Below are 274699 nucleotides of genomic sequence, written 5' to 3' on the forward strand. Positions count from 1 at the left end.
TCAAAAGAGCAGGAGCTGCAGGACCAGGATAAGCAGATATAAATGCATCAGTGTTCATATAAATATTGCCATTCACCACTGTTTTCACTCAGCATAATGTGGAGTAAAGATGTTGAATCTGACAAGTCCAAACAATACAAATATACATGTATGAATATATATATATATGTGTGTGTGTGTGTGTGTGCGCGCGCGCGCGCGCGCGTGTGTGTGTACAAGACTGCGGTGATAAATCCTCAAGCACAATGAAAGAATATAACAAATTAAAACTGATCTATTCTTAAAGAAGATTTTTCTGAAGAAAAAGAGATCTGAATATTCAAGACGATGTACCATTGAGAATTAAAAAAACCAGGAGAAGCTATAAGTATAAATGAGAGAAAGTTAAACGGAAAAGCCATTACCACAATGGGATGTAAATGCCCATACAGTCTCCCAGGTAAAAGCTCCTCTCTTAGCGAAGGTGCTTGCTGTCCATAAGCGACCATAGGGTCAAGAAGGATACAACTCAAAGGATTGAGTCAAGAATCTTCCCTAAAAGATAATTTTGATGCAAAGAATCAAAACTCTCTTATATTTGCCAACTGGGAAGGCCCAAAGAATCACCCACTAGGCCACCACCAGACCAGGTTCATGATCCATAGAGGATGCTGAACACCTTCCCACCAGGCTCAAACTCAGCTTTAATTCCACAATAGTTAATCTTGGAAAAGAAAAACCCCTGTTACCCGTCAAAGCAACAAGATGTCTGAAGTGCCACTTCAGAGCAGTCCCATTTACCAAGGGAATCCTAGTGACCCATACATTATACCAGATGACAAACGATACATAGATAAGTCATCAAGAGATTCAAGACAAACTTTCACAGGTGTGGCACTTTGCCAAGTAGTTGAAGTAGCGTACGTATCAAAAAACCAAAGCAAAGAAGATCTGTTGAAACTAACTGTTTTTTAATCTGGGTTTTACTGGCTACACTACCACACTTAACCAAAGCTACATTAATCAATTTAAAATACTTAAAGCTCTAACTTATTAGAGCATTAGTCTCCAACTTTTTCTGACTATTTATTCTGCAATTCTGCTACTTAAATGCCATGGTTAATGCTCCCAACACTGAAAAGAACTTACTTAGCTACTGGTCGATGGGGAAGGTAAAAAGATATTGATGAATGAATACTTAAGTTTTATTAAGCCAATAAAATCCCTCCTAACTTACCAAGTTCAATAGTGTAGAAAAAATCTTGGACCGAGGCTATTGCATAAAGACGAGCAAAAAAAGTGAATCTCCCAGCAACTCTCAAGTAACATAATAGCATTAGCACCATTTACCATATGTAAGCACATGTAACAGCATACATAGTTATTGAGGTGTATGTACATGATGCTGCAGAGGAGGAATTTTGAAGGAATTGCAGTACTTTGAGGAGAGCTGGCCCGTGATGATGGGTAAGGAATTTTCATGACCAGTGCTGGATATTTGACGGGCCGGGGGTGACTGCCACCCCAAAATTTCCAGAAACTTCGTAGTTTAACAATAATTGCCAAAATAATAGCGAAACTATTAAGGGCTAGCACACCCAAACTACAATTGTTTGCAGACCAAGATCAAAATCCTGAATCAGTCCTTAACGACGAAAATCTACATGATTAAACAATCGGAAAAGATCCACGAACCACATGCACCAAAGTGGCTATTCAGGACAGAAGAACTTTATGCAAAAAAACAAAGTAAACGATTAAGGATACAAACGCAATGCAGAAGAGTGATACAGAAAGCAAGATATCAACTAGAGTCCTAGACTACCTGCGTATAACGTACGTAGATGTCCTAGACTACCTGCGTAAAACATACGTAGATTAATGTATTTCCACAAAGTGAGGACTGCTAATTGTCTTTTTGAGATGGAACACAGATTAAATCCAAGGTACTCTGCGAGTGGAATTGGAAAGGTTGGGGGGGGGGGGGGGGGGGGGGGGGGGGGGGCGTTGCATTGCACTAGGTAATATAGAACCCGACCTACCCATACCCAACCATCAAATATACAGAGCCATCCTAGATCGTCCTTAACTTCACCTGCTATTCCGTGAATGTTAGTGCTTAGGTCACTTGACTTAAAGCTCAATGATGGTAACACTTGATTATAGAGCTAAAAATCATAGGATTCAGGGATTTACAATCTGTTAGAAAACCAACAGACCTGAGGCTTAGCATCAATAAATAGTCATTTTCCGCCAATTCACCTGAGGATATACACATCTTATTCGCTAATCAACATTCATCTTCTGAAGCATTCATTCAATTCTGATTCTGACAGATTAGTTTAAGAACGAAAGAGAGATGAACACAAGTTATAGTGGTTCAGCACAAAACATGCACCTACCATCTGTCTAGATTACCCATCCGGAATTTTTACTAATGAAACAGGATTTTCAACCCAAAACATCGACATCCACAAAGGGGTTTTCAGTAGGCTAACTCACAACCTTTACGAGTCACAAATAAGTGATCCAGTGGGGCTTTACTCAGCACAAAACCAACTACCACAATCTCAACCTAAGAGGTCATTTATAGAACCAGTTACCAGCTTAACCAAGATCTATGTTGTTTCTATGTCAGACAGGGATGATGCTAAAATCTATAAAATCAAGCAAAACAATTAAACGACAAGTGAACCTTTAAAAGAGAACTCTGAGGCTCCTCAATAGAATAAGCTCTCAACACCAATGGTACTAGAAGATATTACACGTCCATTCCCTCTCACGAGTATGGTTCACCACTTTGGAAGGTGATTTGGGATGTGTTCTCTTAGCTTGTTTATCAATGCTTATGAAAACACAATTTACCACAATACTATTAAATGCAGTCACGTGATCAACCACGACGTTGCAGTCACCACCACACTTAAAAGTTGGTCGACCAAGCTTACAACCTAGTTTTGCCGGCACTAACTTGACTTTAGTCTTCTGCCATCATGGACCAATCTCTGAGAGAGTCGCCAATATTTGAACTCCACACATAGTCCGCCACAACACAAGGTTGGTCGACCAACACTAGAGCTGAAAGCATAACAGTCGTCTCTACAACTGCTACTGTTTACCAGGCAAATGTGTTGGTCAATCAAGTTGACACAAACAGAACAACTCGAGTACTTTTCATGATTTATTGATCCTCCCCTTGTCCTAAAATCTTCATAGGTTGATGAAGGTTCTCCCATGGCATTCTTCATGCCAGCGAAGAACTCCCATGGCATCTTCCAGCTTGTCCAACCTACCTCATGCTGATGAGCTCTCTTGTAGCACTCTTCATGAAGATGAACAACTCACATAGCACTTCGACACCACCTCTACATAAGTGCAATGGTGCTCTCCATATGGTAGCAGCTTAGGTTCTGCCCAAAGTCTTCGTTATAAAATTCAAATCTTTCTGAACTTAACCAGGACTATATCATTCAACTTTCTCAGGCATAGATTGCTCCATTATCGGCATGGTCACACCAACTAAACTCATATTATCTGCAATTATGCCCCCTTTAAACATCACCTATACCCACTGACACCCAATCCAAATTATCCAATAAATTCCTTTCTGGCAATCTCAACAAGTTGCCCTATACCCTTAAGTGCTTTTACTTTATATAACTTTCACCAAAAGTGGTCAAGTAGATCACTTTAATTGGTCTGTGTCATGCTAAGTAAACACAACTCCACTTCTTAATTATCATCTTCTTCTTTTTCCCCTTTTAACTACACATATGCATCTCTTTTCTTCATAATCACAACTTATCCATATAACGGATATAATGCCTCTTAACTGCCCACCTATAAATGACGGGTCACATTCTTTCTTCTTACCTAGTTTTTCTAAAGGCTATAAACTATATTAAACCCCTCAAGAGCAATTTGGGCCCACTTGAGTTACTAATCCTTCTCTCCCTTAATGTGAAGTCCCTTTCGGGAATTTTAACTTTTAAGGGCACGTTTTCTAAAAAGGTTGGATTTGCTTTCCAACACTGCTACACACTCCAATCAAGCTTGAGCTCAATTTGCAAGGTTGACTTATCAAGCGGCAAACAATTCGGCTCACATAAAATTATTACTTGGAACAAGTGGTGGAGCATTACTAATTCTCTTATGTAGCTTGATTAATCATATCATAATTTCAATTGCTTAGGAGTCTATTTCCTGGAAAACCGAAGACCATAAAATGTCAGGTTTCTTCAAAATTGAGCAACCCAACATTTCTTGTAGTATCTTGATTTTTAAGATTTGAGAACGATCACGATAGCGGTAATTCAGGTGAAATCCACCTTATACAAATTACGGTCTTACAAAGTGATACAAACCAAGGTACTCTTTTTTTTTTTTTTACACAACTTTTGGTACACTTCACTTCACCTTTACATTGCAGCAATTATTTTTGTTCTATTACAAGCTTTGATCACTACGATTCTAGCAGGAAAAGTAATTAGTATCAAGTGACGAGCTATCATTTTTCTATTCTATTGCCAAGCCAAAGGTCTCAATAAGTAAGATATGACCAGTGAAATTTTTTCCAGCTGGAGATAAACTAGTTTAAGCATGTAATATGCCAGTGAAAGCCTACAACAAAGGTCGACTGGTAATCTTATTTAGGTTCAACGGTCAACAAGCAAGGTCAAGTGAAAGGGCAAGACATGCCTAATGGCATTATCTTTTACATAAGGATGCTACATAAGTGATCTGTGTAATAGAGACTTTCCTCACTGCACCCGGTTACCATGCTATAATTCCAAAAGTGAAATGTTACAACGCAGTCATTCACCCCACATGTGCTGACATAACCAATGTCTGCCTCAAGCCATGTACAATGAAGGACAAACGCTTCCAAGCTTCCCCTAGATCAATCAAAGATTCATTTTCCATCAACCAACTATAGGGAGTGTTGTGCCCAAGTTTTCCAACTCTAAGAAGAGTTGCATATCATTCTCATCTTACAACAGCGACCAACAATCATCTTCGTACTTACAACCTTTAACAAATTGCTAACTGCAACAAAATCCTAACAATATAGCACATCATTAATTCAACACAAGAGGGTACTTTAGGCTTAGCAATCTTTTGTTTTGATGGTCTGCTTTACCATCATCTTGTTTAGCCCCTTCTAGCATGTACTAAACCTTGTCATATATCGTTAACCTAATCACCAGGGAAAAAACCCTAATCACCAGGGAAAAAACTACATGTGTTCTTAACTACAGATATACGAATGTGCATGCAAATCTGTACAGATATAAGGAAACCGAAACTGCGGAACTCCAATTAAGAAGAAACGATCACCACTGACATTGATATTAAGCCATGGGTTTGTACAAATCTACTGCACAAGGCAAATTCCACACACAGCAAGAAGAGAGAAAATTTCAGAAAACCTCTAACCCATACAGAACACCAGCGTACTTCTCTGGCCCCTCCTTGCAGAACCCACCCTCTCTAATCTTCTGAAACGCGTGCCATGTCAGCAAGCTATCAGACCCAGCCTGATGGCACTTCCCCACTTCCCTCTCCACCTCGAGTGTCTCCGCCACGCGTTCCAACCCTCCGTACAGACTCCTCTCACAAAACCTCATCAGATGCTTCACATCATAAACCCTAGCCCCGAAAAACACCCCCAGCAGGCTCAAGAACTCTCCCAGCTCGTCCGGCAAGGGCTTCCTAGTCAGCACCTTGATTAAGTACCCGAAATCGTACGCGCTGTGGAACGTCACCCAGCTCACCGACTCATCGCATACCAGCCCCGATGACATCACCAGCTCGGCGAACCGCACCGACTCGATCCCAAACTCCCGGTTGCGCTCGAAGTCCACCCCCTGGCGCCTCAGGAGCTCTATCGAGTCCGACGCGTGAGAGTCGCGTGACACGTCGAAGTCCTTGAAGTTGAACTCCCAGATGTACCGGTTGTCCGTGCCGAGATCCGGGAGGTTACCTTTAAACCAAAAAAGTATTTATCAGCCTTCGGAAAACGCGATCACGAAGATCAATCAATAGAACCCCGTGCACGAGGCATCACGAAAGAGTTAAGTTGAGAGTAGGAGATACAGTAATGATTAATTAAAAGGACCCCGAGGCATCGCGGAAAAAGTAGACTACCTTGGGAATCGGAGAGGGTGAGGCCGATCTGGATGAGGTTGAGGAGGTCGACGTTGGCCTTGAGGATGGAGTAGTGGGCGGAGGGGTTGCGGAGGCGGAAGGAGTCGGCGGCGGGGCGGACGATGACGCCGGGGAACTCGGTGTCCATGGAGACGAAGGGGTACCGGTCGATGAGGAGGCGGATCAGGTCGAATTCGGGCTCGATGTTGTCCGACCAGACCGAGCGGACTACGATCGGCTTCGCTGCCGGCGACGGCGGCGGCATTGGCGGTGGCGGGGAGCCGTCTGTGAACATTCTTCCGACTATAGGGAAGGGGCGGGGGGTGATTTTTTTAGGGTTTGTGGAGGTTGGGCGTAGGGTGGGGTTTTTATACTCTCCGTTTCTGAATTGAGTTTATGGGGTAATTGGATTGTGTAAATTATGGTTTGTATACAACTTATGACAGTTGTTTCTCCGTATATAAAGCGGAAAATACGCTAATCTTTAATTAATTACTCTCTCTGACCAGATTTGATAGTCTTTCGTTCAATTCTAACCGAATAAAAAATAAATTATATCTTTAAATTGGTAATGAATTTTTTATCAAATATAGATCTTGTTTGATAGATCTCAATTATTTCTATAAGACAATGTTTTCAAAATTACATATTCCAACATTATAAATTACAAGATATAATCGATTGAAAAATAACACGAATTCTAAAAAAGAACTATTAAATCCGGACGGAGGGAGTAGTTTATAAAATTACATGGGTCTAAAGGATAGTCCATCATGAAAAAAATTGTAAATTTTGAATTAAAAAAATAACATACTTTAGTATTTAATGTTCCAAAATTTCTTGACACTAAGGCACCGTTCTTTTGAACTTAATTTAAATCTGTAAATTTTGTCATTATTTGAATATTTTTAGCATTTGTTAATTTTGCGTTAAATTTTTGTAGGTTATTAATTCGTCTCAACGAGATGAATTGGAAAAGTAATTTTTTTTTTTTACTTTACCTAAGTATTTTTTTATAAATAACCCCTTTTCAGAAAAAAAAATAAAAAATTATTCACGGAATATTTCCTGGCCGAAAACTGCACGTATTCTGGCGGTGGACTACCACTCCGATGTTCGGAGTGAGCGACATGGGGTCCTGATTAATCAAGAAGATTAGATTCCCTCCTCGTGAGTTAAAAAATAATTCTTCATCCCACCCTTATATCAAACATAATACATCCAATTTCATGATATATATAATTTCATCTATTATTATCATGTCGACCCCATTTGTTCCTTTGTTCCAAACCTTATTCCCATCTTTTTCCAATACTTCCTACAATTAATTTGAAATCAGACGTGCCCTAATAGTATTTTTTTTTAAACCCGAAAAGAGAAGATATTCATTCCAAGGAACCACACGGCATCTACAGATTTTCATCCCAATACAAAGATAAAGAAACACAACCAAACCCCAAAACTAACGATATAGGAAATACAAAAAGATGAAGCTAATGTCTAGCACCTAATTATCAAAATATATATATATATATATATATATATATATATATATATATATATATATATATATATATATATATATATAGCGCCTATGCATGAATCAACACTCTTCTTCACACCGTCAACATGTGCAACATGGATCAGTATACCTGGAGCTAGTACCCAGACACCAGTTGCCTCGAGAAGGCGGAGCTTCATATCAAAGTCAACATCAAAATTTGATATCTGGGAAAACCAGACCGGTACAAACCCCCGAACTGGAGAAACTAGCCGGGATAGAAACCGAAAACATCCGGACAAAACAAAATCAAAAATCCTAACCCAACCTCAACTTTATTATCTCACCGCTGGCCTCAAACTACCAGATATGGGAAGCCAAGGACGAGGCGAACCAAACCAGGCACATCCACCACCGGCCGGAGACCCGATTGCCGCTTAGCAGCACTTGAACAGCATCAAGAACAGAGCCGAAAAAACCCCGCGGAGAGGAGAAGGCCAGAGGACGGGAAGAGGAGGACGTGGCCTAATAGTATAGTTTACTAATTTTATGCTTCCTATATACTATGCCTATACCTATATAAATATATATGGCCTAAGTTTTAGGGATTCGTTGCCATTGGTTATTTCTAAATGTCAATGATTGAAGGGAAAAATGTTCCCTCACATTGAAAGATTAAGATTCAATTAACCGTGTTGTTTCGTTTTGCTTATTAAGTTGTGGATTACACTACGTGATTTCACTTAAAGGTGCAGAGCTTAATCTACGAAACCAACAGTGAGTATTGCACACGTTAAAATTCAACTTGGCATAAACGAATATATTTTTTTGCCATTCGTTAATTCTAATCTACTCTATCCTAGACACTTGGGGAGGGGATAGTGCTTACAGGAAATGAATCCTGTCCATGTGCGCGTAAGTATAAAGAAGGCACTAATTACACTCCGCTCCACTTGCGGCATAAACGTATATACAAATGTCAAAAGTTAATTAATGTGTTTTGCATATCAGTAGTAGGACTCCCGTCCTACTGTTGGTTCCGTAAATATCAATTGATCATAATTTTCATAAGGAATGGTTGACTATGAGAAAAAATAGCGAAGATGTGCATGTATATACCTGTGATTCAAAAATTCTCTAATAAGTTCAATTTAGTTTTCCTTTATATCTTTACTTATTGTATTTGTGTCATACATTGACAATTTTGAACTGTGAATTAACGTGAACTAAACCGTAAGTCCGCGGAATGGTTTGGTTCGATCCGTAGTACTTTTGGTCCGGACACAAATTTTAATTTCATAGAACCATGAGTAACGGTTCGGTCCTTAAATCTGTACGAAACCAAACTGATCCGGACTGTGTGCACCCCTACTTTTATTAGGTAGGAAAGAACCAAAAGATAAGCATGTAAGACCAAATCCTAAGAAACCTTAGAGAGCAGGACTATTATTTTAAAAGGATCCGGATCTTCTGTTAGGATTTGCTATGAAAATACCTAGTTCAAATCAATAACAGAGACAACTGGGAACCAACGGGTGGGTTTACTCCCAGAGCCAAAAAAAAGAACGAGCAGGGATACAAAGCGTATAGGCCTCCGAAAGACTTAAACATACTTGCTACAACATCTTAATTACTTTCACAATCTAAGTAATGATTTTTGCACTCCACTTTTCTATTGCTCTTCCTCTAATAAAAATGCCTCCATAGTCACAATTTGCCAAGGAAAGAGAACAAATAAGCCCAAAAAAGCGGAGTTCCAAACACACTGATGAACTGCAATCACGAATTAAGGGGCTTTTCCAATATTTGGCACACAAGAAATCCCAACAATAAAACAGAATCCCTGCAACATCGGTTCAAAGACAGTAGGACACAGTTTGCGAAGCCATACGGAAAGTTGAATAGGAGAAGCTTTTTCAAGGCATTCCCTCACCTTAGTGAATTCGACAGTATTGACACAGCATTACATATCCTATATTGCATAAGGTCTACGCAATATGGTCCGTGAATCTGAATTAATCCTCGCAACTAGAAATAGGTACCTTCCGGAGGCTGGACTAGCTTCCGGTTATGTGGGGCCGCCATCTCCTTTTTCAGCTGTGTCAGTATATCTTCCATTGTGTACTCTCGCTGCCAATTTGCCAGTATCCCGAACTTTTTCGGTTCCACCTGTACCAATCACGTGATATCAAACTTTGCCAGTAATCTCAATTAAAGCAGCAGAACAACTAAACTGCAATCATTGATATACCATTGTCAACTTGAAAATAAAATAGCCTCAGCATTCTCAAATCAAAATCTACAATATGATTCTGTCAGATCTTAAGATGGATCTCCAACTATTTAGCTTGAAAGACAATCAGACTTCCAATGATACACTTCTAGGCCAGGGGCCAGGAGAGTTTCTATAGCACATTGCGATAAGAAAAATCCAAGAACCAGGAAGATAGATTAAAAACCAAATGGCATCAAGAATAAGAAAGAGGAACTCAACAGTAATAGGCCATAAGTAATTATTGCCATTGTTATTATAGCACACAACTTTTGAAACACACTGCTGTGGAACTGGAGATACAAGATCTTCAGATTACTTCCGCAAGGGAAGAGAGAATAGCATAATGCATAACAGAACAAAGTGAACCTGTGTCCCGTGGGCTCTATCTTGCCTTACCCATTGAAGTGGAATTTAATCAACCTAAAGATCAACTTAAATATAAAATTATACTCATACCACTCCAGTTTCATGGTTGACGCAAGTCATGTTGACCCGAGAATGGAAACGAACACTTGGTGGCTTCTCTGGGTAATCTTTGTCACAGAAAAGCTTCAGCTGATAAATCCGACCTTCATGTACAGACTGAAACAGAAGACAAAGTTACTCCATTTTTAGCATGGATACATCAACAAATAAACCAGTTAATTAGTCAATGATTTTTCGTGTTCTCCACTTTAATGACCTTCCACTACATGTCTGTAAAACAATGTTATCCTCCATATTTTATAACGGATTACCCGGAATTGAAAAACAGAATGATGTTTCTTAGTTCCCCAGAGAGAATTAGGCAGAAAAATCTGTCACGGGATGTGATAGAAAAATCCGTCACAGGATGTGATAGAAAAACATCATAGCGTCCAAAAAGAAGTTCTTGAAAGATTACCATTTCATGGTATTTCAAAAAGAAGACAGTTCAAAGAATAGAAAACAAAATAAATGAAGACAGTTTCAATGAATGTACAGAAGTTAATTACATTATGAGGCCCAATAATGGTTCCCGTCCAAGAACGCATGTAGATGTCATCTCCATCGTCCATTCCATAGCTCACGGTACCATCTCCAATACCCTTTTCTCCACGCTCTAGTTCCTCCAGCAATCTAAAATTTCTGGGAACTGAAGGAAACGAGAAAGACATGAGAAGCCCAAATTTCCATAACTCAAATGGAAGATGCAAAGCAATTCAGACCAAGAACACAAATAGTATTTTACAGGACGGCTATATTTGCAATTTTCTTGACTCCATATTCATCAAAGACTAGAAGCTATCATGCTAAAATAAACAGTATTTGTCTACCCTAAAATCATTGACAGCAATGCCAACGACCATGTGTCAAAACCTCCAAAGATTTCAGTACCATCATTCTCCTATCTGGAAGAAACATTTAAGAATGACAAGTGAGAGATCATATAGGAAACACAAGTAACTTTACAACACACGTGGAAGCTAATAGAACTACTTTGCTGATTGCTTTCCTCAAATATATTACTGTATGTTTCTTTCTCAGAATTACCCAAAATGTCCTGGTCTACAAAGAGGTTTATCTCAATAGTTTCCATGATTGTTATATTCAGGCAAGTGTGGCAGAAGTCATGGCTTGGAGACAGTCGAGGAACAGAATTTTATGAGATCGTTTTACTGAAACCTTTTTCCTTATTTTGTTTGGACCATAAGAAGAGAGGCCACTTCAAAATGTTTCTTTTATAGAGTTTTGGGGGAAATGACATATAACGTAGTGATGTAGTTGCGTGTCTTGTAGAGGTATATGTAATGTACATGTGGCTTATGCCCCAGCTTTTGGCACCTAATAAGTTTAACTCATGAAAAGAGAAAAGCCAAGTGTTATTAATAATGGTGACAGCATAGGGCGAACTACATGATCACAACTGTACGATCTTTCACAAGCAAACTCGGAATTTCTTCCTTGTGAAGGAATAAGATGTGCCTATAATGGCTCCACATAATATACAATCGCACCAGATACAAAAATGTTTCTCTAGTATCTGCTCTCTGTCCTCACATGAATGCATGAGCCTGCGCGCACGCACACTATGAATACAACCACTTAGGACGACACCTTTAAACATACAAAAGTCTTTGTTTTCTCAAAAAAGAAAAAAAAGAAAAGAGGGTGGTCTCATAATAACTTCCACTATAATAGAGTGGAATGTTCAACATGTATATTATGTCAACTCATTAACAACCGCAAGGACTATGCAGCATGGGTGCCTAAACTAGAAAATCTATTGACTATTGAGGCAAATTCACCACACCAGATTCTGTCCCAAACGTCACCCACTGGTCCCATTCAGAACATTGTGCCCATAATTATACATATCTGAATGCTCACATGTGCACTAAAATTTAGGTACATATCTTGGTGCATATCAAAAATTTGAAAAAGTTCATCCAATAATGCCTGAGTCTTGAAATACGCACGAATTGTCCACATTTTATTATTTGCAGGAAAGACACAATGTTTTGAGCTCGTCAAGAAATCCAGTTAATATAGAAGAACACGATATAAGTATGGAATCTATAATTTTCTAGTAGTTACGTACAGGTACCAACATAGATATCTGCTGCATATTCCAGATGTTACAAACTCCACTTTCACCTCCTCTCTCTTTTATTTATCTATTAAGTTTGTTATATACTTTAGATGACAGTGGTATTCCTAGAAATTGGAAAACGAATATAACCGTCCTATCCAATGTTGTTTGTCTCGAAGTAGCCATCCTCTGCTTTAGTTATGTATGGCATGGTTGTTTTTGCAACAGAAAAAAAAATGTGCGAGAGATAGATAGATACAGAGAAACATGTGCGCGCACACACACACAGGGAGACCATAAACAAAAACCAAGAGGGGGCACAGACGAGGACCAAAAAATCAAGATTTGGAATGGCTTTCTACAGAATGAAGCCGAGCACCAATTTAAAGGGCTACCCTCGAAATAAAAAGGGAACTCTTGCAATAATGTGTGATCAAAGTAGTTTAGATTTAGTCATTTAGAAATCCTTCACGAGCTCAGTAGCAGCCAAACAAGGACTGACTGGAAAAACATTAGCATTAGTACCATTATTCCTATCATAAAGCTAAACAGCATCCCAAAAAAGTGTACAAAGTCCAAGTGCCACCTCACAATCAAGAGATGAACAACTTCATGAAAATGTATTATGTTTGAAGGAACATAGAGAAAATGCCACGAGACTTCTAGGTTTATCTAGAAGTCATCAGAATAAACCACAAATTCACAAGACAATTTCTAGGATCACACACACACACACACACACAGAGGGAGTCGATATCGGCGTATTAGCAAGTCAATTATTAACCAAACCAAACCAAATCAAACTAGGTATTGTATCCGAACCAATTGGACAGATTGCACAGACTTCTAACCCTTGCGGTGACGAATTAACATTTCAAACTAAATTTCGAGTGGCGTATAGTACATCTTTCAAATTATTCAGGGAGGCAAGCCTCTATAACTGAATACTAGTATACTACTACCACTATAACCATGGGGTTATGAAAGGATTTGGGCGGCGGTCGACCACGCCAAGGTCAATTCCTGCAAACAACTCTCTTGAGGAAATAAAATGAAACAAAATTTAACAACCAGAAACTATTAATTTTCCAAAGGAACGAAGAATTGATTCACAAATTCGAAGGGCTACAACCCACAACCATATTAGCTCCAGAAAATTGGTATTAAAAAAGACATCAACATAACAACAGGCCAATTTCCAACATAAACCCCATCTAAGTTCTCACAACAAATATCACAATTTCCAGCATCTGAACAAATTCAGACGTACCCAAAACAAAATCTACACAAAATATGAATCACAACGATGAAATCCGACAAACCCACAACGAGAAATGGCCAATAAATGGAGAAATGAGAAACATCGAAGAAAAAGATCGAAGGGTTCGAGTACTGACCCACGACGCTCGATCCTCCTGAGCCAAGGGTCATGGTGACTATGCAGCTTTGATCTTCGGATGGGTTGCGTAGAAATCGATCTGATCAAGGCAGAGCCGCAGAGAGAGAGAGAGAGAGAGAGAGAGAGAGAGAGAATTATTAGTGGAGAGAGAATCTTGAGGGAAGGGAACGAGAGGGCAGGGTGAAGAATGAGTCGCATAGAGGTGAGGTTGCAATAGCACTCTATTATACAGCCGACTGATTTTTGAGAAAAGTTATTCTCTTTTGGTTAATAATTTTGGCACTTCACTTATTTTAATTATTATATTTTTCTATTTCTGTTAGTGTCAAAAAATAAATTAAAAAATAGATATTAAAATATAATTATCAAAAAATGGGGTGCCAAAATAAATTATCTTCTGTTTACTTCAAGTAATGTTTTTTTCCTATGCATCCCAATTGCACTATGCACCCTTAGGAATGAACATCAAGTTTCACTTGGGCCTAGTTTCTCTTGAAAAGCTAAATTGACCCATTGTTTTGTCCTTCATTCAATTTTTTTTGGATTATATTGACTCCTCTCAACTAGAGAAATTAAAAAAATAAAAAAATTATAATCCTTACCGAAATATTTTTGAAAATATACAAGAAAAATCCCAAAAGGTCTAACTTTTGGGGTCTTTTCTTGGAAATTTTTAAAAATATTTGGATAAAATCCATTATTTTTTACTTTTTTTATTCTTCTCGTCGAGACGAATTGGAAAATAAAAAATTATGACTTTTACTCATTTTTTTGGGGAAATATCCAAGAAAAATCTAAAAGTTATTTTTTGGATTTTTCCTGGATATTTAAAAAAATTTAGTATAGGTCATAATGATATACTTTTCTGATTCCTCATGAACCAATGATCCACAAAATGTTACAAAAATTAACAAATGCGAGAAAAATTGAATACGGACAAAACAAAAAAGGCAAGTTGTGTACCAATAAAGGAGAAGGTTAAGAAGGGGATATAATGGTAATTTGGAGATGAAAAATATAGAAAATACTAATAGAAAACGAGATTTTTGTTACACAAAATATGATGGTTTGGATATTGAGAAAGTTGGGCAGTGTGAATAGAATTTTTAGCAAAACTCCCAAAATGCCCCTCATCTTAACGGTATAAGTTGACTGACATCCAACCTAAGGACTTATTTGACAAGCATTTTAAACACTGGTGACTAAATTCGTGCAATTTTATATTTGAGGAATGAAAATTACTCTTTTCAAACATATTGGGACCAAAAAGTCTTGGTCAAGTTAACGGAGCTTAACCAAGACTTTAAGCTCATTTCATAAATGATCCAAGCTCGAGTTACTCAAAGCTTGGATTGAGTAAACTCTTGAAAACAAATGCATATATTTCTATTTAAGAGTATATATGCTAATTTACACTCATTCTTTAAATTTTTCTCAAAGAGCTTGAGTATGAGCTAGGACAAAACACTAACGGGCTATTTGGATGGAATAGATGACTGAGGATATGTGAGCCCCTGATTTGTACTTCGGCTCTTCTTCAAATTCGGTGTTTGGTTTAGTTTTTTGGAAGAGGGAGATAAACACTGCAGAGGATCCATGTCTGGCTGAAGGTGGATTTGTGAAGGGGAGGTCAGACCCCGTCGTTGGCAAATTCGGGATGTTTTCAAACGATTTTACCCTTCCAAATCCCCCTTTATCTTTTCTCAGACTTGTTTTTCGTTTTCTGAAAACCAGACCAACAAGAGAGAGAGAGATCTTCCAGCCAAAAAACTCAACTGAGGGATGACCGGCGGCAAACGGGAGAAGCTTTGGGGGAGGTCGGATCTGTGGACCGTGGTTGGGGTTTCTGCAAATTTGAAGGGGAAGAGGTAGTGGCGGTGGTGGGGAGTGAAGTGGAAATGGAAGAGGAAATGGTTTATGCAAAATGGAAAAATGGTTTCTGCAAACCCGTGGGTGGGGTTTCCCTAAAATGGGGTTTTTGGAAATTGGAAAGGGGACAGGGAATAGGTAGTGGCAGTGGTGTGGAGTTGGTGGAAAATATCGAGTAATTGTAATTTATTTTAGAATAAATGAAAAATATCATGTAAATGTAATTAATTTGAAATAAAACCAATTTTGGCATCAAAAATCAAGGGGGGCAATTCAGTCATTCGACATCTAATCCTATTATATATACCTTTCATATCCTCATTTTCAAAAAACCTTCCAAACACCTCATTACAAATCCACCATTCTTAATATATCACCCCTCGTTACATATTCATCTTCTAATCCTCCATCATTTTATATCCACCCAAAACAAATCCTCCATCCAAACGGACTGTAATGAGCTTGAGGTCACCTAATTTTGAATGAATCAAGCTCAAAAGCTTCAAGGTTTGACTCGGCTCGCTTGTTGCCCTATATAGAACATATCAATAATTTTTTGTTTTTACCTAACCATTGAAATTTTAATTTTTATAATGAAGTTCTAATCAGCTGCTGAAATCACACTACCAGTTTTAGTTAGTGATTGAGTATAGTTTTGTTAGGGTGGGAGGGAGAAAGGGGGCTGCCATGCTCGATCTAGGGCTTTCCCCCTCAGTTTTTTGGCTTCCATCGATCATTTAAGTGATTTTAATTACACTATAATTCAAATATGGGGCATGTTCCTCTCACACAAAAGTAGACCCAAGTTTTTTGTGGAGCCAATTTTGGAGTCCCATGCAAATGATCGGAGCCGTTCAATTTGTTTAAAACGTATTTTTAAGGGTTTCCATTAAAAAATCAACTCATTCGAATATCAAGAAGTGCTTGATCAGTTCATTCAGTTGATTCCTGGCAAATTTTATACGATAAAATTGAAGGAACTAATCAAGCCCTTACCGATATCGGAATAACTTGATTTTTTATGGGAACTCTTAAAAACTTATTTTAAACTAATTGAACGGCTTCGATCATTTGCAGGAAACTCTGATTAGTATTGTGTTAAAATTTGTGTCAACTTTTGTGTTAGGGGAACTAGCCTCTTCAAATATTTAGAGTAAGAACATATTTACCACCCTCGCCCCGCGCCGTGTCCCCCACATGTCCATGTCGTTTCCTCGACGTGTCCCCATTCGAAAAATCGAATAAATTTAAAATTTAATGAACACATCATGTGTCTTGTCTCATACGTTTTCTAGCGAATCCCCCGTTGTGTTTGTATTCTTGGCATTGCGGACTCGGATATGACGAGTTCGAGGAGTGTCGGTGTTTCAGAGGACAAGAGAGATCAGCCAAGGGTAAAGACAACACCTTCCCCCAAAACTTAGGGCCCAAAGGATGCTAGTTGTTCAACCAAATATTTATATATTGCCCATATTTCATTGTATGCTTCACCCTAGCTTTACCATACATATATCTAAGATTTATTAGCTTCCTAATAGTCTCAGAGGAGTCTAAGGGAATCCTCACGTTCCAGAAATTATGGTTTTTTGATAACATAGCTATACACCCACTTCACCCACAAGGTATAAGCCTTCTTACAAATTGCCCACAAATTCCTAAGCACAGTAGCTTTGTTCCGTTCCTTTAAAGGCTTCATGCCTAAACCCCCTTCCTTCTTGGGAGTGCAAACATAACTCCATTTCACTTTTGCAACAGTACTTTTGAGCTCCACCCCAGAACAGGGGATAACCTTTAGCATTGCATCTATCTCCTGCAGAATTCATTGAGGCAAAATCTATGTAACACCGACACTTCGCGGGAAGCAAAGTGTTAGTTTCAGACACGGACACGCTTTAGACACGTGTCTGACGCTTAATCTCAAAGTGTCCTCATTTTTTCCCTATATTTGGGGTTAGACACTCTCCCGACACTCTAAGGACACGCAAAGGACACTTTAAGGACAATTATTAAAGTGTCCCTAAAGTGTCTTGTGGGTGTCCTTAGAGTGTCGGAAAGTGTCCAACCCCCAAAATATTGAAAAAAAATCAAGATATTATGAGATTAAAAGAGTCGGATACGTGTTGGACACTGGTACGTTGCTTCTGGCAAAGTATCAATCTACATAGAATTTGTATATATATACATATATGCACATATGAATATATATGTATATAAACAAACATGTACATATGTATACGCCGACGTGTCCACCCAACGTGTTGTGTCTCCTATTTTTTGAAAATTTGTGTGTGTCGGTGTCGTGTCCTGTGTCCGTGTGTCGGTGCTACATAGGGCAAGATAAACAAAGAGAACCAATAGTTCTGCATTCTAAACAGGACAGATTAATTATATGAACAAAGCTATCCCCTCAAATGCTAACAGCCTATTTGACCAGCTCATAATTCTCTATTTAGTTCTTTCCTTAAGCTGAATACAACCCTAACATCTAATTGAAATTAGAGAAAGTTGTTAGTCAATTTATGCATGCTCCTCGCACAACTCATATGGACGCAGTCTTTTCATATCTTGAGATATCTTAAAACTTGTCCTAGTCTTGGCTTGTTCTTTGCCGCTGATTGTCAGCCTGGCCTTCTTTTTTTATTGACTTTTTTTTTTACGTTCCATTAAAATCGCAATCAACTACGAAATTAGTCGATTCCTTTTTCTTCAAAGTCTTCTTCTTCTTCCAAGTCGGAATCTTTTGTTTCCCATTCGATTCCTTCTTCGAAGTCGATTTCTTCTTGTTCCAAATCCATTTCTTTTTGTTCCAAATCCATTTTTTGTTCTTGGAGGTCGGCTTTTTCCTTTTTCAAGTCCATGCTTCAAGATTGTGAGTCAAGTAAGACAAGTAACGCTTTCAAATGAGTGTATATCAAGTATAGCATATGCATATATGATAATCTGGTGTGCGGGATGCACTTCTCCCACGACTTGTGAATGGAGGGAAGCACACCCAAATGTTTAGCAGGCAAGGTTCCTTCTGGAATGGGTATGGTAAATTAAGGATAACAGCTTTAGTGTTTACAGTAGCAACAGAGAAAATGAAGAGTTTTATCTGCAAATTACTGTAGCTTTTAGGCCGGAGTAATGGTAAATATCATCATCTAGAGCAGCCTTAATCACTTCAATTGAGTTGCATGCAGCCCTAGCCGAAAGAAACAGGTCATTTGCAAAAGCCAGATGAGAAATGGAGAAATTAGGTCGCCTTGTCTCAAAAACGTTTTTCCCCTTTCAAGAACCCATCAAACTCTCCATTTATAGAAACTAAGAACATGGCGGAAGTGAAAAAATTTCTTGATCCATTAAATGTATTTTGGGGGGGAATCCATGGCTATATCATTACATATCAGTCAATAGTTAAGCCTATTTTGATAACACATATTATCTCTATGATAAATTCTTACCATTTGTCATTGATGATTATTTGTTGGACGCAGCGGCGGCCGCCGATGTATCTTGTACTCTCATCATTTGACTTACACAGTGGAACTAGGTGTGAGCCATGACACTCAACTAAACATTTGGGAAACCACGTAAAAATATGTCTTGAGTTCTTTGTCGGTTTGGCCGTGTTCCCAATAAATAGGTGAATATGATTGTGTATCTGCCACTAAGCCTTTTGACACGGTTAAAGTCACAAGAATCAACTGTTTCCTCAAAACTAAACTGAGGGCGAAAAAAGTGGAGACAAGTTCGCCTACTAATTACTATATTTTTCATACCTCGGGTGGGTTCTGTGAAGTCTATGCAACCATAAAACTCGGCGGAACCCACCCATAAATTTACAGGGGGAATGTGTTTGTAATATTGTCCCCTGCCTTAAATCTTCTGCTTGGTGAAACATAGATGGCTTCACTTTCAGTTAAGTACTATTAGTTAGGTTTGGTGGCCGGTGCACCAACATCGCCTAAGTATTAGTAAGTCAGGTTATTTCTAGTGACATATTGATGCAAAGAGGCCCTTGTATTTTTTTTTGGGGTTCTTCCACCAGTTTTTAGGGTACAAAATTACATTTATGACCAATATTCATGAGGTGGATGGGGCATCCATTGTCAAAGACTCTAACATATCCGGGTAGTAGCAGTGTAATGAAGTAGAGTACTATAGCCTATGGTAATCGTCAATCCTCCTCACCAACTTGGTGGTCTAGTTATTTTCATGTAATTTGGTTACTAGTACGATATAGATGTATTCGAGTTTTATGAGGGTGATGTGGAGAGCCGAGAGCCGAGAGCCGTTCCTGTCGATTAATCTTGAGCAACCGGCATTAATAGGGGCAGAGCTGTTGATCCTATCTAGTATCTACTAACTTGGCCTCCTCCATTTAAACTAATTTCTTTAGTATAAAGTTTCTCAGCCCCCTTCAATTGAACGCCTAACCTGGCACCAATTGCTAATATTGTGGATCTCATGTTTGAAAAATACCAATCAAAATTAGACCACTTATTATAAGAGATTTTCTTTCAAACCTACTGGCATCACTTCACCCCATGCCGCAAGCCATTCCTCTGCCTTTGCTCCTTTTTCATCCCAAAAAAAGAGTTTCAATGTGTTACACGCAATAATATATAAAGCAGAAGGATAATCTCGGTATAAGTCTTTCAACTATAATTTTGTATACTAACAAAGATAGTTTTAGCGTAATCAATAACATAATAACTAGATTGTTTTCAAATCCAAGTTTTAAATAAAGGCCGTTACATATGGGCCGCTACTTTATGGGATTTCAAGCCGTCGATACCGTTATTTACTTGCGTATCGCCAAGTAAGGTCCGAATCAATCCTTATATATACTGCAGCTGCATCTAGGGCCGGCCCTATGCATTTGGAGGCTTTGGAGGCCCTAGGCCATTTTGGAACACGGGGCCCCAACTTTTTGGAGTATTAAGTTTAAAACCCAATTGTTTGAATATATGAACATATAAATGACATTAGTTTTCTTGTTAGTTTTATCTAATTTGAGCTTGTAAAAAAACTTAAAAGAAACATAAAGTAAAACTTTAAAAAATGAACTGTACAACAAGAGTTCTTTCAGTTCTACGTAGAAAGTATAGCTATAATAAATTTTATTTTATTTTTATCCTATAGCTATAATAATTTGTTGTTGTGGAAGATAGCAAGTTGTATGATGTAGGGTTTGTGCCTTTGTGGTACCAATGAAAGAGAGAATTTTTTTTTTGGCTTGGCTGCCGTTCGAATCTTTATAAGCAAAGTTCTATAGAAAATAAACTTTTCGAACCATGTATAACCGGATCAAAAATAAAAATAAAAATAAAAAAACCATGTATAACCATTAAACAGGAAAGCTTCAGCTCTAAGATTCGAACTTGCGACCAACCGCAATCTTTATAAGCAAGGTTTTTTAGAAAATACACTTTTCGAACCATGTAACCATTAAAAAGGAAGGCTTCAGCTTCTAAGATTCGAACTCGCACCCATGCAAGAGGGACGCGACCTCTAAGGCCTTACCCAAGAACCGGCCCTGATTGTATCACCGATGCAGTATGTACGTTTTTCGAAGTCGCAATTTAAAACCCTGTTCCAAACTATAAACTCAAAAACTACTCCAATACTCGTACTTATCATGTTCTCAACATTAATGTGATAATCATTATTAGCTGTGACTCTTGATGAAAACTTGCAGTGGAGATAATGGTGAGAGAGAGAGAAGTGCGGAGTTTGCATGTGTCTGAGTTAAGGAAGGGGGGTTGGAAAATTGAATAGGGTAAAAACCTGAATTGAATTGAATAAGAGGGGCGAAAGGGAAGAGATGGTTTTTAAAAAAAAAAAAACTGTTTTGATAATCGGATGTCCGTTTGTACCAGTTTGTGTGTCTTTTGACTAATTTTGGAGTTTAGCGATCGGACAAATCCTCCAGTTGCCTCGATGTTTAGAATGTTCGGCCTCTGTAATATTCGAACATGCGATCTCACACGCCCGCTCGGCCAAACCCGTTGGGTTGGGTAGAAGAGATGGTTGCCCAATTTAATAGAGAATGACAACAGAGGATGATGGCATTTAGTGGGCAACAAGATTGAAAACTTAAGTGGCAAAATATCAAATGATAATAATAAATGGATAGAGAGGAGATTGAATTGAATTTGTATTTATCAATCTGACGTAATAGCCCCTTTCATTATTCTCAACCGTCTCAATTACTCTTGCATTTATTTGTTTTTATTGTTTTCCCAATCTTTAATGTTAGTTTTCCTCTGTTTTTATTTCAATGCTCGAACTACCCCAAAACCCCTCCAACCCCACTCTTTCTTTCATCATCTTTATCCTTCCTCCCTATAATTACACAATTACCCTTCTTTTCTGTACCCCTTAAACAAGCCTCTTTTGACCTGAAATAGTTAGGCCGAGGAGAAATAATTTTGTTCACTAAATTATTTCTCACTAAATTTTTGGTCTTCATACACAATGGCAAAATTTCATTCATTTAAAAACACCATTTAGTTAGGAGAAAACATTAGATTTCAAGCTGTAAGTGCAAATACCGAAAATAGTGGAAACTCAGCTACTAGTGTTTATAGCAACAGATATGTGAGGTGTCAAATAGGTTGGGCTGGCACGAGCACGGCACGACACTGCATGGGCACGATCTTAGATGGGTCGGGCACAAGCACAACACAGAAATGGGCAGGGAACAGCACAACACGTCATGGTCTTAGATAGGCATGACACGTCACGATCTTAAACGGGCATGCCACGACACAGTTCTAAGACAAGCACGAAAGGGCATAGCATGACACAACAAATACTAAGTTGTTGTTGTTGCACAATTTTGTTTTCCCAACCAAACTCAATTGGAGATGGGCTGGTTTGGCATGGCACGACACGATTAAGTAAATGGACCAGAACAACATGACACGATTAAAAAACGGCACGGCACGACACGAAACACAGTTGACATGAAGCTAAATGGGCTAAGCTGGCAAAGCACGACTCATTTGACACCTCTAGCAAATATCTAATTTATGAAAATACACCCATTGCAGGTTCTTTATTAATCGTAGTATAGTACAATTAATCCACTCCTTGTTTGGTGAACCACAATAAAGTGCTTTTGTGCTGCAGTTTTACAACTTGGAAAAAAGGAGTCAATTAATACGCCATCCCCAAGTGTTATTTTTTATGTTTTTTTTTTTATTTTGATGTCCAATTTGAACAAAATAAAACCAACCCCAACCCCCCAACCAAAAAAAAAAAAAAAAGTTGAAAATATTCAACGAATTTAATACTCCCTCTGTCAATTATAATTTTTAATGGGTAATATTATTTCTATGCAATATGGATATTGTTTGATAGATTTCAATGAACTCTTTTAAACGTTATTTTTAAAATTATCTAAAAGATTATAGATTGCAAGATATAATCAATTAAAAAGTGACACAGACTCCCAAAAGTGACCAAAAAAAATGAGACGGAGGAAGTACTACTCGTGCCACTAGCCGTCTTGAGGCTAAAAGAGAGAATAAACCAGAACCCCGCAAATATTGCTTCACATGTTAGTATTATTGATTATTGAAACTTCTACTATATTATATTTTACGGCCGGGGATTGGCTCCGCATTCTATCCGGTAACTACCCCGAGTGGTTGTACTTGGTGTCGCATCCTCTCAAGTAATTATCCCGGGTGGCTGCACTCGCAACGCATGCGCAGAGCCGGCTCAAACTTATCGAAGCGAACTCCCAATATTGAGTCCCTTACATCTTCAAAAATTTATTTTTAAAAGCACAATAAAACTACTAAATGTTACACCCTCCGTCCCTTTTTAAATGTCCTATTTTGTAATTTCAACTTATTAAAAAGAAATCATCATTACACATTTTGCATCAACTTTTACCTCCACTTTCTCTCTTTACCCTCTATGAAAACATCATAATTATATTTTTACTCACTAACTTTTCAAAATGGAATATACTTCTAGGGGCAAAATAGAAAATTCATCAACTTTTACCCGTTAATTTTACAAAATGGACACTTATTAACGGACAACTCAAAATAAAATACTGGACTCTAAAAAAGAGACGGAGGGAGTACAAAAACTTAACCAAAAAGAAACATTACCTATGAAAATTTTCAAATACTTATAGATAACTTATATAGAAGTGGCCTCCCAATTTGTTCCAAAATCGAAAGCGGTTAGTTCCTTCGCTTCCTCTTTGAACCGGCTCTGCGCATGCGCTTCTCGCCAGTCAAATTTCCTATATATATAGTTGCTTGTGAGAATATTGCACTAACAAGTAGGTAACAATTGATCCAGACAGTTGCTTGGAGGGTCCATTTCCTTAGGGATTACATTACATTGTCGGGTTAGCGATAGCCCGCCCACCCACCCACTCTCACTGTATTTTTCCTTTAAGATAAGAGAAGATGGTGACATTTTTACCTTTTTTCTTTTTCAGGCTGCGTTCTTATGAACTTAACTTAAATCTGAAAGTTTTGTCCTCGTTTGAATTGTTATCGCATTTGTTAGTTTTGCGCCAAATTTTTATGAATTCTTGATTTGTCTCGACGAGAGGAATCGGAAAAGTGTATATATATATTTTTACTTTTATACAAATATTTTGAGAAATAACTATTTTTTTTAGCAAAAACAGTCACTTTTTGGCCTAAATTAAGATATTTCGCTTCTTTTTTTCTTTTTTGATTAGGAACAGTGACACTTAGTTTGTTCCACTAACTAAAATAAGTACTTATTTTTTAAATTAAAAGTAATGTATTATGAGAGATGGTGTTCCAAATGAATAGTAAAAAGAACTTTTAGAAAAATAAGGTTTTTCAAGCTCAAATATAATGAAAATGAAAAATAATTTTTAAATTTTTTTTACACCATTCAAAAGATCTCAATTGAGATTTATCAACAAAATCCATATTAGTAGGAAAATTATTTGCGTAAACACATTATTTTGAACTTGAAAAACTTTTTTTTTCTAAAAGTTCTTTTTACTATTCATTTGGAACACCACCTGACCCGTCTCGTAAAACGAAAAATAAATACTTAAAAAATAAGTTCTTTAATGGAACAGGGCTTAAATATTCATTAATCATATGCCCAAGAAGACAGCTGAAGGTTTAGATCTTTGAAACGCCACTTCCTCATAGAGGGCCACGCCCTAGTTTGGTGGGCCCAAACCAAGAACATTACTGAGTAGCAGTTAAGTACAAGAAAATAGCAACAATTCTGGTCACTGATCTTCTGTTTCTCTGATTTTTACAATCAACCAACCCCTATTCTCATTTTTTTTTTAATCACGTGATTCGTTAGTTCATTTTCCAAGGGATAATGTAGTAAATTTACGTGAATAAAAACAAAAACAAAAAAGAGAAGTGTGAATGGTGAAAGAGAAAGGGAAGTGTCAACTAGATTTTGTTTTATCCACATCATATGGTTGACCCACCCTTGCCTAGCCCTGACGTGGCAAGATGTGATTGGACATAAGCAATGAAATAAAGCAGAAAGAAATAAACCGACATCTTAGATGAGAAAATTTGCAGATGGACATCATAACACCATGAAACGGTGTCGTTCTGCTAAAGGGGGAAAGAGACCAAACTCACCCATATCCTATAGGTTAAAAAAAAGAACGAGATAGCGTTATTTAAGCTCCGCTTTTTAACTCTTGGTAGTAAAAACGGAGCATAAATAACGTTAGCTCGAAACATTACAAGGAACAGGAAAACAAAAAAGTTAAAAAGTTCCTAACATAGCTGAGATTCTTCAAACAGAGGCCGCGTACTTCAGCTCTTCTTAGTCTTGTTAACGGCGACGGTAGTAGTGGCGGCGGGGTTTTCGTTGAAAACGTCGAGCAAGACGGTGCTCTTGCACTTCGGGCACCGTGGGTCGGCCTCGGCTAGCATGACGTACATGAGGCACCTGGGGCAGCCCACCAGCATCATGGAGGTGGCCTCGGGGCTGTTGGAGTACCGGAGGGTCGACTCGTCCTGGTTGAGCTCCGACGACACGCAGGAACTCGGCGGCGACGTCGGCGACGTGGTCGCCGGTGATTCCGAGTGGCGGTTGGCCCTCGGCGGCGATAAATTCAGCTTCAGGTCAAGCTTCGGTCCGCTCCGGCGACTCATTTTCTTCCCCTGTTTCCTTACCCGCAAAAATATTTTCACCACTCTAGGGAACAAAAAAAAGAAACAAAAAATTAGTCAAACGGAAAACCGATCAAAGAAAGATATGATCAAAAAAAATTCATGCACAGAGAGATGTACCCGGAGATGGAGGAAATTTATTTTTTGCAGAGGGAGAAGAAAAGTCTAATTGAATAGGAGCATGAACCGGGTGTGGTTCAAGTGGTTGTGGTGGTTGGTTTTGAACATCAAAGGCCATTTATATAGGAGGATTCAAGGGGAGAAAGATGGGTTCTCTTTAAAGCTTAATTTAATTAGAGAGGGAGAGAGGTGGAGGGTAGAGAGAGAGAGAGAGAGAGAGGGTACGTAGTAATTGAATTGAATTGAAGGGGTGGTAGAAGACGAGAGAGAGAGTTTAAATTGAGAGGCAGGAAAATGAATTAAATGGTTGGAAATTTTAAAAATCCCCAGATGGGGGGTATGGAAGTAAATATTTTTTCATTCAATTCATTGCTTTGGAGATCAGTCGGTGATGTATGTCTGTATGCGCGAAAAATCTCTTTTTAAGGGAGCCACCGTAAAAGGAGGTGAATCGCGTGCGTCCGTTTCAAATCGTCCAAAGCCAGAAACGGACGGCCTGAAAAATCTTGGTGCTGTATTTTTGTACTGTATTGTGTATTTATATTTATTGGTTGTGTTGTGCGTTAAGGTGATAGAACAATACAGAGAGAGAGAGAGAGGGAGAGAGAGGGAGAGAGAGCTAAGAAGGGAGGAAGCATGGCATTAAAACACATGAAAAGACCCAAATGCTTTTAAAGCCAAACCGAATTCCTAACAAATCCAACTACACCCCTATGGATTCTTAATTGATCTCTTAATTTCTAGTCCTACGTCTCTCTCCCCTCCTCCTACATAGGCTTCTTTGTTTTCCATGTGAAATTTAAGTGTTATATTTATAAGCCTCATTTATTGGCATAGATATATTATATATTACCTTCTTCTTTTTTTTGTTAATTTGAAAGAAATGCCAAGTATTTATACAAGGAAAAGACTTTTAATAAAATGCAAAAGGAGTAATATATATAGTACTACATACATGCTAATGTAACACTGTTTCAGTAATTATTTTTAAATGATATCTCATCCATTGTCAATAATAACATTGTGTGCAAAATAGTACTCATTCGTTCCTAAATAAATGTCCGGATTGAAAATCTAGACCTTTAAAAACATGCATTTTTTTTTGAACGAAAAGAATGCATCTATTTAAAGGCTTAGGTTTGCAGGCCGGATATTTAATTAGGGACGGTGGGAGTATTATGTTAAAAGGATTATTCTATGTACAAAATATGAGTACCTAAATTTAAGCAAAATAATGTGAATCATGTAATAGGATGTGAGAAAACCTTTTTCATACGAACCTCAGTAACAAGTTTATTGAATCTCTCATAGATAAGTCTAAGTACGCTGTTTTATTTTGTTATGAATTTTCTGTCCATAAATTATATTTGTTGGGTGTAACAATTTTTCAATGTCAACCACCCCATTTAACGTGATGATGTTGGCATCATTTAATCAATGCAACCTTGAGTGATTTATTGTACGTACCTACTATTTCATCGTTACGTGTTATACACCTTAACAAAAAAATAAGGTGACGACGATAACGCCACTACGTAATTGTTAGTTCCACATACAAAAAGGAAAGCACATTGATTAAAAGGCAAAACTATCCATACGAGAACAACTAGCATATATATATCTTCAACAAAAAACCAAATATATATATACATACATATATATATATATATATATATAATTGGTTTTTTCTATGGCTTAAACAAGGTTATTTTAGTCTTTCTTTGTGTTTTTGTGAAGTCAAATTATTGGAACATCAAGGTCCATAATGCTGTTAATGCCTTAGAAAACAACTAGAGAGGAAGAGAACTGGTACAAGCAACATTAGTTGAACAATACTTATCAAAAAAAACATTAGTTGAACAAATTGGAAACTCTTATCTTATACTGTAGAAATGTCAACACTTGAGTGTGTGTCTGTTTAAAGCCAGTGTTTGGACTTTTCAGTATTTTGAAGGGATATTTCTGGTAAAGGTATCATTTGGGGTAGAGGGTGTGCATAATGCAGTCGGAATTTGGCACACAAATCATTTCCCAAGACATGTTTTTTATGCAAATTTTTTCCAATAATTACCGGATGTTTTGGGCCAGATTGCGAGTATTTCAACTAATTTCGAGACCTTAAAGCTAACGATCGCCCAAACCCTCCAGTGGCTCGAAGCTTGAAATGTTCGGCCTTTATGGAGTACGAATATATATGCGACCTCAAAAAAGATAGGTTGCTAATTTTACCACTCCCTTTTTTGTTAACATTACTCTCCTGCAAATGTATTTTTGCACCAAAAAATATACTTATAAGAGAGTGACGTTAACAAAAAAGGGAATGGCAAAATCATTTCCCAAAAGATAAACACTTATTGGTTTTTTCATTCTCACTTTGGCCAAACTTCTCGGGTTATGGTTTTATGGTCTTTCTCTTTCATTTGGGGTTAGAACGTACCCTAGTTTGTAATCCATACACATAAATTTTGGTTTGTATTTTGAGGGTGCTTTTGATTTTATCATTGAAAGAAAATGAAAAGAAAAGAAGATAACAAAGCAAAAAGCCTTAATTTTGTTTCTTTGGGTCCACAAATTGATAATGGAGAAAAATGTAACTAATGTGGTTGGTTAATCACCAAAGTTCAAAGTTTCATCATCCACTCAAGAAGAACAAATGAATGCAGGACACTACGATCATCCCGACACACACACACACACACATATTATTTTAATAAAATACAGACCTTTCTTTTTCGATCGAATTTCGATAATCTGAACCGCTCAATGTGTTCAAAACGTGATTTTAAAGGTACCCGTAAAAAATCAGGAAAAAGGGCATATTTGAAATTGGAATGGTATGATAAAATTTCAGAGATGACTTTGGAGATGTGAAACACATGACTAGTACCAATACCGTTCACAACACATATTTTTTCTTTTTCCGGTCAATTGAAAATTCACAAAACTAAGAAAGAAAGTTCCGTTGCAGTGCTGTAAACAAGCCAAGTTGAGCTTTGTCAAGCTCGAGTTCGGCTCGAGCCTTAATGAGCCGAGCTGAATCATTTATTAAACGAGCCTCTTTAATCGAGCCGAGTCACCCTTAATGAGCCGAGTTTTTGTTGAACGAGCCAAGCTCGGCTTGGCTCACTAAACGAGCCGAAAACTCGAGCTCAAGCTTGACTCGTTTACTAAACGAGCCGAGCTGAGCTCCTAGTTCCGCATCACACGGGTACGCATAGAAACATACATAACAAACGAAACAACAGCAAAGACTAACCTAGCCTACCCACCAAATTAGACTAACACTTGTCTAATGTTAAGGCTATCCCTAACAACAAACTCCCTAATGGAAATAGGCATTTTGGCCACTACCACAAGGTCTTCATCTTGTTCAGCCCCCGCAAAAACAACAAGAAGAACAATCACACCAAGGGGAAAAAAAATACTATGAAAACGTAGGAAGACGATTTTTTTTTTTTTTTTGAAACAGGAAAGAAAATCTATTAATCTTTGAAAACGGATCACAAAGATTAAAAAGATCCAAAGCACGAGGCATCAAGCAGAGCAAAAAAGAACACTGACAATCATACGCCGCCGCGCGAGAACCAGAAGGGAAAACTAATCACCCAGGAAAAAAAAATAAACATAGGAAGATGAGATGATCTACCACCCCTAGCTAGGAAACAATATGCCATCATAATTTATAAACAGAAGAGAGATGATCTCAAAACATAATCGATCTTTGGCCAGAATTTCCTTTCATTAATTCAAAGAACGGTCTTGGTAACCTTCGCTCACTAGGCAGAGAATAATATGCTAATAATTCCAAACAAGTTCGGATATCAAAGCATATTTTACAGATATTAACACACTTTCACAGATATCAATACATCTTTCTCAGATATCAATCCATCTATTACCTATTATCCTACGCTATTTGGACGGAGGGTAGAATAATCCTTCAACGAAAACACAAAAAAAAAAACATTTTCTGGGTACGTACAAGAGTAGTAATTCAGTACTTGTACCCAAGCCTCAATTAAACTTGTACAGATCGACCTGCAACCATGTCCAAAAAAGCTTTATTGTCATTTAAGGAGTTTTAGTACACGATACTTAAAGTTAGTATGGAGGCAGATCTAATCTCCATAAATGGGTTTACTGTGCCGAAGATTCATTCACTATGCCATTGCCTGCATAATATGGCATGCTATAAATGGACATAAGTATACTAATACTGTATCACCACAAGCTCACAGCAAAGAGATGAGGACATTTTGGTACATTTCGGTTTAACTTGCTTCATCTTTCATTTGTACAAACTGAGTTGTCCCGTTCACACCTGTACTACAAGGTACTTCTGATATCTTCTTATATATGGCCTCTGATCTTTATTTTTAGTTTTTTTTTTAAATAAAAATAGCACGCCTCCAAGTTTCATTTCTTGTTGTTGTTCTATTAATGTTGAATAATGTAGCTGATTCGGGCGCGCGCCCTTGGTACTATTCATGTTTGTCGTTCCTGTGATTGACAACTAGGATTCGTTTGTTCACGTACATACTTGCGTTGTACCTGTTCGTGTCACGGACAATAGAGAAAAGAAGGTTCACATTGGTTGTTTTTTTTTCGTGCATCGAACGGGCACAATGCTAATTATTGGGACGTTAAAAAAAATAATTTTTTTCTCTTACATTAGACAGACACAATGCAATTTAGAAAGTTTCAACCATGAATTAGCATCATATTTAAAGATTAAAATCATTTGGAAAAGCATGTTGTATACATTCAATTTTCTTATCAATACCCACCTTTTTTTTTTTCTTACAATATTTATTTGTTGTCGGGCAAGTAATAGATTGAATAAAACACTCGAAAACAGTGGTACAAAACGACTGTATAGCGACTCAAAAATATAAATGAACAAATGAAACAATATATAAAATCACAAGAACCGAATTTGGCAAAAGTGAAAAAATGAAAAAAAAAAAAAATTCAACAGTGGAAGAGAGCACAATGCTAAAAGTGAAGGAGATAAAAAAAAAAATATGAATTTTATTAAAAACATAAACAATTGAAGGAATTGGGGAGGGAAAATAGGACGTCCCTCTCACCCCTCCCACGTACCTCCCCTCATTTCTCTCTCCATTTTTATAATTTAAAAAAAAACAAAATTTCGAAAAATTAGAATTGGGAGTTGGGAGGCTTTTGAGGGCAAAACACATTTAAAGAAGGAAAAATAGTGTTTATGCCCGTTCAATGCACGGGATAAAATAAAATCACATAAGTGGTTTTTGGTCCCCGTGCATCAAACAAATACAACGCTAGTTGATAAAAAAAATAATTTCATATTTTTTTGGGTCCAATATTCAATGCACTAGCACTGGCCTTATTCTATGCACTGAAAGACACATGCGCAAAAAATAATTTTAGAGTACCACATGATGGTATTCCAAGGACATAGAATAATTTTGGGACATAGAATAATTCTTTCTCCATATTTAACCCCAAGAGTCTCCCTCCCTCCCTCTCCCCCGTTCTCACCCCCCCACGCCTCGCCACCCGCGACATCTCTCACTCTTTTTATTTTTTTTTATAAAAAATCAAAAATCTAGAAAATTAGGATTTAAAGTTTGAAGACTTTGAAGGCTCACACATATTTCTATAATATATTGATAGGTGGATAGATAGATAGCGGCTTTGTTCACTTGGAATATATTCTCAAAACTACCCTCTCTCTCCCTCAAAGTTTCAAGAAATTTTCCCTTCAATTATCACTCTCATCTCCCTATCGTTCTCTTTCCACTAATTACACTAAAAAAACCTCCCCAAAACTTTAACCAAACAGCCCCGCTAGCTTCTTTGAATAGTTTTCACGTAATTTCACCAAAGTAATACGACGTTAGCATTCTTGGATTTTTTTGTCACCTTTATTCATCAGTGGGATCTGAGAGAATTAGTTAGTTAGTATGTTAGTTCGCAAAGGATCCAGAGTCTATCCATACCCTAGACACCAATCGCGTCCTCCGTGGGACTCGAACTCATGCCTCCACTGAAGAGGCAGATGAGAATTGCCAACTTGACAAGCTTGGCTTCTCTAGCATTCTTGGAATTTAAAAACATCTTGATTGGTTGCACACATCAAAATATATAGTAGGCCACACACAACTCAATCACTTTCATTAAGGGGGTGTTTCCGATAGTTAAAAAATTATAGATTTTTATTTATAGTTGAAAAGTTATTAGGTGTTTCTGGTAGTGAATAAGTTGTTGATATATATATATATATATATATATATATATATATATATATATATATATTTTTGTCAGGTGATATGCATCAGCGGAGATTAGTGGAGGTGTTAGTGTTAACACGGGGGGTCCAGAGACTATCTATAGCCCTGGCCCCCAAAAGGCCTGCCTCTGTGGGGCTCGAACCCAAGACCTTTCACAAAGGGGAAACAGAGACTTACCAACTGCACCAAGCAGTGGTTGTCCAGTTGTTGATAGATTTGTAAGTAGAGTTACTGTAACAAAAACAGTTTTTGTTGACAACTTTTTTATTAGTTAAAACAAGATGGTAAAATGCTGAAACTTTTTTGTTAGTAAAAACGAAATAGTAAAATGCGTTAAGCTTTTAGTGTTTTTTAGTGTGTGGAAACGAGGCCTAAGTACAAATTTTATTTTGCAAAATGAAGAATAATAAGTACAAAATTTTGAAATGTTATCCGAAGTACTGGCCCCATTCATGGGTATTAATTACTAGTAATTTTGGTTCAGTCTTCTAGAACGTACAGGGAAAAAGGAGTACCTGCTTGAGAGTAATAAATTAGAGAAGTATTTGGTCTAATCTCTGGGCTAGAGGATCCCCTTCAGATTTTAAATTTAATGGAGAACTGGTTATTTGGCGGAGTAAAATACAATAAATTTTTAGCTGCTTATAGCGAACGGGGTATTTAATTTTGGGGCTGTTAATGAGGGCCAGCAAAGGCCAAAAAAACAGAGCTGGAGGTTGACAATTATTTTCTCTCTTAAATATTTCTTTTAGTCATCTACGGATACGGATGTATTTAATTGTCATTTTACTGGGTTTTTCTTGACCTATCAGTCGGAAACCCGGTTCGCGTCCTGCTAGGCATGTTCAAGAAAACCGAAGTAATTAACCACTCAACCGATCGTATCCAGACTGACTTGTCTTATTAGGTTTGGTTGTAAGATTTAGTGTTATGGTTGAAATGGGGGACCCAAGGGACAACATGGGTGTTCGCTCATTTAGGCCGTCCAATTTCGGCAAAGGACAATTCAGATTTAATTTCGGCCGAATAGATCTCAATCGTTCTGCCGAGGTGAAATCTGAGCTGTCCATTGCCGAAATGGACGGTTTGATGGAGCCACCACTCATATTTTCCGCTCGTTATGGTTGTGGTTCTAAAAATACAAGAACTAATAGTTTTGGTTCCGTTATTGATTCTCAACTTTACAATCATGGTTAGAAGCGAGCCAGACCGTATAATATTAGTACATTTCTCAAGTTAACTTTTTGTGGACTACGTTAGAGTAATCATCAGTTTTATTAGTAGGAAACAGATCTATAGTTTTATTACCATACTAACCATTGAAGATACTTCTTATTATCGCGATAATTATTGTATGAGTTATTTTGGGCTCTAAATTGTTGTGAGCTCATGTTTTATTTTTTTGGAAAAAGATATTAGATGCTAATCGAGTAGATCAACAGGAACCGAACCAAATCTTGCAATTTTTGTGCTTCTAGAATTTTTGTAAACTAGTGAAATTGATTATGTATTTTATAAACAAAAATAGAAACACAAACATGTCTATAGTGTCTGTTTCAAAAAATATCAGAAACAAAAACAAAAAACAAAAAATAAATACTTTTCCAAACAGGGCCATATTGTTTATGTTTCATTCTCAATTTTTCAGAACCGTTCTTAATGGTTCAATTACTAAATTTTCAGAAAACCGCTTTAATCCAGACCGTATGCATTCCTAATACTGACAAACAATTTCATAATTGCGCCTTCCAGTGTGACCGGGGCATTGTCAGTAAGAGTCGAACATAAGACTTCTATAGTTGGTCCGTGACGACCTTAACCCTTGATAATATTCTCTAGAGTTAAAAGAACTAGAGTGCTTTTGTGAAAATTGAATGGGAATAGAAGACTTTTTTGAAATTTCTAAAGTTGACATAACAATCTGCTTGTTGGAGATTTTGTTTTTGGGCGCTGCTATTCGCAGCCCTCTATTTACTCCCATAGCCCGTTAAAAATTTTCAATTACACTCGACAGTTAGTTACCGAAATTGAGATATATTTTCAGCGTCCAATTACCGAAATATAATATTTTTTTCAATAGATGTTTACTGAAAATGCATGGTCGGCAGTTGTTTACCGAAAGTTGAACATATTTTTGACATGTAGTTACCGAAATATAATCTTATTTTCAACAGCAATTTACCGAAATGTTATTTATGATTTTCAACAATCATTTACCGAAATTTAGTGGACTACGGGAGTAAATAAAGGGCTGCGAATAGCGGCGCCCTTGTTTTTTGCTATATAGTACATGACATGCATGAATCTCTGCGATTGCAAAGGCGTAATCGCAGTTCTAGAGCTTTGAATTTGGCCCTTGTTAATCATTACCCCCTCCTTTCAGAAAACTGATTATCACAGCTTGCAACTCCCTACGGACTTCGGGTTAGTGCTGTGCAGTGACTTTCGAGACATCGGATCGTGCATCCGACGGCTCGGATCTCATTTCTGTAATCAACGATCGAAAGTCGTTCATTATTGAAATGAGATCCAAGTCGTCGGATACACGATCCGACGGCTCGGAGGTGTGCAGCATGGTGCTGTGCACACCACTGCACATCACCATTACATAGGTAAAGTCTAAAGTCAAATAATTCAGGCGTGCATATGTGAGCAGAAGTACTAGAGCTAATGTGATAGCTAGCTAGCTAGCGTGTCTTTGAAACATAGTCCAACTTAGTATAATCTGTGAAAACGAGGATTGATATAGTAAGAGCGCAGTGCGAGGAATGGAGAGCGGAAGCATGCGTAGGACACTTTGAAGGGTCACGTGACTAATTAATTAAGGCCGAAGGGTAAAGCTATATTTTGTCCATCCGAATGGGCCTGAATCCGTCCGGACCCATGCTTGATACAACGCGGTGACCCGTCACGCTTTGTGCCGAGCCAAGCTCATCACTCAGCTTCTTGATGAATAAACCATCGATCAGGACATTCTGGGCTCGTCAACCACATACGTACATTCTGTAAACATTAGCACTTCGACCTAATTAAATTCATTTTGCTCCTTCTAGGCTTCTACCTACCGATCCTAAATCTATTTGACTCCAACATATATTATTACACTTCTCCATGCTTCTAATTTGTTATTAACACCCGTTGCAGTTTCATCTACTAAGATAATATCACGAGCAAATAATATATAACGTGAGATATATAGGAATCTCGAATATATATGTTTATTCAATTCGTCTATAAGTACGACAAGGAGCTAAGGCTCCGTTCCGGAAACCTTCTTAAAAAATAAGTACTTATTTTGCCACTTCTTATTCAAAAAATAATAAGGGTCATTCCACAAAATCCAAATAAAAAGTTTCTTTCACATTTTCAAACTCAAAAATAATGTAAATGAAAAAAAAATTTAATTTTTTTTGCACCGTATTAAAGATCTCAATGAGATCTATCAAACAAGATCCATAGTGATAGGAAAATTATTTGCATAAACACGTAATTTTTTAGCTTGAAGTTGTCTTATACAAAAAATAAGACTGTTGCTATGATAATGGGCGCCGGGGGAGGGAAATCGTACCGGCGGCCGTGCCGGGCCGTCTCCGGCCACCGGACGACAGATTCGAACCGTCCAAAAATTCTAAAAAAAAAAAACCGAGGGGGCTTGCGCTGGAATCAACGGCATCCGAGGTGTGTAGGGTGCTTGATCCGAGCACCCATTTTCCGTGTATATATGAAGGGTGCTCGAATCAAGCACCCTACACACCTCGGATGCTGTTGATTCCCGCACAAGCCCCCTCGGTTTTTTTTTTTAGAATTTTTGGACGGCTCGAATCAGCCGTCCGGTGACCGGAGACGGCCCGGCACGGCCGCCGGTACAATTTCCCTCTCGGCACCCATTGGTACCTATATAAATTCTTCCAAAATAATTACCACCCTTCTTATTTTCTGGAACAACCCTTCTTATTCAACAAAAAATAAGTTCTTAACTTGTTTCTAGAACACAGCCTAAGAATTCAAAGCGGACTCTTGAAATACCTTCTTTCATATTCTTAGGCCCCGTTTCAGAAATTTTCTTAAAAAATAAGCAGCTTATTTTACATTTTAAAACTCAAAAATATTGTAAATAAAAATAATTTTTCAAATTTTTTTGCGTCGTATAAAAGATCTCATTGAGATCTTTCAAACAAGATCCATATCGCATATTTTTAGATTTCAATAAGCCTATAATTTTTGAGCTTAAAATTATTTTCTTAAAAAATAAAGACTTAAAACCTGTTCTACGGCGGGGCCTTAACCACATCACTATACCCTTTTTCACATCCTTTCTCTCCCAGACCCAACATATAGCTTCTCAGAGCACCTTATTGAAAAGGATCTAACGGAATTTTACCCTCATCTAACCATGAAAATTAGCCAAAGTTTAAAATATAAGGAAGATATATGTATACTCAAATATATATCCACTGGAGATTGAGATCTTCCGCTCCCGTTCTCAATCCTCGTATTACACCTTCGCTCTCTGTCCTCATCCTTATGAATTTAAATACTCTGAGGTAATTAATCAAAAACGCTTTCAAATTTTTGCTCGCGCACTCGCATTATGCGACTTAGTTTACAATCCATTACGAGACTCTAAAACTTCATTATTTATATATACACGATATATTATGCATGGCTCAAGGAATGAATACATCATTAAAGGCTTGAGTTCAATGCAGAACTTCTTTGACCCTATTTCTACGGATCTCTTCTAATTCTTCATTCCACCATTCAAAGTTTCAAACCTCTTAAAGAACACTTGATCCACATTAATTGAGAGATCAACATATTCTATGCATGCAGTGAGTAGCACGTGAAAATGCCATGTAGTAATAAAAGATCGTCACCACACTTTGTGAGCGGGAGTACCGCAAGGGCACTGGGCAACGCCACATGCTGTTCCGGGAATAACTAATCTTGTATCTATATTATAAAACTGAGCGATTTTTGCCTATCTATACAAACATAAGCATCTCTACAGTCGTTGATCGCCTTTAAGCTAAGATCTTAGCCGTCTGATTAAAAGAATGTTTTCTTAAGTTATCCTTTGACCAGCTGTTGTGGTAATATGAACACTTTCCTTTTCAATTTATTACATTTTGGTTTTTTCTATTTTAAGTTGATAGTATTTCAACAAGGTTGATAATTAACCTGTAAATTATTGCCTTTTTTTTTTCTCTCTCTATTTTGGGGCATGTGCTTTTTAAAGTAAGGCAGAGAATGAGTATGTTATATTAGACGGGTAGAGCAAACGGGTATATAAAGCAGACAACTTATTTAAGTTGGGACTGTATTTCGTTTGAACGTGCTTTTAGGCATCGACATCCACTAGTATATATACTGTAATTATATATAGTCGTATCCGCGTCATTAGAATTCAAATCCCCCTCTTAAATGAAAAATGGCTCCCACACGTGAAAGGGAGTTAATATGATGATAAAATAAGGGGAAATAGACAGATCATCATGTAATTAAGTCCAAGTAACAAGTAGTCATCGAACCACATCATCAATCCGAAATAAGTAAACGTTTTACATTTCAAAACTAGAGATGGATCTGGATGCATGGCAAAATTTGGACAAATTTTAGGAAGGGGGCTGTTAGGTGAACTACAATATTATTCGAGCTCGACTCGTATTCGGCTTGTATAGACCTCTTTTGATATCTTCTCATTACATATAACCAACCACCAAATTCGAACCATAAGAAGTTGTTCAAGAGGGGCATGTCAGTAAGGAAGGGGCTTACCTCCAAACTAGCAAGTTTGACTTTCACCAGCAAAAAAACACTTGGGGATGCTGGAACTTTGCTCCTTGTTGATTTCATAGTCTCGAACTCAGTTAAGTTGTGCGTAAACTAGGCCAGACACTCGTACTATTAAATAAAGTACAATTAGTTTATAACACTATAAAAAGTCATACTAATTACTTGGAAATCGGGCTATAAATGTCAACTTGCTAAAAACTTCTTCAATATCAATCAATCATTAATGTTTTTTGGTTAGGTTAAGTTGGAAAACCTAATACTCTGCTCATTACTGCTCTTTTGTTCGGTGATAGAAAATAGTATTTTCAATGACAAAAATGCAAATCAATACAATGAAGGACTTAAATAAGAGCCACAACCATATATACGTTGCACTTAAAAATCAAATTAAAGCTACATAATAGACTTTTAGTAACTTACACACTCGTCATCCTTAAGGAAAAGATAAAAAAAACCAGACGGGCTAGAAAACACATAAATCCACGCTTAGGGTGATCTTGATCTCTCGGCAAAGATGGTCTCCAAGTACTATTTCATGAATTTCGACCGACAACTCACTTGATGTCTGAGTCCATCCCGAATTTAAAAACTCAAAGTAAAATACTGTTGCGCCGATCTCTACCAAGGCCAAATGAATTGCAATGGGAGTTGCATACATGTGACTAATTTCAATTCACGAACTAGACATTCAAATGAGAATATATGGTAATTTTTCGTTTCTCATTCTATTCCAATCTTAATTTCATTTTTCTCCTAGATTGTTCAACCTAACCAAACCACCAAACCTTGCCTTTGTCCTTGTCTCCTTGACATGGAAGCTACGTTTAGGTTGGATTTCATCATCACAAACAGCCTTATCACATGCCCAATTCAGAGATTTTTTCCCCCATTCCATCTAAAAACACCCATGCTAAAATTTCACTTTCTAAAGTTGGTCGGAGTCAAAATTTGCTGACAATAAAATGTGAAGGGGGCTTGATGTAATTATGAAGTTTGAATTTGTCGGCTTTGAGGAGGGGCCGGGAAGCTTCAGGCCAAGATGGTGTTGGCCCGGTTGGGCATGACATGACGAAGGGGGGCTAATTTTCTCCTTTATCCCTTAACCTCGGTGAAATACCATATACTCCCCCGATGTGATTCTGTACAATATGCACCTCTTGAATTCATTTTAAATTTATTGTACCTACATAAGAAGTCATAATATTTGCAATTTTCTCTTTTATCACCTAACCTCGGCGAAATGTCATATACATTCCTGATGTGATTCTGTATAATAATGCACCTCTTGAACTCATTTTAAATTTATTGTACCTATATAAGAAGTCAAAATATTAATTTGCACGAAAACCCATAACAAAAATTAAATCCCGCGTCAATTTGAGTAATTAATTTATAGGAACACGTTTTGTTTTGAGTTTATGTGCACGTATTTACAAATGTTATGAACTTACCATGAATTCACATTCACACCCAAATAGAAACGTCTATTACTGTATCTACTTATTTAACTCTGTTTACTTTGTCACTGAAAAATAGAAAATTCTCACACACACACACACACACACACACACACACATATATATATATATATATATGGAATAATTTGCACCACTCTTCCGTTCTAAAAATTTCTTTAGGAGCTGGAGCTTCGAGCATGTTACAAGGGACGAATTATATCCATTGTCTGGACACGTGCCATCGTAAGGCTCAAGGGATTTAAATTGCGTAATTGACGGATGAAATAGCTAGGCACAAATACACAATAATTGACGGACATATAAGTGTCGAAGTAAACAAAATTCCGAGAGTTTAGGGCATAAAGAGTGGAAATTTACCAGAAGAAGAATGGTCCAGCAGATAAAGAGAGAAGCAATTTGTTGGTGTTTCAAATTTGGTTATGTTGGGGAGAAATTGTTGTAAAATCATGGAAAGTCAATGAGAGTGTGTTGTTCACCAAGACTTTTTGATAAACTTCCTAATCACGCACCACGAATGCTAGCTTGCATCATATGTGGGTATTTTAGTCGTCTATTTGACTCTAGACACATTCAAAACATGAGTGGGTGGAGTTAATGCATGTACGCACAAGCATAGCCGGGGCTGTGTTTGGAACTTTTTGAAATGCATTAAGAGAAGGGAAGAAAAAGACAGAGGAGAAGAAGAAGAAGAAGAAGAAGAAGAAAGTGTACGTGATTACTTCTCTTTATTTGATTTTACTCGCAAACGGAAAAGAAATGTTGGGAGCCCAAGGGTAAGTCCGGTTGGTTGGTGGGTTTATTCCTCACCCAATTGACTAGGTTCGATTCTTGGAGTCAGACCGTAAGAAAGTAATTTCTTGTGAATTCTATTGTCCCGGCTTAGATATATAGTTGAAAAAAAGAAAGAAAAGGGAACAATGTTGGGGGATCAATTTCCCTTGTTTGGTTTTAGGAAAAAAAGAGAGAAGAAAGTAGCCTTGCCTAGGTTCCAGACATATATAGCCTAATAGAGATACATGCAACGTGTTTGTGAGTCAAGTCAGACTCAAAGATGAATGATGATCAAAGATCAAAGGCTGACCAGAGAGACCCTTAGGCTTAGGCCCTCATGTTTAAAATCTCTGTGCTCTCGGGTACTATCAACTTTTTTGAGTCAGTTCATACAGAGCTTTGCTTCAAAATTGAGTTTTCTGCATAGTGGGCTGTTAGGTTTGTTACCAGGAATTAGTTGAGGTATGCGTAAATTGACTCGAACAACTAAGTTATTTATTTTCTGAACAATTAATTTGGCTGAACAATTAACACCAACCGTACGTATAGAAACCTGGGACCTTGTTTTACAGGTATATTTATTTTCCATTACTCTTGGACATAGGACCAACAATTAATTAATTTGGCTGAACAATTAACAGCAACCGTACGTATAGAAACCAGGGACCTTGGTTTACAGGTATTTATTTTCCAGTACTCTTGCCCATAGATCTCTATCAACTTGGATATTCTTTCATTAGATCCTCAAAAAATTACACTAGTAGGCAGAAGATATTAAGGATACATTTGGTAACCTTTTCAGTTTTTTGTTTTTAAGAAACTAGAAGTAGAAATAGGTTTATGTTTTCATAAAAACAAAAACAAGAAACATGTAATATATGTGTTTTTCAAAAAAAAAAAAAAAAGAAGGGAAAACACTTTTTTGTAGTTTCCATAGTTTACAAAAATTCTAAAAAGGTTTATGAGTATTTGGCCCCCAAAAGGGATTTGGGTTTTAGATGCTTGGAAAATCTCTTTTCTTAATACCCTTATTCTCCTTTTTCATCAGGAGCTTTCGTAACTTGGGCTCATCAAGCTATACTCGCGGGAAAAGAAAAACGAGCAGTTTACGCTTTAGTAGCTACCGTTTTACTGGCTCTAATATTCACTGGCTATCAAGGAATGAAATATTATCAAGCACCCTTCACTATTTCGGGAAAACACAAGACCAGGCACAAAGCCACAAAATTACAACTTGAGAATATCAAAACAAATCCCCCAGCTTCACAGAAACTCCTGGACATTGTCTTTGATTCCCCTAAAACTCAAAGCGATCCTCCGTATGCCTAGGATGTTGTCCGGGCCAAGAGCCATAGTTATGTGAAGTTCCAGATCAACAGTAAAAAGTAATTTTAGAAAAGGAAGGTTTTTCAAATTCAAAAATCATGTGTTTACGCAAATAATTTTCTTACCAATATGGATCTTGTTTGATAGATCTCATTGAGATCTTTTAAACAGTGTAAAAAAAATTTAAAAATTATTTTTTATTTTCATTATATTTGAGCTTGAAAAACCTTCTTTTTCTAAAATTTCTTTTTACTGCGCATCCGGAACACCCGTTGTTGTTTCCATTTGGTTGTTTTTTTTTCTCGTTGTTGATACCGGCAAGACCTCGCCAGATGATGTCTGCTGGTTGGTAGTGAGAGGACTCTTAGGGGTTGTTTGGGAGGCATGGTTTTACATTTTTCAATTCCCATTTTTGGATTTTGGGTGTTTGGGAGGAAGAGGGAAAATGGATTTTGGGTAAAATGGATTTTGCAATTTCTTGTTTCTACAACAAAATATAAAATCTGGAAATAGGAGCTTTTTGGATTTCCATTTTCACATTTTTGAATTCAGCCATGCCAAAAAGACAAGGCTACCCTCTCTCTTTTTGGATAATTCCCATTTTTGCCATGGTTTTGGAAAAGTAACAACAAACAATAATTGAAATAATAAAAATATAATTAAAAATAAAAACGGGGGACACCAGTTCATGAATTATGACCGGGGGCAGAATTTCGGAATTAAATTTTAAATAAATTGAGCCCAAACATTATTTATATACATTATACAACATTATTAATAACCAGGAGGCAACATAGTAAAAAATCAATCCATAATTCATTTTCATTCCATATCTTTCAAACACTACTCCTACTGCAAAATGCATTTTGCACATATCATCCAAACACTATACTAAATACAAAATACATTCTGATCATAATCCCAAAAGCCAAAAAGACAAAAAGTGAAAAATGAAAATCTAAAAAGTTGGCTCCCAAACACCCCGTTAGTACCTGCATACCCAAACGGGGCGCTAGTTAAAAAACAATCATTTTCTTTTGTTTATCAAACTTGCAAAGACTCAAAAAGTGACTCACCGTGGGCGGTTTGGTCCACAACTTCTCATAGGGTGAGACAAAACCGAGCTTTGCCAGTCAATCTTGAACAGGAACCAGAACCAAAGTAAAGAAGTTGGTCACAAGCTAGCCGACTAAAGACAGCATGCTACCAAGGAAAAGGCTCAAAAAACGAAAAGTAAAGAAGTTGATCACAGGCAGGCAGCCACGATTAATGCCATGGCTAGAATAAGACAGTTTCGAAGACGAATATTGCTATGGCAAAACCTACTTACCGTCTGCTTATTGGGATACCACTATCAAAGATTCTTCCCTAGCTAGTAATGTCCTTGGTAAGTAAGTGCTTATGAACAAGAATTTGATTAGCCTTAAGCACCCTCCAAAGGCTTAAGTTTCACGTAACCTTTCTTCCAAAACAAAAAAGTAGAAATTTGTCACCAAACAAGTTTTCTTCATTTGTTTTTAAAAAAGTAAAAACAAAAACTAGTGCGTTCCGGTAACCTTTTTATTTTCAGTTTTTGGTTTATGTTTTTACTTTTTTCAAAACTTCAACAGAAAACATGTTTGGTAAACCTGTTATTGTTTTTTTCGTTTGGTGAAAGTACATAAACACCCCATCAACTATCACTCTTTCTCGTAAACACTCTCTCACATTTAAAAGTGTCCATGGAGACCCTCTCACCTATTCCCGTTACCCAAGTAATACCCTTCCGTCTCAGAACTGTTTGCTGGGAGGTCACATGTCAGCAAATTGGGCAATTTTTGGACAAAAATGCCCTTTGACAATCCCCTAGAATAGAACACTCCTCCAATCGACACCCCCACATGGCTGACGAAGCCAAGGCCAAAGGCAACGCCGCCTTCTCGGCCGGCAACTACGTACGCCGACGCTGTCTGCCACTTCACGGACGCCATCGCCCTCTCCCCAGACAACCATGTCTTCTACTCCAACCAATTCGCCACCACACCTCCCTTAACCAATACGCCGAAGCCTTATCCGACGCCCAAAAGACCGTCAAGCTCAAGCCCGACTGGCCCAAGGGCTACTCCCGCCTCAGCGCGGCCCACGTAGCTACGATGATGCCGTTTCCGCCTACAATAAAGGCCTCGACCTCGACCCCACCAACGAGGCCTTACAGTTCGGCCTCAAAGATGCTCAATCCGCCGCCCCTAGTCATTGCCGTCGCCTTCGTCGTCGCCGTTTGGGGACATATTCTCTGGGCCCGAGATGTGGCCAAGCTAACAGTCGATCCGAGCAAGTTTTGCCGGTGGTGGTGGTCGCCGATCACCCTCCTTCCCCCCCCCCTTCTCTCTCTCTCTCTCTCTCTCTCTCTCTCTCTCTCTTGGAGGGTGGAGTAATTAATTTCAAGATTTTTTTTTAAAATTTTCTAAGGATATAATAGAAAATGGTATCTTGGTCATTTTCTCCATTCCGTTATTGGAGTTAGCATTTTTTCCGTTTCCAATAGTTGAAGGGGTCTCTATAGGCGCTTTTAAATGTGAAGGGGTGTTTACAAGAAAGAGTGATAGTTAAGGGGGTGTTTATGTACTTTTACCTTTTCGTTATTCAGAAACGTTTCCAAAGTTTTTGAAATTGTGGAAACATCATCAAAAAGGTGTTTTCCCCGGTTTGAGTATTGTTATGAGTACCGACGGTTTCCGTTGGGAAATCGTACCGAGGGCCGCACCGGGCTGTCTCCGGCCACCGGACAGCCGATCCGAGCCGTCTAAAAATTCTATAAAAAAAAAAATTGAGGGGGCTCCCGCGGAAATTAACGGCATCCGATGTGTGTAGGGTACTTGATCTAAACATCCGATGTATCTATATGTATATACACGAAAAATAGGGTGTTTACTGTTTAGATCAAGTACCTTACACACATTGGATGTCATTGATTCCCGCGACGGCCTCCTCGATTTTTTTTTTAGAATTTTGAACGGCTCGGATCGATCGTCCGATGGCCGGAGACGACCCAGCATGACTGTCAGTATGATTTTCCTACGGAAACCATCAGTACCTATATCATTTCTGGTTTTTATTAATCTAAAACCGGCAGCTCAATTTTCTCGGACGCGCGTCAAATATCGGTGGCTCTTCAGTCTCTTGCACAACTTTTGATCCACCTCCTCACAAAATACTCCTGGGACCTACCAACCTTAACACCTTTTGCAGCCCTTCTTCATTATTTTATTCATTTTTTTATTTATGATCACTATTCATTACTCTTTTCTACGGTGGTATTTGCTTGGTGCATACGGGTTGTTTTAAAGTGTTTTAGACAATCCGAATTTTAAAAAAAATCCAGGAAAGAGTTTAACTTTTTCACCACTCTGAAGTACTAATAACTAAGTTGAAAATCAAAACCGTCCAAAATACTTTTAGACGACTTAGATGTGTCGAACAGACACCACGTAAAATATATCCGGTCGGCATTGAAAATTTCTCATTTTCCATTGACGCCATGTGTTCGTCTCTGTCCTTACACGACCATCTCTCTCTCCTCTCTCGTGCAGGGGTATATATGATCGAAGTGAATTATAGGGCAAAAAAATTCTACAATCACATACAATCACGAAAACACTTCACTCGGACACTGGTATTTACGTTGTTTTTAATTTCTAATGTTTACAGAAATTATATTACCAAACATGTTTCTTGTTTTTGTTTTTATAAAAACATAAACCTGATTCTACTTCTAATTTTTTAAAAACAAAAAATTGAAAACTGGAAGGTTACCTAACTCCCCCTAAAAATAAAAAATTACCAAACGCCCCATAAACTATCAACTTTCAAAAGCTTCACTTGCAATAAAGTAACCTCTAACTTAATTTGTTTCATCATTCTCTCTCTCAAAATTTGCTACAAATTTTGAAAAAGCCACATTTTTTTGTGGAGTTCATACACTTTCTAAAAAAGACAGCAAAAAGGCATGATCCTAAGTCGTGCCTACCCGTTGTGGTGGTGTCCAACCTCTGTTGCAGGCCTCTTGGGCCCGTCTGTCGTAGTGCTGCGATCCGCGGCGATGCTCTTGGGCCTGCGTCAGTTGGACTGGCTCCCACATCGGGAGTTTAGGTTTGGGTGTGTGTGTTTAAAGGGTTCACTGAGCCTCTCCCTAGTCAGCAATTGCCTAGGTAAGTTGGCAAGTGAAATTACTCTCTTGACCTTCATAAAAAAAAAATTTAATGGAGGATGCTACGGATACCAACTGCATACACAAACCGTACATACCAACCATATGCGGGGCCCACTGCGGGCCCTGCAAGGATGATCCGAGCCATTCAATAATTTTAAAATAAAAAACCGAGTGGACCCACGAAAAATCAGCTCCATCTGATATGTATAAGCGCTCGATCCAATCTTTCCATTTTTCATCCAATCTTTCTATTTTTTCAGATTTTTCAAAAATGAAAAGATTAGATCGAGCACTTAAGCACATCGGATGGAACTAATTTTTTTTACTGATGTGCTTGGGTTAGTATCCATCGAGTTACCGATCCATTAGTAGGTAGAAAACTTAAAGGCCACCAGATTGGCTTGAACAATTCACAGCAATTCTATAAACTTGGGATAGGACCACCAATCTGGCTTCACAATTTAACAGCAACCGTATAGAAACCTGGGACCTAGTTTTACAGGTACTTATTTTTCACTCTTGCACTTTTCGATCTCTATCAACTTGTCGATTGAGATCCCCTGTCTGACATATTTGTCCCATCCCTCTTGGCCGTTGATTTCGCAAATCAACGGCTGAGATGGGCCGAGTATGTTTTGCTCCAAAACGACGTCGTTTTAAGAAAAAAGTGCTTGGCCCAACTCAGCCGTTGATTTGCGAGATCAACGGCTGAGAGGGGTGGGACAGGTCGGATAGGGGGAGTCGTACAGGGGATCCGGGTTCTCAACTTGTATAGTTTCGTCGGGATTTAGCCCATTCCTTATCTTTAATTCCTCTTTGCTTTGAGGGATCCCTCTTTGTTCTCGTTTAATCCCCGTCTGGCATAGCAAATCAGATTAATTATTTATTGATTCCCCCCCCCCCCCCCCCATTTCGGTCCTACAAAAGATAATTCAAACCGCTTATAATTCTTAAAATTTTCCTTCGTTGATCCTTGCAAGAAATTAATTAGCTCCATCCGACGTTGGTAAGAGTTGTTTTCAAAATTCGCAGTACTAAATTCTGAGAGAGAGAACGATGAAGCCAAATTAAGCTAGAGGTTACTTTTATTGCAAGCGAGATTGGTGGTCCTACCCCAAGTTTTTAGAGATCTATATGTGCAAGAGTGAAAAATAAAAATACCTGTAAAACAAGGTCCCAGGTTTTTAAACGTACGTACGTACGGTTGCTGTAAATTGTTCACCCAGCCAAATTGGTGGGCCTATCCCAAGTTCATAGGATTGCTGTGAATTGTTTTTTCAGCCAATCTGGTGGCCTTAAAGTTTTCTGAAAAACCAATGACACTAGAACTTACCTTATTGTTGTCTTTTTCAGTAAATTTTGCTCACTTGGAGCTGCTTTTCCCACCCCCTACACTGCCGCCCTCTCTCTCTTGTCAAGAAGATCAAAATGTCCCCAACTCGCTCCTTTTAACTAAATTTTTTTTTGTTTAATTCCTTATTTTTATTATCTTATTTATTTAATTCTTTTTTTAATTTAATAACTTATTTAATTTTAATTTGGTTAACTCAAATAATATTTTCAACTAAAATATGTTTCTTACATTTAAATTTGGCTTTATATTTAAGCCTTCGTTCTCTTGAACTTAACTTAAATTTGGGAACTTTGTTCTTATTTGAATTTTTTCCGCATTTGTTAGTTTTGCGTTATTGATTCGTCTCGACGAGAAGAATTAAAGAAATATTTTTTTTTTTACTTTTACCCAAGTATTTGAGAAATAATCACTTTTTAGCAAAATACCTGGGTAAAAGTAAAAAAAAAAATTTACTTTTTTGATTCTTCTCGTCGAGATGAATTAATAACCCATAAAAGTTTGACACAAAACTAATAAATGCAAAAAAAAAAATTCAAATAAGGACAATTTTCAGATTTAAGTTAAGTTCAAGAGAATGAGCCTAAGAACTTTATATTATTTTAATTTGTCTTAACAATGAATAATAAATAAAAAAAATATACACCGTTTATCTATGAAAATTGAAACATTTCCGGTTCAAACAGAATAAATACTTCGTTTATATATTGCTCCAATTTTAAATTCAGTTGAACCGGTACAAAGATCTTTTTTTTTATCATTTAATCCTAAATGGTCATAATGAATATTTTACTCTAAGGCCTTTCAACAAGCACCTTAAAACTCCTTATTTAGTTTCAGGGCTCTCTAAAGGTACCCATTGAAAGGCCTTAGAGCCAAAAATTCATTATGACTATTTGAGATAAAATAATCAGAAACGGTTCAAACAGATTGAAAATTGAAACACTTAATTTCTTAACTATATTTTTTAATATATAAACTATGTAAAAAAATAAGTGTTCCAATTTTTAATCTGTTTGAACCAGTGCGAAAATGTTATTTTTCTGATCATTTAATCCTAAATGGTCGTAATAAATTTTAGACTCTAAGGTCTTTCAACGAGCACCCTAAGACTCTTTATTTAATTTCAGGGTTCTCTTAGGATACCCATTGAAAGTCCTTAGAGTCAAAATTCATTATGACTATTTAATATAAAATGATCAGAAAAATAAGATCTTTATACCGATTCAAACATATTGAAAATTGAAATACTTAATTTTTTAATAATATTTTTTAATATATAAACGGTGTAAAAAAAATAAGTGTTCCAATTTTCAATTCGTTTTAATCGATGTGAAGATCTTATTTTTCTTATCATTTCATCCTAAATGGTTGTAATGAATTTTTGGTTCTAAAGCCTTTCAATAAGCACCATAAGAGAGACTTGAAACTAAATAAAAAGCCTTAGGGTGTTCGTTGAAAGGCCTTAGAGTCAAAAATTCATCATGACTATTGAGGATAAAATGATAAAAAAAATAAGATCTTTGCACCGATTCAACCGGATTAAAAATCGGAAAACTTAAATAAATAAAAGAGAAAAAAGATATAAAGATTATTAATTAAATAAATTAGAAAATGGGGTTGGGGTATTTCTGGGCGCCGGCTGTGGGGTATTTTCGAGGGGAGTACTGCTATTGGTACTGACGGTACCATAGAGAAAATGCACCGACGGCCACCGGACGGCCGATCCTAGCCGTCCAAAAATTTTAAAAAATAAAACTGAGTGGGCCTACGCGCGAATCAATGGCATCCGAGGTGTGTAGGGTACTTGATCCGAGCATCCCTTTTTTGTGTATAGTACCCTACACACCTCGGATGCCATTGATTCGCGCGTAGGCCCACTCGGTTTTATTTTTTAAAATTTTTGGACGGCTAGGATCGGCCGTCCGGTGGCCGTCGGTGCATTTTCCCTATGGTACCGTCGGCACCAATAGGATTTCTATTTCGTCGGGGGGGGGGGGAAGCAATTTACTTCCCTTAGCATCCGCACCAGACTCTCTATATTTTGGACCAATTTACACCTCAAAAAGTCACTTTATTACTTTAGCTATCTACTTTTAAAATAACTATTGCATCAGACTCTTTACTCTCACTCTCCTCTCAGTAAATAATCAAACCCACCTCAATTAAATACTCCATTTAACTCTTCCTTCTCTGATAAAAAAAAAATTTCTCCCAATCTCCCTTCCTCAGACCCTCTGACCGCCCCTGGTACACAACAATTAAGAGAGGGAGAGAGAGAGAGAGAGAGAAAGAGAGAGAGAGAGAAACAATATAAAATTCAGAAGCAAGTGAACAGTACCTCACCTATACAAACGAGGTACTATAGCAAAACTAAATTCTCTTCCGAAAAATCTATGAGTACCGACCATTGGGGGAGAGAAAACGTACCGACGGCCGCCGGCGGGCCGTCTCCGGCCACCGGACGGCCGATCCGAGCCGTTCAAAAATTCTAAAAAATAAAACCGAGGGGGTCAACGCGGGAATCAAGGGCATCCGAGGTGTTTAGGGTGCTTGATCAAAGCACCCTTTTTTCGTGTATATATGTATGTGTACATATATACACGAAAAAAGGGTGCTTTGATCAAGCACCCTAAACACCTCGGATGCCCTTGATTCCCGCGTTGACCCCCTCGGTTTTATTTTTTAGAATTTTTGAACGGCTCGGATCGGCCGTCCGGTGGCCGGAGACGGCCCGCCGGCGGCCGTCGGTACGTTTTCCCTCCCCGTGGTCGGTACATATAGCAACACTCTCTTCAAAGTAAAGAGGAAGGAAGAGAGGCTGATAAAGAGGGTTTTGGATGTTTTTTCTTGTTTTGGCTCTTTAATTTAGTTTAAAGAGGAGAGTAAAGAGAGAGATGTGGATGCCCTTAAAATCTCACTTTGCCCTCCTCTCTTCACAATGATGTCGCCTTCCTTTCATTTGAACGGGAAGTGTTGGAAATTGTCTCCTATCAGTTAATTATCTCTTCTGAAAACTAGTACTGTATATGAGTACGGGCGGTCTCTCCACTCATTGCCAATTAATTTTGAGTTGGATGCTTTAACAGGAAGTGAAGTGAAATGTTGAACTTCATTTGAAATGTAAGTGACCCTTATATCCGAACCGTTTATCTTGTAGAATATGTGAAGAAAAATAGGTTTGCAAAGAATCAGCTTTGCCGGAGACTGATAAACAAGTGCATGAGCAAGTTACATTTTATTAGGTGAAATGAATGGAAAAAATATTTTGAATTGAAACCTTCAAATTTACAGAATAAATTAATGCACCTTATTCAGTTATCTATCAATATCTGATCAAACTAAATTTTATGAGATTCTTTTTCCGGTGTGCTTCAGATGAACGGTACGGATTATGATTGTAGGTCCACAATGAGGAGCAACAACAAACCTAAAATGTGAATTAGGTGTAGGTGACAGAAGTTTTGAAGGTGCCCACACATTTAGGAGCTCAGATGCACTATCAAATTAATGACCCATTCAACTGATCATGCTGATCATGTATATGGTACCCAGCTCCATTGACCTCATGTAGGACAAATAGTTAGAGTGCGTTTTCCCAATATTTTTTTGCTTCAAGCTAATGATAATTAATAGTCAAAAAATTTCCGCTAAATGATATTTTAGTTGATCTGTCTAGAAATCCATGAAGACATGAATTTTAGTCCATTTGGTTTACTTGAAACACTTTTTAGATTTCTCATACCCACTTGACCAAACCACCTGGAGTTATTAGGGGTAGCTCCATTGGAGTTTGAGAAAACTGAAGCGAACCCCGTTGAGTTCAAAAAATGAACATATATGTTATACTTTTTTTTTTGCATATAAGTTGATTTTTCTTTAATATTCTCTGTACTGGATCATTCGTACAAGTACGTAATTTTTCTTAGATGTGTAGATTATATATGGTTATTACAGAAGAGATAGAAAGGTAAATAAAGTAGAAAGAACACAATTGCAAGTACCCAAAGAAAAAGAAAAAAAAAACAATATAAACCAACCCGCATATACTATAACAGAAGCAGTAATTAAAAAATCAAATGAAATTACACTAGCTAAACAAACATGATAGAGCAACCGAAGAATTATGGAAAAGCAACCAAAGAATTACGGCTCGAGATTCTTTGAGTTGATGAGGATGGTGAAGGAATCAACAAGTCTACAACCGCAAGTAAACACACAAACACTTACACACACGATCACAGCACATGCATGAGGGACTTTGTTATAGTAAACCTATCACTAAATCTCCCGTACACATATGCTCCTAAATGTGTGGACACCTTAATTCAAAACCATCTCTCACCTACACCTAATTTCATATTTCAGGTTAATTTGTTGCTCCTCGTCCCGGACCTACAACCATAATCCGTACCGTTCATCTCAAGAACACCCGAAAAAGAATGTAAATTTGAAGGCTTCAATTCAAAACACTTTTTCCATTCATTTTACCTAATAAAATGTAGTAACTTGTACATGCACTTGTCTATCAGTCTTCGACGAAGTGGATTCTTTGCAAACCTGTTTTTTTTCTTTTTTCCTTTTTGGCGTATTCTATAAGATAAACGGTTCGGATATAAGGATCACTCAGAAACCTTACGCTTCGAGTCAAGTTCAACATTTCACTTTCCATTCGAATCAAGTGAAGGTTACGTCAATGTGAAGCGAAGAGGGCAAAGTGAGATTTAAGGAAAATGAGTAATTAAACAATAGTTCGGGAGTACCGTCACGTGGTACTCCAGACCACTTTACAACCACACGTTTTGGTGGGATCCATACACTTGTACTAAAAAAGACAACATAAAGGCTTGATCCATTAATAGGTAAGTTGTTGATTTTTCAGAAAACGTAAAGGCCACCAGATTGGCTGGAACAATTCACAGCAATTCTATAAACTTGGGATAGGTTTAACAATTAATTTGGCTGAACAATTAACAGCAACCACCGTACGTATAGAAACATGGTACCTTGTTTTACAGGTATTTATTTTTCACTCTTGCACTTTTAGATCTCTATCAACTTGGATATTCTTTCATTAGATCCTCAAAAAATTACACTTAGTACTCTTAGCAGGTAGACAATATTAAGGGTACGTTTGGTAAACTTTTTAGTTTTTTATTTTTAAAAAACTAGAAGTAGAAATAGGTTTATGTTTTCATAAAAACAAAAACAAGAAACATGTTTGGTAATATTTTTGTTTTTCAAAAAAAAAAAAAGAAGAAGAGGGAAAAATGTCTTTTTGTAGTTTTCATAGTTTACAAAAATTCTAAAAAGGTTTATGAAAAACAAAAAAACTAGAAACTTGTTACTAAACAAGGTTTCTTCATTAATTTTCAAAAAAATAAAAACCAAACCAAAAATTGAAAACAAAAAGTTACCAAACGCCACCTAAACTATCAACTTTCAAAAGCCTCGCTTGCAATAAAAGTAACCTCTAACTTAATTTGCTTCATCATTTTCTCTCTCAAAATTTACTACGAAGTTTGAAAAAGTCACACGTTTTTTTTGGTCCATATACACTCCCTAAAAAAGACAACAAAAAGGCTTGATCCATTAATGGAGGATACTGCGAATACTGACCAGATACACAGACCGTACATGCCGACCATTTGCGTGGCCCGCAAAGATGATCCGAGCCGTTCAATAATTTTAAAATAAAAAACGAAGTGAGACATCAAAAAATCAACTATATCCGATATGTATAAATGCTTGATCCAATCTTTCTATTTTTCATCCAATCTTTCCAATTTTCCAATTTTCCAAAAATAAAAAGATTGGATCGAGCACTTAAGCACATTGGATGCTAATTTTTTATGGGCCCACTCGGTTTTTTTATTTTAAAATTATTGAACGGCTCGGATCATTCGTGCGGAGCGCGGAGTGGGCCCCACATACCGTCGGTTGCCATGGTCGGTGTGCTTGGGTCGGTATGGAATCCATAGAGTTACCGATCCATTAATAGGTAGAAAACTTGAAGGAGAACTGATGTTGGTACCGACCAATAGTGTAGGGAAAATGTACCGATGGCCGCGCCAGGCCGTCTCCGGCCACCAAACGACCGATTCGAGCGGTCCAAAAAATTTATAAAAAAAACCAAGTGGGTTTGCGTGAGAATCAACGTCATCCGACGTGCGTAGGTGCTTGATCCAAACAGCTCATTTTTTTGTACATACATGTATAGACGAAAACATGGGGTGTTTGGATCAAGCACCTATACAAGTCGGATGCCATTGATTTTCGCATAAGCCCACTCCGGGTTTTTTTTTAATTTTTGAACGACTCGGATCGACCGTCCGGTGGCCGAAGAGGGCCCGGAGTAGCTGTCGGTGCACTTTCCCTATGGTACCCATCGGTACCAATATCATTTCCGAACTTGAAGGCCCACCAGATTGGCTGGAACAATTCGCAGCAATTCTATAAACTTGGGATAGGACCACCAATTAATTTGGCTGAACAATTAACAGCAACCGCACGGATAGAAACCTGGGTCCTTGTTTTACAGGTATTTATTTTTCCAGCACTGCTAACAGCAGAGACAATTCGCAGAGAACCACGCAGAGACAAACGTGTTTGGCCCCATTTCGGGTACCAAAAAAATCTAGAAAAATATTCATAAATTTTTGAATATTATTTTATGGGGCCCTATAAAAAATCAGCTCCAGTGGATATCGGTAAGTATTATTTTTTGATTCGTAGGGGCGAAACTGCTCAGTTCGCCCTTACGAATCAAAAAGTAATACTTACCGATATCCACTGGAGCTGATTTTTTACAGGGCCCCATAAAATAATATTCAAAAATTTATGGATATTTTTCTAGATTTTTTTGGGACCCAAAATGGGGCCAAACGCGTTTGTCTCTGCATGGTTCTCTACGAATTGTCTCTGCTCATAGTTTTTTTGTTTTTCACTCTTGCACATAGATTTCTAAAAACTCGAGATAGGACCACCAATCTGCAAATTCAGAGTTTAATGAAATTTTTTTTGCCTTTCAAAAAAAAACTTGTATAGTTTTTCATTTATATCCTAAAAAAATTACACTAGTACTCTTAGACACTAGTACTCTTAGTAGGTAGAAGTTATTAGGGCAAAGTCCACTTTCACCTAATGTGGTTATCGTCATGTGCGGATATCCTTTTTATGGTTCAAAACTGACCACATAACATACCTGTGGTTTTGAAAATGTGCGGATAGACCCCATGCCGTCATGTTTTACATCTATATTAACGGATGTGTTTCTCACACGCCTCTAGAATGTAATCTAAGTCGTTCAAAATGTATTAAATAAAGAATAGGGTATCTCTGTGAATAAATCATCTCGATCAGACATCAATAACCCAGTGATCTAATTTTTAGTAAATTCAAATTTGAGATTTTAATTTTATAACAAAATTGATTCGACCATGAGCTTTTCATTTTTTGATTGACTTGAATTTTGACATAAATGTAGTACTTGTCAAAATTTACAATATCAACGGTTTGAATTCAATTTTTGGTATAGGGGATAGTGTGGTTAGATTTAAAAAAGAAGAAGAATCAAGGAACACGATGAGGGTATATCGGTCTTTTAATGTTGTGTATGTTAATATGGATGGAAAACATGATTGCAGAGGGTCTATCTGCACATTTTCAAAATTGCATGTAGGTTATGTGGTCAGTTTTGAACCATGAGAGGGATATCCGCACATAACGATAATTACAGGGGGTCAAAGTCGACTTTGCCCAAGTTATTAAACCATAAACTTTCAAAAGCCTCTCTTGCAATAAAAGTAACCTCTAGCTTAATTTGGCTTCATCGTTTTTTCTCTCAAAATTTTGTACTACGAATTCTGAAGAAAGCCCTTATCGATGTCGGATGGAGCTAATTTTTTACAGGAACCAACGAAGGAAAATTTTAAGAATTATGAGCAGTGTGAATCATCTTTTGTAGGACTGAAATGGAAGGAAAAATTCAATAAATAATTAATCTGATTTGCTATGCCAGATGGGGATTAAACAAGACAAAGAGGGATCCCTCAAAGCAAAGAGGAATTAAAGATAAGGAATGGGCTAATCCCGACAATTGTGGTGGTTGCCTCCGTGACAAGCGAGCGAATTCCTTCACCGAAAAGTCTAGAACCACAAATAAAATTACACACACTCACAAAGAAGGGCCCCCGGAGGTGTGTAGTATGTGTGAGTCCCACATGTCTTGTGATTGTGTGTGTATGTGTGTTTGTTTGTTTGTGGTTGTAGACTGGTTGATTCCTTAACTGAATTTTTTTTTGTGTGTAGTTGAATTGACTATGTAAGACCAAGAATCTCGAGCTGTAATTCTTTGGTTGCTTTTCCGTAAGTCTTTGGTTGCTCTATCATGTTTGTTTAGCTAGTGTAATTTCATTTGATTTTGTAACTTCTGTTATGCAAGTTGCTTTATTTTGTTTTTTTCTTGGGCACTTGCAATTTTGTTCTTTCTACTTTATTTACCTTTCTATCTCTTATGCAAATTATGTAATCATAATTTCTTTTAATACATTTACACATCTAAGAAAGAGTAGGTACTTGTACGAATGATCCTGTACAGATCAATATTAAATAAAAATTAACGTATATGCAAAAAAAGGTATAACATATTCAGGGGGTGTTTCCAGTATTGAAAAATGTGTAGATTTTTATTTGTGGTTGAGAAGTTGTTAGGTGTTTCTGCTAGTGAATAAGTTGTTAAGAAATATCAAATTGTTTCCGGTTGTGAATAAGTTGTTGATGGGTTTGTGAGTAGAGTTACTATAGAAAAAAAAATTTGTTGACAATTTTTTTGTTAGTAAAAACGAAATGGTAAAATGCTGAAACTTTTTTGTTAGTGCAAACGAAATGGTAAAATGCATTGAGTTTTTTGTGGTTTTTGTTAGTGGAAACACCCCCTCAAGGGGTTTGCTTAAACATTCTCAAACCCCGATGGAGTTGTTGCTAATAACTCCAAGTGGTTTGGTTAAGTGGACATAAGAAAGTTAGAAAGTGTTTCCACTAAACTATACAGACTAAAATTCATGTTTTCATAGATTTCTAGGCAGATTATTTTCCCCACATACATCAACTAAAATACCATTTAGCGAAAAAAACTTGATTATTGTCATTAGCCTGAATCAAAAATATATAATGGACGCACCCTAACTATTTGTCCTCGATGAGATCGCATATTCGAATTCCACGGAGGCCAAACATTTCAAACCTTGGAACCACTAGAGGATTTGTACTGTCGTTAACTTCAGGGCTCCAAAATTAATCGACGTGGCGCAAGTTGGCCAAAATATTCAATTATAAAAAAAATTGGAGCTGCCACTTATCAACGGGAAGTGAAGGGTAAAACTTTACTTGGAGTCCAATGGCAATGGGGACGGGTCGGGGATGGGGGTACTACCTCCACCCCCTACCCCATCCCCATCCCCGACCCGATCCCTAATGGGGTTTTATTTTTTTCCTCCATCCCCGACCCAAACGGGGAACGGGGATTCGGGGATTCGGAATTCGGGCACCTGTATTTCACAATTTCAGCACCTAATAGCATATATTAGCATGTGAAAGCCGAAAGGACTTGGATTGTTTTGTATATTTTTTCCAGGGAAAATGGTTGAGGAAACAGTACTAGTAACGGTTGTCGGTTGGCTAAGAAGTTAGGAGCCAACAAAGCTCCACAAACAGAATTAGAAAAGCCAACAAAATAAAATAAAGTAAGGTATCAGGAACGGCCATATTTATCACTTTATATATATATATATATTTCGGAGATTCGGAGACGGGGCGGGGCGGGGCGAGTATCGAACGGGGACGGGTAGGGTTCGGGGCGGGGACAGACCTATCCCCGTCTCCTACCCAATCCCCGAATTTTTTTTAAAAAATTCCCCATACCCTATCCAATCCCCAAAAGAATCCCCGAAGTTCGAGAATTTTCGAGGCGGGGAACGGGGCGGGTTCAAACGGGTCGGCTAAGATTGTCATCCCTAAGTCCATGGGTATGGGGTGTGTTGTGCGTTAACATGGCAAACACGCCATCTGACTTTTATAGCAGGTGTCATCTTTTGGTTGGCTTGGGGTACCACGTATGCATGCCACGTGGTACCCCATTTGGGAAGGGGAAACGCTGTAGCGCACTCTTTGTGGTACGACATCGTAACCATTCAAAAGTGTCTTCAATCTAAACCGCTAGTTTATGAGATCGACGGCTGTGTGCCGCCATACACGGACACTACACAGGATGCACTGTAGCACCTCCGGATCCCCTTATTTGCAACCAAAATTCCTCAAGTGATGGACACCAAAATTTACTGTAAAAGAGAACAAAACTACAAAAGGGGTAGATCCGTTAATAGGTAAATTGGTGTGCCATTGGTCTATCACAATTTGTGTCATTGTGGTGGCAAGTAAACTTAAATATTAGGGCCACCAAATTAAATGGGCTGAAAATTACGTAGCAGCCGTGTAGATATAAATTCGTTTTTTACAGGTATTTATATGTAATTCAGAAATCATTTAAAGCCGCGTTTGGAAGACTATCAATAAGGGGTCCCAATGTCTGAGCCCCCAACACAACATATGCGCTGTATGTTGACAATTGTAAAGCTAGCTAGTACAATTTATATTGCAATTTATTGTTATCATTTTGTTACTTTCTATTGCTTAGGAGTAATTGTTCTTGAGTATTTTCACTGCTAAATTTTCGAAACTTTTTCCAATGTCCTAGTTAATCTCAACATGAGTCCTATAAATGTTCCAAAAAAATATTTTTATATTTTTCTACACGACAAATGACAACAACAAATTGCAATATCTAAAAGAAAGGGAGGTCAATTTGCTCAAGTATTACAAATGTACAATGAAAAAAATTAAAATTTGTAGAGTCTGTTAGAGTGCGCTCTACTAGCTCACCCTTCAAATTATGTAAAAATGCACTAGCAAAATACAGTTTTGAAGCTAATTTTTACAAATTCTGCTAAATACGCTCTTAAACATACAACATATTCTTTTTTTGAATTTTGTAATGTGTACATTTTCAATTTCGTCTCATTTTAAGGTAAACCAGTTTCCTTTCACTTCATCCTTAACATTTCCTCTACCTGTTATTACTTTAGAAATTCGAATCAAGATCCTGTGTATCAAGATTACTCATGGGATCGCTCGTGATGCAAAATGCAGCTCATTGCAGTCCTAGTTAACGATCTCGAACCGCTGATCATTTGTAAGGCTCAAAGTATATATCGATGACACCAAAATTCAAGTTGATCAGAAATTTGCTTGCATCATATATACTTGATGAAAATGAAATCCTAAACAGTCAAATCATAGACGAAATAAGCTTCATTCGGATGGACGTCGATGGCTCATGAATTTGTTTTTTAGCGTGGATAATAAACTCATCGAGACTTACAAAGAAGACCGTACGTGCTATGTCCTATTGTTTAGAGAAATCACATGAGGATCGTCACTGGATATGCTCTTTGCTCGAGAAAGTCAAGGATCAAACACAAAGATAGTGGGATGAACTTCAAGAAATTAATCAAATTCCTTTTCTTTTCTTTTTTTAGCTTAGCTTTCACGTTTAAAGATGTACTCCTACTATTGCTTTCAACATTCCAGCGGGTTGAGCTTCTTTGTACAAAATCAAAAAACTAATTAGTAACAAATACAACAACGGATGAGCTCATGGACTGGACCATCTAGTTTATTTGTTTGTGAGTCTTTTCTGGGCAAACTTTGATGGTCCAAACCGTTAACATTATAGAGTTCATCAAGAATATCAACCACGCCAAAATTAAGTTTATCGGATCAACTTGATTTTTGGCATGACAAATGATCTCAATGAGATCGAAAATGTGAACGGATGAGATCTAAAATGTGAACGATTTGAATCATCAAAATATGTAGACCCAGAAAAGACCCACAAACGGACAAATTGGACAGTGTAGTCTATTTAATTTCATGGACCCTCCCCAAATGCAAAAATATAACTTTGCTCATTTGGAGTACACTAACCCAATCATAAAGGATATGCACATGCATGTGAAATCTGTACCTGCGAGTACAAATTTGGCATTAACCCGTTAAGTGTTACAAAAAAAATAAAAAAAAATGATCGGAGACAAAATAAGCGGTTTAGATTGTTTTTTGGGAATTTGAAATGGGTCCAAACTAGATTTGTATTTACATCCAATGGCAGATTTAGAAATCTTATATAGATGGGTCACCTCTCGAGCATTAAGTTGATAAAAATTCTCATAATCTAATATAACGACAACATGCATTCAAGAAAAAATTATAATGAGTACAAAAAATGTTAACCATGCTCTATAGAGCACAAAACTTTGAACTTAAACATACTAGTAAAACATTAAAAAAAAAAATCGGTCTTGCTATTGTCAGCCCACTGGGCTGACAATAAGCACACTAGAAGACAAAAAAAACACGTATTTCTTTGTACTTTTTATACTCTTTAATACATATTCATACACTCACTATTATCAGCCTATTGAACTGATTTTAGAATTTTCCTAGTGGTATTGCTTCTACCTAGCAATCGCTGCGTGGAGTTCAACTCCCACTAGCCACAAGAATTTTTTCAATTGGTACAAGACACCTCACACGTTATGTTTTCGGCAATTTTATATATATTACTTAAGTTTTTGGGTCAAAAAAAATATTCCGATAATTCAGCCTTTCAAGTGGGTCACGTGATCCATCTGTGTCTTAGCTGAATCCGCCCCTGCTTACATCTGTACATGTGAATAGCAATTAGCGACGCTGGACATTTTATCCTTCTTTTGATCAAATCCAAATTTTAAGTAAACTATTTGCGCGAATTATTTATTTATTTTCTGAACGAATTTGGACCATCCATTACAACAATAGACGGGTAGTGATCCGTTGAATTCGTAGAACATTTACTAAGGAAAATGACCACCTTTGTCCACAGACCAGTTATTTTATCAGCTCCATATATGTAAACAAACCAGAAATTTAACTGCTTTCAAGGCAATTTTTTTGGTCAAAAGTTGAAAAACTGAATTAATGGATTTATGAAATTGTTGGCCATTTGGCTAAATAAGCCAAGTGGCATATTTTTTTGTCCATATTCTTTTTTTTTTTTCATTTTTTAGTTTTTCGTCAATTTTTTGAGAATTATTGCTTTGTCATGACGAAAGGAATCTAAAAAGTAAAAAATTACGATCGAAACCTAATTTTTTTGAATAAATACAAAAATAAGCCAATTTTTTCATTTTTATTCAAAAAAAAATTGGATTTCAATCGTAATTTTTTACTTTTTAAATTCCTCTTGTCATGAAGAAGCAATAATCCTCAAAAAATTAACAAATGCGAAAAAAATTTAAATAAAGACAAAAAAAATAAGCCAAGTGGCTTATTTAGCCGAACGACCAACTTCGGCTAATAATAATTGTGAGTTTCCACCCTTAGTTCCACATCGGCTACATGTCAAAATGTGGGTTTGCATAGAAGACAACGTCCACAAGCTACTATCAATATGAGGTTAATTTTTTGAGCCACATTGTTTAAGTTAGGTTAAATAGGTCAGCTAGAGTAAGTCGTTATAGTGCTATATACCGGCCCAATTTCATACTCCAAATTTAATCTTTGACGAAGTTGTCTTGGCAAAAACAAGCTAGCCAAGTGTTTTTTTTTTTTTTTTTATCTATGTTTAAATTTTTTCGCATTTGTTTGGCATCAAATTTTAATGGATAACTGATTCATTTCAACGTCAGGAATCGAAAAAGTAAAAAACTATTATCCAAACTCAAACTTTTTTGAACAAAATAAAAAATAAGCCAAAAATTATGAATTTCGATAATAGTCCCTCCGTCCTAGTTTAAATGTCTCTTGTGAAAATCCTTGCATTCTCAAACCCCCAAAAAATATTTTTTTATATGTTATTTTTTTTATTTCTTACACCAATTTAAAGCACTCAATGAGTACTTGAATTTGATATAAAATAAATAAATGATATATAAACCATACTCCTATATTTTTGGAGTTTGAAAATGCACGGATTCCGGGGACATTTAAACCGGGATGGAGAGAGTAATTTTTTACATTTTTGATTACTCTGCCAGAGACGAATCAATAATCTGTAAAAATTTGACACAAAACTACCAGATGCAAAATAAATAAATAAATTTGAATAAAAACAAAAATAGCCCGAAGTCATCATCTAGTTTATTAATTCCATTGTAGGAGTAGTAGCAGTTTCTTGAACAAATTATTTTAACGGTATAGAATCGCAAAAAGAATATTTTTTTTATAAATGGTCTCAGGTTACGAATACTATAACTAATTTCGGGGTCCTAAAATTAACGATCAGACATACCCCTCCAGCGGCTCCAAGATTTGAAATGTTTGGCGTTTGAAAAATGAGAAATGCTAAGTACAAAAAAAATAAGCAAAGAATTGACTCTTAAAGTGTACATGAACGGCTCAGATGCACTGCACACTGAATCTGAGCCATTCATGTACACTTTAAGGTTCAATTTTTTGCCTATTTTCTTTGTCTCTAGTACTCCTTTTGTAAAATTCGAACATGCTAACTCATGAAGGACAAAAATTTCAAAAAGATTTGGAGATCGCAGTTATTGTATTTTACTCGTACACATTCATTTTCGTTGTCGGGAGAAGTACATGAAGTTTAATTTCTCATTTATTAGTAGTAGTAATTTTCATTTCATTTATGTCCTTCTGCAGGGCCCAATAAGGGCCGCCCAATCCTTAACTAGATATGAACCGAGCTGCCTATACCTATGAGTCTATGACCTAGTATTTAACTGAGCACTCGCACATGCAAGAGTCCTGATCAACTGAGCTAACTCCAATTGGTTAGCGTATAAGTATTTAAAATATAAGAATTTTAGCGAAACACTTGTTGTGTTTGTAGATTTTAAACAATTAACCAATGTAGTACTGTTAAATTTTTGGGAAGAAAAATGGAAAATAAAAAAGAGAAGAAGATAAGAACAAATAAATGAAGTGGAGGGAACTAAATAAATGGAGTAGTTTTTTTTTTTGATTGAGTTAAGAAAATGTGGAGAAACTGAAAAGTAGTTGGGAAAACATTTTTACTAATAGATAAAAGAAAATTCTAAAATCAACCCAAAGGGCTGACAATAATAAATGTGTGAATGTGTATTAAAAGATGTAAAAAATATACAAAAATAAGTGTTTTCATTTTTTATTTTTTATTGGCAACTCCCGTGGTCTCTTGTAAGAATTAATCTATATTTGTATGGTTATGTGAAATGTTTGGGAAAATTTCTATTATATCCCTTCGACTTTGATTAAAAATTCATTTTGATCCTTCACCTTTCAATTTCGACATAAAAATACTTCGACTTCCAATTTTTTTCAATGTCATCCTTTAGAAGGAATCCGTTTTCTTTTGGACGGAAAAAACGACATGCCCAGCACGTGACTCCTTTTGGGGGGCATTATTGCCATTTTCCCTCCCTCTCCCCTCCCTTACCCTTGGTCCATTGGAGGGAACATTTAATTTGCCGCCAAGAATGGTCCCCCTATATATAAATGGTCCCCCCTTCAAATGAATAAAAGCAAAAAAAATATGACAAAATGACTTTTAATTTGAAGGGGGGACTATTTTTATAAACAGAGGGACCATTTTTACACATAGGGGGACCATTTTTGGCGGCAAATATTCCCTCCAATGGACCTAGGGTAAGGGAGGGGAGAGGGAGGAGGAGAAAGGGCAATAATGCCCCTCAAAAGGAGTCACGTGCTGGGCACGTCGTTTTTTCCGTCCAAACAGAAAACGGATTCCTTCTAAAGGATGACATTGAAAAAATTTGAAAAGTCGAAGTATTTTTATGTCGAAATTGAACAGTGAAAGACCAAAATGAATTTTTGATCAAAGTCGAAGGGATATAAAAGAAATTTTCCCGAAATGTTTTCACTTATTTTTTCGTTTTTCTCCATTGTTGTTAGGTAATACTGGTTAGAATCGGAAGGGGAAAAAAATATTATTTAGCATCGTTTGAAACCTGAATTTGTAAAGGGATTTGCCTAGAGACAAAAAAAAAAAAGATATCATCAAACAAATAATTTAGTTTATTTATTTCATCATTATTTTCTTTTCTTCATTAATTCCTCTCTACCACTTGTCCTATTTTTATGAAAATTATTCAATCCAAAAGGGGGCATTTATAAACTTACATGCCTCTATTGACGAAACTTGCATTCAACTCTCAACTTCCTCCCATTGAAGTGCATCTAATTTCTTTCTTTTTTTCCCCAAATATTAATGTGTACATCAGCAGGAGTTAGTGGAGAGTTAATAGTTTAGTCCACATGAGATTTCGGAGGCTATCCATAGTCCTGAACCCCAAACGCCCATGACGAAACTCGAACCCTGGCGTCCCACATGAGAAGAACCAGAAGATGCCAACTAAGCTAGAGCTCATTGGCCATCTAATATGTTAACTAATATACCTTCAGATTAGGCTTTTAAATGAGAGAGAGAGAGAGAGAGAGAGTTGATACTCCATACAAGCATTGAAAAGCCATTAGATGATTCATTTCATGTGCCAACCAAACTCCACCAAGAACACCTCAGGCTACAATTTGGGGGTGTTTGGTTAGCTCATTTTCACATTTTCATTATTACATTTTCACATTTTGATTGTTTGGTTCCTCACTTTGCAATGTGTTTTGGAGAACACATTTTCCAAGCTCTTTCTCATTTTTGGATTTTCCATTTTAAGTGTTTGGCTCCTCTCTTTTTTCCAAGTTTTGGCAAAATGGCTTTGCCCATTTTGCTTATCTAGGGCAGAAGTTAAAAAGTGCTCAGGACGTGTTTTTCCCATTTACACGTTTTCTCATTTTACGTTCTTTTACAAAAATGACCTTGAAGGAGTTAGGTGCTCTGGTGGTGTTTTGCCCATTTACGTTATTTTATGTTCAAAATAATGCATAATGCTTCTGGTCAAAAAGAATAGGTACGGTCCATATTATTGTATTAATGGGTATTTAAGGTAAAATAACCAAATTACCCTCATTGATTTTAACAAAATACAAGTTTACCCACACTAAACGGTAAGTTGTTAACTTACCTTACTTTATTTTTTAATTTTTAATTTGGTTATAGGGCTCTTTTAGGGTGCTCATTGAAAGATTTTGGAGTCAAAAATTATTATGATCATTTAGGATAAAATGATCAAAAAAATAAAATCTTTGCATCGGTTCAAACGGATTAAAAATTAGAATAATTAATTTTTTAACCATATTTTTTAATATATATAAAGGGTGTAAAAAGTTTTGTATGTGTTGATATATTTAAAAAACGAAAAAAATTAATCATACATCTTTTAATATAGTAATAAGAACCAAGGGTAACATGGTAAAAAATCAACCCATAATTCATTTTGATCACTTATTCACTTATCCCCCAAACACTACTTTTCTTTTAAAATGGATTCAAAATACATTTTAACCATAATCCAAAAGGCCAAAAATGAGAAGTCAAAAAGTAGTCTTCTAAACACTCTACCAAATTAAAATACATTCTGACTAAAAAGTCAAAAAGTAAAAAATCCAAAAAGCCAAAAATAAAAAGCTAAAAAGTAGGCTTCCAAACACCCCCTAAGAACATTCAAGGGTTCTCAGTACTAGTATTATCCAAATTTTCTAAAGCACTTTTATTTTCTTTCGCTTCATTTTTAGGTGATCGACTGTAAGTTCCTGCAGTAAGTGAACTTAAATGTTTGTTGCATTTCCCTATGAGTTCCTTCAATGCCCATCAAAACTGAGACCCCGTTCCAGAAACCTTTTTAAGTAGCTTATTTCACATTTTCAAATTCAAAAATAATGTAAATAAAAAAATAAATTTTTAATTTTTTTTGTACCGTATTAAAGATCTTGATGAGATCTATTAAAAGAGATCTATATTGGTAGAAAAATTATTTGTGTAAACGCATTATTTTTGAACTTGAAATCGCCTTCTTAAAAAATAAGTACTTATTTTACGTTCCGAAACGGGACCTGATACTCCGTAATTAACACTTAGTAATGGGTGCTGATTTTGTCACTCTCTTTTTTGTTAACGTCACTCCCCTTATAAGTATTTTTGGTGCAAAAATACACTTACAGGGGAGTTACGTTAACAAAAAAAAGAGTGGCAAAATCATTTCCCTTAATAAGTCGTATGGTATTTATGTTTCAAAGAATTGCCAGATTCCCTAGATCCGCATTGTCACGTGACACGAGATTCTGTCACATGACTAGTAAATAACTAGTTCCAAAAGGGTAAAATGGTCATTTGAGATTTGGCTCCTGCAGCAGGCCTTAGATTGGGCATTGAGTTTACGGCCCACTAATTCGTAAATAGAATACTGGACTCTAAAAAAGGACAGCAAAAAATGAAATACTGTACTCTAGAAAAAAGGTACGTAGGTAGTACCAATACTATCGAGTTTGGCAATATGAAACAGTAAAAAAGGACCAAATGACTTAAGTTCGAGTTCAATGCTAAGCAAGTAAAACTCGAATACATAATTAAAGCTCTTTAAATTTTTCAAGCCAAACTTGCCAATCCCTTTGGGGGTAGGGGTGTAAACGAGCTGAATCGAACTGAATATCGGCATGTTCAAGCTAGACTCGATCAGAATTCGTCTGGCTCGAGCTCGGCTCGAGTTCGAATCGAGTCGGAAAAGTTTGACTCGAGCTCGACTCGACAAACATGTACAAAGTTCGAGCTCGAATCGTTTATCCTTCGAACCAAGCCGAACGAGCTTTTACCAAGCCGAATCGAACCAAACTCGCGAGCTGTTCAGCTCATTTACAGTCCTACCTGGGGCTTGGGGCCGACTTGTTTTGGAACCCTAATCGTAACAAAAAAAGTACCGTTGTTGGTTAGGCTACTAATGCCAAAATGGACTACAGAACAAATCAAAATGGCGTAATAAATAATAAATCTACTTCAGTAGAACTAGTAGTAGGGTTGACTAAAATCTGAAGCTCCATATCTCTATTTTTCTTCCAAAACCAAATGTACTTTTTGAATTATTTATTTCACTTTTATGAGGATAAATAGTGACATAAAGTTTCCCGTCAACCCCCTTGGACACTTTGTTTCATTATTCGTCCTCATAAAGGTAAGGGATGAAACATTTTGTGTTTGTCAGTATTCATTCTTATGAAGGTGCCCCGTTTCGCTTTCTTTCTGAATCTTTTTTTTTAAGAAAAAGATAATTTTAAACTTAAATATAACGAAAATAAAAAGTAATTTTTTGTACCGTTTAAAAATTTTCAATGAGATCTGTCAAATAAGATCTATATTGGTTGGAAAAATATTTGCGCAAATACATAATTATTAAGCTTAAAATTATATTCTTTCTTAAAAAATAGTTTTTCGAAGAATGTGGAACACCTAGACCCTCCATTTTAGAGGGTTGATGGGACACGTTGTGTTACTATCTATCATCATAAAGGTAAAATTAGAGGGAAAAAAATGTAAAACAGATGATGGGTTAGAATTGTTCTTTCTCTATATTTAAAGAAACAGAGAGTGGATTGGAGATGCCCTAAGAAAAGTTCTCCTTCAATCACTTTTTAAGGCCTAATTTTCCAAAAATTCTAAAAAAAGCTTTTTTTCCCTTTGTATTTTTTCAAGGTAAAAAGTGCTAAAAGTACTATTTAGCATTTTTAGCACTTTTGGAAAACTAGCCCTAAATGTTTTATACAAAAAAAAAGCATGAAAATTTTGAATAAAAAATAAAGTACTTTCCTACATAATTTTTTCAATTTCTTCGTACCAAATTAAAGATCTAATTGAGTTTTTTAATTTGATGCAAAAAATTTGATAAAATTATGTATGTAATTAATTTATTTATTTTATCTAAAATATACTTTAAGGAACAATTAAAACAGGATGAAGGGAGTAATAGGTAATGCCCCTTGCCCAACATTTCTGTTGATTTCATCTAATGGGACATGCTACTCGGTCCAGTCAAAGACATACTATTCATGCCGAGACTAAGTGATTCACAAGAAATTACTTTCTTACGGTCAAATCTCAAGAGTCGAACCTTGATCAATTGTGAAGAGAGCTAACTAACCAACCAACTGGACAAAACCTTGTGCTGACACATTGATACATCACAAAATGGACCTGTAAAGCGCACTTATGTGACGCTAAGCAGGTTACAGTATTTTAAAAAAAATGTGATTAAAGTTAAAGGAATATTTTCAATCGACGTTTTTAGGACACGAGGATAGCATGATATAATTTTAAGAGTTCAGCATTTTTCTTTAAGAAGCGAACGACACATTAATGATCTACACATTTTAATTAGTCTATGTTGGATTTTTGAGATTTTTAGGAGATTGAAATTCAAACGCGTTCGGACAGAAATTGCAACAAACGGGTGCGCAATGCTACGTGTCACGTTGGGGTGACATAGGTGTAGACACCCCATTCTGGACTGTCCAGATAACGTTATTTGTCGATCTTTTACTTCCCCAATGATGATTATAGTCGAAAACAGATCAAGAACAAAGGTGCGTTTGAACCTTTGAGCGTCCCAAACCCCTTTCAAACCCATTTCCAGCCTTTCAAACCAGAGCCAAACGGCCCCAGCAAAACCCAACTGGCTTGCGCCAGTATATGGGTGACGTACGCCAGTAAGCTGCCACGTGTCAGTCATCGACCATGGGCCCAGCTTTCACTGGCGCACGCCAGTTATAAGTAGCGCACGCCAGTCAAACCCGGTCAAATCAACTTTATTCAGCCACTTGGGCGGGACTTTTGTGCCACCCTGACGTCGACTACAGTGTGCCTGATGGTTGCTTTCCGCAGGAGGCGTCCCCTCTCTCTCCTACACTCCCCATCACCTAGTCCCATGCATTTAATGCATGGAAGGCCCATTTTGCACCTAAGACCAGCCAAACAAAGCCTGGCCTTAACTGGTCTCAGTCCATTCCCCCCCTATAAATACCCCCCTTGCATTCATTTGCAAGGGGTTAGCAACATTAAGAAGTGCCATCTCTCCCTTTCTTCATTCTCCAAGACTTCTTATTCTTTCATCCATTGAAAGATAAGAGAAGGCCATACACTCCCATATCTCCTGCTGCAACCCAGTCACCATATAAGCCACCACCTTCAACCCTCAAGTTCAAAAACCACCACAAAACCACCATACTAAGAGGTATACCACCTTTGTGTTCTCTTCTGTTTTCATCTCCTGAGGGGGATCAGAAAGGTCCAGGCTAGTAGACAATACTAGTCCTGGCCTTAAACTGATAAAATACAGCAGTCGTTTAAAACAAAACATGGCGCACGCCAGTAATTATATGCCGTGCGCCAGTTATGGTGTTACGTGCAATACTGGCGTGGGGATCATGGATCGTCTCTTTTACTAAGTTTCATTCCTGTCAGTCACCTTAGCATGCTAAATAACCAGTTTACTGCTTTCCATATTTAGAACTGTTTAGCGGTTATATCCTATCTTTTTTTTTTCATTTCTGTCATAAAAGGCCTCTGGGATCCTTCTGGTCATATTCCAGAGCCCAGATGATGCAAAGCCAAACACTGGAATCGAGGGCTGAATGGCGTGCGGTAGTACCATACTGGCGTACGGCATTAAGTTTTTGGGTCCAGTGGCTGGCCCTTGCATCTGAGCGCAATCTAGGCCCATCTTTTGTCCCCACACTGTTTCGGGGTGTTCCGCTTTCTTTTATGGCCTAAAGCCACTCATTCTGTCTGTATTTGTGCATGTCCTGCTATATTAAACTGCGTGGTTTGCCCTGGGTGTGCGCTGGTCCTTTTCCAGAGCCCAGAGGGTTGCAAACAAAGACTGAGATATCCAACAAGTGGAGTACGCCAGTTTATATGTGGCGTGCGCAGGTTTTATCACCATGCAATGGCTCGACCAGTGCATGCTGGCAGAATCTGCTCACGTCACCTTGTGACAGCGTGCTGCAGTTTGCTCGGGATACTCAGTGCTTGTTCTCAATCTATATTTAAGCATCGCAATCAAACCATTCATATACATTTTGCTATAAATCACGACTTGTTACAGTATTTTAATCCCCATTAGCTGTTCCCCCGCCCTAACTGGCTAAAAAATGACTAAATGAGAGAAAAATGCAAACGCTTTATAAAAATGCCTGAGTAGAGACCGATCTCCGGATTGGGCGAGAGGGGTGCCATAAAACCCTTCCCCTTTCGTAACATGGCTCCCGAACCTCAGATATCGAAGGTGACGACGGACCAGTCTACAAGCCTTTTTCAAAATCAAACAAACGTGGCAAAACGTTTTCGAGTTCGGTTCCTTGGGTGCATTCACCGCTAAAACCCGAGTGGCGACTCTGAATCAAGGCATTTCGCCGCGTCTTTCCAAACAAAAAGGGCCGCACCCGATTTTACAAATGAAATTTCCGGGGGCGCGTGCCCACAGTGGCGACTCTGCTGGGGACCGTTGCGTTGGTTGATTTTTTTTTGGCGATTAATACATAATAGAACAATTCTCAAAAGCTTGTCAAAACAGTACGCTTCGCGCTGCTGAAGAACGGAATGGTAACGTAACAGGATCTCAACATCCGACCAATCCGAACTGGGGCTTTTACTGTTGTTCTCTTGTGTAGTTTTCTCCAAAATATCAATTAACAAAAGTGAGCCAAGCTTCAAAAGGCGTTTGTTTTCAAAAAGTGTTGCATGTCTTTTCTCTCATCTAATCATTCTTCGGCGTTCTCCATTCGTATCGATGGTTGGTCAGCCCCGTTGAGGTGTTTTGGGTAACCGGCACAGTTTACTGGAGCCCGGGGTCCTCGAATGCCCAACAACCTTGGACGATGATGAGTCGTACTACCGTTCGACCTTTGCTTTGCTCCACGCATTGCAATGGGAGGTATATCGCGGCTCTAGTCAGAGGAACCCCTTTAAGCCAAAACCGGCCTCTACAGCGTGTACAAAGCATTAGCACCTTTCAACCTAAGACAGGAACCCGCAGGATAGGATTACTTGCTTCTAACCCCATATCCTGTCTATGTGTTACCGCTTTCCATATCGCATGCCTGTACATACATTCATGATCGTTTTGCGTAGGAGCATGCTAGGGCGGCTTTTAGGATGTCTTTTGTCGAGTCTGTCTTGCGCCCACTCGGCGATTGCCTTGGACCGATGACGAGTCATGCATCTCGATGGTGCATGTTTTCAATTTTCAAAGTCCTTAATCAATGAGACTTCGGGAAATCGACACTTTCTAAGTCTTTGACCAATACCCCATCGAGGTTTCGAACCGAAAACTAGGAACAACGGAGAACATGGCATGATGCTTACACCACTCAGGTTAAAAGTGCTAATCACTTACACCAGGCTCCGGCACAGTGCTGCCTACGCCACTTCGGTTACGGTATCATGACATCTACACCGAGCTGTTCCAAAATCAAACTTTGAAACTTCGAGAAGGGAGAAAGTCAAAGGCTTAGGCTGTTTTGGCATCTCTTAGTAACATTCGATTCAATCAAGGTTACACCGTCGAAAAGAAATCCGAGGATTCCATGGCAACCGTCCGAATGGTGTAAAGCAGACTCCCCCTAGTTCTAGAGTCTAGGAGGACACCGACGACGTTGGCATGATCATTTTTCAATTCCCGTCTATTCTTTCAAATAAAATGACTGCAGGCTGTCACTGAGCTCTTGTACTTTGCCGTCTAGTCATGCCGATGTCAAAGCAGAATTCCGAGATCAAGAGCCAAACCTACTTGGGACCGTCCGTCGAGTCTGTTTGAGGATCTGATTTGGGGTTCGTTTTTCAGTCGACTGCAACGGAAGCTCTGGCCTGCACTGTGTCACGAGAGGATTCGCCACCAACTACTCCGCACGAGTCCCCTCCGTCTACTCCATCTCCGCCAGCGTCTCCCAAACCTGTTAAAATAGAAGTACTAGCCATGGCGGATGTCCCACCTCCGAATCTTGCAATCGTCCTAGCCGATCTACAGCGCAACCTGGCCATCATGCAACAGAGAGCCGACCAGGCCGACGCCTCTATGGCCAATCTCCAAACCCTAATCGAGGAGCGACTTCCCCTGGTAGCAGGAGGGGAAGGCGGTGAAAGGCGTGAACAGGGAGCCGCCGGCCAAGAGGAACCACTGGTTGAGAACCCCGCTCCAAGCCCAGAAATGGCAGCTTTGGTCGCCAAAATGGCCAAGTTGGAAGAGGTCGTCGCCAAATCTGAAAGAAAAGGGTCGGGAGTACTAGACATGGACCGCCTCTGCCCATTTCCGAATGCTCGGCTACCCGATCGGTTCAAAATGCCCGATTTTGCAAAGTTCGACGGTACTGGAGACCCGAAAACTCACTTGTTGGCCTATCATGGAGCCATGAAGCTGCATGGCGTTGGGGAGGATGCCATGGCTCAGCTATTCCCACAAACTCTGGCCGGTCCCGCCTTCCAATGGTTTCTGTCCCTCGACATCGCCAAGAGGCGGACCTGGGAGGACATCGGCACGGCCTTCAATGCTCAGTATAGCTACAACGCACAACTCAAAATGACCACTCGGGAGTTGGAATCCACCAAGATGACTGCAAAGGAGTCCTTTGCAGACTTTATCCAAAGATGGAGAGCCAAGGCCGCTCTCATGCCCGACCGCCCAAGCGAGAAGGATCAGATCCGCATCATCTCCCGTAATCTGCAGCCCGACTTCGCCAAAAACCTCGTGTTGGTTCAGGGCGCAAACTTTGAAACCTTCTATGACTCCGGGCTGGCCATCGAAGAAGCCCTTCAAACCGGCGTTCTGCCTAGGAGTGACAATTCCTCTTCCACTTCAGCCTCAAAATCAAAGCCTCGTGCGTACACCGGGAACAGCACTGCTCTGTTCGGCGGCAACAGCTACGCCAATGCGAACTCTGCTAACAACCCCTCTGCCCAAAGCTCTAACCACATTGCCGACATTAACCAAGTTCAAACACCTCAAAGACCCCGAAACCGCAACCAACCTCGTAACTTCGCCAACTTCGAGGCACCTCTCTCCTCGGTGTTGGAGAAGCTAATCAAAACCGGGCACCTCAGGCCTCTAGCCCCAACTCCACTTCCTCAAAATCCACCCCCTAGCCATAACCCCAACGCTTTCTGTGCGTACCATCAAATGCCCAGCCATTACACCGATTCCTGCTACCGCCTCCGTCATGCGATACAGGATTTGGTGGACAATGGCACCCTTCCAACTCCACCCGCAAAGCCCAATGTCATCTCCAATTCCTTACCCAAGCATGACCCTAACCCCCAAGTGAACCAGATAAACCTCAGCTCCACCATATTCAACCCTACCGACCATATTACCTCAACCTTTAACCCAAGACCAGTTGTACCCTTTCCCTCCGAACCAAGCATTAACATGATGGCGGCCGGTTGGGCCATGGAGGACAGAGCCAAGGAATGGGAAGAGCTTTGCAGTGATTGGACTGAACAGTATAATATGGGATTCCCCGCGCACCCTCAGGTCAATCAAATGTGGCTAGATCAGTGGCAGGAAGAATGGCACGCGGCGCAGGCTGACCCTCTGGATGGTCTTTCCTTGTTCACGCTCTTCTACCAGCCCGAACCAAACCCCGTCGAAGTGGAAGCCGAGGAGTACGTGTGGGACCCACAGCCTGATGGATGGCAATTGGGGCAGGGCCTCGAGGCGGATGTGGATCAAAACGATTTTGATGAGAAGTACTGGGACCAGTTCCAAGAGGGAGAAGTTGTGCCCGAAGTTCGTCGCCCGCTAGGCGCCATGTTACCCTTGGTAAATGCTATTGCTGACACGCTCGACCGTCGCATCCATGAATGTGATATTACCCTCGACGTTGTTTCTGTGGAATGGCCGTGTCCTGTCATTTCAGCCCCTGGGGATGACTGCTCAATCATGGTACTAGATGCGCTTCCGGCCGACCTCTGGGATGCGGAAGAAGCTGTTAAGACCTCACCGCCTGCTGATATTTGGGACGTCGATAACATTGTCGACCTAAACATGGGGAACGAAGTATGGACCGTCAATACTGCTCTTGTCGATGGAGGATTTTGGGACGTTCCGTTCATCACTAACCCGGGAGCACCCTTCGAAGAAGAGGCTGCACAGGATCCCGCCTTTTGGGAAGGTCTAGTGATGGAGGATTTGGAATGGGATACCGCTCCGGGGACAGATTCGACTGCAACGGTGGCATCAACGGACAAAGGGAAGCGCAAGCTGGAAGAAGTACCGGCCGATCTGTGGGATTCTATTGACTCATCATCTTGGTGGGACGTGGCCAATGTCACTAGGAGCGGCCGAGTGTTTCAGCCCTCCAACCTCCAGGCTGGAAGCTCGTCCAATCCGCCCGGTCAGAAAGCCACTGTTCCCGCTGCTCAGCGAACTGACCCGCTCTTTCCAAATGGGGCTCCAGAAGAAGACGCCATTTTGAAACAGCTCGAACGGATTCCTGCCGCCGTCTCTATCTGGGGTCTGATATCGTCATCAAAGGAGCATCGTGAGAAGCTGTCTTCCGCATTGGCCCGGCTCACTGTACCGATCGACATTACCCCCGAGGCCATGATTGCTCTCGTGCTGCCACTTCTCTCTAAACACTCCGTCACTTTCACTGAGAGGGATCTGCCTGTTGAAGGAACTGCTCACAACCGCCCGCTGCACATCACCATCAAGTGCCGGGGACATTGGGTGCCAACCGTGCTAATTGACAACGGCTCAGCTATCAACGTTTGCCCGATGAGGGTTGCCTACCATTTGGGATTCTCAAAGAGCGACCTAACGCCCTCCAATCTGGCTGTCAAGGCATATGACAGCACTCGCCGCATGGTGGAAGGAACTCTGATGCTGAAACTGGATGCTGAGGGTTTCGAAATGGATGTAGAGTTCCACGTGGTCGACGTCCCCGCCACTTTTAATCTGCTGCTGGGCAGGCCTTGGCTTCATAGGGCCGACATTATGGCTGTACCTTCAACCCTACACCAGAAAGTCATGCTGGGGCTGCCTACCGGAACCTTAACAATCTGCGCGGACTCTGGGATCCGCCCGCTCACGGATGACGGCACGCCTGTCTTGGGCATTATGCACGGGGAAGAAGACTCGGACTTCGGGGGTTTCTCTTTCGACACATCTGGCTCAGTCCTCGCCATTGCCATGGATGATGACTTCACCATAAGCTCAACTGTCCTCGAAATGATGAGGAAGATGTCATTCATGCCGGGCCTAGGACTCGGGGCCAACCAACAAGGGATCGCCGAGTTCCCTGTCTTTCCTTCCAACAACGGCCGCTTTGGTCTTGGTTACACTCCACCGGCCAAAGGCGCCGAAAAGAGGAAAGACACGGGAAAACCTCGAACCCTTTTTGGTAACCCCGACAGCTACTTTGTGCGAGAGGGAGGAGGTTCTGCTTATTCGGGACAGATAGAGCCGTTTTGGGATCCAGAGGCTTCCACTTGGCTGCCGGGATTTGAAATATTTGCTGCGGACACCTGGTCCGATGAAGAGACGGCCGAAGAAAAACTGGCCAAAAAGGAGTTCGAGAAGCAGCTGGGTCAGACCAAGGGAGAGTTTGACTGGCTGAAGGCTTTTGATCAAGGGGATCTGGAGATGCTGTTCTCCCAAGTAGGTTTGGTTGGCAAGGGCGAAGAAGCTGAAGTGCTGATGCTCGGGCCCGACTCCCCAGATACTCTCGAGGATCCTACCTCTCTCATTGTGAAGGCACAGGGAAGTCTCAATAATTGCATTTTCACTCCGCGTCTAACATGCATTGACGATGAGTCTGAGTCTGACACAGAGTCTGTCAAGTCTAAGTCTAGCTCAGAGTCGGAGCTTGTGCCTCTCGGCCCTCCACGTCGTAGCTTTTACTTCGAGTTCGAGTCTGTTGTACTTGGCAACCCCGTGGGGTTTTATGAAATGCATGATCCTACTTCTGACTACTTTGCTAGCTTCTATATAAACTGTGTCGACCCTGACGATGAAGAAACAGACTTCGACGGGGATATCCCGGCTGAGTTGCGTTCCCCCATCGAAAAGGAAGACGAAAGGCGTGCTCAGCCTCTAAAAGAAGAAGTAATTTTTGTAAATTTGAAAGACGAGGATGACCCCCGCATGATGCAAATCGGTGCAAATCTATCCCCGGAAAATCATGCCGGAACTATCGGGCTTCTTAAGGAATTTCCCGAGGTTTTCGCGTGGTCTCATAAGGATATGCCCGGCATCGATCCCGAGATAGTGCAGCATCGCATCCCGTTAGAGCCTGGGGCTGTCCCCGTCAAACAGAAGCTCCGCAGAATGAGGCCGGATTGGGTTCAGAAGATCAAGGAAGAGGTTACTAAACAGATTGATGCAGGGTTCATAAGGGTTGCAGAATACCCCAAATGGGTGGCCAACATTGTGCCCGTTCCTAAGAAGGATGGAAAGATCCGAGTCTGCGTCGACTTTCGGGACTTAAACAAGGCAAGCCCCAAAGACAGTTTTCCCTTGCCACACATTGACGTGCTTGTGGACAACACGGCGGGGCATGCCTTGCTCTCTTTTGTCGACGGATTCTCCGGATACAACCAGATCTCTGTGGCACCCGAGGACCAAGAGAAAACGACATTTGTCACGGAATGGGGGACTTACTGCTATGTAAAGATGCCGTTTGGGCTGAAGAACGCCGGGTGCACTTTCCAACGGGCTCAAACGACCTTGTTTCACGATTTTATCCACAAGACCGTCGAGATCTACGTCGATGACATGATTGTGAAGGCAAAAGAGGAAAAAGACTATCTCCCGACGCTCAGGCAATTTCTCGAAAGGCTCCGCAAGTACAATGTGCGCCTGAACCCACAAAAGTGCACGTTTGGGGTCACGTCTGGAAAAATGTTGGGGTTTCTGATCACCGCAAGGGGAATCGAAGTGGATCCTTCCAAAATCAAAGCAATCCTTGAGATGGAACCACCCAAGTCTGAAAAGGGTGTGCGAAGTTTTCTAGGGAAAGTCCAGTTCATCAGCCGTTTTATCTCCAAGCTAACTCTAACCTGCGGGCCGTTGTTCCATTTGCTCAAAAAGGGGGTCCCATTCGAATGGACGGAGAAATGCCAGACCGCTTTCGAGTCTATTCAGAGGTATTTGCAGAACCCACCGGTGCTGATGCCGCCAACGCCGGGTCGACCTTTGATTCTCTATCTGTCCGTTTCTTCAACAGCCATGGGGTGTCTGCTAGCACAGGAAGGAAGCAATGGGGTCGAGAAGGCTGTGTACTACCTGAGCAAGAAGATGGTCGGATCTGAGGAGCGTTATACCCCTCTGGAAAAGACGTGTTGGGCGCTAGTTTGGGCTACAAGAAAGCTTAGACACTACATGCTAGCCTATTCGGTGAGACTGATTTCTCGGATGGATCCTATCAAGTATCTGTTCGAGAAGCCGGCGCTCACCCATAAGCTAGCACGTTGGTTGCTTCTGCTGGCTGAGTTCGAACTCCAACATGTCACGAGGAAGTCTGTAAAGGGGCGCGCTGTGGCCGAATTTTTAGCTGATCACCCTATCGACGGCCCGGAAGACGTGGATTTCACATTCCCCGACGAAGAGGTTCTAACAGTGGTCGAAGAAGTATGGACGCTCTATTTTGATGGGGCTGCTAACCAAAGGGGATTCGGGATCGGAGTATTGTTGATCACGCCCGCCGGTGCACACATTCCTCTCGCCTTCAAACTGAATTTCGATGTCACCAACAATCAAGCCGAGTATGAGGCCTGCATCGTCGGAATGGAAGCTGCTATCGCTTTAGGGGTCGAGAAGTTGGAAGTAATTGGCGATTCGAACTTGGTGGTTTCCCAAGCCAATGGAGATTGGAAGGTTCGTGAGGAAAAGCTGAAGCCTTATCACCAAGATTTGGAAGAACTGATTCCTCGCTTCAATAAGGTGACTTTCACCCATGTCCCACGCTTGAAGAATCAGTTCGCCGATGCCTTGGCGACTTTGGCTTCAATGATCGAACTTCCAATAGGAGTTAAGCTGCGGCCAATCGTGATTGAACAGAGGGACTTGCCCGCTTACGAGTATATCAACGCCATTGACGATGTCGATGATGGCCTACCATGGTACTATGACATTTGGAACTTTGTGGAGCGTGGGGAGTTTCCTACTGAGGCCACGAAGAAGGACCGGATTGCCTTACAGAGGCTGGCTTCTCAGTACATCATCTGTGGGGGGAAGCTGTATCGAAGGTCGCACTGCGGGATGCACAAGCTCTGTGTCAACGGCGTCGAGGCAACAAGGATAATGGAAGAGGTTCACGAAGGAGTCTGCGGGCCTCACATGAGCGGCGTCATGCTCGCTAGGAAAATCCTCAGGCAGGGTTACTACTGGTCTACAATGGAGACGCAGTGCATCGACTACGTCCGACGCTGTTACAAGTGTCAAATCCACTCAAACTTGCAGCATGTCCCTCCGTCTAAGCTGTATGGCATGACTTCGCCGTGGCCGTTCTCTGTTTGGGGCATCGATGTTATCGGGATGATCAGACCGTCTGCTTCAAACGGCCATAAGTTTATACTAGTAGCGATAGACTATTTCACCAAATGGGTCGAGGCCGAATCCTACAAGACGCTGACAACGGTTCAAGTTGCTCAGTTCATTCGAAAGAACATCATTTACCGGTACGGAGTTCCTCAGGCATTTGTATCCGATAACGGGAGCCATTTCAAGGGGAGGGTTCTGGAGCTCTTCGAGGAATTTGGTATCGAGATCCATCATTCAACGACCTATCGCCCGCAAACAAATGGGGCGGTCGAAGCTGCAAACAAAAATGTCGAGATGATCATCAAGAAGACTGCCGAGTCTGCAAGGGATTGGCACGAGCAGCTGCCTCTCGCCCTCTGGGGATACCGGACATCTATTCGCACTTCAACGGGTGCAACTCCTTTCTCTTTAGTCTATGGGATGGAGGCGGTACTTCCCATCGAGCTCGAGGTACCATCGCTGAGAATCATGGTCGAAAGCGGTCTTGAGGAAACTGACTGGTTAAGCGGAAGGTTTATCGAGTTGATGTTGTTTGATGAGAGAAGACTCCGGGCCTTGTATCATGTTCAGGGGTATCAGCGTCGAATTGCCCGTGCATTCAACAAAAAGGTGAAGTCCAGGGGCTTGGTCGAAGGAGACATGGTCACAGAGGAGATCCGGGCTCCAGTGTTTGATCCTCGTGGGAAATTCAGGCCGAAGCGATCCGGGCCATTCATCATCAAGGCCATCCTATCCGGGGGTGCTGCTAAGCTCATCGACCTCGACGGCAATGAATTCAACGCCCTGGTCAACCTGGATCAGCTCAAGCGTTATTTTCCCTGAGAGATGCTCGTTGGGTCGAAAACCACAAGGGTGGGCGATTCCAAGCAAAAGTTAGAGCGGCCTGCTAGACCGAAAACCTGCAAAGGCGGCTCTAGGCAAAAATAAATGGGCAAAAAGTCGAAAGCTCGCTAGACCGAAAACCTGAAAAGGCGGTGCTAGGCAAAAGTTAGAGCGTAAAAGGAGAGGTAAAATACACGAGTGAACCTTATCCTGAACTACGTTCTGACCTGATTCCCTGAAAAGGGATACGTAGGCAATCTCACCTTGAGATTCGGTCACATTCCATCAAAATTTCGATCCAGGTTCGACATTTTTGGGTCAATAGCGCAATTCGAGGGGGTCAAGCGCAAGTCAAAGGCAGCACCGAAGCGAGTCAGAAAGGGGGAAACCTGTTGTCTTTCAACTTTATTGCAAATTACTATTTCTAATATATAAGCTGAGCACAAAAGCCTTAAAAAAAAAAAAAAAAAAAAACAGTTGAAGCATGAAAAAAAGACAGAACAAAATGCTTATGAAGCCTAACGGCTCGCAGTTTATTTTAAGCATAGCAGAGTGGCCCGGAGTCAGTCAATATTTTCTCTTTCATTCACATCTGCTCTCAGCCACTGTCTGTAGCGCCTCCTCAGCCCTGTTGAAAAATCTGGCATCTCAGCCTGAAGGGCTCTAAGGCCCCAGCGCCGTTGGTAACCGCCGAGTGTTTGAGCGTTGAAATTCGGGACACGGAAGTCCCCAATGCTGGTGCGGTGGTTCTCTTGAGAGGCGCCCAACTGTCGAAGAACACGGCCGGGAATGTAGAAAGTGAAACTCGATAGCCCAGCCATCACCATCCGGTCGAATCCGTCGGAAGAAATAGCCATATCCGGAAGGTCCAGCCAGGGGCACCTCCAAGCAATCTCATCAGGCTGCATTTGCTGCATGAACTCATACCAGCCTTCTATGTCCATGTCCGGATACCGCATCTCCCTTTGATGGATCCTCTTCGGAAAGAGATTCCAGCCCGCTACCGGAGGATGCAAGAGATTCAACTTGTCTGACAGCCACAACTGTATGAGAGGAAAAGACAAGTAAGAAGCCAGATAGAGCCTGAGCGAAAAGACAAGTAAGGAGCTAGGGAGCAGCCTAAGCCGAGTGTCGAGGTAAAAAGAGAACGTGTGAAAAGCCGGAAAAAGGTGAGCTGAGTGAGATTACCTGAAGCAAAAGCGGGCTGCCGCTGAAAACGGCGGACTGGCCCGTATACACCAAATCCAAACCCAAGAGAGTTTCGGCCAGGACCAGAGGGACCACGTTCCTTCGCGCCTCCATCTGTGCAGCAACGCTCACCAGTGAAGGGCTGACCCGCCCGTCGGCCGGCACAAGCAAGTAGGCGGCCAGCAAGCAGATCACCAAGGCAAAGCGGCGACGCGCCTGAGCATCATCACTAGCCAAATCGCCGTCCGGGCTGTACATTTCGATCAGCCGCATGATATTCAATTGGCCGCCCTCCAGGATGGTACTCGCCAAACCCCGAGAAATGTCGAGCGAGCTGGCCAGCAATTTGGGCATGCTCGCCTGGTAGGGCGGAACTACAAGCGTAGGGGACGAGAAGGTCCGAAGGTACGCCTGGAATTCTTCGACAGTCGGGCACATCTCGTCGTCGCCAAAGCGAAAGACATGGACATCTGGATCCCAGAATCTGAGAGCAGCCTGCAGGAGCGCTGGGCGGAGTGGCACATGTCGAAGAAAGCGGAACGAGGCGAGACCGTGGTATTGAAAGTTGAGCCAGTCAACGCTTAGAAATTGCGCCAACCAGGGCCTAAGTAAAGTCGGGAGGGGGTTGTCCATGGCAAATATTGAAGTATACTGGAGAAAAGGGGAAGCAAGGCACTCTGGGAAACTTTCGCAGGGCCTCTGCTTTATAGGCCTTTACCCTTTGAATTTCTTTCCACTTATGGGGGCATCCAAAGCCTCATGCTAGACTCCAAATCATGCTCCTGCAAAGGACACTGCCCCCTGAGACACCCAGAAACCGTGTGCAAACCGTGTGGGGGTGGAGACAAAGTGGCCCCCGAAAAAGGACAGTGGGTCAGTCAAGTGGATCTGGCACTCAAGAACCTGGCGTACGCCAGTTATTAACTGGCGTGTCCGTGTCCCCATATACTGGCGTACTGCGCTCAACTGATGGCGTACGCCAGTAGGTTTCCCCAGAAACCAGTTTGCAGCAGCTACTGCCTCCGTGTGGTCGTTTTCAATCCCGGGGCTGGCTTTGGCCATTTGTTGGTTCCTACAAGTCACAAATGACATTTAAGACTATGGCCAAGCATCGGATTCCAAAAGCCACGCCTGATAAAGATTTTGGACCCTCGGTGGCCCGTGTCAAGCCAAAATCAAGGATACGGATGGGCAAAACTCGTTTCCGGGGCTCTTTCCAAGTTTTGTCATACCACACAGGTTGCGTAGGACTTATATGACTGTGTGGGGGTGTCGGTTTCGGTCCGGGACCATATCGAGTCATTTTTGGCGTCTTATGCCCGTTTTTATGGCATTTTTAGCATTTTTTTTTTTGGTATTTCCCCATCACCAGGACATTTCTATCGGTATTCGATGGTTCGTACAAGTCATTTTGCATCTATGTCACCTTTCAAAAGGGTCAGTTTCCTTCCCCGGGATAAATGATGGAGTTTGGCCTACCGGCGCCCAAAACTCCCGTATCCCCCGCGTGTCTGGGATACGTGTCGTATCCTAGGACGTTTCCGTCCATCTTTTCTTCGAGCTAAGTCAATTATGTGCGTATGAAAGTGTCTGTTGTCGACTCAAAGTATTCATCAATGCATGTTAGATATTAGCGGATGTTTTGTCCTTTTCCTTTACCAAATCTCACCAGAGTGATGGGAAAGCGATAAAACAGAAAATGCATCTATTATATACTACTGTGTCGAAGCTAACGGTGGAAATGTATCAAGTATCAAACGGCACAACGGCTCGGGCAGAGCTAAATGTATCAGGGCACACTCGCCCGCAAAATCAAGAGGCACGCAGGCCCCATCCAAAATGTCGAGTATCAAAGTGTCTATCCAAAAATGGCAAGTACTGGCAAAATAGACTAAGGCTCGGTGATAGCCCTCAGTCATCAAAAAGGTCTTCCTCGTCGTCCTCGTCCTCGCTGTCCTCCACCTCCCTAGGGTCTATCCGGAACCTCGGATCGCTCGCTGAGTCGGAGCCGCTGCTGAGGGACGTCCCCTCTTCCTCTTCTTCCTCTGCCTCTTCTTCTCCTCTCCTTTTCTTCTGCGAGGGTCCCTCGGCAGGCTTCTTCTCTGCAGGCCTCTTCCTCAACTCCCGGCGGAACTGGAGCTCCTCGCTGGTCGGAGTGATTTGCACTCCCTGTTCCACCCTTGCCGCTGGCTGGGAGGAGCTCGAGGCTGCCTTCTTTGCTGGGGGAGGCCGCACGCTCTTTCTCCTAGGAGCCGCCCTAGCGTGTCCCTGCATAGTCATTCAATTCAGTTAACATACATTGTGCATATTGTATATATTGAAATGCTGAGTGCAGGAAATGTCAAAAGCAATCCCGATCAAAAGTAAAAGGAACAGTTATACCTGAGGCTGCTCAGCGGGAGCCGGAGCTGGAAGTGGGTACTGCAACTGCAAGGAGGCGCCGCCCGCTATCTTATGGAACTCCTTCTCCATGGCTTTTATCAGCCGAGCTGCCTCCCGCACCCATTCCATCGGGGCCTGCAATTCAATTATCGGGCAAAGTCCGAATCAAATGCCAAGTATACATGCTGAAAGTGAAGTACAGAAACTGCAAAAGGGATAAGGAATGCCTTACCGGTCCTACTATCTCTGCCGGGCTTGTCCTGGCAGGCTCGAACTGAACAATGGCCTCCTCTCCTTGGGCGTCCCGCACTGCTAGGGTCCAAGAAAGCCGAGGCAGCCCGGTCGCCGTGGCGTAGTCGCTCCTCTCTCTCGGGCGGGCTGCCCTGCTCTCCCGGCTCAGCCTCTCCTTGCCAGCCTCAAGCGCCTCGCTCTGCACGGCGACATGCTCCAGCACACCGAGCGGCCTCGCCAAGTGCTGCCTCCGGTAGACAGCATAGTCACGCTCAGGCCTCAGAAAAGCAGCCAGCCCGGTCGGAACGGTGAAGCGCCTCAGCTCAGCCAGGGTGTACTTGTCCGTATGGGAGGCGTGGCGAGGCAGTGGCCCGGGCACCTGAAAGTCAAGGGCACCTAGTGACTGCCGTGTCACCCGGTCACCCAGGTACCACCGCCACCCGAAGGCCGACTCCAACAGCACCCGGCTCGCAGTCACCACCCTGCTCTCTGCCAGGTACTCAGGCTCAGGCTCAGCGCCGCTCCAAGGATTCCAATCCACCTGCAAGGCATTGGTACAGTTAATAAAGCATCAGCGACAGCATTAAAGCAATTCTAAGGGCAGAATACCCAATTCAACATGTTGCAAACCTGAGTGCCCGACAGCTCGTCGAGGTAGGTCCGGAAAGCTAGGAGGCTCCCTCTCGACTTCTTCTTGCCACTGTACATCGGACCCCAGATCATGGCACGGGGAAGCATCCTCAGGTTCGGGCACTTGTTCTCCGGAGGGTACATTTTCAGCACCTCGTAGGCCCATAGCTGCAAATGATCAAACAATCAAAGCGTCAGAATACAGTTCATATGCAAATCAAAGTACAAAAGCAAAAAGCAGAAAAGCGGTAAGTAAACGATGGGCTTGGGTTCTTACCTCCCACACCCTCCAGTAGCCGGCAGCCGCTTTCTTTCCACGCGAAAAGGCCCCCATGAAACCATAGCAGGTACCCAGTGCTGCTCCTCCCCAGTCGAACCTCGAGGCCGTGCTCAAGTCATGGAGGGCCGGTAAGTAGGACAAGTGCACCTTGGACCGCTTGTTCGGGTACAAAGTAGCCCCAAACAAGTACAGCAAATAGGCCCTGGCCATCTGCTCCGCCTCCAACTCTGACTCCGGCTCCCTCCCGTGCAAGTACCGCTTGAATTGGTCGTAGTGGACAGTCTCCGCCTCACCTGCCGGCGCCTGCCCTAGAAACCACGCCAGAGCCTCAGAGTCCCTGTACATCTCCGAGTCGAACGGAATAGGCTCCCCTCCTACCCTCAGGCCGGTAAGCGCTGCGAAGTCTGACGGAGTCACCGTCATCTCTCCAATCGGCAAGTGGAAGGTGTTCGAAGAATCCCACCACCTTTCGGCCAGCGCCGTCAACAGAGCGTGGTCGCTTCTCACGGGCGTCAGTGTAAGGATGAAAGGCCGGAATCCTGCCGCATCAACCAAAGCCCTGACTCGCTCGGGCAAACTCCTGTACAGCTCGAGCGAACTCGCCGGACCGCCGTGGCCACGGGTGCTGGCTGCTCCCCTCTGCACAACAAAGACAGACAACAGAAAGAATTTCATCAGTAATGGCAATCCAAGCCGTTAGTCGAATTCAGAATCTCAAAAGGTAACTACTACAGTCGAAATGAGCATCATAAAGGTCGAGCAAAGCTACCGGGCACTCATACTATACCATTCAGTTATGTCATCAGTCGAGTCAATTCAAGGTGTTTTTCGGGCAATTTCCGAGCTACAGGGCCTCTTTTCTCTCAGGGCACATCTCTCAGTCGATTTCGCAGGTTTTCAGCTTATCCGTATGGTCGAATCAAATTACAGGGCACGCCATCCCGGCGTTCAACGTGTCACGGCAATTTACCTAGTCGAGTTCAAAGGACAGCCCTATCAAATCAAAGCCACTTAATGTCGATTCAAGTCTGGCACTAACCATTTTTGTCGAAGTCACGAGCATCCTACCAGTCGATTCAATTATTTCAAGTGTTCTATCATTCAAGTCAAGTTTCAAAGTCGAGGCATACTATTCAAGATTCCATTTTCGCAGTCAGGTTACAGTCAAGGTTCTAATCTACATGCATTATGGGCTAAGCTACTACAGTTCAAATGGCATATCATAAAAACGGTAAGGCATGAAATATTAAAGCAAGTTCAAAGGAATACCTGCGCCCAGTCCACTGACAAGTGCCTCTGGGGGTCCCTCAGTATCAGCTCGGCGTCGTAACTCTCCCTCAAAGGCGCGAGGCTCTCGACCCCGGACGGTATAAACAGGTGTGGCTCGGGCGGAGCATATGTAGCCGCGTCAAACTGACGGCGGGGCGCCAGCCGGGCGGACTCTGCAAGCGTCACCGCTCGCTCGAAGGACCACACCTCCCCCTGAGCCTCCTCTGCTGCCCCAGCCTCGCTCTCAAAGGCCTCCTCCTGGGCCCTGGCCCTCTCAGCCTCCTCTCTCAGGCGCTCCTCCTCCTGCGCCCGCTCAACCTGCCGGGCCCGGTCCTCCCGCGCAGCCAACACAGCGGCCACCACCCCCGGGTTCTCCCGGAGCAGCCGGCCGAGTTCCTCCTCGGACACGAACTCTGCAAAGTCCCCCCGAGTGATGGGGACGTGAACCGAGGAGCCCACCGCAGGCCGGAACGCCACCTCCTCTACGGGTACCTCTCCGGGTGCACCCTCCTCAACCACAGGAGCCTTGCCCCTTGCCGGATCCCTCGTTGGAGTCCCCGGTCGACCACCATCTCCACCATCATCACCAACATCACCACTGCCGCCGCCACCGGCACTGCCGGCCCCCGCCGAGCCAAGGCCCGTGATCACCACCCCTTCTACACCACCCCTGGCGTCCAAACGACGAACTCGTGGGCCCACTGACCCTGTAGCACTTGGCGTACGCCCCTCTGATCCTGGCGCACGCCGCCCTTCGCCACTGCCAGCCTCCACTGCATGGCCACCGCTGCCGTCGCCGCCGCCTGTACTGCCAGCTCCGGCGCTCGGCGACACCCTCACTGTCGTTTGATCGTCGATTTGTGGCCTCGGGGCCTCGATTTCACCCCTTGGTCGGTTTTCCTCTCCACCAACACCACCATTGCCGCCACCTTCGCCGGGTTCTGCCATGGATGAGTGTGGGTAAGTGGGTTTGCAAGAAGGATGAAAGATTGAGTAAGAGATTGGGAAGTTTTGAGAGACTTGGGGAGATTTCAGAACTTCAAAACCAAAGAAGTGCGGTTTCTGCACTGGTTCAGGAGCTTATACGTCGTATGGGACGTTTGGGCCGGGTCTGGGCTCGGATCTCCTTCAACCATGGCGTACGCCAGTACGAGTTTACCGTACGCCACTAGTTTGTGGGCCTCAGGCCCAATTCAGGGCCCATGCCAGATTTTTGCTCTCCGAGTGAAAGCCCGACTTATTCTGAGAAGTTGTGGACCCAGCCCCAAGCAGAGACTCATCCAATTTCAGTTCAACGACGATCTATCCGTCCAATTTCAATTCAACGACGATCTGCTCGTCCAATTTCAATTCAACGACGATCTATCCGTCCAAATTCAATTCAACGACGATCCGCTCGTCCAATTTCAGTTCAACGACGATCCGCTCGTCCAATTTCAATTCAACGACGATCTATCCGTCCAAATTCAATTCAACGACGATCCGCTCGTCCATTTTCAGTTCAACGACGATCTATCCGTCCAAATTCAATTCAACGACGATCCGCTCGTCCAATTTCAGTTCAACGACGATCTATCCGTCCAAATTCAATTCAACGACGATCTATCCGTCCAAATTCAATTCAACGACGATCTATCCGTCCAAATTCAATTCAACGACGATCCGCTCGTCCAATTTCAATTCAAACGACGATCCGCTCGTCCAGATTCAATTCAGCGACGATCCAATCGTCCAATTTCAAATCAACGACGATCTATCCGTCCAATCTCAAAATCTACAGGTTCTTCAAATTCCATGCATTCTGGATAGCCTCGAAGAGGGTGTCTAGAAAACCTTTGACGTTACTTGTCTCCAGTCAATGGCGCTTCAAGTGCCGTCAAAGGGGGGCTTCTGTAGACACCCCATTCTGGACTGTCCAGATAACGTTATTTGTCGATCTTTTACTTCCCCAATGATGATTATAGTCGAAAACAGATCAAGAACAAAGGTGCGTTTGAACCTTTGAGCGTCCCAAACCCCTTTCAAACCCATTTCCAGCCTTTCAAACCAGAGCCAAACGGCCCCAGCAAAACCCAACTGGCTTGCGCCAGTATATGGGTGACGTACGCCAGTAAGCTGCCACGTGTCAGTCATCGACCATGGGCCCAGCTTTCACTGGCGCACGCCAGTTATAAGTAGCGCACGCCAGTCAAACCCGGTCAAATCAACTTTATTCAGCCACTTGGGCGGGACTTTTGTGCCACCCTGACGTCGACTACAGTGTGCCTGATGGTTGCTTTCCGCAGGAGGCGTCCCCTCTCTCTCCTACACTCCCCATCACCTAGTCCCATGCATTTAATGCATGGAAGGCCCATTTTGCACCTAAGACCAGCCAAACAAAGCCTGGCCTTAACTGGTCTCAGTCCATTCCCCCCCTATAAATACCCCCCTTGCATTCATTTGCAAGGGGTTAGCAACATTAAGAAGTGCCATCTCTCCCTTTCTTCATTCTCCAAGACTTCTTATTCTTTCATCCATTGAAAGATAAGAGAAGGCCATACACTCCCATATCTCCTGCTGCAACCCAGTCACCATATAAGCCACCACCTTCAACCCTCAAGTTCAAAAACCACCACAAAACCACCATACTAAGAGGTATACCACCTTTGTGTTCTCTTCTGTTTTCATCTCCTGAGGGGGATCAGAAAGGTCCAGGCTAGTAGACAATACTAGTCCTGGCCTTAAACTGATAAAATACAGCAGTCGTTTAAAACAAAACATGGCGCACGCCAGTAATTATATGCCGTGCGCCAGTTATGGTGTTACGTGCAATACTGGCGTGGGGATCATGGATCGTCTCTTTTACTAAGTTTCATTCCTGTCAGTCACCTTAGCATGCTAAATAACCAGTTTACTGCTTTCCATATTTAGAACTGTTTAGCGGTTATATCCTATCTTTTTTTTTTCATTTCTGTCATAAAAGGCCTCTGGGATCCTTCTGGTCATATTCCAGAGCCCAGATGATGCAAAGCCAAACACTGGAATCGAGGGCTGAATGGCGTGCGGTAGTACCATACTGGCGTACGGCATTAAGTTTTTGGGTCCAGTGGCTGGCCCTTGCATCTGAGCGCAATCTAGGCCCATCTTTTGTCCCCACACTGTTTCGGGGTGTTCCGCTTTCTTTTATGGCCTAAAGCCACTCATTCTGTCTGTATTTGTGCATGTCCTGCTATATTAAACTGCGTGGTTTGCCCTGGGTGTGCGCTGGTCCTTTTCCAGAGCCCAGAGGGTTGCAAACAAAGACTGAGATATCCAACAAGTGGAGTACGCCAGTTTATATGTGGCGTGCGCAGGTTTTATCACCATGCAATGGCTCGACCAGTGCATGCTGGCAGAATCTGCTCACGTCACCTTGTGACAGCGTGCTGCAGTTTGCTCGGGATACTCAGTGCTTGTTCTCAATCTATATTTAAGCATCGCAATCAAACCATTCATATACATTTTGCTATAAATCACGACTTGTTACAGTATTTTAATCCCCATTAGCTGTTCCCCCGCCCTAACTGGCTAAAAAATGACTAAATGAGAGAAAAATGCAAACGCTTTATAAAAATGCCTGAGTAGAGACCGATCTCCGGATTGGGCGAGAGGGGTGCCATAAAACCCTTCCCCTTTCGTAACATGGCTCCCGAACCTCAGATATCGAAGGTGACGACGGACCAGTCTACAAGCCTTTTTCAAAATCAAACAAACGTGGCAAAACGTTTTCGAGTTCGGTTCCTTGGGTGCATTCACCGCTAAAACCCGAGTGGCGACTCTGAATCAAGGCATTTCGCCGCGTCTTTCCAAACAAAAAGGGCCGCACCCGATTTTACAAATGAAATTTCCGGGGGCGCGTGCCCACAATAGGAATCACAGGTGTCCTTTGGAAAGGAAAGTAGGGTCCTGTTTCAACTTCAGCCACCGAAATACATGTATATAAGTCATCTAGGAGTATAATTAAACTTTACATAAAGCAAAATAAGTTAGAAAAGAAAGAGATGCAAAAACAGTGGAAGGACTGTTAATAGTAAATAAAAAGAAAAAGAAAAAGAGAAGAAACAGCTAGAAGAGAGAAGGGGGAACGGTGAAGGAAAAGATAGAGAGTAGTTCGTGCACCCCTCCTCTGATTTAACTGACTTTCGATTCCTTCTGTGCGCCGCCGGAAATTAGTTGGTAATTAACCTCTCTCCCCGTCTCTCTCTCTCTTGTCCCTACGCGGACCACCGCACGCGGCGGCGACCATGGCTGGACCTTTCCATATTTTTCTTCTCCTTCCTTTCCTCGGCTAGAAAAATAACACAAAATACATGAGGTTTAGCGGCGGCAACGCCGCGGTTGTTTAGGTTGTGTGCCGTGTGTGCATGATGCACTCCGTTTTGTGTGAGTGTGATATATGTATTTAGATATTGGATGTTTAGGTACACATGTAGTCCTTAATCAAGCCTTGATTTGCTTAGGCTAAAATAATACAGATAGTCAGTTTGAGTTCTATTAAATTACTGGTAATGATAATATATGTGTACACGTTGGTAAATCGCCTAATCACTGAAATGAAGTTGAGTTAAATCATTTTTAGGTAGTTACCCAACTGTGTTGAATTTCAAAGTATCTGTACTTATGAAACGAGAGTTGGTACGTGTATTCATCAAAGCGTGTAACGACAACGAGAAAGGCCAGCTCACAAACGAGAAAGCCTAAAGTAACTAGTTAAATTTCGGATATAGGAATCTTAGCTAACATCAGAACATTACGTGTTTAGGTGCAAGTACTGTGAAGGGAGGTGACGCGTGTAAAGTGGCCACTACTTCTTTTTGGTGAGTTGTGCATACCTTAGTTACATTTCTTTTCTAAATTTTTGGAATAAAATGTCATTGCTTGAATATGCAAAAAAAAATGTGAGATTTGAGCTTCTTTCTTGGTTTAATTACTGTTGTTAAATAGAAATACTTGCGATGGCTTGTTTATAAATCTTATGTGTTACGGTTAAAGACTAGACCATGGCAATATGTTTTGGAAACTAGAATTGTTACTAGTACATGCTTGTGATAATATGATTCGTTCGAACGATGTCCCAGCGTTAGGGGACGGGTAAAGATACTAGTGGCATGAAGTAATAAGGTAGGAGATGCAGCCAGGCATCGCCGGGTAATGATATCTTACCACTCTTCAATGGGGTCGCTCCCCAACCAACTGGCAAAAATACTGTTGAATGATATTATCACTCAAAAGTGCAAAAGTTGAAAGAGAAATGAAATGAAAAGGGGCCATCTTTTGGACCAAAGAAATGAGCTGTCGGACAAAATTGCATGTATTGGATGGTCAACGAAATATTTGAATTGTTGCTTTGAACTGTTTTATAATGTGGGGTATTTCCATGGTCAAACTTATAATTTTGGTATACGTATCTCACCCGAGCTTCGGCTTATGAAAACATTTTCCAATTTTTCAGGTTAAGGTAGATAGCAAGTTGTGGGCCGAATGAGGTGCTAGAATAACCGTGGGGAATCATGTGTAATCTAAAGGTTTGTAATTCTTATACTTGTACACTTAGAAACTCTGGGATTATGTTATTTATTCTATGCTTCCGCATACTTTGCTTATATGGTTTAAATTGACAATGATAAGTGAGAAATCCCTAAACTAGAATATGTGCAGGCCTTTGGCGGCTTAACACCCGCTTGGCCAGTCACGACTTCCAAGATAGGTTTTGGGTCGTGACAGGACCACTCTCCCTCTCCCTAGTTAGAGTTGTCAAGATATGGTGCCCCTAAAAGCATGAAAACTGTGATAGTATCAAATTGAGGGTTAGTTGCTTTCGTTTAAAGTAAGATGTATACCTGAAAATGGAAAATACTATTTCGAAGTCCACAAGAATGAAAAAAATGGCTATTCAATTAATGATCACAAATCACCATCGAAAAAAATTAATGACCACAATTACTCTCAATTAGTGTTTGATAATGATAGATGGCAACGGATCATCAACCGTAATTAATTTATCTCCAAAACCGAAGGCAATATGGCAAAGAGATATATATTTTTTTTTCCTGGCAAATTAATATGATTTTGATTGAAGCAGTTAAAGGGATTGGATGTGCACATGTCCTGTTAGAGTCTGCCAACTACTTACATAATTGAATTAGTGCTAAGAGGCAAAACTATTGAAGGTTTAACCCAATGGGTTTGGCCAAACGAACATGAGAAAATAATAACTACTTGTCCTCCATGAGGTCGCATGTTCGAATCCCAAGGCCGAACATTCCATACTTTGAGGACACTGGAGGGTTTTTGCCTGTTCGTTAATTTCAGAGCTCCGGAATTAGTCAAGGTGCACACAAATTGGCTCGTACATTCTTAAAAAAAACTATTGAAGGTCCAACTGATAATGAGGTGGTTAACAATCTATAGCTGATGTAATGAAGAGAGAGCAGGATTACTTGGCTGTTTGGAAGCAAGTTCAAAATGCAGAATAGACGAAGCGATCTCCATCTTCTGAAAGCAGAGGAATTTGAGGGAATTTGATTCTCTTGAATGCAGTAGTCGTATGACAAGGTATTGGGACTTCGCATTAGCGGACGAAAATGAAAAACGCAATGAATTGTATTTCAGGACGAGATGAAATTCATTGCCTTTTCATTTTTCACTACATGAATCACTCCACAAATCCTAGATCGAGTAAAACCAGAATACAGATTCAATGAAAATCCAGAAACTAATATCTACAGGAAAACACTTCCATTTTCGGACGATTTTTCTGAGGACAGGGCCTATACTACTGATTAGTCTATTTGATTAGTCTATTTGCCCCGAATCAACCATAGAAAAGTGTCCAGAAAATAAACCCAATAGTGTGGATTCATTTTGTTGTACCGCGGGTCACAACCATAGTACATCTAGTCCAAACTCATTCCGTTCCCGACAATTTTTTGAGGTGCAAAATCATCCCAATGTGACACTGTACAACTATTAATCAATAACTTTCAAACTAAAAATCACGGTGATTATTATCTAACTGAATCTACTTAATGCACATATACACGCACACAACTCTTCGTCAATAATCACCATGCATCGATCAGCCATCATGTTCGAAATACCGACTTAATAATCTCCATATGCTTATACCAACATAATGCAAAAAAAAAAAATTGTCATTGTAAAAGACTGCAACAAGAAGTACAAATATGGAATATGAACTCTAAAAAAGAATACAACTTGTTTGGAGATGATTAAGGATTACAGTTGTGCAAACATCGTAAATTTCCCAGAAATAAAGGAAACTTATTTGGGGAACAACTATTGAAACCTGCTTTCAGTAGATTATTTTGTAAACATCTCATTTTTTTCAGATAAACGGAGGTAATACCTTTTTCAGGATTTGGAAACTGATTTTGTAAATAGCAAACAAACATTCACAATTTTAGACTACTGGAGGGCCAGACTTTACTCCTGCAATGCTCAACAATACTGCAATCTATTACCTCGTATCGATCAGTGAGTGATGAATGCGGAACATTTATCAAGACAAATATAAACCTGAAGCCACCAGAAAGGGAGAGAAAGAAAAGAAAAAGCCATCAGGCATCAAATGCTTCTTTAGAAAAAAGGACTAGGAATCCCCACTTCATGTTAATAGCCGAACAGAGGTCAAGATCTTAACTTTCAATGGATTAAGGCAGAGAAATTAACTTCAAATATCACGATCAAATTTTCGTCACCGTCTTGGTTGACACATTATGATCAGTATTTTCTTCTACTGCAGTTGGTTTCAAAAGACTTCGAGAAACAAATGTATAGAGTATGACGATAATTTCAGTAAAAAGACAGTGGATTGACCATGATTACTGTGGGTTGCATCAGAGTCCCTCTACCACCGACCAAGAAAATTCCGTCCTCTCTTATCTACCAAGTGCAAAACGACAATTTCAATTTCGCATGCTCAATGCAAAAGACTTTACACTGAACCAACAGAACTTTTCCCAAGCATTCAAAAAATTGTCCAATGCTCCATCATGACCTCTTCATCTTCCAGCCAATACGGAAACCTAGAACAAACTGAGAAAGGCCTTCGTTCTGGTTCATGTATCAAAGAAAGCATCCACAGAAACAATAATATATCTGACGGCAAGAAATACTTGGGACACTAATTTGAACGAAGCTAAATATGATGTCTTCAAGTTCCAAACGAAAAGAGAGTGGTAGTTTAGCCAAGGAACAAAATATCATGGATAGGACAAGTAAATTGAGATGCATTGGCTGCTATACATACAGCAATATCACTGTCAAGGCAAACATCGGTTATGGATACGGGATGTTTAAATATCTTCGGTAACGGATGCAGATGATATAGAGGTCCTGACTCGTGAGTCGTGACATACATAAGAACCGGCCTACCACCCTCAAGTGAACACATTCTAGCACCGACAGAAAAAGAACACATTTTGCCATTGATAGACTGGCGACAGTACAAGAAAGGAGAGTGGTAAAATAACTGGGATTTTTACCTTCCACAAAATATTGACAACAGATTGTGTGGATCCAAGATAGCAATAGTTATCAGCCCGGCACAAATGCCAAGGTTATATTAACATAAACAAGCAAAATTGCTCTGATAGAATGGTTTTGTAGCACATACCATAATACTGGCACTAACCAAATAAAATCCATGGTTAGATGTCCAGGATTTGGTACTGCTCAAGTTCATTTAGAAGTTCTGTCGAAGGAACTGCAGTGGTGTTCACAGCTTTAAATTTGAACTTGCATTGTAACAATTGTTCTCTGAGACTACGTACAAGATCAGCAAGTTTCCGAATGCTTTTCTCTTGAGATAGAATAATCTGCAAAAGTCCCTAGCCAATGAGATCAAAAAGATCATAACTAAAGCAACCAAATCAAAGGGATAGATCAACTGACAGAAGAACTTCCAAAAAGGGATTAAACTAAAACTAAGCTCTCAGTGTTTCTATTCCTAACACGATAAAAATGCTAAATAAATGCCTATGAGTCTATGACTAAGATAAAGGCTATTGGACAACTTGGTAACATCATCTGGCAGGTACAACCAAAGCAAAGCAAATCATAAAAGACTAGAAATAAAGTATAAAAAAATGACTTACATCAATAACTACTGTCAAAGATATTTAATAGTTAATACCATCTTCACATTATCCAGACTTGGATGCAACACAGAATTTAAAGGAATGTTGCTCAAATGCAAGCACAAGGTACAGTGATTGACATCTCAATAGGATTCAGCACAGCCTAGGTGAATAATAACAATTTATCTTATCAGAAAAAATATAAAAAGGGAGGGACAACTGCCAATAAAACATAAAAAGATTTTCGAACAGGACATGCATTACAGAGAGAGAGAAGGGGGAGGGGTGGAGCACTGAAGGAGGATGAAATTTTGGTTCTTTTTTCACTAAACACCATAAACACCATGCAAATTATATGACTCCACCACTTTCTACCTATACCTGATAGCCCAAGCCCATTCAATATAGTTGTCACTCGAACAGGACTACAAGCAACAATGCTACGTACACAACAGTGGGACCTATGTTACCTGGAACGACGGAACGTTTCAGTACGAGGAAGGGGAACGTGGTATGGCACATGCTTAAATTGTGTATGCTAGGGGTAGACTTATATAGATAACAAAACTAGAACTTACTTTTCCAAGCGATGAACATCTAGTGAAACTAAGTATTGTTTGTCAAATTATTCATGCAAAACACATTTCTAGGAGCGTAAAGACCAAACTTTTTATACTCAGTTTACTCCTACTTATCAAAATCCTTCGGACTCCAATGCTTCTCTCCAAATATCTAATTTAGCATCAACCCCCCTTGCAGTTTCATCTACTAAGACAATATCATCCGCAAACAAATACACCACCCTTTTGCCTCCCTTTTAATCTTTATACTTATTTCTGAGATTAATAAATTTCTCTTTTGCTATTAGAAACAACAACATACACCATAGAATATCATCTTGAATATGTCTAGTCAACTCATCCATAACTAAGGCAAAAATGTAAGGGCTCAAAGCTGACCCTTGGTGTAACCCTATCGTAATCGAGAATTCAATTGTTTCCACTAGTAGTGATCTAATAGTAGCGACGACACCTTCATACATGTCTCTAACCACATTGACATATCATTTTGTCACTCCATTTTGCTCCAAAACCCACCATATGATATCCCTGGGAACCCTATCATAGGCTAAGTCTATACAAATCATATGGAGATCCCTCTTCTTCTCCCTATACTTTTCTACCAACCTCCTTATCAAATAAATGCTTCCATAGTCGATCTCCCCGGCATAAATTCAAATTGCTTCTCCAACATCGTTGTCACCATTCTCAAGCGATGCTCAATAACTCTTTCCCACAACTTCATTGTATGGCTCATCAACTTAATGCCTCTATAGTTGTTGCAACTTTGAATATCCCCTTTATTCTTAAATATAGGTAATAGGGTGCTTCTCCTCCACTCGTCAGGCATCTTCCTAGTCATAATAGTCTTGTTGAATAACTTTGTCTACCAAGACACCCCAATTGCACCTAGACTTTTCCACACTTAGAAATCTCTCACTTGCAAAAAGAAAAAAGAGGATTTGGGAATTTCATGCAAGGTAACTAGAAGCAAGTCAACAAGGAAACACATGACTTCTACCTAATGTTGGATTGAAAATCCACAATAAAGAAGTTTTGGCATCTCTGATCATGTAAAGAAGTCAAAGACAAACTGGTGAAACAAATAAAACCTCAACTTGCTTTGGAGCCGCCAAAAAGGTTGGTACGCGACAAAATATGAAATGGAAAATCTGAAAAAACTTTTAACTAGTTATGATTACATCAACCAAGATATTTGAACGCTGTTGATCTTAGAAGGGACATTTTTTGATTGAAAATTCACTGACATTCCATGAAATTATGCATGCATGGTAAAAACCATCCACTATATTAGGTTTTAAATAGCCTTGATCAGGCTTTCTTACGGACGTAAAGACATTGACTCGGGCCTAGGGTAAATTGCTCCAAGTGTAGCTTGAAGAAGCACAATACTTCAATTACCCTCTCGAGTCTTTTACACACCTCTATCATTGAAATGATCAAACCACCATGAATGTTCAGAAAATGCTCATTCACAACCTAAAAACTGACTCGCAGAGTCACAGACGTGTTCAGCAACAACCAGACTAAAGAATTGAGCAACTCCATTGTACTCAACGATCAAACAAAACAACTGAGCAACTCCTTAGGACTCTAAAACCCTAAACTCCTTAGGACTCAAAAATTGGATTATGAAACGTCTCACCTTTTCCTTGACGGATTCTTCCCTCTTACTTTGCCGATGCATTTGGGGAATCCTCGGGCTCGCTTCAACTCCGTTCACAATTCGTTGCTTCCACTCAAATTGAGAAGTGAATGCAACTAACAAGAAGAAGAAAACCAGCACTAACGGCCTGGGCATATCCTTGTAGATATCGAGCTTTTGATTCAGAATTAGAGTCCGTCAATTCTGAATGAAAGGTTAAAAGATTGGGTCAAGCTATCCGATTAAGTTGATTTATTACAAAGTCCGATAATCCGAGTGACCTAATTGATTACGGAGCTCCTCAAAAAATTATCTTAAATTTAAGGAACGTTTTTGTCGATACTTGTGTCAACTTTTTTTTGGAGTGTCCTTCCAGAACACCTTCTTAAAAAATAAGTATTTATTTCACATTTTCAAACTTAAAAATAATGTAAACGAAAAATAAATTTTCAATTTTTTTTGCACCGTATTAAAGATCTCATTGAGATCTCTTAAACAAGATTAATATTGCATATTTTTATATTTCAATAAGCCCATTATTTTGGAGCTTGAAATTGCCTTCTTAAAAAATAAGTACTTATTCGACTTTCTGGAACGGGACCTTAGTCTTTAGTTTGGTGTGTTTTGTGCAATAACTTGTGTCTAAGTTATAAGTAGTTTGGTACATTCTTATATATAATATATTGCGACGTAACCATTACTTTCATGTATGAATGAATGAATTTCCTATTTTCAAAAATAAAAAAATAAAAGAATCATATATTTTAATACATTATTTAAATCTTAACAAATATATATCACTTTCTATGTTTCAAGATAAATGTCCATATTTGAATCTGTAGACACTTTAATAGAAATATTTATATGCATTAATTCAAAATATTATTAAAAACTATATGAATGTTATTTGATAGGTTTCGCTTAATTTTAGTTCCAAACAATCTAAATTTACATGTATTAATTTTATTATTTAAATTTGAAAACATAAATAACCTTTTGGGGAGCCTTTATAGTAAGAAATTTTTATACTAATTAGTAGTATTTTGTTACAGAAGAAGCATGTCTTTCCTAGATTTTTATTCAAGCTTTGCTTAAATTTTGGAACACTCATTTTTCTTTCTTGACATATGTGAAACTAATGAGAGATTTATGATGTGCTCAAAATTTGTTTTGCTTAATTTCCTCTCACTTCCTTTGTGAACCAACGTCCCCTTTCTTTTCAATATCTTACAAACAAATCCTAGATTATTTTTTATTCAAAAAAAGAAAAGAAAAGGTAGACAATATGAAAACAAAGGTAGATGATAATTTGAAAACAAAAGTATTTGTTTCAAAAGAGCAGGAAATGATTTTCAGACTTTTTTTTTTTATGAATGCATTTCATTCCTTTTCTTTTAGAACTCCTGTAAATTTTTATTTTTTATTTATGATTTTTTCATTAAAAGACGAAAAAGGTGCATTTATAAAAACATAGGGTGTGAAAATCATTTTAAAAAAAAAACGCCTAACAAAGATATAAATATCACTGGGGAGTGGGGACACTAGAGATGAGAGAACAATGGGCAACGCTCAGTCCCCTTCCAGCGATCCTCACTTCGTTTCCGCCACCAGGTTCTCTCTCTCTCTCTCTCTCTCTCTCTCTCTCTCTCTCTCTCTCTCTCTCTCTCTCTCCCAAGTACGCTTCAAGAACCAACTCGACGACTTACTTATTGCTGTTATTGCAGAGCATTCACGCAGAAGGAGCTCGAAGATCTCAAGGCCCTGTTCGTGTCCCTCGCCGCCCAGTCCCAAAGCAACGCTCAATACGTCTCTCCCTCCGTTTTCAAGGTTATTTATTTATTTGTTATACCCTTCCATTTCTCTCTCTAGCTGCAAAATCATTCCCCCTAAATTCAAACGAAGCTTACGCGTAGGTGGGTTGGTTTTGATTATTTTCAGGCGTATTTTGGAATACATGGCCCTCTGGGCGACCGAATGTTCGACGTAATCACGCGGAATCGTAACGACGAAAGACTCACTTTCGAGGACCTTGTCACTGCCAAAGTGAGTTGTAGATTGTTTGAAATGGTTAAACTATGCATTTTCTGTGATTCTTTTTGTTGTCCGGGCCAGCTTACGTGCACCTTTACTAATCCTGGAGGCCCAATCCCACCGCCCACTTGCGAGGAGCCTCATATAGACTGGCCCCATAGTAGTTGATAGCACCTGAGAACTTTCAAATCTGAGACCTTAGGAGGGAGCAAACTCCTAAGTCCCATGTCTTGACCACCAGGGGTTGATTTTCTGTAATTCTAACAACTCTATTTAACTGACTAAAATCTTCTAACAGCTACCTACACGTACCATTAAGACAACAACCACTTCCGTTAAGTACTAACACCCACTAATGTGCTTGTTTCGTGCTTTGGGTGATTGGATGACACATTTGGATCCTAAGTGTTTTATGTCGTAATCATGTACTTGTCAAAAAATCCTTGATATGGCAGACAAGTAGTGAGGGCCCGTAAGAGTGAGCAATTTTGAAAGACTGGTATAGAGGATACATTATTAGTGCTCAATTGCCTTCATATTCGGTTCTAGGTTTTGTGTAGTTAATTGTCTGATAGATATGTAATTGCTCAAGAATTGTAGCATTCAAATCAATCAAATGTCAGAGATGCGATCCCCACATGACTTGTTATCTGAAATTCAATGCTCTAATCTGCGAATAAAAGAGTTCCTAAAAGCCTTAGCTGTTGATTGTCATTTCCCTACATCTCCAAGTAACCATACTTGTATGAGTTATCCGTTGTTGTACTGAAGCAGAACTGAGGATAATGTTTTGCTGATAAGATATGAAATCTAGCTGGTCTAGAAGAGTTGTGTGGCATATGTTGAGCTGCACAAGATCGTTAGTAAGCCTTTTGACATGTTAGAAGATGCATGAGGGGGTGGACTTTATGTTGTACGGAAGAATAGGAAAACTCAATACTTATGATCTAGATTCAAGAAGTGTGCATTACCCCAGGAAGAAAATAAGTTCGAACGAACAAAATAGCGTATAGATGATTATTGCAAATCTATAGGGAGCTTGCATTAGAGTGTTGAAGTCAAAACTAACCCAATAATATGCGAATATTCAGCCATGTGTCTCCAATGGTTGAAGTTTTGCTTTTGAAGCAAGGCTCCTTTGAAGTGCATTCAGACAATTTTATGGGGGCTATATGGCCATGCACAAAGGACTGCCCTATGTGTCTTTTTGATAAAAATTTATTGGGGAAACAATGCACTTTGCTTGTGGGGTCTTTAATGGGTAAGTGCCTTACTTATTTTCCATGAAGAAACTTACTTGATCTAGAATTCTAGACATCCACGTATTACCAACAAAATCTGTTTTGGCCAAATTCTTTGAATTGTCTTCATTTGTATCAATGGAGAAAGGACTGATGAAGTGAATCAATTATTTATCTGCCCCAATATAAAGTTCTACTGACAGTCTTCCTTAGTTATTTGAAAATGTAAATGGTAAACCGTATCAATTACTCCTACTTAGTCTATAAAAGAAAATGGAACCTGAAAATCTACATGTTAGAAGATTTAGTAACTAATTAGCAGGAAGGTCTGAAAGTAGCAGACTCTTGACCTGTCTCCGGGAAGCTATAGTTTTAAATTTTTGATCAGTTACAAACAGTTTGGTCTGAGAAGGGGAGGTGGTCATGGGGATCAGTAGAGCAACCCAAATCCATATGTATTAGGGAGAAAATTAGGAAGAGTCACTTGTGCTAGTATTCTCAACTGCTGTTTTTTTTTATCAACATTCAGTGTTCGGGATCTTCAAATCGCTCCATGATAGCTGTCCGAAGGACATAAGACCTCATGTCTTTTGACCCAAACATAGGTAAGTTTGGGAATTTTCAAAATAATCCTTAGAATTCCTCCAAATATCTTCAGTTGAACTCTGCTGTTGCATGTCTTCATATGTGAACTTTGCAGTTATTGCATCATGTAAATATTGCATACATGATACGTGTACATTTCATCGTACTTTATCTGCTTCCATTTCTATGTTTCCAGGGAACTTACGAGAAAGGAACAAAAGATGAGATCGAAGAGTTCAGTTATCAGTTATTAGATGTCACCGGGGATGGCATTTTTGGGAGGTAGAACTTTAAACACTGGGTGTCTTTTGACCTTTTTGGCCATATTGAAAGTCCCTCTGTCACATATCGGGACCCACTTATGTGCTAGGAAGGGCTTTGCGATCTTGCCCTCTCCTATTCCCGCACATGGTCATACTATTGAGTCTGAACTTGCATAGCTGATCCTTGCACAATGTGATACTTAAAGCAGTTAAGCTATTTATGTGCATTATTAAAGTTGGCGTGTGGGATGCATATCTTGCCCATACCCCCAATGATTGCTGACTACATGGATTCTGTTGTGGTTGGATGCATATCTGCTTTTCAGTTTCAGCAAAAAGAACTGTCTGTGGCTTCTTAATTCAATAAGGTCGGATGCTTTTGTTAAAATATAGAATATGATACAGGAGAACGAAGATTACTTTGTTACACAACAAAACTAGCTGTGATGGTAGGACAAATACGAATATCAATACTAACTTCTGCTGGCCAGTGCTACTATTTGTGTCAAATATAAGCTGCAAACTGCATGGTGTCAACTTGGTAGTTAAGTGAGTTAATGACAAGTTTTTCCTCCTCAATCAGTGTTACTTCTGTTACTAGAAACTTATGTTGCTCCCCAAATCGTAATTATGTTTGGCCTAGCATCTGTGGTAGCTAGTTTTCTTGGGGTTTTAGAGTACTCCGGATTATTTGAGAAAGTAGGATATATAATTGTGACCATCTTTTCCACTCATTAACTCTTTGTTTTAATGGGAGTGATACTCTTTACTTTGGCTGATAAATATACCTTGGCAATACACATTAGTATGGTATTAGTTAGGAAATTCTCTTATAGGTTTAGATTTGGTGTGTAATTTCTGCTTTCCCATCTTGAGAAATGGTAAGGTGTATTTATTAAATAAAGACGATAAAGAAAGGAAAGAGAATGGTGAATGGTACTTAAACCATGGGTGGTTGGTGTCAACTCTGCATTGTTTCTGCTACAGTCTTGTTATGATGAGAGCATTTTAGTATTTAAGCTTTAAATTTCACAGCTAAGCTTCTAGACTCCAGTAAACCTTCCTGCTTTTATGCTTTTGTTGATTTGTTTTCTTTTGGTCATTTTCAGGTCCGACGTAGAAGCTGTGTTAATGGTAATGCTTAATGAAATACTAGGTTCTGAGCTGGGATCAAATCCACATCAGGAAATTGTTAGTATTTTCCTTAATGCTGCAAATTTCTCTGAGAGTCGTGAAGGATGTGCTCAAAGTAGTATGTCTTTTGAGGATTTCAGAAAATGGTGTGCCGTTCTCCCATCAGTCAGGAAGTACCTTGGAAGTTTGTTGTCACCATCTGGTCCAGGTTTTGTTTCTAATGTAGTTTTGTGGACTGAAGTAATGTTTACGAGATTCTTGAAGATATTCTGTATTAATCTCACCATCTCATACTAGTTGAGAATCATATGGATTTAAGCTAAAGGAAAATGTTTTCAATTCGTTTCCCTTTGTAGTAATGCGGGAGTTCTTTATGCAGGGAGACCATGTTCCCAAGTTCCTCAACTGCTTGAGCAGAGTATGGAGTCGAATTTGTTATTGTTGAAGAAGGAATATGCCTGGCATATAGGTGGGGCTCTTTCCCAAGAAGAGCTGGATGAATGGAAATTGTTGTATCACAGTGCTTTGAATGGCCAGAGTTTCAACACGTTCATGGGCAGCATATCGTAAGTGTCTCTTTCTTCTTATGTAGACTGTTCTAGTATCTACAAAGGACGATTAAATTGGCACGATTGAAAGCAAAGTGTTGATGGAGTGATAGACCATCCCAAATGAAACAACTGACACACAATGAAGGCAAATTGAAGATGGCTGCTAGCATTAAAAACCCAAGAACAAGTAATAAATCTAAGACTGTTCACTGTTGTCCATTCTTTGCTTATCCTGAACCCTGGCCTACTGTGACACTCCAAAATAAAGTCCTTTCAGATGGAGGAATGCAACTTAGTGGTGAGAATCCTAGGCACTAGCGCATGATTAGAAGGGGTGTAAATCAGGCCCCGTGCTCGAATTCCACCCGATTTAGCCCGACCCTAGGCCCACCCGATTCCTTTGGATAGGGCTTGGGCTAGAATAATTACGTTTGTAAGTAAGAATCCCTATGGTGTGATTCAGATCGGTTTCGAGCTCGGTGTGGGTGCTTTCTTATACCAAACCGAAATTGAAATGAGTCTGTTATTTTGATTTTTAGCCAAACTGCCCAAGGTAGGCAAAGTTCAAAACAACTGCCCCTTTGGAGGCGGACCGGTTCAGGCTTCCACCTGTTTCGGATAAAATTGCCATCACTATCCTTCCCTTCCCAAATGAGGGAGACAAGAAAGAAAAAAAAAACGGTGGCAAAATAAGTGCTAAGCTTTTCAATTTTGATTTCAGTTTCTCGGTTGCTGCTAGCCTGCTACTGTTTGTAAGTAGGAGTGGAATCTTTACTTGATCCATTGAACTGCAGAAATGATGATGGTCCAACTGTGTTGATTATCAAGGATAAAGAAGGTTATGTATATGGAGGCTATGCATCTCAGCCTTGGGAGAGGCATGCGGATTTCTATGGAGATATGAAATCTTTTCTCTTTCAGTTATACCCGAGGGCTTCTATTTTCAGGCCCACTGGAGCAAACAACAATTTACAATGGGTAAGTTTCTGGTCTCTTAGGTGACCTTGTAATATTTAAGTATACTTTGCTTTCAAGTTCCTATGCACAGAAGATATTTACTACCCACCTTGACAATCAATGAGAAGTATCTCAACATCCGGAAGAGGAACACATCTTGGTGTGCTTATTTTAACCCACTCACAATCCTTAAATTCATGTTTGGAAGGTTCACTACCTATGAAGCACGGGTAATCCGAGAACGATGCATATGAGTACTGGGTACTCGATGGTGCAGGAAAGGGGTATGGCAAAATACGTCCCAGTTAATCCAAAAACACATTTGGTACGTTATAGTTTTTGGTTATGAGTTACGGCGATGGTATAGCTTGGGTGCAGGATGGGTACTTATTTTGGTACGTATGGTTGTATTCATAATGCTTTTTAAAATTTAGGGGTTCTGGAGTAATAATGTATATTGGTAGGTCTTAACTTAGTTATACGTAATGAAGCATGCCGTGATTATTAAAATAATGACAAAAATATTGACATATCCTGCTGTACCCATAGCCTATGTCTTTAGGTTTTTTGTCGTTTCCCGTCCCTGTACTCGCACTCATTCCCCACACTGTGCTTTATAGTTCATAACTTCTTGTCACAGTACCTGTTAGTTGAAATTAGGCATTATGTAGCTGTGAGTGGAGCAGCTAACATAGCCAGACAGTAGCACAGTTCCTGTTCCGATTGCTTCGGAAATCATTGGAACACTTTTTGAGATAATTCTTGTTAACTCTCAATTTCGCTTGACAAGAACACGTCAATACTGGTTGGTGATATCCAATTGTAATGATTTTGTTCACTAGTCATTAGGAGACCAGCCTTCTACAAATCTTTACCCCGAACACATGCATGCAGGTAGAGGGAGAAATGTGAGGTTTATTGGAAGTATGAACGGCTATTCTTTTATTCTTTCACTGGCTGGAAATTCGTCTTTTATGAAGTGGCTTTGATTGACGGAAATTAGTTGAAACATGTAGATATCTGAAATAAGACCACCCCTTCATTCACGTTCCCATTTCTAACTGGATTGCATTTCAATTCCTCTAATGTTGTAACCATTGTAATTTAAGAATGTGGATGATGCATTACCATGTGAGCACTCCCTCGTTTATACTACTCTTATCAGACCCTTCTTTTTTTTTTTGATCGGCAAAAACATTTTATTAATGGGGGAAAGGGAAGAGGGGTTCCAACCAAAAGTTGGAAGATACAGCCTGATGGGACAAAGCCCAATACACCTGAGGGCCTAAATACCCAGATAAAGCAAAATAAGATCATAAAACAATGGCCTTCTTCTTTTACCTTTTTTGTGTTTTTCTTTTCTTTTGGTTTTTCACTTGTTAACGACAAGCCTGAACACTTAAATTTGATGACATGACTGGTCATAGTTTCTCTCTCTCTCTCTCTCTCTCTCTCTCTCTCTCTCTCTCTCTCTCTCTCTCTCTCTCTCATTTTTATGCTGAGCCACGATGCTAACATAATAAAATCTCTGTACTTGGCAGTGCGCTGTGAATTTTAGTTCAGCGAGCATTCCCAATGGCATAGGCTTTGGAGGGAAGGTGAATCACTTTGGTTTGTTCCTTTCAGCAAACTTCGACCAAGGGCACACCTTTGCATCCACTACTTTTGGCAGCCCCTGCCTCTCAAGGACCAGCCAAATATGCCCAGAAGTGATAGAATGCTGGGGTGTTGTTCCGAAAGGAGCCCAGCATGAAAGGCTAGACGCAGCCAAAGGTACAGTGCTGGAGCGATTTAAGGAGGATCGCCATATGCTTAACATGGTTGGCCTCGCAAATTCCAGCGAGTAACCCTGGCACGATTTGGTATAAACTCACACCTTTGCTTGGAGTTTGAAATTGGCGAACCTATCATTTACATGGTTAGGAGTCAGGAGTATGTACAAGTTTATTATGCTTCTGCTTGCAGTTTTGCTTGGTGAACATACCATTTACATGGTTAGGAGCATGTATAAGATTATACTTTTGAGGCTTCTACAGTATAACTGAGTGAAATCTGAACAAGATTGTTTATGCTGAAGGAAGTATTTTATTCACAGCCTGTTAATGGCTATAGTTAGTCCCTTGGTCAGCCATACGAAAATGGATGGTCAGTAGTATATACATGATCTTGATCATGTAATGTCTGATTAAATGATTTTTCAAATGCTTGCAGCGTTTAGCAAATCTTAACAAATTGAATGGCTCAAATCGTGATGACAAAATTTCGATCGAGCACATCGAGGTGCCCTATCCCCTGCACTACAGGACCTTGGTCCCATTACTCTAGATGGGATTAAGGAGAATTGTTCACCTGCCTCCTTCAATGGGTGCCACATACGCGAGCTGTAACTGGTAGCATTGCGCGCGCTCTCTCTTGCTCTCTCTAGTCTCTATTTGTTGTTTGTGGAGTTGAGATGAGAATACTATCCCAACCGAACCAGCTCTCTCCCTCTCTCTAGTCTCTACTGCTTCTCGAGTTGAAATGGGATAATATCCCAACCTAACAAACAAAAGAGTTCGACTTCAACAAGTTTTTAAACTTAAGCCAATATTACACTTGTTTTGAAACTCTCTGCCTCTCACCTTCTCTCTCTCTCTCTCTCTCTCTCTCTCTCTCTCTCTCTCTCTCGCTGTTGAGTTGAGACGGGAATATTCTCAAAGAATAAAAAGGAGTTGAAATGGGAATGCCAACAAGCAAACGAGATCGACTTGAACAAGTTTTTAAACTAGCCAGTAGCCATCATACACATGTTTCCAAAGTCTCTTTCCTCTCTCTTTCTCACCACCTTAAAAGGCACTCAACCAATTTGAATCTAAAATCACAGCAAACCCCACCACCATCATCACCACCACCAACTGCAACTGCAACAACAACAAAAATGGCTCCAGAAATCCAAACCCAATTCCCTATAAAAACAGTGGTGGTCCTAGTCCAAGAAAACCGCTCGTTCGACCACATGCTCGGGTGGATGAAATCCCTCAACCCGGAAATCAATGGTGTTACCGGATCTGAATATAACCTCCTCTCCACATCCGACCCGAACTCGACCCGAATCACATTCGCCAAGCACTCCCTCTACGTCGACCAGGACCCGGGCCACTCCGTCCAAGCCATGTACGAGCAGGTATATTTAGAATATGGTATAGGATAGTCTAGAGGTGGGCATCTTGTTGTCGTGTGTCATCTCGTGCTCGTGTTAGAATTCTCTCAACCCTAACTCGATCTGTTTAGTTTTTTGTGTTATCGAGTCATATTTGTATTTTGTGTCAGAAATAGTTGACCCTAACTCGCTAACTTCGTGTCGTGTCTGTGTCGGAAATTCCCACCCCTTGATTTTGTCCACTTATAGTTTGCCAGGCATCTTGCCTTTTTCCACTTCTCACTTTTGGGTTTAGAGTGGCATTTGTGAATCATGATTGTCGAGAAGTTAGGGTGCCAACCTAATTTGGGATGCATCCTCCTGGTTGCGGTGCCTTCGTTTGCTCTGGTTCCTTCTAAACTTTATAATTATACCATGAAAGGTTAAAATTTTCCCTTCGCTGTTAAAAAAAAAACGACCAGGTATTCGGCCAGCCATGGAGCTCCGAATCTGCCACCAAAAAACTCGAACCAACAATGTCCGGGTTCGCCCAGAACGCTGAGAGAACAGAGACGGGCATGTCTACTACGGTGATGAACGGGTTCGACCCGGACGCCGTGCCCATCTACAAGGAGCTGGTGGCTGAGTACGCCGTGTGCGACAGGTGGTAATTTTTTTCATCAAGAAAGAAGAATTTTATTAACTCGAGTAGATATTACAATACAATTATAGCTAATATATAGTACGTGCATGCATGCAAACAGGTGGTTCGCGGCGGTGCCGGCGTCGACGCAGCCGAACAGGTTGTTTGTGCACTCGGCGACGTCGCACGGGGCTACGAGCAATGATACTCTGAAGTTGATAGAAGGGTTTCCACAGAAGACGATATTCGAGTCGTTGGATGAGAGTGGGTTTAGCTTCGGGATATACTATCAGTACCCTCCTGCCACCCTGTTCTATAGGTAAATTCTTGACTCTGACAATTAATGATTCAGATTCTGTGAAGATTAGTGTTTAAAACAAATCGATCTGCACTAGTGACACCATTTTTAAAAGGTCAAAGATTACGCGGCGTCTCTCTGGTTCAAACCCAGAAAGTCATTCAATAAGAATTGTACTGTAATAAAAATTTTCCAATTAGAAATACTTAATTTGCAAACTTCTTTGCGTATTTCATGAACATTGGGACATTTTTCTGCACATTAACACTTCTCTAGAGGCAGTCAATCATTGATTATTTTTATAGCACTAGTGGATATTGAGTTATTAGTCAGCAAATACGAATAAGATCAAGTACGTTTCTATGCTCAAAGTCTTCCAAAGGGAGCCTACGAACACGCAAGAGCAGATGTTACACGAGGCTAAGGAAAAAGAAAAAAGGGAGAAGGCAATTCACCAAGAGTAGTGATTCTAGAGAAAGATTTCCCCAATGAAAGCAGTCTTGCACGAAGAATACTTTCCTGGCTCCGTCCCAGTGGTTATCGCGTGCAGATGGTCTCGAGAGGTTGAGAGGAGTTGAACACGGGACTTCCATATCCATAGATGAGGTATATATTTTGTCAATTCGATCTGCCCATTGGGTTGTGTTTGGTATTGCCTTGAGTTGTTGTGGCTGTATGAGTCACCCAAAAAGGGGTAAATCTAGCTCAACAAGTTACTTCCATGGTTTGTTAACATTCCTTTTAAGTCGTTCAACAACTTCACTTTCATTGTGGTACACGTGATTTGCTTTTTGTTCACAAAGCAAGCGGTTGGTGTTGATTCAGAGGGGGTAAGTACGCACTTGCCTTTTCTAGCTAGCTCAATTCTCGGGTTCAAGACTCCGTAACCGCTTGGTGGTTTCGTACTCGTAGCATGCGGTGAGACCTTAGCTTCGGCCCAACATAGGTGCGGGAGGTCCCTTGCAAAATGGCACCGTGATGCTGTTGACAATACTTCCCGACAGATGTGTGAAATATCGTATCTTTAATTACGTGATTGCTTCCACTTATTTAATAAAACAAAATTTTGTTTTTGTTCACAGGAACCTTAGGAAACTGAAGTACTTAAAGAACTTCCACCAGTTTGATATAGAATTCAAGAATCACTGCAAAGAGGGGAAGCTACCAAACTACGTTGTTGTTGAGCAAAGGTTCTGGGACTTGAAAATCCTACCAGGTAACGACGACCACCCTTCTCATGATGTGTACGAGGGCCAGAAATTCGTCAAGGAAGTTTACGAGGCACTGAGATCGAGTCCCCAGTGGAACGAAATGCTGTTCATCATCATGTACGACGAGCATGGCGGGTTTTTCGATCATGTGCCAACGCCTGTTGCCGGAGTTCCAAGTCCCGATGGCATCGTGGGCCCCGAGCCATATAACTTTCAGTTTGACCGGCTCGGTGTTAGGGTTCCGGTCATCATGATTTCTCCATGGATTGAGCGCGGAACAGGTATATATGCATCGCACTACAAAAGCATATTCCTCTAAATACACTTTTTCTGCCACGAAATATATACTACACATTCACCAAAACTTCCCCCACAAGATTCCACTTTCAAAATTATTCAAAAACTTTACTTTTCCGCTTTGGCTTTTTGCTTTTATTTTACCACTTTGTCATCTAACATGGACACCTGTAACCCACTTCCTATAGAGGAGTCAAATGTACAACATAAGGACACTACATTCACTTTCATAGGCCCGGGAGTGAATTACCTTACACAATCCTATTTTTACTAATGGACGGCCATGATCTACGCTGGTAATATTAATACAGCGCCCCCCGACAACGAACAAAATGTTACTGCTCCGACCAATGTTTTAGTTCTTCAGGAAGAAAAGGAAATTGTTGTAAATCTTTTGTAGTCGTACAACATTGCTTTTTGGGAAATTTCAATAACTATAGAAATATGTGTAGCAGTACTTCAAGGATATTTCACTGACCAAGGAAAACTGTATTCGATCATGAAAAATGCAGTGTTGCATGGGCCTTCAGGACCGTATCCGACGTCAGAGTTTGAGCATTCTTCCCTTCCGGCCACCGTTAAAAAGATTTTTGATCTGAAAGAGTTCTTGACAAAGCGAGACGCATGGGCAGGTACTTTTGAAGGTGTTCTCAGCCGAAGTAGCCCGAGAACAGATTGTCCAGGTAAATCCACATAGCCTTGGCCTCATGCGTATCGCTTCATGTTTGGTATGTTCCAAAGCAGCCAAGGAGAACCAATTAGTAAAGATTGATCACACTTGACTTCAACGTTTTACAGAGATTCGAAATTTCGACTTGTTTATCTTTTCAAGTTAATCAATCTCAACCGAACTTCAATCGCACCAATCATGACTGTATACGGATTAAGACTTATCGCTTCAAGTTTGAGCCAAATGTATAAACTAACAAGTTTCATTTGCTTTGGGACTGTTGAGATAATTTCTTTTGGGCCTTGGTGTTCTGCATTTTTCAGTTACATTACCGGAACCGGTGAAGCTAAGAGAGGCTGAAGCAAAAGAAGATGCTAAATTGACTGAGTTCCAACAAGAACTTGTGCAAATGACAGCAACATTATGTGGAGACCATAAGAAGGATATTTACCCTCACAAACTAGTCGAGAATATGACCGTAGGCCAGGCCGTTGAATATGTTCACAATGCGTTCAAGGAATTCTTGAATGAGTGCGAGAAAGCGAGCAAAAGTGGCGTGGATGAATCCCACATTTGTGTCCCAGGAGATCTAGTACCACCCGAGCCAGCAGCAGAAAAATTGAAGAAATCATTTGCTTCTTTGTTCTTTTCCTGTATTTCCTGTGGTAACAATTGATAAACTTCGTGATTCACATTTGTTTGCACACACAAGAAGTTCGGTCTGTCAAGATTTGCGTATCCAGATATGAGATACTCCAACCTAAGTCTGTTTGCATGATATGATCTTGCTTTTGTTTCTAGGTTTAGATCCTTATGTAATTCGATATCCAGTAATTCACGTATCGTTTTCGCATCAATACAACTGTTTCTGCTTGGGTTCGCATGAACTGAACGGGCATAAGAAAGCAACTGTTCTATACTACCGCACTACAGTACATTCCAGAAAAAATTTGTTCTGTTTTTGTTTGAACTGCCGAAAACTTCATCTCAGAATAGATTTGATCGCCCAACTACAAGCGACACAATCAAGCAAAGTGCAAGAAATAAATATTACCTCCATCAAAAGGAAAGGAAGCCTGTGTTTCGGAGTAGAGTGGAGTGGAATTGACTTAGCCAACATATGCATAAACTGGTTCGGACACTTTGAGTTATCAAAAAAAAAAAGTACTACCGCGTCCCTTACTACGCAAGGAATTTCTGACCCCCGGAAAAAAAAAAATCGATAATGATCACGCAGATTCAATACCTTCTGTCCCCCGAAATAGACAAGCACAGGTCTAATTAGCCCAACACTTCTTAGAAGATAAAAGATCTCTCAGTTGTCCTTTTTTCTCAATGACTCTGTCCGAGCCAGCTTACACCCACCTTGACTGTTCCTAGGAACCAATTCCACCGTCAACTAGCAGCCATTAAGCTGTTAACATACTGACCTTTTTCTCTAGAGTTCCTTTCGTGTATAGCCAGAGCACAACCATGACTAGGGTTGCAAACGAGCCGAGCCGAGCTTTGCGGTGTTCAAGCTTGTTTATTAAGTTTTTAACGAACATGAGCTCGAGCTCGAGCTCAGTGAAAACTTAGCGAGTCGAGCTCGAGCTTGTTCACGAGCCTTAACGAACCAACGAAAAATGTATATATATCCTCGCATAAGCCTAATACAACCAAAAATATTTTGATTGTGAAGGTATATATCTTTCATTTTCCTATAGAGAGGAGGTGTACTAGCGTGCGTGTGCTCTCGCTTCCCTTGGTTGACTAGAAAGTGAAAACGGAAAAAACAAATTATGAAATAACAATAAAAATCCTAAACGTAAGTATATATACCCCAGTTCGCGAGTCGACTCGAGCTGAGCTTATCCTAGCTCGAGCTCAGCTCGTTTACAAAACGAGTTGAAAAAATCGGCTCGAGCTCGTTCGTTTAACTTCCGAGCCGAGCTTGAACGAGCCACTAACGAGCCGAGCGCAAGCGGCTCGGTTCGTTTGCAGCCCTAACCATGACTCAGTTGAACTAATCCTAGATGATAAATGCAAACAAATAGACCCTATACACACCAAATGTTTCATTTCACAAAAATCAGAAGAAAAGCCAATCCGGGCTTCATCAGTTCATGGATGTTAATCAGGATTCAGGACCACATCACTATGTATAAATTGATATGTAACAGGCGGTATATGTCACCAAGAATGGTGGGTGGTACCTCTCCTGATCTTCCTCCGGAACGGCCTGCATGCCTCAATGCTGAGGTCAACCGCGGCAGCAAGAGCCATAAAGATGGCGGCATCCTCCACGCATGTCACGTGTCGCATCGCCAGCTGTACCAATGGCTTGCTCTTCTTCCTTCCTTCACCTTGCACTCTACAGCTCATCACAAATCCGCCAACCACCGGACTCAAAGCCGCAAAGTCTCCGCTGCTCTGCGGGCTTGGCAGTGGGCTTGCTGCTTTGTGGGCACGTCGCTCCGTGTCTATGTAAAACTCGCCACCCTTTTCAGCGTTGAGGAAGATCTCCGACATTAGAAGCTCCCCTCCCTCTGGCAATTCAGAAAGGAGATGAAAGCGGCAGCAAATGGAGTCTCTGACGCCACGTTCGCGCCACGCCTCGAGCTTCCCCCAGGGCTGCCAGCTGTCAGGCCCGCAAGAATCTGGCCGGACAATCAACCAAGATCCTGGGTTAGACCGGGCAACCCAATCGCAACCCGTTGATGGAACGAAGGGAGTTGTTATGAAGGCTGCTGCAACAGCGGAGCCGGAGAGGTCGTGTATTTTCACCTTCCATCCTTTCCTTTCCCTTCTTTCAGTCTCTTGGTTAGCATTATGAAAAGAACTTGGCCAGTAAGTGTTCAATTGGTCAACCTGAGATGCCCTGAAAATTTATTATTACAGCAATTTCAGAAAAAACAATTTCAGGGTAACTAGCAGTGCAATATGAGAAAAAATCCATAGGCACCGGATGGAGTTTTGAATTTTCATTATTTGATGTAGCCAGCATAAAGGACAAATAGGTAATTTAAAGGATTTCTTTGGATTTATGGTTTTGAAACAAATGGATTTGGCCTCACTTATTCAAGAAGTAAAACCTTCAATTCGATTCTGTATTGTAGGTCTATGCTTAAACAACAAACTTAACAGCTTTAGATTGAAGGATTTGAACCAACTTCGTGACTGTGGTCATTTGAAACCCCTTTACAAATGATCCCAATTGGAGCTCAAATCTTTTCACAACTGATCCTAACAAAATGTAATCATTACTGTCCCCATAATATCCTCAAGTTTCAAATTACCAAATCTACGTCTAAAAGTAAACCTGCCCACAATTATTTGAAGTTCAACCTCCAATCCCTTCATTTCAAAACCACTCTTCGAATGGATCCTATATATTCTCCGACATCAACTTCTACTGCTTTCCATTATTCATGTAAAACCCGATGATCGTTACCAATAAGAATGGAAAGTACTAAACAACAGTAGGATGCAGCATGAAAATAAATATCCAGAGATTGGATCACCTGTCCTGACTAAACTTGCAACTGAAGATAGGCTGCTTGATGGTGCCTTGAAGCTGAACTATCTGAGGGCTCAACTTGGTCTCATCCGCAAACTGGAAAACATATCTGGGATCCGGGTCCAACTTAACCTGCAAATGAAGCTCTGCTCCGGACTTCCCTCCTTCCTCTTTGCTCTTTCCAATCCCTATCCACCCATTGAAGAGAATCACTGGCTTGCCTTCGCCCCATTCAGGCCCCACTTCTAACCTAAACGTTCCAATCTGCTGCCTTTTGCCGCCAACACCACAGTGGGACCCCTTCCACCCTGCAAAAACAACAATCTCCAGAAAAGCATGAGGAGCTGAGAAACATCCAGGTGTCAACAGTGCTTTCAAATTAGATTCTTCGAGATAAAAGCTTGATGCAATGCTCTGAAAATCTGGTGAAGCTTCTGGAGAGGATACTAAGGGAATTGAAGTTGTTTGCGCGGGAAAACCACGAAGACGGATTTCACATGAACACGGAGTGGAAGAATATTGTGTTCCAGGAACTCTTAACCCTAGTGAACCAATTGATAACCTGATAAAAGCCTTAGGATCCATTTGCGTGTCACAAGTCGTCCCCCATTGATCAATAGCTTTTTACCTTGAACGACCCAACAAGCCTGTCAACATTCGTAGGCAACCAAACATCAGGGTAGTTCAAATCTTAGCGCGTAAAATAGCAATAGGGTTAACAAGAAGTGCAATGTGAATTTCTTTTTATATATTATGATTCAGAAACTGTTGGACAGTAATTAGTTACATACAAAAGTCGGTACCATACATGGGGCAAGTAATACTGCTCCTGTGGTATACTTTTACATGCATATAGAGGTCATACACACACTCTATACAAAGGGTGACAATTCTTATAGTAAATCTCTAATCGGATATAAACTGATTGCTAATGTCAACCAGCAATTCAACTATCGGGTGTCAGTGATCTATGCTGGAAAAAAGTATCAGAATTATAATCACCAATTGACAGTCTATACTTCCTTAAGCCACCATCGGCTCATAGCAGAACTTGACAATCTGCATGCTATGATGTCACGTACAGCCCTGGTTGGTCAGAGGAGAAAATCGAGTGCACACATTTCAGAAATCCCCTTGGTGGATTTGGAAGAAAAACTGGTCAGAAAACTGCGTTGTTGGGTGCAATAGTAGTTTGGTGATAGAACTTGAGAAATTGGGCTAAGCCTGAAAACAGGCACTTTGGGGAAAAAATTCTGAATGCTGTTGCTGTCTCAGTGAAACAAATTCATTTCACATACACTCTCAACTCTTAACACTCCCAGTGATCTACTTGCTTGTTAACAACTTCAATTTTCAACTCCAATGTCAGCACATAACCACATAGCATTCTATTATTTGTAGCCTAACCTACAAACTAACTAAAAGGGTGCGTATGTGGCTGATTAATGACATTTTAATCCAAGATTAGACCCCCATACATGCACAAGGATAAGGAAAAAAACTGGAATTTTAAGCATACAAACCAAAACTGTCATTACTTTCATATGGATCTGATGATAAGTTGTAAAATTATCATCTAAAAAGTACAATATTTGAATCGATGCAACAGGCTAGATGGTAATTGGTAAGACAGCTAAAGCTTTGACAACTACAGCAAAGATCGAGGAATAACACGAGAGAACCTTGCAGGGTGCAAGCAAGACTACTCCAAGATCAGCTTCAATTTCTTACCCATTGGGTGATTGATTTGTTTCTCTTTTATTTTCCTATTTTTGCTCAAAAAATACATGTCAAAGGAATACTTGGAGACGAAAAATATGCTTCTTTCCTTCTTCCTTTTGATTCCCACAGAACCCACAAGAAAAGAAATAGCCTGAAAATCAGTAAGAGAGGAAGTCCCTTGGCCTTTTTCTAAGGCATATTCTTTCCCTTTCCTCCATTATTTGCTAGAATCAAATGAAGCCAAAAGGGGTACATGAAATTTGGTAAAAGAGCTAGTGTTGCTCCACCAATACGCTTAGAGTCTTGTCTAAACATTGTCGGTCTTTGCCATTTCAAAATCAGACTTTCCCCAATTGGAATTAAGGTTAAACCCCAAGGTGTCTGGATAAGTGGAGTTGAGTTTTGTTCACCCTCCACTTAAGAGGGTGAACATTACCCTCCTTCCTATTGGCTGAAATGGTGTGGATCCCACCACAAAGTGATGTCATGTTTACCAAAAAGTGTATTATATGGTACGCATGACATCACTTTATAGTGGGATCCACACCATTTTAACCAATAAGAGGGAGGGTAATGTTCACCATCTTTTAAGGAGGGTGAACAAATTGCACTTGGGTAAGTGGGCATGAGAAAACTAATAATGGTTTGTCCTCCATGAGGTCACATGTTCGAACCCCATGGAGACCAAACATTCCAAACTTTGGGGCCACTGGAGGCTTTGTCCGGTCGTTACTTTAGGGCTCTGGAATTAGTCAAGGTACGTGCAAGCTGGCCCCAACATCCTGCTATCGGAAAATAAAAATGGAATTAAGGTTACAATTCACGGCGGTTGTGTCTATTTCACTATTTCTAGCACTACCAGGTTATTGAGAACCCAATAAGTTCCTCAATCATCTTGAATCATGACAGCTTTAAAGTTTACTCTAGCAATTCTGCAAAAAAAATTGAAGTCAATGATCAATACTTAAATTAGTCTGCTGGTTAGTTTCACATTTGGGTGGTTCCCATTTCTCTTGACCTAAAAAAAACTGCAAACATTAAATCATCAACAGAGTTTAAAAAACCAAAACGTGAAAACCCATAAATTCCAGTAAAACCTGAACTCAAACGATGTAATTACTTGCCCAAACATACCAAAAATAAACAGATGAAACAAGTCAAACCCATTAATTATAACTAAAATACAACTAATACAATGACAAGGATATGGTAATAAGCATATAAATAGGCATGAGAACAAACACACACCTTTATTATGAATCTTTCTCAGCCTTCAAAGCCCCGGCAAAGCTACTTTTGAAGCAAAATCCATGGAAAATCTCCTTCACTTTCCAATTCAAACAGTGGAAACAAATTCCCCAGAGAAATTCATTCAGGGGACACCCATGACTACTCTCTCTCTCTCTCTCTCTCTCAATAATGGCAATGATCAAGTATAGGGTTTTTTTTTTTTTTTTAATTGAATGAAGCAAACCCCTCCTAGAATATCAGGCAAGACTGTTGCACGCATCACGAGAAAGGCAAACTATGTGCATAATACAACAATATATTTTCATGCATCCATTTGGTAAGGGTCTGAACCTGGGAGGCTTGGTAATGCTTTGCATTATTTGAGAAGTCAAGAAGAAACCAAATAGACGGAGAAAGTAAAGGAATATTTTCTTTTAATCAAACAAACAAACATCAAGAAAGGGTATCTTTCTGTATATGTAGAGAGAGAGAGAGAGAGAGAAGAGAAGTCTGGAGTATCAACAAAAAAAAGGGAAGTGAAATGCGATGAAAAAAAGGAGAGCGATGACGGCAGGGGGAGGATACATGGACTGGACCATCTAGTTTACCCATTAGTTGGTATTTTTAGATGATCCAAACTGTTCATATTTTAGAACTCGTTGAGAACATTTATCATGTCAAAAATTATGTTGATTGGGTAACCGATTATACAATTTTGGAATGCATTTGTCTTGAAATAAATGAGTTAAATTGGTGTTCTAATTTTGTTATGTTCTAAGACAAATATGTTCCAAAATAATATCAAATGATATCCAATCAATCTAATTTCCGGCTGTGATATATCTTCATATTGAGTTGTAAATATGAACAGTTTTGATCATTAAAGTGAGAGCAAAAAGACCCATAGACGGACAAATTGTACGATCCAGTTCATTTTCACGGGCCGTAGAAAAAATCATCAAATAATACTTCACGAAAACAATGACTTACAAATAATAATCTTTTCAACATGAATTTCAAAAAAAGATTAACAATTTACTAAATATCAATTAATTCTTTTAATTTAGAAAAATATTTAAATTTATTCTTGTAACAAATGTATTATTTTTAAGTCTTCCTCGCCAACCACCCGTCACTGTGCATGGTATAATATACATGTAATGCCGAATAAGTTACGATTTTAATTCACATTTCAAAGTCTGAATATAAATTTATGAATATTAAAATACTTTTGTTTAATGGAACTACGAACTTTACACATTATCCACCATCCGAAGAGCTATGGTTAGCATTTCAAAAAATAAACTACTCCTATATGTAGCTAAAATAGACATATATATGGAGAAGAAATACATGTATATACGCAAAGGTCGCTAAATTGGATACAGCTGTAAACAACGCTGAGGAGAGAGAGAGAGATAGAGAGAGAGAGATAGAGAGAGAGAGAGAGAGAGAGTCGTTTTCAGAGGCGCACATGGTGGGGACGACTTGCAAAAAAGGTTCAGGTAAGCTGAGAGAATCACAAATGAGGAAGGAGGAGTCTGATCAAAAAAACAAAAACAAAACAAATAAGGAAGTAGGAGAAACACGAAGGGAAAAAAAAAAAAAAAAACTTTTGGAGTACTTGTCATTGTGTTCGGTTTGAGGCACAGTTCTCTTGAACTTAATTTAAATTTGAAAATTTTGTTTTTATTTGAATTTTTTCGCATTTGTTAATTTTGCGTTAAATTTTTGTAGGTTATTGATTCGTCTTAGAAATCGGAAAAATAAATTTTTTTTTTTTACTTTTACTTAAGTATTTTGAGAAATAACCACTTTTTTCAATGCCTTGCCGCTACGGGGTGGTGCTCCAAACTCTTATTTATCATACATTTGCGTGAGCTCTACATACTTTGTTGTAAAGAGCACACAAATGTGTGGTGGAGAAAGAGTTTGAGCCAAGACACCACGTGGCGGTACCGCAGAGCACTGAATAATTTTTTCCCCAAGTCTTACAAGTCTAATAACCCCACTGAGTCGCCAGTGGTCAAAGGCCTAACCCGTAGAGATTTTCTCACTCCTAAAATTTTGAGTTCGAAATTTTAAGGTGCTATCAATTTCTTCTCACTCCTAAGATTTTGAGTTCAAAATTTCTCAGGTGCTATCAATTTCTTTGGCCAGCCCATACGTGGGTGGTGGAATTCAGCTCATATGATTAATCGAGATATTCGTAAATTGACCCTGATTTCCGAGTTAGTATTAAAAAATGCAGTAAATCTTAGAGGTCAAATTGGTCGCAGCACACGAGAGACACGGACAACCAACTCGGCATGTGGGAGGAGCGGCGCATTTGGGTTGGGTCCCAGTTTTAAAACTACTCCAGCTTCCCACTGGCGGAGTCGTGAAACAACTCGGAGGGCGCAACCGTAGAAGAAATTTTGATTCGGTGATTTTTCGAGACTGAATTTAGTAATTTGAGTTTTTAATAGAACGGTTTTGATAAATTAAAAACATTAATATTGAGTGTTATTGCTATCGTATCAATTGACTACACGTGATATCTTTATCATACTGATCACTTACCATAATTTAGCATGCTCAAAAATGAAAATCATTCTACTTTCTATTTATGGTTGGACTATGTTTGATTTTCTCGATATATCCATAAAATTACACGAACTATACTTTAAATAAAAAATTTGGGTGGAGCCGGATCCCTTTTAGCTCCACAATAGCTCCACCATCGTAGCGAGATTTTCTACAATGCTCCCTAGTGGTATGAGAGCATCACGCACCCACTAAATATGAACCCTTAGATTGAAAATTAAGTAAATCACAGTCAATAAATCAAGATTATATTTTGGGCAAAAACAATATTATAGGAAAGGGAATACAAAAGTAAGATGCCAAACAAATTAATATATGCTTAATATTAACTTGTTTATTGGACGGACAATATTAGTAATCAGAGAAAGATCCAATGGCTACAAATACTTGGGAGCATCATAGCCGAGCCCTTAGCTGCCCAACATCACGAGTTTGTTCGATTAGGGATTTGAGATTTTGTCCAAAATCCAAATACCAAAACCAACAACTCCCACATGACACATAAAACCATATTCAACACATAGAACCATAGATATGCCAAAGTGAGTAGTTAAAAACCACAACAACAAATCCCATTTTCCTTTCTTTTTGACTTCACCCAACAAACACTTAATCAACACTCAACCACTCTCACAACCAAAATGTAGGGACAAAAAAGAATTCAACTACAACTTTCGCTGCCAGAAGCGACTTGTAATAGGATCTACACTAAGTCACATAATACGCGTGCAATAGCGAAAGTGAGAGCGCCAATACGATCGTGGAAGCGTCTTTTAAGAACATCACAAACTATCAAAATTCAAGACAGTGAGGATTGAGAACGAGAACAAATAGTCCCATTGGAAGAATATGTGACCTAGGTCTGAACCCCAACCACGTAAATGAACAGTAAGAGGCAATGCTTAACCTGTACTATAGAGTATAGACTGGGAAGGTTACCTAACTGGCTAACTGGCCATGTTCTAATGCAACTAACTTGTCCGGATTTGTCTCTATAGTCGAAATCAACTACAGGCTGCTTGATATCGACTTATTGGTTAGCTTCTCGCTCAGAAACTCCAACAAATACTTAAGTGGGTTGTGGGTAGGGGTAGGAATTTTTTACACCACATGAGAACCCGACACGAAGTTAGCGGATTAGAATCAACTATTTCTAACACGAAACACTAATATGACACGACACGATAACACAAAAAGCTAAACAAGTCGGGTTAGGGTTGAGAGAATTCTAACACGACACGACACGAACACGATGCCCACCTCTAGTTGTGAGTTTGTTCCCGATTCGTTCCGTCTACTTGAGGCCATTGCACGTCCATCTCTAAAGCCAGTGTGATGGTCCAAAGTGAGAACCGGATCGTCTTGTAGCACCCGTAGGGAGACTGCCAGTTAATTCAGGATCTCAAAACAAAGGCCTAAAGCACAAAACTGCAATAACATCATTCTTGATTGAAAATAAACTCTTGCAAACGCAATGTAACTATTTTTTACACATGTAACCGTAGGGCCATCTTAGGTTTGTCAGGTCGTTAAATTTCAGGACTATGAGATTAGTCGAGGTAGACATAAGACGTCTGCATAAATTTCAGTTTCACGAGATTAGTCGAGGCAAACATAAGACGATGCAGACGTCAGTTATCAGAAATAAATGTTTTTGGGCACGTCATAATCCATACTCCAAGAGGAAATTTCCCAAGAGAAACGTTCCAATATGGCACTCACTAATAAGATATGGAACCAATTAAGATACCAAAGTAGCTAAACCCATCTGGACAGTACAACTCATTGTACCTCGTTAAACATTAGAGAAAGGCTCCCTTCCTTTATTGTGTGATAATTAATGAGCTTGGTAGCTCACCAACGTTCCAACGGCCACATTAAACCAAAAGGTACCAGTGGAAAAAGCAAAGTCTCATAAAAAAAATAATAGAAAGGGAAAAAAGTGAAAAAGGAAGCAAATTCATAATCAATCGATGGTGAACAATCAAAACTCTCGTTGAGTGATCAGGATGGATTTGGTTATGAAACTGAAAGGCAACACTGCATATCGCAATGTCAGTTCACTGCTGGAGAGAGATTTGTTCGTGAAACCGGGCAAACGTCGTAAAGCCAAGTCCAAGAACCGTTACGCTTCCATGTGATTCCGATATCCAACGCAAAGAATGCCAACTAAACAAGAAAACAAAAAAAGTGATTCAAGTCAAGTGGCAGGCATTATGATTCTAAAGCATAAGTAGGGTCACTACCAGGTGGATTTAGATGATTAACAACATGACTGACTGATACCTAACATCGAATTTAGCAGAAACATGTATTGACTCGGGGTGGTGCCGCTTTATTCCAGCCACTGTCAACCCGCCCAAGTTCTTCTGAAGAAATATGGGCAAACAAAGGACGGACAATAAATAAGAAAATATCCAAATGCTATGTAAAAGTGTGCTTCGCGTAAACTGAGCTTGGGGAGCTTATGTAATATTTTACATTTTTTGACTTTCGGGTGATGAGCTTACCTTGTCTTGAATGACAGAAAAATCCACCAAGTCAGGGTAATAGCGACCATTGAATCTTGCCCTTTCCGAAACATCAACTTTCCTGTATATGGAAAGAGAAGAATTAGTAGGTATTAAACATCACATAAAACATAATAAAAGCAAGGAGAAATAAACCTTAACTTGAAAATAACCTTCACAAACACACAAAAAAATAAAAAAAATAAAAAAAAATAAACCTTAACTTGAAACTGCCTTAATCAAGATAATAGTAAGAGCCAGCAGATTTTTGCTCTCTATCTTTCGTGGAGTCCAGCTTGTTGATTCGTGGGCGATAATTCGTAGGGTCACGCCTAAACGTTATGTCCAAATGCTGCAAAGACAAGATGCATTATTAACGTAGATAGACGTACGGAAAAGAAGGAGAAGAGGAAGGAAAGACTTCCCAACAAGGTAAAAGTATAAACAAGGACAGTAAATGATTGAACATCATCAATAACAACTAAGGAGACTCACATAGTACTAGATTACATACCACCCTTAAAGAGGCAGCACTATGTGTATTCAGTTCAACGTTTGGTAACTTTACTGGTAACAATGATCATACACATAAGTTAGTCAACCAGTGCGTTCAAATTGTACAGGCAATTATGCTCACGTTGTAGGAGCCAAGGCAATGCTATGTGTATCAATTTCACAAGACACAAACGATATAGAACCGTATATTCAATAAATTTAGAAAACAGAAATTCAAATGCAAGCCCAAAAATACCATAACGAGTACGATAATTACTATTTTCAACAACCTTACCGATATTTATAAGGGGTTTTGGGAGCTCATGATTGGTGGGAGGATTTGTGTTGACATTGTTGTTATTTTCTAGTTCTCCTAATAGCTTGTTGCACTATCTACTAAAGAAAGGAAAAATGGAAGGTGGGAATGAAGTGTGTGTACCGCAAGGAAATGATTCATCCCAGTTAGCAAAGATTCAGGAGACTTGGCTGTACAACCCACAGATGCTTTCCCATCAAACACAATTACTCTGTCAGCCAAGTAAGTTGCCATAATGAAGTCATGCTCAACAACAAAAGCAGTCTTCTTTGCATGGAAGATGAACCTCTTTATAACTTTGGAAGCTATGATTCGCTGCTCCGAATCAAGAAAAGCACTTGGTTCATCTATCAGATATATGTCTGCTGGCTGCACAAAGAACACCAAGTAGCAAGTCACTTGAAGCACACCACAGATATTTAGTGATCCTACCAATTAGACTTGGCGAAAAAGTCTCTTAAATTCATGTATACCAGCAGATCAAAATACAACCTCAACTTATGTAATAATGAATGCCTCTGTTGCTCTAAATTGCATATTTTTCTTTGCCCTGTCGTATTACATGCTATGGAACTCGTAGAAGATTTGACAAATTACAGAAGTCAACATTCATTTCTGGAATTCCGGAATCAGAAGTTATACCGAAATAACAAACTTTTGTTCTCCAGACAAGGCATATGTAAGTAAGGAGTCCTCCACACAGAATTTTTTGCCTCATAAATTGGAATGAGACAACTTCAATGTAGTGTCCGGAAAACTTAATCCACAATATGTCTTCCCAGTTTGTGCTTCCAAAATGGAAAGCAATTTAGTATTAAAGATGGTTTTTACACATTTCATGCTGAACATTGCCGAACAAGAGTGACATCATTAACAATTAAGCAAAAAACCTTGCGAAAAAGCTAATGAACCTTTTTGAGTAATTTATAACATAATAAAACTCTGGTAAGCAAAACAACCATAACAGCGGAGGTGTCACCCAGGCAGGAAAGTTAGTCACACCACAATCCAACAAGATTTGATACACATTCAAACTCTCTTATCCAATTCATGCTATTGTCCTCAGAACAAATTGGTTTTGAACAAGAGTGTACCAGCCTTTCACTGCCTGATCGTGCAAAAATACTTCTCAGTGAATCCCAGTGATAATTAGAAGTTGGCAGTTATTAGATCCATGCAAATCATCTGCTAGTAAACAAGGACCAGAATTTTTTTTATCTAAAAAAGGCACTCATATTCACGGATGAAGGTCCAACTGAATGGTGTCATGGTTATAGTCCATATCACAACAACTTTACAATACAAGGACACATGAAATTTGTTCAAGTACCTACACTGTGTCTACATAGAAGAAAGACTACTACTACTTGAACAGATGAATAGGAAAGAAGAGAGAATAACTTAAGGAGATATGCCTCACCACTATAGGTTGAGAGGTGGATTTCAAAGTACACAGGAAAAAAAGAATGGATGCAAATGAAATATTTGCATGCAATAAAAGGCTTAAAATAAAACTTGGTTAAGAGGCCTCAAAATTAATAATTAGGAAAAGAAACTTGGTTCAAGTAATCGAGTAAGAACTAGGAACTTATATAGAAACAAGATAAATCTTGCTAAATTGAAATAACCAAACCTAAGCAAATTAAGCCTTTTGCCCAAACCTAATCTAACTGGGCTCTACTACATTAATCCTTTTTCTCACCATTCTGCTCTGTCAATGGCCGTGCACTCAGTTAATATAATGACATCCCACAAAATCATAATATACGAGGTGGTTATAGCCAACAACAGAAATGTTGCAGGGCACACTCATAAAAGTTAATTACGACAACTAAGAAACAGAAAGGTTACCTTTCCAAGACAGAGGCATAATGCAACTCTTTGCAATTCCCCACCAGAGAGATTCACAACTTTAAGATCCATCAATTGCTCAATCATCAGAGGCTTAATTACATCAGAAATGAACTGAGGGTGCACATATGACCCTCGAATTTTCTGGTGCAGCAGGTCTCTGACTGTAGACTCAAATTTTGTAGCTATCTTTTGTGGCTTATATGAGACATTGAATTCAGGTATTTCCACGGTAGAAGCCTCCACCGTATCAGGATGTAATAAACCAGCCTGCAACAGGTAAGAAAACAGTAAGGAATAATCAGCAGTGACGAATCGTCAAGAGAATTAAGATTTTGATGTCTTAACATCACAGTATCACACAGAATGCACTAAATATAGTAGGACTATGATGCACCGACACGGACACTGATACCGACGCGGATACCGAAACCGACACCGGGACACGGGAATTCTAAAAAAATGGGGACACGGACACGGCGGGGGACACGCCACGTGTATATATATTTATTTATTTATATATATAAATAATTAATTAATTAATTATTGTTTAGCACCCAGGAATTTTAAAAAATTATAATTTGGCCCCAAATTTTTTTAAAAAAATTACAGTTTGACCCTCAATTTTTTCAAAAATTACAGTTTGGCCCCCAAAATTTTTAAAAAAATTGCAGTTTGGCCCCTGCCTTGTCCCCATCGGTGTCCCCAGCCGTGTCCCCATGAAAAATTCAAATTAAATTATGGGACACGCCACGTGGCGTGTCCCGTACGTATCCCCGCGGTGTCCCCGTGTCCGACACTGCGATACCTCGACCTCTAGAGGTGTCGGTGCTTCATAGCAGTAGGGTTATCAATGCTGAACATATAGGGCAATTGAAGCTTTAATTTACAATTTTAAATATGTTTAATTGTATTTGATCAATTGATATATTTAGTTTCACTTCAGTTTTTAGATATTTAAAAAGTAAGGATAAGGATAATGATCATCCCCTCTCCAAATTAGGATTCAAGTTTTCTTTTTATGATGGCTCTTAGCTTGTAAATAGACCATTTGTCCTTGGAAACCGGTAGGTTTGATTAATCAGAACTGAGTTTAAGGCCGTGGCCTTGTGTTAGGGTTGTGGCCCATTTGTGCAACCTTTCTTCCCCCCTTCTCATCCCTCCGCTCTGTACGACTAAAGAAACGGCCACTACAGAAACACCAATACTCTGATCCGTAAAGCAGCAGTACCGCTGCCTCTATACATCCAGTTTACACCACGACATCTGAACCCTACCTTGCCAGAACTTCACAGCCACCAATAAAAACCCAACCAGTTCGGCCAGCTCTGGTCCAATCTGAACACAGCTATTTTGTCCTTCTTGCCATCCGCTGGTTTTGGTAGGTTCATTATGGCTTGTGAGCTTTTTTCAATACGTCCTGGGTGTGAGAGATTTTACATCGTCCAGCAAGTTATTTCAGCTTATCAGTGAACGCTGGCATGTTGTCGTTAATTCTTGTATGGTCCCATATGGTAATACTTGTATGGTCTGCACAGGGGATGTCCAAAGGAAAGGAGTAATCGACACGTCAATTGTCCAATAGTCGGGTAAATGGCAGCTCTTGGCCAAGAATGAGCTTGACTTAATGGGCAGGATGACAAACCACCAATCAACACGGCATGCGCCTTTGAAATGATCACTCCGAGTCAATATTTTGAAGCGAACTCAAGGTCAAGTATTCTAAATTGACGGTTGCGGGATGGAGGTCTTGTATTTATCTGTTTTCAGTAGGGGTTTTCCGTGGATTGTGCATTTGGGTAGGAAGATAGACAAGTGATTTTGACCAATTAGAAGAAAGAGGAAAGAACCCATTGATTTTCATGCATGTAGGTACTAACACGTTTATTTTCAATTTGTGAAGAAGACAGCAAACAAATTAGGGAGCTTTTTTCAATCAGAACAGATTTGCCCAAATTTTGTTAGGTTTTCTTCTCATTGGCCTCTCGAATTTACCTAGATTATACCCAGATTTTCTTCTCGTCGAATCTTTGTTTTTACGTACGTTTGTGTGTGTGTGTGTGTGTGTGTGAGAGAGAGAGAGAGAGAGGTGGCTGCAGATTGGCTCACCGGAGATGGGTTCGCCGGCTATGGTGACGTCAGAGTTGGAAGAAAACAGTGGTGTGTCGGTGACTGGTGAGGGTGGAGAGAGAGTGATTAGGTGAGATGAAAAGAGGAGGGAGAGTGTACAATTTTAATGCTCTAAATCTCAGCCATTCATTTGAATGGTTGAGATTGAGTGTCAAATTTTGTGTCAAAAGATGTGTGAGGGGAACCAGCCCCTATATACACACACACACACACACACACATACATACATACCTCACCCTCTCCCCACTAATATTTTTATCCCAGTCCTTACTTTCTTTGCTCGACTAAGTCTCGCTCAACCAAATTCATTGCTCCATTCATTAGCCATTGAAGGTCAACACCATCCAGACGGCTCCTACAGGTGTTGATTTAATTCATATTTGGTGGACCTCATCACCAGTTCAAGAAACAAAACAATTCGGCACAAGAAGAAAATCAAGCAGTTTTCATAGTCAAAATAGTTGATTCTTTGGCATGGACGATTTCAATATTTTGAAGCGAACTCAAGGTCAAGTTCTTTTTCTCAATGGAGGAGAATACCAAACCGAGCCATAAGTCCCGATCATGTGGGGAAGGGAGGAGAATGATGTGGAATAGCTAAGGCACTAGGAGGTTTAATTTTTGATGATTTTCAAAATGTTCTATTGTATTTCGTTATTCGATTTTCATTGGAGCTTTAATTTTTGATGATTTTCAAAATGTTCTATTGTATTTTGTTATTCGATTATCATTTAGTTTCACTTAAAAGTTTTAGATAATTAGGAATAAGGATAATGATTATCTCCTTTTCAAATTAGGATCTCTAGTTTCCTTTTTAATCAGGGGCTCTTAGCTTATAAATAAGACCATTGGTCAATGTAATGGTTGGAGTTTGATTCATGAGAACATAGTTTAAGGCTGTGGACTTGTGTTGCCCATTTTTGCTACCCTTTTTCCCCCCCTTCTCATCCCTCCATGAGCCGCATCAGTTATAGTTCATATGCAGATTTAAACCACAAAATCGGACCTGAGAGTTGTGCATGGACATTGACTTTGGCTGTGACCTATAAGGCTAAGTATACCAAGGTTAAATGCACACTATGCGTATGTTTTCTTGATAATTTTATGTGGAGCAATATTGGGTGTATATAATCATTGAATATCGTAAGCAAACCAATTGTGCAAGTCTATCAGGTAAAAGTGATCGCCAGCATTTGTATGAACGTAGATTTTCCCATCCCATTCTCTCCCAGCATTATGCATATGTTTTCTTTAGAATTTTATGTGGTGTAATATTGGTTATATATGATTATTGCATATTATAATACGAAAGCCAATCATGCAAGTATATCAGGTAAAAGTGATCACCAGCATTCGTATGAATGTAGACTTTCCTGTCCCATTCTCTCCCAGCATTACAATGATCTGCGAGTCAGTAAATTCACCCGCGAGTACATCCAACTTGAAATTACCCAGGGTTTTACTCATGGTTGGGTATTTATAACGGGAATATGTCTGAATCTCCTCCTGATTCCCTTCTGGAGTCTCAGCCACCTAAAACAGTACGTTAATAAAGGCACGAAAGAAAATCCAAAACAAAGCAGTCAATAATTCAGTAATCTTTACCTTAAAAGTAAGTGATTCATCTCGAAATCTTAGATTTTCTGTCGGGATAAATCCAGCCAAGAAAACGTTAATGCCTTCTCTTACCGACAAAGGAAGAGTAACAACTCCATAGACTCCTTCCTTCCCGTATAAGCAGCAAATATAGTCCGATAGATAATCTAGTACACTAAGGTCATGCTCCACTACAATGACATAGCTGAGAAGGGAAGAAAGCCAGAAAGGGTTGGAACAACGTAAACAGAAATACGATTTATCATCCAAAGCTTACATTAAAAGGAAAGAAAGGGAAAAAAAAAGGTAGCTTGTTGCAACAAGAGTAACATAGCTATTTTTAGGTGGGAGTTGTACACGAAATTGGAAGTATAAGAGTACAATGCAAAGTGTGAAATGGCAATTCAAGACAAATTCCAAAGGATTAACAAGCCAAAAGTGTTCTCTTTGAGGAGTGAACAGAGAATTTTCAGAAGAGTACAATGCAAAGTGTGAAATGGCAATTCAAGATAAATTCTAAAGGATTAACAAGCCAAAAGTGTTGTCTTTGAGGAGCGAACATGAGAATTTTCAGAACTCATTCATGTAGCTGAGGTTTTGAATCCCTCATGTAATCTGAGGTAATGATGAACAAATGATAGAAAGATTTTGACACTTGTAAGTCCTTCGCTAAAACCACTGTTTCCCATTGCTAAAACTACTACTACCCTGTTAATAAGAGGCCGACAAATCTAGGAGACTATTATCTGAATTGGCATGCTTGCATTGCAAATGCTGGGAGACTCTTAACTGAATTGACATGCTCATATGCCAAAAGTGGGGAGACTAATTGAATTGATGTGCTCACATGCCAAATCAATACAGGCCATACAGCCCTGTTGCACAATGCTCTATTTGTTATCTAATTATGTTAAGGTATCAGCAAAACTGAAAGTTTGAGCCAATGTGCAGCTTCCAAATTAGGTCAGATCAAGATATCCGAACAACTGGAAAAGGCAAATGAAACTCTCTGATGACAAAGGCTAAAGCTTTAATCAAGTTCAACAAGCCAAGTTGAAATCGCATTCCGGATATTTTGCAGACCATTGTCAAGTTTTATGCATCTAGTGGATCAGGGTTAACTGAAAGTTTGTTTTCAGTTAAATGGAATGCAGGCTGAAAATACGTTGTGAGATTGATAAGAAAAGCTTTTTCGTCCATGAAGCTTACTTTGTAAAAATACAAGGGCCTGAGATAAAAATGCAGCAATGAATGCATTTAACGCAAGCTCTCATTAATTTATTCTACATTTAAAGCATTTGTTTTTTGACATATGAACAGATTTGCAACGCATCGAGCATGAGAAGTTTAACAAGGAAAACAGAAAGCTGTGCTCTAAGAAGTACAGATACGAATACAGGACAAGGACATGGGGACTTGTATTGCTCCAAAAGTTAGAAAACCGTCACACTGGGGACCCATCAAATATGATAAAACTATATCTTGGAGGCATTTTATGAACTTATAAAAAAACAGAGTTTCTATTTGGGATTAAAAAAAAAAAAAAAAAGATTCACAGTAGGAAGATACAAAACAGACATTCACAAACTAAGTGATCAAGAACAAAGCATTTTCTACTTTGTGAGCAAAAGAAAAAGAACTCTGCAGTCATTGGTAAGTTTGGCCCTGCCCCACCTCTTAAAATCATCATGACATTCCACCATGTCCCCAGCATGTCCTAGCATACACCCAACATGTATCCAACACTCGTTGGACAGGGATATATGATGCCAACAGACGTGCTCGTACAACTAGTGTGTCACAGAGGCATTAATGAAGAAATAATTCAACGAAAATGAAAGTACCTCAAGTGAGATACAAATGGAACAAAGGATGGTTATGCAAATGACAATAAATGTACAGGACAGTTAAACAAACTATTATAAGGAAACTAAGAGAATACCTGTTAGGTCTCAGCAAAGATCGAATAACTTTCGCTGCTTTGAGCCTTTGTTTCACGTCAAGATAACAGGAAGGCTCATCGAACATGTATATGTCAGCATTTTTAATAGCAGTTCTAGCTATAGCAAATCTCTGAAGCTCTCCACCAGACAGATTTTTGATCTCATGGTCAAGAACAGTATTAAGCTCTAGTTCTCGACATATTTCTTCCCTTGTTCCTTTCTCATCGCTTTCCTCAAGCAACTTGCCAACACTTCCGCACAATGATTTTGGAAGGTTATCAACATATTGTGGTTTGATTATTGCCTGCAAATTTTAATTAAAACTAGTTGATAGAACATAAAAGAAGATACTGAGCGAGTATAACCATGAAAGCCAATCTTTTCTATTGTTCTCTTGTAACCCAAGGCCTAAGCTTGTAGGATGGAGTCCCACCCAAAACCTAAAGTTTCTATTGGCTCCAAAACTCTAAAATACAAAATACAATGAGTGACGCAGCAACAAGAGCAAGAAAATGAAAATTGTAACATATATATGAAAATTTTAAGATACATCTATGTGTGAAATTTGTTGCTTTAAAGCTGAAATTGAGATCAACTGGGAACATTTTAAACAAGGTTTTAGGATTATTTAAAATTCATCTTTGTCTAGTTAGTTTCTAAATGAATCAGGTAGCATTATAACTTAGTGGTATCCTGAGAATTTGCAGAATTTCTGGACACTGGCCGTAGAGGTCCCCCGTCCCCCATGGGTTATCACAACTTATGTAATTGATAAAGCATTGTGATTGGGTTTTTATTTATGATTCGTTCTTTTTTTTTTTTTGACAAGTTATCCGACCCCAAGTGATTGGGACATAAGGCTCGGTTTGGTTATAAGTTTTATTTATGATTCGTTCTTGGCTTTAGATAGGTTCTCTTTCGAAGTAGGAAGTCAAAATCCTAATGCAACAGGAGCAACCTGAAGTCCTATAAAGTCAAAAGTAAAATAATTATGTGCTTATAACCCTCTTTCCTACTCATGTGATGCAACTGTAGCCACAAGTGAGATGCTTATTTCTTCGAGTGATTCCTATAGAACCATGAATATATTAGTCTCTCATTCAACCGCCAAGCATCATTGTTAGAAAGAACATGAGAGTCAAAAAAGTTACTGTTCACAGGTATTGGTCATAGAGCCCAGAACAACTTCAAACGGGCTATAAAATCCTGTATTTTCATTCTCAGAACCCTGCCCTTTTGCTGCCACATATAAACCAAAAGCTTCTACAGTTCTACCATCGCTACTGTGCACTCTGTTTCGCCTCACTACTAGTAGAAGACTGCTACAACTGCTTTCTCTCCGAGTTTAATGAAGGATGATACTACGGTCAGTACAATGTTATTGCAAAGAGGACTGTGGAATATCATATGCATCACAACAGTCCACAATACAGATTGGGCTACAGACTTGTCTAAGAGGAGATAGCATAATATGCGCTACTAGAAGGGAGCAACATAAGTTGAATAAAGGATGATTCTATGGTATACTCCAAGTCTCTCCAACTGGCTTGCTTCAAGCGCAGAGTTTTTTAATTTAACAGCAGAAAGGATTCCAAAGGAACATATCGGATACAATAATTTGTGGGACAATTTCAAGAGGGTTTTTGGATAATTTCAAGAGGATATTCCATGGTGTATGATATTTGCAGATGACATTGTCCTCGTAGATGAAACTGCTAGAGGTGTTAATACGAAACTAGAAATTTGGAGGGAAGCATTAGAGTCAAAGGGTTTTCGGATAAGTAGGAGTAAAATTGAGTATATGGTGTGCAAGTTTAGTGGTACCAGTAGTGTGCATGAAGAAAGAGTGATGATCCAAGACCAGGAGATACCAAAGACCAACAGATACCAAAGAGTGATCATTTTAGGTATTTGACTCAATTATTAGTAGAGATAAAGAGATTGCTGATGATGTGACCCATAGGATCCAAGTGGGGTGGCTCAAGTGGAGGAGCGCTACTCCAGCGATGCTTTATGGGACAGAATGTTGGCCTATTAAGAAACAACATGTGAGCAAAATGAGTGCCGCGGAATGAGAATGTTGAGGTGGATGTGCGGTAAGACTAGACGAGACAAGATTAGAAATGAAACAATTCGTGAGATGGTAGGTGTAGCACCTATACAGGAGAAGTTGAGGGAAAATAGGCTAAGGTGGTTTGGGCATGTCTACCATATACCAGAAGATGCAGTAGTTAAGAGAGCGGATAGGATAGCTCTAGGTAGCAATGCTACAGGGAGGGGTAGACCTAAATTGACATTAGAGGATGTTATGCGCAAAGATATGAGTATAATGGGTTTGTGTGAACAAGTGGCCCTTGACAGAGCTCAATGGAGGAAACGGATTCATGTAGCCGACCCCAAGTGACTGAGACATAAGGCTCGGTTTGGTTTGGTTTGGCATAAATTGGGTAGTATGATGCTTAAGGATATATAAGAAGGTAGGAACACTACCAAGAATAAATAAGATAAGCTCCAAGCATATACTTTCATATTGTCATGAAAAGTAGATGCGAGCAACTTGTTTGTTCAAGACAAGTCAGCATGTTAGTTAAGGAATGTATAGAAATTTGAAGCACTTAAATACTCAAATTCATCATTTTTCTAAGGCTCAAAGCCATCCACGAGGGGTGAACTAACGCAACAACCGCCAAATATTATGGACTACGGAGAATGCCCTTGCTAAAAATGAACATTTGTGGTCTGAAAATTGTTGTTGAAGGATTAAATCCTACATAGCTGAAGTTTATGAGGAGGAAGACGTTCAAATGTACCTAAGCCAAAGATGACCAAATTATCAAAGCAGAAAAGGTTGCAGCATGAGTCAAAGGCACCAAAAAAGAGTTTCATATATTCCCTTGAAGAGGCTTGAGCTCTACAAAGCACTAAAACTTTCATAAGCTGTAGTGGCTGAAGAACAAAAGGAACAAAAGCCACTGGCCCTGAGCTCAATACACTTCAACATGGATTTGTTGTTTCCCAAGTCCTGTAATCCAGAGACAACAGAACTTTCCATTCAGCTTCCTCCTAAGAAGCACAAACAGTTTTTAATGGGGGTTTATTTGCTGGTCTTTTTGGTTTAGATTGGTTTTGGAAGCCAAAAGCTGTGCTTTCTATTTTCTATTTTGAATGTCAAAAAGTACTGTTAGAAAAATAAGTTCGAAACAGTTTTAAATTATCAATATCAAAAAAAAAAAAAAAACAATACTACCAAAGGACATGAGAAGGCACTAAAGCCCATTACAGTAACTCCTAAAGACTGGAATAAATGCATTTTTTATCTCAGTTGCTTTTAGATCCAACACTTTCTCTAATTTGATTGTACTTCCTTTTCCTTTATGAAAGAAGACGAAGAGGGGGTTTCTAAGCACAAGGTCTGTGACTGTGAGCTCCAAGTACACTAGTACCGGGGATTATATCGTAACTTGTCTAGAGTACAAACTGAGGAAAGCAAACTATTAAACGAATAAATTGAGACTCAATAACATCATTCAAAATTTTGAAGTACAAACTACTGACCAAATTTGACTGGAATGAGAGATGGCGACAGCATTTTTCTCTAGATAGAAAATTAAGGCAGCTAAATGCCCACTATCTGATACCTACGCTAATTTTTCAAAATGCCTTTTCACGAAAAGGAGGAATAACTTTTCTGTTTTCCACACCAGAATATGTTTATGGAAGTACCTGGTACAAGGTCCATTTGAAAGGCGCAAGGGAGCAAATTTCAATACCAGTGGCATGAGCTCAAACTCATCATGCTTAAATTTTTTCTATTGCATTTCAACAACAAAAAGAGAGCAAAAAACAAATTCTTGTTTCAGAAAAAAAACTAACAGCCTTGAAGATTACGTTCTCATAATTTTCAATTCCTTTAATGATATCATCAATTGCCACTGAGATTAAATTACTCATGTTGAAAGAGCATTGAAGTGTGTCACCTTCAGGTTTTCCTCAAGAATGCGGGTGAAATAACTCTGTAGCTCTGATCCTCTGAAGTATGTCAGTATTTCCTGCCAATCAGGAGGACTCTGCAGAGGAAAACACGCGAAATTGCACATCATTGCGCATCAAGGAACAATGACAACTGAAAGTAATACCAGATGATTCTGTACATTAAAACGGCCTAGATTTGGTTTCAACATGCCAGCCAATACTTTAAGAGCCGTTGACTTCCCAATGCCATTTTTGCCAACTAAGCCAAGAACATGTCCCGGACGAGGCACTGGTAACCTGGATTCAAAATTTTCAGTTAGCTCCATCTACTACAAGTGCAAAGAAACCATCACAATAATCTACGACCTTAAGAAAAAGCACCTGTGCAATTTGAAGGTGTTTGGGCCATAACGATGGGTGGTGTCTTTATCCAAATCTTTCGGCAAATTGATGATTTCTATAGCATCAAATGGACATTTCTACACCGAAACAAGCATCAGTGGTCAATTCAGGACATCTGGCTAAAATTTAGGAAGACAAAATCAAAGAATAAGGCAAGCGTGTACAACCTTAACACATATACCACAACCAATGCATAACTCCTCTGATATGAAAGCAATGGAGGAACTTTGAGTGACCTCAATACAATGTTTACCTGTAAGGAAAACATTTCAAGATAAAACAAAAATCACCATACCAAAACAAACAAATGAGAAAGTAATCCTTTGAGTGCAGATGATCTCGAGACAAAGTTTACTAGTAGTTAGTATAGCAGGACCATTGCACGATCAAAGAAAATTGAACTGTAATGAACTCTCATATATTCCGTTCAACCTTTGGAAATTCAGTACTCCACAGCTGACTTAGTTTAAACTTATTAACAGCAAAACATTGTATTAAATTAAGTTTCTTATTTCAAGTGTGAAAATATGTATCAAAGCAATGGAGGAACTGTGAGTAACCTCGATACAATATCCACTTGTCAGGAAAACATTTTATGATAAACCAAATACGACAAAGCCAAAATCACCATACCAAAACAAAACAAGTAGATGTGTAAGTAATCATTGAGTGCAGATGATCTCGATACAAGGTTTACCCGTAGAAATACTTTGGGGGGGGGGGGGGTGGAAATCTAGTTGGGAATATGATACGGAAATAGTTAAAATTAAACTGTAATAAACTCTCATATCAATGGCGGCTTCAGGTATTTGTAGCAAAGTGTTCAACAATTACGTTAACTCTACTAGTTCTATTAAGCAACAATATAGACACAAAATCTTACAATGCCGCCGACGAATTTTCATAATTCAATCAAATCAAAATTAAACCGGCACATTAACCCACTATCTTTTTTCGAGAAATGATGGCAAATAGGTTGGCATGGAACTTTTTGGAGATATGCTTCTCTTATTTCATCCCTATCTTACATTGGCATGAAAAGATTTATTGTCAGTCCTAAATCTGAGGGAATATCGTTCAAATCAAGAAGTCTTAGCTTATACCGCCAAAAAATTTCGTAGAAGATGAATATTACAGCATAGTTGAATTCCCTCTTAAGAAATTTGTCCATAACTTCATAAATTAAACAAACTAAAAATTAGAAGTAGTTAGCGGCATGAATACTAAATTAGTACTTGTAGACCAAAGGCAATGGAAACAGAGTCGACCTTCATTGAGTCTTCTTTTTTTTAAATAAAAAAGTTGTAATTCCAAGTGTGGACTTTGTTTTGGCTAATGATAGGTGTTCAGAATACGATAGACTCGTGTGAAATTTTCTACTCTTTTTTATGTGAAAAACATTCACCATTATCCTTAATGTGCCCCACTAATGTAAATTTCTGTGAGATCACCAATGTGTCAATACAGAATTCATAAGTTTTGAAACTTGCATCTTTTCACATGATACTATTTTCCTACACTGGTATGGGCAAGTTGGCAAAGAGGCACTGGCAGTGGCACACACATCCAATGGGTGTATAGCTTAACACACTGGAAATATTTTTCACAAATTTACTAGCAGTGATTTTTTGTGGCTTTATTTGAACACCCAACCCAGTAGATTCTGAACAGCCGGCTGAACTCCCCTGAAATTATTTTGTTTTAAATTTACCAGTATTACTTTTCTTAGGCTTTGTTTGAAAACCCCATCCAATATAGTATTAACACCCCATTAACCAATTAATCATCCTCAACTGAACACCAACTACAATAGCCCACAACAAAAACTTATTCAAAAGAACAAGGAAAAAGAAGGATTTTAACCATAAATTGCTTTACCCAAACCAAAAGAAAAGTTGATCCATTTTGGAGAGTTTTACCCCTGACTTTTCTGTGGGCTTCACGGCTTTAATTAGACATTCAAGTTCATCATTACATTGTTGATATGGGATCCAACAAAAATTTTGCAGAACTCAAGATCTTGCTAGAAAGTTGGTGAGACCAAGAACCATGCGAATATGTGATATTAGATTAGTTTATTTGCGTTTGAAATTGGGTTGTTGACCATGCCTGTCGCCATTGCAACAGGTAAAAGAAATCTTTCGGCAATGAAACACATACAGAGTAATATTCTGTATAGCCAAATTGGAGATCGGTGAGTGAACGGATGTTTGCTTGATACCATTGATAACGAGCCTATTATGCAATTGTTTCAAAATATGACAACTCACATTAATATAACGTGGAATATCTAAACAAATGAAGGAAAGGAGAACACCAAATAAATGCAGTCTTCTTTTTACACAGTTTCCTCACCAAAAATCAATTTAAAAGAAGGGTTTCCAATCGCGCTATTGAGGAACGTAACGGTATGATGATACAGCCATATATCGGCCAATATCACACCCGTATCAGCTGATGAGTAAGTAAATAACGATATGGAAGGTCCTAAATCCTTTTATGTAATGGCACATACAATACATAACGGACTTTACTTAAAACCCTGCTTAAAAGAGATAAAATTTCGATTATGGGAAACCAGAGAAAAAGGAGTATTACCAGCCATGACGACGGGACAACCCCGCTTGCACTCTTGGCGGCACTTCTTGGGTTTGCATCGATCGGAGTTGACGACTGCAATCCGAGGCAACTTCTCCGGCGCCATTGTATGAAATTAATTATTGGTTGATTGATTTACTGGCTGGTTGGAAACCCTAAACAAAACGAGGAAAGAAACAGAGAGAGAGAGAGAGAGACGAGGCTGTCGGTTTTCAATCTGGCGGTAGAGAGGAGAGGAACCCGACTGGAAATTGCGTGTCTTGCCGATCAAGTAAAAGGGTTGATTTTTTCATTCCATTCCACACGAGGGTATTAAAAAAAGAGAAAAACTTATTTACGGAGCTGTGAATAAGTTTTACGGCGCACAATTTCGGGCGTTAAAAAGTGTTTTGAAGAATTCGGATCGAAAATAATCTATTAACGATTATAGATATTAATGGATCAATTATTGTTAATAGATTGTTTTCGATCTAGGTCGTCCAAAATATTTTTGGACGGCTGAGACTGCGCGGAGTCTTGAATAAGTTTCTCTCATTAAAAAAGGGAGAGGATCCCGTTCAATCTTTCCTTCCAACCAATCCGATCCAGTTTTGGACAGTCTTTTTTAGGCCCATAATAATGATCGGAATCGTTCACTTTTTAAAGCATGTTGAGAAAATTGACCACTCCAAAAATCATGTTGATCAGATATCGTTTGATATGATATCGAAATTTTATTTTTTGAAAAAGCAACAACGTGTAATTCTGATATAAATTTAACCGTGGGCAAGGTGGTAGCCCCGGCTCATATCCGTACCTCGGTTGATCGGATTGTTTTACTTCCTCTCCTTTACTTGGAAGAAGAAAATTCTACTTAGATCATAAACTTGTGTGAATGTTAAAAAGTCTAAAGAAAACTTTTTTTGTGAAATTCTTCCCAAGTTGGTTACATGTGTGAATGTCAAGTAATATCGAAGTTAATCATTATGTGTTAAAGTTAAATATTAGTAGGTCAATTGACATAGATCGTTACATGTGGTATTAAAGCTTAATACCAATCGAAAAGTGTGGAACAATTCCGACAATAGACAAGCTTGTGAACTTAACATTCTTAAGCTAGTATTTGTCTTGTATTACTGGGTGGGTGAGAGTTGTTGGACCATGAGATCCAACGAGAAGTTGCAAGAGAGATTGTGAAATCGGTCCCCGGCCCACATTAATTAGACATGTTAATGTTGAGTAGTACATATGACAATGGCCACATGGTACAATTAACCTAAGTTATACTAACTTTCAAGCAAGTTAGATGGCGCAAAACGATACACTTTTTTTCTCATTCCTTATTAATCTGTTCCTTGTTTCTCCTTCTTTGCACGGTTTTGAATTCAACTCGTTTTATTCACCTTTGTTGTCGGAATCGGATAAGTAACAATACGGATCAATGCATTTTCGGCTGGATTCTATATCTATCCACCAATGTGCCAATTCTAGCCTTTCAACGGGTCCAAGGGAACAGTTAAATTGCACAAATAACGAATACCAACACCATCCACGAGAAACTACACCACTTGTGAATGTGCAACTGTGCAGAATACTTACACATGCCAGCGCTATAATTTCCAAAGTGAATCCAGAAACAGCAAATGGAGAAAAGGCAAAAAAAAACCGACGACTAATTCACTCCAAGCTTATATAGCAGTAATAGAGTACCAAAGCTAGTTGGGCATGATAATGAATGGCATGCTGGAATCACTTCCACTTTTTGAACTTCATGAACTTTCCCCCATGCTTTCCAAACATTCCGTGCTTACCGTGCTTGAACTTTCCGTGCTTAAACTTTCCGTGGTGATGACCGGAGAAACCCCCATGCCCAAGATGATGGGAACCATGGGACAGCTGGTGAGCCCCATAAGCAGCAGCTGCAGCAGCAGCACCCCCAGCTATCAGTGCACCCATACCAGGTCCATGCCCTGCAGATTTTATTAACCAAAGAATTACTAGATGTAGAACAAATGATAGCATACAATTTATTAACAAGACCAACAGATATGGCAGAGATACGGAATGGCCACAAGGAATGAGTTCGATAATTAGATGGGAAGTAAAGACAATCCTCAATTGGACCTCCTGCTTTCCTTGGTGCCAAATTTAATGATTAGAATATGGTTTCTGCTTTGGATCAGAACCTCTCACGGTCTCATCACCTGATACATCTACTCTAAAGTCCTCGACAATATTAGTTTCCATGTTCTGGGTTCAAAAATCTTGGATTACCATACATTTGGAAGTTCTAGTAGCTCCTAGTTTGCTCTGCGTACTATACATTTGTTGCAGGTGGATAATGAATATTCGACGATTAGGTGTTAGATGACTAAAAGCTCTACATTACGAATTTCGGAACGAAAAAACAAGTAGATCACACACAATTGGTTATTGGAAAACCCTTTGCAGGTCTCCCATAATGCACAAAATATAGGATGGTGCTCTACTATATGGCATTCAAGTTTTTGCATTCATACATTCCGTTCTTAACTTTCATAGTTCTCACATTATCAAATGGTGGTCATGTTCACGATTCACACGCTCCGGTTCTGAACTTTTCTGTTTTTTACCATTATTTTCCTATCCAGAGAATGATCAAGAACCAGAGAAGATAAGAGAACACGTAGTGTATCTGAAATTTTTAGTTGGACATCTTCCGGGAGTAAATATTTAGTGGTATTGAAGTTTATTACTCAGTACTTACTACTCCAAAAAAAGAAAAAGAAAAAAGTTCACTACATAACTTATGTAACATAACTACGTATAAAACCTTCATATGTACTGTAAAATGGATTATGATACGTTGTGAACACTTGTAAACACAATTTATCCAATACAAAAAAGAAGTTTGTTAACAAAGTAGACTCTTTTGCAGTGTCCACGTGTCTGTGACATGAGAATTAGAGGAATCCGACAGTCATCCCAATACCGGTACCCTGCCTTTGTCCATGTAAAATACATTAACTATATAAGACGATTCAAATATCAAGACAGAGCAAGAAAGGCCTACAATGAAGTCTGTAACTTATGATGGGGAGGACTACCTACCAAAAAGCGGGCACACAATGTCAAATTGACGTCGAAGTACAACAAAGTGAATTGAAAATACCTGAATGATGCGAAGCAGATGGACCAGGATATCCTGCAGGTGGGTATCCACCTGGGGGAGGATATGGTGACGACGGATAACCACCTTGGGGAGGATATGGTGCTGATGGATATCCACCGGGGGGAGGATATCCCGCTGGCGGGTATCCGCCATGAGGAGGATATCCGGCATTAGGAGGATATGCAGCCGGTGGGTAGCCTTGAGGGGGATTTCCTTGAGAGGGATATCCTGGAGGAGGAGGATAAGCGCCATGAGATGGAGGATAGTGTCCAGCAGCATATCCAGCAAGATGAGAGAAAAGTCCTTTATCATTAGACTCGTCCCGATCATCATTTCCACCTCCCATTTTTCTTCAACTGGAAGTAGATGAACTGAAAATGTCGATAAAGGACACCAGGATATAAAATTAGGAGAAAAAGAATGGCAAGTATAGCTATAAATACTACTCATTCCCCACATTTACGTCTGCCCTCCCTCGATAGATTTTTTTGGATACAAAAAATTGTAAAAACATATCCAATACTTGCTTCCCACTGATAGAAATTAACATTATCAAATAGAAACAAAAGGTTACCATAATTTACAAGTGAAAACCCCCAACCTCCATATGTATTTTCAGGAAGACACATGCCTTTGCAATTAAGAATCATAAAATTTATCACATATTTTTCCACTTGAAACAAAATTCCAATTTGTTGGGCCTTAAGCTTGTCTGTATGGATTTCAGAAGTTGTGAACTAAAACAAAGTTGTGAAATGGGAACCGTAGTTTATTTGAAATTCAGTTGCAGTAAACCAAACCAAAGTCCAGACACGGGAATCCCTAATCTGAATTTTCTTACATATGATTCTTCTCTTGTATCGAACAGTGCAGATTAATTAGAACTATCATACGACCATAGATGAACTACCACCAATCAACCGACATGTTGTACAAGTTAACATATGATCTAGCCAAAGCTTACTCCTATATGTCTAGTGTCTAGTATCTACTAATTCCATATAGTTTAGTTTCCTTTCAGGATACGAGGTAAGTATTTATAAGTTTCTTCTTTTCCTTTTTCTCCGTTGAGAAACTAAGTGAATGCATAAAGCTTGAAGTTGAGTAAGATTATCGAACTCCTGATACATTTTTGGTTGCAAATACCTGCAGAAGAGGTTTCTTTATGCATGTTTGTTTAGAATCTTAGAAACAACCACATGCAAATACTTACTATGCATCAATTTGATGATTGAAAATACACAAACACATCAACCAAAATAGGAACCAAATTAGATGCATGTAAGAGTGCAAGGCTAAAACACACGCACGAGGCACGCTGAAGAACTATTTGGTATAATCCTCACAAAGAAAAACAACTTTCTCTTTGGAAAAAGGGAGAGGTCTTTGGTGGGTTTTTTTTTATAACAACTCCCTCTAAACAAGTTATATCAACAATAACAGAACCCATCTAGTCCCCAATCATTGCGGGTATGGGCGGGAAGGTATGGAGACAGACCAGACATTTGGCAATATATGCACAAAGTGGCTGTATGCTACTATGCTCTCAAAAATACCATTGAAAAAGTGGCTCCCGTAACCAAGGAGCTGAAGAAACACTTTGTTGTAGAACCATGCCCCAAAATCAAAGCAGAAAGGCATCAGAGAAGGCAGGCCTAGAGATCCAAATAATTTTCTGTGCACATTATCATGCTATATCAAAAGAGGATTAAAAAAACGCTATATCAAAAGGAATTTGAAACTCTTCCCCCCCCCCCCCCAAAAAGAAAATGAAACAATCAAAGCAAATCAATAGACACACACATGAAAATAGGTAACATAGTTGATGTCCATAAATTTCGTACGCATTCACAAGTAACGCTAAATCCACCAATATTTTACTAATCACACAATTCGATATACGCGTGCTTTTTCTTCGTTAATAACGCAATGGCTATTTTATTTATTTTTTTGCTCAGCAACAGAATGACTAAATTAACGCAACCAAAAGCTTGAGGATTTGCCTACACGAATATAAAAAAATAAAAAAATAAAAAAAAACGAAAAGCAAATAAACCGGGCATGAAAAAGGTACGAGTGCGATCATCAACGTTGAAGAACATAATCTCATAATGAAATATACTGCAATTTATAACGCTCGAAACAAACGACATGGAAAATTATCCAATTAATTCTCCACGCAAACAACAAACCTAAATTCGAAACGCGTACATACGTATATACATTTGTTCAGACATACAAACGGGGAGAGAGAGACAAAGAGAGAGAGAGAGAGAGAGAGGTTACCGAATGGTAAAGGGTTTCAAATTGTAAGTCTCGTTCGCCGTTGAGGGTTTTGAAACAGATTTGAAAGGGTTTCTTTTTCTACGCTCGATGGTATGTACGATTTAAATAATTTGTAGGTGCAGCCGCAGGCATTGGACACGCTATTTCCATATGTAGGCAACGAGTAAGTACGCACGCGTAGTTCGACACGTTTATCTCAAAGTTTTTTTTTTTTAAATAATTCAAGTGCTTGGGTCAATTTAGCTAAGTTATCTATAAGTTCATCCACAGTGGTATAATCAAAAGTCAAATGTTTTTAAAGTTAATAATGTTAGTGCAAAAGATGGCTCACAATGGTACAATCAAACTTAGCAACATCCTTAGAAATAATCAAATTTTGGGTTTTGGATAACCAAAACTAGCAACATTTTTCAATAATCAAAATTTGTTGACTCCACACTACATAAGTTAACTAGTTCCAAAATTTGTATACGCACGTGTTTCAATTGGTATTTTTTTCTTCTCTTCTTTGCCTACTCTATATTTTATTCACTCCACCCACAAAACTATTTCTCTTTCTTTCCCTCAAAAAGTGAAGCTCATATCTCTCGATCATGTACAATTCAATCCATCATCGCCGAATTAAGGTATTTCACTCTTTTTTTCCATTTCTATTTCTTTCCCCAAAAAATATTCATAATAGGAGAGAAGAAAGTCACTGATTTTTTTTCCAAAATTAAGAGAGGAAATCGATATATTTTTGCCAAAAAAAAAAAAGTAAATGAAGAGAAGTGAATAGCAAGAAACAGAGGAGGAGAGAGAGTGAAATTGTAGTGGACCCTTATTTTGGTTATGGACTAGAAGTGACCATTGTGAAGCTCAACATAGTTAAACTTAACAACCTCTTAATTGAATAACCAAAAGCTGATGTGTCAACTTTTGATTATCTTTTTTTGATTATACCACTGTGGATGGCCTAAGCGGTGTTTTTGATCGTGGAAAATTTATAGATTTGTATTTGAAAATAAGTTGTTGATAGGTTTGTGAGTTGAGAATTACGGTAGCAAAAACAGTTTTTGCTGACAAATTTTAGTAAAAACGAAATGATGAAACTTTTTTGTTAATGAAAACGAGTTAGTAAAATACGTCAAGTTTTTAGTATTTTTTTGTCAGTGAAAACGGGACCTAATTTTGAGAACCCCGTGTGCGTTATGTGATCTTTCTTGGAATATACGCACCATATGACCATACTTTGTGGGTCAAATCTTAATTGTTAAGTTCGGATGAGAAACTTACCTCAGAGCACCACCTAACACACTATAAATAATGTACGTCAGAATCCATTTTCTTATACATACTCCGAAAAATATATCCCGAACATGATTTTTTTTTTTCTAATGCAAGATATTCCGGGCTAACTTTCACGCAATTCGGACTAATCTCTACAATCTCTCTCATAGCCATTTTACACGCTCATGCACGTGAGTAAGATGACCCCAAAAGTTGTTGGCAAAGGAAATCGAACCTGAGACCTTAAGTTAGCTGTTAGGATGGAGTAAACACCTAAGTCCCAACGGGCCAAAACCACTTAGCCAAAAAGTATTTCTTACTGCTAATAAAAGTCTATTAACGGTCATAAATACCTCTAAAAGTCTCTTCGGGATAATTTTGGGTTTTTTTTTTTTTGGTTCCTAACACTTTTGTTATATATAGAATCTAGGTAGGCGTATCAAATCATCTCATGGGCATGGAATAATATTTTTTATTAGGTACCTAAATTTCTAAGATGAAAGGTTGAGATGATCCTTGTCTATACATCCGAATAGAATTCATCGTTTATTTTGTAGAACTTGTCAAGAAGAATATACATGTCAAAAATCAGTTTTATCGAACTTCATCGGTACATGAACGAATCCACGTTTGTGCGAGGTAAAAAATAAAGCAAAAAATGGTTTGAAACTTCAAGAGTTCATTTTTTTTCCTTGCCCAAACACAATTCGTTCTGATATCAAGCAAATTCCGGCCAAACTGATTTTTCGTTCAAATATTCTTCTCAATGAATTCTACAAAGTCAATTTGGATCATTTTTTCGGATGCGGAATTATCCCAAAAAAATTGAAAACTAGAGGGAACTGGACACAAGAAATACTAGACTGGAGCTCAGTCCCAAAACCAGCCCCATGATCCGATGCTTTTATTTCCTCAGCCTCATAAACGTGGGCAATCGGATCAGGTGGGGCTGCTAAAAACAAGATACTCGAGTTCGAGTTCATGTTCGCTTGCCTAACGAAACTCGAACAAATTGGCTTCATTGGGCTTGTAATGTATAAAGAATCAAACTACTCGATATCGACGGCTTATGATTAAAGTTTGTTTGGATTGGTTCATCTTATAAACAAGCTAAGCTCAAACATATTACTGAAGCTCATTAAAGTCTTCAAACCAAACACGATCAATCACATGCTCGGCTCGTTTGGCTCGTATACCACTCCTAAGTGCAGGACAACCAACACTTGCAAAAGGAATCTTATTCCATACCCAGATAGAGTTTTGATTCCCCCCTCTGTTTTCCTTTTTCTTTCTATTGTTTTTGGAAGAATTTTGATGAGAAACACAAACGTCTGTGTTCGGATATTTGGATCTTGGCGAAAAAGAAATAATGCAGGAAAGAATCTATTCATTTCCGTTTTTTTCCTTTGAACATCAATATTCATTTCCTTCACGTCTCTTCATTTTCTCGTCCCTTGGTAAATCACTCGGACCGGGCTCCTCTGCAGATGGACTGAAGAGAGACCTCTGTCATTTTCATGGTAGCCATTTATTTTTGCATTCAACGGTTCAGATTTTAACAAAACTCTTATCGGTTAAAATCTGAACTGTTAAAAACACTTTTTTATGGTTAGAATCATGCGGACAGCACTTTGCAGTCTAACAACATATGCAGAGAAGCCAGATTCAAATCACTCTTTGTATCCATGATCCAAACATACCATAAAACGCTAAAAAAGAACTAAAGAACTAGTGTACAAAAAACTCACATGAGAATCAAGGGCCAGTACAAAAAGACGGGGAAAAAAAATTTCTGAGCATCTCAAACACTCATCAGGCTGGAAACTGAAAGGATTCAATCATCCAAGTAACCTGGGGTTCTCGAATTATAGAGTGAATTTCCACTAAATTTTTGATATTTTTGTTTGTTTTCTCTGAATTTTTAATTTTTTTCACATTTTATTTCATGAATTAATTATCCATCTCGGCGAGAAGAGTTTTAAAAAGTAAAAAATATGATTAAAAGTTAAAAAAAAAAAACGTTACTAAAAACGAAAAGAAACTACTAAAAAGTTGATACTTTGTTCCCATAGTGTCGTCTTACCTGAAATTTTTTTCAACTTCAATATACATTTTTCTACTTTTTTGATTCCTCTGGTCAAGACGAACGAATAATCTCAAAAATTAAGACGAAAAGCTAAACAAAACTTACGAAAAGTAAAAAATAGCCACACACACACACACAAAAACCAGGGCAAAAATTTAGTGGAGGCTGAACTATTCTACTCTAATGATACAACAGGATTGGAGCAAACCAACATGACAAGCTATCTCCGCAAAGAAGCAATGATAAGAAAAGCTGGACGGAGATGTCATATCCGCTTCCGATACAGCCTCCTGTATATTTTTGCGCCTTCGAATTCTGCATGGATCTCTCTCTCCGTCCGTATCCCCATTGGATTACTGAGTAACCATCCCTCGTTGTCACAAAGCACGTCTGCATCGAATTTTTCGACGTGCAGAAGCCCATCTGAAAAGGCGTCGAACTTCTCCCTCATGTCAAGTGCTACTTCAAGCACATCAGACTGTATAAATACCTGTTCGACAACAATTGCACAACTTAGTGTTGTACTTTATGCGTAGAGCCATAGGCATTTCTGTTCAAAATACAACTGATGTTAGAGCTTGAGACAAGCGAGACAAGAATACAAAAGACACTCATATCTTCGCAGAAATATAGAAAGAATACAATCCCTCCAGACAACCGAGACAAGTGTCGAGAGACATAGTGAAGGGGAGAAAAAAGAAGTGAGGTTTCATGTAAAAGACTCATAACAGAGTTTAGCTACGTCATTTTGCTGCAGTCTAGCCAAGCAATATACAGTTCAAACATTAATCTTGGACGGGTGTTGCCGTGTTTTGAGAAAGCAATGTTAGGAAAAGAGACGATTTTGGACACTCACAGTTGACTACAAGTACATTTGAACCAGTTTTAAGTGATTGTCCAAAATAACTAAATTGAAAACACAACCAACTTCTCTCTCTCTTGAGATGTAAAATACGAAGAAAGGAAACCAAATTAAAGAAGACCGAAGGAGAAGAAATAGGGTGCAAGTTTGACAAAAAAACTGGATGTTTTTGTTTTCCCCGTACATGAACTTTGTCTGTCTAAACCAATGCGGTTTGCGTGCCCGTCCAACCCAACTCTGTAAGGGATTGGAGAATCATAATTATCATTCAAGCCAATAAAGTAGTGGTGGCAGTAAGGCAAAGTAATTTCCCCCCCTTTTCTGCAATAAATGGCAACAAGGACAACAAAATCATAAGTCATTCGAGGTCTAATGCTCAACGAGGGACTACATTAGTTACCAAATTCAACTCAACTATTGAGAGGCACAAAGCCCTTTTAGATTGACATGACGGGGAATCATTAGACACTTGAGGCCTATAGTTTAGCTTTATACTCATCATATTCAACAAAACTATTGGATGTGCTACAATCAACCAACCTGTTTTCCATAGAGAGAAATGAAAGGAAATGATTTGAAATCCCAGGATTCATAAAATCACAACCAAAGAAGCTTGCCAACAGAAGTCACAAGTGAAACGACATGCCACAATCTCGAACCCTGTAGGCTCACAGGTTGGATGACACCAATCGTGAGTGGGAATGAATAAGTGACTCCAGATTCTCGTCATTCCTATATTACGAAATTCGAATGGACAGGAATGAAAAATGATACCCGATGACCTATTCAAATCGGAATCACATTCCCGAACTAAACAGGAATCTGATCTTCACCCTCTCCCCATGGCTACGAAACACAGATACGGATATGAGATGCAAATATGATACTAGATGAATGCGGCGATACAGCAAAGTCCAAAAAACAAAGAATGCAGGTAAGAGGATATTTTTTATAACAATACATACATCTACGATTATTCTTGAAATAAGAACAGATTCGCACAAGTGTCAAAACCCCTAGAAGAAAAAGAGAACTTGTTTAAGCGACAGAATGAATGGATTACGTGTGTGCATGAGTTTCGCCGCCTAGCTAAAATACCTGCAAACAACCGGTTGTGAATCACAGGCTCACAGCCATTGGTAATATTTTTCTAATTGATAGGTGGTGCTGATTATTTAATTGGGAAAATAAAACCAAGAAATACGAGGTCAACCCCTCCAATTGGGAGCAAAGATGCATGGGGTTAGTTTGATCATTTGCTCCAGAAGACCTCAATCAAAAGTCTAAATTGTAAGTGCATTGGAACTTGTATAAATGGCTGACAGATGATGTGCGTGGAGCACACTACCGGGCGCCCTGTAGGCGGTCTTTACATTTTCCCAAGAAAAAATATCGCATTTCGCATGATGGATAATATAGATATCAACATATTATTTACCTAAATATAGGATACATTTAGAGATATAATTGTTCTACCTCTAAACGTATCGTATCATAAGAAACATATCGTAGCGAATGAGTCTCGTAAGATGTACTTTAAACACAAGATGTTTTTAGAGTGACATACCAAATCGTAGGATAGGTATATCTATGTATTGTAAAGTTTTTTGACAACCCCACAAATGTCAATCGCTCTAATGAGTAACTGTAAAACCATCCTTATGGCAAAGATAACATATTGACCACAAACCTGTCCTCCTGGCATTAGACAATCTACAATAGATTCCACTAAATGCTTCTGAACAACCCTTCTTTTATGATACTTTTTCTTGAAATGCGGGTCCGGACACTGCAAAAGCATGAAAAGCAACTATGAGTTTTATAAACCAATTGCAAAGACTAACCATTTAAGACAATTCGAGAAAATCCTACATAAATAAATAAACAGTACAAAAAGGTATTGTTCAGTACAAGGACAGGACCCACCAGGATGGAAACTAACACCAAGGGTCCAGGGTATGTGGATACGAGTTCTTTGAAAGAAACCGTGGCATTTGCGAATATGAAATGACTGCATTCAGATACACATCACAATATAGCCATTAAAACTATCTTTTACACACTATTGTCAATTTGAATATTAAACTATTGCAACTTGGAACCATACATATTAGATAAAGCCAGCTCATTTGCCCAGTACTCAGCACGCATGACCAACTGCACAAGGAAAAGAATATGTTACAAGGAAAACTAAGTCTTCACATGATTTAAATGTAAGGGGGAAAGGACCACGCAATTATACATTAACTCCAATCAGAATAATAGTCAAGGCGGTTCAAAGTCACCAAAGGAAATTGTTCCCATACTTTCTGCCGTATTTCGAGTCCCAAATAATTCTTGGGATCCTGACTTCTTTCCAGATTTCTTTTTGCTAGCCACATGAGAAATCTGCCACTACCTGGGATTCTACATGTCATTAGAAGGAAGTCAAGACACAAATTTGCTCTGAGGTAGTTACAGCACAAAATAGATGCCTGGCCTCTTATAATTTAGACATGGATGATACATATTTCAGCTACACACCTGAATTATTACTTGCACCGATGTATGCTCATATCTAGCTAGTGCAATGTGATGATGTAATGCCATTTGAGACAATTTAACACTCTCCTACAGATGTCATCATTGTTACCTATGTATAAATGCACATGGTTAACAACAAATGTTAGTTCTGATTCCAGTCCAACACGAGTCCGTAAGATCAACTCTAGGTACATCACAAGATCTCATCCTCCCTTCCAATTTGCTCCACTTTCTGCTCTGGTTTTTAGATTAGTTCCCTCTTTCTGGAGACTTTACAAGCATTCTGTTCATCTCAGTTCACTCAACCTCTTACATGACAGCAGCGTATTCAAGATATGTATGTAACTATGTATAGTTCAGCCCTCTTCACAAACTTGTACAATTGATGGCACAGAGATAGCCAACTCTATTATCGAGGAAATGAGGATTGGTAACGATTTGGCACCAGATATCTGGAGTGTGGAAAGAGCAGCTGTGAGAAGCGGAAAAGCCATAAAAAATTACAACTTGTTTTGAAGGTTTCCACAGAAAGAGCCCTTGATTTTGTCAAATGGATCACGATTACAGGTACCTGGAAGCATACTGCTGGATCAAAGAAATACAAATCGCTTACATAATATGGTCTAATATCTAAGGTTGTATCTTGATCATGAGCGAATTTGTTGATGTTCCACCCATGAAGTATGGAAAATGCCAAATATTGGGAACTACCCAGGAGAGTTAGGAACATGAACAAGGAGAAGCAAGAACAAATCAAGCGGAGAATCGTTCACATTTTGTCCTTGTTCCACTAGCAACTAGCGATCACAAAGCCCTTAAACCTTTTCGCTCAACCATTACGCCCGCCCGCCAGGCACGGTACCCTTCCTCATATCATCCATCACCCTTTCTTTCATCCCGGCTATTCATGTGAACTCCTGTCCTTTCATAACAAGAGATCCTCAAATGACACTGAGGGAAACAAGTTAGCTACTATCCTCGCGGGAGAACTAGGGTATTGAGTACAAAAAAAGTACCGAGATAAAGATACAGAAGACTTTTAGCTCCGTACTAACCTGGCAGCCTTCAAGTAATACTCCCCCCCAAAACCTAGAGAAAGGAGAAGCACACTATCACTAGAAGCGTTTAACTCAAACTAAAGAAGGTTGACTATACTAGATAAATAGCCTTGTCCTAGACATAATCTCTGGCGTCTCAACAAATATATCTCTCCTTCCGACCTCTAACGGAAGAGGCCTATTCCGCTGTTCTGGACTAGGAACAAGCTTGAAAGATTTTTCTCTCATGGACAAGCTGGCTAGAAGTCCTAGTCAAACACGCAAAGGATTTATGGACTAAAGGAATTTCTTAATTCTCGTTGCTACACACTAGATATAAGTTAGGGGAAATTACAACAAAGAAAAAGAATTACTTAGTACTTCCATAACAAAATTGTATCTATCCGAACAGTACAGATTGTATTTATTTTGGTGTTTATGGGCGCTTTTGTGCCCTAGGGAGCTCTAAGTTCTTATCTTTTAACTTTCTGTGAATGTCAAGCATCTGTCCATGTTCGTCTACTGATATACTGAGCAAAACTTCAACAGCCAACACAGCAATTACTATCTTGCTCTTTCAATCTAACGTCAATGCTAACTTTAAGCCTGACTATGCCCCGAAACTTATAAGAAACTAGGGGAGGACAACAATGAAATATCTTTCTTGTAATGCTTTCCTCAAGAATAAGGAATCCTGCAGTTCAGTACACTCCTCATATGCAACAACAGGACAAACGACATTCGATATATTCAAGTTGCTCTTCTGTGAATACAAGGACAAAAACGTTATATTGCCAATGACAACGCACATATTACAACAACTCAACTAAGAAAAGGTTGAATGGCAATTGCCAGTTCTCCAAATTTGTAAAACTTTCTCCTCTCATATGATAAGCTTGAGAGCTCAACATATAACTATACAGTAGAAGAAAAATAATGTAGAGAGTATCAGTAGCAGTGAGGTTGTATCTACGATTCTTACCACTCCCTACATCCACTACAAGTGGCAACGTTGGGTCCCTGTACACTTCACTCCACTTTGGAACTGGTGCTGGCGCCTGTCCACAATAAAGAAAGCAAACATTTTAAATGATAGAAGCCTCACTATTGACTCATAAAATGGCCGGAGAGAGAGAGATTACCGAGAATGACGCACTGAGAGGGTTAACATGCTGCCGGATTCGAACATGACCCACCTCCTACAACAGAATACGCCTAGTAGCTCAATTCAAATGAAGAAATGAAAAAACCAACTCTCAATCTTTATAAGAAAGCAAACAACTATCAATACCTGGCTACAATAATTGCACAGATGTTCAACTGCATCTTTCTATAGTAGAAAACACTTTATGTTGGTGACCACATTAGAACATGCATGATATTTATCAAAAAACACAACATTAGAACATGCATGATGTCGGTAGGAGGTAGATTCCCACATGAGAAAGAGGTTGAGTTTTGATCAACCACAACAGGTGTGCATAGAAGAGGGACAATCTTCTGTGGGGTGGATCTTTTCCAACTATGCTCCCAAAAGAAAAACATTTGAAAGGAAATGCATGCATGTAGTTATGCCTATATTGTGCGCATTTAATTCAAACACCTTCTGCCATTTCTCCCCTTACAGTTCATGTCTTTTGTGATACAGCTTCTTCCATCTCCCTCCCTCTTTTCTTTTTCAGTCAGCAACAAGAAATCTAAATGCTCTCAATCACAATAGACAACTGTACCTTATGAGGAAATCTAGATAGAATACTCAATCAGAGTTTCCCATTGAAGCCTACTGAGTATCACCAAACCGCTAAACCTGGGGGTAATTTCCCAAGAGAGTGAGCCAGAGAGACAAGGGTTGAAAGTTGAAACTTCATCAAACTCAATGCATGCGTATGGAAGATGCAACTTTTTAATGGGTTGCATTTTCTTTTAATGATTTTTGCTTGCAACCGTTCATGCACTACAAATATGGTCCATTTTCTTGTTCAACTCCTAAGGATGTGCATATTCCATCTCTCTTACTCTAAAAGGTGTACTGATACCCAGTCGCACAACGGTACAAACCATTTGCCTTTGCTCTCTCTTGGGACCAACAAGGGTGCTAAGGCGAGGGGCAGCAGTGCCCCTCAAATGCTTAAAATATACGCTCTAACCCATGCTACTAAATACATTTCCAAGTCACTCCCCTCTGGAGCTTATGTCCCCCTCCATTTTTCCCTTTTGTTAATCAAAATCCCTGAAATTTGACTCTCTGAATATTTGTTCAATTCCAGAATACATTTCACATTAGTTAATGCATTTCATCAATTTTCTTCACACCTTACTTCTTCTCATTTGTTTCTACAAGCCCTGAAGATACAATTATCTGACAAGTACCCTGTTTATGTTGCTAGCGGTATTAGATAGTAACCGGTCAAATGCACATCTGAAATCTTCCTAAGAGCTACAGAACACAATCAGAAATTTCTCAACAGAATTGAAGTTTCATTGTTATATTACCACAAAAAGTTGCTACTATTATTTTCTAGCCGTGATTATTAGTTCCACTTCCAAATTAATTTCTTTGCTCAACCACATATATCCTTACTACAGAAATATGCCATTTGCCTCATTCCTGTTATTCCATAACTGAAAAAATGACAATCAAGACTACCGAATAAAAATTCCATGAAGAAAGACAGAACATAACCCAAACAGAATATATTCAAACACACATGGATCGATAGCAGCGCTCCAGATTTTTGTACAACGGTTACAAAATCGTAAAATAAAAAATTTATACAAAGATCTATAAAAACTAAACATATTTATTTTGTTTGATAATGTATTGGGCCCTAGTTTAGTAAGTTTCGTTGAACTATACCATCTACTAATTCAGAAATCTAAGTGAATTTTCATTTACTCTTGACTACGTAAGCTTCCACACCCATGGAATTCCATTTTTCCATTGCCATCCTCATTTTTTACAATGAAAATAGTATCATCTTCCCGAAAAATGACAAAGGTGTTACACTCATGTTTTGCTATTTCTTCAATCTCTCTCTCTCAAAAAAAATGGCAATTTAGCCATATAATTTGAGTGAATTTTGGCATTGTGGGTGTGGCACCCAATTTGACAAATTTTGCCAAGAAAGGTAGAATGATAGCGCCAACAATATTAAAGAAAAATCACATTGTATGTAAGACAAAATCCAAAAAGCTTCAAGCTGGAGCCGCCAATAATAGACACATCCATGAACGCATAACCACACACACATACTCCCAAAAAAAACAAACCACAACACTACCATTGGATATATGTAAATGTGTATATCTACCTACCTCGGAAAAACTGTCGGAGAGATTGAGGTCGGCGTATTCCAAAGCGACGAGCTGGGGGCTTCTGACTAGTTGTTGTCCCTCACTAGTAGAAGGTACAGAAACAGCAGTGCAGTTGCGGCGATGGGGTTGAGGGATTATTATTGATGGTAATATAGAAGAAGCTGAAAAGTGTTTAAGTTTTCCGATGGGTTGATTGACGAATCGAGACGACGATGCAACGGTAAACAAGGCGTCAAGGGTCTTGGGCACAGCGCAGAGAAAATGGGACACCGTCATTTACGGCAATTGCCCACCTCTCTCTCTCTCTCTCTCTCTGTGTTTCTATGGTTTGGGATAACAATTCTTCTCGCCTGCCTTGATGCCACGATGGTTTGGGTGTCCTGGGTTTTGGCAAGGGTCTTTGTGCCCTACTGTCCTGGGTTTATGGGGGTGCTTGGACTCTCGGGCCCCCCATTTTTTAGGACCTGGGGTGCCCACCACTACAACCCATAGGCCGGCGATCTGACTGTTCATTTCGGTAAAAGAATTACCGGTAGAAACTTCAATGCTTGTGTCAAAATGAGCAGCTAAATCTCATTTTTTTATTACAGTACTGTTAAAAAAAAAAAAAAACTTATTACAGCACATTTTTTGCCTCTTAAATTGTGGTATTTTGAATCCAGAGTGTTTAAGGATTTTGTACATAATACATTTTGCAATATAAATAGTATTTGAGAGTGTAATTATCAAAATAAGTTATGGATTGATTTTCTTTACCATATTTCTGTTGGTTTTTTATTATCGTATCAAATATATATGAATAACCATTTTAGACACTCTCATCATCTCAATTTAAGTGTCCCATATAAAAAATCGTGCATTTTCAAGTTTTTAAAAAATATTATTTTTTTATTTTTACACTGAATTAAAGTACTCAATAAGGTTAATTTAGTGTAAATAAAAATAATATTTGACTCTGCAAGTTTTTCTTCCTGCTCCTTAAAAAGTGAAAATTAAGGGGGCATTTGGTAATCTTTTTGTTTTCAGTTTTTGATTTTTTTTTAAAACTTTTTTGAAAACTAATGAAGAAAACTTGTATGGTAACAAGTTTCTACCTTTTTGTTTTTCATAAACTTTTTTAGAATTTTTTAAACTATGAAAACTACAAAAATAAATATTACCAAACATGTTTCTTATTTTTATTTTTATAAAAATATAAATCTGTTTCTACTTATAGTAGGGGAGAGAAAAAAAACCTGTGAACCCATGGGTCCGATCCAACCCAAAGGGTTTCGGACGGGCTCGAACCACTATTTTCGGTCGGGTATGAGTTGAAATCTGCTGAAAATTTGAGTTACTGGCGGGGTTCGGCTTATTCTGTGCCTGGCTCGACCCGACTTGATATGTATATGTATGTATATATATATAGAGAGAGAGAGTTAGGTTCCGGTGAGGGATCTCTCATTTTATTAAAATGCTGAACTTCCCGTCCCGATTGAATTTCGATGATCCGAGCCGCTCAAAGTTATCAGAACATGATTTTAAGGGTCCCCGTGAGAAATCAGCAAAAAAAATGACCGGAAAGGGCTTCATCCGAGCAGTTTTCATTGAACGGTTCAAAAAAAACTGCTTGGATGACGCCCTTTGTCTCTCATTCTCTCTCTCATGTAAGTTAATTCATTATTTATAATATTTTCTGAGATTATAGTCCTTGAATCCTTCTTTTCTGCTTGATTACAGGTTGGTTTCTTGTGAAATGTGAACGATCTCTTCTTTTTCTCGATCCCATATACTTCTGTTGGCCCGACCAACCCGACCGTAAACTCGATCGGACGGTTTCTCTTGTTCATTCGGACGGAGTGGGTTCCAAAATTTCCCAACCCGACATGATCGGGTCGGGTTCCTGGTTCAGGTCAAAACCGCCCATTCAAAAGTTACCACACTCAAGTACCTGATTTTTCCAATAAGTATATGGGTCGGGCCCCCATAAATGAAAACTGGGTTATTAGGTTCAATACAAAGCCCAATGCGGTTAGGGCAGTTCTAGGCGTAGGCTGGGCTCGGGCGGTGTCATGCATCTCTCTCTCTCCTTCAAATTTCTGGCACAGATTACCTTTCACTTCCCTTCCTTATCCGTTCATCATTTATCTCTCTCCCGTTCTTTGTCGGGTGCGCTATCAAAATTCAATTCACCATCGCTGCATCCACCCACACTTCTACAGATATTTTTCTCTATGCGTACATATCAGTATAACCCACCTGTACGTTTATAAACTTTTTTGCTTTATACAATCGGCAACAATAAGAAAAATGTCCCATCTTCCGCCGCAGTTCAAGTGCGTCCCTGACACTTTCTCCTTTCACTCCAAATCCCACCTCCACTCCCCTACCCTACTCTGTAAGTCTCTCTCTCTCTCTCTCTCTCTCTCTCTCTCTCTCTCTCTATATATATATATATATATATATATATATATATGTATGTATGTATGTATGTATACATGTGTGTGTATGTATTATTACGTTCGTATATTTAATTTAGGGGTGTAAACACGCCGAGCCGAGCTTTGTAGTTTGAGCTCAGTTTGTTTACTGAAATAGCCCAAAACTTGAGCTCGAGCTCGAGCTAAACGAGCCAGGCCCAGTTCATTTACTAAAGGAACCTATATAAATGAGCCGAGCCGAGCTTTAGAGTGTTGGGTTCATTTACTAAAGAATCCTATATAACGAGCCAAGCCGAGCTTTAGAATGTTGAGCCCCGGTTCATTTACTGAAGGATCCTATATAAATGAGCTGGGCTGAGCTTCAGAGTGTTGAGCTCGGATCATTTAGTACACGTATCCTATATAAACAGCCAAGCCGAGCTTCAGGGTGTTGAGCCCGGTTCTTTTACTAAATGATCCTATATAAACGAACCGGGCCGAGCATTTGAGCTCGGCTCGTTTACTACACGAATTTTGGATTTGGATGTTTTTTGGATGTGAATTCATACGTTTCGACTGCTCAGTCGTTTAATCTGAAGTTTAGATTGGAATGGTGAAGTTTGAATTTTGTGGGTGGTGTAACCGATTCAAGTTTAGCACCTCTGCATTTCCAATGTTAGAGACTAGGTTATCCATCCAACAAGCTGTGCCCGTGCGAGGCGGTGCACAAAAAATCTACGAATAAGTACGACGGAATCACAGATGAATTTAGAAGAAGAAACCTAATAGGGGTTAATTTGAGATGTGAAAGTAGAAAAGAGGGGAGAAGGAAATTAGGTTTTCTTCAAGGGGTAGTTTAGGAAAGTAAAAGTGTGAGCCGGCTTCATAACCGTCGTTCTAACCAAGGGGTTTTCCCTTCATATTAGTAATAGATAAAAGGTATATACATGCATATAGATATCTATATGCATGTATAACGCGCACACTCTGTGTGTATATACTTACATGTTATGTCCTTGTGTTGCATTTGTATGTATTGTGGATGTGAATTGGTACGTTTCGACCACTGTCAGTCATATGAAGTTTGGTTTGGGATGGTTAAGTTTGAGTTTTGTGTTGTTGTAACCGATTGGAGTTTGGCAACTCGCCTATTCAATATTGGAGACTAGTTTATCCATTCAACAAGCTGTACCCGCGTGATGTGATGCATGAAAATTCTATAGAAATTTTTATGACGGAATCAAAAATGAATTTAGAAGAAGAAAACTCCATATACATGTGTTTTTAAGGGTTAATTTGGAAGTTTGGTGAGTAAAAGTAAAATGTGAATTTTTTGGGGTAGATTCGTTCAAACCTGAAATAGAAGAAAATCTTTACAATGATAGGTATGTATATGTATAAAGTCGTAAGTCTTGCCATAACTAACCTGTTGGCTATGCTATGCGTGGGTATGTCATGAAAGTAATCTCCAAAAGAATTTCATTAGACAAGAAAATGGATGGCTGCCCATCGCATTCTGTTGCATTGTTCAACAAACACTTGATTTATATGTTTGTTGTATACTTATATGAGATTGTAGAATAAGGCTAGAGGCAATAAGCGTTCGTGGAAAACTAGGGACTTTAATTTTGTCAAGAGAATTGAAGAAAACGGAAGGATGTTCACCTAAATACAATCAACTTACTGTGTGATATCTGGAGAACTCATTCATTAGCTCTTGAAACTGTCCTGGCACCTAAACTGTTGTTTATGCCTTGTGGTAACACTCAAAATGGTTTTAGTGGTGCCGGTATTGTTTTATTTAACAAATAAGATTTGCTTCTGTTTTTGTTCAGATAATGGAGTGAGTTCAGTTTCATTTTATTGCTTGTGCGAAAAAATTGTGTTTATTTAGAGTTTTTTAATATGTCTGTCGTTCTCATGGATGGATATTTGCTAAGAGATCTCCTTTAAGGTGCTTATATAGTGGCTGCTAAATTGCAGTTAACTGATTTTTGAGTATTTATTACCAAACAACATGAAGTGATTATTTGACGTAACTAATTATGACGAGGAAACCTGTCCCAAATTTAAGCATAGGAAATTGTAATAAGGAAACATCTCCCAAATTTAGGCATAGGACATCATACTTATTTTAGTGTCAATGGATGTCATGCTGTTTCTGTGGCTTTTTTTTTATGGAATAGTTTCTGTGGCTTCCTGTGGCATATATAGTTATTTTAATTTAATGTCTTCATAAATTATGCAGCAACAAAGAGATGGCATATATATTTTCGGATGCCATGCATCTTATCCCGAACGTCCCCACACACATCAACCACCACAACAGTACTTGATATGGAGAAACTGCAATTGACGTCTTTAGAAGCTCATTCAAATCTAGCTGATGCGGATATACCTTGTACATGTGTTGGGGCAATTGGTTCAGCCACAGAGGTCAGAACTCACCCGTTGAAGTCATTGAATAGAAAATTCTTAATTTTTTTTTTATTGTTTTGTAATTGGTGAAACATTCTTGATGTTATATTCAACTTTGTTTCTAACTTAATACATTCCTTCTTTTTCCTTCCGTTCCTTCTGTGGGGAACTGGGTAGGAAGGATGTTAAGCTTGTGATCAGAGTTTTAATGCCAATCATTTTTTATTGACCAATGTCGACCTTTTTTTTTTTCCAAGAAAAGTGGTTAGTTTAGTTCTAGGTTCTTCTGAATCATGGTCAATGTGCTTCAGATGCACTCAAATGGCTTATTGACTGGATAATATCTTAGTTTTGAATTTCTCACTTGTGCTTACTACTATTGTATACTCCTTCTGTCCCAAATTCTTGGTCCTCTTTCACTATTTGGGTCACTCAAACAATTGTCTATATTTTTTAATTTATAGTAATGTTTTTTTATATCAAATATAGATCTTGTTTGATCGATCTCAATTAATTCTATTAGACAAAGTTTTTGAAATCATAAAAAATATTATAGATTGTGACAAATAGACAATTATTTGAGTGACACAAAAAGTGAAAGAGGACCAAGAATTTGGGACGGAGGGAGTACTCAACTACCAGACAACTTTTTGAGCAAGTTTGGCTAAAGAAACTCTTCTTACTATTGAAGAGGCTATTACAAAAGACGTAGGAGTTTTTTTATGTCTAGGTGTTCTTAATCATGGGTAATGTACTTCAGATGCAACCAAGTGGCTTATTCACTAGACAAGATCTTGGTTTTAAGTTTCTCACTTGTGCTTACTACTATTGGATGCCCAACTAGCAGACAACCTTTGGAGCAGTTTTGGCTAAAGAAACTCTTCTTACTGGTGAAGAGGCTATTACACATGCCACGGCTGCTGAAGCAGTTTCTCTGGCAAAAGCAGCTGCTAATGTTTCTGAGGATTCAAGAATGATGTTTGGCCATTATAGCTCTTCAAAATTGGATGGCAGACCTGCAATTATTCCATCTGAACCAGATACAACACAGCTTGCAGAAATCGGAGTAGTTGGTGTAGAAGTAGGTTCGACATTAGCTAAAAATGGATTGGGTGAGAACTGCTATCCTTCTAAAGAAGCTGATGATTTGGAGCAAATACTCAATGGTGTAGCTGTGAGATCAAGGAGCCAAACAGAACAAAAAGGCAGAAGAGAAAAAGTAGCACAGAAAGCTGCAGCAAAGGATACATGTGTAAAATCTGTTTTTACAACCCCAAAAGGACGTGCTACTTTGCTACAAGGAGACGACTACAACCCATTGGGTGTCTTGGTTGGAGTTACCAGTAGATCCAGGTTTCTCACGCGTGCTGAAGAACATAACTTGTCAGAAGGAGTAAAGGTGCAATTCATGTTTTTATGTAATGGTTCTTCTTTTGGTTTGGTTCTTAATGAAAGTAACTTCCGAGGAAAAAAGGGTTAATGGTTTTTTGGGATAATTTGTTCTTTTTACGTTACTTAGGTAGATGTAGTTAATTGTCGTTTTGGTCAGTGTCTACCCAGATTGACTGCCTGTGACAACTAGGCGGATTCTCTTATAACGCAAACACGTATACTAAATATGTTAATTCTTTGTGTATGTCAAATTTAATTTTTAACCTAATGCGAAATTACAAAGGGATTGTAGTGCTGCAAAAGGAGGAAGTTGGGAGGACTTGGGTTTATCCTTTCGTTATAACCCTGTTACTTGTTTGTCCAAACTATGAACTCTATGAACTTTTGAAATGTTGACTCCTGCTAATATCATGACATCTTGATCATCTAAGATGCCTACCATCATTATGCATGCCAGGTATCATGAACGTTTGCTCCTCCAAAATTGGTCATCAAAGAGTTTTGTAGACAATGTACTTCTATTCTACATTTTGGACAAACTCTAGATTTTGGGGACATTATAGAATGGTAAAAGCTTATGATTCTCGTAGAGAGGATCTATAATAGTCTGCACGGAGACGTACTGCTATAGGTTGTTGTGTGCAGGACTAGGTGATGTAGAGTGGGTTGCGTCCGTGTTTCTTGATTGTTTGGACCTTTTGCGACCCTAGAGGCTCTAGTAGACACGCGACCCAATGTTGGCGGATTGGTCCAGAAACCCTAGGGTTGATTGGAAACGGGCCAAGGATCAATCCTCATCGCTTTGCCGTGACCGAAGACCTTTTTTGGCCGTTCCACATTGTTTGGGCTTTCAAAAAGGGAAATTTTTCGTTTTAGGAGATAATTGATTTGCTTGTAACTTTTAGTAGGAAACTCCGATTTGGTCGCCGTTTGTTTTGGTTTTTCTTTAGTTGTCTAGTATTTGATACTGCATTTTATTTCCGAATTTTTGTTTTTGGTAATTTTTGTAATTTCTTTGATTGTGGCTTGATTAACAAGTTTATTTGTTTCCTAGGTGGTCTAGAGTTTGTTTGGCCAAGTATCATTGTAAGCCCTACGGCAGAACTTGGTTGTTATTGATTACAGCAATAAAAAACGAGAGTTTTCTCAAATATTGTTTGATCGTAGAGAGAGTATCTCTAGTTCAGACTGGTTCGTGATTTGCCTTGTGCGAATAGTTTCGTTGTTATATGCTTCCCTGCATCACTAGGTCACAAAGCTAGTGGACATAGGCTGTCGCACATGCTTCTAGTTTGTGCATTTGCCGGTGAGTTCATGTTCGATTCATGGTTTGCACTTCCCCGGATCGTGGACTGCTCTAAATAATACCCGGACTACAAATTCTACCCGTTACAATGATACACTTGGCAGTTTCTGCTTTTTGTCCATGGACAAGGAAATAGTGTCTGCCATTATGCAGGCTGACGACTCGTGCCCAATGTGCTGCGGTACAGAAAACTCGTGTAAAAGTCATATTATAATAGTTTTAATTGGATCAAACCAGCAACATAACCCATGTTAGTCAACCACAAAAATATAATATTTTTAATGATACTGTACTTATAGATGTCTTTTATGTGTCCCATCTTTGTGAAAATCGGGTTATGTACTATAAAATAGCTTACAATAATGGAAGCGGTTGGATGTTGGTAGTTGTAGGCCCCGATTGTGCGTGTGAATGAATGAAATGTAAAGATAGTTAGGTAGCTAATTTTTGTTCTCTGACAGGAATGATCCTATGGTGCTCCAAATCGTATGCATTTCACAGAATTGATGCTCTTGCTTCTGCTCCCATACTCGCACCTGCTCGTCGAACTCACGACTTTAGTGGAGAATGGCAGATATCTGCTGTGGTGTTAATACTGTGTGATGTATGCGTTTAGTTGTGGACACTGTGTTTTGTATGTTGGTAGGGGTCGGAGGGTATTGAGGAGTTACTTGTTTTCATGGCTATTTATTGGGAATATGCCCCTTTGATCCTGTATGGTTTTGCTTTGGTGGTAATGAATTTACCAAAAGATATAAGAAACAAATTTGGAGTTGTTTTGCTTCAGCATCTACACTCAACGGTCTCAACCTTGGCACTATAACAATGAGATGGAAAATAATGGGCACATGCTTCAAAGATTTCAATCTCCAACAGTCCAACTTATTGTTCCCCTATTGTCTCGTAGTCTTTACTTTTAATATACACAATTTGGGGGCCTAAGTTCTTGTAATTATGACTTTCTAGCTGAGCATGTTTGAACTTTATGCTCCAGCTTGAGGGGGAGTGTTAGCCTAGCATTTTAGTTTGTTCTTCAATATTACTTATCTCCTAGTGTTAGGGTATTACAGTAATTCTATTGATTTGCGTTTGATGATATAAATACATGTGTAGGTGGATGGTAGAGGAGCTAATAAACGCTCGCTATCTTTTACCACAAGTATTCTGTCTCTTCCTTCTTCTTCCTTCCCTTCAGCCCTAAACCTATCCCTGCAAACTTTTAAGGACAATAAGACAATTTATGCATAATCTGCGCATTATTGATAATTTACTACAGTGTGTTTGAATCCCATCTGTGGATGGAAGGACCATTTCCTTGTACTCCTTATATACGTACTTATTGATTTGGTTCATATGGATGTCAACTGGCATGGGTAGTTGTTTCAGTTATAATAACATCTGCGCTTTTATTTTATCTTGTCTGACAAAATTATAACTGGAGTGGTTTTAATCTAGTGCAGGACCTACTGAAAATTGAAAAACTTAGGGAGGAACTTGATGATGGGGCCACATTTGCAGAATGGGCTGCTGCTGCAGGTATTGATGAGAAGACCCTGAGTTGTCGTTTGGCTCACGGTATACGATGCAAAGAAAAAATTATTAGAAGCTTTCTAGGGCTTGTTGGTTCGATTGCCAAAACTTATCATCGACCTGGAAGGGATCTCGGAGAGCTTGTTTGGGTATCCAATTTTCCCTTAAATGCCATCAAACGATTGGAACTTCTCTTAAATTAGAAACCATGAGCTATGTGTCAGACTTTTATGAGGTCTGCTAGTTTTGATGCTTTGAATAACTTTCAGGCTGGATGTCAAGGCATTATAAGAACTACAAAAAGGTTTGATCCTACGAAGGGGAGGTTCGCAACCTATGCTACCTGGTGGATTAAACTTGAAATTCGGAAGTGTGTTCGTGACCAGTCGAGCTCTTCTCGGTTACCTGTACGTGCACCTCACTTATTATGATTTATAAGTGATTTCCGCATGGTGTGGCTCTGTGTTTCAGATTCTGTATCACCAGAACGCTTTTCAGAATGTTCTGAAATATAAAATATTGACTGCCTTCTTACGTTTTATTTGTAGGGAAATGGCGGGAGAATATCAGAACGTCATTTTTATAATTTCTAAAAAGGGTTATTTCCCCCCATAGATCATAAAAATTGTGAACCACAAGTTTCCTTTATTTTCGGAAAGCTAAACCAATTATCCAAATATATTGGGAGTTGGCTATACGAATCTTTTTAGTTCTTCAACTCTTTGACAAATGTATATCAGTTGATCAAATTTATTATCCCGTACTAATTAGATGTGGCCTCCCTCTCTGTCGATCTCCAATGGAATCGAGCAATCCATCACCTATAACCATCTCTGAGCTGATATATGCAAATCTTTTTAGTTCATCAACTCTTTTGATAAATGTATGGTCAATTGATCTGATGTAGTAGGATTTAGGTGTATTGTTGTCATTTCAGTATCTTTAGTGTGTGTAGGGTTTTGACTTTTGAGTCTATAAATAGGTGTCTTGTGCCCTCATTAGTTTTTTTTTTTTTTTTGATGTATTGATAAAAGAATATAGATAGCTTTTGCTCCTTGTATCCTATTTTGGGATTTATCTCTCTCATGAATCTTTCCCTTGATTTGGCTTGCATCATTTGGTATCAGAGCTTCTAGCTTGATCCTAGCCCTCCATTTCACCGGAGACTTCACTGGAAACCTAACCTCGCTGGGAAATCTCACCGGAACCCTAAAGCGGTGCCGGAAAACCTCGCCGAAATTTCTTTTCTACAGATCTACTTGTTTTCACACCATCTTAGACCCAAATCAAGAAATCAGAGCCCTAAACCCTTAATCACGACCTATTCGAGCCCGTACAAACCCAAAATCTACATACCCAGACCCCGAAAACCCTAGATCTAGCCTATACGACCTCAAACAGACCTTGAATCCTTCAAAAACGCACCAATACAACCCTCAATTCTACTGAATTGACTAATTTCGGAGCCTAGTCAGTTGATCCGAAGGTAATCGAAGGCTAATCTGTTGATTCGAAGGCTGCTGGAGCCCATTCGAACCTCGTTTTGCTCTCTCTAGTGCCGTAGATGTGATTCGATCGCTGTTTGGCTCTGTTCAACTTGATTTGAGCCATTTTCGAACCAGTTCTTGCGCAGATCTGGTCGATTGCGATCTCCAGCTCGACTTCCAGCTTCGATCTTGTTAGGTTTGATTGTTCTACGTGTGTTTTGTTGTGGTTTTGATCTGTAATGATCCTGTTTTTCGTTGCTGTTCTTCTTTTGGTTGCTGAGTTAACTGGGTTTGAGTGATTTTGGTTGAGTTGGCTCAGTCGTATGCTGAGTTGACTGGTTTGGGTTGAAAAATCCCTGAGTTCACTGGGTTTGGGACTGAGTTTACTGGGTCTGCTATTGAGTTGGCTGATTTTACCATTGGAATGGCTCATACACTTAGGGATAGAGTTAAAGGAAGAAGGGAAGGTGGAGGTAGAGGATTTTTGGTGAACAATGGTGAAGGATTGAAGGTTATTTCACAATGTCGAAGGAAAAATGATTGCAATTCAAATGAAAATAGGAATGAGATTAAAGAGTTGAGTGAACAAGTTGCTACCTTGTATGATAAGGTGCAACTAATGTTATTGAAAAGAGAAGTTGCTACTCTAGAGAAAGTTGCAACGTTTGTCCGTTTCATTCAAGAATATTGATGGTTACTGTAATTCCAAGTCTTATGAACATCTCAAACCGAATGTGCTTGAGGAAGAGACAAGCCTCAACCAAGATGCATTTGAGAAGGACGAGGAGCAATGTTATTGTGATGAGTTTTCACATGATATTCCTATCTTTGATGAGCTCTCATGTGAAGAGCTTGGAGTTGATTTTAAGGATGGTGGTTTCAAAGACCTTCCCGTCATTGATGAATTTCCAAATGAGGAACTTGGAAATGATCTTGAAGGAATTTCCGATGAGTATGCAAATGACGATATTGATGATGATGATTTTCCTATCTTTAAATGTGAGAGACTCTTACATGAGGATGTTGAGGATGAACTCGTCTTTGGGGCTAGTGGTGATTTAGATGGTGTTCCCATGTATGACAAGTGTGAAGAAGAGCTTAGTGTTCACATTGAAGAGGGAAGATTTGTTAACATGATCAAGGAAAGCTTCGCTATGGTAAAGCGAGGAAGCACAAGAAGAGAATGGAGTTGGTGTGTTACAAGCACAAGAAGAGAATGGAGTTGGCGTGTTACCAAAGCCGGAAGAGGTTGCTTTTTATGTCCCGCTCATTTTAGAAGATTTCATAGAGCCAAAGCTTGATAGTTGCTTCTATGAAATGCCACTTGAATTGTCTATGGCTCAAGATGTTCAAGTGTGTGTTGCGTTGGTACCTCATCTAGCTACAAAGTTACCAAAAGAGGGTAGAGACTATTTGGAACACCTTCAAGATCCTTTGGGAATGGTCTTGGGCATGTGGTGAAGTTGAAGTTTCTCTATGCGAAGGTTGATGATTCTTGTGACGTTTTGGAACAAAGTGTAGTCACCTATGTTGAGGAAGTGTTGAGCCTTAAGGGGCATGGCAATACGCAAGGACGTGGTGGATGTACACAAACGAAAACTCGTATTGAAGATGGGTTATTGCATGATCGTGACGTGGATCCAGGAATGTAGCTGCATGCCTACTTCGGAGCTGCATAATAAATACTTTAAAAGTTCTTTGTTTTCCTTGTTTTAGTTGTCTTGAGTCATGTTATCCAACTAGAGGACAAGTTATTTTCTTTAAAGGGGGTGTATGATGTAGTAGGATTTAAGGGTATTGTTGTCATTTTAGTATCTTTAGTGTGTGTAGGGTTTTGAGTCTATAAATAGGTGTCTTGTGCCCTCAATAGTTAGTTTTTTTTTATGTATTGATAAAAGAATATAGAGAGCTTTTGCTCCTTGTATCCCATTTTGGGATTTATCTCTCTCATGAATCTTTCCCTTGATTTAGTTTGCATCATGATCAAATTTATTCATATCGATTTAATTGCTGCACCCCCTACAATTAGATGTGACCTCCCTCTCTATCGATCTCCAATGGAATCGAGCAATCCATCACCTATAACCATCTCTGAGCTGATATTGAAAAGTAAATTTGAAAAAGTTTGAGAATATGCCGATGATGTTACTCTTGTATTTTGATGTAACGTAATTTGAATGTTGACCCTTGTATTTGCAACTTAATAGGTCCACCTGGTTGAGTCACTTCGTAAAGTGAAGGCGGCCAGAAATCGATTTTACAGCAAAACTGGAAGGTCACCCAGCAAGGCACAAGTTGCCAAGGAAACAAGGCTCTCAATGAAGAGCCTCCAATTTCTACTACTCGTCCCTAGAGAAAGAATCTCTATGGACCAGAAGTGGCTGAACGACACATACCAGGGTGGATCCAGCCCGTTATATAGAGACTGGGACAGTGAGGTCAAGTATCTCGAGCGATATATGCTTTGTAAATACAAAGGGCAATTATTGAAATGTTTGAGGATATCTTTGGGGATGTTTTCTTCTATTTGTGGAGTTAAATTTATAAACTAGCTGTACAAAGCATACTTTACCCTAGGTCAATTCTGCAGGTTCAAGTGGTAGCTCGAGAGTCAGTAGGAGCAGCTGACCCGCTCATATTTTCAAAAATAACTTTTTTTAAAGCAACATCTATGGAGATATTTTGCAATGTGCCCCATCTGAACTCTCTTACTCATATTAGTCGTTCATAGCGTCTTTTTTCCCTTCCTTTTTTTTTTTTTGTTGATATAAACACTGTTTTTCTCTTTAAATGTTTATTTTGCTGAGAATTCCCCCTTGTATTTTCTTTCCATCTAGAGTACTCTATCTTACATTACGTCCTCAATTGATTTTCTAGCTTTGCCATTGCACACATTCTTTTTTTTTTTTTTTTGCCTTCTGTTATACTATCTCACGTCCTGTTTTCTGTCTCAGGAAGAGGAAGACCCGCTTGATGATTGTTCACCTGAAGAAGCAGTGAGGAGACGAGAATTAAAGAGGGAGCTGGAGAAGGAGCTGGACACACTCACACCAAGGGAGAAGCAGGTCATCAAATGCAGATTTGGGATGGACAGTGGAAGATCTATGACATTGCAAGCGATTGGGGACATAATGGATGTAAGCAGAGAGAGAGTAAGGCAAATTGAGGAGTCTGCACTCAAAAAGTTGAAGGAAAAAAACCGTGGCAATGAAGATTTGGAGTTGTACTTGACGGATCAGAAGTTGTACTGATGGATCTGGATGATCCTCTGTGAGGATCATGAGGCTTTTAATGTGGTGTTGCCAACACATCAATAAAGAGATCCAACGGCTCACAACAGCCCTTCTCTTTTTGTTTCATTAAACGACGTGGTTTTGCACGATAGCCTAATGGAGAGAAAACTATATGGTCCGTTAGTCTCTTCTTCTCCGTTCCCGACGGTGACGAGGTCGATCTAGCCGTTGTTCTCTTCTTCAATCTTAATGATGGCCTCAATTTTTCTAATACCAGAATGAAATTCCTTCCTGGCTCCTATCAAAAAGAAAGGACTGGAAAAAAAAAAACTCATTACTCATGCCCCATCTTTGGTGTCATACAAGCGGGACAAAAATGGCATGCAAAACCCATTACAGTATTGATGGTGAAGCCATCAGGAAGAAGACCTCGGTGTCCCATGTCCTTCTCCAACTTCAGTGCTATCCACTTCGGTTTTGGTACAAAACAGGAAAGGGTTAAAGAGAGAAAACCCTAACTTTAATTTGGAAAAAAAGAGGGCTTTGGCTGGATAAAAATGGAGAGAAAGAAGAAGAAGAAAAAATCGGTGGTGGGTTTTCTTTCTGTTCGATTCTGGGCAGTAACGGAGAAGAAGAAACAGGAACGGCGAACAAGAATGGGTTCTTTCTCCGTTACAGAATTATGTCATCAGACGGTGTCGTTTGGCTAAACAAAAAAGAAGGCCTGTTGTGAGCCGTTGGCAACACCACACTAAAAGCCTCACACGATCCTCACAGAGGATCCAGATCCGTGTAGTACTACACTGTGATAAACCCCAGCCGATCAAGAAATCAGATTTATTAGTCAATTTTGAATGAACTGGAATGAAGGGAAGGAAAGGGAACGCTCGATCCCTTGGAATGCTCGATCCGACAGAATGTACATTAAAAAGCTTTGCTCGACTAGTAGCGAGAGAGAAGACGATTGAGAAGATGGTCGCTTGAAGCTGGGATGCTTAGAATAGAACTTCTATTTGCATGTGTTACATGCAAAGCATATAGTTAGCGTCAACAAAAGGAGGGGCTTTGATTCTTACCTATGGAGGCATCATCAACTAATTTAGGTGACTTTCCATTTGGAATGACTGTTCCAGTCCTCCTTCAAGATAGTAGTGATCGCAGCGAACCAAACGCTACCCTGGTGGCTGACTTAGGGCTTCAGAACAGGAAGGCGGCATGCGCCGTTCCATTTGTACTTTTTCTCGTTGCAGCATTTTCTTAGAATAGACGGAATTGTTTGTGCATAGAAGCAAGAAATTTTGAATCAAAACGTTTTACTATTTTACCATGCACTGAGCTTATATTCTCTGGTAACCGGATTTTCAAATTGACATATTGCGACACACATGCAACGCTAATAGTAGAAGTGTAGAACCCACCTAGTGATTGAGAGGGACTCTGGGATTATGGGCGGGAGAGGATTAGAGACAGGTTTAACTTTTGGCAATATATGCATAAAGTGGCTGCTCTTTTAAAAAATTAATGAAACAGTGGCTCCCCAATACCTTCAAGAATTGAGGAGTTAAAAGGACGTTTTATTGCGAAACTATGTCCCCTAATCATCAATCAAAGCTGGAAAGAATCAGAGAGGGCAACAGAAAAGGAAAAATGTTTCAAGAAGGGGGGAAAATGTTTCCAGCCTTCGAGTTACGTATCTTCTAGACAGACTTCCTGAGGGCATCCATGAGTAATTATTATACGTCCTTGGTTGCTTAGAGCAAACATTGTTTGTTTTCATCCCACTAGCTTAGAATCAAAGAAGCATGGACACCGACATTGACATAGATAGGAGACAGATATGGGACATGACAATTCTAAATAAAGAAGGATACGGACATGGCTGGAGATATGTTAAAAACATATGTATTAGGCAAAACTATGTGTCCTAAGTAAAGTAGGAGCAAACTTCCCGTACCTAAAGGTCCGGCGCAATTTGATTTTGAGTTTGCAACAATTAGAAGGCATTTGTGAATCTTAATCATTAGTTGTCCACAATAAACACAATTTTCAGCAATTAAACACTACATCCATGCATAGGATTTTCCGTTGTCCGTCCTTGCCTAAATGAATTGTCCTCTCTACTATTGATCAACCTCACAAACAAACCTAAATCATCCGAAAAGTTCTTCTTCTTTTTTTCCCAATAAGCTTCACCCTTATGATATCCATGATTTATGCCATGCCAACCAAACCAAAATACTTATGGTTACAGTATTCTTAATATTTTCTCGCCACCTAAGAAACTATGATCACAACTAAACCTAGTTAGTATGATGATCTCAAGTCCACCATCAACCCTTAATATCTATGAATTCCTATTTTGTTATTGATATTTGAGAGAGAGAGAGAGAGAGAGAGAGAGAGAGAGAGGAGTTCTAAATCGTGTTTGGAACAAATTTCAGAGTAAGAGGAGTTCTAAAATCGTACTTGGATTAAACTTCTCGAAGAGAGAGATTAATTTAAATTCTTCCCAAAAAAGCCAACCTGAGAGAGAGAGAGAGAGAGAGAGAGAGAGAGAGAGAGAGAGGAGTTCTAAATCGTGTTTGGAACAAATTTCAGAGTGAGAGGAGTTCTAAAATCGTACTTGGATTAAACTTCTCGAAGAGAGAGATTAATTTAAATTCTTCCCAAAAAAGCCAACCTAAGAAATCAGTAGTTGAATTAAGGAACCATTTTAGATTTATAAATGTACATAAGATTCAAAAATTGAGATCGGTTATTGTTGAATACTCTGTGGGATGCTCAAACAAACGATAGCTAGCTGTAGTAACTCCATATGAGTAAGTCGTTCATTCGTCGGTTGGCCATTGGCCCATTATGAACTTTCCACTGTCTCAAATCTAGTTCATCCAAGTTCATCATGTGGAAATAGTAAAATATAATAGTAAATACGCTGATGATGGATTCTTTTCAAAAATGGGTAGCCCAATAAATCAGCCCGTTGAATTCAAATAACCACTTTAGACCGTTAAATTTATGAATGTACATATGATTCAAAACTTGAGCTTGGTTATGATATAAATCATAGATATAAATGTTCTCCCTCTCAAATTTACTAGACATCAACGAGCCTTTAACTCTAATTTAAGTTCAAATATCAATTTAGGTTTTTACTTCTACTCAAATTCGAGTAAAAACCTAGGAGTGAATAATCATTTTAGATCGTTAGATTTATGTTCAAATATCGGCTTAGGCATGCGAGTATCAAGGAAAAATGCACAACATTGAATTCAAGAGCGTTGAAAGCCGTTCGATACAACATTGAATTCAAGAGCGTTCAAAACCGTTTGATACAAATGATCTCGCATTGATGGTACCTTTCCCAACACACTCTTTTTTCAGTTCCTCCTCAGCCAAAACCCTGCGAAGTAAAAGGCAGGTTTCTTCACTGTCGTCCTTCTCCCTCACTGCTTACAAGGAAAACGAAAGCAGTAATGAGTTCGTAGCAGAGCTCTCCGGTCTGGTTCCGTTTTCAAACGAAGCCCTAAAACAACATCATGAGGTACTCCAAATTCATTTCTCACTCCTCCTTCCTCTTCTCGCGCTATTCCGCAACCGCTCGTCAAAACCCTAAACTTGTTCTACCATACATTGCTCGGGAATATACGTCTCCCGCGCAGCAGCCGACGGAGAGGGTGTCGGCGATCGTCGACGAGATCGCCGGACTCACATTACTCGAGGTGGGGGATTTGACGGAGGTCTTGAGGAAGAGACTGGACATCAACGAGATGCCGGTGATGGCGGTGATGATGCCGGGGATGGGATTCGGCGGAGGCGTGAGAGGCGGCGGGGTGGGGGCGGCCAAGGGGGAGGAGAAGGTGGCGGTGGAGAAGACCGCGTTTGATTTGAAGCTCGAGGGAGGTTACGATGCGGGGTCAAAGATCAAGATTATAAAGGAAGTGAGGGCTTGTACTGATTTAGGGTTGAAGGAAGCCAAAGATTTGGTGGAGAAGGCGCCTACCCTTTTGAAGAAGGGGGTGCCCAAGGAGGAGGCCGACAAGATTATTCAGAAGATGAAGGAGGTGGGCGCTAAAGTCACCATGGAATGAATGGTAAGGTAATTATTATTATTGGACTTCAACTCTCTTCCATGGTTATTGATTTAATTCGCTATCCGATGTTTTTTTGTCAATACATTATGTTATACTGTGAAATGTGATTTGGATTGCTTATGTTATGGTTGGATGCTTGTTTGCTCTCTCTATGTATGTTTATTAATGTGATTTGGATTGCTTATGTTATGGTTGGATGCTTGTTTGCTCTCTCTATGTATGTTTATTTCGTGGCCAACCTGTCTTTTCCGCGCACCGACGTTTGAGTGTATGTGTATTTGAGTGTCTCTTACGTGTCATCTCTAGCCAAAGCTGCATCTATTATCCTGATTCTTCTCCATTCTTCTGCTCAATCAAAACATAAAGGAGATAGCAACCAGATCATGATACTCAAGCAATAGGAAGGTTTATGAATGTCATTCTCCTCTATGGCCTCTTAAACGCTCAAACTCACCAGCCAAGGCCATGCCAGGTCTATGAGTGCCATTCTTCAATAATAAATGCTGCCAAACCGTAAGAGGGAAAAGGGCAAGAGAAGAAGAGGTGCCCATGAGATTCGGCCCCATTATCACACAAAACACAAGTAGCTGAGTCAGCAATTCCCGAACTTTGTAACTATCTCTGGTTGCCAATCTCCCCAAAATGCACATCCACTGAATCATAGCTCACATTGGGACATGATGTTTAAACCAAATGACTTTAAGCCGATGCACTTTTAGGGGGACTTACCCTAGCAGCATTCCAGGCTAATTGCACTGATAAACACAAGATGGAGATAAAATCCATCTGGCTGAATCCTCCCACATCATATTGAGCAGAAGGTGGCTTGGGGTATTCCTCACAATCTCCCGCACCACTGCAGACCTACTTCTGGATCATCTCCAAGAATTATCAACAATTACAGAGCCATCTTAGGCATTAGAAGCTCTTCTCAATGTATAGGCCAACCTCACTTTCCTGCCTAGTCTCTTATGTTTCTCCTATTTTCAAGAATTTCCGTCAACTCTACTTTCCCTCCAAAAGAGTATGGACGTAGCAACATGTGGCGTGAATGGGAAATTACCGTCAATTTACTGACAGCCGTTGCCTGGTGATGGGATATTGAAAACGTGTACTAAGTTTTTTAAGGGTCAAAGTGAAACAAAATTAGTTCAGGGGGCAAAGTGGAAAAAAGGAGCATACATCAGGGGGGACAGAGTGGAATTTGCCCTAATAACTTTTAGGGGGTATCTTTGTATGGAACAAGTTTTCCTCCCTTCCTCTGATGACTCCCCTCCCCATCCTTATTTGCGGATTGCAATTAATTGAACGCTTCAATTTTTTTAATCCATTTTCGACCTGCTCTTGACCACCATTAAGCCCTTTAGAACACCTTGCTGCCACACCAATGTGATTCAACAGCTAAAAACAAACTCGTAGCATGGTCTTCAAACCTTCACAATACACTCCCAGAAATTCTAAAGCCTCTTTACTCTCCTTGGTGGCCACTAAGTCACCTTATTGCTCAAAATTCTCTCTCGTCATACGCAGACTCTGCATTCAGACCCCTCACTATCTCTGTGCTACAGTTTTAGGATTCTCCAACGCACTTCAAAATCCATTCTTCCCGCATATATCTCCAAAGCTCCAAGGAGTCCACGCATACTTTCCCCTTATCTTCCAACTGTCATCCTGTCAGCTTTCATCTTCCTTAGGCTGGACCAGTCCTCCTTATCTTTAGTTACTCCTTATCTTTGGTTCCTCTTGTATTACATTGGAGTGGTTCTTTAGCCTTCCTTTTCACATACAATGAGAAGAAACTATGTACTTGTTAATTGTTATTTATGCTTAGTGAATTTAATGGGAAGGCAAGGCTTTTTAGCATTTTTAGTATCTGAGAATGTTTGGTTTTTGTATATGTTCAGGCTTCTTCATATCGGAATTGGAGGACAATAAAGATTAGGATACGCAAAACGCAGGCTTATGATTTTCAAATGGGAAAAGGATTAGCTGATGCATTGCACAAGCACTGCTGATGGCGAGCAACAGAGATTTCTCCAATGTTAGTGTAATCCAGAGATTTTTTTTTGGTAATGGAATTTTTTTGGGTCAGAGCTGCTTTTTGATGTTTCATTATTCTCTCGTTTTTGGTCTGACGCTAATTTAGAAGCAAGTTTTGGCTCAAGTAATGTGTATGCATTGCCCTTCTGTTGTGGAAATTACTTCCATTGGTGGATTTGTTAGTTTGTTTGAGACTATGCAATTTTGACTTTTGTACCCCTACAAAATCACAATGTTTGAAATATCAAATTACAAAGGTACTTGCGGTGGACACACTTTTTTCCTCGTGTGATAATGAAGCTCCTGGACCAGGTGGTTGTACTGTTTGTTTCTTTAAGAAGACTTGGTATATTATTCGGGGCGGGGAAAGTAAATGCCACTGCTACCATTTTGGTTCCAGAAATTCCGAACCCAAGTTCCGTGTCCGACTATAGACCCATCTCCTGATGCAACACTACCTACAAAGTCATCCAAAATTCTCACTAATAGACTCAAAGCTGTGATTCATCTCATGGCCAGTTCTTCCCAAGCTGCTTTCATCTCAAGGTGATCTATCTCTGACCGGTTGTTATTCATTATCATAAAATGTAATACTTCTCCTAGAGCTGCTATGACAAATAATATCGTGAAAGACGCTGAATAATAGTTGTCCAGTAAATAGATGAGGAATCCAAATTCAGACAAAGCGGATAACTTGCATATGAAATTACTGTTTGAATCCACCAACCAAAACTTCTCGCTCTGCCCCTGCATATGAGTATGTGGTGCCGAGGACAATACTCTTAGCCGGACATACGGAGTATCCTCTCTTCATACCTTTCTATGTAACGAAAAAATAAGTGCATTTAAAAATGTTATTTGTCTCTCTCTAGATTGAGGACATGCGATTATTTTAAGAATGTTAGTTTTGGTTGGCATTGGAAGTTATTTGATGGATCACCTAATCACATATAAGTCCAAGTAAAAAACACCCATATTAGTTTTAGTTGTTCAAATCTCCAGCCAACAACCCCTTTCATCACTTCAACATCCTCTCCAGTCTAATCTATTAATATTAGTATTCATGGTTAAAGATGAACTCCTAGAGAGGTTACCAAAGTACGAATTTCGCTTCTCCTTTCGTTCTCTTCTTTCTTTTCGATTTTCACTTGGTTTGCAGGGTCAGGGCCTTTCTCTCTGGGCGAGTGCATCCGATTCAAAAGTCCTTTCCTAAACCCCTTCCCGTTCAGTCGATAAGAGATAGAGAGAAGCAACACCATTTCGTGTTCTCCTTGTTTTGCATCCCATTTGTGCATACCACAAAATGAATAGGGGATGCAGAGGACCATCACCTTTGGTTCCCCTTGTAATGGTGGGAGTTCTTGGTCTACTCATACTTGGCTCGTTCCTTCAAACTGTCGTTGATACCTTTTCACCTCTGTTGGAGCTCGGGGGAGAATTAGAGGACCGCGAATGGACCTTCGTCGTGCTGCTTATTCTGGTCCTTTTCTTGCTGCTAATACAAATGACCGTGAATTTTAAAACCGACAGCTTCGGTTACGATGGCGAAGGATTTGGGTTGGGATCTGTACTTTTGTTGGTGGTTTTTTTCGTTCTGTATCTCATCTTTACTTATGAATAATGTCGTGCGAGCTGTTTGTTCGTTCAATTCTGGAAGTGTGTGCTGCTTGTATTTCATGGTGAAGCTAAATAGGGTGTTGGTGCAGTTTAGAATTTGTGCATACAAGTTTTGTGATATCAGTCTCCATTGTCCCCTGAAGATTTCTTTTTACTGCTAAGATTTGTTTCCACTGTCCACGGGCTTTCTTCACCACACCAAGGCAACGCCGACGGCTCGACGTTGTCTATTGAAACAATTTTCTCCCAGTTTCTAAAATACAAAATCCGGAAACTCTTTCTATCGTAATCTTTTGAAGTTCATATTCCTTGCGAAATTTTCACTGAGATTTTTGACTAATTTCCCCTAGTTAAACAAACAGTAATTAAAAAGTAAAACTGTAAAACTAGTGGAATTAAGCTAATTCAAACAGGACATAATCAAGTCCTTTCATCTCCACTCCAACTATCTTTAACTTTGGGGCCAGTAGGCCCTTCCTCACCCAGGGCTTCCTTAGGGAGACCTCTAATAACCTTTTCCAACTCTTTTTTCAAATTTCCTGGCAACAGTTTCTCCACCTTCTTGAGCTCATCTTCCAGGTTATACTCAATTTTGGGACCCCATTCCCTCTCATAGTCCAACCATGGCAGCTCGACGATCTCGGATCCCAAGTGCTCGGCTGCAACCACCACAGACCTCGCCCCAGTGTCCATGACCGTTTTCCCCTTGGCCGTGTCGTTCCTTATCCCTATCCCATCGCTCCCTTGCAGCACAAGTCCCGCCTTCGGGTAGAAGGCGTGACCGTGCAACGATGCGTATGTCACCGGCTTGTTGCCTCCTTGAAACTCGAGCTCTGACGCGCTAACCCATGCTCCTCTGCTGTGCTCCGAGAAATAAACACTTTTCAACCCTCCGTCGAAATTGCTTACCCTTAACGTGACATGTTCCCAATCACCAACATGTTCACCTATTTTATCAAAGGAAATATTAACAATCTTAACCTTAGCCCTGGCTGGCCCATTGAATGGATAGAAAATCCATATGACAATATCTGTGAATGAGGCTCCAAGCATAGGTTTCACGTGTAAATAAACCCCTGCATCTTGCAAATCCCCTCTTTTGACTCTCTCTTTGGCTACTTTGTCTGTTGGGAGGTCCAACCAGTAGGCACCATCGTTTGAGCCACCTTGGGGGAGGTTTGAGCCAGTGGGTTCAATTCGAACGGGCTTGGATTCGTCCCCTTTCGCGTACAACAGTGCCCCATTCTTGAAAAACCAGCTCACTGAGGAGGGCAAGTATTGTTCATTGGGATGAAAATAAATCCATGGAGAGTAAGCTTGAAACAATGCCTGGATTTGGCTTAGATTTGGCATAGAAGAAGAAAAATCAGCTTTCGAATTCTTCAAGCAAGCTAGAGATGTCGAATCGCTTTTGCCATTTTGGGCTGTAAACGTACCACTGAGGACCCCTAGAGCTTGGACTCCCCTAGTGGTTGGTCTTAGACCATACACATTCAACCCGTTTGGCACGGTCTTCGTATCTAATCCCCAGATCCATGTATCGATCTCAGATATGTCGGTGAAATCTAATCGAACGCACCTGATTTCGTCGGGAGAAGGCTTTTGCGGGGAGCTTGTGACAAGGTGGCCGATGGCTTTATAACCATCAGGTGGTGTTGGTTGCCAAATATAGCCAATGCCATCTTGTTTAATTTTCAATGACTCACTACTAAAGACAAGAGTATAGTCAGTTGGCGGCTTTAGTACGGTCCCGGAAGATGGGTCGTTGCCGGTGAGTACGTCTTTTCCGGCGAGGATGCACCCGAAGAGGGGCGTGTTGTTGGGTTGGGCGTAGGAACCAAGCAGGAAGAATCCTTCGGGCAATGGCGACGGGTTAAAAAAGGTTGCCCCGAGATTGTCCGGACCGCCTTCGTGGGTTGCCCAAATTTTGGTGAAAGATGATATTTGACACACTTCTAGTCCTCCCAGATCGATTGTCCCGCTTGCGAAACCTTCACCTGTAATGGAAAACAGAACAAATGCAAAACACCATTAGCTCACCTGAATGCTGGACTCCACCAAAAGCTTAATTCCATGAAAACTGAAGGAAGCATTGCTTATTTGTTGGGTAATTAGAGAAGCAGGGAATTACTAACGAAAATCCTATGTGTACCGACCAAAATGTAGGGAAATCGTACCGACGGCCGTCTCCGGCCACCGGACGGCCGATCCGAGCCATATACATATATACACGAAAAATAGGGTGTTTAGATCAAGCACTCTACACACATCGGATGCCGTTGATTCCCGCGTAGGACCCCTCGGTTTTTTTTTTAAAAATTTTTGGACTGCTCGGATCGGCCGTCCGGTGGCCGAAGACGGCCGCGCGCGGCCGTCGGTAAGAAACCCATCGGAACATAGAAACGGGGTCTAAAGTAAAGAAAGTGGTAAACACAAAATAAGATGATTTATATATAGAGTGGTAATATATTAGAACATAGAAACTGGGAACTGGGATATGCAAATTGATTCCAATTTTGCATTGAATCTGGATTCTCTGCAATCTGTTGTTGGACTGCATAATGTCGTCCGTGTGATCCTACCCGTCCAGAAGTGTTATTAAAGGTTTAACAAAACTCTTCTAGGACTGTTGAATGCAAAGATGGTTACGATGAAACGGCAGAGGCCTCTCTGCAGTCCTTGGACTACAGAATGCCGTCCACGTGATCCTAAAGGTTCAAATTTTAACAAAACTCTTCTATGACCGTTGAATGCAAAGATGGCTACGATGAAACTGCAGAGGCCTCTCTACAGTCCAACTACAGAGAAGCCGGGTCCTTTCGAATTATGCCCACCAGCCCTGTGAAGAATCTCATGGAAATTTGTTTTTCAGTTGTGTATGTACATAGCAGGTAGGTAGTGGGGTCAGGTTCTATCGGAGAATGATGGCTATGGGATTAGTAGAGGTTTTGGATTGGGCAAAGGCAAATAAAGGTCGGAACATTAATGCCCACTCTATTAGGTATGTTAAAGTTTTTACTCAGATTTGAGTAAAAATATGGGTAACGGCTGGAAATGCCCTTACTTGTCGGCATTAAGGATCCCACAGTATTAAATGTCCAATTGGTTTTTGATTTGATTGATGTAACAAATTGAATTTTAAGTTTTCTTCTTCGGATTCAAGTTGAAACATGCTATTTTGTTGCAATTACACTCATTGATGTAAAATGGTCCTTGAAGTGGATAACAGTAGACGGCGGTGGTGATGCAAGCAATGCATGCTTCGACAGAGGGGGCACGCGATTATAGTGAGAAATTGGATGAGTTGGGTCGATTCGATTCAAGGAGAATCAGTGATTGAGGCTTCTCTATTGTCCTTGACCATTTTTTGTGTAGTAAGTAGTTGGGTAGGGTAGTGAGTTGGTATGCGGAGTTACATCAAACACTTCCTCTCTCCATGGTCAACATGCCATGTCATGTGAAAATAGGCTTGAATTTGGGCCACTTCATGCAAGAATGTAGTCAGGTCAGCTATTTCTGTTGCAATTTGAACAGAATAAGACACCTGGTGCCGAATTTAAGGGGTATTGTAAGCTTCAGTGAAATAATTAGAAAGAAAGTAAAACGAACCCCCAAAACTGGTCCACAACATAGCCATAACCGTCACGAGAGTAGAAAAAACGAGGACAGGTAGAGAGAGAGAGAGAGCGCACCTGGTGGCCAAATAGGCAACGGGGAAGGAAGCTTGAACATTGTTGCAATTGGCAAAGGCTTCTTCTTGTTTTTCTTGGAGATCGTCTTTGGAGAATTATTGATTGAATAAAGATCACTACCCATATATATATTGGTGAGTTGCTCCAAAATAAAAATAGAAAGGGACTTGAACAGAGAACAGAATTTTAAGAAAGTGCAGCCAGGGGATATGGTAGTTAGGAAAGATGCATAATAATCTGGTAATGAGAGGGATGAAAAATGTGAAGCACATTGTTAAAGGCACAAATGGGTAACCCAATAGTTTGATGGAGGTAACGTCTAAGGCACTGTATGAAGTTGGTTATAAGCAAAGATTTCTAAACTTTAGGAATCTAATTCTCTTGCATACAAAGGGAAGGTTGGTTGGTTGGTTGGTTTAACATTGTTGTTTATGCTTTGTGGGACGTTCATTTTTTTGGCTGTATGTAGCGAGCACGTAAGAGCGAGTCCAAGGCTAACCAACTTTTCCTCCGTCTTATTTTTCCTGCCTTCTCAATCCCAATTCAATTACCTATCTTTTCGACCCTCATTCTCAATATCCTAACGGGTCTTGAGTATGCATAAATAAGCATTACAAATTGCTTCATTTTGCTCGGAAGTAAATAAGTCCGGCTTGACTCCCCATGATTGGTAGACTAATTTTTTTGATTTGGAGAGTTGGAGTACGTTTTACCCAGTTTGATTTTTATAAGAATTTGATAAATAGCCATCCGCACAAAAAAAATTTGGCATTGATCAGTTTTTTTTTGAGATACTCCCTCCGGCCCATTTTGGTTGTCTATTTTTCGTTTTTCATGTCATTCTTTAAACCCTTATATCTCCCAATCTACAATATTTTTTATAATTTTGAAAACTTTGTATTATAAACCTAATTGAAAACTATCAAACAAAATTCATATTGCATATATTTGGAAATTCATATTGAAACATATAAGCTATTGAAAACCGACACAAATATCAAAAAAAGACAGAAAATGGGACGGAGACAGTATCATTCACCGACTACCCCACAAACCTTTTTATCCCCCTTAGGAAACAGCAATTCAATTATGTTGAACCAGGAAAACAAATTACATTACATAACCCCAAAAAGGCCCAACAGAAGTAGAACTAAGAGAAGAAAAAAATAAGCAACAATAGTGAAAGCGAAGCTCAAGATCTCCATCAAGCTGAACTACCAGTTCCATCGCCGCTGCAGCAGTTGCACTGTTTAACCGAGACACTATCAGCATTGACTTCTTTGGAAGCTGCTCAAAGTGAAAAAACCCTAAGCTCCTCACTTTTACCTCTCTAGAGCGCACGCGCGCACACATTCTCCATCAAGTTACTCTCCAGTCAAATTACGCCTGCTCCTTCTCCGGTCATTTAACCCATGATTCCGATCACCCTCTCTCTCCATCTCATTTTCTCCTTCTCCGGTCACTCTCCCTCTCATCGCAGGCGAGGATGTCTAGAAGGGACATTGCTTAAAGGTTTAAGATAAAAACAAGGGAATCATCAAGTCTTAAAAGCAGAAAATCACTCCACTTGGCACAATTATTGTTTGACATCAGTTCTACAAAACATGAATGCTGATTTAGCCAGTGTACAGCACGACCCTTGAGTCGGTTTTCAACCTTGAGAGGGAGTGTAGAAGAAGAGTTGGAGACTCATCGACTCAATCTAAGATTAAAGGAGAGTGTAAGAAGTACAAAAAACTAGGATTAAACAAAACGAAGTTTCCAGTAATTAAGGAAAATTGTCAATTCCAGGACCTACTTTTCCATTCCCCGTCTCTGAAGTGTGGATAAGTTCCAAGTTATAGTAGAAAACTAGGAAAAACCATCAGCACTGTTGGAGCTTTCTCAATCAATCTGACACCCTGAGGTGCCTCAGACGACCGTCGTGAGAAATTTTAATCCAAATTCATCATCTGGCATCACAGTTTCTAATAAAGAACAAGACTCTCGTACTTGGTAAAAAAGATGATGATCTATAAGTTGTTAAAAATGCACAAAATGTCGAAACATCTGAATGCACAAGCCTGGAGCAAAAACAAGAGGCAAATGCCAGAATATCCGCTTCAATTTTTTGTTGGCAACGTACAGCACTGAAAACGCTACTGAGAAAGCGCATCAGAGACTCTAATTTGTTGCCTTACAAGCATTCACCCTTTATGCTAAAGTGAGACATTCCAACAAGAACCGTAATAATGTAAACCAAAACAAAATGGTACAAAGAGAACTAAGTGATAAAATCAACAACCCAATTGAATTTTCGAAACCAGATTTTTCACGACCTTATTGACTGATGGCAACCAGCGTTTGGAATGGGTTTGCCGAACAAGAATGATGAATAAGAGACAACTAAAAGAAGGCAAGGTCATCAAACCCAGGTTGAAAAAATCAGCTCATCAACTGGAAAATTATACATAATCAAGAGCTCCAATCAAAGTAACATCAAGTTATGTGCCACCCCAACAAGTGAAACCGTAAATTCACAACTGTTAACTCCTAAAACTAAATAGCATAACGAAGCATATTTCAGAACAAAAACCATCCATACGTTAGCAAATCCAGTACTTGGTTTCCCTGCCATTCCCATTTTCCTTCTGTAAATTGCCCTCCAAAAAGATTCATGTTTCAAAGTGGACTCAAGAAAATAAAATAAGCATGCCGTCGAATGCATCACATATTCATGATAATGAATAATCCATTCCTTGGTTTGAAACAAAGAACCTGCCCTTTACTAAGTAAAGCCATTTTTACAGTTAAGATTGTAAATACACGAAATTTGCAACTTCAATGGTATTGTACCACCAATAAGAATATAAAACCACAATTAAAATCTCCCGTCTTACTCCAATGATAACCATAGGTACCGTAGAGTTTGGAACCCTGAACCAACTGCCTCCAATGATAACCATAGGTAACGTAGAGTTTGGAACCCTGAACCAACTGCCGGTGATAAGCCGGATCAGTACTGCTGGAACTTGTAACATGAATACTTCCAGTTTTGGGTGCCTCAAATGACTGTCATGGCAAGGAACACCACCCAGTGTGGTTGGTTCCTTACTCTCCCTCTTAAGGGAGAGGTCTTTAGTTCGAGTCCTCATGGAGGGGGTGCTCGACTCATGTTGTAACTACTAACAAGTACCAACTAACCCCTAACATCCTACCGTATGGCAGAAAAAAGAAAAAAAGAGATTATAAAGCTACAAATACTATTTCAGTTGTCAATTAATGAACTAAATATTGAAGCATCCGATTGCATTTGCCCGGTGGAAAAACAATAGGCCAACAACATAATCTCCGCTCCATTTTATTATCGGCAACGTATAGCGCTGAAGGTGCTACCGAAAAAGCGCCCCAGAGACTCTAATTTGTTGCCTTTAAGTGAGAATTTTCCAACCGTACCAACGGAGTAAACACCTACCCCCAAACAACTAATATTGCAAAACAAGTCAGACAACTGTTTACAAACAATCAGATAATAAAAAACTGTTAATGAAAAAAAACAAAAGGACTCGTCATTTTCACCCCTTGAAAATAATTGGGTGGGCTATGTTTCGAGAACATAAAATATGGGGTCTATTGAAAAAAATAATGTTAGAAAGCCATCTTGCAAAGAGGTTTCTAATAAGTTTCCAAACAGGCTTATCATAACACAAATCTGCAAAAACAAGCGACCAAAGCAACAAACACAACCTCAAAACACCACTCCGGACACGGTGTCCAGAGCCCTTCGATGCATGTGTACTCCAGATGCTATTTGAATCCGGAGTTCTATTTTAAAGTTGTGTTTAAAGACTTTTTGAAAACAAAATTGAGGTCCTTTTAGATCACTTTGTTTGCAAGGAAATCCCTCAAAAAATGGGACTCGGGATGCTGTAGTCCACCCCGCACTACAACATCTGTTGCGGCCGATCTAGCCGTCCATTTCAGCACGGACAGCTCGGATTTAGTCTGAACAATGGACGGACGGTCCCATTGTTCGGACCCAAGTGAAAGAAGGCTCAGAGAGTAATTAAAAAAATGCAATCATCAATACTTCATAGATGGAACAATATATATTTCCTCGTCACTGCCTCAATAACTACTTTTCACAAACGAGCCAAAAAGAAAAAAGAAGAGCAAATTAAACACTCTGTTATTAGATACATGATCGTATTGAGATGAACTTTAGGATCTAGACCTTGAATTTTGTAACCATTAAGAGGAAGATTGGACTCATCTGACCTCGCAAACACTGCACTTGAGAAGACGGTGGCGTTGAGAAGAGAAGGGATGAGCAAATAAGGGGCAGTAGATGGGAATATATATATAGGATGGGGAGATGAAACGGGGAAGGAAGCCCTAATTTTTTTCAGGCCTAATGATTTGACAAAAGTGCCCTCACCGCGACATTGCCAAAATTGTATGGGTACCGACGAGGAGTGCACCGGATTGGCGCGTGGGGCCTATCTCGAGATTCCACACAAATTATTCAAAGTTCGTTAATTTGAAAAAACATAATTTCAAGCGACCCCTACAAACAATTACTAGCTCATTTGGATGAAGGTAACTTGTTGATCCAATCGTCAATTTTTTTTCTTCAAAATTCATTCGTAATTCTAAATTCTAAATTTTGAATGAAAACATGGGACATTCTATAAAGCACTTACGCTTTTTTTATTGAGCTGACTTTTTCTTAGGCCATTCGAAAATCTAGATTAAATTTAAGAACAATTCAAATTATTTATGTGATTTTTCAAAGTGGACCCCACATGCCTGTGCACATCGGTGCATTCTCCATGGGTACCATAGTTCTGTTCCCCTCAACGGCTTGCGTGGATTTTTCTTTACTTTATCGTTTTTCTTTACTACGATGCCTTTCCCTAGTCAGCAATTGCTTAAGTGAGTTGGTATGTGAAATTACCCTCTTGCCCTCCTTCAAATCAAATAGTTGCAAAACAGATTTAATGGGCTTAATTTGTGCATCTGAATTATAATTGTGTGCATTAGGGCAATATGTGCGTTTCTTTGTACTTTGTAGTACCTAATAAATTGCAATGATAAGAATCCTCATGAACACATGCTAATTTGTACCAACTTTTATGGTGACAAAAAGTAAACGGAAATGATACTCACACAACCGTTGTGTGTATTGTGTAATCAATTCTGACCGTTCAGATGTGTTTAGACGCTCTAGATTTTAAAAAAACTCTTCTAATGAAAAGTTTAACTCTTCCAAGCAAAAGTTTAACTCTTCCAAGCAAAAGTTTGAACGAATCTTGACCATTTATTACAATAATGGACGGATGAAAATTGGTTGTACTTGATGTTTTGCACAACCGTTGTGCATGTGGCATCTTTGGAAAGTAAATTGCAACGAATAGTTTAGATGGGAGTTTGTACGGCCACAGAACATTTAGATAGACCTGACCGTCATTTTGGAGGACGTGGCATGTGCACGAATCAATAATAGTACGAGCACGAATGTGTTATTTCTATTTTATGTATAAGTGGGATTGACTCATTAAATTCAAATTCCATAATTATGGAATTATTTGATCCACACCGTCTGAATTAACTTCAAGAGTTTTGAACTATTGACATTCTCATCAAAGCTGCAGAATGTTACTTGAATCAATCACTAGTTACATGGGGTGGAATACCAAGTGGTTCTTGCATGAGAATTACCACATCAAATCATACCCAAGTAAGCGGCACAAATAATGGTCTTCACTGCATTCCTGATTTTGAATTTGACGTATACATGTTTTTTTTGCTGTGCCAATGTTGTATACATTAGCGGAAGAATTAGTTAATCCACAAGAAGTCCAAAAGTTGTTCAAAAGCCTCTGACGAGGTCCAAACCCTGGCTTCCCTTGTGGGAGGACCAGGAGATTACCATTGGGCTACAAGCCTTAGGGTACCTGTAGAATTTACTTGCGCATCGTCGACTTCTTGTAGTTTGCCCGACCTAATGCAAAAGCACGTACTAAACGCAGATGATTGATCAATCCATTGCAGTTCTGTGTTTTTTGATAGTCGATGTAAAAGCAAACAGAGACCTTGTTTCATGCAGTATATGAAGTCTTTGTTTCTTTACTTTCCTTTTCCCTACATAAACCTCGGATCCAAACATAGCTTAAAGAAACTGGCAACAGCAGTTCATAGAACACAACAAATCAGGTTTAATTTGGCTACAAAAGAATGGGTTATGATACACACACAACCAGAACAACTTGTGTATGCAAGTTTGTTACAAATAGAAGGCAAGCATGGCATTGCAAGCAACACCTTTCTTCTCTTCCTTCCTTTCGTTCCCGTCTTTCTCTCTTTCTTCTCAGTCATCTCCTTTTGTGTGGTATTGACTTTACAACTTCTTGTGTCTATGGTGTGATATCTGAATGAAACCATGTGTAGCTCTAGATCTGCTTTGCACCAACAAATTAGCCCTCCAAGGCCCTGAAGGATATACAAGTGGAAGTTGTCTTTCACAAGTTTAACATCATAGGAAAATGACCAAGGTTAGCAAAATTTCAAGAAAAGGGTAAAAATAACTCTCAGACAACTGCAAATTACATTTTCCTCTTTTGACTTGAGTACAATTTTCTTTTTTTTGGTAATTCGAAAATTGAGTATGAAATTATGAATACATATATGTTAACCTATAAAAGACGCTCCAACAAATTTGGAATTGTCCCGACTGTAGGTTATAGAACCGTAGTCGTGAAAAGAAGTTGCGGTTACAGTTCAAAATTGTTTTTGAAGCATGTGAAAATAATGTAATAATATAAGTGCATTGAAAATTTGAAATAGGTGAAATCTGTATTGAAGTCTTAGCTTTTCAACATTTTCTGTCCCTCGCCTTTCAAAAAAACATTTTCTGTCCCCTAAACCACTGCCCAAAGAGCAGTCATTAGCAAGACCAATCTTAAATTCGAAATCTCGTAAAGTTCCTTAGAGAAGAAAATTCTTTAAGGCTAGAAAAGTTAGCGATGTTGTAGTTCTGATGAGACAACTAGATAGAGAGAGAGTTGTTTTTTAAGAACCGTCGGAGCTCTGTAGTAGAGAAAACCCATCTAATGGCGGAAAACTCAAGACTATAACGCTTAATCGAACTCAAAAACTGTTAGCAGCACGTTGACTTCCTCTAAACTTACCATAGTTGTGTGGTAACAGTTTTGCAAGATAGAATTAGAAACAAAAACTTTTGCAGGATGGTAGGGGTAGACCGATAGAAGATGAGATGATCGAGAACAAATTAAGGGGGTTTGGACATGTCTATCGTAGATCAGTAGATGCGGTACCTTAAAGGACTGATATGGTCATGGTAGAGGATAGCATTAAGGGGAGACGTAGACTAAAATTGACTGATATGGTTACGGCAGAGGGTAGCATTAAGGGGAGACGTAAACAAGAACTCAACATTCTTGTTTCTAATTCTATCTTGCAAAACAGTAACCACACATCCACGTCAACATTCTTTTTTAAAGACCCACCATAGTAAAATTCACTAATCCAGAGACATCATTGTGTCCTCTACGAGGTGAATGCAGCATGTGGTTATACATCTAACCAGTAACCATACCAAGCCCTGTCATGGTGGAAGCCTTATGCACTGGGCTGACTTTTTCTACAACTATCTACAATCACCAGTTAAACACAAATAACCAAGATACTAAAGTATTTCCACGTGTCTCCTTGAGTGGCAGGAGATTCTCTATTATATAGCATGAAATAAGAACGGGAGTAGCAAATTTTGCCGATGCTGCTTAATGGTAATATTGAACATACCAAGTTTAGCAATACAGAATGCCAAGCCCTAGCCTCCAATGTGTATCATAGGTCTGTTTGGTGTCTTCGCAATGTCAAACATTCCAGCATGAGAAGCTTTCTTCCTCTTGACCTGAAGCAAGCAACAAAATTAGAAATTATACATAAAATCAAATACGTGATTTGTGAGGTAAAATTTCAAAACAATAAACATGGAAACTCCAGGTTGGAATTTGGATGACAATTTATGATCATGTGATGCCGGTGAATTCCAAGATAATTTTACTGCCCTTCTACATAATTTTGAAACTCCCAACTAAGTCATGGAATTATTCTCATAACCAACTTTGACCAAATAAGTGTTGATATTCAAGTGACTTTTGGTATCTTCTACTTGAGAGTTGAAAGGTCCTCTTGGAATTTGTCGTTTTCTTTTATGTTTCAGGAATTTTCTAGTCCTTTTTTTGTGTTTAAAGGCCAGTTATGTACTGATATGAATTAGCTTGATAATTGAAGTGAAATTTCAGCCTTTGGCTAGTTCCTATTACGACTCTTATCCCGTGGGTGAATTCCATAGGGTGGCGAGTGTGATACTTCTAAGTTCTCACTTGTATTACCTTCTCAAATCCATATTTCCGACATCATCATGGATCGGATTTACTTTGTGACTAATTATTTACATGTATGCTATGATGCACCGACATGGACACGGACACCGAAACCGACACCGGGACACGGGAATTCTAAAAAAATGGGGACACGGACACGGCGGGGGACACGCCACGTGTATATTTATTTATTTATTTATATATATAAATAAATAAATAATTATAGTTTAACACCCAGAAATTTTAGAAAAAATATAATTTGGCCCCCAAAATTTTAAAAAAAATTGCAGTTTGGCCCCTGCCGTGTCCCCATCGGTGTCCCCGCCGTGTCCCCCTCAAAATTTAATATTAAAATATGTATGTATCTCCGAGGTGTCCCGCCGTGTCCTGACAAATGTCTAGAGGTGTCGGTGCTTCATAGCACGTATGTGTTGAGGCTATCATGAGAGAGCTGCAAATGCATACCGCTGCACCAATTATCTCCTTGAGTTCATTATCGTCAACACCACGACGAAGGGGATCCCTCAAGCTAACCTGTAAGGATAAATTATAGTATCAATAGCCATCCCAATCAGAGTCCCAAAACTGAATTAGGTAGAGAACAAAGCATTGTCAAAATCTCATTTAACAAAAACTGAAGTAGCACAAGTCCGCGAAACTATGATGGAAAATGGCAGCACCCGATAAAAGGCTATAAAAAACGTGGGTTGGATGGTTCTAAGGCCCAAGCCTTAATTTGGCATATGCTGGATGATGTGGGCCCTACCTGGGATATTAATTAGGCATTGGCTGGAACATTAAAGGCTGTGACTTTTCATGAGCCTTGTGTCTTTTCATTTAGGGAAGTTTGACCACATATTTAATGCATTCAACCCTTATGTATGCATTCATCCTATCCAGCCATCTAGGGAATATGAATAGTTATTTGCATCCAGCCATCTAGGAAATAGGAGTAGTTATTTGCATTCAAGTATTATGGAGTCTATATAAGTCATGTAATCTCAAGAGCTTGAATTATGATTGATTGAATGAAAATTTAGCTTTAAGCTTTATGATTGTGTGATGCAATCTCATTCTTTGGTGTGATGCTAAAGAGGCCTTAGGTGTGATGCCTTTGGTAACCTAGGTGTGAGGCCTAGATCTATCCTTCTCTTACTCTTCCCTCCTTAAAAATGCTGTTCACGTCTACTATTCACAGTCCTAAAAACAGCCCCTTTCCCTCGTCTTCGGTCATACTTAGCCCTATTCCAATCTGTCCTGCATCAATTTTGGTATCAGAGCGAGCGTAGCATCATGTCTACACGATCCGGAAGGCCGTTTAGAGGAAGATTAACTGATTTCCAGCGTGATGAGATTCTGTTAAACTTGTGGAGCAATTGGATAATAATAATCTGCGCATCAGCACTTTGGAAGGCCAAAGAACTCAACCTAATGATGAACAAGGAGGCGAACAAGGCGAAAACTCCGGGAATAACAATCCTAATGAAAATGGTGAGAACCAAGGTGAGCGCACAGAAGAACAGCGTGCAGATTCCCTTCGAAGTCAGCAATTTAGGGCTGGCCAAGGTCAAGGAATGCAACAAAATTCCATGTCTGAATGGACCCATGATTTGTTACAGAGGAACCAACATGAGACCTATGATACAGCCGGAGATATCACTAAGAAGATTAAAATGGAGGTTCCAGATTTTGAAGGTAAGGTCAATCCTACTTTGTTTCATGATTGGCTTGCTTCTATTGAGGAGTACTTTGACTGGTATGATATGGCTGACGATCGGCGAGTGAGATTTGCTAAGATGAAGCTTGTGGGATTAGCAAAAATCTGGTGGATGGGTGTTGAAGGTGATATTCGAAGGTTGGGGCAACCACCGATTGGTACTTGGCAAGAGATGAAAGCTAAGTTGAGGGAAAAGTACATGCCATCAAATTACCATGAGAAGTTGTGTGAACAACTCATCGAGTTAAAGCAAAACAACATGTCAGTGGCTGAATATATGCAGAAATTTGATGAGCTGAAGATGAGGAGTCAAGTGACAGAAGATTCAAGTCAAACTCTTGCCCGATTCAAGGCTGGTTTGAGGCCAGACATAAGGAGGGAGCTGCTTCGCCAACCCTTGTACAGTCTCGAACATGCCTTCCAGGTTGCTTTGGATATGGAGGAGTATTTGAAATACCCAATTCCTAAAAAGTTTGGGTCTCAAGTTGGGGAAACTGCAGCTAAAGGGTACAAAGATGCAAGTCGTTTCCAGCCTAGTGTTTCTAAGCAAACTTCAGCCAATACGGCTGATCCAAAAGGCAAGAATCACGCAGCCAACAAAGGGGGAGGAAAGGACAACAGATGCTTTAAATGTGGTGAAACTGGTCATATGGCCTATCAATGCCCGAAGAGGAACTTACACATGGGAATGGAACAAGAAGCTGAATTTGACCAACAACATAATGATGACAATGATGATTCTTTTGACGTTGGGATTCTAAATACAGATGACTTAGAAGAAGAGGAGGTGGACAATTCGTTGATCTCTGTTGTTAGACGTATCCTTACAGCACCTAAAGTTGAAAAGGAGGACTGGAGGCGTACTTCTATCTTTCAGATGCTGGTCCGCTGTGGAAACCAAGCCCGAAAGCTTATTATTGACGGTGGGAGTTGTATGAATGTTGTATCTGCTGCCACAGTGGAGCGTCTTAAACTTCCTGTTCAACCACATCCTCATCCGTATAAGGTAGCTTGGATCGACAACACTTCCATTCCGGTAACTCAGCGCTGCCTAGTTTCTTTCTCTTATGGTTCTTATAGTGATTCCATTTGGTGTGACGTCATTCCCATGAATGTCACACATATTCTTCTTGGGAGACCATGGCTTTATGATAGAGATGTGCAGCATTGTGGGAAAGAGAACACGTATGCTTTCTCATTCAAAAACAAGGAGATCGTTTTGAAGCCAATGAATACAGCTGAAATGGAAAAATACAAGGAAAAGAAGCCAAAGGGTGTTGCAGAAAATAAGCCTAAATCTCTCCACATTCTCACCAAGAAGTGTTTTCAAATAGAGAGTATGGAACTGGGAGTTATATATGCCATGGTGGTAAAAGAAGTATCAGAATCAGCTGCTGCAACAGCCTCTGAATTTCCATCAGAAGTGGCTGAGTTGCTGTCCCATTTTTCTGATGTTGCACCTAAAGAACTCCCAAATGAATTACCTCCCATGCGCAATATCCAGCATGCAATAGATCTCATTCCAGGATCGCAATTGCCTAATCTTCCGGCCTATCGCATGAATCCAAGTGAACACGCAGAGCTTAAAAAACAGGTAGATGAGCTTCTGTCCAAGGGGTTTATTCGTGAGAGTTTAAGCCCTTGTGCTGTTCCAGCTTTGCTCACGCCAAAGAAAGATGGCAGTTGGCGCATGTGCATAGATAGCCGTGCTATAAACAAGATTACAATCAAGTACCGGTTCCCTATCCCAAGGCTTGATGATATGTTGGACATGCTGGCTGGTTCTCGTATATTCTCAAAGATTGATTTGAAAAGTGGCTACCATCAACTACGCATAAGGCCAGGAGATGAATGGAAGACAGCTTTCAAGACCAAGGATGGCCTCTATGAGTGGCTAGTCATGCCATTTGGTCTTACAAATGCCCCAAGTACATTCATGCGCTTTATGACGCAGGTATTACAGCCTTTCATTGGTCACTTCCTGGTTGTTTATTTTGATGATATTCTAATATATAGCAAGACCAAGGAGGAACATATCTTTCATCTTCAACAAGTTTTGAGGCTTCTCCGTCAAGAGAAACTCTACATGAACTTAAAGAAGTGTTCTTTCATGAGTCCAAGGATTGTATTTTTGGGTTTCATTGTGTCCTCTAAAGGTGTGGAGGTCGACCCAGGTAAAGTGAAAGCTGTTCTAGAATGGCCAATTCCCAAAACCTTGCATGATGTACGCAGTTTTCACGGGTTGGCGACTTTTTATCGTCGATTTATTAGGAATTTCAGCATGGTAATGGCACCTATCACTAACTGTATGAAAGGAGGACAGTTTGTTTGGACCAAGGCAGCAACAAAAGCTTTCGAAGACATAAAGAAAATGATGTCTGAGGCTCCTGTTCTACGTCTTCCTGACTTCTCAAAGGTATTTGAAGTGGTGTGCGATGCATCACACGTTGGGATTGGAGGTGTTCTTAGTCAAGAAGGGCACCCGGTTGCTTATTTTAGTGAAAAACTCAATGAAGCCAAGCAGAAGTATTCCACCTATGACAAAGAATTTTATGCAGTGATTCAAGCACTTCGCCATTGGCGACACTATCTTCTTTTTAAGGAGTTTGTGTTATTTTCCGACCATGAAGCACTCAAGTACATCAACTCTCAAAAGAAGCTGAATCATCGACATGGCAAATGGGTTTCATTTCTGCAGGAATATTCTTTTGTTATCAAACATAAGGCTGGTTCAGAGAATAAGGTTGCTGATGCCCTTAGCCGTGTGGTGTATGTTCTCTCTTCCATGGCTATACAAGTGGTGGGTTTTGATTTGCTTAAGAGAGACTATCCTTCTTGTAAGGATTTCAGCTCTATACATGCTCAGCTGCTGGCTGGACAGCAGGGAGGATATGGTGATTTTTCTTTGCATGATGGTTTCCTCTTCAAGGGAACCCGACTTTGCTTACCCAACACATCCCTCCGTGAAGAAATGATTTGGGAATTGCATTCCGGAGGGGCAGCAGGTCATTTTGGAAGAGAGAAGACAATTGCAATGGCCGAAGATCACTTTTATTGGCCAAAGCTGAAGCGAGATGTGGGCAGGGTTGTTTCGCAATGCCGTACTTGCCAACTTTCAAAGGGAAGAAAGAAGAATACGGGTTTATACACTCCGCTACCTGTGCCCCATGAGCCTTGGCAGGATTTAAGTATGGATTTTGTCCTTGGATTACCAAAAACCCTTCGGGAACATGACTCTATCTTTGTGGTTGTGGATCGCTTCTCCAAAATGGCACACTTCATTCCTTGTTCAAAGACATCGGATGCTGTCCACATTGCTAAGCTCTTCTTTCAAGAAGTTGTTAGACTTCATGGATTGCCAAAGACCATGGTCTCTGACCGTGATTCAAAGTTTGTGAGTTACTTCTGGCGAACGCTATGGAAGTTGCTGAATACAAAGCTGAAATTTTCTTCGGCTTTTCATCCACAAACTGATGGTCAAACGGAGGTTGTTAACCGCAGTTTGGGTAATCTACTTCGCTGCCTTGTGGGTGATCATGTTGGCAGCTGGGATCAGGTGCTTCCCATGGCTGAATTTGCATACAACAGCTCCGTTAATAGATCTACAGGACGCAGCCCTTTCGAAATTGTCACAGGTTTGCTTCCTAGGAAACCAATAGATTTGGTTCCTCTACCTATTCAGGCTCGCCCAAGTGCTGAAGCTGAAGCTTTTAGTCAACACATCCGTGATATCCACGATGATGTGCGGCGAAAGATTGCCATCAGCAATGAGAGCTACAAACAACATGCTGATTTGAGGCGGAGGTTTGCTGAATTTAATGAAGGTGACATGGTTATGGTTCGAGTCAAACCAGAACGGTATCCTAAAGGGGTTTATAAGAAACTTCATTCAAAGAGTGCTGGTCCATTTAAAGTTCTCAAGAAAATCAGCTCTAACGCCTACGTGCTTGAATTACCTGATGATATGGGCATAAGTAACGTGTTCAATATTGAGGATTTGACTCGATATTCTGGGCATGTTGAGGATAGTAACCGGGCTGACCCTGTGGCATCTCTCCCGGCATCCAAATGTTTCAAGGATGAAATTGAAGATGTGGTGGATCATCAAATTATTTCGACTCGACATGGAGGTTATCAAAAGTATCTCATTAAGTGGAAGGGGCGTTCACTTTCAGATTGTACTTGGATTACTGAAGAGGAATTTCACCGCCTCAATCCGGACCTTCATGAACAGTTCCATGCTTTTAATTCGTCGGGGTCGAGTTCTCTCAAGCCGGGGAGAGTTGATGGAAAATGGCAGCACCCGATAAAAGGCTATAAAAAACGTGGATTGGATGGTTCTAAGGCCCAAGCCTTAATTTGGCATATGCTGGATGATGTGGGCCCTACCTGGGATATTAATTAGGCATTGGCTGGAACATTAAAGGCTGTGACTTTTCATGAGCCTTGTGTCTTTTCATGTAGGGAAGTTTGACCACATATTTAATGCATTCAACCCTTATGTATGCATTCATCCTATCCAGCCATCTAGGGAATATGAATAGTTATTTGCATCCAGCCATCTAGGAAATAGGAGTAGTTATTTGCATTCAAGTATTATGGAGTCTATATAAGTCATGTAATCTCAAGAGCTTGAATTATGATTGATTGAATGAAAATTTAGCTTTAAGCTTTATGATTGTGTGATGCAATCTCATTCTTTGGTGTGATGCTAAAGAGGCCTTAGGTGTGATGCCTTTGGTAACCTAGGTGTGAGGCCTAGATCTATCCTTCTCTTACTCTTCCCTCCTTAAAAATACTGTTCACGTCTACTATTCACAGTCCTAAAAACAGCCCCTTTCCCTCGTCTTCGGTCATACTTAGCCCCATTCCAATCTGTCCTGCATCAAACTAATAAGCAGAACCTACTAACATGTCTGCAATATAGCCTCAGCTCAACTCTTCCTTTAAAAAGTACCAGGTTAAAAGTGAGAAAACTGGAAAATGTCAATCCTTAATCATTCTAGATTCTACCAAGTGTAATTTAGGGGTGATCATTGAGTATCTCATATTCTCATGGCTTGAACAGATGACTTCCGATTCTTTTGGTACGACGTACCAATGATACTTTCTGTGTTGTCAAGTACTGATGTAGTCTATTAACTAAAAAACTTCACTGCAACGATATCTTCTTTTAGGTACTTTATTCTTTTATCCCTATGCCAAAGTAGGAGTCATCTAACTGAAATTTGTCGAAAAAGCTCTTGCTATGAGCAGATTATAAATCATGATTGGCTAAGCCTAGGCATCATACCAAAACAAGGTATCCACAAATGATCAACATGAGAGAGAGTTTGTAATTCATAAACCTAAGCATTGGAGTTTTCAATCTGTAGATAAAATGGATAACTGATATAACATAGCATACGTCTTTACAAGTGCATAGCTATGAAACTAAGAAAACCCAAACAAAACTGCCAGCCAGTTAGGTAAGCTTTTTAGGGAACAAAAGGGCAACTGTACAGCAAACAATAAGTTCACTAGATTTAAGTTTCAGAAGGTGAAACAAATGATTCAGCCAAAAGAAGTACAACTAGAATGAGGTGAAAGCTAGTTGGAATATTGAATTAGCAATCCGCAATGATTACCCAAGAAAAACAGACAAGGCGCAAGTTCAAGGCATATAAAACAGAAGAAGAATCATGATCAAGTATGACATCAGAGATATGCTGACCCAGTATTTAGGAAAAAAGAACTCTGACTGAGGACTAACTTGCACAAAGTTATGTTGGCTATCCTTGCAACAAGGCGCTACAAATTAAGTTGAGTTACATAGTTCTTCATCTAGGTCATAGTTCAAGTAGTTTAGAGCTGATAAAATTGCATACCACATGCATCCTGCTATCATGAATAGTACGGTTAGTTTATTAAAGAAGGGAAGCAGTGAGTGTGCTGCTCCATCCAGAACCTAAAGAAGTATTGGTCAGCTAAATTATTATTCTTTTTATAAGCATCACTCGGTTGAATGATAAAACTAAGGTACCTGTTGTAGATGACATGTACAAAAATAAGTTTTCCTCAATTAAGATCCATAACTATTCATGAATCATGATACAACCACCATTTTATACGCAAGCATAACTGCAAATTGGCAAGCAGCTAATTCACCTCTGAGGGACCAAAGAGGCAAACTTTAAAGTTCCCATCAGCTAAAAGTCGCAACCTATTGCAACCAGCACAAAAATGCTCCGTCATAGATGTAATAAAAGAAACTGTGCCTTGATGCCCCTCTATTCTGAAATTCTTGGCTGTATCTGTGGGATGATCCCGTATTCTATTCAACCCTGTAAACCGTTTAACCTGTTCGGTAATGATGAAAGATTTAGAGTATGTTCAAAAGGACCTTCACAAATCTAACCATGGGATACTGTTGAATTTCTACCTTACCACTCTGTCGAACATCTCTGCATACGGTACAAGCTTCTTGACATTCCAAACATTTCCATCAAAGGGCATAAACTCAATAAACCGAATGTTGATTGGTTTCTCACGAGTCAGCTCCACAAAATCACAGATCTCATCATCGTTGAATCCACGCATTACAACACAATTCACCTGAAATACAGCAATATGGAAAAATGTGATCAATTTGTGACAAATAAACCATTGTTCAACATAGTAAAACCATTGTTTAACATCACCATTTTAATTAACAACATAGCATTTTGGTATATGATAACATTCAATCGACGCAATAATAAGTGGAAAGAGATAGACTAAGAAAAAACTTGGAGATAACATACTTTAACAGGATTGTATCCAAGGTCTATGGCAGCGTTGATCGACTCCATCACCCGTTCATGCCCTTTTCGCCTCGTCATAAATTCAAATTTTGCCGGAATCAATGTGTCTAAGCTAATATTCAACGCGCTAAGCCCACATTCTTTCAACTTTGGAAGTTTCCTTGCTAGAGTAATTCCATTGGTAGTCATGGCCAAGGTCTTCAGCCCTTTCAAGTTAGACAGTTGTAAACATATTTCTTCGATATCTTTCCTAATCGTCGGCTCCCCACCAGTCAAACGAATTTTATTCACCCCAGAGCCAACAAAGAGATTTGCAAGATGGATAATCTCTTTCTGCGAGAGAAGCTGAGGGCTAGGAGTGAGTTCCGCACCCTCAGCTGGCATACAGTACTGGCAACGTAAATTGCAACGCTCGGTCAAGGATATTCTCAAGTAAGTGTGTAGCCTTCCAAAGGAATCAACTAGCATATCAGAAACAGAATTCTCTGCAGGAGCATCTTCCAATAACTTCTCACATGAAGTTGCAAACATCTTTGTCAACGATCCGCTCAGATGACCATTATATAAACCTTGACAGTTACTACTTCTGCATTGGAAGTATGATCTTATTCGACAATTAACCTGGTTATGAGCATGAATCACTGTTAGGCATGCACATCTAGACACAGAAACACACACACACACACAAAAGATACACATAGTTGTAATACCAAATTAGGCTAAGTTTCCCTTGTTGTCTAACGGACTAAACGGCTAAAACCCACAGAAATACAAATTTGTCATTCTCTCACATACATCAACTAAAAGTCCAAATAACGGAAACAACTTGTCTAAAGCCCATAAGCAATAGACAAACTTCTTTAGGGAAACCCACCCTTTAGCCATAAAAACATATCCATATCATCCTACGTGCATACACGCACATCTGTGTAGATAATTTGATTGATTTTTCATAGCCTGCATTCATGCACATCTGAAAATCAACCCTTTTTTAGGTAAAAGATGTATGATTCTATGATTGACTTTTCATGGCCTGCATTCATGCACATCTGAAAATCAACCCTTTTTTCGGTAAAAGATGATTCTATGAAGAAGGCAGAAATCCAACACCCACAAAAAAAATACGAAGATATCACAAAACAGGAATCGATTCTGTCGCTAGAACAACTGTCAACCAGCTACAAATACATACTCCGTATTTCTCTTGCTCATATTCATACAGATAACATGAGAAGGAATTTCCGTTTGACCCAAAAAAAAAAGAAGAAAAAGATAACATGAGAAGAAACATACCGGCGAGGTCTCAAGAAGTCTGGAAAAATAGCGCGACATGGTGGCAGCGAGCCTTTTGATTTGTGGGTTTTGAGGAATTTCGAACGGGAACGGTAGTATTGAGGAGAATAGTGGGGCGGGCTATGCGGGTTTTGAGGAATTTCGAACGGGAACGGTAGTATTGAGGAGAATAGTGGGGCGGGCTATGCGACAATTTTTTGCTTTCTTGGTTGACGGAGAGGTGAACATGGGAATCTATCTAATCCACCGAAGGACGGCCCGCTTCTCTGTATTGGGGCATCCATGCTCCCAATTGTTTCCGACCGTTCGATTAAATTATAACCATCACAGCCATCCAAGGAAAGATAGCTCGACTCGTCGAATTTCGTTTTAGGACTGTAGACCCAACATTTTCTCTCTGCGTATAGTCCTTAATAAATTTTGTTCAATTATTTTTTCATTTTTTTATCTACTATTTTCACTCATTACCCAAAAAAAACTTTCTCAAGTCTTAAACTGAACATGGCCAATTTTTTTTTTGAATCCCTCTTCTTTGGTTGGTTGGTCTTTGACCGAATTAGAAAGAGAATAGTCGAGGCACACTCAAATTGACCTAGATACCATGACTGTAGAAATAAAAAAGGAAACCCAAGTGTTCTTCGAAGGTTATAAAACACAAGTGCGGAGTAAAGCTTTCCTCATTTTGATTAAGTTACAATACACACGTCTTTTTGAATGCATGATAAATATCCCATAACATTTATCAAAAAAGGGTTGCTAGAGGTGGCTAGAGTGGTGGTGGTGGAATGGTGGAGATGGTGACTGTAATATCTTTTATTAAATAAAAATGTTGTGATATTATTTTTAAAAATTATTTTCTTTGTTAATAATCTATTTTATTTAATTAGATCGATTAAATTGAATCAGGTGTATTCGTATTCGGAAAAAAAAAAATTTTGATCAAAGAGATTTTATTTTCGTAAATCGAGACCACGGTTAGTTTCAAAATATTTTATTTAGAATACTGTATTAATTTCGTAATTTTTCGAAATCGAAATCCGGACTACCAAACACTGCGACGGCTGCCCCTTCGTCTCCCCTTCCAGCTAATCTCCCTCGGCCCTCCCGTGACTAAAAGGCCAACCTTGGCAGTGATTGAAAGGCCAACCTTGGCCCTTAAGAAAGATAGCCGCAGCCTGTTTCGGCAAATCGCGGTCCGGTTCGACGCGTATATATATACACCACCCTCCTGTTATCTCTCTCGGCACCTCCGCCTCCTCCTCCGACGAATCTCCACCATCTCCTATCCAGGGACGGAATCAGGATTTTACCCTAGCAGTGGCGAAATGTATATTAAAAAATAATAAAAAATCATTACAATATTAATAGTCATCGACTCCAGAAAAAATTAAAATAACATAATAAAAACTATAACAAATGATGTTTTTCATTTGCACATGGAGTATGAAAAAAGATTAATTTTAATTTTGGGTATCGATAAGGTCACTCCAACAACAACAACAGCAGAACCAAGTAATCCCCAATTATTGGGGTATGAGCGGAGGAGGATTGGAGACAAACCTAACTTTTGGCAATATGTACAAAGTGGCTAATCTCAGAATATCACTTAAACAGTAGTCCCCCTATATTTGTTTTGTTGCGGAACCATGCCTTCAAATCAAAGTCAAATGACATCAGAGAGAACAGGCCTAGAGACGTTTCCTTTATTAATATTCTAGAGTATCGGTGTGCACAAAAATAATGCTACTTATCAAATTTATAATGTCACTCCTCATATTCCTATATGGATTTTCCAAACTGATAACTAAACTCCCTTTTGGTGGCATTATAAATTTAGGGAGTAACATTATAATGAAATTCCCTTAATTTTTTAAGTTAAGTTATTTTAGGATTAAAATTAATGTGGAGTTTTTTATTTTTAATTATACATCATCATTTATATTATTTTATTTTGGCCCATTGAATTGAGTTTTAGAATTTTTTTTGGGTCTTGTTTCTTGAAAAAAAAAAAAGATTTATGACTAGTATATAATAGAAAATAAGGAAAAAAAATCTAACAGTGGCAAGACTATATAAGTTGGGGATAAATTTTTTTTTTTAACATATAATAATTGCGTTTTCTAAAAATTTTGTGGCCGCCACCCCGGTCCCATCCTTGCTCCTACCACCACCTTACCCGTGCACCACCACCTCTCTCGGCAGCCACCTCCTCTCCCCACCCCCGAGAACACCACCACCAGCCGCAGCCTTCTTCCACTGACCCGCCACCGTAGGCCACCACCTCGCCACTAAAATCACCATTTTTCCATAGCCACCACCTCACCGTATCACCACCTTCAGCCGTACACCGCCACCCCGAGACCACCCACTACCGAACCCATCACCTCCGGCCCGTACCCGCCACCACCAGACTGCCGTACCCCACACGAGCAATGAGAGAAAGAATTTTGGCCGTGAGTGTATGTGTGAGCCGTGAGTTTCGTGGGCGCGCCGCCGCAGACCCCGACAGACTACCACTGGACGCCGCCTTGAGTTTTCAGAACCACCACGGCAATTTACGGACACTGTACGACACTTACCCGGACTTAGAGCATTTGAGATAGTTTTCCGGAAACCCGAAACCTTAATTTGCATTTTAATGGAAATAGAACCAAAACTTAATTTTGGATGAAGATGATGACTTGTTCTTAAATTATTAATTACTGTTTAGTCCTATTTTTATTAATATTTAGCCCGGTCTGTGGTAGAAAGTCGGTGGTAAGACCTGAAAATGATATTGTTCATAAATTAATTGATTACTACGAGAAATTGATGGATTAATGTTATGATATGGTTTGGTGTTATTGAATTTCAAAATTAGGGAATAAGGAAATTTGTTAAAAGAAAAATATACATGGTTAATCATCTATTTTATTTAGAAAACCCCAAAGAAGGGAAATTGATGATAAAAAAAAATATATGCATATAAATTACAAGTAGTATAAGCTAAGTATAACTTAAAAGTTATTTTTATATAGCAATCAAAAATTTATGTATGATATTATATGAAAACTAGACCTAATGTTATATGATTCCAATTTTCCTACTGAAAGTTTGTACTTGACAATAATTAAAAATAATAGGCATTAAGGAAGAAATTCCTACTTTTAAGTACATAAACTTAAGTGGTATTGTTTTAACCACTATTGAAAACTAAACTAAAACTAATATAAAATGGTAACCAAACACAATCATGATTTTTGAAACTAATAGCGAAATATATAATTTCTGGTTATTATATATTAATAAAAACAAGTGATCAACGTATTAAGTATTATTTTGTAAATATTTAAATAAGAATAAGATTTATGAGTATTATTTGAAACTTAGAAAAAAATGAAATTTTCATAAAATATTAATATTTTATAGTAACAATAAGTTTATTTTTCTACTAATGATTTTACTTTATTGTTGTCACAACTTGATAATTAATATTATAATTGCCTTATTTTTTTCTTTTATAATCAAACTTGTAAAACTTGCTATTTGTTTCCATACAAGATTAAGGGTAACGGCTTATTCATAGAATGTTATGTAATTTACTGTTCAATATTATTATGTTGTTATTTCAATATCTCGCATCTTATTGATTATTGTTCGATTCATGAATTTACGTGATAGATCAGACTTAGCAACATGGGTTGGTATATGCTAGAAATCACCTAGACGTTATTAGGTAAATGATAAATTTGAAAGTTTCAGGAATAGAGGTTGCCTGCAGGCGGATGTCGAGTGGTGATATGATTTGAGACAGGTGCTAACCGAGGCCTGGTCTTTCAGATGGGTGCTAACAGGGGCCAGTCTCCAAACTGGCGGGAGGTCCAGTGATGATTTGAAACTGGCGAGAGTCCAGTGATGATTATGAAATGACGTAGGTGAACCCTAGTTATGTCATGGCATGATAAGCTACCCTTTTGTTTGTAATGAGAAGATGCACGCTCAATAAATAACTTTGGTGTAATCGCGACAACGAAAGAGAGTGACCTCATGAGACAGGACATGACTAGTGGTTGGGGAGAAAAAGATCTTGTGGAGAAGATCTTAGATTTCACTTAAGTTAATGGATAGTAAGAAGGAGATGATATGTTACGTTTCTGCAACTTTTCTTAAAATTCATAAAACGCTACGTGTGTCTGTGTATTGTTATTGTTATATAGTTTTGTGTTATTTTCGTTAAAACTGCATATTGTGGTATTGAGTTTTATGATTTCTACTTGGTAAATTATCACTTAGGATACGTTTGTATCATGACAAATCGTTTGCTTCGGCGATCAATTTGTCAGAGGGTGCAAGTTTCTAAAGTAAAACAGTTGATACAGGTGGGACCCCTGGAATGGAGTCTGGGCCAACGTTGCTTGGAATTCGTGTCAAAATTAGAGTCACTCTGGAGTTGCTTTTGTTAAATAAATGTACATAGATTTTTGTATTATTTTGAAATTGTAATTTTTGTATAAGAATAAATAGGGGCCTAGAAGTTTGTAAAATTTAGCATATTTTAAGAGTAATGCGCCCAAAATTCATTACGAAAATTGAGGCGTTACAGTGATGGCAATGATAGCGGCGACAATGTGGAGGGTAGTGGTGGCGGGAGAAGGGGTTGAATGCAAGCACGCGTGAATTCGATCAGAATTAAGTAGCTCAAACATAATTAAATTTTATAGACTTTTTAGTTAAAATTTAAGAGAGACTTAATATTTTCAGCATGGTAAAATGTAGGGTTTTTTTTTTTTTTTTTTTGGTACAACAGAAAATGAGGGGGAAAAAACTAACTAAAAAAGTCATGCCTCTCATATCCGCCTCCAGAAAATGGGATTATGACATCCAGAGGATAATGTGCGGTATCATTCGGTCCTCTAAAAACTAGAGACATTGTTTTGAATAATCTTAAATGGATTGTTGGTGATGGTCAAGACATTTCTTTCTGGCATGATTGGTGGTGTGGCACCAGGCCGCTAGCTGAAATGCATCCTGGTGACCATGTGGAGGCATCCCAAGTGGCTGACTTTATTTCGGAGACCAAAGAATGGGAGTTGCATTCTCTTAATCTTCCTATCTCTATCAATGCCCCCCAGGTACATCATGAACACTCCCAAATGGGCAACTATGAAGGATACCCCCTGTTGGGCCTTACCTAGTAATGGTAATTTTACTATCAAATCTGCCCACAGTTTTGTTTCGAATGAGATTCCCCTCCAATTTATAAGTGGAAATGGATTTGGGCCCTTAAAATTCCTGCAAAGTTGAGAAGTTTTATGTGGATTTGTATGCATGGAAAGATTCTCACTAAAGAGCTTTTCTAGTTTGGGATTTTGAATTTTGGATTTGGACACGGTCAAGGGCGGACCCAGCATGTAAGGGGAGTCACCTAATCTCACTAAAGAGGCCATTCGGTTAAATAAGCCACTTTACTTATTTCATCTAACGGAAATCTAATTTTTTTGAATAAAGACAAAAATAAGTCAATAAATCAATTTTTTCGTTTTTATTTTAAAAAAATTAAATTTCAATCATAATTTTTTACTTTTTAAATTGCTCTTCCAAAATACCTCTAGAGCAAGTGTAGTTTAGGAGAATATTTATAATTTTGCTCCAAAACATAATACTCTTGCCCAAAGATCTCACTAAATTTACAAATCTTGCCCTCATTGATTGTGACCTTGCGCATCTCCACTCAGAGAACTGTGGACCTTGTACAACTCTACACTATGTCCTCTCTCTCTCTCTCTCTCTCTCTCTCTCTCTCTCCCCTACAAATGCAGAAGAAAAAGTATTTAGATACAGAGGAAGCTACGGTTAGACCACCAGTGTAAAAACTGCTTCGGCGTGAATGAGGCTCCAATTTAAATTGACAATTTTAAGCCTAAATTAGTGCGGCAAAATTGATTAATTTCTCACTTTTTCTTGTTTGTACTTTTTAGGAATTCTAGATTGAAAGTTTGAAGTACCTTTATTGGATTTTGCGTCCAATCCAAATTGCTAAAATTATACTAGTAATTTTTTTTGGCCAATTTCTAAGTAGTTACGTGAGTTGATGTTTATATTTTACATTCTAGTTGTGTTATGTTTATATTTCTGAGTAGTTACGTGATTAAAATTGATTAAATTATAGTTTTGTTTATATTTTTGAGTAGTTACGTGGTTAAATTTTTTCTTCCCTATAGTTGTGGAGAGAAATTTTTTCAAAAGAAAAGAAAAGAGAAGTCACATGACAATCAACAATTTCTACAAGTAACAATGTTTCTTTAGTAAATGAGTTATGTACTGGAGTAATAGGATGTGAATAGTATCTACTCTTTGATTTTTATCTTTTGTGTATTTCAATTTCCCCCCCTATTATTAATGTTGCAGATACTTGATCCCACTGTAACTAAATCCTTGGTCCGTCCCTATGCACGGTTATCAATAAAAAAAATTTAATTATTATTCTCATTTCTCTCTCTAGCTCTCCACTCAAAATCCAAAATCCAAAACCAAACAAGCTCCAAAGGAAGATTCGTAATCTGGTTGATAATCACACGTGTCCTCGTTGTGGTAATGCCAGTGAGACTATGATGCATCTATTTTTTGATTGTCCTCTGAGTGCTAATGTTTGCCTGTTTGGTTTCAAGTTCCTAGTGTTCAGGGATCCGTTACAGATAATTTGGAGGAATGGAGGGAATGGCCCTACAACAATGTCAACCATTCAAAGACGTATTCAGAAAGTTATTTCTTGAATGTCTTATATTGTTGTTATCATTTGGAAAAATATGGTTAGCTAGAAATAGGAACGTTTTCGATAACATTGATATTAGCCCTAACGAAATTTATTGTGGTAGTCATATTTTTGCTAATGATATTGTAAGTAGTTTTCAGTCCATCTCTTGTGCTAGCTCGAGACCTGTTAAGGCTTGTTTCGTGGGCTCTCCCAGGTACTGGGAAGCTGAAGTTGAACCCTGATGGTAGCAGCAAAGGCAACCTGGGACCAGCTGACTTTGGCGGAGTTCTTAGGGAGGAGAGAGGACATTGGATTCTTGGGTTCTTTAGAAGGCTAGAAGAATGTATAAGCTTGGAAGCTGAGCTATGGGGACTGTGCAGGGGACTCGAAATGATCCAACAAGAAGGGCTGGAAGCTATGGAAGTGAAGTCAGACTCAACTGCTGCTACTGATCTGATCAATGGGGAACCACATGAGAATTCTCCCCACACGATTCTCATCAAAGAATGTAAAGCCCTCATGGAAGCAACATGATGCAATTTGAGAGACACGCTGACAGAGGGTAACAAGGTGGCAGATAGAATTGTAAAATGTAGTTGTCAAACCTACTTAACCACTTTTACTTAAGTCATTGAGTTTTAATTGCAAAATTTAAGTTATTAAACAAGTTTCAAATTTTTACGAGCGGGGGTGCTACATATTGATTCAAAAAAAAAAAAAAAAAAGCCTCTCTCATCACGTGATCTAAAAATAGTTGGAGGGTGTGACGGCAAAACCAGCTTTGGGTTAAAGCTTGTAAAGCCATTGCTTTAGGCCTCCAACTTTTGACATATTTGTGGGCCCCCAATTTTATAGGTCCGTATGGTAATTAGGCTTACATAAAAATTGAGATTAACTTGTGTAAAATTCCAAGTTAAAATAAGGCTCAAGCGAAAAGGCTTTGGTGGAGAAACTTGATTATGCAAGTTTAATTAGTACATTTGCAGCTAAAAATACGAGTATTAAATGTCAATGTTTTTGATATACTGTAATGGTTATCAATTTTGGGTACTTATGCTCTCAAATGATTCTAATGAATTATACTTGATTTTTTTCCCAAGGTATTATGCAAAGTAGATGGAGGGGCCTGTTTAAAAACGGGCGCTTTGGGCCTCACAAATGTTGCAGCCAGCCCTGGTTTGCCTCAAATGAGCCGACCCTAGTGAGATGATAGCCACACCAGCGCACCAGACTGCAGTCTGAACGGCCTGATTAGTTTGCACGCTCAACATTTCACTGTACGAAATCGGCTGGGTCATTTACTCTGAACGGGACTGAACTTTCTTCACCATGCACTTTTTCGATAAAAAGTCTCAGCATACACTGGATATCCAAATAGGTCGATCAACTGAACGGGACTGAACTTCGGAAGTTTTGCAACAAGGTTGGATGCCATCGTAAGCAATTTCCATTTCCAATTGAAAGAGAAAGAGAAAGAGGCAATGTTGACTGAGAATATTAATTGCCTCTCTATTCTAAAAATAATTGACAAAATCAAACCTAAAACATCAAAGTAGTACACAACCATCAAAAAAATTAACCTACCATGGTGATAAACTCCAAACCACATCTAATGCCAGTTAAGGAATAACATAAAAAAGTCCACCAAAATACAGAATAAGCAAAACCCATTACCATTAAGAATCATTAGCACCTCCTTAATGAAGATTACTAGAAACATAATATCCATTTCCAAATGAATTTTGTTCAGAACTAAAAGCATCCACAATGGCTCCAAAAAAGTTTAAGAAATGTTGGCCTCAAAAATGGCTCACAAGTCACAATGGAATGACCAAACTTAGCAACCTCCTACCCAATAACCAAATTGGAGCCTTTCAATAACCAAAGTTGATCATGCAACAAGATTCCAAATGATAAACCAGCAATCTAAATGTTGGCCAAAAAATACCTAAACTCAGGCACTACTAATGACCGATAACATAAACAAAACTCTAAACCAAAACCCCCAAACTAAGCAAAACCAGTTCGCAGCCCGTTGATACCATAAGATTGTCTTCATCCTAAAAGACCATCAAGCAGCAATATAGCAAAGGTGCAAAGCAATACCTCCATCTTCAAATGAAAAAAAAAAATCATAACACAATTCTTGCGATAAAAAATTAAGCATACCTTGCCAGCCTTCTGTCCTGGATGTCTCATTCCCTTATTTATTATTATGGGGTGGTATCGTTCTAGGTTTCACTCCCACCTTTCATCATAAGGCGTGGTTAGCGCCCAGAGATATGGGTACGGTTCATCACGTCACTTATCCAAGCGTGTTGCTGGATAGTCGCATATGCCGCACCCTAATTTTGTTGAGGTTAGGAACCATTTGCTGGAAGTCTTCTAAAAAGTAAGTGAAAGTTAAACAGATTTTCATGTGTTGCACATATTAGATAGCCTTCTCGGCCTGCCTGAGGTTGGGTTACCGCTACTTCTGTCCTACGACAGACTTACCATCTAATTGTGCTACAATCATTAAACTAAAGCACAAATCACAAATCGTAATAAACTCCAAACTGAAACCACAAATAAGCAGAATATCAATAACTCATACCATAAAGGAAAGGCCCAATCAGATCCCAAACTAACCAAAACCCATTACCACAAACTCTCAAAGTACCAAAAGAGTTAACATCCAATTGTGCTAAAATCATTATGCTGAAGCACCATAACAACAAATTCTCCATTAAAAACGAAGACTTCCAGTTGATGGCCGACTGGTCGGAGTATCAATAACCAACCAAATCCCATCACCATTGACCCCGCAATATATCAAAGCAATCGCACCAATATGAAAACAGCATTATTACGACAAAATTAAGTGTACCGAACAAAGTTCGCAATTAAAGTACCCAACAGAGTTTCAACATCGAATTGCGCCAAAATCATTAAACTAAAGCACAATATAGTCTGCAAATAACCAGTACCAATAACTCATAACAAAATAAAAAACTAACCAAAACCCCTTACCACGAACCCTCATCAGTACCTCCTCCCACCGGCACCACCGCCGAACCCACCGCCGCGCCCGCCACCGTACGGCGGCACCACCGGCGCAGAAACCCCAATATCCTCCTTGAGCACCACGCCGGGCATCTCGGTCATCCCGAGCGACGCGAGCAAGTCAATGGTCTCCTTATCGACCTCGATGCGGTCGACGTTGATGGCCGACTGGTCGGGCACGAAGTCCATGCGGCGCTCGCGCTCCTCCTCCTGGAGCTTGAGCGAGATGCCTCGGACGGGGCCCTTCTGGATGCGTTTCATAAGGTGGGTCGAGAACCCCGCGATCTTGTTGCGGAGGCGCTTGGACGGGATGATGGCCACCTCCTCGAGGATCTTCTTGTTGGTGTGGAAGTCGAGGGTCATCTTGGAGTAATAGCGCTCGATCACCTGGCGGGAGGATTTCTTCACGGTCTTGGTGCGGACGCGACCCATGGCTCCAGAGAGAGAAAGAGAGAGAGAGAGAGTGTTGCCGGTGGGGCTTTTGTGGAGAAGGAGGGAACAGGAGGCTAGGGTTTGCTGGGAGTGTGAAGTGGGGATTCAAGCGTTGTATATATAGGGTTGAAACCTGCTTAGGGTTGGGCTTTTCTTTAGGTGTTGGGCTGGGCTGGGCTTGGCTTGGCCCGCCCTTGAGTTGTTGTAGATCTGGATTTGAGATCCAATGGGTATTATGGGCTTTGCCCTATGGGAGTTCTCCTCGGTTGATTCCTTACTAACTTAGGGTTTGGGTCTTGAGTGGACGAAGATATTTCTTAGCGTAACTTAGGATTTGATGTCATCATCCTTTGTCTTTTTAATCCTTGTAACAATATCAATGATTAATAAAAAAAAAAGGCATTGTGCGTGTGTGTGTTGAGTAAATAACGTTGTGGTACCCGTGGGTTTACTGAAATTCCACTTTTGGTGTGTGTAACTTTTTTTTTTATTTTATCAATTTGAACCCTCTGTTGTCATTATTTTTGCCATATAATCCAAATGAATTATTTTAAATTTTTTTGAGTAAAAACAAAAAATAAGCCAATTAAATTGGCTCAAAACTAACAAATGAGATTTTTTTTTGAATAAGGTCAAAAAAAAATTCATTTGAGACTTTGAGTTATTTAGCCAAAATAGGCCTACAAGGATATTGAGTGCACGGTTGATGGATTGGACTCAAAACCCTAGCCTTCGTAGCATGCAAGTGTACGAGAAAATGACAAAGCTAGTACACGAACTTTGGATGATAAAAGGGGTGGGGGGTATTTGCCGCGTTGCCTCTCCTCTTTAGGAGGAATTTAAGAGCTAGCAAATGTGCAGCACTAAAAGACTTTTTATTTAGCTATTTTGCATGGCCATCATTCTTTTTTGTATTTTTATATGCGGCCATCACTTGAAATTGCAACTCCAAAAGCCTCGGTATAGGCTAGCTATATTTTAGTTATACTAGTAATTAACTTGCTACTTCTGCCAAGTAATTGTTACACTCAACAGAGAATTATAGAAAAATCACATGATTTAATTGTAAATTATAGGTGGAAAGCACAATCTATAGATGTATACATGACACACACACACAGAGAGAGAGAGAGAGAGAGAGAGAGAGAGAGAGAGAGAGAGAGAGAGAGAGAGAGAGAGAGAGAGAGAGTTTCAAGTGATATAAGATTTCTTTTGAAATTGATCACATCCATGTCCAAAAGAAAGAGCGGAGGAGGCAATCGTCAAGCCTTGTTGCGGCGCCACTGGCACTTGGTAGATTTCCTCTGCGAGCACTACAACGAATTAATTAGATGCCAATCTCACTGCAGTACGTCGACGATCTGGTTGTTCATCGGTCTCTCACCACGATCAAGTTCACAACGACCTCAATCACCCCTTTGACAACCGATGTTTTACCCAATTCACAATAGAAAATATGCGTTAGGTGCTTTGTCTTCATCGCCTTCCCATCCTCCCAAACAAATTGACCGAAGCGGTAACAATGCAATTGACTTGCTTGCAACATCCTGATAATTATAAGTTTCAGTTTGTGCTGCCAACAGTTCAAGTTCGTAGCCAAAGGTAACTCAAGAAAGAAAGAAAAAACTAGAAAAAAAGATCCGTCTTTTGAAGGCAATATATACGTAGTAACTTGTTCAAGTGAACCGTTTCTTCAATGCCTCTCCCAAAGCAACATTGGTAATACTGTAACCCCCATCAATCACAAGGTTCATCCCGCTCACGTACTTGGACTAGTCGCTGCCCAGGTACAACGCGGCTTGTGCCGTGTCCTCTGCCTCCATCACCGCCTCTTTCAAGTTCGCAATCTTACAAACAAACTCCTCGACTTCTCTGTCCTCCGTCATGCCCATCGTTTTCCTCATCATAGGGGTGGCCGTTCCGAACGGAGAGATGCAATTGACTCTTACCCCGTACTTGCCCAGTTCGACACACAAGTTCTTGGCAAGTCCCACCACGGCGTGCTTAGAGGCCGAGTAGGCGTGCGAGGCGTCCCCGTAAGTGGCCGAGGCGACGCTTGATGTGAATATAATGCTGCCTTTCTTCGCCGGGATCATTACCCTCGCGGCGTGTTTGGCGCAGGAGAAAGCGCCGTAAACGTTGACCTCGAAGACTTTCTTGATGTTTTCTTGGTCTGTGGATAAGATTGTTGGATCCGTATTGCCTAGTGCAACAGAAGAACACAACATGGTCAAAATAAGAAAAATAAATACACTTTGAAGAGCATCATAATTCATATACAGGCCATCACTAAGCTAGCTAGGTCATTTGTTATGTGCACGCTGCATTGAATATATATTGCATATTTTGCTATTTCTATCTAAGATCCTAATTTTGAGCTAAAGTTCGGGAATTTAAGTCGGCGGCCTCGTCTAGCTTAGGTCAAAATCGGCCCGATCATATACACTATCTTTTCATAGTAGCCTACTATGAAATGACCAAAGAGAGATTTATTAACATTCCGATCTACCACCGATATATATGTTCGAGAAATATTAGTACCTGTAATACCAGCATTGCTAAACATGATGTCGAGTTTTCCGTACTTGTCAACAGCGGTTTCGACGACGTTTTGAACATCGGAATCGCGACTAACATCGCAACGGACGTAAGAAATCGCTTCCTTGTTTCCGATGCTCTCACAGAGGGAGTAACCGAGGTCATCCTGAATATCTGCAATCACAACCTTAGCACCATGTTGCACAAAAAGCCTAGCACTACTCTCGCCAATGCCACTGGCACCACCCGTGACCACAGCTACCTTTCCTTCGAGCCTGCAATGCATAAAACAAGAATTAGAAGTAAGTTTGAGTTTTCTGTACATGGTTTTGGGGATGTTTTCTTATAACCCAGCGTTGGGCCTAAAACGACAGAACATTGGCTGAGTTATAAGAAAACAGTTGTTTAATTGCCTGGTTGTGTTTTCGGCTTGGGACTTAGGGATTTGCTCCTTCTTCAGGTATCGGGTTCGATTCTCTTGGCATGTGAGTACTAGGTTATGATAAGGCTGTAGGGATTAGTCGGGGATGCACGCCGGCCCAAGACACGTTGCATTGAAAAAGAAAGAGAGAAAGAGTTATGCTTGCTAAACTACAAATAGAAAACGAATAGAATAGAGGTACCTTTTGGCAACGGGAATCAGCAAAGAAGAGCCGAATTTCATCATCTTCAACCCTTGAGGGTAAGAGAGCAGAGTCGCCGTTTGGATCGAGATTTGTTTTGAAGTGAAAATCGAGAATTAAAAGTCATACAACACTCGGGAAAAATCATAAACAAATTGGTGAGCCAAACTTGTTTTTTTTTTTTTGATCGGCGTGAGCCAAACTTGTTGAGTTGACCTTCCCATTTTGTTTTGTTTTGCTGTCTGAAGTACTGTATTCAATTGGATCCGATCTCCTCTGTTCCGAAAAAAATTTCCGTGTCTCTGTGCTGAGGAGTTTTCCAGCCGATAGATTGTGTGATTTTTTTTTTTATGTTTTAAATCTAACCGCTGAAAAATCTCTCGGCATATAAATACGAGGGTTTTCGGTACAAAAAATCTTCTCTCGTATTAAATTAGGTCTTGTTTGGGGTGCGTGATAAAAGGCTGTGGGTCTACATTTCAATAATAGTGATGAAATGAAGTTCAATAATAGTGATGAAATGAAGGGCCATGATCAATGAAAGAGAGACCGACAAGGTCAGTCTCGAGCATTTGGAGGGCCCCGGCGTGGAAATGGTGCGAGTCCCTCCTTTCGCGACACACACCTCCCTCCGGGCCCCGCCACCTTTCCTCCCCTTGCCCCTTCCTCCTCCCCCACGTTTTATGTTTTTTTTTTATTTACTTTCACTAATTTTTTTTTTTTACTTTTAAAAGACTTTAATTACTGTTTTTTTTTACTTTTACTATTTTTTTTGTTTTACTTTTAAAAGACTTTAATTAATGTTTTAGTTATTTTTTTAAAACTTTTACTAGTTTTTTTTTATTTTACTTTTACTAATTTTTTATTTTACTTTTAAAAGACTTCTTACTATCATTTTAATTAATAAATAATTAATTAAAACATAACTTGTACTAATTTTAATTAATAAATGAATAATTAAAACGTAACTTGTACTAATTTAATCGAACAGTGAAAATACATGAAAATCTAATTTTTAATTAATGTTTCCACCAAATTCTGCCCCTGCTTCGCTTGGTCTTGTATCAATTATTTTTTCTCACAAACTAATTCGTGTTGCATAACGAGTAGGCCATTCTTTAGCTATGCATTGTCCCTCCACCATATTGGAAATGGAGGTACAGGATATTGAGGTTGCCAGAAAAGTTGCACAAAGTGATTGCCCCCAATACGGACAATAGCTATTTCAATGCGCTCTTGGACTGGAACTGAAGGGGATCTCAATGGCAAGAAATTGGAAAAATAAATAACTGGGAAGGCTTGATTTGAGCAGTTTTTTATTGAACCGTTCAATAAAGTTCAATAAAAAAAATTATTCGGATGAAGCCCTTACCAGTCATTTTTTTTACTGATTTCTCGCGAGTACCATTAAAATCACGTTCTGATTACATTGAGCGGCTCAGATAATCAAAATTGGATCGGAAACTTTGGGAGATTTTTTTAGGGGTTCTTAGAACCGCCACGAAGAGTAAAATATATAAATAAATAGATAAATGAATAATCAATTAAATAATGTAAATGGATTAAGAAATTAATTAAAAAAGAAAATTATATAAAAAAAATAATTGTTCCAATTTTCAATTCGTTTGAACCAGTGCGAAGATCTTATTTTTCTTATCATTTCATCATAAATGGTCGTAATGAATTTTTGGTTCTAAGGCCATCCACGGTGGTATAATCAAAAGTCAGTTGTTGCTAAAGTTAACAATATTTGTGCAAAAAATGACTCACAATGGTATAATCAAACTTAGCAACATCCTTAGAAATAATCAAATTTTGGGCTTTGGATAATCAAAACTAGCAACCTTTTTCAATAATCAAAATTTGTGAACCCCACACTACATAAGTTAATTGGTTCCAAAATTTATATACGCACGTATTTCAACTAGTATATTTTCTTCTTCTCTTCTTCACTTCAACCACAAATTGTTTCTCTTTTTTTTCCTCAAAAAATGAAGCTCATATTTCTCGATCATCTACAATTTAACTCATCGTTGCCGGATTAAGGTATTTCACTCTTTTTTCCCGTTTTTATTTTAGGCTGCATTCTTATGAATTTAACTTAAATTTAACTTAAATCTGAAAATTATCTTTATTTGAATTTTTTCCCATTTGTTAGTTTTGCACCAAATTTTTATGGGTTATTGATTCGTCTCAACTAGAGGAATCAGAAAAGTATTTTTTTTTTTACTTTTATCCAAGTATTTTGAGAACTAATCACTTTTTAGCAAAAAAAAAAAAGAGACTTTTTTGACTAAAAAATGGTTATTCCTTTTTTGTTCCTCCCCCTATGGTTGAGCAAATGAAGAACCTTGCAAAAAAAAAAATAAAAGAAGAAGAACGTTGCATTCTTTTTCAAATTCAAGAACACGTCTGATTTTTTTTGAAAGATTAAGAGAGTGGTGGATTTGTGATATAGGCTATAGAAATAGGAAGGAAAAAAAAAGTTTCGGTATAATTTTGATAGATAACACTAGGAAAAACACCATATGTTCGATATATTTTTGCCAAAAAAAAAAAGTAATGGAGGGAAGTGAATGGCAGAAAACAGATGGGGAGAGAGAGATTGTGTGAAATTGTAGTGGACTTCTTATTTTGGTTATGGACTAGAAGTGACCATTGTAAACCTCAACATTGTTAAGCTTAGCAACCTCTTAAATGAATAATCAAAAGCTGACGTGTCAACTTTTGGTTATCCATTTTTGATTGTACCACTGTGGATGGCCTAAGGTCTTTCAATGAACACTCTAAGAGAGACCTGAAACTAAATAAGGAGCCTTAGAGTGCTCGTTGAAAGATTTTAAAGCCAAAAATTCATTATGACCATTGAAGATAAAATAATAAAAGATATAAGATCTTTGCATCGATTCAACCGAATTAAAAATCAGAACACTTAAATAATATTAAATAAACAAAAGTGAAAAAAGATATAAAGATTATTAAGTAAATAAAGGAGAAATAAGAGGTTGGAGTATATTCTGGGGGGTATTTTTGGAAAGAGGGAGGTGGGGTCGGTGTGTGTGTGTGTGTCGAGGGGGTGCGAGAAGAGATTTACAATGGTGCCAATAATTTTTTTCCTGTATACTTTAGCCTAATTAGGCCCGCCTCCGCTAACGTTCTCTAAGTATTTATTTTTTGTTTTACGAGATATGTCATTTTTTTACTATAGATTATTTTTAATTTAATAAATAAATATTTATTTTCCTTAGTGGGACATAGCTAATCTTTTGAAAAAAAAAGTTCTAAAGAAAGAACACGAAGTACAATATTTGGAAGAAAAAAGAAACCGAAGAATGACTTGTCAGGCTTCCAAGACATATGTTGAGTTAATTTGAGAAGGGGAAACTTATTCATGGTGGAGCCGTAAAGAAGTTATTTACGGCTTCGCGCGATCTCAGTCGTCCGTTTTGGCTTTGTATGGTTTGGATTTAAATGAAATTTTTTCGGAGAAGAGTCTCAGGGAAAGTTTCATCAACATCCGAATCGTCCAAAACACTTTTAGACGGTCGCGATTAGCTTCATACACAACTATTCACGGTGCCGTCGTTAAAATGATTCTCTCATTTGAGAATACCTTTTATGTCGAATCATTCTTCTTATTTGTGTCAGGTGACACATTGCACCGGTGTTGATCTATCTATCTATCTATCAATATCCTATGCAAATGTGTTTTGCCTTCAAAAAGTATCCAAATCCTCAATCCTAATTTCTTAGATTTTTTATTTTTTTGTTGTTGAAGAGAGAGAGAGAAAGATGAATGTGGGAGAGAGGAGGAAGAGAGAGACATGGGGGGTTGAATAAGGAAAAAAAAAATTCTATACTTCTAAAGTATAGTCACGTGGTGCTCTAAATTTATTTTTTACCACACGTCTTTTAATATATACATAAAATGAGACCAATAGTAGTGTGCATCGAATACAGAATCAGAAAAAAATATTAAACTATCTTTTTATCAACTAGCGTTTGTGTCTGTTTGATATACGGGGTCGGAAAAAATCAACGTGATTTTTTTTATCTCGTGCATCGAACGGGCACAAACGCTAGTACTATATATACCATTGTCAGAGCGAAACACTTGTGTTAGAACTTGAGGGACGGGGGGGTTGTTTTCTCGGCCGAGGGGGCCCCGCTCCGGCCTTGGTCCGACGATTGGAAACGTTTACTTCGTAGAGCTCGTCGACTTGAATAAGTATGGAAAAAATCAGCTCGATCGGATATTATTAAGTGCCTAATCGAAACCTTTTTGTTTTGGAAAGAATGGATCCGAAACACAGGATCAAATCTACTAGAATCAATTATTGGCAAGTTATATGTGTTCCGATCAGGCACTTAAAGATATCCGATCAAACTGATTTATTGCATACTTGTTCAACTCGACGAGCTCTACGAAGTAAACATTTCCGATCATCGGACCAAGACCAGAGCAGGGCCCCTCGGCCGGGACAAGGGACAGCAGCCCCCTAGTCCGAATTTGAGCTACACATTCAATCCGATCGAAAAATCCTACAGATCAATCTTGGAATCGTATGAATCAATGAAATTACATGAGCGGAAAACAAAAGTGAGAAAATAACAGAGAATACAAAAGATATAAGAGCATCAACAGTGGAATAAGCAAATGTGAGTAAGCAAAATATGCCACATCAGATTTTAATTATCCATTTAGAGGTTGCTAAAGCTAGCAATGTTAGATCCCACGTTGGTTATTTTTTGCCCTCCAAATTTTTTCCCTTCATTTCACGCATATTTTTTGAAAAAATCGGTTTTTGAAGGAAAAAAAAAACAGTTTATGTTAGAAACAGTTTTTCAAAAAACCACTTTGTTCACTTAAAAACTGTAAATATAATTTTGAGAAATTTTGAAAGAATTATTATATTTACACAAATAGTTTTAAAATTTTAAAAACTATAAATACAGTTTTTTAAAAACAAATTTTGTATAAAAAAACAATTTTCTATAAAAGAGTTTGAAATTTCAAAAACAGATTTTTGGAAAACACACTTTATTTACTTATAGTTTTTAAAATTTTTGAAAAAATTATTTTTTGTCAAAAAAAAGTTTCTGAAAAAAACAGAAAAAAAAAATGAAAGTTACAGTTTTTTAAAATTACTTTTTGAAAACATTGTTGAGAGAGAGAGAGAGAGAATGGAAGAGAAGTTTTTGTGTAATGCTGGTGTACTTGATTGAGAGATAAAATTTGGTTATTGACAAAATATTACTAGTTTTGATTATTGAAGAGCCAAAATTTGATGAGTTATTAAGAAGTTGCTAGATTTGGTTATTTCAATGTGAGCACTTTTTTTATCCAACATTACTAATTTTAACAACTTTTTATTTTGCTTATTCCACTGTGGATGCTAGGTTAGACAATGTGCCTGCTCTTAAGAGTCACACCTGCTCACAATCGAATCAATGAAGTATGCACACAATTCTCTCTCTCTCTCTCTCTCTCTCTCTCTCTCTCTCTGTATAAGAGACTCTCTAAAGAAGTGATCCTAAAAAATGTACAGTCCTGTTACACACATAGCAATCTGTGAACAGATTTTGTGCACAGATTTATTGTAGGGTCCACTACAGGTCTCACACAAGTGATCAAATCAATTTATTAAATGTAAGACAATTTTTCAAGGGCTCTGCGAAAAATCAGCCCAATCCGATACCTATAGGTGCTCGATTTAATCATCTAACTTTTTATTTGAATTTTAGGACAATGAAAAGTCAGATGATTGAATAACCTATAAGGATCGGATTAAGCTGATTTTTGGCGGGAGCCTTTGAAAAAATATTTTTACATTCAATGAACGGCTCGAATCATTTGTGTGGAATCCGAAATGGAGTCCACATGCAGATCTGTGCGTGGTCTTCGTGGGAGAAATCTATGTGAACAGATTTACTGGTGTGTATTTTGGACTTCTCAAAGTACCAAAATGATTGTAAGAAAAGTTTGGACGACTCCTCTCTGGTTTGAATCTTGGACTCCTCTCTAAGAAAGGTTTGCCCGCCTACAACTTATTTGGAGACTTTCCTTTTCTATTTTAAAAGGTTATTTTGAGTTTTTAGGCCCCGTTTGATAACAGTAATAGATGGATGAGATTCGTAAAGAGATAGAATTAAGATTGAGATTTGTAATGAGAAAGGATTAGTAATGAGAAGGGATTGATAATGAGTATGTTTGTTTGGGATGAGATTAGATGATGAGATTATTAATATTATGTTTGTTTGAGATGAGATTAGATGATGAGATTGAATTGATAGAAGAAATTGGTAATAAGAAGGGATTGGTAATGAGAAGTGGTTGGGTTCGGACTATGAATACCAAGTTTCACGGGAAATTGCTAATATCCCCTAAAGTCCGGCTTCCTCATCCCAACGGACTACGAATCCGAACCAATTTTGAAAACCAAACACCGTATTGTTAATACCTTCGATTTAGTAATTCAATCCCATCTCCTAAGAGCTTTATCAAACGGGGCCTTAGGGGAGAGAAAATGAGAGAGAAGATTAGAATAGACAAAAATTTAAAAAGGAAGAGGAGAGAGAGAGTTTCCGAAAAGATTTCACCATATCATAACATTTCTTTTAAGTAGCCAAGGGGTCTTTGTCCAAAAGAAAGAGGTGAGAAGTTTATTTCTCTTTTTAGATGTTAATCTAACAGTTATAACTATGTTCAACGACATAAAGAGAGTAATTAAGTGGCAAAAGAGAGGAGGTACCCATTCCGCTAAGAAAATAAATAAATATTTTTTAAATTAAATGCGATATATTATAAAATGATAACATATCTCGTAAAATAAAAAATAAAAATGTAAAAAATTAGAACATTGTTAGTCTAACAATTATAAAGGGGGTGTCCTTTAAGTGGCAGAAGAAAAGGAGGCAAGGAGTTTAATTTCCTTTTTAAGGTGTGTTAACAACTACAGCAACACACTTTTTTCGCCAATAGGAATATTAAAAAAAACCAGATCTTTTATAAGAGCCCGTTTCGCAATGTAAAAAAAGTATTTATTTTTAAAAAAAATAATTTTAAACTCAAAAATTATGGACTTATTGAAATTTAAAAATATACAATATTAATCTTGTTTGAAAGATCTCATCTAAATCTTTTATAAGATGCAAAAAAATTTAAAAAATTATTTTTCATTTACACTATTTTTGAGTTTGAAAATGTGAAATAAATTACTTATTTTTAAATAGGATTACTTCACAAAAATCTGTACAAAACAGGACTTCCAGTTGAAGATTAAAAAAAATAAAAAATACAGGACTTCCAATTAAGAAAAAGAAGAAGAAGTGGAGCAGAGAAGAAGATGTCCATCAACATCTACAGCGGCATAGAAAATTCGGCAAAATAAACCCCATAAACCAGTAGTACTGATTGACTTGCGATGAAACCATTTCATTTGATTCCTTCTTGGGCTGGGTCTGGGTGTGATGGAAAGCCTTCTTCGCCTATGCTTCTTTTGGCTTTCTTTATTGATCCTGCTACTACCAACGTACTGGCATCATCATCATCATCCCGCAGGCGCATGGGCTGCGGCGAGTGGGCCGGAGACGGAGTTCCCGGGCCGGGAGCTTCTGGAGTCGGCGAGGGAGCCCGAGTTCTTCGAGTGGCTGAGGTGGGTCCGGAGGAGGATCCACCAGTACCCGGAGCTGGCGTTCGAGGAGCACAACACGAGCCGGCTCGTGCGATCCGAGCTCGACTCGCTCGGGGTAGAGTACGCCTGGCCGTTTGCCGGGACTGGGGTGGTGGCTTCGATTGGGTCTGGGGAGAAGCCCTGGGTTGCTCTCAGGGCTGACATGGACGCCCTCCCCATTCAGGTCTCTCTCTCTCTCTCTCTCTCTCTCTCTCTCTCTCTCTCAAAGCTCAAGAGCAATTTTACCGACGTGAAAGCATCCGGAACTGATTGATGCACATGAATTTACATAAATTAAACGGTTCCGGATATATGATCAAAAAAAAGCGTTCCGGATACCTCATGAATTTACATGGACGCCCTCCCAATTCTGGACCTTTGTATATTTCTGTAGGACTGCCCTGTACTTACTTTGTTTTTCCTTTTTTTGATCAGAAGCTTGTAAAGTGAGTTCAAAATTTGATACCAGTTCAATAAATGAGAGAATAGTTTAAAATTTTACATAAGGAAAAAATATGGGTTTCTAATTTCTGTACCGGAAAAATGGTAATTTTACTCACACCCCCCTCAAACGCACTACCACCTAATAAAGTGAGTTCCATAATCTATTTTGACTATTCAAACCGTTCATTTTGTGGTTCGCAACTCTGTAAATTATTAATGCCAAAAAATGGATCGGGCGTTGGTAGAAATCTGAATTGATTTTGAGTCGGGCACTTATTGATACGTTCTGCGTCGTGATTTTTTGCACGTCCCTGCCTACTAAATAAACACCTCGAACCGTTAAAACTTAAAATAGGTTGTGAGACCCCATGCTGTTGAGTGGTGGTGTGTTCGAATTGGTTTGTAACACAGCAACACTCTTGTGAAAATCGTTTGTCATGTGCAAATAATTGGAAAAGAATTTTTTGGTGTTTTGTTGTGGATGAAAATCAAATGCAATCAATTGTGGTATGTTTAGTTCATCATCATAAAAAAAGTTAAAATCACGAGGCTAATTATGATTAACTAATTTTTACTTCCATGATTCTTTAGTTGCAGTTTTAATTGCTTTGGGGTTTATGCATATTCTTTTTAAGAAAAGGACTAAGGAAAATGCCATGAAAACCTTACTACCCAGCTTAAAACTGTTATGAAAAGAGGTCCGCAAGTAAGTTAATTGGTGGTTAGTGGAATATAGGTTTCATTGTCTTTCATAGATATTTAAGGAGTGTCAAAATGGCCAAAGGTGGCCAAAACCTACGAAACCGTAACATTAACCATGAAATCATATCATTGACCATGATTTTATGGACTCTTCTAAATGACTTATATGCATGGGACGCTCGACACGTGGGTAAATGGAGTTTTCAACAAAAAGATGTGTGAAAATTTGAGTTTACCACATAAGTATGCCTAAATTTTTTGTATCACCCTTGAAATGCTCTATTTTGCTCTGTAACCATATCTTGGAAACTATGGACAAATTTTGGTGTGCTCTCTTTTCCTTGGATTTGGAAATAATTAGATGAATCCGACACCTCGACATATTACCGTTTTCGACATCTGGACTTGGTCATGAAAATGGGTCATAAAAGTTATGTCTTTTAAGCAGAAAACTTATGTGTCAATTCTATCTATCAGTCTTAGCTTCTGTAAGAACATTTTCTTTTGAAGGAATTGGTAGAGTGGGAGTACAAGAGCAAGGTTGATGGTAAAATGCATGCTTGTGGCCATGATATTCACGTAACAATGCTGCTTGGGGCTGCCAAGTTGCTTCAGGACAGAAAGGATAAACTGAAGGTAAATTAACAATCATGTGATCATTTGAAATTAACCAAAGACGACAAATTTTTTTTCCCCATAGACAAGTCTGTAATTCTACGGACCCAGAGACCAACTCATGAATTTGCACAGAACACTCGTGGACTAGCTTTGGACCCATAGTTCACAGCTACTAGTGTTTTGATTGGTATATTCTAATTTTGTGGTTGACTCTGAAACCAACATGGAATCTGGCCCAGAACACTTACAATACTAGTTGTTGGCCAGCAGCTGCTAGTGTCTGGGTATCATGTGCCAACTTTGTACTTGGTTTCTGTGTACCTAGTTTAACGGTATCTCATATGTAAACTGAGCTTGGTATAATCTATATTTTAGGGCACTGTCAAGCTCGTTTTCCAACCCGCAGAGGAGGGTTGTGGTGGTGCTTACCATATGCTGAAAGAAGGTGCTCTAGATGGGGTTGAAGCCATTTTCGGGTTACATGTTTGGCCTCAATTACCCACGGGTAGCATCGGTTCTAGACCTGGTCCCATGATGGCTGGCTCAGGCAGGTTCACAGCAGTAATTCAAGGGAAAGGTGGACATGCGGCTGCCCCACACAGAACTAGAGACCCCGTTCTTGCTGCATCGTTGTCAGTTCTTGCACTCCAACAGATTGTTTCCCGAGAGACAGATCCCCTCGAGGCTAGGGTAATTTTCCTTACAGAAATGCTAAAGTTCTCACTGAAGTAGGACTTGGATAAGTACATAGGAAGTGCACTTTGTTTGCTTAGATTCATCCCATTTATAGAATATTAGAATACGCTGTAAACCACCCTTAAACAATAAATCTGGACTTCGCACTGTACTTTACTGTATATTTCTTTGCCACAGTTGTCTACCTAGCATCTTTGTTTCTTAGGAAAGCAAAGCAAAGGAGAGTCATTTTCCAACATTCAGTTAACTAGAAACTTCTAGGAACCACGTTCTCAACTTTTCCACCCACAATAGTTTTTTTCTCAGCACTTGTTCTATAAAAAGTACAAGATTTTGCAAGAATTTATTTTGTGAAGTAGTGCACCATTAAACAACCATGCCTATTTTAGTTTTTCATGATATTCTTTCGTTAAAGTGAGTTTTTCCTTCTGTTCATTTTAGTTTATTTTTCCTCTGAACAACTTTCCCAGACAACATTCCATGGAACCTAAGATCATTGTGTTTATTTATTTATTTTTGGTAAGTTAAAATTTTATTGCACCGAAGAACAAACAACATTACAGCAAGATGACTTAGGGACTCCCTAAATCAACAGAAACAAAACCTTACGAACAGAACCCCTTCCTAGGAGTACGACAGGAACACCTAATCAATACACTTCATCAACAGGAGACACATCCCCGCCCACCGACAGCATCCTCCACAGCCCCATTTAGACTGGCAGAAAAATAACCTAAGATCATTGTTGCACATAATCGAGTTTTTGTGCTCCAGTTGTGTCCATTTAGAAGCTTTAGTTGAAGGTTATACAATCTATTTTGTTCATTTCTGACTCTACAGGTAGTCTCAATTGGGTTCATCGAAGGTGGCCAAGCAGGAAATGTAATCCCCGAGACTGTGAGATTCGGTGGCACTTTCCGAAGCATGACTTCTGAAGGAATGTCATATCTTCAGCAAAGGATCAAAGAGGTAATTATTAATGTGTTTGGGAAAAAATCACCAAGAAAATGGATTTGAACTTGAATAGAATTATGTTTCATTGGCTCGTGTACGGAAATAGCGGGTACGTGTTAAGTATTGGACTTATCTAATTTTCATTTCAAGGTATTGGGCGAAATCCTTGAACTATAGTAATTTTTTTTCCAGCTTAAATGCTGTTTACAAGTTCTCGTAGGCCTTTTCATGCATAATATAGGAGTTCTATGCATATTTTGTGAGAAGTCTGAGTTAGAAAATATGCTTGCTCTATGAGCAGTATGCTTTAAAGGTTCCTTTGGTACACGTGATGCACTAGTGCGGTTCATGGTTGCCACTATAACAAAGTATTTTAACCCTTTTCAGACAAAGAGGACTTCGTTTTCTATTACCAGCCCCTATAGCAGTGTTGTTTTTTTTTTTTTTTTTTTTTCCCCCTGATTTGGCTGAAAACAGGGTACATTGACTAACTATACTTGCTTTGGAACTTGGGTTCCCTATTGTCCAACATCTCCAAGTAAACATGTCCAACATGGACGCATAGACTAATCCGAGTGTCGAGTGTCCAACATGAATACTTTTACATTTGGAAGGATTCATGTACCATTGGTATATCATTGAGCTCCCATCTTGATCTTGGAAATGTGATGGAAAGGAAAAAGAAGGGGAAAGGTAGGATTTACTGTTGAAATGCTTGAATATCTAGTGTCGTTTCATTTCTTTTCCCTTGACAAATCCAAGGCCCAAACACGATATTTACCATTTCTTTTCTTTTCCCTTTAACCACTCCAAACCATAAATATTGCATGTCCTCGAACAGAACAAGCAATAGTTTTCGAAGCTCTGTAACAATATTGCCAAGCGTTTCATACTTGTATGGTGTAATTAATAGGTCATTGAGATTCAAGCATCTGTGCATCAGTGTTCTGCTGTGGTGGACTTCATGGAAGAGAAACTGAGGCCTTATCCGGCAACCGTTAATGACGAAGCAATGTACAGACACACTAAGAGGATCGGAGAAACATTGCTTGGGGAATCCAATGTGCACCTTGTTCCGATGACTATGGGAGCAGAGGACTTCAGCTTCTATTCTCAGAAAATGGCGGCTGCGTTTTTCAGTATAGGGGTCATGAACGAAACAATGAAATCGCATCGAAATCTGCATTCCCCGTACTTTATTGCTGATGAGGAAGTTCTTCCCATTGGAGCAGCTCTCCATGCTTCGATTGCGCTCTCTTACTTAGATGACTATGTCCAGGCTCAGTAGATACTTTGACATGCTGTCCTCTATCATGGTAATTTCATCGTTCTTCGTAGTCTGCTTCCATTCTTCAGCATCCATAATACTCGCATCCATAATACTCACTTTTGTAAACTCTCCGAGACTTTTTTCTTTTAAGCAAAATTTTCATGGTTTTTGTTTTCAGGAAATAAATATGCGTACACAAACTTCATTAACTGATGGCAGGGGACCTCACTAACTAACGTCCAAGCTCGGAAATTTCTGTACATCGATGTCTCCTCCCGTCCTCCGTGTTCCACGTTGTCTTCCTGAAGTTCTGTTTTTCACTTCTTGATTGTGCAGATAATGGGTGATGAGATGAAGGGTGAATAATTCACGTTCATCGACCAACTCTAGCCGTTGATGGGAATGAGTCCAACAGGCAAAATTCGAAGTTGGAGCCACCATTCATGTGGGAGGAGGGAGCACCGATCCCGGGGTACCGAAATTTCTTAGGCATAAGCTCTACACAATTGGCTTTTAGTCTGCTTCACTGCTGAATTCTAAACAAGAAAAGTAGTTTTGTTGATGTCTATATGGTTGCTATGTCATCCTTACAAATTGTGTTCATGTAGTCTTGGCAGTTGTAGAGAGAGATTTCCTGTTATAGTTCTCAAGCTCTTTTCCTATGTTTATGCTGTCTTTTTTCATAAAAAGAAAAAAAAAAGAAAAAAAACACTTCTTTTTTATTTCACAAATTGTGTTCATGTAATCTTAGTAGTTGTAGAGAGAGATTTCCTGTAAATTTGGTTCAATGTCAAAAATCAAATGGATCAATTCTTTCTTGCTAGTTTATCCTAATAACAATCCGGTTCTCGCCGATAAAAAAGAAGAAAAAACCCCGGTTCTTTTACAGTCGAATCGGCAGTAACAATTCGACATTCAGTGGCTGTGCAAACGCATGCACAGCCAGTCCATTCAGATCATAGAGCAGACTTGACACGCTCCATTCTGTGTTGCCAAAACGCTCATAACTTTGCAGTTGTCATTTTGGAAATCACGTCTCCATGCGAAAACAAATGAACTGAGTAACAATGTGTACTTCGGTCCACTTCGTAGTGTCTCACCCTCTGCCTTTCGGTAGGAAACATTTTAATTTCTGGTTCCGCCAATGTCCCGTTTTGGTTGCCTAGGAAACAAATATATTCCATCTGTTTCGATGGAAACAAAACGAAATCGTGATTCGAACGATCTGCCTTCCCTATAATTAACGTGAGTTCCACTCGCAGGTTATAGAGATGCAAGCCAGCGTCGTTCCACCATTGCAATTCCACAGTAGATTTCAAGGAGACACCTCTGGCGTACCTAGTACTAGATAACGACAAAGCATTGTTTGATCGCGCAAAGAGAGTTGGAGAAGTATTGCTTGGGGAACAGAATGTGCAGCTACTCCCGTCAACCATGGGAGTGGAAGATTTCGGCTTCTATTCACAGAAAAAAGGAGACTAAATCTTACCACCCACTGCACTCACCTTACTTATTGATTGATGAGGAGGTTCTTTCGGCAGGATTGGCTTTCCATGCTTCTGTCGCAATGTCTTGGATAGGCAAGATGAGATTCATTAGGCCCTGGCATTGTTTGCTTTTGTTCTTTGGTGCAGTAGAAAAATGATACTTATGCAGGAGGGGGTATAACCATTCTCTCACAATGCAGTGACCATTACATTGTGAGAGGAGGGCATACGTACCCGTCACATAGAAAACTTTTGAGAGAGAGAGAGAGAGAGAGAGTTCATCATTAACATTTGTGAATACATACGTAAAATGTGGTTGACATTCCTCTTTGCTCCATAAACTACAACCCCACCTTACGGTCCTCACTGGAAAGATAACATAATGCCAACGCATTCCCCTTTTTTCCCCTTTCCACTCCCCCAACTCCCACACAATAGAATACCATTTCGGAAAAAGGGAAAAAAACAAGAAAAAAAAATACAAATGTCAGCAGAAAGGGGATGGCTACAAGTAACAGACAACAACCCACCCAAACACTAGGGTTTACCATTTGGTTTCGGCGAATTCAGCTGAAACTGGCGATGATAAGGAGAAGCTTGCGAACCATTCGGTATCGAAAGACTCCTCGGATGCTGCTGCCCATTTCTAGAAAAGGATCCAGCCTGATTTCTCAGCCCGTTTCGAGCATTCGGGCTCGATCCGACCCTGTCTGATTGCATGGTCTGGAAGTAATAAGATGAGCTGGCCATGTCCTTGAGGCCTGGGAGTGGCTTCAGGTCTTCCACAACTTCGCTCATGAGAGGCCGGGCTTTTGGGTCCCGGTTAAGGCAGCGGGCCGCCAGCTGTGCGGCTTTCTGGGCACCTTTTATGGAGAAGTGGCCTTCAAGGCGGGGGTCTATTAGCTTGTAGAACTTTCTTCTCTCTCCTAGATGTGGCCTTGCCCACTCCACTAGGTTGTGTTCCCCATTAGGGCGGTTTTTGTCCATCGATCTTCTACCGCTTAGCATTTCGAGCAGGACAACACCAAAGCTATATACATCGCTCCTTGATGTAAGGTGGCCTGAGACAAGAATAAAAGTAAGTCAGCAGAAAGATTGAAACCACAAACCACGGGTTAACGACACTCCGTATTTTGACACCTGGTTAGTAGCGAGATTGTTATCATTGCAAAGATTAAGAAAATTCCTCCATCCTTGTCCCGCTCAACAGAAAAACTGAAGCACAAGCCCTAATACCAAACAAATTTAGATAATGACTTTTAATTTCCTTCTTCAATTTTCTCATGTCCATCCATTTACGGTTTTGGAGTCAGTCCAATGATAATCATATAGAATGGTACAAATTTAAAGCAAACATTAATGGGCCGTAACTACAAACTTTTTAAAGAATGACAAAAGCAAGTTCAATCATAAATTTCACTTCCTTCTAAAAAATGACAAGCAAGTTCAAGCAGATTCTTTCAAGATTCCTCAGAACTAAGAACTTATAAAACGACAACGTTGTTGTCCTTTTGTCGCAACATACTTTAAAATGTTCAAGGTAGCAAAAGCATGTCAATTCGCTGTCTTATAGGAGGAAAGCAACCAATTTGGATTTTCAACATTGCATTGTTCAAAACTTTTCTTTACTGGAAGTCAGCGAATACAAAATAACCCAATCGCACAACGAGCGTGGGCAAGATGCAGTACACCAAGCCACCAAATCAATGCTGTCGTCCAATGAAAACAGCACAAATTTAACAAAAGGATGTACGAAAAGGAAGTAACAATATCACTTCTGTATTTGACACTGACATGTATATGCTACCACCATGACAGTTTTGACATTTTTCAAGTGTTTCAAATGAAAAGGAGAATCCACAGAAGGCGGATGACAAGAATACAAATAGTACATGCTAGAGAAGAGCCTTTTTATGCATACCAAAAGTGCATGCCAAAGTAATCAATAATTATCAGCGCGCTATAACACTTACCTGTCATCACATATTCAGGAGCCGCATAACCATAAGTACCCATCACACGAGTAGAGACGTGAGTCTTATCTCCCTCAGGACCATCCTTAGCAAGTCCGAAATCAGAAAGTTTGGCATTGTAATCCTGGAATGACACTTCATTAGAAAACGACTAAATCAGAGACAAAATTCAATCTTTCTGGAGATTATGTAACATACTGCATCTAGTAGGATGTTAGAAGTTTTGAAATCTCGATATATAACTGGTCTTTGGGCTTCCTCATGAAGAAAAGCAAGGCCCCTTGCAGCACCAAGAGCAATTCTCATCCTGATTGACCATGGAAGAGGCAGTGACCCTGCACATGATGGTTATAAAGAGAAAATGAGCAATGTACGATGAGTCAAATTTTTAATCTAAATAGATCAACAACAAAGTCCATGCCATGTTTTCAAATTTCACTTAACATTTACTTTCCCCAGATAAAGGGATTGCACATGGATAGTTGGCCCTGAGTGGCTAGAGTTATGCCTTTTGAAAAAAGATAGGTGTTGACCACTGTTACTGAGGAGCCAGTGGGCTCCCTGGGAATCGTACAAAGATGACACAAAAACACTGGATGTCGCGGATGGAGCTAAGGTGGCCTTGGAGTGAGAGAAGGTGGCAGTGAGGGAGAAGCCTGATCCCATGACTATGAAGATGGTTATTGTGTTTCTTAAGGCTGTGGCCTGTGAGTGTATGGAGGTTGAGACATCCTTTTCTACAAGAGTAGGACCTTGGGGCCAGCACATACTTGGGAGTTGTATCATGAGATGTCAATGATGGTGTGAGACACTTGACGAGCTATTGACTTGGTTAATATCTGGTTATATCTTTTTCCAGAGGCCTCTTCCTCTCCTGTGTAATGCTAACTTGAGATACCCCGAAAGGGGAATGAGCTAAGCAGCCTTGACGATCCTTCAACTTTACCCACCAACTTTCAAGTCCCTAGTTATCTCGTGAGGGTCAAGAATTTTCTTGAGCGATCCAATGACTAAGGCACTAATGGTGGGGAATTTGCTTGAGCGATCCAATGACTAAGGCACTAATGGTGGGATTCGTGGGCCAACAATTTTTTTTCTTATTTTGTTTCCACTGAAATGGTCAAAACATTTACATTTCATAATTAACCAAAACAAAACATTAGTGAATCTGAAATCACAATGTTTGCACCGAAATGAACCGGATTCAACGAAACGCATCAACACATACCAAGACATTGAGCTATTTCAATACCTAACATATAACTCCGATGATAATTTCACACATATTAAAATTCATTTGACATTTCTCTAGTGCTTCAAAAACAGTCCCAAACGTTATATTTCCTAGCAATTTCGATCCTTGCCCTAGGCCCTGCTCCCAAGAGTTTGACTTGTTCTGAAAATTAGCGTACGTTGTGCAGGATAGCACTTATTTGATCGCAGAAGGTAGAAGGTCCTTGACAAGAGATGGGCAATAGGAGATGGTGCGAAGAGAGATGAAAAATTAGGCAATCAGAGGTATGGAGGCCGGGGATGGGCAATCCCTCGAATAGATGTCGGCGGGAAGTGATCACTTGAAGGAGATCAGCAATTAGGAAATCACCCATATGGAGATCAAGATTGGCAATTGATCATTTGTAGATAGGGGACAAGGAATCGCCAAACAGAAATAGGCAAGTGGCCGCATGGGGATTGGGACGAGTGTTCATTCTAATGGGTACAAAAGGAACCCGTACAAAATCTATTAACTTTCCAAGTTTTCAGCCGATTGTGGATTACATGGGTACTGTTATTACTATTAGTGCTGTATCCTGCATATTTCTTCCCATACTATTGTTCTCACCCATGCTATTGTTATTACTACAGTAGACAGTTTAGAGTTTCTTTTAAATTTTCATCTCTTATTATTAGCCATAAGGTTTCAAGAAGAGTCTCATGTCAACTATGGGAGATGTCACTCAAGTTGCAAGTTGAAGACAATGTGTTTTTCAAGTCCGTCTAGAAGTTAAAAAAAGAAGATTTTCATTACCTAAACACAAGAAATTATGAATGAAAAATTGTGGTCCAGAATTTATTTGTCACCTAATTAAGAAAATTGTGGTAGAAAAAACCAATAAAAACCAATCATACAAAACACCAAGGCAGTTACATACTCCTAAAAAGGTGGTTCTCCAAGCTTCCTCGAGGCATGAACTCGTACACTAGCAACCGTTGATCATCTTCAATGCAGTAACCAATCAACTTCACCAAATTAGGATGAATGAGGTCGCCAAGAAAACTTACTTCAGCCTGCCAAATGGTATGATACTTAATGACAGCGGGTAACAAAAAGTGACATGAAAAAACAACAGAAAAAGAAGAAATTGGTCAATAAGGGGGATGCATTAGGGAAGTGACAAACCAGCCATTCTTTGTGACCCTGAAGCCCATCATGGTTTAGGGTCTTCACAGCGACAGTAAGTCCGGTGCCAGGTTTCACTGGTGCAGTTCCATTCTCTTCTATCCAACCCTTGAATACACAACCGAAACCACCTTCACCAAGAAGACTCTCCGGTCTGAAGTTTCTCGTTGCCCATTTAAGATCGTTGAATGCGAATTTTCGAAGCCGTGAAGAAACTTTGAGTTCCTCTTCTAGTTTGGAAGTGGATGAATTGCTTGCATTACTAGTGGTTGTTGATGGTACTAATGGAGCAATGGGGTGGTCTACGCTTGTATCATTGGGAGATTTACTTTCTGCTGCAAAAAGAAGGAAGCCACTTATAAAATAATAGCTATGACCATGATAACAGGAAAAGCCTAGTTCGCTGGTTTTTTTTAGCTGAGTTTAGATGCTTTAGTGCTCTATGCAAACTGGCTTGCGCTCCCAAAGCCTTTTCGTTTTTGTATAAAAAGAAATTCATTTTCCAATTCATTAACTGAAAATGAAAACAAGACAATATACGAGCATGGCAGCATTGTCTTTTCTCAACTTTCTGCAAAATTGTCTCTTTCTTTACCTTTTTTGATTGCTCCAGTCAAGATCAATAAGAACCGTAAACGTCCAAAAACTAAGAAAAGTTCATTAAAGATGATAAAAAAAATTCCTTTAAAAAAGTTTAGGAATAGTCCAAACTCAGCCTTGGCACGGAAAAATGCATTCTGCACTATTCCGATATGTTTAAAAAAACTCTACAAGCTCCAACAACAAATAAGATTCAATCATTCAGTTTAGCAGACACTACCATAAGGATGGTGTCCGACCACATCACCCAAGAAGCGAAAATGACACATTTACATATCATTTTATGAATGACTACACAATAGCACTATCATGCAGCCAAAAAACTAACAAAACATATAAGCAGCCAATTAAACATGTTGCATACCACATCAAATTTATACAATCAGACCATTCTATCTGTATCAATGATATTATGCTAAAGGCATATAATCAAGCTTAGCTCACCACCACTGTGATCAATTTCAGGGGAGCAATACATGTTAGATACAGTAGAAAATTGATTCATTTCTTATTATCAGTTATAGTGAGTCATTCTTATAGTTAATAGTAACTTGTAGAACAAGGATATTACTCTTTGTACTATAAACTTTGTAGTTGCCAGATCAGAGTTGGCCTTCATTAGGCGTTACTCTTGGCCAGTTTGGTTCGATGGAGAGATAAAACCGCCAACAGATGGATAATTATTCGTAGCTTGCAAAAGGGCAGGAATATCCGTGGTCAACAAACGTACTTTACACCCACAAAGGGAGCTAAAGCCCCACTAGTAGCTGCTCATCCCTCATGGTACTTACATTTCCGTAAAGTTGTACACACCACTCATCACAATGGTTATTTTAATCCACTATTATGATCACCTACTAAGAAGCACGTGTACTCCAAAGAAGGTCACATGTCAGGGTCCGACACATGTCAGACACCAAACAGTTCTCCAACACATGTTCGATACTCCTTTTGTCATTCCCATAATCAAGAAATGAAAATAGTAGTTCAAACATGTGCGTGACACCATTTTGCTACATGTCTGACACTTTTTAGGCTTCTATGACTAAAATTTGGCCTATAGTGGACCCTTCTCAGAAACATGCTTACATGTGATGCATAAAATTTCCAAATTCAACATCACTATTTAAAACAAGTTGAAAAAAATGTGATTATTAGGATGCATAAAATTTCCAAATTCAACATCACTATTTAAAACAAGTTGAAAAAAATGTGATTATTAGGACTAATCACATCAAAAATTCACCTAGAATTCGTAGAAAATATATTTTTATTTTTTTTGGTCATACGATATACATCAGCAGGGGTTAGAGGGATGTTAGTATGTTAGCCAACAAGAGGTTCAGAGACTATCCATAGCCCTGAACCCCAAACCTGCTTCCTGTGGTACTCGAACTCAGGTCACCACTGGGGAGAGAAATGAGACAACCAACTTGACAAGCTTGGTTTCTTTCGTAGAGAAATTGAGAAGGTACAATAGTGAATTGTTAGGACTAATCATATGAACTATATCTATCAGGATACTACAAAACTTCTTGCATTTTATCTACTTTTTAATCTGGGACGTAAACTGATGGTGATAGATAAATAACAATATAATAATAGATACATTCATAATATAAACATACATACATACATACATATATATATATATATATATATATATGTATGTATGATGTACATCAACGTATCCAATGTGTCTGTGTCTGACTTTTCAGAGAAATAGCATCTCCATGTCTATGTCGGGTCATATCTGCGTCCCACGTCTACATCCATGCTTCTTAGATCACAGACACAGATGACAGAACCAAATTCAGGACACGGCAAATTGGAAAAAAAGGAGACAAACACGACGGGGGACACAACAGGACAAAATAAAGTCGTAAATATTAGTTTCCACATGAACATTGTATCCACAAACAACCTAATATTATTATAGTTTGCAATTCTTACCTTTTGCCGTTTAGCCATCAACGCGGATTTTGTCATGTTAACATGTTCTTATTTTTATTTTCTACTTCTTATTTTTAAATAGTACAATACAACCGTCAAGCTTTAAGACAGTCTCCAAGCACGTCCCTGACGTGCCTCTGCTTAAAAACTACTAACATAAGTCCTGGCATGTCCGATACAGACATGACGACCAGTTAGGCATGCCAGTCCCTCAAAGATGGTCACCAGATAAAATCATTTTGCCTTCACTATCATACACTCTCGGCAACACTTAACCAGGAAGAGAAAGAAAAGCTTCAGTACATAATCCCTTTGAAAACCTTACGTTCTGTGGGCAACCCCAAGGGCATGTCCGCTTGACTGGATTGGACTAGAAATACCCATCTAAGTGATTTTTGAACCCTTCAACTATTGGTCCAGACAGACAAACAGGCCCTAAAAGCAAAGAAATAAAGAAAGACAGGAAATTCATTTCCAACGAAATCCAACAAACACTTGAAAGGCTTCTAGCACCACCACATTGACCATACACAACCTTAGTTTGAACGAAGCGGAAGCGGGAGCGACGCAGAGGGAACAACAAGAAGATCCTATGGTCAGCAACGCCAAGAGGAGCATCCATAAAACATATATCTTTTATGTTCAGATGGGGATGTAATATTGAAAAATTGAAAATGAAGACTTGCCGTTGCCATTTTAAAAGAAAATGTGGCCCTAATTTTTCAAACACATTTTTATAGTGTTCAACTATACTTGGGATATATACACCTATGCCTGCTGCAACCGGGCCATATAATGGTAAGAAGGAAAAAACAATTGGAACATATAAAAAGAGGCCCAAAGTTAAATAGAAGTCAGAAGCAAAAGGGCGCAGTAATAGAAATTTGGTGGCCGAAATGGCACTTGATATAGTAGTGGACCGAAAGTGTAAGTATATATAGAGGTCAACATTTTCTTCAACAGAAATTAGTGCCCTAGGCCAGTAAGCAATGTCTACATCTCTTCTTCTTCTTCTTCACTTCCTGCTTTGATCTGCTGCTCCTCTGATCTTACCATTCACTCCCATCTTGTTTAGAATTGAGCTCCTATCTAGACAGAGTCGCGCTCCAGACACGTATCTCAATTTGGAGCGCAAATCCGCACTCTCCAGTTTCGGAGTGAGACTAGATACCACGACCCCTACAACTAAGTACACACCACATAAACCTACCCATGACATACTATTTACCACATTTTCCCAACCTTTGTCCAATTCCTTAATATTCATGACGAATTGTCCATTGTTAACAATTCACCACCATCATTATCAAGATGACAAATTCACAATCATTATGTCACCTACTTTATATCAAAAATCGCAATCCCCTCCACCTACACAATTTAGACTTAAAAACCATATCTCAACCACAATTACCATTTTCCATTGCCACAAAGCTCTCTAATTGGATCATCACCATTACCTTAATTTAAATTAGAGATAATCCTATCAACAGAATAACCTTTTCAGATTGATCACCATTACCTTGTTCTTCACCCTAATTGCAGCTTTTCTTCATTCAGCCTTCAGGAAACTTATGCTTTATCAGGTTCATGTTGAGGGGAAAAAGGCAAAAAGGAAATCACTATTTCTTGGCTCGCTTACACAGAAATTAAAGCAACAGATAATGTGATGAAAAAGGATACATTTTTTTTTTATCCAGACATCATTTATCGGTCCTTCTCTTGTCCTTAATTTCCATTTCTTCAAAACATACAAGTCTCTCTGAAACCACAAGGGTAAATGAGAAGGAAATGTTGAAATTTCCGGAGACGATCAAGAAATTACAATAACGAGTGAAGTTCTTAAGTTACCCTACTGGCATTTATCATTTCCAATGGATGCAATAACGAATTTTCTTGCCATGGGCAGTGGGTGTTCCTCATTTCGCATCCTTCTGTCCTTTATCCCTTTATCCCTTGGATTATAATTTGTTCGCAAATTCCACCTAATTTAGAGGACAACAAAAACAGCACCATGCTCTCCAACTCAAATTAAAAACCAACAGCCGACATCAAGGCCAAGTTCCCCTAATTGTCTAAACCAACCAAAATGGTCTAAAACCCACAAAAACATGAATTTTGAGATAGGTCATTCTCCTCACATACATCAACTAAAAGTCCAAATAGCGGAAACAACTGGTCTAGAGACCATAAGCTATAGACGGGCATTTCATGGGAAACTCACCCTAATTAACAACATACTCCCAAAATATTCTCACATAGCAGCAATATAATTTGGAAAAGAAGTCAATGGAGTAAATTAAACTATTTTGAGGTTACATACTTAATGAAAACAACCAAATAAAGGCTCTAACACAACATAAGAAGTTTTACAAGGAAAAAAGCAAGGGATTACCGCAATGAGTACTGATGCCACTAACAGAACTATCCACTTTAGACCTTGAAGAGAAACAGCTGCCAACAAACCTCAATCTAACCCAACACCCGGTAGCCTCCTCCTCTTTCTTCTTCTTCCTAGTACTATTACTACTCTTTGATTTTCCCACCTCCCAAGACTCGCCCTTTTCACCATCAGCACCTAAACCCATCTTTCAGAAACCCTAAATTCAAACCCAGGTATCATCAAAAGTACCCAACAGGGGGCAGAAGCCTAAAAAGCCACCGCTTCAGACCCAGATAAGAATTTCAAAAAGAAAGGCTCCCCAAGTGTATAATACTCGTAGATCTGAGCTGAATGGGTTTTTCCCTCCTGCTTTGTGGATCGGACATGCCCTTTTTACTCTGCTGAAGGTTGTGCTCTTTTTTTGTTTCACACTAAACCCCAAATATATACTCTTTTTCAAGCATCAAATTACCCGTAAATGGAAAACAGCAACAAATGGAGAGAATGGAGAGAGAGAGGACGACCAGAAAGAGACGAGGAGAGAGAGGGAGTGAGGCACCTGTCCGATAAAGAGATTTTGGGCTGCTGCTGATTCTTCTGGTGGAAAAGAAATGGAAATTAGTGGTTATTTGGTGTGTTTGCTTTTCACATAATTTATAAAGATTCAATTTTGAAGGTCACATAGTGTAAAAGTAATTTCTTGTGAATGTATAGTTTCGACTTAGATGCTCTAACTTTTACCGGAATGATGATAAGAGATTAATTAAGATGCACGTAAGACAGTGAGAACACCCCGACATTGAAAAAAAGAAAGAAAGAAAGGGAAATTGGGTGAAGGGTGAATTACACTATCCACCACTGAGGTTTGACTTTATAGCATTAGTACCCTTGATCTTTAAAACTTTTAGTCTTTTGCACCCAAGGTTTTCAACTTCTCTGACAGTCAACTGACAGGAACTAACATTTGATGATACCACAATCAATTTATGCAAAAATTCACTTTTAGCCCTTGAGTTTTCATTGCATCTCTCTCCTCTCTTAAAAATATTTCTCAACCATTTCCACCACTACATTGACCACCTCTATTAGCATATTCGTTAGAAGAATTTATACAATCGTAAACTCTATCTAACTCTGATAAAAAAAAAAAAAAACTCTATCTAACCCATCAACAAAGGCATCAATTTCATCTCTGTAAGAGTTGAACCCTTAAGTTCACTACACCAAAATTATAGGTACACAAATAGTTGGCCCAAGTACCCCATTTTTTCTCAACCCTTTAAATTACTCTCCCAGATAAATTAATATTCAAGAATAACATAACCGTTCGTTCATAATCTCTCTTAACCCAACACACATGTGCACAACTACCACTAGTCCACCACGATATTGCTCTTTTTGTAGACAAAGACTTCATAAAATCTTTAAACCCTTGATTGGATAATTTCATTTTGTCGATTTCTTAAGAACCAAGATCGACTGTGAGAGTTATTATGGGTCCATCAATTGGTTTCAATGCACATGTACAAGACCATGTACGTGTTCTTTGATTGGTTCTCTTCCACTTTTCTCTCTTCTTTCCTCTTTCAAAATATAGGGTTTGACTATGTGTTTCCAAATCTAATGTATTGATAATGAAAGAGTATGCAGGTTCCTTTGATTGGTTCTGTTAAGATTTTTCCCTACAATCCAATCACTGACACTTGTAAGTTGTAACTATTATTTCCTCCAAGTCCAAGGGCATAAAAAATAATATGAAATAATCACAGTTGCAAATTAATACTACTATGGTACGGCTCAAATAAGTTGACCATTTCAAAGACAAAAATATATGCATGTATGGCTACAGACACTCATTATTTAAAACGAACAGTAAAGTGTGTATTTAAATATGCTAGGTGCAAAGAATCGAGTAGCCCTGGTTATTATTTACAATAGAGTCGCCTGTGATTTGAACTGGCTCCCACATCGAAAATTTGGATTAAGTGTGTGTGTGTATTTAAGAGGGTCCTCATACCCTCCGTAGTCAGCAATTGCCTAATAGAGGGAGTAAGTGGAATTACTCTCTTACCCTTTTGTGTTAAAACAAAAAAAAAAGATTACTTAAGAAAGTGAGCTGTTCAAAGAACATTGGTAGCGGGATTTGGCTGCTCGAAAGACCAAAAGACAACTCAGTGACACACCCAATGACGAAAGACAATAGCTGTACGGCAAGAGAGTGTAGTTATTTTTCACATGAAAATATATAGTACACATATAAGTTACTTCATATGTGTCATAGAATATTATTCAGCACCCTGCCTCATTTATTCCGGAGTAGAAGTTAAGGCCCTATTGCATGGTACGTTTAGGGTATGTTTGATTGCATTATAAGAAAGGGGGATTAAGGGGTGGGACTAATGAGTCGACCCACATGTTTTCCAACTTTTCTTAGTCCGGTATTTGTTGGATGGAAGATTAAGGAGCAGATCGACTGGATAATGGGGGACTATTTGTCCATTTGGTAACCCATTAACTCCCTCCTTATCCAACGGTAAAAAATAATTCACATTGTCTTTATGTCATCTTTATCTCACTCTTACCAAACACAGTACAACTAATTTTATTATTCATATAATCTCATTTATTATCCCGTAGATCCCATGTATCCCCTCTATCCCCATCCTTAATCCATTCTTATTCAATCCTTCTTAAAAATAATGCGACAATCAAACCTTACTAACAAGCAGCTACAGAGAATTTAATCATTCAACAAGTAATTCCAAATTCTTAAACCATTGGAACTACATAATTTAATCATTAATCATTCAACAAGTAATTCCAAGTTCTTAAACCATTGGAACTACATAATTTAATCATTCATAATCATTCAACAAGTAATTCCAAGTTCTTAAACCATTGGAACTATAGAGAATTTAATCATTCAATAAGTAATTCCAAATACTTAAACTATTGGGACAACAACTTGGTGATCGGAAGAGGGTAGTTTTTTTTTTAAACATTTGCAGAGGGCATTTTTTTTTGTTGAAATTTAAAGAGGGTGATTTTTTTATTTTATTTTTAAGATTGAATAGATGGTGGTTCTAGAAAAAGGCCAAAAAGCGAAAAAGATGGTCAAGCAGTTCGGGCAGGATTGGAAGAAAGTAAAAGAACCGGCCCGAGTTGTTCGGGCTGATGATGGAGACAGAAGTGAGATCCGCTTAACTCGTGAGTCGTGACCTATCAAACCCTTGGGGGATCCACTTGCGTGGTGACGTGTCTAGCTTTTTTGCCTTTGTTTAATGCTTCTTCTCTCTTTCTTTTGGAGTTTTTCTTTCTTTTTTATGCTTTCTGTTCTTTCAAACTCCTGGGAAATACTATCAGCAAGACTACTTGACCATCCACGGCTCAACATCTCGTTGTCCGTTTTGGCAATCAATAGACAGTGAGATTGAGAGCGATCAATGGACGGTGAGATTGAAAACGATAGAAAGAGCGGTGAATATTGAGGGGTGAGTGTAAAGTTACTATAGTAATATATAGTATCATGTTAAAAAGTCTGCGCTCGAAACATTATTCAGTGCTCCCCGTCACGGGCCCATTTTCCATTACAATTTAAGTGAGGCTCAAGATGTAGTATATGAACTGTGAACGCCATCACAATGTTGTAAAAGAGATTTGGGCACTAAACTCTTGTTTGGATTTTTTTTGTTTCCAGCAAAACGGAGGGGGTGGACCAGCGTAGTAACCTTCTTGGACATGACCATAGGAGAATCCACCCATCCTAGAATGTTCGGATCTGAGCCATAATTGACCCAACCCAGGAGGAAGTACTTGTTTATACCACGTCGTGGGACTCATCAAGCCTCCTCTACCAACCATCTTGATCCCAAGTCTTGAACCTTGAGACCGATGGGAGAGGGGAGGCCGGGAGGGTTCTTAGCCCGCTGCCTTAGCCACTCACACTACCACCTCGGTGGTTTGCTCTGGGTGTTAATATATCACAAACCAGTCTACAATTTTTCTCTTTTTTTCTAGTATGATAACCGATTGACAAAAATAATTTAGTATGAAGATTTTACCTCCAATTAATGCTATAGAGGATTGGTATATCGGATGCACCAGTCTCAAACAAACTCGATGATTTGATCAGAACCGTCGATTTTGTTAGACTCGCTGAATGAATATATCCTATCCGCGTGAAAGATCAAATTAAGGCCACCACAGTGCATTTGAGGAACAGTGCTTCACCTTTGCTATTTTGCTTTACTTACAGTCTTACACACACTTACAACAAATTATTACTAGGGGCATAGCCAGGAAATGGCACCAGTTACACACTTTACATTATTATTACTAGGGGCATAGCCAGGAAATGGCACCAGTTACACACTTTACATTATTTTGAGGAACATTTTTTTTTATCCCTTTTTCAGAAAATTTCTACGTACAATTTTATAAGTTTGAAGTATTTTCTTTTTTACTATTTAGGAAAAAATTGTTTGACTACCCCTACTTACTTTAGTTACACTTTTATCAAGTACCTTTGGAAGAAGAAAAAACCAAAACTAACATGAATGTTTCGAAAAAATCTAACAATTTTCATAACTAAGCACAATCAATTTAACTAAATTTAAGGTAATTCAAAATAATTTTAAGTTTTAGTTTGTAATTGGGATTCTATGTTCATCTTAGATTGGAGAGGAAAAGGACAAAAAAGAAAAACAAAGAGGGAATATGGTTTGCTTGACATGCATTTAATAATGGGTGACAGAATGGTTGTGAACATGTTGTATGTGGAGCTAAAGCTTGACAGCATGTTGGGAATTTGAGATCAATACATTTAATAAGACTTGCTTATAAATCGAACTAAAAACAACAACAAAAAAAAACTTGAAATTTCACTGGGGTCACGGCCCTACATTGGGCGTTAATTGCATCCGCCACTGACTGTAATGTAGGGGTGTGGATCCTAAATGCTCGTAACTCACATACTCTACATGTAAGAATTTGTACAAGTCTATCATTATAAAGTTTTATGTTCTTGTTCATAGACACTAGCGGTCGAGAATGTTATGTCAAAAGGAGGAACCATGATGAAAGAGGAGTAGTAGGATGGATGTGTACAATGTACATGTTTTCAATTCATGCAACATAATTAAGAGTGTCCTTCAACTTATTACTTCGTAGTAAAGGCAAACCTGCTCAAACTTGAGCCATTTATCAGTGAAACATTTGATATAAGTAGTTGCTCATGGGTCTTGCCTTTTCTTCTACAACCAATCTCCCATCCATCCCTTTTCTTCCAGGAAGATGAATTGAAAGCACAAAAAAATTGCCTGAGTGAAATCCTCCTGAAAATTGCGACAAACTAATTCTAGGAGATTGAGAGAAGAAAAAAGAAGCCAAAAAAGGGATGTGTTCCAAATTTAAGCCTCTTGAATGGGTAAAAAAACACGGTCCGCAGTAAACGGCACATCAGTTTTGGAGGAAACGGTTTTCTCTTAGGTACGAATGCATTTTACTAAGAAATTTTACGATACCTGCCCTTTATTTAAGTGTGTACGACACACCCTTAATCCCTTTCAATCCGTAGCCTTTTAATTAGAAGTTTACAACATAATCATTGAATTAATGACCTCATTCTGGGGGGACCATGCCGTCTTTGCTCCAAAAGACCAAAAGAGTATGTTCAAGCCTCTTAACTTTTCTCCACTAAAAGATCAACTTCTATAAAAAAGTATGTTCAAGCCTCTAAATTTGATCTTCGAGTTTGTGTCTCCATGTTATCGAACCTTGAATTTCCATACGGATGCTACAAATTTTATACACAATATTATGAATTCAAGGTGATTCGAGTAAATGCATACCGTATTCATCCGAACAAAAATGTGTGTTACCACTTCCCATTCAACAGACGTAAAGATAACAAAAAAAAAAAAAAAAAACAGAGAAAGGTCAAACATTTCTAACTATTTCAAAATTAAAAAAATGATGTTGTGTAGGTCAGAAGAATGCTGATGACATCGTTAACAATGACACCAGTTTCTTGTGTCAACGCGATTGTTATCATCATGCTAAAATAATAACCAGAAATATAAGACAATTAAAAGCATTCACATTTCACTCCCCAAACCTTTTCTTTTTCTAAACAAAAATGGAGAGAGAGAGAGAGAGAGAGAGAGAGAGAGAGAGAGAGAGAGAGAGAGAAAATCCTAAAATCAGGCCATTGTCAGGGATTCCAGCAATTTACCTTCATTAAAGTATCTCTTCAAAGGAGAAAATGCACTCATCACTCCATTCTCTTATTTTGTTATATGTTATATCTCCCTCGACTCCCTAAACCACATTGAAGGGATTAAGGGTGTGTCGTACACACTTAAATAAAGGACAGGTATCGTAAAATTTCTTAATAAAATGATTCGTACCTAAGAGAAAACTGTTTCCTCCAAACTGATGTGACATTTACTGCAGACCGTTTTTTTTACCCGTTCGAGAGGCTTAAATTTGGAACATATCCATTTTTGGCTTATTTTTTCTTCTCTCATCCCCTAGAATTAGTTTGTCGCAATTTTCAGGAGGCTTTCACTCAGGCAATTTTTTTGTGTTTTCAGTTCATCTTCCTGAAAGAAAAGGGATGGATGGGAAGATTGGTTGTAGAAGAAAAAGGCAAGACCCAGGTGCAGCTACTTATATCAAATGTTTCACTGATAAATGGCTCAAGTTTGGGGCTATGTTTGGCCATGTTTGCTTTTACTATGAAGTAGTAATAAGTTGAAGGACACTCTTAATCATGTTGCATGAATTGAAAACATGTGCATTGTACACATCCGTACGTCCTACGCCTACTCCTCTTTCATCATCGTGGTTGCTCCTTTTGACATAACATTCACGGCCACTAGCACTTACAAACGGGAACATAAAACTTTACAATGATATAGACTTGTACAAATTCTCACATATAAAGTATGTGAATTACGAACATGTAGGGTCCACACCCATTCTCTTATTTTGTTATATGCACTGATCGCTACTTTTAAAAACAATAAAACAAACAACAATTATAGAGAATATTAAAAGAAAAAAGAAAGAATATATTAAGACTATAGATGCATAATAGAGAGACCGATACAATGAATATTCTAAAGACTAGCTGTTTACCAAAAAAAAGAATATTCTAAAGAGTAGCTAGCTAAAATAAAAAAGTGACTTCTGAGAGTATGATTTGGTCCGTACAGATGTGGATGTTCTAACAAGAGGGTCCATAACTATTGTCTATCAAGTATCAACACACCAAACCAGAAAATGGAAAGAAAAACAATGGATAGCAGAAACTGGCCTGATAAAAGCATGCATATATGTCTTGCTGAATATCTATAACCTCAAATAACTGGGACTCGAATCATACTTAATGATGACAAGACCATCCCACAAGATTCAATAACTTTGGATGTGTTCTCTTCTTTTATTCAGATATGATCCCTACCAGGGTAGCACGATTTGGATACAGTTCATCTAACAATAGGTACACGTTTGACTTTCCAGGTCAAAGGACACACAACAAATAAGATTTCCAGATCACGTGTTGCAAAACTAGCTACAAGGCTTCCTACTTGAAAAAATTCACACTTAGATTTCCGGGCTCTCAAGAGGAACAAAAGACGTATACCTCGGTTGTCTTTCTAAACAGTGAAGCATTTCTGTGGTGGAATAATGTGCAAGCAGCAATTTTAGGATGTTTTTCCTGCTATAGAAGAGAAGTCCAGGAAAGGATAACTCTGGACTAACCATATCTTAAATGATCCCTGTGGCAATGCTGGACGTTGCATTTATCTTCAGTGAGTGCTCAGGGACATATGTCACCCCTGTTAAGCCAGAAAAGAATTCTCTGTAAAATTTGGTTTCTAACAATTCAATCCAACCATTTATATGTCAATTGATGATGGAAAAAAATCCAACAGTTTCAAATGGTGGGATGAAACATAATGAATCATACAGAGCTTTCAAATCAAACACAAGACGTATCCAGATCATATCTTTTTATAGTTGTTAAGTTACCAATTGTCCCCAAAACTTCAGCTACTAGGAAATGAGCCCAATAGTCTATATTAAGCTAGTCAACACCCTCCCTCCCTCGGTCCCTCCTGTGCAACCCCGCCTTGCACGTGGAGATGCAAATAGATAGAACGAAACAGAACACATGAGGGAGAAATAGAATGCAAACATGGAACAAATGCTAACAGAGAGATTTCTCTGCTAACCAAGATTTCTCCCAACCCGAGCTCTGCTACCATGTTAAGTTACCAATTGTCTCAAAAGCTAAACCTGTTAGGAGATGGGCCCCACTTTATATTAAGCTATTCAACAATTTTAAAGTTGGCTGCTTTTAATGAGATTAAAAAAAAATGAATACGAGACGTCAACTGTAAATATGACAAATCGACTTTCTGAGAAAGAAGTGAAAATACATAAAAAAATGTCATCCGCGCTTCCATTTCCATCAAAAGGCTGAATTTGGAACAAACGAATGTGCTCTTCAAGAGAGTGCAAAAAGGTCCTCTTGGTCTCCCTAGTGGTCCAATCTGACATCAGTCTCTCAATCTCATCAGTAGTGGACCTTTCATCTCTCAAGTCTCCCAGAATCTTCTATTGCAAAGAAACCCCAACAACCACTGAACAAAAGGCCAACTGACATGAACGCAGTCACAAACCACTGTCTCCACTTATCCATCACGTCCACCATCAAACATCCAAAACAATCATACACCATCAACCTTGGTCCAGCGCCTATCTTTATGACCAAAGTCACTAAAACCAAAGATCCTTACTAAACACTATAATGCTACGATCAAGACTACACAAGACCAGAGCATCAAAATTCACAAGCTTTCATAGGCATCTTGGAGGATTGCGGAGTTTCAATGACAAATACAAGGCGTTAAGGAAAACAAGCAAAGAGAACCGAGGTGTTCTCAGTCTACCATGACCTATGCATAGCTCTCCTCTGATATGCATGAAATGCCCCAAGGTACCTCTTAAACACCAATTACCCAACAAAATAAAATAAACTATTAAAAATTGGGTATTTTAGCATGTTCCCATGTCCTTGGGATGGCAATGAGATGGATCCGATGCTTGGACTATACCGAGTCCATGCAACAAAGGATATCTCATTAGCAAGAGCCAATGCGTAACATTATTGTGCCAATAAAAAGAAAAAGGATAAATGAAGTGCCTTGCCTAGCAAAGAATAAATCAAGAAAGCCAAACATTTTCAACTTGTTTTCTTTTGAGTATGTAAAAGGTAAAAAGGTCCCTCGAGAAAAGTTCCAAGGCCCACCACATTTTGACAAAGACGAGTTGCAAGAGAGAGAATAATCTACAAAGAATCCCACAACTTACAACCACAAACTTTCCAGCCACTTTGTTGCGTCGAAGGAGTAATTTCTCTAAATCTCTCTCTATGAAGTCATTCTGTCAATTCAATCCTTCTCACCGGATGGCAGGCTTTTCATCGCAAATAAGGTGAACAATTGGAGAAGAGGGTTGGAAGCCCCCAGAAACTCAGCAAGGATATGCTGGATGTACTCTCATGTCAGAAAATAAAGATGATGCCAAAACTGGGGCACAAAAAAGCAGTGGGAGAAGGAGACAGCATGAGAGAAAGTGGGACAGAGAAGAAACGATCAGACAAATCCCTTGGATAACTTTTCAGGGGGCAAAAATGACATCACATTTTGGGCATTTAATTTGTTTGGGTAACCACATTTGGGTCGGAGCAACGCCACTACGATCACTCACCGTATATCAAGCCAAGACCTGGTTAGTTTACCAGCTCGTCTATCAATAATGCCTTAAGGGGGCAAAGACATAGCCAAGAGCAAGTCTCCTGCAAACTGCACGAAAGACGAAATAGGAAAAAAGCAATCCTGTCTCCACCGAAAAAGAAAAAAAGAAGGCAGAAAAAGTATGCAAGATCCTTCCAACCTGCACAAAATAACTTGACATCCTCCAATTCTCTCTACATTCTGTCCAAACCTAGGTTGTGAATCTTGTCCTGTACAGGCTGGTATGAGATGTACCGTTTGAGTAGAAATCTGGTACACTCAAGATACAATTCCATTCTGGTTAAAATACGGCAATGTACCGTCATTTACCGGCTATTTCGGCTGTTTCCAGCTATAACTTGAGCCAGTTTACCATCATATAGCGGCAACTTATAATGAGTCTACCAATCACATGTTCAGAACTTCTCCCACATTCAAGCTCTCTGCAGTCCGCAGTTGTACAGCCTATACCTAGTCATCTACTCTCCTGCTTTTCTCTGGAATCAAGGAACCATTAATTTGTCATTTCAACCTATTGTCAATTGGCATTTCTATATTACAATAATTGTTTTGAGGACCCAGAGAGGTCATTTCGGGTAGCACATTTTCATTGATAATGCTCACTAATTCAAACAAAAAACTGACATTAGTAATCAAGAGAAAAACCATACTAGAATGCTGAAGATGTATATAAAAACACTAATAATGTGAATAAATCAAATTGCACAGTGTAAATCTGAAACGGTATCCAAAAACTCACCGGTAATGGGTGTGTACCGTACCAATGGGAAAAAAAGGTATCATCAATAAACGTAAGGCATTCCTTATCTAAACTCTTTCTGTCCAACTTTCTTAGGCAATGAGAAAAGCCCTATCGAGCTAGAAGCTTATTGAACACGGCATAACTCAAACAACACAAAAAAGAGATCGTATGAGGTACCTTCAGTTCCCTAGCTTTAGGTCAATAAAGAGAAGGTGGTCAAAGTCACACTACAATCTAGAAAATCGAAAAAGTTCTGGATAACTACGTAAGGTCTATGACCACAATAAGGATCTAGTCTCCTACCATTCCCCACCTACAGGGAAATTCTTTTGGAAAATTCATTCCACACCCTCATAATTTCTAACCACATCCCCACCACAGAAGTGTGTAAAGAAGTTAACGATTCTAAGTAAAACCGTATTACCTTATTAAGCATAATCAAGTTTGAACACATTGCTATTCTGCGCATATATTCAGTATCTCTACACTCTGTGACTTTGCTATTGTAAAGTCATTTGGATATAGCAGCTAAAACCCTCTGTACTAACTGTACGTCGTCATGCTAACAAATCTCAGACTTATCTTAAGTATTGACAAAATAAGCACACTAGAAAAATTGCTAATATCTTTGAATCTTTCTAATGTTTAGTACTCTATGTGCAATAAGACCATTATGGTTGGAGTTTGAGAAAACAAGTTTAAAGCCTGGACTTCTGGAATGACCAACTAAGTGTAAGATAAAAGCAGAAAAATACCTTTCTCCTTAACATCAAACTGTAACGAGTCAAGCATAATAATGCCATCAGTCAATGGGAGTAGGTCAAGTTTGATGGTTGCTGTGGACTGCGAAGGGACACATCTAGTATACCCACAATAAACTTAATCAACAGTCTATCTCATAGATTTGTACTAAAACGAAGAAGAACAAGAGTAGAGTGATTCGTTACCCTAGTGGCACTCTACTCTGCAACCATAAATGCGTGCAACCCAAATCAGTACTTGGAAGGACATCAGAGATGGGTACGGCACCGTCTCCATTATGTCTCTGATTTTCCAAAGCAAGAGATGCTGCGGTGAGCCTCTGTGTTGCTGAACTTCCTCTTTCACCATTCATTTTTCCTGCCAACTCAGAATGACCAACAAATGGGCTCATTGGTGTCGAGGGATAAGAATTCAAGGACACCACTGAAGGAGGTGAAGTAAATGAGGCCGGAGCAAGCACTGTTAATGTTAGATCCTCAGATGTTAAATTGGAAGCCTGAAGAGTTAAGACCTGAAAAATTGAATAAAGTTACGAAAAAAACATTTCCCTAAGTGCTAGTCAAAACTACTCTTCAAGAATCACAAGAAACCTGAACAGGAAGCTGAGGGACTCTTTCATTGGGACTTGGACTTTGTCTTGACATTTCAGACGCAACAGAGATCATAAGATCCCTTGAGATGCGCGGTCGCCAACTAGTTGGTTGCTTGAAGAACAATTTTGATTCTACACATGATGCACGAAACAGACGAAACATCCAGTTACAATAAGATCAATTAACTCCATTGGATTTTTCATTCCCAAGAACAGAGCAACGAAAAGCCAATATAAACACCAGTATAGTTGCACCGACACGATACTAGAACCGCATACTGATCAGCAGTTGAAGCATTCTGTTTTCCTTCCAAATGGGTGATGGGCAGACTCAAACTTGGTCCAACCTGTGAATGTGATGACTGATTTCTTTCTACGCGACCCTTGGTAGTCTTCCACATTGATGTTGCTGGTTTGAGAATAAAAGAGTGTTCTTCACCTCTCCTGCATAAAACATAAGTTTTGAGCACAAGCAGCAACTGAGGATCCAATAACATGAGCCTCTCTGTTGTATATGTACATGACACACCCACCCACACCCACACCCACCCACAGTACACCAATGTACATAGTCATAAGTAAAAGTTCTCTCCAATTTCATGCTTATTTTGGTAGCAGGGATGGAAATTTTGAAGAACAAGCTAGGATGGGGAAGGGAAAAACAACGGGGACAAAAACCCATCTTTCAACGTATTTGGTCTGAGCAAGAAGGAAAGGGATGTTTATGTGTCCTTTGTAACAATATGTTCTATGGCCATGTACAAATAAGAAAATGGTGCCAAGCCTCCCTCAAAGACAATGTGTTAATTATAAGGGTAAAATGCAAACTAAAATAAATAAACCCCCAGCAGCCTTCTCTTCTCTCCTTGTCGTCACAATTATGTGGATGGATGGATTTTGCGCCACTTCAGGGATCTGTACCCTGGACAGATATAACTGCATACAATGATCGAAATAGATAATGGTATCTACGGACCAAGGGGAAAAAATGAAGTCCGACCAATGACCAAACATTGCTGAATCCAATTTTGGTCAGAAATTTGCCATTTTGGGATACATAGGGTTGAATCCGGGAGATGGACTCTTCACCAAACCCAGAGGAAAAAAATAAGGCGAAGAGAAGAATTCTAAGAAAAGTAACATATGAATTTGAATAGTTACTCTGTCTCTCTGTAGCAAAGAAACCTAAATAGATATTTATTACATCAAGTTTTGTGTCAGGTAAAACTTATTCCCAAACAGCCAAAATATGATTGACGAAAGAAGTTAGACTTCAGAATGCCTTCTGACGAACCAGCTTTTTCCTAAAGAAACCCCATGATTACTCAGACAATCCCTTAAAAGTCCGTAAACCCAACTGGTCCTATACCAGATCAAATAAAAACAGATTCTAACAAAAGAAGCCCCATTATCCACTTTTAGAAAATGAGCAAGGTCTTTCCAAACCAAATTCGGCCTTCTCAAAGTCAGTCCTTCAATAACAAACAAATTAAATGGTTGGAACTAATCCAACTGAGGTGTTCTGGAATAAGGACAACCGTCTTTTCTGTAGCAATGACCTCCAAGAAAATTTTAAGGTGACCCATTAACCATGTCAAATCTAGTAACTTGGACAAGTATTGCGTTTACTCGTTTAGTACAGGTAGACCTGTTGTAACGAAACTTGATCCTACTAACTATGACACATCTTTCATCACAACAAATAACACCACCACCACCAAAATACTTTGACAACAATAGTCTTCACTGGTCATTTATTTTAACTTGGATATGGAAACAGTCGTCGCATTTACTCAGATTTCAGCTGCCACAATAATAAGATTGATATATCATATCTTGACTAGTTTTCAAAACATTTTTTATAAGTTTGCATCACCTTTAAAACAAATATGTTTTAGATCTGCTACTGTTTGAAATTTTAATTATTAAATAAAATCATCTAAGAATATGCAAATTTCAAGACAAAGAGGCTAAGTTTGGTGACTTCGGTCCTGATGTGCATGACGCTATTTCAAAGAACACAAACATATCCCAGACTACAATTAACTTTACTATCGTAATAGAGGACAAAAGATCCCATGAAAAAGCATAATTATGTCTCAAAGAACACAAACATATAACTGACTAATTATGTCTCTGTTTACATGTATCTGCCATTGATCAACTTTGAACTCAATTTTACCAAACTCAGATCAAAATGCCTAGAGTAATAATGTGACAATTAAACATTCCATTCATTGCTCAAAAGATGTACACATAAGTATAAACTCATCCTCAAACAATCAATCATCATAAGTAAAGATTCCATAGACAGAAAACAACCTGAGGGCAAGATTTGGCAAGCTGTGGCCATTCCCCGCTTCAATACATGCAATGGGTAATGAAATGTGTGGTCCACCTTTGGATACCTCCTCAAAAACAACTGTAATGGCATCCAAATATATCACAATATCTGGTGCATGGGCAGGAGAAACATTCTGCAAAATAAGTAAAAGTCGGAAATCTAGTGTCACAAAACTAACAAATGCGTCTTCAAACAACTTGATCACAAAAATATCAGACAGACCCCACCTTAATCTGCACACAAAGAAGGTCATCTGTGTTACAATCAGCTGCAAAAGAATGGATTTCTATAGGCTGAATAATTTCAATTTTCCTTCTCCACCTTCTTCCTGGTATGTAAATTCCCTCCAATCCGCATTGAACGGAAAATCTGTTGGGCTCTAGTAATACACCTCGAAAGGATAAAAGCTCTTTACTCCCAGGTTTTTTGCTGTTCACAGACTTCTGAGAAGAGAACTGGTCCCAGTCTTCCAAATCAGTGTTTGGTCTTGAACTGGGGGTTGTGACAGATGGAGATGATACCGTATTTGGAGGAAGTGAGGACATGGAGTAACTTCTAAAATGACCAAAAGAGAAGAGTTGGGAACCAGATGAAGCAGAAAAGTTTGACCTGGTCGATGTGCTACGAATAGATGAATTGGAACTCAATGTAGGAGGAGATAAAGGCCGGGATGGAGGGGGAATAGAATTATCCAATGGGAGCAACCATTTCAACAGGTCCCCACAAGGATCCTGATTTGCACATAGTAAGTTGTTTTCAGTCTCGTTAGGCAAACTTCTAGCCAGATATTTCTCAAACTGAAATATTTCCAGGACAGGATCTCTGACAAAATCAACGCCAACATTTACCTCTAAAAGCACCTGCATTTCTCCAAAAAAAGAACACAAAATGAAAATAAGATACCCTCTGGCCAAATATCATCCTGCTATGACGGGATGATATATATTGAACACTCAAAAGTCAATACACACAGGGATTCTAAACACTAGTAATAAAGCAGATGGTTGCTTAAAAATGTTTTCTCAACTTACTACATGTTTAACCTCTTGTATAATTCTACATTGCCAATGCAAATTAGGATCAAGACTCTAAAATATATGAGCATCTGCCTTGGTTGAGGAAGCATTTGGAGAGGACTATGAAGCTAAAGAAAACTACAATAAGAGGGTGGTTTGATGTAGGACAGCATTGTTGGTCTTTAGGGCCATTGTTTCTTGTGGGTGAGGGCTAACACTTAGCAAAATTTCAGAGTTTTATGCTTTTAGGAAAGGGAAAATGGGAGGTTTTGAGCATTGTGAATGAGTGAATAAGGTCTGCTTCTAAGCTATTAAGGTTTGCGGAGGGGAAAATGAAACAGAATGGACAAAAAGGGAGGCCTATTGAAACACGGGAACAAACACACTATATAGAGAAAGCTCTTTGTTTTCCTTATTGTTGTTAAAAGACAACCAAGTTGCCCTAAGGCTTACAGTGCTTACGAGACCCGTAACACCCTAGGAAAATAATATAATAACAAAAGACAACCACTTGCCAGTAAAACCTAAAATACAAGATAGGAGATTGAATCTCACAAATTATCAAAAACAAAAAGATTTGACCAAGACCTAGTTCTGACTTCTAGAGAACTCTGGAAACTACTAATTCTTGTTGACAAGCAAATATGAAAAAGGAAAATCAAATTAACCCAAATCAGGAACTAAAACTTTGCAGTACCCATTTCTGCATGATTCCTAACTAAATAATGAAAATCAAAATATAGAAAACTATTTCTGTACTCAAAACACAATTTTTCTAAAAAAATTTCATCTGCATAAAGATGCTGGGAAAAGGGAATTACATCTAGAATATCTTAAAACACAATACGCAAGTAGAAATGCATAAGACAATATCGTAACAGCGCGACAGTTTGAAAGGTTAGGACCCACAATTATTCAGGCATAAAGATCGTCAACTATCAACTTTTAGTGTAATTCTCCAATCAAAATCTAATCATGCAAGATTCTACCAAATTTTCAAAGAGCAAGGTTGTTGTTGTTGACACTTGCCAACAATAACCTGTACGCCTTTGCTTGTGCAATCCATGACAGATTGAATCAAATAGTCATCGCATCTTATATTACTTTTTAATCCGGTACGATCACCATTGAGCATATAAACAAGGCGATAGGCATTGCCTTAGAGAATTACTCTGATTCAAACAAGAAATCTCAACCAAGACCACAAGAAATATTATGGGCACACAATTACCAAGAAGCATTTTTGGTCCCCCCCAATGAACTAGGACATTTCCCAGTGTGTGTCCCATGCACGAAAATAACCAGAGTGGATCTTCATCCATTGTCCTCGTTACTGAAACATTAGCTCAGTGAACAAAGAGCCAAAGTGCAACCAATCTTGTCACAGAAAATAACAACATTTGATTGAAGAAAGGAATAAAGGGAATGCCACCCGAATACCAAAAGGTCCAAAATGGAAAGGAAACCCTCAACTACATGCTTCATCTGTTTCCCACGAGTTAAGGCTTGTATTAGATTTGACAATATTTTCTTCTAAATGTTATTTGAATTTCTTAGAGAAGATTCCAGAATGTACAGTCTACATTGGTCCAAGATTGAACAATGTTCTTCATCAGGAACTGAGCATCAATGAGGAAATAAAAGTAATTTGAACCAATTTCCATTTAAATTGATGAAGTAATAGCCAAATAAATCCGGTTAAAGACCAGATAAGCTCCCTATCACATAAGAAAGACAAACAAAGACAATAGTACGCTAAGCTAAGTATCAAACACAGGGATCACATTGGTAATAGAAAAGGAGGAAAATTGATGCTTGCATCCTTCTTCTCTTTATGGGGGCAGCAAACGAAAAATCAACCTAAATTTTTTTTGAAACATACCATTATGTCTCCATTTGAAAGGGAGCAACACTTGGCGGCATTTCTTGCCAATCCACTAGATACACAACCATCAAAATTTCCTCTATCAATAACTGCACTTTGGGAGCCCCTACTTTTTGTGGTTTTCCTGGCTCCTGTACTATCTGCAGAGACCTTATCAGCGATCATCTCAGAAGATTCAAGAGGTTTGTCAGGAGAATTTCTCTTAGACCAAAGTGGCTCATCTGACTCTGAAATTCGAACAAAGAAGTGGGAATTCTCAAATCTTTGCAACAATGCCTGAGTTTTTCTTCTGTGATCTTCCATTCTAAGATGAGATTCACCAGAAGAAATATCCTTCGGTGCGTCAATCTTCTCTTCTAAAAGGTTTTCACCATTCTGATCTATGTCGTGACTATCTGGACTTGAATACCCATTTTCACAAGTAGTATGAGTCTTGTATCCAACGTTTCCATTTTGTTTTTTAGTGTTTTTTCCAACACCATTTTTACTCATCATTGCTGCAACTTTAAAAGGGGTTATTATTTCTGTATCCTGCTTATATGCGGACAAACACGCCAGGATATGGACTCGTTCACCTAGAATAAGAAAGGAGTTCAGATCTCAGCTGATATAAAAGAGCCTTCCAAGCAACAGATTGAAAAATACTCCAATATGAAATCATGTTACATGTCAGCGGTAAAAGCAAGGAATTCCAAATTCAAGAAGGAAAGCCCACCAGGAAAAACAAAGCAGCGGTCCAGTGAGCGAAATGAGAGAATGTCTGATGCTTCACTCCAGTTATCAGGAAGCTCCTCTAAAAAATACAAGCAGGCATCAGATCTAATTCCAGACAAAATAAATCCTAGCACCTTAGTGGAGCTAATTCTTATATAACTCAAGAGATTATGTAAAAGACGTAGAGCACCAGAAACTTATCTCTAGGACTTGACATAACAAAAAGCTGCACTTCTTTGACATGTAGTAGCCAAAACGTCATTTGAAGTCTTGGGCATTTCATCAAACAATAAAAACCAGCTATATGAACTCCAAGAACTAATACAAAAGGAATTACGATGAAAACATATACCAGTACGAGAGTTCTACTCGAAGATCGACTGTATTAATTCTTATGCTGGAAATTGGAATCTCTTGAAATTCATAGATTTCAAAAGTCATGGAAAACAATGTTTCATGGACTCTATACAATTTGTGGTGTGACTGCCATAACACATTAGAAGGTTACTTGTATGCATCTGATATGACTAGTTAGGCCCCGTTTCCGACCACAACTTTTTGGTTTTGTCCTTATTCAAATTTTTTCCGCGTTTGTTAGTTTTGCGTCAAACTTTTATGTATAATTGGTTTGTCTCGACGAGAGGAATCGGAAGAGTAAAAAATTAAGACTTTTACACAAATACTTTTGGATATATCCAAGAAAAAGCCCCAAAAAGCTGTGGTTTACAACTTTTTGGTGAAACGGGGCCTTAGACAAGCCCCCAACTAGTAATATATATGATAGCCAATATTACGATATAGCTATCCATAAGACTTCCATTTGATGTATAAAGATATGTATAGTCAACTCAGTACAGATAATGATACAATATTGGATAGATCATGGAGTTCTTCTTTTGTTCTTTGCCCCTTTTGGACATTTCAATCAGTAGAAGAGTATCTGATGCTTCGTAGAAAGTACATAACAAGAAGCACGAAATGTAGTTCTGTCCTTGGCTACGAAAAATAGACAAATGGAACTCTTAGACACCATGTAACAAAAGTTTGACCTAACGTGTCTAAAAAGGCATAAAAAGTAAATCCATCAATATTCAATATCTTATTTCTTTTTAATTTTCAAGACTTGTGGTGCTCCTTAGTAGAGAAATAGACCGGGTCGTGTGCTTTTCCTACGCTCACTTATTAAGGATAGGTTTCATTCACAGGATTACATGGCAACCCTACACAAAGTCGTAAAATTGGTCATATTCTACTTGCTGTGGACAGAAAGGCATGGACATAATGAAAAGATATGTACCTTCTCATAGCTTGGCTTTATAAGGCAGTGGATTAAAAGGCAGACACATGTATGTATGCTAGAACCTGATTAAACAATTTAGAGAAATAACTTAGAGAGATGACGAGGACATACTATACAGAATAGTTATCCATCCTTCATCTTCAGCAACGTCGATGTGATTCACTACAATGGGAGTGTCACTCTTCGAACTCGCTCCCATAACGCTTCCATTTTCACCCCAATTTCCATCAGTAGGATCTTTCCCCTGATCTTCAGCTTTGGAATTCCGTAGATATGTATCTTCGGCCATAAGACCCCCCAATGTTTGCATCATTCTATCCTTTGAAGCATAGTTTGCATCAGTCATATACTTTGAGGAAACAGATGGCTGCTCTGCTGCTGTTGCTGCAGCAGTCTGAGCAGGCCGCAGCAGAAAATTCATTGTCCCACCAAATGTATCTGTAAATATCAAAGAAAATGTCTCATCACAGCTTTTGTTGGATATGCAAATGGATGGCATCCAAACTAACATACAAAGGGAGAACCCATTTTGGTTTCTTCAGTTCTTCCTCTACCTGATAAGTTTTTTTTTTTTTTTTTTTTTTACGCTGATAAAAAAAAAAAACTGATAAGTTTTTCTACTTTAACATAATATTCGAAGGACATTTAGATTTATTTATGGTTCATTTAACATCTATGGCTTCCAGGATAAATTTGGAAACAAGTTACTTTAAATTTTAATCGCTCCACTTTTTGAGCAACTCCCCAACTGTTTCCCTCGATAGCCTGAATACCAGAATCTAGAAACTACCATCTTAATGGTTGGGGTGCTTATATAGTTCTCTTGTAATTGATCTTCGATGAATGGTGGTTCCCCATCAACAAAATGGCAACAGCTATAACACTCTTCAATGGGCTCCTAGAAAGTACTTTATCTTGAACTGCACAGTAAATATCCAGGGATGATGAATCACGTGGATTTATTGTAATGTATGTTTTTGGGTGTTTCTCAGTATTTACTAGAATTCTTTTTCTTCAATTAACTTCAGAACAAGAAAACTAGAACTTTATATCCAATTATGTACATGTGGTATGGCGTCTAGATATTTACATTGCCATGGATAGATGGCATTTGTTGAATTTGCATACGAATGGCATGCACTATGCATGTGCCAAGCTCTCCTCCAACTCATCTACAAGCTTGCGCTATTAGAGAGAGGGACAACTTCATTATTTATATTCTCAACAAGCCCTCTCACAAACAAGTGTAAAATTTAATCACTAGCCAGGCTCTACTCCCAATTAACGCAATATTACTACTACATTTCAGGTTTTGTTTGTAAAAGTTATGAAGAAAGGTCCCCTCAAAATTGTGTCATTATTATTTGAGAATGATATTTTGTGGTTAATTTATGAATACATGTGACTCAAAATCAGTCCCCCCGCATCAAGAATCCTGCGTCCACCACTGCATTTACGCTTTTTCTTTCAAGGACCATGCATCTATGATCTATCACTACTAAATGGTTCTTTAATCGCGGATTTCTCATCACTTGAGCATCCGTCGTGTGTGCCCAAACACTAGCACCAATACCTAGTTACCTACTAATCAGATGGTACATAACAATGCCGTTGATTTGTTTTATCTGACCTAGGAGCTTACTACATTCGTTGAGTGTGGTCAATAGCACGACGCCGTGGTTGATATTGTTTGGAGTGGTTGTACAGGGAGTGATTTAGTCTAGGGCCGGGCCGGGCCTGGGCAGTAGCCTAGAATGCCACAACTTCATGCCCCCAAAATGCTAAAAACTAGGGCTACTAAAATTTATATAAAACGTCTACATTGGAGTTGAATCCGGAATGGATTCACTCCTGGCTTGTGGATCGGACATCCCTTCACCCCCCAAAGGAGTGTGTTTTTAATCTCAAATTTCCGTTTTGAATAAACAAAGGCAACAGAAAATCGAGAGAGAGTGGCCGTACCTGTTCGATTTAAGATTTCGGGCTGGTTTCTGATTCTGATCGAACAGAAAATTGGCTTCTGTGCATGGTTCCAATCTCTCTCGAAGCGTTCTGGATAAATTTGGAGAATTTGAACAGAGGTAATAACCCTGCCGAGCGGCACCTCAGCCGAAGGACGCTGAGCGGCCAATCTGACCGTTCATCTAGAAATCAAGTCTGGATTGAAAGTAAAATAAGAGTGAAAATTTATTATTCTTAAAATTTAAAATTGTTATTTTCTTCCCTCTTTTTCTTCCAAATCAAAAGGTGAGAAAATTTTTTAGTTTTCCATTCCTTAAGTTCCAAACAAAGTTGTTTGGAATCGAGGGAAAATGATGGAAAGTGGGGGGAAGGAAATAAAAGAGAAAATGGGAAAAAAAATTTACTATTCACAAAATTTGAATTCTTTTATTTTCTCTCCTCTTTTTCTCCAATCTACCATTAGAGGGAAAAATTTAACTTTTCTTTCTTTTCTCTTACTTTTCACAAGTTACAAAGGGAGCCAAAACTTGATACTTGATCCATTCTATTCATTTATTAGTATTGTCAACTATTTAAATTGTATATTGAATTTTTTTTCATGATTCAACCAAAAATTAATCAATGTTTTAAAAGTTGGTAGACGTTAGTAGGGTGGTTGGCCACCTTCGAGTGATTAATCGGTGGATATTAATTAATAATCGATGATTAATCATAAGTCGAACCTAATCGGATAGGCCCCGTCATCGATTAATCATTCCTTATTTTAGAACACTGGAATTAATCTTTATTAACTTTTCAGTCTACATTTTAAGAGGCATTTATTTTTTTAAGTGTTATTAAACGTTGTTATCAAACCTACTTAATCACACTGTTAAAGTCCACGTCCAAAATCAGAAAACGATTAAAACACGAGCCATAGTAACAAATACACCAAAAATCAGTACATGTTACCCCCTAATATATGTAATATATTCAATTACCTATTCGGGTTGTGATTTCTCACTCCATTTTTTTGTAGCCAAACTCTTTTTTTTTTTCCTTCAGTGACGTGAATTTAAAATGTTGTCCTTCCAAATGTGGAAGAGTATACAAATTAAAGATTAATTTTGTCACTTCACAACACACGAGTACCAAAAGAGAGTGCGGTTATATAAAATAAAAAAGAGGAACGTAAATATCAATTACCTAATACAGAATCTTTGCATTTCAGCATTGAACAAAGGAGAGTAACATTGTTCAGTATAGGATTTGTAATTCATTTTGGCTTATGCTAAAAAACACACAAATCAACCATTGAAAAAAGAGTAATTGCTCTTTTAAACTAAAAATACATCTGAACAGAAGATATGAACAAAGTTTCAACTTTTTTATTCACCAATTGCACAAAAAATTAGTTAAAATGCAAAATTGAAACTTGTCATAACAGTGCAACTATTTACTTGAATTTGAGATGATACATTTACAATGCTTCCTGTAACAGATGCCAGCAAAGGATCAGAAATGCTTGTGAGTGACATACATGGTCTTCAGACTGCCTTGATCACGAGGACCATGAAAGAAAGGCTATCTAGAGCTTAATTAAGGGGAGTAACCGAGTAATTAGCACGGCCTACTTATCGCACCTTTGGAATATAGCACAATTCAGCCGATAACGAATTAATGAAAAAGTAGTTTCATAGCATGCCCTAGGTATACACGCGTTGTAAATGAATGACTTATTTTTGGATAGAAATGTATAGAGAAATGTTATCGATACTGACCAATCAATGTTTGTCTATCAGATCCATTGAAAGAAGTTGGAAGCAAGAGAATTATTTCAGTCTTTCCTATCAATTTGGAACGAAGGTGAGCCATCTATATATTGGTAACTTCAATATTTATTTTCCTGTTTTTGCACTTCACGAGAACTTACAGAAAAGACAAAAAGCCATCCAAATTGGTATTCGGCGAAGAAATAAACTTCTCAAATGGCCACATTATACTCTGATTATTCCAGACTCATAGGTTTCCTTCGTCAACTAATGTTGTTGAGCACCAAACAAGGGTACGAACGATTACAATTGTTATAACGACAAAGAAAAACTAAACTGCACAATAGTACGTATTCCCACGGTCAGCTCAAGTTGTTTCTATATGTAACAGTAGTTTACCTGAAAACAAAACCAAGCCATCAGTGAGATTACATGGGATGGGATTGGTTGGGTAGGAGAAATAGAAATTTCAAAGAAACTGTAGCGAAGGGATTTTCATTAATTCATCCATAATTGAGAGGATCTCATCCAGATGAAGTTATCAGAGGAAATTGCCAAAACTTATCGACTGTTTGAGCAACATTGGCCTGTATTGCAAGTTTCAACATACATAAATAAATGCTTTTTCAAAAGGACAAGATATAAAAAGACATGCATAAATAAACATACTTATTGTTCCTTTTAATCGGAGATTGAAAACGTCTTCTCATAGTTTAACAAGGGAAAATGTATAATATTGTACTGTCGAAAATACTTGCAAGAAGAAGATGAAACACCTTTAAGCTGCTTCCAAGGGCACACCAAGGCTAGGGAGAGAGAGAGAGAGAGAGAGAGAGAGAGAGAGAGAGAGAGAGACGCTACGGGATCACCGTCAATAGATGGTCAACAACTGGGTACTATACTTTTGTTGGTAGCAATCTAGTTATCTGGAAGAGCAAGAAACAAGACGGTGAACAACTGGGTACTGTACTTTTGTTGGTAGCAATCTAGTTATCTGGAAGAGCAAGAAACAAACTGTTGTTTCAAGGTCTAGCACAGAAGCAAAATATCGTTGCCACGGCTCATAGTATATGTGAGATTGTATGGTTGAGAGCTTTGCTTGAGGAGTTAGGATTTGATGTTTAGTTACCTGTTCCTATGTATTGTAATAATCAAACAACAATACATATCGCTTCAAATCCAATGTTTCATGAGAAAACCAAACATGTTGAATTAGATTGTCACATTGTTCGAGTAAATATAGATGGTGGTGTGTTGTGATGGTTCCATTCGGTAGTCGTTGAAATTTACCAAACGGCCGTTAAATTCAATTATTTATTAACCGGACTACAACTAAAGATTTGCATAGTATAGCGAAGAAGTCCGAGTCGATCTACAAGGAGCTCGAATATAGCTTGTTCGGATTGTAGATGCAAAGGTTTGTGGCGTTTAGGCGGCCAACTTTTAGTTTTCCTTTGAAAGGTGAGAAAAACTCTAATGAAAAAGATTAGAAAATGAGTTTGGACTAATAATTAAAGGCGGCATGGCAATTGAGTTACTAACGCCTGTAACTTAAGTCATCTAACAATTCTCAACGAAAATACGGTTGAATCGCACGGTATAGGCTATCAACCGGAAGATTTAGCTATAAAAATGGTTAGACTTGATATTGAGTCGGAATAACAAGGTAAACACAAGGCGTGACATCGCTCTCAGAACCATGTGTGCAAGCACACGATCACCATAGATTAACAACACCAAGACTTGAATTCAAACTAAATATCAAGGTCATAAACTAGAAGCATAGTTTGGAAAGCGATCAAGTTCTTTGGTTCTTTTGGCAAACACGAATCGAGACATAGCTCTCGGAACCGTGTGAGCAAGCACATGACCACCGGAGATTAACATCTGTAAGTTTTGTTATATAAAAGGCGAACCCTTCTCATTTTCCAAACCGAACCTCAAGTCATGAGTCGAGAAAGGCAAGATAAACATAAGTTACAAGGTGTTAATCACCCCGATGCCAAGCCTAATCGACTACTCAAACATAATGAAAAGACTAGAAAGCTTGCTAGGAAATGAAAACATGATTAACAGATAAAAACGGAAATAAATTTGATTTATGTGAAGATCCAACTTGTAGCTACAACATTAATACTTGAAAAATTAACAAACAACTTAAACTTACCAAGGTTCTTGAAAGAAATGACTTAAAAACTTGAAAACTTCTTTAATGGAGAAAAAACTAAAGTTAATAAGTGCTAGCTACAACTAAGGGGGAGAGAGAGGGGTATTTATACAACTCAGTTTTTTCTCTCTACAAAATATCCCAGAACTTGCCAAAAGTGGCAAATATTCCATAAATGAAAAGTCCAAAAAACAATAAAAAAATCTGCAGGAGACCAATGTTATCGATACCTATAAAAAAGGTATCGATAACATCACTCAAATATTCTCGCGGAGAAGACTGGTATCGATACTTACACCAAAGGTTATCGATACCCTTAGGTCTGGATAGCTTCTGGACCAAGATGGAGCAAATGGTATCGATACCTTCCTTCATGTTATCGATAACAATCTGCAAAACTACAGATTTCAAGTTGAGGCTTCAGTTTCAGCAAACAGCTCCCAACAACTTCACATCTCCTCAGCATCTTATTTTCATTCTTTAAACTTAAGTAAAGATTATATTTTAAACATTTCTTTTACGTTTTATTTATTTTAATTTGTTTAATGAAAATAAGAAAGTACCCCCCATTTGGAAACAATGGCATTACCAGAATTTCAATATTCTAATTAAATTAAAATGTCAACCCCCCACTTTCAATGTAAAATAGAAAACTGCACGTTTTTTTCTAGAGGAAATAGCTCAAAACATGACCTTACTCTTCAAATAAAACCTTGCAACTTTGTAGTTACTCTTAGAAAAATTCAAGGATCAATTACCGTCATTTTTTATCTCGAAAATCGATACTTTTCCAGAAAGTCATTTTTCCATATTTAGACAGATTTTAAGGGGTTGACAGGGTCTTCGGGTACTTGGAAGCATTTGGGCCATGCGCATGGAGATGCGTCTTGTTTGTACGTTTTACCTGAAAACATTAAAAACACACCTTACATGCAATATTGCTATAAAAGCCACATAAAAGCAAGATAAAACAACATAAAGTGGGACTAGTCGCACCAAATATCTATAATATTGGGTGCTCATCATGTTGGCTACTTCTTTCGTGTCTACAGGAGCTCAAATAACAGATATCTTTACTAAACCGTTGTTTAAACTACGTTTAGAGTTGTTATGTAACAAGTTAGAACTTACCTGTCATAGGCTCCTCAAATCGAGGTCTTGCCTAAGAACAAAATGGGGGCGCCTACCCCTGCGAGAAACCAAGTCAGAAACCAGGCCAGAAACTAGGCTAGAGCCTTACAAAAAGAAAAGTACTCTCAATTTAAGGAATAAATGCTTAATACTCTCAATTTAAGAAAAATAATTTATTAAATAACACACGAATACATTACCCCAAAATGTAGTCAATTTAAGAAAAATAATTTATTAAATAACACATGAACACATTACCTCAAAGCGTAGTCCAGAAAAACACGCGTTTAAAAGAAGTGAGTTTGAAAATCGAGATGGGGTGATGGCAGCAAGAGGAGGTGGAGCCTCAGAGGTGGAGGTGGAGGTGGAGGTGGTGGTGTCTAGAGGAGGTGAAAGACTGCAAAAACATATTTTTGATTAATTGCATAAAAGGACAAGACACAATAGAAGTATAAAAACTAATAACTTTTCCAGATAATAAAAGAAATTGTTAGAATACTATTAGTATGGTAACTTATTATTTGTGTTAACATCACTTAACACCCTGTACACTTTGTTTATTCTACTAAACAACATGGTATCATAGCCTCACCTTAACCCTAATCCTAAACCACCAAATCGAACCGAACCTTATGTCACAATTACTTGGGGGCGGTTATATGAATCATTTTCCTCCATTGAGCTCTGTCAAGGGTCATTTGTTTACACAAATCCATTATATTTATATCTTTGCGCATAATAGCATCTAATGTCAATTTAGGTCTACCCCTCCTCGTAGCATTACTATCCAAAGCTATCATATTCGCTCTCTTAACTACTGTATCTCCTGGTCTATGGTAGACATGTCCAAACCACCTTAGCCTATTTTTCCTCAGCTTCTCCTCTATAGGTGCTACACCTACCATCTCACAAATCGTTTCATTTTTAATCCTGTCTCGTCTAATCTTACCACACATCCACCTCAACATTTTTATTTCCGCTGCACTTATCTTGTTCACTTGTTGTTTTTTAATAGATCAACATTCTGTCCCGTAAAGCATTGCTAGTCTTATGATAGTTTTTCATTCAATTTTGTGGATACCCTCTTGTCACATAGTATACCAGTAGCGTTTCTCCACTTGAGCCACCCTACTTGAATCCTATGGGTCACATCATCAACAATCTTTTCATTTCTACTCATAATTGAGCCTAAATACCTAAAATGATCTCTCTTTGGTATCTCCTGGTCTTGAATCATCACTTTTTTTTCATGCGCACTACTGATACTACTAAACTTGCACACCATATACTCAGTTTTACTCTTACTTATTTGAAAACCCTTTGACTCTAATGCTTCCATCCAAATTTGTAGTTTCGTATTAACACTTCTAATGATTTCATCTACGAGGATAATGTCATTTGTAAACATCATACACTATGGGATATCCTCCTGAAATTATCTAGTCAATTCATCCATAACTAAGGCAAAGAGGTACGGGCTCAAGGCCCTTGATGCAATCCTACACTGATTGAAAATTCACTTGTTTCCTCTACTAATGATCTGATGGTAGTGACGACACCTTCATACATGTCTCTAATCACCTCGATATATCCTTTGGTCACTCCCTTTCTCTTCAGAACCCACTATAAGATGTCTCTAGGCACCCTATCATAAATCTTTTCTAAGTCTATGAAAATCATATTGAGATCTTTCTTCTTTGCTTTGTATTTTTCTACCAATCTCCTTAATAGGTAGTAACTTCCATGGTTGATCTTTCAGGCACAAACCCAAACTATTTCTCTGACACCGTAGTCACCATCCTCAAGCGATACTCAATAACTCTTTTCCACAACTTCATCGTATGACTCATCAATTTAATACCTCCATAGTTATTGCAGTTTTGAATATCCCATTTATTCTTATAGAGAGGTACTAGGGTGCTATTCTCCATTCATCAGGCATCTTTCTAACCATAATAATCTTGTTAAACAATTTCGTCAATCAAGTCACTCCTAGGTCACCTAAACTTTTTCACACTTCAATAGGGATACCATCTGGTCTTAAGGCCTTATCCGGTTTCATCCTTTTCAAATCTTTAAACCTTTAACCACTTTGAACTTTTGTATTCTTCGATAAAATTTATATTCTATATTCTTATCAGGTAGATACACTTCCTCTCCACCAAAGCCTCTTTCATATTTCTCATTTAACAACTTCTCGAAATACGACTTTCATCTATCCCAAATCACCTCATCTTTCACTAACACCACCGAATCAATACCTTTTATATACTTAACTTGAGAAACGTCTCTAGTTTTTCTTTCACGCAGCTTGGCAAATTTATAAATAATTTTTTCTCCATCTTTATTATCGAGTCTAGCGTAAAAATTCTCATAGGCTTTCAACTTAGCATTCCCAACGGCTTTCTTAACTTCCTTACTAGCTTACTTATAACCCTAAAAATTTTTCTCATTTCGGTTCGTTTGCCATTTTTTAAAGCATTCATTCTTGGCCTTTACAATGGTTTTAACCTCGTCATTCGACCACCATGTCTCTTTCCTTAGAAATTGGATCTTTTCCCTTCGACTCCCCAAGAACTTCTTTCGTTATTCTTCTAATACCATCAGCTATGGTATTCCATATATTGTTACTATCTTCTTCTACTCCCCATCGTACTTCTTGAGACATTCTTTCCTTGAATACCTCTAATTTCTCCCCTCCTAGGCCCCACCATTTAGTCTGTGGGCATCTAGTTTTCTTTCTCCTTTTATTATTTCCATTGAGACAAATATCTAACACCAAAAGTCTATGATGTGCCACTAGACACTTTCCGAAAATAACCTTACAATCCTTACATGTCAAGCGGTTTACACCTATAGCAAGAAAATAGTCAATTTAGCTTCTATTGGCTTCGCTCTTAAAGGTAATTAAATGTTCTTCTCGCTTCCTATAGAGAGTATTCCTCACTATAAGGTCAAAAGCTACTGCAAAATCTAAAATCCTCCTACCACCTTTGTTAAGGTCACCAAATCTAAAGCCACCATGCACCTTCTCATACCCTTACTTATGCACTCCCACATGACCATTGAAATCGCCTCCTATAAATAGCTTCTCCCCAAAATATATCTTTTAAACCACGTCATCCATCTACTCCTAGAATTGTTCTTTAGTAAGATCATCCAAGCCTACTTGGGGTGCGTAAGCACTAGTAATATTAACTATACTCCCTCCAATCACAAGCTTAACTAAAATAATCCGATCTTTTTTCCTCGTGACTGTAACTACCGAATCTTTTAGGTGTTTATCTACTACGATACCTAACCCATTTCTATGTATATCCTTATCCGTATAGTAAAACTTATAACCTGTGTTCTCTATCTCCTTAGCTTTCTCCCATACCCACTTAGTCTCTTGAAGACAAGCTATACTAATCCTCCTCCTAAGCATGATGTCAACTAACTCCCTAGTCTTACCTGTTAATTAATGTCCCCTATATTCCAAGTTGCTACATAAATCCTATAATCATGGGCTAGCTTCTTTACCTGCAGTCGTCCAGGCACGCGTAAGAACCCTTGCTCACTTATCACCACACCCGGGCGCCGGTGTGGCGCCCCTTGCTCATTTTTCAAAACATTCGAAGGCAGGCACAACACGCAACACGTCGCTTAAAGGGAACGACCTAGCATTTCTCGTTATCATATTTGAATTAATGTTATAAAGATCTGATGGATTTTTTTATGTGCGGGCTGTCAACTACCTTAAACACAACCTCGTCTAGCCCCTTCTAGTCTTTATTTTCAATCCATTTCGTTTACCTGTACTTGCTTTGTTAAACCGATTAATGAAGTTTCATTTTCATTTAGTCTTGTTACTTTTCTTTCCATTTTCTAACATTAGTTAGGAAATACTAAGTCCTTATCCCGTAAAGGCAAACTATGAATCATCATACGGCCTTACTGCTTAGGTCGTACACACTACACAGTCATACAACGTGAAGTCAAATTTGAGGCATGAAGGCCTTAACACAAACTTAGACTGCAATATGGTCCTGGCACGCTCGCAATAAGCCTAGAATTGTGCACGTCTTGCGATTCATTTATTGTTTTCAGATATAGAACAAATAAAACTATTATTTTGGGACATAAGGAGTGAGAAATTTTGTGTATATTCTACTCGTTAATAGAGGAATAAGTTAAATTAATTCTTGAACACCTTCCATAATTCAACACGTTTAACAATTATAGTAAAGTATGTACCGTAAACTGTTGAGCTCCCCCGATACAAAGAAAGCAAGGGCTGTGCAATCAAGAATGCACAGAACCTCGAACATAGTAAGCAAGGCCATGTAGGTCCAAACCTTTGTCTTGAGAAGGAGATCTATCTTCTTGCCATTCCGGTTCAGTTCACCCTCAGCTCTGGTAAGTTCTTCTCTAGCGAAGGTTCTGAGATTGGTGAGGTGCTTGATTGCGGAAATAGATAACAGGGCAATTATGTGAGGAATACATAGGCATCTGGGAATCCAGGGGCGTACCAACCCATACAGTTCGACAGCCGATTCCTCAACCTTCTTAAACACCTTCGATAATACATGCTCGACTAAAGAGTCCATTTTTAGGCAAAAACAGAAACCTTAGTTTCAATTTCAGATTAACCCTATGTAGTCTTGTTTTTTAGATATATATATATATATATATATATATATATATATATAGAGAGAGAGAGAGAGAGAGAGAGAGAGAGAGAGAGAGAGAGTTACCTGTAGTTAGCTTCTTAAACACCTTCGATGCTACACGTTTGACTAAAGAGTCCATTTTTAGGCAAAAATAGAAACCCTAGTTTCAATTTCAAATTAACCGTACGTAGTCTTGTTTTTTAGAGAGAGTTACTTGTAGGAGATTGGAATTTTGATCGTGCGAGACATTGGAATTTTTATGTGCGACGGTGCGAGAGAGAAATGGATGAGGTCGGGAAGAGAGAGAGGGATGGAAGGGTTTCAGTATTTTTGAAAAATTGAAAATGGAAAATGACCGCATTGACCGACATGCGGTGATGGAGTATTTTAACGGTGAAAGTACATGAAAACCCTCTCAATTATATATTTTTTTCTCACAAAGCCTCATAATGTTTAAAACTGTCCATGCAGACCCCCTCAACTATATGAAATAAAAAATTAGCCAACTCTATTAACAAAATGAGGAAAATTGATGTTTCTACCCCTAAAAGTTGCCCACATTGGCCCCATCATCTATAAAAATTGTCCACGCTGACCTCTTCATTTTAGGGATTGGAACTACCCTCGATTGATTGGGGATCCGATACTGGTTCTTTATACTCCACCATGGTGTGGAGAGTGTGACTGGTTTTGAATCTTTTGTTGGTATTATCTATTGTTTCAAAAGGTACTATATATGGTCATTTCAATGAAGATTCCAATTTGGTGTTCCCCTTTGTTTGAAGCCTTGTAAAGTGATTATTATTGTCCTCACAAAAGTTGATTGGCATTTGTATATGGCACTAAAGGGATTATGTGATGTTCTGTAAGTTAACTAATTTGTTGATTAGTAAAGGAGGAGAGAGTTGGAAAGGAGGAAGGAAGGGTATTCAATTCCATAACAAACTCTCCCATGACATATTTGGGAGAAACTTCATATGTAAGTATAACCAACCTATTGGCTGCATGCCACGTCTTGCGTCTTGTCACGTCTCCTTTCGTGCGGACCAAATCTTATTGGGCCATGTCTCTAAGAGACCTCAAGTAGCGCATAGTTAAGAAGCTCAGCGAAAATACGGCCAACATGAATGAGACGGTGTTAGAGAAAGATCCACCATGAAAGCCTAGAAAGAAGCCATGCGTGGAGTTTGATGGCCGAAGCCTCCATTCTTTCTACAAGTTTTCTTGCAAACAAGTCAATTGCCACTTTCATCATTGAAAATGAGAGAATTTTGAGAAGCTGAGCAAGAAAGACGAGTAATTAAAGGTCAGAGGAGGGGGAAATCGAGGAGTGAGGGAAAAGAGGGAGGGAGGGAAGGGAGAGAGAAATTTGGTATAAAATGGCTAGAACCTATCTCTATATATACTACTCCAGGCTCTAGTACAAAGAAATTTTCATATAAAATAAATTTTGAGGTAATTCTAGAATTACCCAAATTCTCACAAAAAATATAAGATATTTCACAAAGATATTCTAGAGCATCTAGAGTTAGATTTTAGAGTTTTTAAAAATTAGATATTTATATCTTCTTCAATAATTCATTTTGGGTTTTGACAATTAAAGCTTTGTCAATTGGACTTGTTTGGATTTAACTTTCTTATGCAAAAAAATAAATTTAGTTTATGCTTCAACAACGTTAATCATAATAAAAAAATAAAAAAAGTAGTTACGCCTAATAACACTAACAAACTATGCTTACTTTTTTAAATTTAAGATGCAAAATTTCAAGTCTCTCAACTGGAGCCTATTACGTTTAGGCTTTTTGTTCCTTTTGTTACGCAAAGAAAAGTCTAGTAAAACACAATTGAAGTATGATTCTTTCATACAAGCCCTACATTGAGGTTGAATTTATATTAAATGGTTTGAAAGATGCCATAATTAGATCAAACGGCTTAGATAAATGCATTTGGGGTTCCGTTTCCTGAAATAAGGTTTGACTTTTTTCCAATAAATAATCATAGGATATGCATATAAATCATAGGATTTCTATACAAAAAAGACACAGGATGAGATATGTATCGTTCTTCGAGGGTGTCACGACCCAAAACCAACCTTGGAAGTTGTGACTGACCAAGCAGGTGTTAAGTCGCCGAAGGCCTGCTCATATTCATGTTTGGGGATTTCCAGCATCGTTGTCATTTTAAATCATATAAACAAAAGTGTACAGAAACGTAGAATAAATTAATAACATAATCTTAGAGCTTCTAATTAGTATACAAGTATAATAACTACAAACCATTAAGCAACCACGGGCGGCGGTTGCTCCCGCTGGGGTTCTGTTGGGATCCTCGGTGTTTCACCTAATGGCTTGTTGAACTCCCGCGACAGTAGCTGTTGTTGTTTGATCGCCGGTTTGTTTCTCCGTTTGGGTTGGCCAGTGGTGGCATGTGGTGAATGAAGGTTATTGGTTAGCTTTTGAGGTTGGCTGTTGTCTGATCGGTGCAACGTTGGTGGGCAGCAAGGTTGAAGATCTTCAACGTTAGGATTTGTTTTTGGGTTTCTTGGGTCGGGTCTAGCCCATTTTGGTGGGTTAGGTTTCTTTGTTTGTGCTTAATTGTAATATTTGGGCTTTTAAGCTTTCTAATTTTATGGGATTTATTTGTACTCCCTCCGTCCCTTTTTAAGTGTCCTACTTCGTAACTCCAACTTATTAAAAATACATCATCATTACACCTTTCACATCAACTTTTTCCTCCACTTTCCCTACTTACCCATCATCATTACACTTTTATTCACTAACTTTTCAAAATAAAATCAACTTTTAGGGACAAAATAGACAATGCACCAATTTTTACCCCCCTAACTTTACAAAATGGACACTTATTAAGGGACAGCCCAAAATGGAATACTGGACACAAAAAAAAGGACGGAGGGAGTAATATTTAGGCTTTTAGGCCTTTAGGTATTTTGGGTTTTGCCGATAAAAAAAAATGATAGATGTCCACATAGCACCTATGAGCATTGATGAGTCGATGGCACGCTATTTAATTTGACCATGGAAATAATTCACATTATAAAACAATTCAAGAGTAAAGCAACATTCAAGAGATGGAACTTTTCACTTCTCTTTCACTTTTGCACATTCAAGCAATAATTGCATTCAACGGTATTTGTTGCCAATCAATTGGGGAGCGACCCCATTGAAGAGTGTATGATATCAATACCCGGTGATACTTGGTTGCATCTCTAACCTTATTAATTACTTCACATCACTAGATTCTTTACACATCTCCTAGTGCTTGGCTGCATCTCCAACCTTATTACTTCACATTACTAGATTCTTAACACATCCCCTAGTGCTCGGGACATTGTTCGAATGAATCATATTATCACAAGCATGTACCAGTAACAAGTAAAATTCAAGTTTCCAAAACATATTGCCATGGTCTAGCTTCAACGGTATCACATAGGAGTACGATTTATAAACAAGCCATCACATGTATTTTTATTTGACATCAATTAAACCAAGTAAGAAGCTCAAATTCCACACTTTTCAACAAAATCAAATAATGGCATTTCATTCCAAAAATTTAGAAAATACATGTAACTAAGATATGTGCAATTCATCAAAAAATAGTGCCGAGGTTTCGCACGTAGTCGATCACTCCACAATACTGGCACCTAAACACATAATTGTACTAGAGTTAATTAAAGACTCTATACCGGATATTTCCTAGGTTAGCATTTAATTGTATTTTTATCTCACGGAGTTCAATTATGAATTAGTCCATTTAATTTGAGTGGTAATGTTAAGAGTTGGTTTAATTGGCAATCTTTTTTTCATTTTTTTTAAACTTAAACAACTTTGTTTTTGTTGGTAGTTGTATATTTTTTTGAAATTCACTTGCTTGAAATTGATTAGATGTATCCTTTTTGAAGCTTATTTAAAAAATATTTTCCTGAAAAAATTGGGTTCGTTATCGGGTTGGTTAGAAGCAGAGAGGGTAATTCAATTTAGTTGTGCTCAGAACGTGTTGCACTGTGCCTTCAGGCACAAGCTCATCCGCCAGTAGATCAATGTACATATGCTTACACAACTTGTACCCAAACACACACAGTACACCTACAGTGCACGGCTTCCATGGGTTTCTTCCAATTTCAACTAACAACCAAGAACTTCTTGTTAGGTTCCTACTTGTTTTGTTGGATTCTATGAAGCTAAATTACTCGTGTATCATATGTGTGTGTATATATATATATATATATATATAACGGTGGAATCTGATGAAACAGGTGAGGAATCACACTTGGTTCCATTTCCCTAGTGCCACCTGTAATTCTTTTTAGCCCCGCAGCAACATGGGGCGTTACGCATTGGATCATCACATATTCTGTCCGTACGCGTTCGGATTTCAGTTTTCGAAAAACTCAAAAATTCAACATAGACTGATAAAAATATAAGGGTCATCGTGGCGGTGTCTGATTTTTAAGGAAAGATTCCAACGTCTCGTAACTTGTACTGTGTATCAGATGTAACTCAATTGTCTCATAGTCATATTTACAAAACAGTAATTTCAACATAAATACGCTTAGCAAAAATTTCAACGTAAATACCATCGTCTGAGATAAAGAAAAAGAAAAACTAAAATACCACCTGTTTAAAACGAAAACCAAATTACCATATATCCCTGTTGTTTTCAAAGAAGTTGGAGTATATATATCGTATGGGAATAATGATTTCTAATGTGTTTTCTTGAGTTTTATTTAACTACGGCTGTCCACGGTCGGATTTTTTTCGGGGTCGGGTCGGGTTGGACCCGACCCGACTGTAGTCGGATTGATTTCTTCTAGATCTGTGATTGAGTTTGTGATTTCGCACAACCCGACAATCCGCCCGAACTTGACCCGAACAAGTTAAAACTCGGTTCGGTTGGATGTGCTTTATGAGATAACTGGTAGATCAGTACACTGAAACTCTCGCTAATTACCATTGCACGATAAGCATTCACTTGTATTTTGTTGTTTGATTTTAAAGTTACTTAATGGATCGTAACACTAAAATTTTCATTTTTTTATTGGACCATAATTGTGCATTTATAAGAAAATGAATGTTTCAGATTCACAGTGCTGTGTCATTTCCTTTTGGCAAGAGATGCTTTTTAAAATAAACTTTTAGATCTTTAAGTATCTTTTTTAGACATAACGGTCCTAAATCCAAAATGGTTACAACATTTCATATTTGATCACAAATAGTTACTCCCTCTGTCCCTATTTAATAGTCTATCGTTCTATTCTACTCGGATAAAAAATTAGTTAGTATATCGTCAAATTGGTAATGAATTTTATATCTAATATGGATGCTTTTGGATAGATCTCAATTAATTCTATAAGACAGTATTTTTAAAATCGCTAAAATATTATAAATTACAAGATATAATTAATTGAAAAGCGACACAAACTCCTAAAATGGACTATTAAATGGGGATGGAGGGAGCACATCTTATGGTTGGTTATCTCACCCAGTTTTTTTTTTTTTTTTGGTTACAAATTGGGACATGGCATGGTATAATTGGTTAGTTGCCCATGTCTGATCAGATCATGCTATGTTACACATCTCCGGACCATATGCACCCGTAAACCAAACAATTGAGAGGCATAACATTTTTTTACCATTGAGAGGCGTAACAATTGAAGGAAGTGTTTGGTTATATACCTCTCAATAATTTGATTATACGGTGCATATAGCATGAGATTTGTACCATAGTATTTCCCCTCATGGGATCTTGATCCAGAAGATCTTTACCCCCAAGATCTTGTCAACTTTTTTTTAATTGATACTTCCTCCATCCCAATTTACTTATCCTAGTTATATTCTAATTGGATAAAAAAAATTAGTTATATCCTTAAATTGGTAATAAATTTTATATCCAATATGGATCTTGTTTGATAATCTCGATTTGTTCTATAATACAATGTTTTTAAAATCACCTAAAAAATTATAAATTACAAGATATAATCAATTAAAAGTGGTATGAACTCTCAAAAGTGACAATTAAATTAAGATGGATGTTGTACCTTCCAGCTAAGCTAGCCATAGACTATTCTCCAACCTCAACAAGACAACAAAGAACTCTTCTAACTTTAACGTAACAACCCATCCCCCTTGTCTCTCCTATCACAAATCTCCTATATTCTCTCTCTCTCTCTAGATCTCTCTCTCTCTCTCTCTCTCTCTCTCTCTCTCTCTCTCTCTCTCTCTCTCTCCATACATGAAAACAATGGCAACTAGGTTCATATTCTTATGCTTTTCACTCTTCTCTTCTACTACTATCTCCTTTGCCAAAGCAGCACCTAAGTTCCCTTCTTCGATCCTCAGGCCAGAAAAGCTCTCTTTTTCTACCGAAAACGAGCTCTACAAAGCAAAATACTTCACTCAAATGCTTGACCACTTCAACTATCACCCAGAGAGCTACGAGACATTCTAACAAAGATATTTGATCAATGGTTCCTATCGACGTCCGATTATGTTTATTTTTTACATGAATACATTATTATGTTGGGTCTACAAGATGAATGGTTCAAATCAATAATAAATACATGATAAGACCGAAAAAAATGGTGATGGAAAAATGGAATTTTTCACCACCGGTTAAAAGAATTTAATCTCCATACAAAAAGCTTTTCCGGTTTTAATTGGAATTTTCGTAAGGAGGCGGTGCAATAGTGTTCTAGAAATAGTCGAGATAATGAACCGAATACTTGAATTATTATTAAAAAAAACTTTAACGACGCGCGCGTATTTATTCATTGCCTAGGTATTTCTCAGAGGCGGCTGCTTATACCAGGGGAAAAGTTCCGCAAGTTTTCATTCATCCATTCACGAAAGCAATAATGGCGCAAGAGAAGACTACGACATCTGAGGCCATGTTGTTGGAGAAGCTAGAATGGTGCATGGAAGATTTCAAGCGCTGTTCAGAATGGTGCAACGAAGATTTCAACCGCCGTTCAGAATTTATTCTGAAAATCTTCGAACCTAGTTCTTCGCCGTCGCCTGATTATTCTTCATCGTCGTTGGCGCCGTCGCCAGATTATTCTTCATCCTCGTTGGATCTGCGGCTTGAGCTTGTATCGGCTTCGGAGGCTTCTTTTTCTATACCTCGCACCGTTTTTAACATTCTTGTGCCGATTGTGGTGCCGGTGATCCTCTACCCACTTATTACCTACATCTTCAAACATTCTATGCTCATTCTTCAGGTGAATATTAAATTCCCTTCTTTTTTTTCACTCCAGCTGGCTTCTTTTAACTTCCTGCATGCCAATTGTAGCAGGCCGAGCAAAGTGGCTCGAGTTATTTCCGAACGTGATTCAGTATTCTTATCAACTCCAAGTCATCTTTCTCTCAACGTTCGGAACATCAACCGTAGCCGAGGGTCTCGTTAATTATGACTTCCTTAAACGCTCCAGTCCTGGCACCCGCACGAGCGGGAAATGCATTTGGTTGGACAGCCGCCGAGGTCGCACAACACGCTCGGTTCCGAGCGAAGCATAGCCGACGATCCAGCCCGTCTGCGTTAGAGCAGTAGCCGTGGCAACGATGATGGGTGTGACATCATCCAAACGGTTATGAAGATAACGATGGGGGCACGTGAAGATATCAGCTCATCCTGAAAATGGTTACAAAATCCTAAACGTGACATAAGAGTGACATCAGCTCGACGAGCGTTGGTGCAATCTTGGAGACCAAACTAAGAGGTTTTCTATAAATATCCCATTATGCCTACTTGGAAGAGGTATGCACGAAGAAAACCCTAGCCCCTAATTCCTAATTTCTCTCTGCAAGTAAACTGACTCTTGTACCGGAGGGCCATCCCGGAGGACCTCCGGTGTGGCCTTTAGTCGTGCTTCATTTTGCAGGGCAAAGGAGGGAACTAGGAGCGGATCTCGAGCCCACATTCAGAAAATATGAACCACCCTGAACGGAGCCCCCACACCTATATTCATCTCCCAATTAACCACCAGCCCCTTTGGATGGTGACAAATGATGAGAGAGAAGGGAGGGGGAGAAAGTTGATGGATATAGATAGACACCCCCCCAAAAAAAAAAAAAAAAAAAGATTTAGAGAGAGAACTATAGTTTTGGATGTAGAAGGGAGGAAGAATTCCAAGGCAACAGTACATAGATTTATTGTTTCCGTTTCTAGCTTTTATAAATGTATCACTTTTTCTTCTTGATTGATTGTACAATATTTCGTACTCGCGGCTTCTAGTAGTTGTGACAACACTTTACACACATGTTCATTGAGATTTATCGACCTACATTTATGTATGTATCCTCTTTGCTTCGACTACATGATGACCATAACGTATTGAATTGTAGGTTGCTTTCGATCGTGATACCGACAAAATCCAACAAGATCTCGCCTTGATCGATACGAGATCACGGGGAGGATTCTCTATTCCAGGCGAAAAGTTGCATTTCCTTGGTTAAGTATTTTCTCTACATCTTCTATCCATCGGGATTCGCTGAATGATTCCAGGAAGAGCATATAGCTTTATCCTTTTCCCAACATTTTTCTGTTGACTTTCAAAACAGATAAGATTGAAATATTAACTTAGAAGATATTTCTTTTCAATCCTTTTAAGACTAGGGAAAGCCAAGACTTAGTCCGTGGCCGGCATTGATAGCTTTAGTGAGAAAGGAGATGATTGAGAAATTACTAATCGACCTAGTTTTAAGAAGAGAGTACCTCGCAATACATATTTCTTCAATCTTCAGTGAATGGAATTTTTTGAAATACTAGACAAAGAAAGAATGCTGAAAAGGAAGAAGAATGAAATTAGTAAGGGGACTATCATGTGTAGTACCAATTGAGAGAACTATTTAATCAAATTCTTGAAACTATTACACCACCATATATGCAAAGGGTATATTCCTCACATGAACTGGGGTCATGGCCCTCATAGTCCCTTAGTTTTTCCTGCCCTCTACGAAATCACATACCAATTGTGGCTTAAACTTGTCATTATCACGTTTGTGTTTCTTTAACTTTTTTTTTTGGTTTTGATTGAAAAGTTGGTTTTCTATAACCTTAATTTTTCTCACTAGCTTCTGCCCCTGATCTTCGGTTAGGGTTCTTCGCGGACAATTAGTTCAATGGGGTTTGATCCTAGCGCCTTCACCGAGCCTGCACAGTAACGCACAACTAAAGACCACACCTGAGTGACTCCGGGATGGTCCTTCGGTGAGAGAGTAAGAAAAGCATTGGGGTTTTAGTGTAGGGAAGACTATACCTCTCTAGGGTTGATCTTACTATCTTTGTATAGGCCTTCTTTACTTGCTCTCCAAGTACGCACGTGTGCCTTGCACACATCGGCACTTCATCTGATGTAGCCGATAAGGATATCAAACGACCTCAAGTATGAGCTGGCAACCACATGTGCGCTTATGATCATCTCATTACACAACCATCCGAATGACATCACCCACTTGTTACATAACCGTCATGATGATGTCAGCCACCTTACCTTGGATAAGGCGGTTACATGCACATAGAGGGGCTGGCAACGCCCTACTTGGCCGTACCCAGTGGCCATACACTGGGCCGATTCTTGGATGCTTTGGTTCTGTAGCGTGTAGGCCAATAGCCCTCAGCTGGTTGACCGGCACACGGTAGTCTTTCCGGTTGCTAGACCGAGCCCTAAGCTCGTCTCCGATTTGATGATCCCAGACAAGTCCTGGTATCTTGGCTCGACCAAATTCCGAGCACGGCTATACGGTCCGAGTCATAATGTTTGGCCCACTACACTTACCATCTTCCATATCATATGTTTTTTGAAAATTATTTACTTGCAGTCAATATTCATAAACAAAACATGTGACGGAGAGTATTAGGTTCTGTGTGGTATTTTGGTGCACTTATAAGAATTGATAAGTTTTAGATTTTTCCCTGATTAATTGTTTAAATCCTTTGATTGTAGACATAATTTCTTGCATACACGGTTATCAGGGTTATTGTTTTGCTGCCTACTCGAATGTAAGTAAAACTCCTTTCTTCTCTCATCCTATGTTTTTTCATGCTATCTTGGTATAATTGCTATTGCCTAGGAAATTATTTTGATGATGATATAACTTCAAGTTTGTGGTCAGCAACCCGTTTCAACTAAAGAATCTTGTAACTACTTTGTTTGATTTATGAGTTTGTTTTTGGCACGAATCATTACTGCACACCAATCACCAATTACCACTTGCATGTCTCCCAAAATAACTCAAACACAATCGGAATGGATGGTGTTGTGTGAATCAGTCACAATATTGCAGGTAACACTTCGCAAATGTTGTATGGAAATCCAAAACGACGCTTCATTCTTTGCTCCTTGAAAACTCTTCAAAATGGTTTGGAAAACATGCAAGGCTGTCTATATAAGTGGAAAGCTATTTTTTGTGGTTACCCTTTAAATGTATATTGTTGGCGTAAGTGGAGTAAGTTCTCAGAATTATTGGCTATATTGAGAAAAATTGTAATCAAAAGCTAAGAGTCATGCGTGCAATGCACGCGGTTTACAAAAATAGGAGCAAATATGTGACCACAAAGCATATAAAAAGTGGAAATTTAGAATTTAAAAGCTTAAAATGTAAAGTAAAAATTGGGAAGGCAACTTGGGTTGTCAATAGTCCAAATAAGTCCAGAAACTAAAGAATTTGCACTCTTACAATCCGTCACGGAAATGTTAGATCGATATTTTACAAAATTTCAAAACCCAACAAGTTAAAGGGCTGCAAGCCAATAGAGTTTTTGAATATTCAAGCTTGGGTCGGGACATTTACGCTCTGCTTGCGCTTGGCTCTCTAGGTTTGCACCTAGCTTGAGCTCGGCTCGAGTGAAGTCATCTTGTTTGCTTCAACCCCTTCGTCAGGCATGTGGCATCGACCACAATGGTGACTAGCTCTCTGAATATTCAAGCTCAGGTCGCTACATTAACACTTTACTTGAGCTTTGCTCTAGCTCGATTCGATCCAAAATTGCTGGGTTTGCACCAAGCTTGAGCTCGGCTCGAGTGGAGTTAACTTGTTAGCTTCAGCCCCTTTGTCAGGCATGTGGCATAGACCATGATGGTGACTAGCTCTCTCTGAGTTCCCGTAGTTATACTATATTTTACACTTGTATATGTATGAGAGTGCAACGTCAGAAGAATGATTCAAATGCTTTGATTCTCCTTTTTCTCATAAAATTGCTTGGCTTCTTCGCACCTTCTTTTTAATCAAAACGCAACCCATGGCAACCTCCTCTCAAATTTCTCTACAAACAAGTTTTCCCATCATCCATTACTTTTACTGAAACATCAAACTTGAACTTATTTCCACCCACAAATTCTCGCACATAAACCCTTTTTTTTTTTCTCGGCAAAAGAGAATTTATTAAACTCGAAAGCTTACATCGAGAGGAAATGCTGGGAAGCAAACTAACTCAACACAGCGAAAAGAAAAACAAAGTAACACTTATCCAGCAGGAGATTGGAAGAGGGCTAGCTCCTCAAGGATTACAATTTTAACAAACGAATACCATCTAAGAAACCCTTTGAACTCCTCAATCGAATACACCTTAATCTCATATTTAACCTTCATCCACATGGCCACCCTGTACTTAATTAAATCCACTACCTCCTCTGAGCTGATCGTCATGCTATGAAATATAAGCTTATTCCTCATAATCCAAATTGACCAGATTGTCGCATAGAAACAAGCTTCCCAAATGTGTTTT

The 274699-nt window shown here is 39.1% G+C and overlaps 21 protein-coding genes, 3 long non-coding RNA genes and 2 other non-coding genes across 41 annotated transcripts; 8 read left to right on the plus strand and 18 right to left on the minus strand.

Annotated features, from left to right (window-relative positions):
• Window positions 1-5298: 5298 nt before the first annotated feature.
• Window positions 5299-6551, minus strand: LOC131320962 (probable CCR4-associated factor 1 homolog 11). The gene is made up of 2 exons (XM_058351906.1): window positions 6127-6551; window positions 5299-5962 (listed from the first exon to the last, which is right to left on the minus strand). The coding sequence occupies exons 1-2, from the start codon at window positions 6419-6421 to the stop codon at window positions 5400-5402; spliced, it is 858 nt and encodes a 285-aa protein (XP_058207889.1). The 5' UTR covers window positions 6422-6551; the 3' UTR covers window positions 5299-5399.
• Window positions 6552-9396: 2845 nt separating this feature from the next.
• On the minus strand, window positions 9397-14129 carry LOC131320964 (ubiquitin-conjugating enzyme E2 variant 1D). Its single transcript, XM_058351907.1, has 4 exons — window positions 13851-14129; window positions 10877-11016; window positions 10359-10484; window positions 9397-9796 (listed from the first exon to the last, which is right to left on the minus strand). The coding sequence occupies exons 1-4, from the start codon at window positions 13882-13884 to the stop codon at window positions 9656-9658; spliced, it is 441 nt and encodes a 146-aa protein (XP_058207890.1). The 5' UTR covers window positions 13885-14129; the 3' UTR covers window positions 9397-9655.
• Window positions 14130-25219: 11090 nt separating this feature from the next.
• On the minus strand, window positions 25220-26223 carry LOC131319482 (protein GL2-INTERACTING REPRESSOR 1-like). The gene is made up of 2 exons (XM_058349734.1): window positions 25990-26223; window positions 25220-25894 (listed from the first exon to the last, which is right to left on the minus strand). The coding sequence occupies exon 2, from the start codon at window positions 25849-25851 to the stop codon at window positions 25510-25512; it is 342 nt and encodes a 113-aa protein (XP_058205717.1). The 5' UTR covers window positions 25852-25894; window positions 25990-26223; the 3' UTR covers window positions 25220-25509.
• Window positions 26224-73685: 47462 nt separating this feature from the next.
• On the minus strand, window positions 73686-85449 carry LOC131321095 (uncharacterized). Its single transcript, XM_058352106.1, has 8 exons — window positions 84502-85449; window positions 83230-83871; window positions 82953-83120; window positions 82324-82863; window positions 82092-82226; window positions 81894-81977; window positions 79794-80069; window positions 73686-73853 (listed from the first exon to the last, which is right to left on the minus strand). The coding sequence occupies exons 1-8, from the start codon at window positions 85447-85449 to the stop codon at window positions 73686-73688; spliced, it is 2961 nt and encodes a 986-aa protein (XP_058208089.1).
• A 7499-nt stretch (window positions 85450-92948) lies between these two features.
• LOC131319521 (uncharacterized) lies at window positions 92949-96162 on the minus strand. 2 transcript variants are annotated; one of them, XM_058349804.1, is made up of 2 exons: window positions 95847-96162; window positions 92949-93359 (listed from the first exon to the last, which is right to left on the minus strand). In XM_058349804.1, the coding sequence occupies exons 1-2, from the start codon at window positions 96000-96002 to the stop codon at window positions 93192-93194; spliced, it is 324 nt and encodes a 107-aa protein (XP_058205787.1). In that variant the 5' UTR covers window positions 96003-96162; the 3' UTR covers window positions 92949-93191. The 2 variants fall into 2 exon arrangements, with proteins under 2 accessions (XP_058205787.1, XP_058205786.1); XM_058349803.1 differs by having other exon boundaries at window positions 92949-93371; window positions 95847-96074.
• Window positions 96163-97334: 1172 nt separating this feature from the next.
• On the plus strand, window positions 97335-104700 carry LOC131319524 (uncharacterized). The gene is made up of 8 exons (XM_058349807.1): window positions 97335-97457; window positions 97571-97673; window positions 97785-97889; window positions 99900-99985; window positions 101076-101308; window positions 101480-101666; window positions 102446-102629; window positions 104150-104700. Exons 1-8 carry the CDS (start codon window positions 97405-97407, stop codon window positions 104453-104455), a joined length of 1257 nt encoding a protein of 418 aa, XP_058205790.1. The 5' UTR covers window positions 97335-97404; the 3' UTR covers window positions 104456-104700.
• A 581-nt stretch (window positions 104701-105281) lies between these two features.
• LOC131319522 (non-specific phospholipase C4-like) lies at window positions 105282-109750 on the plus strand. The gene is made up of 6 exons (XM_058349805.1): window positions 105282-105771; window positions 106209-106390; window positions 106491-106688; window positions 107750-108159; window positions 108688-108858; window positions 109169-109750. Exons 1-6 carry the CDS (start codon window positions 105325-105327, stop codon window positions 109519-109521), a joined length of 1761 nt encoding a protein of 586 aa, XP_058205788.1. The 5' UTR covers window positions 105282-105324; the 3' UTR covers window positions 109522-109750.
• A 437-nt stretch (window positions 109751-110187) lies between these two features.
• On the plus strand, window positions 110188-111476 carry LOC131319525 (uncharacterized). Its single transcript, XR_009197988.1, has 2 exons — window positions 110188-110327; window positions 110846-111476. It is a non-coding gene; the product is annotated as an uncharacterized LOC131319525 (long non-coding RNA).
• On the minus strand, window positions 110879-115878 carry LOC131319523 (uncharacterized). The gene is made up of 3 exons (XM_058349806.1): window positions 115315-115878; window positions 112349-112991; window positions 110879-111705 (listed from the first exon to the last, which is right to left on the minus strand). The coding sequence occupies exons 2-3, from the start codon at window positions 112927-112929 to the stop codon at window positions 111018-111020; spliced, it is 1269 nt and encodes a 422-aa protein (XP_058205789.1). The 5' UTR covers window positions 112930-112991; window positions 115315-115878; the 3' UTR covers window positions 110879-111017.
• A 3795-nt stretch (window positions 115879-119673) lies between these two features.
• On the minus strand, window positions 119674-135983 carry LOC131319526 (ABC transporter E family member 2-like). 7 transcript variants are annotated; one of them, XM_058349811.1, is made up of 14 exons: window positions 135696-135982; window positions 133265-133350; window positions 133077-133174; window positions 132875-132992; window positions 132701-132790; window positions 128723-129027; window positions 126790-126985; window positions 126532-126717; window positions 123055-123324; window positions 121327-121572; window positions 120617-120744; window positions 120393-120474; window positions 120169-120248; window positions 119674-120051 (listed from the first exon to the last, which is right to left on the minus strand). In XM_058349811.1, the coding sequence occupies exons 1-11, from the start codon at window positions 135799-135801 to the stop codon at window positions 120628-120630; spliced, it is 1818 nt and encodes a 605-aa protein (XP_058205794.1). In that variant the 5' UTR covers window positions 135802-135982; the 3' UTR covers window positions 119674-120051; window positions 120169-120248; window positions 120393-120474; window positions 120617-120627. The 7 variants fall into 7 exon arrangements, with proteins under 7 accessions (XP_058205794.1, XP_058205795.1, XP_058205793.1 ...); XM_058349812.1 differs by having other exon boundaries at window positions 120611-120744; XM_058349810.1 differs by having other exon boundaries at window positions 120169-120251; window positions 120611-120744.
• A 1192-nt stretch (window positions 135984-137175) lies between these two features.
• LOC131319528 (glycine-rich protein A3-like) lies at window positions 137176-141276 on the minus strand. Of its 2 annotated transcripts, none has more exons than XM_058349816.1 (3): window positions 141112-141276; window positions 138826-139196; window positions 137176-137644 (listed from the first exon to the last, which is right to left on the minus strand). In XM_058349816.1, exons 2-3 carry the CDS (start codon window positions 139169-139171, stop codon window positions 137424-137426), a joined length of 567 nt encoding a protein of 188 aa, XP_058205799.1. In that variant the 5' UTR covers window positions 139172-139196; window positions 141112-141276; the 3' UTR covers window positions 137176-137423. The 2 variants fall into 2 exon arrangements, with proteins under 2 accessions (XP_058205799.1, XP_058205798.1); XM_058349815.1 differs by having other exon boundaries at window positions 138826-139181; window positions 141112-141243.
• On the minus strand, window positions 140422-140528 carry LOC131321493 (small nucleolar RNA snoR100). Its single transcript, XR_009198537.1, has one exon. It is a non-coding gene; the product is annotated as a small nucleolar RNA snoR100 (small nucleolar RNA).
• Window positions 141277-144517: 3241 nt separating the features above from the next.
• Window positions 144518-152687, minus strand: LOC131319353 (uncharacterized). 4 transcript variants are annotated; one of them, XM_058349568.1, is made up of 9 exons: window positions 152542-152687; window positions 152204-152508; window positions 150031-150087; window positions 149871-149946; window positions 147635-147726; window positions 147436-147485; window positions 147255-147339; window positions 147019-147117; window positions 144518-144956 (listed from the first exon to the last, which is right to left on the minus strand). In XM_058349568.1, the coding sequence occupies exons 2-9, from the start codon at window positions 152477-152479 to the stop codon at window positions 144732-144734; spliced, it is 960 nt and encodes a 319-aa protein (XP_058205551.1). In that variant the 5' UTR covers window positions 152480-152508; window positions 152542-152687; the 3' UTR covers window positions 144518-144731. The 4 variants fall into 4 exon arrangements, 3 of the variants coding, with proteins under 3 accessions (XP_058205551.1, XP_058205550.1, XP_058205552.1); XR_009197953.1 differs by adding an exon at window positions 145513-145649 and having other exon boundaries at window positions 144824-144956; window positions 152204-152682; XM_058349567.1 differs by having other exon boundaries at window positions 152204-152675.
• A 1545-nt stretch (window positions 152688-154232) lies between these two features.
• Window positions 154233-167295, plus strand: LOC131320382 (RNA polymerase sigma factor sigB-like). Of its 4 annotated transcripts, XM_058351082.1 has the most exons (8): window positions 154233-154580; window positions 156851-157038; window positions 157868-158419; window positions 161179-161397; window positions 161518-161655; window positions 164943-165173; window positions 165690-165976; window positions 166797-167295. In XM_058351082.1, exons 1-8 carry the CDS (start codon window positions 154493-154495, stop codon window positions 166810-166812), a joined length of 1719 nt encoding a protein of 572 aa, XP_058207065.1. In that variant the 5' UTR covers window positions 154233-154492; the 3' UTR covers window positions 166813-167295. The 4 variants fall into 4 exon arrangements, with proteins under 4 accessions (XP_058207065.1, XP_058207066.1, XP_058207067.1 ...); XM_058351083.1 differs by having other exon boundaries at window positions 165690-167295; XM_058351084.1 differs by lacking the exon at window positions 164943-165173.
• On the minus strand, window positions 157189-157785 carry LOC131320384 (uncharacterized). Its single transcript, XR_009198209.1, has 2 exons — window positions 157657-157785; window positions 157189-157412 (listed from the first exon to the last, which is right to left on the minus strand). It is a non-coding gene; the product is annotated as an uncharacterized LOC131320384 (long non-coding RNA).
• A 2025-nt stretch (window positions 167296-169320) lies between the features above and the next one.
• On the plus strand, window positions 169321-173854 carry LOC131320386 (uncharacterized). The gene is made up of 3 exons (XM_058351088.1): window positions 169321-170064; window positions 171964-172645; window positions 173259-173854. The coding sequence occupies exon 1, from the start codon at window positions 169505-169507 to the stop codon at window positions 170054-170056; it is 552 nt and encodes a 183-aa protein (XP_058207071.1). The 5' UTR covers window positions 169321-169504; the 3' UTR covers window positions 170057-170064; window positions 171964-172645; window positions 173259-173854.
• Window positions 173855-173993: 139 nt separating this feature from the next.
• LOC131320385 (hypothetical protein At1g04090-like) lies at window positions 173994-177742 on the minus strand. The gene is made up of 2 exons (XM_058351086.1): window positions 177409-177742; window positions 173994-175713 (listed from the first exon to the last, which is right to left on the minus strand). The coding sequence occupies exons 1-2, from the start codon at window positions 177530-177532 to the stop codon at window positions 174137-174139; spliced, it is 1701 nt and encodes a 566-aa protein (XP_058207069.1). The 5' UTR covers window positions 177533-177742; the 3' UTR covers window positions 173994-174136.
• Window positions 177743-179267: 1525 nt separating this feature from the next.
• LOC131321428 (small nucleolar RNA Z161/Z228) lies at window positions 179268-179367 on the minus strand. The gene has a single exon (XR_009198474.1). It is a non-coding gene; the product is annotated as a small nucleolar RNA Z161/Z228 (small nucleolar RNA).
• Window positions 179368-180115: 748 nt separating this feature from the next.
• LOC131320387 (uncharacterized) lies at window positions 180116-181719 on the plus strand. Its single transcript, XR_009198210.1, has 2 exons — window positions 180116-180304; window positions 180356-181719. It is a non-coding gene; the product is annotated as an uncharacterized LOC131320387 (long non-coding RNA).
• Window positions 181720-183740: 2021 nt separating this feature from the next.
• Window positions 183741-195880, minus strand: LOC131320388 (GTP 3',8-cyclase, mitochondrial). Its single transcript, XM_058351089.1, has 8 exons — window positions 195764-195880; window positions 195591-195700; window positions 194298-194918; window positions 193942-194109; window positions 193663-193854; window positions 186264-186332; window positions 185212-185323; window positions 183741-183879 (listed from the first exon to the last, which is right to left on the minus strand). The coding sequence occupies exons 1-7, from the start codon at window positions 195816-195818 to the stop codon at window positions 185240-185242; spliced, it is 1299 nt and encodes a 432-aa protein (XP_058207072.1). The 5' UTR covers window positions 195819-195880; the 3' UTR covers window positions 183741-183879; window positions 185212-185239.
• A 9275-nt stretch (window positions 195881-205155) lies between these two features.
• Window positions 205156-205903, minus strand: LOC131318791 (small ribosomal subunit protein eS17-like). The gene has a single exon (XM_058348759.1). It carries the CDS (start codon window positions 205798-205800, stop codon window positions 205348-205350), a length of 453 nt encoding a protein of 150 aa, XP_058204742.1. The 5' UTR covers window positions 205801-205903; the 3' UTR covers window positions 205156-205347.
• A 936-nt stretch (window positions 205904-206839) lies between these two features.
• Window positions 206840-209188, minus strand: LOC131320398 (short chain aldehyde dehydrogenase 1-like). The gene is made up of 3 exons (XM_058351101.1): window positions 208962-209188; window positions 208342-208613; window positions 206840-208003 (listed from the first exon to the last, which is right to left on the minus strand). The coding sequence occupies exons 1-3, from the start codon at window positions 209003-209005 to the stop codon at window positions 207573-207575; spliced, it is 747 nt and encodes a 248-aa protein (XP_058207084.1). The 5' UTR covers window positions 209006-209188; the 3' UTR covers window positions 206840-207572.
• A 7130-nt stretch (window positions 209189-216318) lies between these two features.
• On the plus strand, window positions 216319-221364 carry LOC131320397 (IAA-amino acid hydrolase ILR1-like 3). Its single transcript, XM_058351100.1, has 5 exons — window positions 216319-216818; window positions 218291-218416; window positions 218774-219088; window positions 219935-220063; window positions 220962-221364. Exons 1-5 carry the CDS (start codon window positions 216432-216434, stop codon window positions 221334-221336), a joined length of 1332 nt encoding a protein of 443 aa, XP_058207083.1. The 5' UTR covers window positions 216319-216431; the 3' UTR covers window positions 221337-221364.
• A 1703-nt stretch (window positions 221365-223067) lies between these two features.
• LOC131320396 (serine/threonine-protein kinase PBL34-like) lies at window positions 223068-232734 on the minus strand. 2 transcript variants are annotated; one of them, XM_058351099.1, is made up of 6 exons: window positions 232128-232734; window positions 227180-227511; window positions 226932-227067; window positions 224977-225113; window positions 224779-224902; window positions 223068-223866 (listed from the first exon to the last, which is right to left on the minus strand). In XM_058351099.1, exons 1-6 carry the CDS (start codon window positions 232318-232320, stop codon window positions 223343-223345), a joined length of 1446 nt encoding a protein of 481 aa, XP_058207082.1. In that variant the 5' UTR covers window positions 232321-232734; the 3' UTR covers window positions 223068-223342. The 2 variants fall into 2 exon arrangements, with proteins under 2 accessions (XP_058207082.1, XP_058207081.1); XM_058351098.1 differs by having other exon boundaries at window positions 227180-227514.
• A 6794-nt stretch (window positions 232735-239528) lies between these two features.
• LOC131320395 (uncharacterized) lies at window positions 239529-253429 on the minus strand. Its single transcript, XM_058351097.1, has 11 exons — window positions 253260-253429; window positions 251409-251735; window positions 249999-250076; window positions 249281-249858; window positions 246610-247242; window positions 246361-246515; window positions 244280-244482; window positions 244037-244170; window positions 243632-243957; window positions 243440-243543; window positions 239529-239959 (listed from the first exon to the last, which is right to left on the minus strand). The coding sequence occupies exons 2-11, from the start codon at window positions 251716-251718 to the stop codon at window positions 239889-239891; spliced, it is 2592 nt and encodes an 863-aa protein (XP_058207080.1). The 5' UTR covers window positions 251719-251735; window positions 253260-253429; the 3' UTR covers window positions 239529-239888.
• Window positions 253430-269795: 16366 nt separating this feature from the next.
• On the plus strand, window positions 269796-274325 carry LOC131320399 (uncharacterized). Its single transcript, XM_058351102.1, has 3 exons — window positions 269796-270194; window positions 271318-271423; window positions 272919-274325. Exons 1-3 carry the CDS (start codon window positions 269832-269834, stop codon window positions 273029-273031), a joined length of 582 nt encoding a protein of 193 aa, XP_058207085.1. The 5' UTR covers window positions 269796-269831; the 3' UTR covers window positions 273032-274325.
• Window positions 274326-274699: the final 374 nt, after the last annotated feature.

This window comes from Rhododendron vialii, chromosome 3a (genome assembly GCF_030253575.1).
Source record: "Rhododendron vialii isolate Sample 1 chromosome 3a, ASM3025357v1".
Taxonomy (NCBI): domain Eukaryota; kingdom Viridiplantae; phylum Streptophyta; class Magnoliopsida; order Ericales; family Ericaceae; genus Rhododendron; species Rhododendron vialii.

What these genes read in the sequence shown, in the direction of transcription:
- LOC131320386 (XM_058351088.1), top strand. Translation starts at nt 169,505, where the DNA reads ATGAGGTACTCCAAATTCATTTCTCACTCCTCCTTCCTCTTCTCGCGC.
- LOC131319522 (XM_058349805.1), top strand. Translation starts at nt 105,325, where the DNA reads ATGGGAATGCCAACAAGCAAACGAGATCGACTTGAACAAGTTTTTAAA. An exon ending in CCTGCCACCCTGTTCTATAG is followed by an intron (nt 106,689 to 107,749) that starts GTAAATTCTTGA and finishes TTTTGTTCACAG; the next exon opens with GAACCTTAGGAAACTGAAGT. An exon ending in CCCGAGAACAGATTGTCCAG is followed by an intron (nt 108,859 to 109,168) that starts GTAAATCCACAT and finishes TGCATTTTTCAG; the next exon opens with TTACATTACCGGAACCGGTG.
- LOC131319482 (XM_058349734.1), bottom strand. Translation starts at nt 25,851, where the DNA reads ATGAGTCGCCGGAGCGGACCGAAGCTTGACCTGAAGCTGAATTTATCG.
- LOC131320385 (XM_058351086.1), bottom strand. Translation starts at nt 177,532, where the DNA reads ATGGGTAGTGATCTTTATTCAATCAATAATTCTCCAAAGACGATCTCC. An exon ending in GTTGCCTATTTGGCCACCAG is followed by an intron (nt 175,714 to 177,408) that starts GTGCGCTCTCTC and finishes TTTCCATTACAG; the next exon opens with GTGAAGGTTTCGCAAGCGGG.
- LOC131320399 (XM_058351102.1), top strand. Translation starts at nt 269,832, where the DNA reads ATGGCGCAAGAGAAGACTACGACATCTGAGGCCATGTTGTTGGAGAAG. An exon ending in ATTCTATGCTCATTCTTCAG is followed by an intron (nt 270,195 to 271,317) that starts GTGAATATTAAA and finishes ATTGAATTGTAG; the next exon opens with GTTGCTTTCGATCGTGATAC. An exon ending in CGAAAAGTTGCATTTCCTTG is followed by an intron (nt 271,424 to 272,918) that starts GTTAAGTATTTT and finishes CTTTGATTGTAG; the next exon opens with ACATAATTTCTTGCATACAC.
- LOC131319353 (XM_058349568.1), bottom strand. Translation starts at nt 152,479, where the DNA reads ATGACGGTGTCCCATTTTCTCTGCGCTGTGCCCAAGACCCTTGACGCC. An exon ending in TCTCCGACAGTTTTTCCGAG is followed by an intron (nt 150,088 to 152,203) that starts GTAGGTAGATAT and finishes ATTCTGTTGTAG; the next exon opens with GAGGTGGGTCATGTTCGAAT. An exon ending in GAGCTGGCTTTATCTAATAT is followed by an intron (nt 147,340 to 147,435) that starts GTATGGTTCCAA and finishes ATCTGAATGCAG; the next exon opens with TCATTTCATATTCGCAAATG.
- LOC131320397 (XM_058351100.1), top strand. Translation starts at nt 216,432, where the DNA reads ATGGAAAGCCTTCTTCGCCTATGCTTCTTTTGGCTTTCTTTATTGATC. An exon ending in TGGACGCCCTCCCCATTCAG is followed by an intron (nt 216,819 to 218,290) that starts GTCTCTCTCTCT and finishes TTTCTTTTGAAG; the next exon opens with GAATTGGTAGAGTGGGAGTA. An exon ending in CAGATCCCCTCGAGGCTAGG is followed by an intron (nt 219,089 to 219,934) that starts GTAATTTTCCTT and finishes CTGACTCTACAG; the next exon opens with GTAGTCTCAATTGGGTTCAT.
- LOC131320964 (XM_058351907.1), bottom strand. Translation starts at nt 13,884, where the DNA reads ATGACCCTTGGCTCAGGAGGATCGAGCGTCGTGG. An exon ending in AGGAGGATCGAGCGTCGTGG is followed by an intron (nt 11,017 to 13,850) that starts GTCAGTACTCGA and finishes CGTTTCCTTCAG; the next exon opens with TTCCCAGAAATTTTAGATTG. An exon ending in TCAACCATGAAACTGGAGTG is followed by an intron (nt 9,797 to 10,358) that starts GTATGAGTATAA and finishes TGATTGGTACAG; the next exon opens with GTGGAACCGAAAAAGTTCGG.
- LOC131319526 (XM_058349811.1), bottom strand. Translation starts at nt 135,801, where the DNA reads ATGGCGCCGGAGAAGTTGCCTCGGATTGCAGTCGTCAACTCCGATCGA. An exon ending in AACACCTTCAAATTGCACAG is followed by an intron (nt 132,993 to 133,076) that starts GTGCTTTTTCTT and finishes TTTTGAATCCAG; the next exon opens with GTTACCAGTGCCTCGTCCGG. An exon ending in TATGCCTCTGTCTTGGAAAG is followed by an intron (nt 121,573 to 123,054) that starts GTAACCTTTCTG and finishes TTCTTTGTGCAG; the next exon opens with CCAGCAGACATATATCTGAT.
- LOC131320382 (XM_058351082.1), top strand. Translation starts at nt 154,493, where the DNA reads ATGTCCCATCTTCCGCCGCAGTTCAAGTGCGTCCCTGACACTTTCTCC. An exon ending in CCACTCCCCTACCCTACTCT is followed by an intron (nt 154,581 to 156,850) that starts GTAAGTCTCTCT and finishes TAAATTATGCAG; the next exon opens with CAACAAAGAGATGGCATATA. An exon ending in ACTTGTCAGAAGGAGTAAAG is followed by an intron (nt 158,420 to 161,178) that starts GTGCAATTCATG and finishes AATCTAGTGCAG; the next exon opens with GACCTACTGAAAATTGAAAA.
- LOC131318791 (XM_058348759.1), bottom strand. Translation starts at nt 205,800, where the DNA reads ATGGGTCGCGTCCGCACCAAGACCGTGAAGAAATCCTCCCGCCAGGTG.
- LOC131319523 (XM_058349806.1), bottom strand. Translation starts at nt 112,929, where the DNA reads ATGGATCCTAAGGCTTTTATCAGGTTATCAATTGGTTCACTAGGGTTA. An exon ending in TGCAAGTTTAGTCAGGACAG is followed by an intron (nt 111,706 to 112,348) that starts GTGATCCAATCT and finishes ATAAATTTTCAG; the next exon opens with GGCATCTCAGGTTGACCAAT.
- LOC131320962 (XM_058351906.1), bottom strand. Translation starts at nt 6,421, where the DNA reads ATGTTCACAGACGGCTCCCCGCCACCGCCAATGCCGCCGCCGTCGCCG. An exon ending in CACCCTCTCCGATTCCCAAG is followed by an intron (nt 5,963 to 6,126) that starts GTAGTCTACTTT and finishes TTTGGTTTAAAG; the next exon opens with GTAACCTCCCGGATCTCGGC.
- LOC131319521 (XM_058349803.1), bottom strand. Translation starts at nt 96,002, where the DNA reads ATGCCCAGGCCGTTAGTGCTGGTTTTCTTCTTCTTGTTAGTTGCATTC. An exon ending in AAGAATCCGTCAAGGAAAAG is followed by an intron (nt 93,372 to 95,846) that starts GTGAGACGTTTC and finishes CTCATTGGCTAG; the next exon opens with GGACTTTTGCAGATTATTCT.
- LOC131319524 (XM_058349807.1), top strand. Translation starts at nt 97,405, where the DNA reads ATGGGCAACGCTCAGTCCCCTTCCAGCGATCCTCACTTCGTTTCCGCC. An exon ending in AGGACCTTGTCACTGCCAAA is followed by an intron (nt 97,890 to 99,899) that starts GTGAGTTGTAGA and finishes CTATGTTTCCAG; the next exon opens with GGAACTTACGAGAAAGGAAC. An exon ending in CAAACAACAATTTACAATGG is followed by an intron (nt 102,630 to 104,149) that starts GTAAGTTTCTGG and finishes TGTACTTGGCAG; the next exon opens with TGCGCTGTGAATTTTAGTTC.
- LOC131320396 (XM_058351098.1), bottom strand. Translation starts at nt 232,320, where the DNA reads ATGGGTTTAGGTGCTGATGGTGAAAAGGGCGAGTCTTGGGAGGTGGGA. An exon ending in TGGCATCAGTACTCATTGCG is followed by an intron (nt 227,515 to 232,127) that starts GTAATCCCTTGC and finishes TTCTTTTTGCAG; the next exon opens with CAGAAAGTAAATCTCCCAAT. An exon ending in GGAGAACCACCTTTTTAGGA is followed by an intron (nt 225,114 to 226,931) that starts GTATGTAACTGC and finishes CATCATGTGCAG; the next exon opens with GGTCACTGCCTCTTCCATGG.
- LOC131319528 (XM_058349816.1), bottom strand. Translation starts at nt 139,171, where the DNA reads ATGGGAGGTGGAAATGATGATCGGGACGAGTCTAATGATAAAGGACTT. An exon ending in ATCTGCTTCGCATCATTCAG is followed by an intron (nt 137,645 to 138,825) that starts GTATTTTCAATT and finishes TAAAATCTGCAG; the next exon opens with GGCATGGACCTGGTATGGGT.
- LOC131320388 (XM_058351089.1), bottom strand. Translation starts at nt 195,818, where the DNA reads ATGTTCACCTCTCCGTCAACCAAGAAAGCAAAAAATTGTCGCATAGCC. An exon ending in GACTTCTTGAGACCTCGCCG is followed by an intron (nt 194,919 to 195,590) that starts GTATGTTTCTTC and finishes GCTCATAACCAG; the next exon opens with GTTAATTGTCGAATAAGATC. An exon ending in TTGGATACAATCCTGTTAAA is followed by an intron (nt 194,110 to 194,297) that starts GTATGTTATCTC and finishes GCTGTATTTCAG; the next exon opens with GTGAATTGTGTTGTAATGCG.
- LOC131320398 (XM_058351101.1), bottom strand. Translation starts at nt 209,005, where the DNA reads ATGATGAAATTCGGCTCTTCTTTGCTGATTCCCGTTGCCAAAAG. An exon ending in CTGATTCCCGTTGCCAAAAG is followed by an intron (nt 208,614 to 208,961) that starts GTACCTCTATTC and finishes TATGCATTGCAG; the next exon opens with GCTCGAAGGAAAGGTAGCTG. An exon ending in TAGCAATGCTGGTATTACAG is followed by an intron (nt 208,004 to 208,341) that starts GTACTAATATTT and finishes CTGTTGCACTAG; the next exon opens with GCAATACGGATCCAACAATC.
- LOC131321095 (XM_058352106.1), bottom strand. Translation starts at nt 85,449, where the DNA reads ATGGCAGAACCCGGCGAAGGTGGCGGCAATGGTGGTGTTGGTGGAGAG. An exon ending in CGGCAGAGATAGTAGGACCG is followed by an intron (nt 82,227 to 82,323) that starts GTAAGGCATTCC and finishes ATTGAATTGCAG; the next exon opens with GCCCCGATGGAATGGGTGCG. An exon ending in CTCCCGCTGAGCAGCCTCAG is followed by an intron (nt 81,978 to 82,091) that starts GTATAACTGTTC and finishes ATGACTATGCAG; the next exon opens with GGACACGCTAGGGCGGCTCC.
- LOC131320395 (XM_058351097.1), bottom strand. Translation starts at nt 251,718, where the DNA reads ATGAATTTTCTGCTGCGGCCTGCTCAGACTGCTGCAGCAACAGCAGCA. An exon ending in TTTCAAATGGAGACATAATG is followed by an intron (nt 247,243 to 249,280) that starts GTATGTTTCAAA and finishes GGAGAAATGCAG; the next exon opens with GTGCTTTTAGAGGTAAATGT. An exon ending in TTCTTTGTGTGCAGATTAAG is followed by an intron (nt 246,516 to 246,609) that starts GTGGGGTCTGTC and finishes CTTATTTTGCAG; the next exon opens with AATGTTTCTCCTGCCCATGC.